At 42.3% G+C, this 288,358-nt stretch overlaps 1 protein-coding gene across 1 annotated transcript; it reads right to left on the bottom strand.

Moving 5' to 3' along the window:
* Positions 1-71,865: 71,865 nt before the first annotated feature.
* tnmd (tenomodulin) lies at positions 71,866-277,692 on the bottom strand. The gene is made up of 7 exons (XM_072594683.1): positions 277,357-277,692; positions 277,041-277,175; positions 154,671-154,811; positions 148,535-148,648; positions 109,152-109,305; positions 107,246-107,373; positions 71,866-75,280 (listed from the first exon to the last, which is right to left on the bottom strand). The coding sequence occupies exons 1-7, from the start codon at positions 277,399-277,401 to the stop codon at positions 75,071-75,073; spliced, it is 927 nt and encodes a 308-aa protein (XP_072450784.1). The 5' UTR covers positions 277,402-277,692; the 3' UTR covers positions 71,866-75,070.
* Between the last annotated feature and the right edge of the window lie 10,666 nt (positions 277,693-288,358).

The following is a 288,358-nucleotide window of genomic DNA, read 5'->3' as shown; positions in this document are numbered from 1 at the left end:
ATTGAGAAGATTCTGCGTATTGTTACTAGGGCAGAACCACCAATGTTTGACCATTAAAGGAAACATGTCTCGAGATTTTTGTACGTTGAAAGCCTTGGTTCAAGATGTAGAAAGAAGGAGATATTTCTTGTATCCACAGGGGTTGGGTTCAAATGCTGTCCAGGTACATGCTCAAGGGGGAGAGGCCGTCCTATGTGTTTTACCTCTGTGAAGGAAGAAGGGTATCCTTTCAACCCTACCTTTGTCTACCCTCTTCTAGCCACTTGCCATGCTTTGCTCACTCTTCTAGTCATGCTCAAGACCTTAAGGAAATCATATCTCGCAGTAATTGCTTTATGTATGTTAGCAAACAAATGTACATCAGCAACAGGCACGCCATTCCTTGTTAAGTATTGAAACTTTGAACAACTGTGTAACAGCACTCAGCATTTTAGAATAGCACAGCTAAAACGAATAATCCACAGAATTATTAGAAAACAGAACGAGGCCATTCAGCCCATCATGTCAATAGTGGTGTTCCGACCAATTTGTTTCTTGCCATTACCCCACCTTCTCTATGTAGCCCTACTATAATGGTCCTAGCTGATGTTATTTCTGGACAAGACTAAAATGTGGCTTCACAGATGATAATTTTCTTCTGTTTTGGTTTCAATGAGGTGGACTTTCACTGAAATGTAAGCATGCAATGTCACATATGTTGTTTCAACAATAAAGAAGTTTATCAACCAAACAAACAAAGATAAAATAGAATAACCTAAACTACTTACTTATTATATAAATTTAAAGAATATTAAACACAATTTCAATACTGAATCAATATCTAAATTAAAAGTATAATCCCATTAACCCCAAAACAGATTCCACAAAAAAAATCCTTTGTACAGTACTCCAAACAACTTCTTGTATGGTTCTCACATCAGAGATATTAAATATTTTTATTACACCTCAATATGCTGGATGTAACTGAGACTTGAACTGCTAGGTTAGAAATGTTGATAGCTTCTTCCTGCGGCCATCAGTCACCTCATCTTAAATGTACTCAGATTCAGGGTTTTATCCCAACATTTCCGGTTACGGACTATCACTAACTCCTTACTTGGAGGTCATCCAGTTTTAATATTCTCCCCTTCTCAGGAGCACTGCTCTTATACAATCATCTTTCTTGAAATACTTCATGCAACTGCCCAAGAGAAAGTAAAACTGGAATTCTCTCTGTCCAAGTTGCGGTGTTTCCCTTAAACTTAAAAAGAAACGCTGTCTAGAAATTTCTAATTCACCTTAAAGCCCAATGGTCTAACTTGCTAAGTCATTAAAAATCCTTCGGTAAATATATTTTCAAAATGTTTAAGGGTGTTCTCATAAACTTGAATCACCATGGTCACTTACAGAATTACTTACAATTTAATTATTAATTTCAAGCACAAGAAAATCCAAACTTAAGAAAAATGATATTAAATATATACAATAAAGTCTCAGTTATCCTGAATGCAACAACCTGGAATTCTCATTCAATCGGCATTTGAAACTCAAAATGTGAATTCTGGATGCTTAGAATCTGGACAATGGGGATCTTCCTGGTATAGGCAATTGGAACGGAATAATGGATCAGATGCTTTATTAAAGTTAGTTCAAGACTTAATGATAAAGACAGAACCACATACAGTGGCCAGGTCTGTTGGTATTTATGAGCGGTCCTGATCAGACATTGGTCTTGTAGCAGCGATGAGTTGCATTCTCCCAGCTGCTATTAATATTTCTCATGCAACTGGCAGATTCAGCAAACTAGCAGCTACCCATTCCTATAAATGTTAGATACTGGGGAAATAACCATATCTAAATCAGACAGTTTATATCACATTGGACATTCTTTCTTTTCGGATAAAAATTTCATTCCCTTTTCGATACCTCAGTTGAACTTGCCTCCACTACCTTTGCAGGCAATACATTTCAGAACCAGTTGCTGCATGACAAAGGTATTTAATCCTTTCAGCATTGCCTCCTTTGTCACTTTTTGTAACTCCTCACCCTTTGACTTTCGATCCGTCTAACAATGAATTTCAGAATTAAAGTGGGAAAGAAATAAAAATCTTCCGGTTACACTTACCTCTGTTTTGAACAAAAGCTTGAGGCTACACGGATCTCCTGGGGGGCCCTATTGCCACCTGAAGGTCACTTGTTAAAGATGTCTGGCACAGAAACTTGACTATACCACAATTGGAGTACCATGAGCAATTCTAACTTGCATGTTATGAAAAGGATACCATGCCATTGGTGAACACGCTAAAAGGATTAACACTGATAATAACAGAAGTGGCAAGTTATATTGATCAGGAATTGTTGAACAAGTTCAATGTTGTTTCTGTAAGAAAGAGAAAGCTGATCAGTTACTTATTGAGGCCTTTAAAACTATGGTACCGGCAAGTTGTTTCCAATCTTGAAAAGACCCAAACTAGGGCTTGAAACTATAAAACAATCACCAATGAACTCAAAAGGAAATACAGGGGCAACTTCTTTGCCAAAAAGAATGCAGATTTAAAATAAAAAATTTGTGGGATGTGGCAGTCACTGGCTGGACCAGCGTTTATTGCCCTTGCCAAGATGGTGGTGAGTTGCCTTCTTAATCACTGCAGTCCACCAGCTGTGGGTTGACCTGTAACACTATTGGATAGGGAATTCCAGGATTTCAATCCAGTGACAGTGAAGGAATGGGCAATACATTTCCAAGTCAGGATGGTGAGCGGCTTGGAGGGGAACTTGAATGTGGTGATGTTCCCATATATCTGCTGGCCTGTTAGTTTAGGTGGAAGTATTCATGAGTTTGGAAGGTGCTGTCTGAGGATCTTTGCTATCACATGAGGTGGTTTTGAAAAGTAATGCAGATTAATTTAATCAGAAGCGAAATATAGTAGAGGAGAGATGACGCACTGAACGTATTGGGAGGATGAGACAACAACATCAAGTGGAAAAGACTACAGTTGGTGCACATACACCAGTTTAGTGCAATTGGACTAAATGTCCTTTTCTGTGCTATGAAACTGTGTGACACACATTCTTATATTTTATTTGAGTGCTCAATTCATTGTCAGTTCTTCAGTCAGTGTCACGCTGCTTTGCTGAGTATGCCAGTTTAATTTCACTGTGGGACTGTTGGTGTACATAGCAAAATAATTCAATTATTTATGGTATTGTATTTCATGGCTTCAAAGTAATCTTTACCTTACAAGCTAATACTTGGACATTGTGGGAGGCTTGTATTGCAATGGATAACTGAATAGTTCAGTCTGTGCTAAGCCACTGTTAAAGCCTCCTATTCTTTCAGTGTTTCTTTTTATTAGTTTTGATATCCTGGAGCAGAACAACAGTGGAAGAAAGAAATGCAGTAATAAAATCCAGATTAAACAATCAAATAAAGCACAGTGAAAGAGTTTCTGTATTAGACATCCAGATAATTGAGGAATAGTCTGATAGAAAGGATAAAGGAACTAACAGGGAAATAAAGACTTAAATAGGAATTGAGCTAAATTGTAAATAATGAGTGAGTAATATTAATCAGTGTAAGGCTGAGCTATCACAAATGTTCTAGTTGCTTTTGCAGATAATTCAGCCAAATTTAACCTAGGATATCAGGAGAAACCTAAAGAAATTTCAGGCAGTTGACTTTATTAACGAGCATTCTCACAATAGCTTATTACCCACTGATATCTCATTGATGTGAAGAGATTTGTTCAAGGGTGAAATATGGGCCAGAGCACGTTAATGAAGCACAGTATGATATAATAGCCCAGATGATATTTCCAGGAGGATCCGAGTCATGCCACCTTGGTACAAACTTAGACCTGCAACCTCAGCAGATTTTTAATCAACATGGCACTGCTTTCCACTTCCGCTGCTCCTTATATTCATAAATGCTCACAGATCATAATTCTCATGTCTGCCTTAATTCTAACATCTGTGCATTTTTTCCTCATAACAAAAATAGAGTTTCTGGGTAAGGATTCCAAAATTAACCTGTTGTGCAATGAAGTCATGGTATAGTCCTCACCACCTAATTCAGACAGGCATCATGTCTATCACCAACTTTTGGGCAGCCTGAAATCAGCTGTTGAGTAGAAACCTACTGAAAGCTTTGTGAGTGTGTGCAAATTGGAGTTCTGTGTCTTTAATAGGACCTGTTGGCCTTTTGAGGTCCAGTGTGTGAAATGCACATTTCCTAATCTCCACTTCATTGGTAGTGGCCTAATCAAGGGTCCATAGCGGTACTGATGCTGGTTGCTGACTGGGTGTATTGAAAAAGCTTTGGGAGTTAGTTTTTGTGGGGTCAGGAGAAGCATTAATGTTGCTTCTGGCCCCACCAGGATTGCACCTATGATGTCTGATACTCATGTAGGTTTGTCTCCTGCCCACCTCTGGGCTGCTTCAATTTACTCAGAGCAGAAGATCTTCATGGAAGAGTTGGTGACGTTTTGGCTGCCTCTGATTGCCAAAGGTGTCCGAACTCGAACAGCTAACGGAACCAAGTCCGACCCTGAGAAGGAGCCTGAGCAGATTGCTCCAGTCTTCTGAAATTAAAACACTGTCAATAAAGCACACCTTTTAGAGATCTGATTTTATATTCCCCAAAGCAAAATATTTCTATGCACAGACTTAGGAATTCCATTTTTCTCTCTGCTTATTTAAACCATTGTCCTTCACATTCTGCCAACTAAACTGAATACCATATTTCTGTTGTTTATCAGTTTTGAATCTTCAGGAGGAAGAGACTGCCTTCGGTCAGCCTGCAATGCCTGCTGTCAGGCACTGTTTTATGGTAATTGATTCTCTTGTACTGTTTCCAACACTTATTTTTCGGAGATTGATGAATAGTATAGTGTTTGGATGTTTTTTAAAGTTTAGGCTTTTCTGACAGTAAATATTTGCAGACACACAGTTTGATAATACATACAACGAAATTCTGAAACTGGACAACTTGTCTGATGTTGTAGAGAGATACTGGAATTGGGTCTTTTGCAGTGGTGCAAATTGAGTGACAGAAGCTCAGCAGCCTATTTTACATCCTGCTGTATGGAACTGCCAGTTTATCTTGTGTCTGAAGATCAGCTTCATTCACCAAAACTTGGGAAAATGTTAACCAAGTTTCTTAAAATGGCCCGAAAGATCTTAGGAAGCAAGTTGCTTTGAAACTGTCAACTGTCTCTTTTTAATAAGCCCTGCTCACTATTAAACTGCTCCTGCTCATCTACCTATTCATTAAGCTGTCTGTAATGGTGTGAAGTACTTTACAAATTGAACAAAGAATTATCTGTATGTTCACCTTGCTGACTTGACTCGTTTCATTCAAAATGCAATACCTGTACTTGTTATGAGCAGTACTCGTGGTTTCTATCCTAATAGCCATATTTTTTTTATTTATCAAGTAACAGGCAATGCAATATTTGTGCCTGAGGATAACATCTGGCGCTGTGCAGTTATAAAAACTCTGTATAATGCTACAGCGTTAAGAGCCCACTCTTCAGAGCACCACCATTTATTTCTGGTGTTTACCCTCTTATATTCTGCCTATGTAAGAATATCAATTTATTTTCATTTAACAACAAATTTTGGATCTTTCTGGTACTGAGGTCTTTGACTCACTTCACAAACTAGTGTGGTTGTCCAAACTTATTTCAAAACTGATTCTTACAGCTGTCAGAAGTAGGATACTTTCATCTCTTCAGTCTGAATTGGATTCAAACTTGAGACACAGAGGTGAAAGAATAATGATGAAACCCACTGTGCGACTTCACCAAGTTTCAATTCCATTTAAAAGGATGCTCTATTGATTACAGTGCTTATTCAGGTACTGTAGTGGCAGTGACAAATAAATTGAGAAATTGGATGTTCTGTCTGTGTAAGACGGATGCTTAATTTTTCAGCTGAGAACATTGGAGGCAGAGACAGGATTAAAGTTGCACGAAGATGGTGGTAAGATTATGGAATTGCATAATTTGCAATTACTGAAAGAAACAAAGACTGATCAGAAGATCTGGGTTCAAGTCCTAACTACCTTGGAACTGTGTCATAACATACCTGAATACGTTTAACATATATACTTTATAAATGGGGTCAGCAGTGGTTGGCCTAAATATTAGTCTGATTTCAACAGATTTGTACTTCCTACAATTGCTTGCCTGTATCAATTCTTTGAGATTTATGTCCAGACTTTGTTGTAATTGTTTCAAACTGTTTTTTTTTGAAACTATTGTACACAGCAGGTACATAATAGGCATATCGGTAGGGGGGGTTGGGGTGGTGTGGTGGGGGTGGGGGGTGGCGGCATGGTGGCTCAGTGCTTAGCACTGCTGCCTCAGAGCACCAGGGACTCAGGTTAGATTCCTGCCTTGGGTGACTATCTGTGTGGCGTTTGCACATTCTCCCCATGTCTGCGTGGGTTTCTTGTGGGTGTTTCGGTTTCCTCCCACAGTCCAAAGATGTGCAGGTCAGGTGAATTGGTCAGGCTAAATTGCCCATAGTGTTAGGTGCATTACTTAGGGGTAGATAATAGGGTAGGGGAATGGTTTGTGGTGGGTTACTCCTAGGAGGGTCGGTGTGGACTTGTTGGGCCGAAGGGCCTGTTTCCATGCTTTAGGGAATCTAATCTAATAATTAAGAAAGACAACAGTCCAAAAATGATAAATACCAGGTGGATGCAACTTAAAATGCATTCAAAATTTATGACTTGCATTGATTACATTATTGTATTCATAGTAGCTGTAGTATATATCAGACAAATGGCCAAGGATAGTAATGAATACCAAGATAAAGTCCAGTGTGACCAAAAATGGACCAACATATCACTTGAAAAAAAAAGTTACATAGAAACATAAAAAGGTAGGATTACGAGTAGGCCATTGCACCTGCTCTGCCATTCAATATGAACATGGCTGATCATCCATCCTTTTCTCACTTTCTCCCCATATGTTATGATTCTGTTAGCCCTAACTCCTATAACTAACCAAATCTAACTCCTTCTTGCAAACATTCAAAGTTTTGTCCTCATCCACTTTCTCCAGCAGAATTCCAAAGTTAGCCACTGTCTGGGTGAAGAAATTTCTCATCTTAATCCTAAATGGCTTCTCTTCAAGTCTAAATGTTGACTTTAGTTGGCAGCAAAGACTGGTTCAATAGAGGAGGAAGTATAGCAAAGGCAGAATAAGTGAAACAAATCTCAGTCTGTAATGTGAGCGATCTTGGAGATTCTGCCTACTCAGGGGTTGAACTTTGCCCTCCCTCTGAGACAGGCTGAGAGGCAGGAGTCCATTGTGGCTGGAGGAAGACATTTTTGCTTTCATGTGATGTTATCAGTGCTGAGAACTAAGGTGACATGACCACCCACAAATTGGAGTTGATTACTAAGCAAACCAATGAATTGGGCCATTTCTCACCCCCACCTATGTCGGGATGGGGGCAGGGGTGGGCTGATGTCATGTGAGGAGACATTTGGGTATATTATTGGGATGGGAAGGGGGTTGTCATTATCATTTCCCCATGCCTGATAGACAGTGACAGTGTCAGTGGTCATCCCTACTGCTTTGGTACTGTGGCAGTGTGCATTCCCTTCAGAAACCTGCCTGTGTTTGCCAAAGGGAAAGCCATGAACTTACCTTGTACTTGCAGATGTCTCCACTATCACCTTCCTTCTGTAGCATCAGTGTTGGCCACTTCTATGGCTGGACATTGCTGGTAAAATGTCAGCACTGTTTTGCTTTCACTCCTGGCAATAGGACCACCCTGAAATGGAGAAAATTCTAGACTATATTTTTCCTCTAAACACTGTTCAGCAAGATTTTTTTTGAACTCATACTCATTTGCTTCAGACCAGCAGTGTTTTCTCCTTAGGGGTTCTGTGTTCAGAGAGATGTTGTTGAATGTAAAACAAAACATGCTTTTGTTCCCTGTCCATTAATCTCTTTCTTATGTTAACATGGGTGATGGTTGCATCCCTCGTGATAGTCTTTAGCTATGCATGAACATAATTCCTTGTTACTTTATTTGTGGACAGGTCCCAATTCTCATTGCTGTCTAGGAGGATGCTGGCAGCCTCGTTGGCAGTTGTGTAGTGTGGGTTCTGGTTTACTGATTGATGCATTGGCTGTCTGTACTCCCTGTTTATTTGTACGTTATTATCTCTTCACATCGACCTCACACGATATCAATTCTTTTTACATGTGACCTAACTTGGGGCTCTTGTGCTTTGGTTCTGTTATACATGAGCAGACTAACCAAAACAACTGCACATACCTTTCACGATCACCACCACTATCGTAAGACTGTCAAGCAGTTCTGTTACTCTCAGCTGTTCTATAATACTGTTTAGAATAGAAATTAAATATCTTTGTTCAACTTGTTTCTACTGGAAAACATTGAGAGCAAAATGGAGTCACTGGAGTTTAGAAGAAGGAGTGGTGGGGGGCACCCCATAGAAACCTGTAGAATTCGGAGAGAATTAGACCGGGTGGATGCAGGACGGATGTTCCTGATGGTGGGGGAGTCGAGAACCAGGAATCATAGTTTAAGCATAAGGGGTAAACCTTTAAGAACTAAGTTGAGAAGAGATTTCTTCATCCAGAGAGCAGTAAACCTGTGGAATTCGCTACCACAGACTGTGGTTAAGACCAAAGCATTGTGTTTTCAAGAAGGAGATAATTTTGGCCTTTATGGCTAAAGGGATCAAGGGATATGGGGGAAGAGTAGGATGAAGGACTTGAGTCCAATGATCAGCCATGATCATGTTGAATGGCAGAGCAGATTTGAGGAGTTGAATGGCCTACTCCTATCTTCTTTGTTTCTATGTTTTAAATAAATAACTGATTATTTTATTATACTAAAAGTAGAGTCTCCGTCAAGTTATTACCTACCATTTAGGCCCTTGGGAGTAATTCTGAAGCATTGCACTGTGACAACAAGTTGCACTTATTTAAGTAGTGACTTTAATGTAGCACTTCACTCTGAGATGTCATGAGGTAAAAATTAGTATTGAGCCAAAAGCAGTTGGTAATGAGGTGGAAATGGCTCAATGCTAGTACAACTACTAATGGTGGGGCAGAGGAAGTGCAGGGTACACAAGAGGCCAGGGTCAAAAGAATGCCTGTGGAGCTGAAGCACATTACCGTTATTAGGGGAGGTGAAGCCATGACAAGATATTAGACACAAAGAGGGAGGAATTTTATGTACAAAAGCAAGTGGACTTGTGTCAGCTGGGGGTGTTAAAGTCCTAAAAGCCTGAATATTAACTCAAACATGTCTACTATTGGTTTCAACTAAAGCTGAAAGCTGTTGGATAACCAAACTTCTTCAAGATGAAGTATTGGGACTTTAAAGATTACAATGAGGCAGCAGGACTGCTGAATCCAGATGAAAGCCTTTATCCCAACTTGCTGAATCCAGGTGAGAGCCTTCATCCCAACCTGCTGAATCCAGGTGAGAGCCATTATCCTAAACTGCTGAATCCAGGTGAGACCCTTTATCCCAACCTGCTGAATTCACCTTACCCAGTTAGAGACAAAAAAAACTGCAGATGCTGGAATCCAAAGTAGACAGGCAGGAAGCTTGAGGGACACAGCAAGCCAGGCAGCTTCAGGAGGTAGAGAAGTCGACATCTCTGGTGGGTTACACTGATGCTGCCTGGCTTGCTGTGTTCTTTCAGCCTCCTGTGAATCCACCTCACCTGTCTGGGAAACTGCTTTGATCGGAAAGATACTTACCTCGCCACCTCCCCAAACCTGTGCTTCAGTCTTCAAACTTCTGACCCCTTTCTCCCAAAGGCGTCTGATCCACCTGCCCCAGCTCCCTGACCACTATGTACCAAGTGCTCCCAAGCCTTTCCCATCAAGGACCACAATCTTCCATACCCTGGTCCTCCAATTCCCTACAAGGTACCAAGTCTCCCCACCAGAAGCCCTGACAGTCACCTCCCCCAGTCAAGACTCTGATCCCACCTGGGCCTCATGGCCTCTCTCAGCAAGGCTTTTAACCTCTTTTGAAGGCCTTCAAAAGCCTTCAGTTTCAGTGGCCCACCGTGGCTCTAGTCTGTCTCCCACAGCTTCAGATCTACCTCCAGACAAAGTCTGCCTCCTCCTTTCCCAGATACCCAGTTTCCCTGAGTCAATATTTCCAGACTAAGGTCTTCCCCACTAACCTTCATCAAAACCTCACTATAACCTTGGTGATGACCATGATATTGATCCAAGGAGTCAAAAAATGTGGTGCTGCAAAAGCACAGCAGGTCAAGCAGCATCCAAGGAGCAGGACAGTAGACATTTCGGGCATAACCCCTTCATCAGCACTATTGATGCAAGGAGCCATTCATGACCAAATAAGATGGCGACATTGTGACTAGTTAGCCCTCCGATTTAGAGTGTCCATTATCACAGTTATGATGTAGAGGACCCAGTGTTGTTCTGGGGTGGATAAAGTTAAAGATCATGCAATACCAGGTTATAGTCCAATAGGTTTATTTGGAAGTACAATTTTGCTATAAATTCTGTGTCTTATGGTTCTGCTGCACAGCTACCTGATGAAGGAGCAGTGCTGCAAAAGCTCGTGCTTCCAAATAAACCTCTTGGACTATAACCTGATATTGTGTGATTTTTAACTTTACCTCAGTTACCTAATATAGACACTCACCTATTGCCAATAAATTTTCAGATCATCTATTGAGTTTGTTACGAAGGAACAGAGTATGTATGATGCAACAGTTATTCAGATGAAGAAAATATGCAACCTGAGACAATTGGGAATGGTTCCTAGTATCAGAGGACAAACTATTGGCATGGAAAGCCTGTGTCTTGTTAAAGTTATGAAGGCAGCATCCTGCTTTATAGGCTGAAGGGTTAGGGAAATCATCCCTGGGTCATGCTCCTCTTCTTCTTGTCCTTCTGGAGAAGACAGCTCTCTGACAAAGTCTGCCTTCTACATGTACTGCCTGGTGATGATTGCCCTGAGCACTTCCTGATAGATGGCCAATTTCTTGGAGCTGGTAAGTTTCACTGTGTCAATTAATAGTCTGAATCTTTTTTTGATCTATGACCATGGGGCAACTTGGATGGTAATTGCTTGCTGACCGCCATTTGAAAGATAGTTTTCATTCCCTTGAAGAACAAGATATTCTATTCTCCCTGTCCACTCTATACAGGACTCTCATTATTCTCTAAGTTTCAAAGAGATTACCCCTCATCCTTCTAAACTCCTCAACCACTCCTGATATGACAAGCCTTTGATTCCTGGGAACATTCTTGTAAACTCCTCTGGAACCCCTTCAACATCAGCACATCCTTCTTTAGATATGGGGCCCAAAACTGCTCTCAATATTCCAAATGCAGTATGGCCAGAGTCTCATACAAACTCAGCAGTACATTCCTGCTCTTTTATTCTAGCCCTCTTGAAATGAATGCCAACATTGCGTTTGTCTTCCTATCTGCCACCTGAAGCTAAATGTTAACTTTAAGAGAATCCTGGACTAGGACTCTGCAGTCCTTTTGTCTTTCAGGTTTCTGAAGCCTTGCCCCATTTAGAAAATAGTCTATGTCTCTACACCTCCTACCAAAGTGCATTACCTCACAAATTGCCATGTTGCATTCCATCTGCCACTTCTCTGCCCACTCTCCTAACCTGTCCAGGTCCATCTGCAGTCTCCCTGCATTGTCAACACTAACTGCCCCTCCACCTATCTTTGTGTCATCGGTCCCCACTCCTTGCCTACTGCTAGTCAATCCATCCTTTATGCAGTACCTTGTCCCAGCACCATGGATTCTTATCTTATTTAGCAGTCACCTTGTCAAAGGCCTTCTGGAAATATATCACATCCACTGGCTGTCCTTTATCAAACTTGCTCATTACCTCCTCAAAGAATATTAACCGATTTGTCAGGCGTGAACTCTCTTTGACAAAGCTGTGCGGACTGAGCCCTAATTTATCATGCATTTGCAAGTACTGTGCAATCTTATCCTTCATAATGGACTCTAAAATCTTACCAATGACTGAAGTCAGGCTAACTGGGCTACAGTCTTCTGTCTTATGTCTCCCTCCCTTCTTAAACAGGATTATGACATTAGCCATTTTCCATTCCTTGGGACCCATATTGACTCCATTGATTCCTGAAAGAGCACTACCTTTACAATGCCTCCATAATCTCCTCAGCCATATCCTCAGAACTCTGGGCTGTAGTTCACCTGGTTCAGTTGATCTATCCGCCTTCAGAACTTACAGCTTTCCCAGCACTTTCTTCTTAGTGATGGGCCCTGCACGCACCTCTGACCCCTGACTTCCTTAAAGTTCTGGTGTGCTGATGATAGCTTCCAATGTAAAGACTGCTCAAAGTGCACATTCAGTTCCTTTGCTGTTTCTTTGTTCCCCATTAGTACTTCTCTAGCCTCATTTTCCAGCAACCCAATATCCACTCTTGCCTCCCTCTTACCTTTTATATGTCTCAAAAAATCTCTTGCAACTTTCTTTAAATTGCTTACCAGTTTACCCTCATATTTCATTTTCACCGCACTTTTTTGTTTAGTTATTCTCTGCAGGTTTTGAAAGATTTCTCAATCCTCTGGCATCCGCATTCTCTGCTTTTTCCTTTGCTTTCAAGTTATCCCTTGTCAGTCGCGGTTGTCTTGTCCTCCCCATAATAAGTTTCTCCTTCCTTGGCATGCATTTCTGCTGTGCCTACTGAAACCCTACCATTGCTGGTCTACAGTCTCTCCTACTAGTTTTCCCTTTCAATCAACTCTGGCCAGCTCCTCTCTCATGTCTGTGTAGTTACTTTTATTCAGTTGTAATGCCGTTACATCTGATTCCAGCTTCTCCCTCTCAGACCACAGGGTGAATACGATCATATTATGGTCACTGCCACCTAGGAGTTCACCTTGAGACCCTAATCACGGTTGCCTCTTTGCACATCACTAAACTCGGAACTGCCTGTTCCCCAGTGGGCTCCAGTACAAGCTGCTCCAAAATAAAATCTTGTAAACATTCTGTGACTTCCTTTTCCTGGGATCTGCTACCAAGTTTCCCAATCTGCCTAATATTGAAGTCCTCCATGATTATTGTAGCAGTGCCTTTCTTACTTGCATTTATTTTCTGTCCCACATCCTGACAACTGTTAGGACGCCTGCATACAACTCCTACCAGAATCGCTTTTCCTTTGCAGTTGCTCAATACTACCCTCACTGATTCTATGCCTTCTATTTCCTCAAGCTACCTTCATAAGTAGAGTAAAATTTGCAGAGAGACAGAGCACCATGAAATGACATAAGGAGAATCGCCCTCATGTGAACTAACTTCATTACAATTTGTAATTCCAAAGCTTTCTTCTAATTTTTCCAAGTATTGATGACTCTTCAATAATTGAAGAGAGTGATGCTGGAAAAGCACAGCCAGCCAGGCAGCATCCGAAGAGCAGGAGAGTCAATGTTTCAGGCATAAGCCCTTCATCAGGAATGAGGTTTGTGGGCCACGGGAGAAGGTAACTGGGAATACGATAGGTAGATAAAGGTGGGGGTAAAAGTGACAGGGAATGTACTGAGGAAGGAAATGTGGCTGTGGTCGTGAGTCTGCTTCAGGATGTGGCTGAAGAGCTTCAGGGCTGAGAAGATGACTTGGAGGTTGCAGTGAGAGAGAGACTCACTGACATCCTCGTAGAGGGAGGAGGACAGCTTTCTCAAGAGAGCATCCATGGAAGAGGCTTTGCAGTAAGGTTATAATCAACTAGGAGAAAGTGGGAACTACAGATACTGGAGATCAGAGTTGAAGAGTGTGGTGCTAGAAAAGCACAGCCAGTCAGGCAGCATCTAAGGAGCAGGAGCGTGAATGTTTCAAGCATAAACTCTTCATCAGGAATGAGAGGGTGATCCAAGGAGGCCGAGAGATAAATGGGAGAGGAGTGGGACTGGAGGGAAGGTAGCTGGAAATGGGATAGGTGACGAAGATGGAGGTCGAATGACTCGTGATTCTTTAATATTCAAATTCCATTTTTTTTAACACATTCTTTGGATCAGAGGATCTGTAAAAAAGACAGCATTTACTACTCATCTTTTCTGACACTTCTCCTCAAAGGTTGGTCAGCATAGACTGGTAGTTTGTGATGTAGTTTAATGTTGATGGCGTGCGTTCAATTCCTGTAACAGCTGAGGTTATCACAGAGGGCTAACCTTTGACATCTCACCCCTCTCCTGACGCATGGGGACCCTTAGAATAAACTGACCACCAGCCATCTCTCTCCAATGACAGAACAGCTGATATTGCCTTGGGGCCATGTGATTTTCACATTCCATCTCTACTGAATCAGTGATGGTGAGCTACCTACAATCAATTAGCTTATTAGACTGTTTGGAAGATTAATTAAGTGTCAGCGGCATTGGAGACCAGGTGAGGATGGCACGGTGTTTGATGTTATCCAGCAGCCTAATCATTACTACCATTATTAACAAGACGAGCATTATGTTATATTATTGTTTAATTGAATTTAAATTTTCACAACTGTTGTAGTGGCTTGAACATTTGTCCAGACATCAGGATCACTGATTAAGTACTGAAAAATGTGTTGCTGGAAAAGCGCAGCAGGTCAGGCAGCATCCAAGGAGCAGGCGAATCGATGTTTTGGGCATAAGCCCTTCTTCAGGAATGAATCTTCTTCAACCAGGACTCCTGCCCACCCTCTGACGACCCCTTCTCCCACCTCCAACACACCCCATCCACCTGGACACCCCGTGCTGGCCTCTTACCCACCCTCGATCTCTTCATAGCCAACTGCTGCCGCAACATTGACCACCTCAACCTGTCCACCCCTCTCACCCGCTCCAACCTCTCACCCTCGCAACGTGCAGCCCTCCACTCCCTCCGTTCCAACCCCAACCTCACTATCAAACTGGCAGACAAGGGAGGTGCGGTGGTAGTTTGGCGCACCGATCTTTACATTGCTGAGGCTAAACGCCAGCTCGCGGACACCTCCTCCTACTGCCCCCTTGACCATGACCCCACCTCCCACCACCAAACCATCATCTCCCAGACCATCCATAACCTCATCACCTCAGGGGATCTCCCATCCACCACCTCCAACGTCATAGTCCCACAACCCCGCACCGCCTGTTTCTACCTCCTGTCCAAAATCCACAAACCTGACTGCCCCGGCTGACCCATTGTCTCAGCCTGCTCCTGCCCCACACAACTCATCTCTGCATACCTCGACACGGTCCTGTCCCCCTTAGTCCAAGAACTCCCCACCTACGTTCAAAAACCACCCACGTCCTCCACCTCCTCCATGATTCTCGCTGCCCCGGCCCCCAACGCCTTATCTTCATCATGGACATCCAGTCCCTGTACACCTCCATCCCCCATCACGAAGGCCTCAAAGCCCTCCGCTTCTTCCTTTCCCGCCGAACCAACCAGTACATTCATTCCTGAAGAAGGGCTTATGCCCGAAATGTCGATTCTCCTGCTCCTTGGATGCTGCCTGACCTGCTGCACTTTTCCAGCAGCACATTTTTCAGCTCTGATCTCCAGCATCTGCAGTCCTCACTTTCTCCTCACTGATTAAGTAGCATTGTCATTATGCTACCATCCTCCTGACCAGCAATAAACAAAGGTAAATATCACACACCAGGTTATAGTCCAACAGATTTATTTGGAAGTGCAAGCTTTTGGAACACTGCTCCTTTGTCAGGTAGCTACCCGATGAATGAGCAGTGCTCCGAAAGCTTGTACTTCCAAATAAACCTGTTGGACTATAACATGGTGTTGTGTGATTTGTAACTTTGTCCACCCTGGTCCAACACCGGCATCTCCACATCACAGCAATGAACAGGCTGATGTAGAGGGAAACCATGACACTGATCCCTTCTAAATATAATCAAAAATTGAAAGCGAGGGATGAGGTATCAAAAAGAATGTAATGCAGTATAGATAAAGGAAATTACAATGTAGTCTACTTTTCTCTTGCAGAGCAATAACTGTATATTGATGCGAGTACTTTTTTTCCATTGAGACGTTACAATTTAGAAAGAGATGAAACAATTGAAAATTGACAAGCAAATTAATATTCAGATATAATGGCAATCAGTAATTCAATGAATATTAATTCAATCCCTTGTGGCTGTTCCTTGTAATTTTGGCACTTACTGTAGGTTCAGAATTTAATGGGATACTGATGTCAATTATAATTTTCAGTCAATGGCTGCTTTGAAAACTGTACCTAAAAGCTTAACTGAAAGCTTAAAGTGAAGAAACTATCAATCTAAAATTCTTGATATTTTTACATCTTGAAATAAAACTAACATTATGTTTATTAAACACTTATACAGTCAATTCATTGCATTTCATAGCTTTGTACCACTTCATGCATTTTGGGCTGATGTATTAAATAATCCAGTTTTGTCCTCATCAATTTTTTAAAACAATGTACTCGTGGGAATGAAGAAAAGGCAAAATAATCCAAATGAACAAGTGTCGAAGCAATGAACACCAATTCATTGGAGTTGCATTATATATTTCTATGTTTCCACACTGCAAGTAATCTAATCTTAGACCATAAGACCATAAGACATAGGAGTGGAAGTAAGGCCATTCGGCCCATCGAGTCCACTCCGCCATTCAATCATGGCTGATGCGCATTTCAGCTCCACTTACCAGCATTCTCCCCGTAGCCCTTAATTCCTCTAGACAACAAGAACCTATCAATCTCGGCCTTGAAGACATTTAGCGTCCCGGCTTCCACTGCACTCCGTGGCAATGAATTCCACAGGCCCACCACTCTCTGGCTGAAGAAATGTCTCCGCATTTCTGTTCTGAAATGACCCCGTCTAATTCTAAGGCTGTGTCCACGGGTCCTAGTCTCCTCGCCTAATGGAAACAATTTCCTAGCATCCACCTCTTCAAAGCCATGTATTATTTTGTACGTCTCTATTAGATCTCCCCTTAATCTTCTAAACTCCAACGAATACAATCCCAGTATCCTCAGCCGTTCCTCATATGCTAGACCTGTCATTCCAGGGATCATCCGTGTGAATCTCCGCTGGACACGTTCCAGTGCCAGTATGTCCTTCCTGAGGTGTGGGGACCAAAACTGGACACAGTACTCCAAATGGGGCCTAACCAGAGCTTTATAAAGTCTTAGTAGTACATCTCTGCTTTTATATTCCAACCCTCTTGAGATAAGAGACAACATTGCATTCGCTTTCTTAATCACAGACTCAACCTGCATGTTTACCTTTAGAGAATCCTCGACTAGCACTCCCAGATCCCTTTGTGCTTTGGCTTTATTAATTTTCTCACCATTTAGAAAGTAGTCCATGCTTTTATTCTTTTTGCCAAAGTGCAAGACCTCGCACTTGCTCACGTTAAATTCCATCAGCCATTTCCTGGACCACTCTCCCAACCTGTCTAGATCCTTCTGTAGCCTCCCCACTTCCTCAGTACTACCTGCCTGTCCACCTAACTTCGTATCATCGGCAAACTTCGCTAGAATGCCCCCGGTTCCCTCATCCAAATCATTAATATATAATGCGAACAGCTGTGGCCCCAGCACCGAAACCTGCGGGACACCGCTCGTCACCGGCTGCCATTCTGAAAAAGAACCTTTTATCCCAACTCTCTGCCTTCTGTTAGATAGCCAATCCTCAATCCATCCCAGCAGCTCACCTCGAACACCATGGGCCCTTACCTTGCTCAGCAGCCTCCCGTGTGGCACCTTATCAAAGGCCTTTTGAAAGTCCAGATAGACCACATCCACTGGGTTTCCCTGGTCTAATCTACTTGTTACCTCTTCAAAAAATTCCAACAGGTTTGTCAGGCATGACCTCCCTTTACTAAATCCATGTTGACTTGTTCTAATCAGACTCTGCTCTTCCAAGAATTTAGAAACCTCATCCTTAATGATGGATTCTAGAATTTTACCAACAACCGAGGTTAAGCTGATTGGCCTATAATTTTCCATCTTTTGCCTTGATCCTTTCTTGAACAAGGGGGTTACTACAGCCATCTTCCAATCATCCGGGACCTTTCCTGACTCCAGTGACTCTTGAAAGATCTCAACTAATGCCTCTGCTATTTCCTCAGCAACCTCTCTCAGAACTCTAGGGTGTATCCCATCGGGGCCAGGAGATTTATCAATTTTAAGACTTTTTAACTTTTCTAGCACTATCTCTTTCGTAATGGCAACCATACTCAACTCAGCCCCGTGACACCCTTTAATTTTTGGGATATTACTCATGTCTTCCACTGTGAAAACTGACGCAAAGTACTTGTTAAGTTCTCCTGCTATTTCCTTATCTCCCATCACTAGGCTCCCTGCATCAGTTTGAAGTGGCCCAATGTCTACTTTTGCCTGTCGTTTGTTTCTTATGTACTGAAAGAAACTTTTACTATTATTTCTAATATTACTGGCTAGCCTACCTTCATATTTGATCCTCTCATTTCTTATTACACTCTTTGTTATCCTCTGTTGGCTTTTGTATCCTTCCCAATCTTCTGATTTCCCACTGTTCTTAGCCACTTTATAGGATCTCTCTTTTTCTTTAATACATTTCCTGACTTCCTTTGTCAGCCAAGGTTGTCTAATCCCTCCCCGGTTAATTTTTCTTTTCTTGGGAATGAACCTCTGTACAGTGTCCTCAATTATACCTCCAAACTCCTGCCATTTTTGCTCTAGTGTCTTCCCGGTTAGCCTCTGCTTCCAGTCTATTTTAGTCAGTTCCTCTCTCATGCCCTCATAATTACCTTTATTCAACTGTAACACCATTACATCAGATTTTGCCTTCTCCCTTTCAAACTCCAGACTGAACTCTACCATATTATGGTCGCTACTTCCTAAGGGTTCCCTTACTTTAAGATCTTTTATAGAGTCTGACTACAGTTGACAGTGTGGTGCTGGAAAAGCACAGCTGGCCAGGCAGCATCCGAGGAGCAGGAGAATCGATGTTTTGGGCATAAGCCCTTCATCAGGAAGGGCTTGACCTGAGTACAGTTTGACACAGTTAACTTTGGATGAGGATGGCAATGTCCCTCCCTTACAGTCCAACAGAATGAGATGTGGAGGTTCTGGTGTTGGACTGGAGTGGACATGGACAAATGTCACATGACACCCGATTATAATCCAACAACTTTATTTAAAATCACAAGCTTTTGGAGTGCTGCCCCTTTGTCAGGCCAATCCATTTCTATTACGATCTTTCTAACAATGGCTAGAGAATCACATACAATGGCTTCCCTTGCCACTTAGATGCCATTATTACTGGCATGCCCCCAAAAGAACTGTTCTTAGTACCTTCTATTTCTGATCTACAAGCTGTCCTTTGGAGATATTCTGTCAATGCAGAATGCAATGCACCTGTCACTCCAAGTATATAGAACAGATTCCTAACTCTCACCATCTTTTCCCTCAACTTCTCTGTTTCAAATCACCAGACTATTTTTTTATGATATCTGGCACTGGCTGAGCATAGCTTTCTTTCCAGTTAATATTGGGAAGATTAAAGCCTTTGGCCCAGACCACCAACTCGGTTCCTCTCCCTATACACTGTCTCAAACTGAGCTATCTGTTCGCAACTTTGCGGTCATAAGACTTAACAGCGTACTTAATTGGATTAGTGGTGCTGGAAGAGCACAGCAGTTCAGGCAGCATCCAACGAGCAGCGAAATCAATGTTTCAGGCAAAAGCCCTTCATCAGGAATGAGCTTTTATTCCTGATGAAGGGCTTTTGCCCGAAATGTTGATTTCGCTGCTCGTCGGATGCTGCCTGAACTGCTGTGCTCTTCCAGCACCACTAAGCCAGTATTTGGTTTTCAGCATCTGCAGTCATTGTTTTTACCTTAACAGCATACTTAGACCATTCATACTCCCCTGAACTTTTTCCACCATTTCATGAGATCATGGCTCATCTGATGTTTCAACTCCACTTTTTTTTGCCTTTCCCCCATGAGTCTTGACTCCTTTACTGATTCAATATTTTCAAGGCTGAGATAGAAAGATTCTTATTGACCCAGCCTCGACAGCCCTCAGTAGTAAAAATTCCACATATTCAATGCCCTCTGAGGGAAACCATTCCTCCTCATCTCCGTCTTTAAAGGGCAACCCCTTATTGTAGGATTATGCATTCTGGTTCTAGACTCTCCTAGCAAACTTTCTGCATCTGTCCTGTCAAGTACTCAAAAAATCTTGTATGTCTCAAAACTTTGCCTCTCAATCTTTTAAATTCCAGTGAGTGCAGACCCACCCTACTCAATCAATTCCTGCTCTCCCACACACCAGACAGAAATTAGATGGCAAGAATTTCCAACTTGAAAATTAGACTCCTCCCATATCCCTAAATGCTGAGAGGTAGGTTCATGTTTGTGCTTTCTAAGTGAGTTAGAGATGTGCCATGATATTATGGTGAAGCTGATATGTGTCCAATACCAGTAGATGAAGATGTTCACCACCAATGGAGTGGGGCCTGAGATGCTGGGGAATGCTCGCAAGATGGAGTCTCGGAGGAGAATGGAAGTAACCTGGAGCTGCCGAGTGCCCACTCAGATTTTCACATGGGGAGTTGTTGCCACCTAATTTCCCCTCCACTGGCAAATAAAATAGCAAACTGCACATAAACGAGGTGAGATTAGATAACAATGAGATGGTAATATGTGTGAACAGACATTTACCATTTTCTAACTAAGTACAGGCCTTGCCACTAAAATGTGGAAAATTGGGCTTTCCTTTTCACAAGTTCAAGAATCTAACTTTTCCAATCTTGCTACATTTTTCCAACTGACTCACCATTGCCCGTGTCATTTCGGGGCTCAGAAAATTCCACTCTTCATATTTACCCAATCAAATTCCTTCATCTAATTTAATGCCACATTTGAATTAGCCTGGAATCTTCATCTCGAAAGTATACTTGTTTTGCTCTGATAAAGCCTGACCTGGAACGACCAAACTATTGGAATTTGGTTCGTTGCACACTGACTGTATTTTGCTCATTTTCAATCCTCAGGAGCAAAATACGTGAATGATAGTGTTTTGTTCACTTAAGCAGATGCCACAGTGTTTAGAATAAAAGGTAATGTTGGAGGATGTGAAGCAATGACTACATGCATCTATCAGTCTTGTCTCCTCGTATTTCTGCTGTTCTTGACAGGTGTTTACCAGTTAGTTTGATTTCTGCTTTTTTTTTTGATTTTCCCTTTAATTTAAACATTGTTTTAGTCACAATATATGTTATAGTCAAGGTAAACATAAGGGACTGTGCAATAACCATCCTTCAAAACCTTATGTTGCCTCATAACAGTTCAATGTGTTCACTCTTTTTTATTGGCAACATCTGGAAGTTTAAAACAAACAGCTAGCTTGAATTGTTGAATGTTTCCATATGTCATAAGAATGGTCTCCCATTATTGGCACCAGCCTTAGACAGTAACGGTTGTAGGCCTATTCATCACTTTATACTTCCTGGCCTGACATGTAATGATGGATTTCGATTTCACCAGAAAGCTCTTTTGTAAATATACTTTAATTTCTGCTGAGCCCTTGGCAAGTAGCTGTGGAGAATATTCAAGTGACAACTCTCTCTTTTTTCCTGATAACTCATCCTTTAGTATATGCTCCAAGACAATCTGTCCCATTAAGTGTAATAGACTTGTTCCACTGGTAATCTTAAATAATGACCATTGATAGCTGAAGTCAACAATTTAATCCTGAAGCATCCCCAAGGAATGAAAATGCTAGTGACCAATGCACTGGCACTTTTTAAATGTAACCTTTTAAGAAACAGATAGAAGCATCAAGCTATATCATTTCTTTGTGTTGAAAAGTATGAGAGAAAACAATTTTTTTTTGTAACTGAATATGTGCTACAAATGTTATATAAAGCAGATACAATGAAATGTGACTGACAGGTTCTTTTTGTTTCACACAGCACCAGAGGTAGTTATGAAACCCTATTGAAGTTCATGAACAAATCACATAGTCATGCTGAAGTGTATAATCAATTCTCTTGTTATTTTCTATGACATCGCCTTGAGGTTAAAGCCTTCATCAGAACAATATTTGCATAATGTTGATTTTGACAACTGTTATATAAAAATAATTGCTGTTTTCCCAGCTGCTAGTATCTTGGCAATTGTGTGACCTTTTATTGAAAGGTGTGTGGTGGGTTTCTGTCCCCCTAACATCCATTCATTAAACTCAATAGGAATGTAATGTTCAATGTCCAAAACATAAATGGCAAAGAGAGAAAATACTGCAGATGCCAAAGTGAAAGGAAAGCTATTTCTGACCCACTGCCACAATGTCATGACTCAATGATAGGTTGTCACTTCACAGTTATTTGCTTAGTCTTCTTTTTTAAGTAGTGTTTTTACAGAGAATCGAATGACCCAAGTAAACTGGGTAGAAAAAGCAGAGGTCACCAATGCATATTGCTGATGTCAGTCTGTAGTGGAAATGTCAAATGACTCAGAAATGGATGAATGGTATCGTGGAATGCACAACGGTGTAGTGTTGGGCATAACGAGCCACACAAGACTTAATTCCAAAGATTTGGGTGAAGTCATCACTCGGGTCGTTGGCTAGCTTAGTAGGCTGGTCCTCAGGCTTGAGATGCAGAGTGATGCCAACAATGTGGGGTCTTGTGGCACAGTGGTAGACTCCCTACTGCCGAGCCAGGAGGCCTGGGTTCAAGTCCTGACTGCTCCAGAGATGCATAATAACAGTTCCGATCAGGTGAATTAGGAAGTATCTGAAGGCATCATTCATTGACTGAAAATTTGTTGGTACTGAAAAGGTAAGCAGCCCCTGTTTACACCAAAATGCAAAAATGGCTTTTTCACTGATCCTTTGATAAAATGCTCTCTGTATGCACGCACAAACAGGCATACAGAGTAGCCCAACAAAACTGCATTGATCTCATTTCATCCCATCCACTCATATTTCCTACATTTATTTGGGCAGAAACTTCTTAATGGCAGAATTTTCTGTATTTGCAAAGTGAACTTTTCTAGGGTGTTGGGAAAGAAAGCTGTGTTCTTTCTTTGTTTTTCATCTTGTGCAATAAAAATTAAACATGATAAACAATTGGAAGGTGTTCCAACAGGTGAAGCTCTTGCAATCAAACTTGACAACATTTATACGATAATGGGCACCACAGAAAGAGTAGTACTCCTTCAGACTGTCTTCTAATGTTGTGTGTTGATAAGGAATGGGAGCCTCTCTAGCTTTATTCTGGTAAAGTGCTGGTCAGTCAGACAGGTGATAATATAAAGTGCCAATAAATTGATGAATTTGAGATTCTATCTATGATGAGATGCCATTTGTGCCACTTCTGTGCTCCTTGAATAGCTTTTTTTTCCTTTCATTCTCACTATGTCCTGAGGGATTGTCCTGAGGCCTGCAGTTGGGTAAGAGGGAGCCCAGCCTCGAGTGGAATGTGTTGGCACTAGCATTTTGGGAGGATGACCCTGGGCATTTGTACCTTTAAAGGATCCAGACTAGATGCAAGTTTCTTGGTTTTAGCTTCCAAGGGGACATAGCTTTAAATTGAAGGGGTGATAGATATAGAGGACAGATGTCAGAGTAGTTTCTTTAATCAGTGAGTGGTAGGGGTGTGGAACGCATTGCCTGCAACAGTAGTAGACTCGCCAGCTTGAAGGGCACTTAAGTGGTCATTGTGATACATATGGATGAAAATGGAATAATGTAGGATAGATAGGCTTCAGGTCAGTTCCACAGCTCAGCGCAACATTGAGAGCTGAAGGGCCTGTACTGCACTGTAATGGTCTGTGTTTTAACTGCTTGGCTGGGCAGGGAATTCCACACATTCATAATCTTCTGGGTGAAGAAGTTCCTCCTCAAATCTATCCTAGATCTTCTCCCATTTATTTTGAAGCATGGCCTCTAATTCTAGTTTCACTTGTTAATGGAAACAACCTCACTGCTTCTATCTTATCTACAGAGGGACCTCGATTATCCAAATACTAGTTATCTGAAAATCGAGTTATCTGAAGGAGATCTTGAGGTCCCGACAGAAGCACTACATCAAAGACGTGTCTCCAACAGTGATCGCATCTTTTGTTTATAGTGATTAAACAGGCCCTGTCTCCAAATGGCTGACATCCCGCCCTCTCTCTCTCCACACTTTCCCTGGAGTTCTACAGAGGGGTGTACCCTAAACCACCCCCCCACCCCTTCTCCAGATAATCTCTCTAACATTGTCCTATACAAGGCAAACATGGAATCTGTCAAAAAGGTGCAGTAAAAAGTTGTGTGTGTGGCTGTCTCACTGTGTGCGTGTGTGCTATTTGGAGACTTACCCCACAAAGGCAGCAGCAGCAGTCTTTTTGTTGGTGTACAGTCCGGATGCCCCAGAAGGGGGGCCAGGGTGGACGGGGGGGGGTGGGAAATGGGGACGGGGGGAGGGTGGGGGTTGCGGGCTTGGGGGCGGTGTTGGGGGGGCGGGTGGAGTGCAGTTTTGGGGGGTGGGTAGAGGACAGCGATGGACGGGGTTGGGGGCCGGGGCTCATGGGCTTTGTGCTGCTGCAGTCTCCTCACAGGGAGCAGACTTTAAAAACTCCAAGCGCCAGAGAAAAGGCATTTAATCGATTAACTGAATAATCGATTATCCGAACAAAATAGTGCCTGCCCATCTCATTCAGATAATCGAGGTTCCCCTGTATTCCCTTCATAATTTAATATGTTTCTATTATCCCATCTCATTATTCTAAATTTCAATGGGTATAATCCCGGTCTACTCAATATCTCTCCATAAACCAATGTGATATTAAAGAGTTAAGTTGCTCTGCTGACCTGCAGGAAATTGGATGTTCCGAGGCGAGGGTGGGATGCTTCTGACTTACCGATAGATTGTAAAAAATTTACATTGTCATCTCCTATTATTCAGAGCCATTTACATGGCCATTTCCTTGCCGTTCAGAGCAATTTACATTGTCATCTCCTACTATTTACATTTTCATCCTCTATTCAGAAATCAATAAGAATATTACCGTTGGAATTTGACTACACCCCTATAGTTACAAACAAAAAAATGATTTGCAATAGATTTGTTCATTAAAGGATGATTTACATTACATTGTTTCTAAGAGTGATGTGGTCACTGCATTGTTTCTTGAGTGGCTTGTGACTGTGAGGGAGTGGCTGGGGTTTGTCTTGTGGGCATTACTGACTGTCAGGTAAAGATCTTGTATAAAGGAAGAACTGTTCCTTTGATCCCTTGACATGGCTTTGCAAGCATTGCAAAGTGTGTTAAAGAATTCCGCCAGAAAGCTTGTACCTATACTGAACTTGTCTAATATAAATTTGGTTGTTATTCACAGAAGTTGGCGTATTGCAGTTGCATCAAGTGTGTAAGAATCTCAGGAAAATGAACCTAACACCAACACTCTCAACTTCAGAATCAACCTATTGACCCCCCTCTGCATCCCTTCCAGTGTCAGTACATCCTTTCTTAGGTAAGGAGACCAAAACTGTACACAATACTCCAGATATGGCCTCACCAGCACCCTATACAGCCTCAACATAACCTCCCTATTTTTAAACTCCATTCCTCTAACAATGAAGGACAATATTCCATATAACTGTGTGAGAAAACCTATTCAAACTTACAGAGAGATATCCCCCATGAAACGTCCTGAAATTGATACAGACAAACTTTGATAAAATTCAGCTCATTTTGATCTGATGCCATTAGTGGCTGTCCAGAATGGAGTTCCAATCCCCTTGCACTAACATCTCAAACCTTGAGTCATGCGTCCCCACACAAGAAGGAAAGGTAAGAGATCCTGGAAATGGTTTCTCACTTCAACATATTCATTTTCGCCTCAAGACCTCAAGAGTGTTGAAGTGCTTTTTAAAAAATTACTTTCTGTCTATCTTTCTCCATTACAAACATTTTAAACTGCAGGGGGCTACCACCAGATCATCACTTTTTCATTAATATTTGTTTTCTGTTCTACTCACCTCCGGTGGGCGGCACGGTGGCACAGTGGTTAGCACTGCTGCCTCACAGCGCCAGAGATCCGGGTTCAATTCCCGCCTCAGGCGACTCTCTGTGTGGAGTTTGCACATTCTCCCCGTGTCTGCGTGGGTTTGCTCCGGGTGCTCCGGTTTCCTCCCACACTCCAAAGATGTGCAGGTCAGGTGAATTGCCATGCTAAATTGCCTGTAGTGTTAGGTAAGGTGTAGATTGGGGGTATGGGTGGGTTGTGCTTCGATGGGTGCGGTGTGGACTTGTTGGGCTGAAGGGCCTGTTTCCACACTGTAAGTAATCTAATCTAATTTCCTCTTTAGATAGATTGGGGTGCTTCACCTATGCTTCTTCATGAAAGTTAAATTCGTGAATCACAGAGATGTGCAGCATGGAAACAACCCTTCGGTCCAACTTGTTCATGCCGAACAGATATCCTAAACTAATCTAGTCCTATTTGCCAGCACCTGGCCCATATCCTTCCAAACCCTTCCTATTCCTGGACCCATCCGGATGCCTTTTAAGTGTTGCAATTGTACCAGCCTCCACTATCTCCTCTGGCAGCTCATTCCATACACGTGCCACCCTCTGTGTGAAAAAGTTGCCCCTTATGTCCCTTTTATATCTTTCCCCTCTCACCCTAAACCTATGCCCTCTAGTTCTGGTTTCCCCCACCCTGGGGAAAAGACCTTGTGTATTTATCCTATCCATGCCCCTCATGATTTTATAAACCTCTATAAGGTCACCCCTCAGCCTCCGACGCTCCAGAGAAAACAGCCCCAGCCTGTTCAGCCTCTCCCTATAGCTCAAATCCTCCAGCCCTGGCAACATCCTTGTAAATCTTTTCTGAACCCTTCCAAGTTTCAAAATATCATCTCAATAGAAAGGAGACCAGAATTGCATGCAATATTCCAAACGTGGCCGAACCAATGTCCTGTACAGCCGCAACATGACCTCCCAACTTCTGTACTCAGTGCTTAGACCAATAATGGAAAGCATACCAAATGCCTTCTTCACTATCCTATCTACCTGCGACTCCACTTTCAAGGAACTATGAACCTGCACTCCCATTTGTCTTTGTTCAGCAACACTCCCCAGGACCTTACCATTAAGTGTATAAGTCCTGCTCTGATTTGCCTTTCCAAAATGCAGCACCTAACATTTATCTAAATTAAACTCCATCTGCCACTCCTCAGCCCACTGGCCCATCTGATCAAGATCCCATTGTACTCTGAGGTAACCTTCTTCACTGTCCACGACACCTCCAATTTTTGTGTCACCTGCAAACTTACTAACTATACCTCTTATATTCACATCAAAATAATTTATATAAATGGTGAAAAACAGTGGACCCAGCACACCACTGGTCACAGGCCTCCGGTCTGAAAAGCAACCCTCCATCACCATCCTCTGTTTTTTCTCTTCAAGCCAGTTCTCTTTCCAAATGGCTCTGTTTCCTTTCTGTATTAACAAAGCTCAACCTGGTATTCAGCGTTAGATTTTTGAGGAAAATATGAAGAGAATATGTTTTTGCATGAATGTGTTATTGAAGTATACAATCATCAGATTTTTATTGAATTTTGTTTTAAATCAATAATGCAATTTTGGCATACGACGACTCTACAAGTATCAGTTTTAAAGAATGTCCTCATGAATCATGTAGAAATGGATCAATTACCAACAGTGAAGGCAGAAAAGACCTGGGAGAAGACCTTGACATCTGTTTGATCAGGGAAAAACATCAGTTTCTAGTTATACCATCTAATGTGGACCTTGTGTTCCCATTCTCATGCTGCGTTGTCAAGCATTCAAGTTCATTTGTAGATTGTACAGTAAAGTTTCCATTTGTGAACCATGTTTTGATTGGTTCATTGCCAAATTCTGTGTTGATTTTCCTCGAGACCCAGTTTTGGAGCAGCCTTCAGGGTATTCTTATGCTGTTAGGAAATTAATTTAATCCCACCCTGCTCTGATGCTGAAGGAGTTAGCATTGGCAACGATTGTCAACCATTTCCCTCACACTATCTGGTTTACTTGGACTCGAACTATTTATCCTGAAGAAATCATAAGTATTCACTATTTTAACAGAAATCTTTTGTGCACCATTTGATGGAAAAAGTTAATTAGAATCCTTTGTAATTTGCTTTATGTTTAATAGTGACACTCGTTCTTTCAGAGAACTGTGTGAAAAGTCACATTTAGAATAGCTTTACTGTATTGTTAATGAACTATGAAATATTAAACTGATGAAATAATGTGTGAGCAGATATTGAAAAGGTAGAAAGAGGGCCGTTAACCTGATGTTGAAGTACATATTTCCCAAATGGTTGATCAAGTGCATTGGATTATAATGGGATTGTGTGTGTGTGTGTGTGAGAGAATGAGAGAGAGAGAGACTCTGGGGGCAAGGGTGGGGGGTGGTGATACAGATTTGTGGTGGTGTTGAAAAAGCACAGCAGGTCGAGAAGCATCAGAAGACCAGGAGAGTCGACATTTTGGGCGGGACCCTTCATCAGAACCCTATAATGACTCGACAACAACTTGCAATATTTGGCCATTCTTTTCATACAACTGATCAGAAGGCAGCAGCTTAATTAATGAATGCTGGTGTTATCCTCAGACAAATTGGTTAAAGTGTCTAAGTAAGCCTGACAGTGTGAAATAACTGGATTAACATAGCCACAGATGCCAAATGGTAAAATTACATAGAGTGCAATGGCTGAACTGGTGGGTGTATTAATAGAGAATAGCCTCAGGTTGAAACCTGAGGATGTGAACCATCTACAGCAATACATTTCAACCGATTTTCCAATGTGACTCCTTTATAACACTTGAAAATTAATGAGTCACCACAGAGGAACAAAAATAAAACGATAGTACAGTGTGAGATTGTGACATAGTGGTAAAATCACAGTACTAGTAAACCAGAGGTGAATGCTAATCCTCTGAATGCATGAGTTCAAATTCCATCATGGCAGCTGATGTAGTTTAAATTCAGTTCATAAAACTGTGTTTGAAATTTTATTGTCATTGGTAGTTTGCCATTAACTTCCAATCTCAGATTCAGGATGAGGAGAAAGACACCCCCACCCTCCTATTTATCTCTCAGCCCCCTCCCCCCCAACTCCACATGCTTGATGTAGGGCTTATGCTGAAAACATCGACTCTCCTGCTCCTCAGATGCTGCCTGACCTGCTGTGCTTTTCCAGCCCCCACACTTTCTGACTCTGATTCTACAGCAACTGCAGTCCTCACTTTCTCCTGTGGAGGAAGACACCAAATCTACCTCAGTTGAAATGGAAATCAAATTCGCGTTGTTGATGACGTGCTCATAATGAATAAAAAAAAGTACCTGGAATCAACAGTTACCTTCAAATGATCAGTAAAAGGTAAAAACAATGACTGCAGATGCTGGAAACCAGATTCTGGATTAGTGGTGCTGGAAGAGCACAGCAGTTCAGGCAGCATCCAAGGAGCTTCAAAATCGACGTTTCGGGCAAAAGCCCTTCATCAGGAATAAAGGCAGAGAGCCTGAAGCATGGAGAGATAAGCTAGAGGAAGGTGGGGTGCCACCCCCATCCTCCTCTAGCTTATATCTCCATGCTTCTGGCTCTCTGCCTTTATTCCTGATGAAGGGCTTTTGCCCGAAACGTCGATTTCACTGCTCCTTGGATGCTGCCTGAACTGCTGTGCTCTTCCAGCACCACTAATCCAAATTCAAATGATCAGTGCCATATATTAATTGCAGAAAACGTGAATAGAGAAAATGCAGTGTTATCAATTCTAGATTGGGTATCAGAGACTTGTATTCTTTAAAATTCTGTAGTACCACAGGAATCAACCTGCTGTTAGCAGACTTTTGAATGAAACTATTTAATGTTAATGTTGATCTCTCTCTGCACCTTCTCAGCAGCTGTAACGTTGTATGCTACACTCTGCTCTGTTACCCTGATACATTTGTTCAGTATGATCTGCCTGTAAAGTACATCAAACAACACTTCTCATTGTATTACGGTACACATGACAGTAACAAATCAAATCATACCAAGTCACTGGTTCAAGTAGATCACTGCTCTCTACATTGTGATTTGTCGTCTCATAAAAGAGCCATTGTTGCAATTGATGTGAAAATCAGGCTTAGGCTCTCTCTTCGCTGACGTGGCTTGTCTGCTGATGTCTTTGAATATGGTCATGACTTGCTTGATGTGAATGATGCCCAGATTGATGTCCTCACCCTCCTAGGTGAGCCTCATTGGTTTCCTACAAGGTCAATTTCTGATGATGACATTAAATGCTGCAAAATATTGATCACTGATCTCTAATTATTCATCAGTTTCGAAAACCCCATCAATTTTGTGGCAGGCGACAAGCCACTCAACAAAATAACATGTGATTTTAGAAGTGATGGTACCCCTTACACTATTTTTAGTCACCGAGTTAGAGCATTACCAGTCATTGAAGCCATCTTTAGACTCACTAAGTCCCAAGCCACCATAATGATTTGATGGGAGTAATTTTGACATTTTAGACTATTTCAACTGATATTGCTCACTTAACACTGTTGGCAAAAATCAAAGTTGCAAGCAAAGCTTTTGAACATCTCATTAGTCTTATCATTCAATGCGATGGTTTTTGAAACAATTATACTTTATAGTTTCACTTAAGTCCTGGACTAATGCGGACAACCATGACTTTTAACCAATGCTGAATGTGTATTGTGGAATTAGGCAACTGAACACAATTGTGTACAACAGATAAATTAGAGTTATCCAGTGGAATTTGTATAAAATGGAAGATGCATTTTTGGCACAAAAATGCCAACTTTAAAGGAATGCTAAAATAATTGGACAGCAAGGCTTCAAAAGTACAATCTGATTTAAACTCTAAAACATATGTATGATTTGAAAAAAATGTGAGTAAAAAGTAGTGTCTCCCTGATATAATCTGATATGATCTAAATAAATGGATTAGAATTTGTTTAAAAAAATACACTAACTGAAAGCCTTAACTTTTAATCTTTATTTGTGATACTGATTTCTTCATTGTATGAACAAAGAAAAGTTAACAGCCATTGGGTAATATAGAATTTGAGTATTGCTGAAACGAGAAAAAACATGTTTCGTTGAGGCTTTTCATCTTGTAATCACAGGGATAATTTACAAGAATTACAAAGGTTAAAAGAAACAACAACAACTTTAAGCAACTGACAATCCCTGTGGTGTGGTGAACTTGCAAATATTGAAAGGCAAATATTCAACAAAATAGTTGACAGCATTGTCTGGTTATTTTTCAGGTAAATGCATTGACCAATCAGAGTCAACTCCCCTGGTTCAGCATTTAAACAAAACTTGGCAGTTAGCTGTGTTGTTCTGGGGAATTCTCCATGACAGTGCTTCTACCAATCAGATTCTATTTTCCAACTCTTGGTCCATTTGGTTCAGTGATTTTCCCATTTCTTTTAGTAATTCTTGCAAATTTTCTTGATGTGTGAAGGACAAAAATCTTTGACAAAAGTGTATCTTTTTACAGTGGTATTTGAAATAAACGTAGTAATTTCGATAACTTCTATAATATGGGTCTGAATGATTTTTGGAAAAAAAAGTGAAGGTCTAACGTGAAATTCTGGGATCATTAGTTATTTCCTGCATTTGAGTCAAATTAATTTTGTTCCACTACATTATGTACAAGTTTTACTGGAAAGCCAGTCCCCAGTTAATGGTTACAAACCCATTGTTTGACTTATTCATGATTTTCGGATTTCATTTCAAGACTTCAGCAACAGTTTTCAAGAGAGTTGAGATTTATGAAAAGGGAAGTACACTACAACTTCTGGAGGTGAGTGATTCAGAGTCCAATTCCTCAAATGGTGATTTAAGCTGAGAGAGGATTTTGCACATTAAGTCAAATCCCACACTGGACAATCTGTGTTTCACAAGCCAGAGACTTGTTAAACAGATTGTGATACATCAACCACCATGAACAGTTGCTGACCCTCCATTACACTTATCGCACACATGAGCACACAGAAGGAAGTTATTGGTCCAGTACAACAGGCTATTTTAAATGCCTTGTGAAACTGTGCTGTCAGGATTCATCTGGACATACATTGACCTGACAGTGTGGCATCATATAATTCAATTTGCCTGGGCACAACTAGTTGAACAGGTGGTTCTGCAGTTAAGCTGCTCATCACAGTTGTTAGATACTGGCAATCCTTCTTTTTGTAGTTCTGAAGCATAGTTATTCAGACTTCCTCATCTCACCATCCCTGAATCCTTTGAAGGTCAGTCTGTGGGAGTTGTTAGCACAGCACCCAGCTGCACTGAGACTGTTGTGACACATCAGTCAAAGCAATTGAATGAATGATCCTTTGAGTAACAAGCCTTTCAAAGCAGACCAGTGATAGCTTTGTGAAATGTATATGTTCATATCAAAACAACAGAAAGTTATACTTAATTTATTAAAAAGTCCTTGTATTATTTAATTTTATTGCATAGTTTTATATCAGTAAACATAATTCTTATTTCAGACTTCAAAGAAATCATTTTATTGTTAATGTTCCATATGTGTATCAAGTTAAAATTAATCAATCAGTAGTGGCAAAATAGAAGAATTGATAATTTAGTTTTGAATATTTATCATTTATGTATATGAGTTTTTGTTCACACTTCATGTACAGATTAAAATAAACATTGAACCTACACCGCTTCAGTTGCTTAAACTCTATCATAACATAACACTTATTAATTCCTCAAGACGTTTTTGTCATTAATATTTTCATGGTACAGAAAGTAGATTTTCCATGTTTGTTGAAATACATATTTCATTTTATTTTCAAAAATCTGTGAACTTTTCCTAACTGGTCATTGAAAGCAATATGATTCTTTAAGACAGTATGAATAGGATATGCATAGTTTCGTGGAATAAGATTGAGAAACACCATTTATTTTGCATTATAGTAAAATGTAACACATCATTAAACTGAGTGCTCATTTTATTTTGCAAATTCTTTCATAAATCACAAGAAAAGAAATAAAGCAGATTAACTTGAGATAAATTCAGTAACAAAACCTGGTTGATTTATAATTTATAACACAGCAATAACAGGTTAGAAAAATTGGAAACTACACTATCAAAATATGATCTGCTCTCAAATAATTAGTTAAATTGGCATTTTAGTTTATTAATGGGAAACATTTATTCTACCACATTATTGCAAAATTATGAATAATGGTAACTCCATAGGATGTTTTTGAAAGCAACATTAAAGGAAAATTACCCAACGTTCTTGGAGGCAGTGACAACTGTTGCCATGATGTTTCGACTCATTTATACCTGCTGCCACTTCTGGTTGGAAGCCAACATAGGTAACAATGATTGTATCACTGACTAGCCACTTTAGGGTTGCCCAACTTGTATATGCTTGTCATTTATTAACTGACTGAAACTTTAGGGAAGTGATATTAATGCAAATTATGTGCACTCTGCACCACTGTCAAATCCATTGCAGTGTTGATGGGCTCAGATGAGCAGAGATGGCAGGGAGATAGTGCAGATCACAACATTGACCTAAACTAAATGCAGAAAATTCTGACAGTACTTAGCAGGTTTGGCAGCAAATAAATAGAGTTAACGTTTCAGGTCTGTGACCTTTCATCAAAACCCGTTCAGTTGACTGCCCTTTGTGTGAAGATATACTGTCTGATTTCACTCCAGAATCTCAACTGAAGTCTACAACACTAATGGGCATTAGAATTTGAATAATACTGTATAACTGCAGCCCGCACACAAGGATTATTTAATATTTCATTAGTAATATCTCATGAGTTTAAAGTTAGAATTGCAGGAAATTAATTTGGGATTTGTGTCTTTCTGTTAATCATTTTATAATGACATTGTAATTCTAGTTCTTCCTTGTCCCAACATTAAAAACAAGTATTCAAACAAGCCACAAGGACACAGCCAACAGTTCTTACAAGTGCATAGTGGCATTGATGAGAAGCATCATTTAATTCTTGTTCTAACTTATTAGCAATGGGTGAAGAAAGGTTAGAAGGCAGAAAATAATTGGACCAATACAATTAAGTTCAAACTTAACATTAAACATTCTGTATGTAGTTTTATGTGATAGTTTTGCAATGTATTTTTTATTAGTAAACATTATGAAAGGTTGGAAAACAGAAGAGCTGATCAAAACAAAGAGGTTTTCTGCCACACAGGCTAAGGTGCAGGTGTCTGCGATCTTGAAATGTTACTGTCCCATTGCTAATGGGTGTAATTACGGTGTGATAGATTTACATGGACATTTTCATAATTGGTAAACATATAGGAAATTAGAATGGGAAAAGATAACACCAAAAATACATGAAAAGGTAAGATTAAAATGTTACTATTTGATTTTTCAGGGACTTTACATCTAATAATGGGGGAATATAATTGCATGCTTATTTGTTGTTCCTGTTTCATCTCTTCTTTCTTTCATCTTTTGCTTCTCTCTGCTTAGCCCAAATTTGAGGGCAAAGCTGACAGCATACTTCCAGACTACATCCAAATCTCAAGTGCAATGCTTGACAGAAATTGGACTTGAAATCCTTCTTCAGGGCAAATTATAGAATTGAACTGCAGCTTTTGGCTCAAAAATGGATCCAGGAGCAAAAAACAATTGCTCTAGTTTTCACATTTTTTTTCTTGCATTTTATATTTCCAAATGTGAAATTTACTGCAAACAGCTTTATTTAAAAAATTGTTTTAAAGAATGTTGTTTTGTAAATTTAGGGCAATATTGCACAGATTAAATAACACAGTTCCAATGAATTTATTACCAAAACAAATAATCAGTGATGAGTCTACCACCTGTGAGATTTTACATCGCTGAAAATGATTTAATAAGACAAATGGAACCATTAACTGTATAGATATATTGGTATTCATGAGTCAGTTCCTGAACATTACCAGAGTTTTTAAAGTGTCCCAATTGGTGTCCTTGCCTCCCAAAGCAGCAGCTCATTCTGAGGGTTCTTCTGTCATGTGATTTTATGCTGACATCTGAAAGTTAGAGTTCAAAGCAAAATGGTCGAGGAGAGGGTGAGGTCAAGAACTATCTTCAGGCTTAGGCTTCTTAAGCATTGTGCTCATTGCATAGTAATACAAACCATAACTACACATGGCATGTGAGATATACTAGTAACAATGATAAGAGACTACTCTGTGCATCTGTCTATCTAATCCAATCTCATCTCATCCATCCACTCATTAATCTAACTAACTCCCTCCACACTCTGTTATTTTTGTCTAGTGAGGAGCAGCTCAGTGAGAACATTGCAAGATTTGTCCATGAACTTAATGTCATGACACAACAATGCTCTTCCCAAACGTATGCACTTTGTAGTGACTGGAAGTTGTGGATATGGCCAGTCTTGTAAATAGGTGTTGCTGCTTACAAATCAATGCTGAAGAATTTCAGAGAAATGGTGACATGAGAAAAAGCTTTCTCACGCACTGAGTAGTCAGGATCTGGAATTCATTGCTTGAGAATAGAACAAAAGCATGATGCTAAGCTCAATTGTGGAATTCAGCAGGGAATAAGCTAGCTATTTGCAAAGGAAAGAAAAATGCTTTAAGGAGAAGAGAGGGCAAATTGACTTGTCTTTGAGAGGGCTGAGTGGCTTCCTTCAGTGCTGCAACCATTCTATGACTCTGACTCAAGTTGTGCTGAATGAAATTTGAGCATAAGATTGTGGAATACTTAGTTTTGGTTTTGTCATCTTCAGGTCAGTCATTCCACATAAACCAACACAACAGATAACAGAAATTCCAGGCCTTTAAGTCCAAGTTCACAGAGGTATATAACATTCAATTCAATAACTATGGTGAAATTCAAAAATATTAATATGAAAATAGGAATAAATTAAGTGTGGCTTTGAGTATAGACTTTTAAATGAAATGTGTTAAACCATTGGTATTCAATCCTTTCATTCTGACTGCAAATTAAATGATATGTATGAAGCTGAAAAGTTTTGAGCTATTTAGATTTTTTCTATACGGACAGCCTGTCTTTGTCATATGGTGTTGCAAGTGTCTTTAATAAATAATTAGATTTCTTGGCTGCTGCAATTCAGTGGAAACTTCAGGCCTGAGAAGAATATAAATCTCTCCATCACTTCTTTTTGAAGAGTCTCTGTTTTCTTTACTGTTCTGAGAAGTTACGTTAAACCTTTTGCTATGAAGTTGAAGTGAAGGGCCAAGAGCCATTATATGGGATGCAATCACAGTTGATAAGAGTAAGACAGATTGCAAATAAATAGAGAAACATAGAAGATTTGGTTTGAAAGCTGGAATATACACAAAGGAAGCAATATCACTCACACATGCGCTCCCTCACAGACTTAAGACACTCTACACTCACATACACACACATATACACTGTTTCTCACAATCATAACTCCCCAACCCAGACAAGCACACTCACATAGATACAAAGACCCACATGCACACATATACATATACGTTTGTGGGGTGAATTTGTACTTGCAGAGTTACATTGTACTTTGCTCAAAAACTGCATGAATTCATGTAAAACTCTGTTATCTCACTTTTTAGATTAGAACAGAGAATATAGGAGGCTAACAACACATTGTCTAGCTAACACCAATTGTTACAGTTAGCCTGAGAATGCAACTTTTAAAAACAAGTTTTGTGATTTACACATGAAAGAAGTGAAACTGTCATGGTATTTGAACATTTCACCCTGCTACCCAGCTTAATATCATCAGCAAATTTGCTAATGTTATTGCTAATATCAGCTTCTATATCATTAACATATATTGTAAAAAGCTGCGGTCCCGGTACTGATCCCTGCAGTACCCCACTGGTCACTGCCTGCCATTCCAAAATGGAGCCGTTTATCACTACTCTTTGTTTCCTGTCAGCCAACCAACCTTCAATCCAAGTTAGTACTTTGCCCCCAATACCATGCGTCCTAATTTTGCTCACTAACCTCCTATGTGGGACTTTATCGAAAGCTTTCTGAAAGTCCAGGTACACTACATCCACTGGATCACCCTCGTCCATCTTCAGGAGTTACATCCTCAAAAAATTCCAGAAGATTAGTCAAGCATGATTTCCCCTTCATAAATCCATGCTGACTCTGACCTATCCTGTTACTACTATCCAGATGTGTCATAATTTCATCCTTTATAATAGACTCCAGCATCTTTCCCACCACTGAGGTCAGACTAACTGGTCTATCATTTCCTGCTTTCTCTCTTCCACTTTGCATCGTTCTGCCTTAAACCTCATCCTCCACATACCTGACTATTCCATCAGCTTGACTATATTCTCTTGAAATCTGTCACTAAACACCATAACATTCAGAATTTTGTGTCATCTGCAAGTTTTAAAATTTAAAGTCTGCTAAAGAACAGTGAGAGTGGTGCTGGCTGTACACAAATAATTAAAATCACTGAAAAGAACACCAGGCTAAATTGCTTCCTGCATTACAAGGAAAGATTCTGTATTTAAGTTGTACAATGATTGACAAAACTAATTTTGAGCTTAGCCAATAACCTCCATAACCTACTACTCTATAATTTACATGCATGAATCAAATTGCCCTTTTTGGTTTTAAATATCTATGTTACATATATGAGAATTCATTCCCAGTTCTACCCTTATCAGAATTTTACATATTAAAGACTACTTTCCTACCTCAGAAATACTGGATGTGGTTTCTGAAGTTTTGGGCTGAAGTATTAGTTGTGTTGCTGACTCAAGCAAGTCCATTTCCATTTGCCTTCAAGCTATGTTCAGACTGAATGTGAAACTGCAATCATCTGCACTTACCTCAAGTAAAATGGATCAAATCCAGACTTTGATAACTTTATCCGAGCATTTTTGCAGCCCATTTTCTCAAATCTATGGAAACCATTTTGCATGAAATGCTGTAGCAACATCCCAATTATTACAGCCAGCTATCAGGCTGGCAATTTGGTTCAATTGATCAGTGTTCAGATTGCTTGGAAATTCAATTAACTTCTCAGCAATTAGTACAAAGAAGCATGCATTTTCGGATCCTCGTGCTAAATGCGAGAGATGATGAAACACACACTTGCCTCTCCTACCACAATCTCTTAATAAACTCTATTGTAGAATCCATGCATCAATTTAATTTTCTCTAGTAATACCTTTGAGAAATGGACCGTGATTGCTAAGGGGAATCAAGAAAATTCCTGGAATGTTTAATTATCGTTACTACTGAGCTTCTGTATTAGACCAACCACATCCAAGCTTGGGTTAATAATTGCCAAACAACATTCACACGCCACAATTGCCTCGCAACAGCAATCTCCAACAAGGAAGAATCTAACCACCACCTGTTGACATTCAATGATATTACCATCATCGAACTTCCCAAAGCAACATCTGATGTCACTGTTGTATGGAAACTGGACCAGCTACATAATATTGTAGCTACAAATTTAGTTGAGAAGCTGGGTACCCTTTAGTGATTGACTGAGCTTTTGACTCATCTCCAGTTATTATAATTGTCTTGTGGAAGTCTGTGCACATACCACCTGTATAATTCTTGAGTCAAAGAGTCAAAGAGAAACAGGTCCTTCGGTCAAACCCGTCCATGCCGACCAGATATCCCAACCCAATCTAGTCCCATCTGCTAGTACCTGGCGCATATCCCTCCAAACACTTCCTATTCATAGACCCATCCAAATGTCTTTCAAATGTGTAATTGTACCAGTCTCCACCACTTCCTCTGGCAGCTCATTCCATACACGTACCACCGTCTGTGTGAAAAGGTTGCCCCTTGGGTCTCTTTTATATCTTTCCCCTCTCACCCTAAACCTATGCGCTCTAGTTCTGGACTCCCCGATCCCAGGGAAAAGACTTTGTCTATTTATCCTATCCATGCCCCTCATAATTTTGTAAACCTCCATAAGGTCACCCCTCAGCCTCTGATGCTCCAGGGAAAACAGTCCCAGCCTGTTCAGCCTCTCCCTATAGTTCACATCTTCCAACCCTGGAACCATGTTTGTAAATCTTTTCTGAACCCTTTCAATCTGGGTAATCCAAGATGGAGGACGGGAAAAATGTTTGGCTGTTACAGCTGCTCCTTTTTTGAGGTATTTTAGGTGTTGGAGGTGATTTCCTCGAATTCCAGGAGCAGCAATTACTGTTTGATATGCTGTTGCATTGTTTTGGAACTTTGAAAAAAAAGTCAAAACAACATCAGTTTTAAAAGGGAGAAGAGCAGACAAAGGAAGCACATGGTGAGGTCAGTGCAAGAGAGAGAGAGAGAGAGAGAGAGAGAAAGAAACTGAAACTTCCTTTGCTGTTTGAATTCATGTATTGCTAGACATCGGAGTGTGCCTGGGAAAATTTGTTGGTTGCGAATCTTATCAGATCGACTGGATCAGTTGGAGAGATAGTTAGAAGCAATAAGGAATTTGCAACAGCAACAGTATGTGATGGATGGCAGTTATAGGAAGGGGGGAAAGTCTCAGATACAGTCACATAGATGGGTTAACTCCAGGAAGGGTAAGAGAGGTAGGCAGCTAGTGTAGGAGCCTTCTGTGCCTATCCCCATTTCAAACAGGTATGCTGTTTTGGAAAATGTAGGGGGTGATGGATTCTCAGGGGAATGTAGCATGAACCGCCAAGTTTCTGGTATTGAGACTGGTTCTCATGCAATGAGGGTTACGTCGGGTTCCAAGAGATCAATTGTGTAAAAGGATTCTCCAGTCAGAGGTACAGACAGACTTTTCTGTGGCCAGCAGCGAAAAATCAGAATGGTGTGTTTCCCTGGTGCCAGGATCAAGGATGTCTCAGAGAGGGTGCAGAATGTTCTCACAGGGGAGAGGGGCTAGCAAGAGGTCAATGTCCACATTAGAATCAACAACATAGGAAGGGAAAAGGTTGAGAGTCTGAAGGGAGATTACAGACAGTTGGCAGGAAGTTAAAAAGGAGGTCCTCGAGAGTAGTAATATCTGGATTACTCCCGGTGCTATGAGCTAGTGAGGGCAGGAAGAGGAGGATAGAGCAGATGAATGCGTGGCTGAGGAGCTGGTGTATGGGAGAAGGAATCACATTTTTGGATCATTGGAATCTCTTTTGGGATAGAAGTGACCTGTACAAGAAGGACGAATTGCACCTAAATTGGAAGGGGATTAATATACTGGCAGGGAACTTTGCTACAGCTGCTCTGGAGAATTTAAACTAGTAAGGTGGGAAGGGCAGTGAGGGGGGGGTAGGTCGTGGTGGAGGGAAGCAGGAAGATAGTGAGGAAAGAGATCAACCTGAGACTGATACAGTTGACAACAGAAGCGACTCAAGCAATCAGGGCGGGCAGGGACAAGTTAGGACTAATAACTTAAACTGCACTTATTTCAATGCAAGGGGCCTAACAGGGAAGGCAGATGAACTCAGGGCATGGTTAGGAACATGGGACTGGGATAACATAGCAATTACAGAAACATTCAAAGTTTGGGAGAAGATTTGTAGCTCGGGTGCTCGTTGTTGTGGTTCTGTTCGCCGAGCTGGGAATTTGTCTTGCAAACGTTTTGTCCCCTGTCTAGGTGACATCCTCGGTGCTTGGGAGCCTCCTGTGAAGCGCTTCTGTGCTGTTTCCTCCGGCATTTATAGTGGCCTGTCTCTGCCGCTTCCGGTTGTCAGTTCGAGCTGTCCGCTGTAGTGGCCGGTATATTGGGTCCAGGTCGATGTGTTTGTTGATAGAGTCTGTGGATGAGTGCCATGCCTCTAGGAATTCCCTGGCTGTTCTCTGTTTGGCTTGCCCTATAATGGTGGTGTTGTCCCAGTCGAATTCATGTTGCTTGTCGTTTGTGTGTGTGGCTACTAAGGATAGCTGGTTGTGTCGTTTCGTGGCTAGTTGGAGTTTGTGTATACGGATCGTTAGCTGTCTTCCTGTTTGTCCGATGTAGTGTTTTGTGCAGTCCTTGCATGGGATTTTGTACACTACATTAGTTTTGCTCATGTTGGGTATCGGGTCCTTTGTTCTGGTGAGTTGTTGTCTGAGCGTGGCTGTTGGTTTGTGTGCTGTTATGAGTCCGAGTGGTCGCAGTAGTCTGGCTGTCAGTTCAGAAATGCTCCTGATGTATGGTAGTGTGGCTAGTCCTTTGGGTTGTGGCATGTCCTCGTTCCGTTGTCTCTCCCTTAGGCATCTGTTGATGAAATTGCGAGGGTATCCGTTTTTGGCGAATACTTTGTATAGGTGTACCTCTTCCTCTTTTTGTAGTTCTGGTGTGCTGCAGTGTGTTGTGGCCCTTTTGAATAGTGTCCTGATGCAACTTCGTTTGTGTGTGATGGGGTGGTTGCCTTCATAGTTTAGGACTTGGTCTGTGTGTGTGGCATTCCAGTAAACCTTTGTGGTGAATTCTCCATTCGGTGTTCCCTGTACCATCACGTCTAGGAATGGGAGTTGGTTATCCTTTTTCTTCCTCTCTAGTGAATCAGATTCTTGTGAGTATGGCGTTGATGATCTGGTGTGTGTTCTCTATTTCTGTGTTTTTAATTATTGCAAAGGTGTCACCCACGTATCTGACCCAGAGTTTGGGTTGAAGTTGTGGTAAGACTGTTTGTTCTAACCTTTGCATTACTGCTTCTGCTATGAGTCCAGAGATCGGTGAGCCCATGGGTGTTCCGTTGATTTGTTCGTATATTTGGTTATTGAATGTGAAGTGTGTTGTGAGGCACAAGTCCAGTAGTTTAAGTATGCCGTCTTTGTTGATAGGTTCAACGTCCTGTTGTCTGTTATGTCTGTCCAGCAGGTTGGCTATTGTTTCTTTGGCTAGTGTTTTGTCGATGGAGGTGAACAGTGCCGTTACATCAAATGAGACCATAGTTTCTTCCTTGTCTATGCGTATATTTCTGATGATGTCCAAGAATTCCTGTGTCGATTGTATAGATTATCTGGATCCGCTGATCAGGTGTTTCAGTTTCTGCTGTAGTTCTTTGGCCAGTTTGTGTGATGGTGTCCCTGGTAGTGATACTATGGGTCTGAGTGGGAGGTCTGGGTTGTGCACTTTGGGTAGTCCATAGAATCTGGGGGTGTTGTTGCTTTCAGGTTTCATTCTTTGTCAGTCAGACCTGGTTATCTGTCCGTTTTTTTGCAGATTCCTCAGTGTGTTGTTTATCCTATTGGTGAGCTGTGGGGTGGGGTCAAACTCCCTCTTTTGGTAGGTGTTGGTATCTGCAAGTAGTTGTTGTGCTTTTTGCATGTACTCTGTTTTGTCCAGGATGACCGTCATTCTGCCTTTGTCTGCTGGTAGTATGATTATGTTCTTATCGTTTCTTAGTGATTTCTGCGCTTCCCTCTCCTTGGTGTTGAGGTTATGTGTTTGTTTTTTTCTTGTTATCAGCGGTACGATACTTTGTCTCACAGTTTGTTGTGTCTCTTCTGTCAGTCCATTGTTCCTGAGTGTGCATTCTAGTGCTGCTAGGAAGTCTGATGTCGTGGCGTCCCTGTGATTGTAGTTGAGTCCCTTGGCCAGTATTGTTCTTTCCGTGTCTGTGAGCTGTCTGTGGGAGAGGTTTCTAACCCAGGTGTGTGTTGTGGTGTCCTCTCTGTTGTGGGTTAGTTTGGTCATTTTTTCTTTTAGTACCGTTTTTTTGCGGTGTGTGGTCCTGTTCTGTCCTATGGTGACGGCCTGTTCTTTGGACCATAGGACAGAACAGGACTACACACCCCAAAAAAACAGCACTAACAGAAAAAACGGCCAAACTAACATACAAAGAAGAGAAGAGACACAACAAACAGTGAGACAAAGTATCGTACCGCTGATAACAAGAAAAAAACAAACACATAACCTCAACACCAAGGAGAGGGAAGCACTAAAATCACTAAGAAACGATAAGAACATAATCATGCTACCAGCAGACAAAGGCAGAATGACGGTCATCCTGGACAAAGCAGAGTATATGCAAAAAGCACAACAACTACTGCAGATACCAACACCTACCAAAAGAGGGAGTTTGACCCCACCCCACAGCTCACCAATAGGATAACCAACACACTGAGGAATCTACAAAAAAAACGGACAGATAACCAGGTCTGACCTACAAAGAATGAAACCTGAAAGCAACAACACCCCCAGATTCTATGGACTACCCAAAGTGCACAAACCAGACATCCCACTCAGACCCATAGTATCACTACCAGGGACACCATCACACAAACTGGCCAAAGAACTACAGCAGAAACTGAAACACCTGATCAGCGGATCCAGACAATCTATACAATCGACACAGGAATTCTTGGACATCATCAGAAATATACACATAGACAAGGAAGAAACTATGGTCTCATTTGATGTAACGGCACTGTTCACCTCCATCGACAAAACACTAGCCAAAGAAACAATAGCCAACCTGCTGGAAAGACATAACAGACAACAGGACGTTGAACCTATCAACAAAGACGGCATACTTAAACTACTGGACTTGTGCCTCACAACACACTTCACATTCAATAACCAAATATACGAACAAATCATGGGCTCACCGATCTCTGGACTCATAGCAGAAGCAGTAATGCAAAGGTTAGAACAAACAGTCTTACCACAACTTCAACCCAAACTCTGGGTCAGATACGTGGGTGACACCTTTGCAATAATTAAAAACACAGAAATAGAGAACACACACCAGATCATCAACGCCACACTCACAGGAATCTGATTCACTAGAGAGGAAGAAAAGGACAACCAACTCCCATTCCTAGACGTGATGGTACAGAGAACACCGAACGGAGAATTCACCACAAAGGTTTACAGGAAAGCCACACATACAGACCAAGTCCTAAACTATGAAGGCAACTACCCCAACACACACAAACGAAGTTGCATCAGGACACTATTCAAAAGGGCCACAACACACTGCAGCACACCAGAACTACAAAAAGAGGAACAGGAACACCTATACAAAGTATTCGCCAAAAACGGATACCCTCGCAATTTCATCAACAGATGCCTAACGGAACGAGGACATGCGGCACCCCAAAGGACTAGCCACACTACCATACATCAGGAGCATTTCTGAACTGACAGCCAGACTACTGCGACCACTAGGACTCATAACAGCACACAAACCAACAGCCACGCTCAGACAACAACTCACCAGGACGAAGGACCCGATACCCAACATGAGCAAAACTAATGTAGTGTACAAAATCCCATGCAAGGACTGCACAAAACACTACATCGGACAAACAGGAAGACAGCTAACGATCCGTATACACGAACACCAACTAGCCACAAAACGACACAACCAGCTATCCTTAGTAGCCACACACACAAACGACAAGCAACATGAATTCGACTGGGACAACACCACCATTATAGGGCAAGCCAAACAGAGAACAGCCAGGGAATTCCTAGAGGCATGGCACTCATCCACAGACTCTATCAACAAACACATCGACCTGGACCCAATATACCGGCCACTACAGCGGACAGCTCGAACTGACAACCGGAAGCGGCAGAGACAGGCCACTATAAATGCCGGAGGAAACAGCACAGAAGCGCTTCACAGGAGGCTCCCAAGCACTGAGGATGTCACCTAGACAGGGGACAAAACGTTTGCAAGACAAATTCCCAGCTCAGCGAACAGAACCACAACAATTACAGAAACATGGCTAAGGGATGGGCAGGACTGGCAGCTTAATGTTCCAGGATACAAATGCTACAGGAAGGATAGAAAGGGAGGCAAGAGAGGAGGGGGAATGGCGTTTTTGATAAGGGACAGCATTACCACTGTGCTGAGGGAGGATATTCCCTGAAATACATCCAGGGAAGTTATTTGGGTGGAAGTGAGAAAAAAGAAAGGGATGATCACCTTATTGGGATTGTATTATAGACCCCCTAATTATCAGAGGGAAATTGAGAAACAAACTTATAAAGGATCTCAGCTATCTGTAAGAATAATAGGGTGGTTATAAGAGAGGATTTTATCTTTCCAAACATAGACTGGGACTGCCACAGTGTTAAGGGTTTAGATGGAGAGGAATTTGTTAAGTTTGTACAAGACAATTTTCTGATTCTGTTTGTGGATGTACCTACTAGAGAAGGTGCAAAACTTGACCTACTCTTGGGAAACAAGGCAGGGCAGGTGACTGAAGTGTTAGTGGGGGAACACTTTGGTGCCAGCGACCATAATTCTATTAGATTTAAAATAGTGATGGAAAAGGATAGACCAGATTTAAAAGTTGAAATTCTAAATTGGAGAAAGGCCAATTTTGATGGTATTAGGCAAGAACTTTCGAAAGCTGATTGGGGTCAGATGTTCCCAGGTAAAAGGATAGCTAGAAAATGGGAAGCCTTCAGAAATGAGAAATCGAGAATCCAGAGAAAATATATTTCTGTTAGTGTGAAAGGAAAGGTTGGTAAGTATAGGGAATGCTGGATGACTAAAGAAATTGAGGGCTTGGTTAAGAAAAAGAAGGAAGCATATGCAAGGTATAGACAGGATAGATTGAGTGAATGCTTAGAAGAGTATAAAGGAAGTAGGAGTATACTTAAGAGGAAAATCAGGAGGGCAAAACGGGGACATGAGATAGCTTTGTCAAATAGAGTTAAGGAGAATCCAAAGGGTTTTCACAAAAACATTAAGGAGAAAAGGGTAACTCGGGAGAGAATAGGGCCCCTCAAAGATCAGCAAGGCGGCCTTTATGTGGAGCCACAGAAAATGGGGGAGATACTAAATGAATATTTTGCATCAGTATTTACTGTGGACAATGATATGGAAGATACAGACTGTAGGGAAATAGTCGGTGACACCTTGCAAAATGTCCAAATTACAGAGGAGGAAGTGCTGGATGTCTTGAAATGCATAAAGGTGGATAAATCCTGATCAGGTGTACCCTAGAACACTGTGGGAAGCTAGAGACGTGATTTCTGGGCCTCTTGCTGAGATATTTGTACCATCGATAGTCACAGGTGAGGTGCCGGAAGACTGGCGGTTGGCAACCGTGGTGCCACTGTTTAAGAAAGGTGGTAAAGACAAGCCAGGGAACTATAGACCAGTGAGCCTGATGTCGGTAGTGGGCAAGTTGTTGGAGGGCATCTTGAGGGACAGGATTTACATGTATTTGGAAGGGCAAGGACTGATTAAGGATAGTCAACATGGCTTTGTGCGTGGGAAATCATGTCTCACAAACTTGATTGGGTTTTTTGAAGAAGTAACAAAGAGGATTGATGAGGGCAGAGTGGTAGATGTAATCTGCATGGACTTCAGTAAGGTGTTCGACAAGGTTCCCCATGAGAGACTGATTAGCAAGGTTAGATCTCATGGAATACAGGGAGAACTAGCCATTTGGATACAGAACTGGCTCAAAGGTAGAAGACAGAGGGTGATAGTGGAGGGTTGTTCTTCAGACTGAAGGTCTGTGATCAGTGGAGTGCCACAAGGATCAGTGCTGGGTCCTCTACTTTTTGTCATTTACATAAATGATTTGGATGTGAACATAAGAGGTACAGTTAGAAAGTTTGCAGATGTCACCAAAATTGGAGGTGTAGTGGACAGTGAAGAGGGTTACCTCAGATTACAACAGGATCTTGATCAGATGGGCCAATGGGCTGAGAAGTGGCAGATGGAGTTTAATTCAGATAAATGCGAGGTGCTGCATTTTGGGAAAGCAAATCTTAGCAGCATGTATACACTCAATGGTAAGGTCCTAAGAAGTGTTGCTAAATAAAGAGACCTTGGAGTGCAGGTTTATAGCTCCTTGAAAGAGGGGCTACAGGTAGATAGGATAGTGAAGAAGGCATTTGGTATGCTTTCCTTTATTGGTCAGAGGATTGAGTACAGGAGTTGGGAAGTTATGTTGTGCCTGTGCAGGACATTGGTTAGGCCACTGTTGGAATATTGCATGTAATTCTGGTCTCCTTCCTATCGGAAAGATGTTGTGAAACTTGAAAGGGTTCAGAAAAGATTTACAAAGATGTTGCCAGGGTTGGAGGATTTGATCTACAGGGAGAGGCTGAACAGGCTAGGGTTGTTTTGCCTGAAGCGTCGGAGGCTGAGGGGTGACCTTATAGAGATTTATAAAATTATGAGGGGCATGGATCAGATAAATAGACAATGTCTTTTCCCTGGGGTCGGGGAGTCCAGAACGAGAGGGCATAAGGTTTAGGGTGAGAGGGGAAAGATATAAAAGAGACTTAAGAGGTAACCTTTTCACATAGACGGTGGTACGTGTATGGAATGAGCTGCCAGAGGAAGTAGTGGAGTCGAGATCAGAGTGGTGCTGGAAAAGCAGAGCGGCTCAGGCAGCATCCGAGGAACAGGAAACTTTTCCTGCTCCTCGGATGCTGCCTGACCTGCTGTGCTTTTCCAGCACAACTCTGATCTAGACTCTAGTTTCCAGCATCTACAGTCCTTATTTTTACCTAGAGGAAGTGGTAGAGGCTGGTACAAATGCAATATTTAAGAGGCATTTGGATGTGTATATGAATAGGAAGGGATTGGAAGGATATGGGCCGGTGGGACTAGGTTGGGTTGGGATATCTGATCGGCATGGATGGGTTGAACCGAAGGGTCTGTTTCCATGCTGTACATCTCCATGACTCTGTGACTGTAAGTTTCAATACATCTTTCCGATAGGAAGGAGACCAGAATTGCACACAATATTCCAACATGGCCTTTCCAATGTCCTCTACAGATGCAACAAACATCACGTAGCACCCAAAAATGTGAATTATAGAACTCAATATTGCACCATTTTCATCTTCAATAAACCTGCTTAAAATGTAACCAATCAATAAATCTCAAGCATTCATTACAAGACGGAGAGGCCTTGAGAGTCCTAAACATTCACATCAGACACCATGAACTCTCATTGCATCAGGTCAAATCTCCTGCTGATTATACACTATATAGCTTCCCCTTAGCTGATGAGCTAGTGCACCTCCATTTTGTACACCAATTAAAAGAAGCACTGAGGGTGAAAGGGCGCAGAATGTGCTCTGATTCAGAAGTTTCAATGACCATCATCAAAAATAACTAGTTTCACTATTAGAGTCTGAACTGATCAAGTGAAAAAACATAGCAGCCAAATGCGTCTTGGTCAGGATGTGAAGGAAAGACAATGTGACATACCTACTTGACTTTGCCCTCTGCAAACTACCTGTTGTTGATGCGTCTGTCCAAGTCAGTGTTGGTAGGAGGAACCACTGCCAAGACCTTGCACAGCTAAAATCACACCTTCATATTGAGGACACCCTCACGTTGTTGTCGGCGCAAACAGATCCAGCAACTCAAAACTGGACAGCCATGTGATACTGTAGGACAATGGCAATTGTACTCAAATGCAATATGCAACCTCATGTTCCTGCATAGTATCCCTTGCCCATTGCCACCAAGCCAGTGGAACAGCCTGGTTTCAAGAAGAAATACCAATAGTTTGCTCAGAGTAGCACCAAAGCATACCTAAAATGAAATAACAACCTAATGAAGCTACAACACAAGAGTACTTCACTGTCAAACAATGCATGTGATAGATAGGCTAAGCGATTCTATAACTCATGGAGCAGAACTCTGTTCTGGAGTTCTGTCACTTCAGCAGTAAATGATTGTAGACAACTAAACAACCAACAGGATGAAGAACCTCCACAAATATTCCTGTCATCAATAATGAGAGAGTTGAACACTTCATATGAATTAAAAGCTAAAGCATCTGCAACTATCTTCAGCCTGAAGTGCTTAGTGGATGAGCCATCGAAGCCTTCTCTGGAGGCCTCCAGCATCACAGATGCCAGTATTCAGCTAATTGGATTCATTCAACATGATCGCAGTGTGGGTGCAGTTGCTGGACACTGGAAAAGCTATGATGCAATATTTCCATAATATCACTGAAGACTTATGCTCCAGAAGTGGCATATCCCTAGCCAAACTGTGCCAGTATAGGTACGATACTGGCGTCTACTCAGCAACAGGCAAAATCCTTCAAGATATGTCCTGATCCACAAGAAGCGGGACAAGCCCAAACCAGCAAGTTACTGCCCCATTGGTCTGCTATCTATCATCAGCCAAGTGGTGGAAGGAGTCATTGATATTACTTTTGAGTAGGATTTATTCAGTATTAACCACTGCCACTCAGTTTGAGTTGTGCCAAGGCTGTTCAGAAAATGACCTGATTACAACCTTGTTCCAAACATGGACAAAAGAATTTAACATGAGCTGAGGTGAGAATGCAGAATTTCACTGAGTAAGGCATCAACAAACCAGAGCAAAACTGGAGTCAATGGGTATCGGGGGGAAGTTTTCACTCATTATAGTCACAGGTGACACCAAGGAAGATGGTTGTTGTTGGAGGTCAATCATCTCAGTTTTGGGATATCACAACTTGAGTCTCTCAAGATCTATGTCCTAGGTCCAATTGTTTTTAGCTGCTTCACCAATGACCTTTCCAACAGAATGTTACAAGTGAGGATGGTTTGCTGCTGATTGCACAATTTTCAACATCATTCATGACCCTTCAGATACTGAAGCAGCCCATGTGCATATACAGCAAAACCTGGACAGCATATAGATTTAACCGACGAGTGTCAAGTACCATTGTGTCACACCACTGTGTCACCATCACACAGAAGTAACAAATATTGACCATCTCCAACAAGAGAGAATCTATCCACTTCTCCTAGTGTTCAATAGTATTACCATCATTGACTCACCCACTATCAACATCCTGGATGTTATCATTGATCAGAAACTGAACTCAACCACCATATAAATACTGTGGCTGCAAGACCAGATCAGAGACAAAGACTCCTGCAGTGACTAACTCACCTCATGACTCCTCAGTGCCTCTCTACCATTCACAAGTCAGCAGGGTCAGCACTCTGCTTGCCTCTCTGAGTACAGCTCCAACAACACTCAAGAAGTTTGACACCATTCAAGTCAAAGCAGCTGCTTTACTGGCACCAATCCATCAGCGTAAACACTCTCTTTCTCCACTACTGATGCACAATGACAGCGATGTATACCATCCACCATATGTACTCTTGCAATGCATCATGGATCATTTGACACTGTCTTTCACACCTTCATCCTCTAGTACGTGGAAGCACAAAAGTTGTATGAAAACACCACCAGCTACAAGTTTCTGTCCAAGCCACACACCATCCTGGCTTGGAACTAAATCTATTCCTTTAATGTTGCTGGATGAGTATCCTGGACCACCTTTCCTAACAGCAATATGGGTGTACTTAACACGTTAAGGACAGGAGTGTTTCAAGGAAACAGTTCGCCATAACCTTCTCCAAGACAATTAATGATGGATAATAAATATCCGTTGATGTCCACATCCCATGAATCAATAAATTAAAAAAAAATTCTTTTGTACTATTCACTTGTTTTATGTGGTGAAAATATTTTGCAATGACTAAGAGTTGGAGGAACAGGACCTTTAGGTTCACCTTGTCCATGCAGACTAGATGTCCTAAACTGATCTTGTCCCATTCACCAGCATTTAGCCCAGATCCCTCTAAATTCTTTCTATTCATGTACTCATCTAGGTACCTTTTAAATGTTGTAATCATATCCACCTCCACTACTTCCTCTGGCAGCTCACTGCATACACGCACCACTCTCTGTGTAAAAAGGTTACCCCTCAGATCCCTTCTAAATCTTTTCCCCTCACCTCAAACCTATACCCTCTAGTTTTGAACTCCCCTACCCTGGGAAAAAGACATTGGCTGTTTACCCTAACCACCTCAATAACATCACCCCTCTACTTTCGACAATCCAGGGGAAAAAGCTCCAGCCTTTTCAGCCTCTCCCGACAGCTTCAATCCTCTAATCCTGGCAACATCCTTATAAATCTTTTCTGATCCCTTTCAAATTTAACAACATCCTTATTATAGCAGGGAGACCAGAACTGAATGCAGTATTCCAATAGTGGCCTCACTAAGATTATCCTTAGTCAACATTCCTGCGATGGCTATACACCTTGATGTTCCATCATCTGTTATCTCATGGAATTCTTGTACTCCAATGTTGTTAGATCATGTGGTCATTTACTAACAGAAATACTGTTCAGCGTTATTGAAAATCTTGACTCACACTTTGTTAGCTCTTAGCAGCTACTTCCCAACTTTCTAAGCACAGTGGCTCAGTGGTTAACAATGCTGCCTCAGTGCCGGGGACCCGGGTTCGATTCAAGCTTTGGGTTACTGTGTCGGTTTCCTCTGGGTGTTCCAGTTTCCTCCCACAGTCCAGAGATGTGCAAATTAGGTGGATTGCTAAATTACTCATAATGTTCAGGGATGTGTAGGTTAGGTGCACGAACCACAGGAAATGCAGGGTTACAAGGATAAAGTAGGGGATGGGTCTGGGTGGGATGCTTTTCAGAAGGTTGGTGTGAACTTGTTGGGTCGAATGGCCAGTTTCCACATTGTGAGGATTCTATAAAGTCTCTCTCCCTGGGTTGCTAAATGTTTGTTCTCTTGGTTTCCTTAAAGCTCCTACCTTTAGGTAATTCAAGTTTCCTCCACTTGATTTCGTGCAAGTACCTCGGCTAGGGTCTCTGGAAAGCCTTTTACCAGAAGCTTTTCAAGGTCTTCTTTCTGAGCCTCTGAAAGTGCCTTTTGCTGGAGCCTTGACAGTCTGTCTCCCTCAGTCCCATACCTGTTTGTTTGCCCATTTGTGGGCAGGACTACAGGAGATTTGCATTACATATGTAAAATCCACTCTGTGGATTATCATGCAGTTCTGATCCAGCATTATTTATTTCTCTACTTTTTCCAATGCAGTGACACTAAAATTGAAACCAGCAATAATTTGAAGCTGAAGTTTGAGACTTTATGTAACCCTATGCGTTATATATTGTTGACAAGGAGAACAGTTCAGATTCTGGACCTGCTATCTTTTGGTTGTCCTTGACAACCGTAGCTAGTGTCGCAGTGGTAGACTCTGTGAAAAGAGTATTAGGTAAACCTGCTGGCATTATTTTTTTTCAATATGATCTAATAGATCGTGCTCCTGATTTTTGCTGTGCAGGAGATTTCTGTGCCTTTTCTTACATGTCTCTCACAAGCATTTGAATGTTGCACTCTTGTGCTACCAAGCCAAGTCATTTCTTGCACCTGGTTTGTTATTCTTGTTGTTGCAATTTTTAAATGTCCTTTTAAATACATATTTCTCAGGGAATTTAGCCTCTGTTTTAAGTGATTTATGAATGTAATTTGTCTGAAAGAGGCTTCATTGATTGACTGTTTAAAATGGTTCAAAAAAGATGTCCAATACCATCTTTTCAGAGCACACTGATGCAAATTGACATTTTAGTTTTTAGTTAATTTTCATTTTGGCTTTGTCTTTTCAATGTGGGAATTCATGCAGCCTGTTGATAGGTGTCTCATGTGTAGGTTTGTTTAGGTTGATATTAAATTATACAAAAGTCTTTTGATGAATATACCTTTTGAGTGGTAGGACTGACTCACAGTTTACACAGATTAAGAATGGTGGAAGCAAATTTTACTGAAATACTCTGGTTGTTATAAATGACAACTGAAGGACTGGAAAAGAGAAGACACATTACCAACAGGTTTTAATTAAAGATAGTTAATTATTTTATATACCTGAACTGAAATACAATATATTGTTTGGAAATATATTGTTTCCATTTCATAATTTTGTTAATTAGTTTCCTTGTGTACATTGGTCCGACGATCCTAGCTGATCCCAGGAAGTGATGGAAATGAGAGTATGGCTTGGAGGGAAACTTACAAACTTATATGGTCTCCATGTATCTGCTACCTTTGTCCTTCTTAGTAGTAGAGGTCATATGTCTGGAAGATATGTTATGGTGAAAAATCCAAATGATGGTATAACATATGTTACTGTAACAAAAACAGAAGAAAGATCAGACCATAAAGAGAGAGAGGTCTTAGACGCTACACTAGAGAACCTGGTTCAGTAACCTGTAATGTATCGTGAAAATAAGGATTATTACAATACTGAAGAGAGTAGAGATCCTTACTTTAAGATAACAAGCCAGCAGCCTATAGGAATGTATGTGTAGACATTCACAGCTCAGAGATGCCAGTTGAATATCTAACTATGCTGATAACAAGGTTAGCATAAAGCATGATTGCAGAAAGGGAAGTCTGCTGAAGTCAGATCACAATCCATGAGGTGCAGGACTGAAATAGAAAAATTCCAAAGACCAGGACAGAACCCTGGAAGAGTTCAACTATGAGGCAGCAGAGTGGAAAGATTCCAAAGAATTGGAAAGAACCTTGGACAACTTTGAAGACTCAGGAACACACATTGGGAAAATACCTAAGAATAATCAAACTTAATTGGAAGACATTCAATAATAGACCTGATAAATTTAAGTAATCACCCAGATCATTGTGGCTGAGGTTGGTAGTTCCAATTGAGGCATTGCAATTGCCACAAAAATGTGAAAATGCTGAGGGTCCAGAACAAGGCCAGAAGTGCTGTAATAATAGCACTTTCAGCACTGCGGAACTATGATGGATTTGCATGCAAAGGCATACAGACACCAAATCAATACAATCTCATATGTTGTAGGTCCTCCAGCAGATGACAATCTAGTAAGAGAACAGTATTAGAAAATAAATACAGATTTTAAAACATTCATTAAGGCAGCAACATGTACTTCAGTCCAAAAAGGAAAACTAGTCACAATTTAAACGTTGATATAGCAATGGGGAAAATTTATTGAATCATATGTAATAAATTTATATTAGTTGGTATGGTAGGAGCCTTAACAGATTGTTTAATTAGAGGTTGCATTGTATTGGTATAAGGAACAAAAGCTTATCAGATTTTCTTCAATCTAAAGAGGACTTAATATTGGAAAAAGCAATTCAGTATGCTAGCCAGTTGGATATTAGGGCCCAAAATCAGTCGACTCTTTGAAGAAGTACCAGGGTATCTTCTCAATAGGTTGGATGTGTAGGGTACAAGATGGCACATCCCCTTCACCAAATCCTACCTCAAAGCCAAAGTCTGAGAGCTCAATAGTCAGTATGGTGGCCAATTATTTGAAAAGAAAAAGAAAATTTTAACCCTGTCATGTCACATTTGTATTCTCCAATAGTCAAGTGCCAACAAAGCTGTTAATTTCTTCGAAATTTCCAGAATGGTCATGGGAGAGGCAAACAATGTCCAACCTCTGCCCGACCCGGAAGAAATTACAGAGAGTTGTGAATGCAGTCGTGTCCATTTCAAAAACCAGTCTTCCTTCCATTGTTCCATCTACACTTCCTGCTGCCTTGGGAAATGCAGCCAACATAATCAAAGACCTCTCTCACCCAGTTATACTCTCTTCTACCCTCTTTCTTTGGGCTTCTTCTATGTTGTATCAGACTTATGAATGGGCCCCTCATAATTGGAGTTAATCTTTCTCTGCACCTGCTCTGCAGCTGTAACACTATACTGTGCATTCTGTTCTATTACCTGTTGCATTTATGTAATGTATTATTTGTGCAGTTAGCGTGCAAAACAATACTTTTCACTGTATTATGGTAGATGTGACAATAATAAATCAAATCAAATCAATATATTTATTTGATTTCAAAGGAAAGATGCTCTTTGTAATGATAGGTGAATATTTAAGATGGTAGAAGGATCAACACTTCATTCAATCACAGTTAAAAATCACACAACGCCAGGTTATAGTCTAACAGATTTTTTTGGATGTACAAGCTTTTGGAGCACTGCTCCTTTGTCAGGTAGCCAGCAGTGCAATATCAAGTCAAAAGGATGGCACAGTGGCTCAGTGGTTAGCACTACTGCCTCACAGGGACTTGGGTTCGATTCCACCCACAGGTGACTGTGCAAACTCCACACAGACATTCTCCCTGTGCCTACATGGGTACTGTGCCCAGGTCCTCAGGTTTCCTTCCACAGTCCAAACGATTTGCAGGTTAGATGGATTGTCCATGCTAAATTGCCCATAATATCCGGGCTGTGTGGATTAGCTATGGGATATACAGGGTAAAAAGAAAAGGTAGGGGGATGGCTTTGCGTGGGATGCTCTTTGGGGGGTTGATGTGGACTCGAATGGCCAAATGGTCTGCTTCCACACAGTAGGGATTCAGTTCAATGATTTAAATGTAACCTCTCACCACCAAGAGAAGGTGAAGAAGGTGTTGAAGTACATTGGCACAGTAAAAGAATTGGCTTGTGGGAAGGTGTTCTTTTTCAGGTTGGAGACTTGTGGGGTTCCACAGGAATCAGTGCTTGGACAGCAACTGTTTACAACATACATTGATGACACGGATGAAGGAAGTGAATGTACTGTAGCCAAATTTGCAGCTGATACAAAAATATGTGAAAAGGCAGGTTGTGAGAGGGCTACAAAGAGTTTACAGAGAGATATTGATTGGTTAAGTAAGTCGGAAAAGGTTGGAAAATGGAGTACAATATGGAAAAATGTGAAGTTAATTTTCTAAGGGAGGACAAGAAGAAGAGAATATTACTTAAATGGAGAAAAACTGCAGGAAGCTACAACTTAAAGGGCCTTAGGGATATTTGTACATGAAACACAGAAAACTGGCATAAAATAAAGAAATTACTGCTGAAGCTCAGCAAGTCTGACAACTTCTGTGAGGAGGACGAGTTAACATTTTGAATCAGGTGACTCTTAATCAGAATTGACTCAAAACATTAACTCTGCCTTCTCCCCATAGATGCTACCAGACCTGTTGAGTTTTGACAGAAAGCTAGCACACGTGTGCAGCAGGTAATCAGGAAGGCTAATGGAATGTTAGTCCTTATTTTAAGGTGAGGGAAGTATAAGAGTAGGGAAGTCTTATTGCATGGATTAGTGGTGCTGGGAAGGGCTTTTGCCCGAAACGTCGATTTCGCTGCTCGTTGGATGCTGCCTGAACTGCTGTGCTCTTCCAGCATCACTAATCCAGTATTTGCTTTCCAGCATCTGCAGTCATTGTTTTTACCTCAAGTCTTATTGCAACTGTACAAGGTGCTGGGGAGATCACATTTGGAATATTGTGACCAGTTTTGGCCCCCTTATTTAAGGGAATATGTCATTTCATTTAAAGTAGTTCATACAAGGTTCACTGAGATGATCCCTGGTATGGAGGGATTGTCTCATGAGCAAAGGCTAAACAGATTGGGACTCTACTCACTGGAGTCTAGAAGAATGAGAGGTGATATTGAAACATGCAGGGTTCTTACGGGGCTTGACAGGGTAAATGCTATGGGAATGTTTCCTCTCATGGTAGAGTCTGGGACAAGAGGACATGGTCTAAGAATAAAGGGGTGCCAATTTAAGACTGAGATGAGGTGAGATTTCTTCTCTAAGGGTTGTGAGTCTTTGGAAGTCCCTGTCACAGAGTTCCTGTGGGGGCAGAGTCCTTGTATTTGTTTAAGGCTGAGATAGATTTGTTATGAGTAGAGAAAGGGGAAAAGGCAGGAAAGTGGATGTGAGGAATATCAGATCAACTATGATACTATTGAATGGCAGAGTAAGCACAATGGCCCAAATGGCCTACTTATTTTCTTATTTCTTATGGTTTTAAATGATAAACACCAGAGAAAAATAAACAGCAGAAGTGATAAAGCTCTTGACACAAAGCAAAAGCATCATCAACTTTAAAACCAGATCATAAAGTCTGATTAAATGACAAAAAATTAAAGGCAACAGTCATTGAGGGAACAATGTAACCAAGCTCTATCGCCTTCCAAGCTACCTTTCCCCCACTCCTACCTCCCAGGCTCTTCCTTTATCTCACAGCCTCCTCCTCCCCCCCAACCCCGCCACATTCCTGCTGAAGGGAATATGTCCAAAATGTTGACTCTCCTGTTGCTCAGATGCTGCCTGATCTGCTGTGCTTTTCTAGTGCCACACCTTTCGACTCATATAATTTTAGACCACTGAAAGAAATATTCAATAAAAAACAAGAAGACATTGGGCTCATCTGAGAGAAGAAGTGAGACCAAGTACAATTATCATAGAATGTGGGACAGATATATTTAAGCTTCATAAATACTGTATAGTTCCAGAGATCGTAGAGAGCCATCGCTGTTGGAAATCAAGCAAAGCAGATTAGGACCTCTGGTCACAGTTCCAACTCAGAGATTCGGACCTAGCTAAGGTGAAGAGGGTAATAATGATTTTAGTGATAATAAGGACAATGTAAAAAATTAAAACTAATTGTTGGCAATTACATAAACCAAAGAATAGAGAAAAGTGGGAGAGGTTGTATGATGGAATACATTGAATGATGGTAATATATTGATGTTGCTCTAACTTCAGAAAAATTACACTGGTAGAAACATATAAAAAAAGTTTCAAACTCTGCATGAATAAACTATAATCAGTACCTTGTAAAATGGTAGATGCAAATAAAAAATGATCTCGTACAGAAGAAGTGAAAACACCTTCCTCTGGGATAAGAAACCAGCAGTGTCTCAGAGCATATCTATAGATACCCACAACCCAGAGTTACAAAGAAAACTATCTATCTATGCTAATATTACAGTTAGCATGAAGCATAGATTAAAACAGAAGGAACTGTTGAAGTAGTCTTGAATCGAAATAGATGATTTTTCAATTGGCTAATTTGTTTTGAATCTTTATACTTCTTTACTGACAGCAAAAATTGTTTTCTTTTAATGCCTTTGTTATTTACAACATCTTTAGCTGAACCTTAATAATTAGTTTCTTGTATAATTTTTATTTGGCAAGGCAATGTCATCCATGACTACCAATGTTAATAAACTCAACATGTCAAATTTCTAGTAAAAGGACAGCCATTACATCTTAATATTAAATACCCAATTATTTATGTTGTTCAGTCAACACTTTCAATTTCAACAGTGACTATTCCAGTTAATTCCAATTATGTTAAGTATCCTTCATAGTGTTTGACCTGGAATCTATTCCAGTCATCTCTTTTCTACAAAATGCCTGTTCCCAGTTCTTCGATCTCCAGTTCCAAGATCAGAAACATATGCTTCTTGAAATGGCCAGAAATTGAATAACTGAGTAATTGAAAAATCTGTGGAAAAGTCAAACTAATTGGCTTTCTCTGCTACATGCATTTAGCTCACATATGTCAAATAGATTTGGAGTGCTAATAAAGATTAACATAGTACTTCCAATTTGTTATGACCCTATACATAATTCTTGCACTAAAGTTTAACTAACCGCTCGTAACACTTTTTGCAATTTGCCTTCAGATGTTTTACTCCATTAAATATACTAAATAACCGTAAGTTGCTGTAACACCCAATACAGGGTCATAATGGTAAATGATTTTTTTTTACTTTTATGATGCAATGAGAATGAGTTTTGGTAAATGGACAAATTTTATTTCTGTTGAAGAAAAGAAGTACTGAAAGTCAGCTGGTGTGTATATCAGACTGTTAACGTGTGTGGTATACTATTTTATTGATGATCTGTATCTACATATGTCCTCCTGCATGCTAAATGTGAGAAAACATTCTGATAATTGGGAATGGTGGCACTCGTAATCTGTGCTGTGGTATATATTGCTAAGTCTGTCCTTCTCTCAGAGTTGTGTTTGTCTTGGTCCTACAGAAATATAAGACATGCTGTGGGTAGATTCACTTCAACTAATCCTTCCAAGTTACTGTCATTATATAGGGAAGATACCCACAGAAATCTTCCGCAGAAGATAACCTCAAATCTTAAGTAATGGTATAATTCTATTACATAGTAATTACGTTATGTTAGAGTTACAGGATAGTCTTTTTTGAAAGGAAATACACATTAATGTTACCTGCATGGACAAAGCACTAGAATAACAATTTAGAAATGTATAGCACTGCTGGAAATCCAAACCAAAAATAGGAAATGCTGGAGAAACTCAGCAGGTGTGGCAGCATCTGTGGAGAGAGAAACAGAGTTAACGTTTCGGGTTGAGTATGATTGAAGAAGAGTTACAGTAGACGCAAAACACTCATTGTTTCTCTCCCTGGAGGTGCTGCCAGACCAGCTGAGTTTCTTCAGTGTTTCCTGTTTCATTGAGAAATACCCAATGGGTACAGGCCGGTAAAGGGTTGGGACTGAGAAAAGGTTGGGGGAGGGGAAATGAGGAAGCTGGAGATATCTGCATTCATCCCTTGTGGTTGGAGGGTTCCGAGGCGGAAGATGAGTCGCTCTTCCTCCAGGCGTCGTGTTGCCATGGTCTGGCGATGGAGGAGGAGAAAGTGAGGACTGCAGATGCTGGGGATCAGAGCTGAAAATGTGTTGCTGGAAAAGCGCAGCAGGTCAGGCAGCATCCAAGGAACAGGAGAATCGACGTTTCGGGCATAAGCCCTTCTTCAGGAATGAGGAAAGTGTGTCCAGCAGGTTAAGATAAAAGTTGGGAGGAGGACTTGGGGGAGGGGCGTTGGAAATGCGATAGGTGGAAGGAGACCAAGGTGAGCGTGATAGGCCAGAGTGGGGTGGGGGCGGAGAGGTCAGGAAGAAGATTGCAGATTAGGAAGGCGGTGCTGAGTTTGAGGTATTTGACTGAGACAAGATGGGGGGAGGGGAAATGAGGAAACTGGAGAAATCTGAGTTCATCCCTTGTGGTTGGAGGGTTCCTAGGCGGAAGATGAGGCGCTCTTCCTCCAGTCGTCGTGTTGCTATGGTCTGGCGATGGAGGAGTCCAAGGACCTGCATGTCCTTGGAGGAGTGGGAGGGGGAGTTGAAGTTTTGAGCCACGGGGTGGTTGGGTTTGTTGGTCTGGGTGTCCCAGAGGTGTCACCCCCCTTCGACTGACTGAACTGGTCCTCGCCCTGACCAACTTCTCTTTCCAATCCTTCCACTTCCTCCAAACCAAAGGAGGAGCCATGGGCACCTGCATGGGCCCCAGCTATGCCTGCCCCTTCGCCGGATATGTGGAACAGTCCATCTTCCGCAGCTACACTGGCACCACCCCCCACCTTTTCCTCCGCTACATCGATGACTGTATTGGCGCTGCCTCGTGCTCCCACGAGGAGGTTGAACAGTTCATCCACTTTACCAACACCTTCCACCCCGACCTCAAATTCACCTGGACCGTCTCAGACTCCTCCCTCCCCTTCCTAGACCTTTCCATTTCTATCTTGGACGACCAAATCAACACGGACATTTACTATAAACCGACCGACTCCCACAGCTACCTAGACTACACCTCCTCCCACCCTGCCCCTTGTAAAAATGCCATCCCATATTCCCAATTCCTTCATCTCTGCCGCATCTGCTCCCAGGAGGACCAGTTCCAATACCGTACAACCCAGATGGCCTCCTTCTTCAAAGACCGCAATTTCCCCCCAGACGTGGTCGACGATGCATTCCACCGCACCTCTTCCACTTCCCGCTCCTCCGCCCTTGAACCCCGCCCCTCCAACCGCCACCAGGACAGAACCCCACTGGTCCTCACCTACCACATCACCAACCTCCATATACAGTGTATCATCCGCCGTCATTTCCGCCACCTCCAAACGGACTCCACCACCAGGGATATATTTCCCTCCCCTCCCCTATCAGCATTCCAAAAAGACCACTCCCTCCGTGACTCCCTTGTCAGGTCCACACCCCCCACCAACCCAACCTCCACTCCTGGCACCTTCCCCTGCAACCGCAAGAAATGCAAAACGTGTGCCCACACCTCCCCCCTTACTTCCCGCCAAGGCCCCAAGGGATCCTTCCATATCCACCACAAATTCACCTGCACCTCCACACACATCATTTATTGCATCCGCTGCACCCGATGTGGCCTCCTCTATATTGGGGAGACAGGCCGCCTACTTGTGGAACGTTTCAGAGAACACCTCTGGGACACCCGGACCAACAAACCCAACCACCCCGTAGCTCAACACTTCAACTCCCCCTCCCACTCCACCAAGGGCATGCAGGTCCTTGGACTCCTCCATCGCCAGACCATAGCAACTCAACGGTTGGAGGAAGAGCGCCTCATCTTCCGCCTAGGAATCCTCCAACCACAAGGGATGAACTCAGATTTCTCCAGTTTCCTCATTTCCCCTCCCCCCACCTTGTCTCAGTCAAATCCCTCGAACTCAGTACCGCCTTCCTAACCTGCAATCTTCTTCCTGACCTCTCCGCCCCCACCCCACTCTGGCCTATCACCCTCACCTTGACCTCCTTCCACCTATCACACTTCCAACGCCCCTCCCCCAAGTCCCTCCTCCCTACCTTTTATCTTAACCTGCTTGGCACACCCTCCTCATTCCTGAAGAAGGGCTCATGCCCGAAACGTCAATTCTCCTTCTCCTTTGATGCTGCCTGATCTGCTGCGCTTTTCCAGCAACACATTTTTAAGCTCTGATCCCCAGCATCTGCAGTCCTCACTTTCTGCTACAGGCCGGTAAAGACTAGTTCGTTCCTTCCAGAAAGAGTCTCTAATTAAACAGCCCCTTCATGTACAAACTGTCTTAACCAAAGTCAACCTTAAAATTAGCATTGAAATGACCCATGAAACAAAAGCAACAATCAGCTGCTGTGCAATAGTTTAACACCTAAAATTTCATCTGTTACAGCAAACCAAGGAAACCACAACTAAGATGAAATTTCTGATGAAGTGCATGATCTTGTAAACTTATGATTTATGATTGAACTATGATTCAAGCAGTGCGTGACAAATGACAGGCAATGGAAAACAGGATCCATACCCGATGTGATGGTGTCATTCCCCACAACACTTTTGTATTTCATGGTGATTAATGGAATGATTATATACAACAAGTGGGACTCTTCAGCGACTGAAAGCCAAAATGGGAAAAACTGTCCACACACAAAATAAAAGACCAATCTTGATTTCGCATTCCACTTTTTATCATGTAGCATAGTTTAGCTCCATCTTAGTCTGCGTGCCCACATTCTCAATGTGGCAAACATACAATCCTGGAAAAACCTGGGAGAATGATGACATTCCTGAAGAAAGCCTGGTCTTAGTTGTCAACCAACTCATCTTCTCTGCACAGCTGGAGTACTGCAGCTCCTGGTTAGCTAATGTCACTGCTGCTGTTTTCCTTATCTTCCCCCATTTGGTGTGAGAGACAGAGTCACAACATCCTAGCTTCTTCATGATGGATAAACAAAATAAAAGATTATAGTCCAACAGGTTCATTTGGAAGTAGAAGCTTTTGGAGCACTGTTTCTTTATTAGGTAGCTAACTTCTACCTCCAATTAAACTTGCTGGGCAGGGTGGCATGGCGGCTCAGTGGTTAGCATTGCTGCCTCACAACACTAGGGACCTGGGTTCAATTCCTGCCTTGGGCAGCTGTCTATGTGGAGTTTGACTATGTTCCCTGTGTCTGTGTGGCCTTGCTGTGGTTTCCTCCCTCAGTCCAAAGATGTGCAGGTCAGGTGAAATGGCCATGCTAAATTACCCATAGTGTCAGGTCCATTAGTCAGGGATAAATATAGGGGAATGGGTCTGGTGGGTTACTCTTCAGAGGATTGATGTGGACTTGTTGGGCTGAAGGGCCTGTTTCCGTACTGTAGGGATTCTAATCTTCTTTAAAAAAACCTGGTGTTGTGTGATATTTAACTTTGTCCACCATAGTCCAACACCGACACCTCCACAACAAAATAAAAGATGGCAAAGGAGAAATATCAAAAGTGGCAAATGGCTTCAGTTTATCTTGAGAAGGATCTGAGTGTTCCATCAATTTGGTTAAATTAAGGGCAAAAGGGTAACTAGGGAGAGAATAGGGCCCCTCAAAGATCAGCAAGGCGACCTTTGTGTGGAGCCACAGAAAATGGGGGAAATACTAAATGAATATTTTGCATCAGTATTTACTGTGGAAAAGGATATGAAAGATATAGACTGTAGGGAAATAGATGGTGACATCTTGCAAAATATCGGTATTACAGAGGAGGAAGTGCTGGATGTCTTGAAACAGTTAAAGGTGGATAAATCCCCAGGACCTGATCAGGTGTACTCGAGAACTCTGTGGGAAGCTAGGGAAGTGATTACTGGGCCTCTTGCTGAGATATTTGTATCATCGATAGTCACAGGTGAGGTGCTGGAAGACTGGAGGTTGGCAAATGTGGTGCCACTGTTTAAGAAGGGCGGTAAAGACAAGCCAGGTAATTATAGACCGGTGAGCCTGACTCGGTGGTGGGCAAGTTGTTGGAGGGAATCCTGAGGGACAGGATGTACATGTATTTGGAAAGGCAAGGACTGATTCGGGATAGTCAACATGGCTTTGTGTGTGGGAAATCATGTCTCACAAACTTGATTGAGTTTTTGGAAGAAGTAACAAAGAAGATTGATGAGAGCAGAGCAGTAGATGTGATCTATATGGACTTCAGTAAGGTGTTCGACAAGGTTCCCCATGGGAGACTGTTTAGCAAGGTTAGATCTCATGGAATACAGGGAGAACTAGCCATTTGGATACAGAACTGGCTCAAAGGTAGAAGATAGCGGGTGGTGGTGGAGGGTTGTTTTTCAGACAGGAGGCCTGTGACCAGTGCAGTGCCATAAGGATCGGTGCTGGGCCCTCTACTTTTTGTCATCTACAAAATGATTTGGATGCGAGCGTAAGAGATACAGTTAGTAAGTTTGCAGATGACACCAAAATTGGAGGTGTAGTGGACAGTGAAGACGGTTACCTCAGATAACAACAGGATCTGGACCAGATGGGCCAATGGGCTGAGAAATGGCAGATGGAGTTTAATTCAGATGAATGCGAGGTGTGGCATTTTGGGAAAGCAAATCTTCGCAGGACTTATACACTGAATGGTAAAGTCCTAGGGAGTGTTGCTGAACAAAGAGACCTTGGAGTGCAGATTCATAGCTCCTTGAAAGTGGAGTCGCAGGTAGATAGGATAGTGAAGGAGATGTTTGGTATGCTTTCCTTTATTGGTCAGAGTATTGAGTACAGGAGTTCGGAGGTCATGTTGCGGCTGTACAGAACATTGATTAGGCCACTCTTGGAATATTGCGTGCAATTCTGGTCTCATTCCTATCAGAAAGATGTTGTGTAACTTGAAAGGGTTCAGAAAAGATTTACAAGGATGTTGCCAGGGTTGGAGGATCTGAGCTACAGGGGGAGACTGAACAGGCTGGGGCTGTTTTCCCTGGAGTGTCGGAGGCGGAGGGGTGACCTTATAGATGTTTACAACATTATGAAGGGCATAGATAGGATAAATAGACAAAGTCTTTTCCCTGGGGTCGGGGAGTCCAGAACTAGAGGGCATAGGCTTAGGGTGAGAGGGGAAAGATATAAAAGAGACCTAAGGGGCAACGTTTTCATGCAGAGGATGATACATGTATGGAATGAGCTGCCAGAGGATGTGATGGAGGCTGGTACACTTGCAACATTTAAGAGGCATTTGGATCGGTATATGAATAGGAAGGGTTTGGAGGGATATGGGCCGGGTGCTGGCAGGTGGGGCTAGATTGAGTTGGGATATCTGCTCGGCATGGACGGGTTGGACAGAAGGGTCTGTTTCCATGCTGTACATCTCTATGACTCTATGACTCTAAATAGTCAGTAGGATGCAGAATATAGGTGCCCATAGTTTTAACTCTTGTATCATTGGATCCCAATTTGCAAACCACTTATGAGTCTTTCTCTTGCCCCACCATGAGGCTTGGCCAGTTTGGAAGTGTAGATTGTTAAGGTGACAGTGGGCAGGTAGAAGCAGCAACAGGCCAGTAATAATGATGCCCTACCCAAATTCTGCCCCCATTTTCTCTTGGCGGGAGTGGGTATTTATGTAACTAGCTCTTTGTTTCCTTGGTGCACTCCTTGTGCAATTGTGAGGCCAGTGAAGAGGAAGTGCGTGCTATTGCAATATTTATGACTCAGTTGCAACCTCATATCAGACACTGCTTGTCAGGAACTCCCTGTCACATTAAGGTGCCTGACTGAGGCCCAGAAAACAAAGCTCCACCCTGATTCATGGTCAGGGAGCTCAGGTGGGCAGGGAGGTGGAGAGCAGGGCAGTCTTTTTCTTCTGCTGACTGCCAAAGGAGGCCATGCCATAAGAATAAACAAACCTGGGCCCAGACAGTGTCCTAGTTTAAAAGGAGTTTCAACAACGCAGGAAGACATTCAGTGACATTGTGTGCTCTGCGCGGGTGAGTGTCACCATCTTCTCTCTGCTACATCACACTCACAGGATCACCACGCACTCTGCCTCAGTCATGGCACACACCTCTCACCAAGGATCATGGGACTCAAAGAGTTTGGTACTGGAAAAGCACAGCCAGTCAGGCAGCATCCAAGGAACAGGAGAGTTGACGTTTCAAACATAAGCTCTTCACCAGGAATGAGGGGGTGCCCCAAGAAGGCTGAGAGATAATTGGGAGGGGGGTGGGGCTGGGGGTAAGGTAGCTGGGAATGCGATAGATAGATGAAGGTGAGGGGTGGAAGTGATAGGTCGGAGAGGAGGGTGGAGTGGATATGTGGGAAGGAAGATAGGCAGGTAGGAGAGTTCAAGAGGGCAGTGCCAAGTTGGAAGGTTGTATCAGGGATAAGATTGGGGGAGGTGTCCAAGATTCGGCTTCAGCGGTGTAGAGGTCGGTACGCCAAACTACCACTGCACCCCCATCAACAACCCCCTCCACCCCATCTGCTGGTTTGTTGGTGAGGTTGGGGTTGGAGCGGAGGGAGTGGAGGGCTGTGCATTGTGAGGGTGAGAGGTTGGAGTGGGTGAGGAGGGTGGGCAGGTTGAGGCAGTCAATGTCACAGCGGCAGTTGAAAATGAAGAGATCGAGGGCAGGTAACAGACCAGCATGGGGTGTCCTGTTACCCGCCCTTGATCTCTTGATTTCCAATTGCCGCCTTGCTTTACCCACTCTCGCGGACCTACATATCCTTCTACTGCCCCCTCAACAATGACCTCACCTCACATCACCAAAACATCATCTCCCAGACTATTCACAACAACATCACCTCAGGGGATCTCACACCCACAGCTTCCAACCTCATAGCACGGGAACCCCGTATTGCATTGTTCTACCTCCTATCCACACTCCACAAACCTGACTGCCCTGGTTGACCCATCATCTCTGCCTGCTCCTGCTCCACCGAATTTACCTCTGCATGTCTTGATACCATCCTGTCTCCTTTCATCCAGGGTCTCTCCACCTACTTTCGGGACACCACCCATGCACTCCATCTCCTCCATAACTTTCATTTCCCAGGCCCCCAATGCCTCTTCTTCACCATGGACATCCAGTCCCTACACACCTCATCTGCCATGACGAAGGCCTCCAAGCCCTCCACTTCCTCCTCTCCACCAACCCAACCAGTATTCTTCCACTGACGCTCTCATTTGTTTGGCTAAACTGGTCCTCACCTTCAACAATTTCTCCTTTGAATCCTTCCACTTCCTCCAGATCAAAAGGGTAGCCATGGGCACCCACATGGGCCCCAGCTATGCCTGCCTCTTCATTGGATATGTGGAACAATCCATCTTCTGCAGTTACACCAGCACTATTCCCCACCTTTTCCTCCGCTACATCGATGACTATGTTGGCACCACCTCTTGCTCCTACAAGGAGGTTGAACAGCTCATCAACTTCATTAACACATTCCATCCTGACCTCAAATTCACCTGGACCATCTCAGTCACCTCCCTTTCCTTCCTGGACCTCTCCATTTCTGGTGACCAACTCAAAACGGAAATTTACTTCAAGCCCACCAACTCTCACAGCTACCTAGACTACAACTCCTCCCACCCCTGCTTCCTGTAAAAACATCATTCCTTATTCCCAATTCTTCCACCTCTGCTGCATCTGCTCTCTGGATGACCAATTCCACCTTAGAACATCACAGGTGGCCTCCTCCTTCAAAGTTCACAGTTTCCCCTCCCATGTGGTCGATTATGCCCTCCAGTGCATCTCCTTCACTTCCTGCATCTCTGCCCTTGAACCCCATTACTCCAATTGCAACAAGGACAGAACCCCCTCACCCCAACCCTGGTCCTCACTTTCCACCAACCTCAGGATACATCGCATCATCCTCTGCCACTTCTGCCACCTACAAACAAACCTCACCACCAGGGATATATTTCCCTCCCCACCTCTATCTGTGATCCATAGAGACCATTCCCTCTGCAACTCCCTTGTTAGGTCCATGCCCCTTACCAACCCACCCTCCACTCCTGGCACGTTTCCCTGCCACCTCAAGAAGTGTTAAACCTGCGCCCACAACTCCCTCCTCACCTTCATCCAAGGCCCTAAAGGATCCTTTCACATCTGACAGAGATTTACCTGTACTTCCACACACGTCATCTATTGAGTTCGTTACTCTTGATGTGGTCTCCTCTGTGATTGAAGAGACAGGATGCCAACTTGTGGCATGTTTCAAAGAACATATCTGGGACACATGCATTAAATAGCTCCATTGCCCTGTTGCTGAACACTTGAACTCCCCTTCCCACTCTGCCAAGGACATGCAAGTCCTGGGCCTCCTCCATCACCAAATTCTAACCACCCGATGCCTGGAGGTAGAACACCTTATCTTCCACCTTAGGACCTTCTAACCACATGGGATCAATGTGGATTTCACCAGTTTCCTTATTTCCTCTTCCCCATCTTATCCCTAACCCAACCTTCCAACTCGGCACAGGCTTCTTGACCCACCCATCTTCTTTCCAATCTACCTGCTCCACCTTCTTCTCCTATCACCTTCACTCCCACCTTCATCTTCCTACCACATTCCCAGTTACCTTGCCTCAGCCCCACCCCTCTTCCATTTATCCCTCAGCCCCCTTGGGCCATTCCCTCATTCATGATGAAGAGCTTTTGCTCAAGACATCGATTCTCCTGCTCCTTGGATGCTGCCTGACCAGCTGTGCTATTCCAGCACCATGCTCATCAACTCAGATCTCCAACATCTACAGTCCACTCTCCTACGGATCATGGACTGCACCTCTTACATTTTCATTCATCTTGACCAACTCAATGGTTCTGACCCACATGATCCTCCCAAACTACTTACCCCTCTTGACCTCTGTGCTTCCTTCTTAGTCTTTGGGACCACCTCACCATCTTCTGAGCTCCTGCATCACGATTAACTGCTCCTCCATCTACTTTCAGCATGCTCAATCCCTCTCTTGGTCTAATTTTTGAAAAAAAATGATTTCTCCACAGCATCAGTCCAACCTACCAAGATTCCCTGGGTTGGATGTTTCTAACTGTATGGGAATGCATCCCTCAGCTATGGTATGAACTAACCCCCTGGACTGGAATTCGACAAGTGCTAGTGATAGCCCTGGCTCACAGTCGTTTCCCCTTCACCCAACAACATATTCCCTTTGACAATTGAAATGGTTATTTGCTTCTCAAAAGATGAGATGGTGGGAAATCTCAGTTGCACTTCATGTCAAAACTGAGGCAGAGAAGAGGAAAATCATGCCTTATCAAGATGTGAGATGGTATCAGTTGATAATGTTTTATTCATTCATGGAGTTCAGTTGGCACTGGCTAGGCCAGCATTTATTCTCTCCAAGTGTCCTTGAGAACACCTTCATCAGCCTGCCTGGCGAAGATATACTCTCAGTTGTGTTTGGGTCCTGATAGGAGGGGTGAGGGAATACTGCAACCAGACAAAGATGACTGGCAGGAGTAGATCAAAGATTAGATTAGATTAGATTACTTACAGTGTGGAAACAGGCCCTTCGGCCCAATAAATCCACACCGCACCCGCCGAAGCGCAACCCACCCATACCCCTACATCTACCTAACTACGGGCAATTTAGCATGGCCAATTCACCTGACCTGCACATCTTTGGAGTGTGGGAGGAAACCGGAGTACCCAGAGGAAACCCACGCAGACACGGGGAGAACGTGCAAACTCCACACAGAGAGTCGCCTGAGGCGGGAATTGAACCCGGATCTCTGGCGCTGTGAGGCAGCAGTGCTAATCACTGTGCCACCGTGCCGCCCACTCCATCCAACCTGCCCATTTGGTTGGGATGCCACTGATGAATTACTTATTGATATTATAATCATACAAACTCTCCTCACCCACCCTGAACCCAGGAATCACTTGAAAACACGTATTAAAAAAAAACAGATTGGACAACTGAGACAATTAGGGAGGAAATATCAGGGAAACCTCCCTCTAAAAGAACTTTGATCATCGAATCCCTACAGTGTGGAAACAGGCCCTTCAGCCCAACAAGCCCTGGCAGGGATAGGCATCAAAATGGGTCCATCGTGTTGAAGAAGTTAAGGAGGGAAATATTGGAAGAGGAGATATTTAGAGAATAAGCATGAAAATATCCGGAGGAGAGGAAGAGACTGGGAAAGGGATCTGCTACAAACAATGCTTCAAGCAATAAGAGCAGGACTGGAAAAAAAAGCAAGGTATTTGAGCAAGGAGGGTGGCAAAGAAAAGGGAGCCAAACTTGTGAGTCCTCCTGAGGGAGGGATGCAGCAGAAAAGACCGGGTTGGAATATAAAAGCAGAGATGTACTACTAAGACTTTATAAAGCTCTGGTTAGGCCCCATTTGGAATACTGTGTCCAGTTTTGGTCCCCACACCTCAGGAAGGACATACTAGCACTGGAACGTGTCCAGCGGAGATTCACACGGATGATCCCTGGAATGATAGGTCTAGCATATGAGGAACGGCTGAGGATACTGGGATTGTATTCATTGGAGTTTAGAAGATTAAGGGGAGATCTAATAGAGACGTACAAAATAATACATGGCTTTGAAAAGGTGGATGCTAGGAAATTGTTTCCATTAGGCGAGGAGACTAGGACCCGTGGACACAGCCTTAGAATTAGAGGGGGTCATTTCAGAACAGAAATGCGGAGACATTTCTTCAGCCAGAGAGTGGTGGGCCTGTGGAATTCATTGCCATGGAGTGCAGTGGAAGCTGGGACGCTAAATGTCTTCAAGGCCGAGATTGATAGGTTCTTGTTGTCTAGAGGAATTAAGGGCTACGGGGAGAACGCTGGTAAGTGGAGCTGAAATGCGCATCAGCCATGATTGAATGGAGGAGTGGACTCGATGGGCCGGATGGCCTTACTTCCACTCCTATGTCTTATGGTCTTATGGGTAAGGGAAAATCTTTATTCAGACAGAACAACAGAAAGGGCCTTTGCGAATTTCAGTGTAACATCGTTGTGCCAGCATATTCTAATTGATGGTCCCAGGTCTGGAGTTTTGCTGGCCACTGAGCAACAGATCCAGGTCTCAATTCAAATTGAAACATTGGAATCCATCTTGGTAATGCCGATCTCTCTCCTGGAGACATTTGTGTGATTATGATAAACACGCTTATTGTTTTCCTCACTTCCTTCTCATCACTCTTGCCATTGAGCCTTTATACTTTCAGATACTTAAGAACCGTTTAGGAAGGCAACAAGATGGAAGGCTGAAAGCTTCAAAACATGCACTGAGGAGGAAGAAAGACTGCCACCCAATCAGTCACTTGCTGCTATCATCTCAGTTTCTGGCACTTACAAACCTTCAAAAGTATTGACATGGTGAATTGGTGGGCCCAAGTGCATGGTGGCCAGGCTGGGGGAAAAGGATTATGTGATTGCTAGTTTTGTGGAGGGTTAGAGTATGTGTGAGGTCTACTGAAAAGGACTTGAGTGAAGGATGTTTAGAACATGGAACTTTTCGTTGCTCATCATCTCCGTTATCATCCCACAGTGTTGGCATCAGTGCGGCCAAGGGCTCTGCCTGCATGATGTGGAAGCAATAGACCACCAAGTATTAGGACACCATTCCAATAAGTTACTGTGACTTCATCATGGTCAGGAAGGGGAACTGTTGATTCAGAAACCCAATCGACTTTGTAATGATGTTTTTCATGGCAGCATATGTTGGGCTTGTGGAGCTGTGTTGTGAAAGAAGATATCAGCCGGCTGTATAACAGAGAGCCTTTTGCATGCAGTGGTCACCATCTGGTTTGTTATGGTGGTTGACAGATTGCTGTTACAGGTGGCTGGGACAGAATGAAAGCATTATAATTGCTGCCAGGATAGTGAGTACTCACCACTTTGAGGTGCTGAGCACACCAATTGCATCAGAGTGAATGTAGAGCCCACAAAGCCACATGGGTAAACTTAATAGCACTCTGCACCATGGGGATGCTAACTATCCTTGCAAAAAACAAGTGGACTCTGCCCACTTCTCTCTGTTCTGAGGTGGCAATTGTTTTGTTGGCTGTTGGGGGTATACCATTGTTTAGTCTCCCAAAGTAATGCTTCTGGAAAACATGGAACTTTCTGCGAGAACTCTATTTACATTATTGACTCATCTATGTACACATTTCCTGAGTGATATGACAGAGTTTCTGATCCTTTCCAGTTTACTTGATTTAATTATGCCACTCCAATATCATACTTCCAATGTTAGTCTTCTTATATATAGCAATGTATGGCAAACTGCCACTGCCAATTCCAGCAAGAGAAATTTCTTCATAGAGTCTCATGTTGAGTCAGCATTTGAAGTGAACTGAAGTCAATCTCCGTACTCTGCACATCTTTGGCACATTCATATAATCAGGCTGCCACTCAGTCCCCATTTGTGTTTTGTAGCCGACTTTTGTAGCCAAGCTAGTATTGCTAATTGCTTGAGCAATGAACAAAGCTGATTATGTTCATAGTTAACTTCACATTTCTTGTAAAGAGATTTATCCAATGAGATTGTAATTAAAATAGTTATTTGGAGTGTAAAGACTTTGAACTGTGAGTGCAAATTTGCCACTTACAAGAAAATAAAAATAGCTTTTTATCTTTCTTTCCCAAACCATTTCTAAGCCCCAAGTTATAAGGTTCAGTCTGAGCATGAACAGAATTTTACCAATAAGACATTAAAGACTCTGTTGAACAAATCCAATCTTTGCTGCCCTTTGTAGATAAGGAGTGTATGGAGACACTGCTGTAATTGTCTTCTGAATTAGTTAATGACGAGGTAGTAGAAAAATAACATAAGACTATTCTTGCACCTTTGTTACAAACTTTATTAATCCATGCAGTCCAACATTATACATTTTTCAGATAACTATAAATTCATGCAGTTAAACTATCCTGATACTATATAGTGCACACAGCTTGGTTCTTTCCAAAGCAATGTGCATGATTTAAATGTACGGATACTATATAGAAGGCTGTGAATTACAACACAGACATATCTGTTATGCCATCTGCACGCCTGCAATTGGATGTGTGCTCAATTAATCTTTTAAAAGTTGAATGAAGCAAGGGGTGCAGTGGTGTATTGCATGAGTACTAGACCTTTACAATATTTGTGAACCACATGGTGTTTCAGAAAGCTACATTAACCTAAGGAGACAATTAGGGGGATGAGCCAATCAAAGCAAACCAAATGTTATATGAACAGATTACCACAGCCTTGTGAACCTGCCTGCCTGCCATGTTTAATTGGATTGCAAGGTTTCTTGCCCACTAAATGGTCTGTTTTGGGAAGATCACTGCAGGGCAACTGTTTCCCACACACTGCTAGATTGTGATCCGCACTTGACCACAATGTCTGAGTCTCAAACTAAAAGTCAGAACCTTGCCCTAAAATGCTATCATTTTGAATTCTTTTGAGTGTTCGATGGATGAGTCTGTTACAGAGCAAAAGACAGAAGTGCACTTTGCAGTTCATGAGGGACATTTATTTCTAGACATTGGAAAAACTGAATATTCATTTGTATTAAAAATCCTTGATTTTACATAGAACGTACTTTATGTCTTAACTTCTCTGGGCTTGGAATTCTGAAGTACTGTCAAAAAATGACTCATCCAGTGGATTTAAGCCTGAGTCACCTTTCCAAGTGTGCTGATTACAAAAATAACTTCAATCATATCTCTTGCTGAAAATCACACAACTCTGACTTACAGTCCAAAAGGTTTATTTGGAAGTACTAGCTTTTGGAATGCTGCTCCTTCATCAGGTGACTATAATCTGGTGTTGTGTGATTTTTAACTATGTCCATGCCAGTCCAACACCAGAATCTCCACATCATTTCTGTTGCTAACAAAGACACCAATCACAGTGGTTTAGAAATCAGGATGGCTTATCCGGTTTTAATACATTTCAAAACACTAGCACATTCTTCAGTAGAAATATAATGGCTCTTAATTCCTCACCAATAAGGAGAGCTGAACTGTTTGCATTTTCAAATGCTTCAATAAGCATTATACAAAAATGCAACACGCTACACTGCCTAAAGGAAAACGTGATGATGGACCTTTGGTAACATAAAGGGATCTTTTTATTTCAGCTCAATCTCTTGACTCTGGCAAATGTTACTGCACTTCTACAGAACGTTACTAATTGCTGAAGGATGCAATTCAAATAGTTCTAATTTTTTAAAAAAAACGTGGGTAGAGCCAATATCTACAAAATGCTCCACTTTAACAGCACTATTATCGCGAAACTAGCCTATTCACTGTGATCCACTTTTTTTTACTATTCCTGACTTGTTTCAACCTATTTTTCAGTAATTCAGTTACTGAGACAGCTTGGTTACCTTCAGTGAACACAGTCTGGTATGTGCACAACGCATATTTTATTAGATTTGAGAATGATCAAGGTGGGTTAAATTTATTGCTGGTCTAATGGCTTCTTGTCTTCACTTACTGGTAATCCTTAATGACAGATGATTTTAAGTGTAATAGCGAGGCTCTAAATCAAAATAATAAGATCAAGTATTATTAAAAACATACCAGTAGTTTTAATAAAACCTGCATTTTCTGGTAATTATAAATGGCTCTGGGCTGCTAACGGAGGATTATTTTCGAGATATTTTTAATCAAACTGTTATGACCCACCTCTGAAGTAGATGGGACTTGAATGTAGGTCTTTTGGCTCAGAGGAAGGGACAGCAGTGCTGCAGCACAAGATCCTCAAAGGATTTACTTCCTACAGAAGGCAAAATCAGATAGGCAGTGAAACAGCAGCCCATCAGATCTTGACAATTTCTCATTAAAATTATCTTACAAATAATCCACAAATTCTGCTGCTAAAACTAGTTATGTATAGCTCAGTCTGCCCCTATTACAGCCATAAAAGTGTAATTGCTTGTTCGCCTAGGCTAATGAGAGACTAACTGCTTTTAGCAGATCATCAAGTCAATTGGAGGTCATAGGAAAGTCATTTCTCTTTGTGTCGGCAATGATTGACTTTACTTCTCTTAAAAGAGCCTTATTTTGTGACATATGAAGTGTGACAGTCATTGAAAAATATGCAAAGTTGAGAGAAGCAAATTTTTATCTTTTTTTATGATGAGATAAATTTATTAATTCTGTGGAATCATAAAGACACTATTCTAAGTATAAAACGTTCTGCAATGATTCACCAATGTGTAATGCATATGGAAAATACTAATAGATTATGATGTTTGTGGTTTGAAATCTCAGATTAGGAATGCAATACATTTACAATGAAGATGATCTTGTTTTCTTAAGCTGTACAGTGAGACACTAAATATAGCACCACAAGTGGTAGAAAAGATGATTTTCCATTAGCAAATTATGATTAAGTACATATATATTTTATAACTTGTGCCCTGCTGCTTAAAGAGAACCTTTATGTGGACAACATGAAAAATTCTATGATTAATGCTTACAGAGTTTAATATTTAAAATAAAAAAAATACATAATGATTTTTGTTGCGTGGGTGTAGTTTGTTCATAGTGACCTATGTTGATATTCTCCACAGGACTAAATTACTTTCAGAGCTTGAGAAATTATCACATAATTTAATGTCTTTTCTTATTAGAAGACTTTGGCAACAGCACAGAAAGTTTATATTGAAAGCAAAAATCTGAAATTGATGATGGCAATTCTTCTTGATCAGAATATTAGATGTTTGATATTTAATTTAATCCACTAACTTGGGGTTCACTAAGGAACAATAGCTCTCAGCCATAAACTAAACGTATTCCCACACAGTTAATCAAATGTTAATTCTTACAGAAACTGAATAAAATGATGTCCAAAAGGTGCAAAGTCTGATCTTGCTTGCAATATTCTAAAAGGAAAGTGGAATGTTGGAATTCCTTGTTTTATTAGAACAGTTAATTGATAGTTTTAACATTGTTGGTGATCAGATTCATTTGGAGGGCAGGGCAGCTAAAGGGGCTGCAATAGACACTGTAGTCTGCTGACACACTTACTGCAGAGAACTGATTTTATACCCTCCCCAGGATGCGTGCAACCCACCAGTTGCATGGCATAATAATCCGGCAGATAACACGACAGCCTCGGTAGTGGTAAGGGTATGGCATATAGCCACCAAGAGGTTCACAGACTCGCTGGCAATATTGATGTCCACGGCGACACATAGCACAACAGAATCCATTCTGGTCATACCAAGGATCAATGTAAAGTCCATGTTCTGTCTGCGAAAATAGAAACATATTAAAACTCTTACAGCTGTTGAGGAAATAAAAGCATCATTTTGCTTTCAGTATTCCATATAGGAAATACCAGTTGAACATATTAAAGATCTTAGAGCTGTGTCACTTGATGTCAACATTTTCTATTATGAATTCTTAATGCCCACATTTACAATGGAAAATGCCTATGTTAACATGTAATTATAGGGAGATCCAAGATGGTGGCAATCCAGTGGGTCTGCCCTGCTGAGCTCTGCACTGGAATCCATACAAAGTGGACACTCACCCTCCTTTTCTCACCCATTGTGGTAAAAATTGTTAGTTTTGGACCTCTAGAATTGCTGTATGTTAAGTTTAATTGATTAAGAAAAATGACTAAAGAAAAAGGACAGTGAAGATTGCAACACGGACATGCCCGTGGCTGCAGCATCGGTCTCCATGATTGCCCCAGGGGACTTCCCTGTGGAGCACAGCCTGATCTCGGAATTCGTGAAACTCCGAGAAAAGATCAACTCAGAAATGGAGGAGATGCGGACCAGGCTGGAACTGATCTTGGCCATGCTGCAGAAGGATGACCAGGATATCCAGCGTCTCGGACAGCATGTCATGGAGGTGGAGCAATGGATCGCGGCTTCCGAAACCATGGCAAAATCCTCGGTGGGTCGGGTCCAGGCCCTGCAACAGCAGGTATAGGCCTTAATAGAGCAGGGGGTCGACAACCTCGAAAACCTAGGCCGTGGAAGAACGTGTGTTTAATTGGGCTGCTGGAATGGGAAGGCGGCCAGCTAATCGGCTTCTTGGAGCAATGGCCTCTGCAGTTTTTGAAGCTGGAAGTCAGAGCGGGCTGGGTGCGGGTCGATTGGGCCCATCAGTTGCAGTGCGCAGGCCCAGGTCGGACCAGTACCCCCGCCCGGCCCAAGTGCAACTCCAGCACTATAGAGACAAGCAAATGGTGCTGGAATCTTCTGGAGCACTCGGGAACGATCCACAGGCTCTGATATACAAAGGATCAAGAATTATGTATTTCCAAGATTTTTCTGCAGCCGTGATCCACAAGAGGTGATGAGGTGAAACAGAAGCTGAGGGACTTGAACATTCAGTACTCTATAAGATATCCAACAATATTATGTTTCAGCCACGGAGGGTCCGTATTTAATTTTGACTCACTGGAAAAGGCAAAGTAATTCGTGGACACATTAAAATAGACTGGCTGGCTTAAATAATATGGACAATGGTGTTTACTTTGTTTTCTCTGTAGTTTGCCTGGATTACCTGGTCTTGTTTTTTTCAATATGTGGGGGTCCATGTTTTTTCTCTTTCTCACTCTTCTCCCTTCTTTCTCCCCTCCCACTGTCCTTTGTCCTTCTATCTAGGATTGACATTTTTTTTTGCCCCATCGACCTTTTTGAATTCAGTGCTGTCTTGCAGAACTGGGAACATAGCCAATTCTGACCATGCAGCAGTATACATGGAGGTTAAGGCCAATGGTGATGGGGCAGGCTTGCAGCATTGGCGCATAGATCCTTTTCTGAAGGATAGGAAGTTTACTGAGTACTTTTTGTGAGAGTTCGGGTATGGCCAGTAACCCATTGGTGCTCTGGGAGACTGCCAAGGGCTATGCAAGGGGTTTGATTATTTCTTACTCGGCGACCCGGAAGTGGTCGAGGGGGCTGCAGCAACATATGCCCAAGACTGGCTGAAGGCTCTTTTGACAATCCAAGAGCTACAGGAAGCAGTGAGGCAGCTCTAGAATGGTAAAGCGCCTGGCCCACATGGATTTCAGAGTGGGTTTTATAAGGAGTTTATAAACATGCTGGCTGAGCCAACGTACAATTATTCGTACATCCTGTCTGAGAGAAGCAACTATTTCTCTTAATCTCAAGAGAGGAAAAGCCCCAGAGGGTTGTACTTCATACAGGCCTATATCGTTACTAAACATGGATTTTAAAATTTTGTCAAAAATGTTGGCGCTGAGGCTGAAGAAAGTCTTGCCCTTCATTGTAAAGGAGGACCAGACAGCCTTTGCTTGGGGGTCGCAGGACCTCTAATAACATTGGAAAAGTATTAAATATGGTTCAGGTATGCCAGCATGGGTCAATTCCAGGCTTGGTAGTCTCTCTGGATGCAGAGAAAGGGTTTGACTGGGTGGAGTGGCCGTAACTCTTGTATGTCCTAGAATGATTTGGTCTTGGAGGGGTCTTTGCCAGGTGTGGGCCGTGTTATATAGTGACCCTAAAGCAGCGGTTCTTGCTAATGGTATAGGGTCTGACAATATTAGTATTGCAGAGGCAGCCCACAACGGTGCCCCCTCTCACTGTTGCTTTTTACATTGGTGATTGAGCCGTTGGCAGGGGCCATCCGGAGGGACCCCAGTATAACAGCCCTGGAGGTAGGTTCAGGAGGGCATAAGATCATCCTTTGTGCAGAGGATGTTCTTATTTTTCTAGCTAACCTGATGATATTTATGCTCCGTGAAATAAAACTGATTAGTCTATTTGGTTCTTTCTCGGGGTATAAAATCAATTTTATGAAATCAGAGGCCATGCCTGTGGGGGATCTTACTAGCATACCTGATCTTAGGGTTGGTATCTGATACTCTTTCCAGTGGTCACAGGGAGGTTTCCTATATTTAGGTATTTTTATCACTCTGGCCTTCGATCATTTATATAAAGCTAACTTTGTGCAGTTGCCAGAGAAGATCAGATAGGACCTTCAGTGCTGGGAGGACCTTCCGATATCCTGATTGGGTAGAATAGGTCTGGTCAAAATGAATGTTCTTCCTCATTTATTATATCCCATGTGCCCCTTTGATGCTGCCCAATACTCCCTTTGAGGCTTAACAGTTGGCTTGGATCTTTTATCTGGTGTCGTAGATGGCCTCATATTAAGCTTGCCAAATTGCAGCCTCCACAGGGGATGGGAGAGGGGGTGGGGGGGGGGGTGGATTTTCCAGATTTTAAGAAATATCAATTGAGTTCCTTATTAGCCTATGTGGCGGATTGGGCTTGCCAGGACCTGTGCTCAATTTGGCTGAACATCGAGGCCTTCCAGATAAAATGTCCTCTCATTAATTTGTTGTTTATAGACAAGATGAGGACTGTTATGGGCCATTGCAGGAATCTGATTGTCCTTAATACAGTTAAAGACTGGAGAATGATGCAACAAAGTGAGGGCAATTTACGAAAAACTTCCCCTTTCACTCCTACAGTAGGAATGTTAGGATTCCGAACAGGATCAATGGATCTCAGCTTTAGGCTCTGGGAGTCGAGAGGAGTCTCCAGATCTATTGGGAGATCTATTTGACAGGGAGGTCATGATGTCTTTCGAGCAGCTGAGCCAGAAACATGAACTATCTAGGAGGGGCTACTTTCGTTATTTTCAGAATACGGACTTTACTCAGAAGAAGACAACATTAATGGTTAATTCCTATATGTCTGAGGTGGAGATGAGAGTACTCTCTTGGTCAGCACCCTCCATCATTTATTAGGAGGTAGTGGTTTGAAGGACATTGAGCGGCTGTGTGGAATCTGGACTCAGGAATTGGGGGTGGAGATCTCATCAGAGGCTTGGGTGGATATTTGGGAGAATGTAAGGAAGATTTCAATTTGCAATAGGACACGTGCTATGCAATTGAAGGTATTCCACAGGGTTCATTTGGCACCGGAGCGGCTTGCGAAATTTAACACAGGAGCACCCCAATGTAGAATAGATATTATACTCTTATTGATCGCTTGTGGTCATGCCACAAACTTCGTAGGCATTGGGGTGCTATAGCGAGTGTTTTGGAAGGTATCTTGGGAACCGAGGTCAAGGTAGATTCAGTGTCCCTCCTCTTGGGTTTGCCGAATCTCCCCTCTTTGAACACGCATGGGAAGAAACTGTTTAATATTCTTTCATTTTGTGTGAGGAAGAACATCCTGATGAGCTGGGTGGCGGAGAATCCCCCAGGACTTTCGGGGTGGCGTAGGTTAGTTATGGAGCACATCCCTGTGGACATACTTAGAAGTATGGTCCATCAGAAAATGGAATTCTTTAATAGGATGTGGTGGCCCTTTTTGAACTATATATCTGCAGGCTTATTGGCTATATTGGTCAGGGCCTTTGTGTAGCCATGAGAGCTGTGCCTGGAGGGCCAGAGGCCCCGAGGTGAAGAACAAATACAGGTATGCCTACTGATGCTCCTGGTGGTGGGGAGCTTTTGTGGGATTGTGCTTAGTGCTGCAACGTACTTGATTTAATTTGCCTTGCTTCAATTTGGTCTACTTTAGGTCTTTGTTTTGATTTAGTTATTTATTGAATTGTAGTTTGCGTCCTTTTTTTCCTCTTTTTTCTTTCTTCGAAATTGTTTGTGGAGTAAAGTAGTAGTTTGTTTATTGTTATTGTTGTTATATTATAAGATTGTTATACTATTTTGTAGTAATTTTCTAATTTTTGTAAAAAATTCAAAATCTTTTTAGACTCATAATTTTAAAATTGAGACTAAATTAAAATGCTATGCACTAGCCCCATTATTCTCTAATTACGTTGAATCTCCATCTACCAATCATTGGTAGTTACCCTAAGAGTTGGTACCCCATGCCCAGAATTGTCATATAAATACTTACCTGGTTTATTTAACCCTACCCTTTTTGCTACTTTAATGAAATTGCTAACACATTGTACTTCACCCACATCCTAATATAATCAAAAGTTTCTCCCAGTCTTAGATAATGTATGACAATCTTTAGGTTTATCTATGTAAGGAATTAGTCATAGTGGAAGTGGGCCAATGTGGTGAGAGGCTTGAGCAAAACAATTTCAAAGGGACAGAGCTTATCTAATCATCATCATTTTTCCTTCAATTTGTCTTGTCTGTGCACACAATAACAGCCCAAGCCAATCTAATTTATATCTAATGAGACAGTCGAGTCTCCCTTTATCTGTTTTGAAAGTGATACAAAATAACATTATCTTCTGCAAGATTTCATCCATTATTTTCTACAGATGATTCTTCTTCTTAAAAATTATCTTGAATTTTACTTCAATGATCCTCGACTGATGCATTACTTAGAAAAAGGCAAGACTGCTGATTGGCTTGACTTTCTCATGACTTGAAAGTAAAAATAAATAAACCTTTGGAAAAAAAAAACAAATATGATTGAATTGAGTTTTGCTCTGACTCAGTGAAATATATCTGTCAAACCACAGTGCTTATCTTGCCCAGCTTATATTGAAATAGCTGTAAATAATGGTTTTATTTAATGCACAGCAATCATGAAAAAAAAGCTTTCGTTCGAGAGAGTGCTTTATCCAGACTACAATCTCTCTGCTATAAGTAATCTTACCTTTATTTCATCAATATTGCTGTGTTCCCCTTCTGAAGGTTCCCCTCTTGTACTGTACTGAGTGACCATCTTTCTCCTCTCTCTAACATCACTGTGTTGAAATTAAGCTCCCATTTGAACATCACAGGAACAGGACTGGAGAATTCATCTCACAAGCCCGTTTATCATTTAATTAGATGGTAGATGATCTAAATCTTAAACTGCACATACTAGGGCTAGTTCCAGATCTGTTAATATCCCCATGGAGCTATCAGTTCAGTTTAGGCATTTGATTGACTTAACTTCAACACCTTAATGGGAGACAGGTCCTGATTTCCTCTACAATTTGCATGTACCTGCTGACTTCACCTTGAACAGTTCTAATTTTAAGCCTTGTGCTCTGTGACCCCACTAGATGTTGTGCACCTTTCCAAAGATCAGAGCACCCCAAGAATGCAGAATCATGTTAATTTTTGTCTGTGGATCTTTATGCTTTAGTTTATGGAACATGTTTTCAATGAAGAGTTTGCTGATTCTGACAGAATGAGGGAACTATAGTTGCATTGTCTGACAACATTATTAATCTGAGTTACAGTTATTCAGACAAATTAAAGTTGAAGATTCTTAATTGCCCTCTGAAGTAACAAAATCAAACTGCTCAGTGGTTCAAGATAAATACTCACCACCACCTTCTATGGGCAATAAATGTTAGCCTTTTCAGCAACACCTGCGTCCCTAAAATGAATTTAAAAATTGCTATGATTGTCCCAGTAACTATGTTGAAGAAATTCTCAAGGTTGGAATGACTCTTTGTCTTCTGCGATAACCACCTTTTGGACCAGGCTTTTGATCATCGTCTCTGAAGAGTTTCTTAAGTAGCTTACTGACAAACTTGTTTAATAACACTTCTCTGAAGCACCTTGGGAAGTTTTACTATGTTAACGGGGCAATTTAAATGCAAGCTGTTGTTTGCACCATATTTCAGCCAGAGAATTTCTGAATACAGTCCCTGAACAAACCCCACAGGACTAAACTTTCAATAGAGTTCTTCATGAAAAAGCATCTTATGCTATATAATTCAAAATGAAGGCAGTCTTCTCTTCCATACCTGTATTGTTGGAGAGCGGTACTCTGAAAAATAGCACTCCTGAAGTCTGGCATAACATATGATACTACGTTTTGTGGCAGGGTAAATAATTTTTACTGAAGTGCGTGTGAGTCTTATTTTTAACAGTTATTGCCAAAAAAAAGGTAATAGGTTTCCCTCTGAGGTAATTTTAAAAGATAGCTGTTCAGAAAAATAATAAAGAACAATAAACAAGAATCAGTTCCTTGGCAGCAAGTTTTAGCAACATTTATCACTCAATGTTTTTGCTTCTCAACCGGTTTTCTTCATCAAGAATGCAAGTAAATCTAATTCTTAAGTCATAACAAGGCTTTTTCAATGTAATTGTAGATTTGTGATATAGAGTGAGACTCTGGTTCAGAATAGATTTTTACAGATTAGATTGTGATGGTATGGAAACAATATTGGTTGGAACAGGTAAATGTAGTCTAAAATCTCACAATGCAATTTACACAGGAAGAGCAAGCTGGTAGAGATTAATCTCAACCTTTGGAAAGCCAGGATGCTCCATTTTCCAGGAAATATATGTATATGTAAAGAAGAAAAATGGAACAATGTGGAAAGTTATCCACTTCAAAAAATATGAAGTGAAATCAGAAATCCCAGAACTAGACGAGCTAATGGATAACTCTAAGGCATTTTTCACTAAGTGGATAATTGGACAAGAACAAAGGAATTAAAAAAAGGAGGAACTCACTTTACACAAAATGATAACCAATAGAGTCTTGAAATAACTATTACAGGAGAACAGAAAGATTTGATTCAACTTGGACTGATTCTGTTCAATTAAAGAAACTGAATTTTCTATGGAGTTTGTGTTGAGAAATGTGGAGAGAAATGTGTTTGTGTAGAGCATCTCCAGGAGTGCCTTGCACTTCGAACTGAACTCGCTGGGGATAGGCAGTGTAACAGGCCACTATCTGTGTGTCTCACGTAACATCTCCAATAGGATCAGGAAAGAGTGCCCCAGAATTAAACTAGAAGTAACACTAGACTAAGACAGTTCTCCATCATTATCTGAAACAACTTGAAAATTCGACTTTTGCTGAGACGTTTTTGACATATTTACAACTTCAATCACAACACTATGCACAATGTACCAAAGACATTAAAATGTCAAGGCACACATGTGAAAATAGATGTCAAGGTCTTCCAATTAAAGACCAAATACCTTTAATATTCAGCCTTGACAGAGGATGAAGCCTGACATGTAGTGGGAGAGTGAATTCAGAATCACAGAATGATTACAATACAAAAGGAGGCCATTTAGCCCATTGTGCTTGCACCAGTTCTATCACCTAGTGCCAAACTCCTGCCCTTTCCCTGCACACCATTACCATCCAGAAAAACATTCAATGCCTTCTCTTGAACATCTCAATTTCACCAGCCATGTTTCCAGGCAATGCATTCCACACTAAGGTGTGGACATTGTTCAAAGAACTGTTGTAGAATGGGACCATACACTGGCCATCTGTTGAGGCAGCATTCTCCTATATTTGCATGCTTGGCATTTGCTTTCTGTGTGGCCTGAATTTCCTTGAGCCTGTGATGTAGCTGGTAGGGATTTGATGTCCTAAAAAAGACAGGATTCCAAGTAAGAATCCTGGTTTTTATTTTCAGAGTTTGTCTGCTTTATGCTCTGCCAGTCTCACTTACCACTGAGGTGTGGCTGCCTCGAGATTTTCCTTCTGTGTTTGACAGTTTTCTCTCTGTAGTTGGTCAGTCCTCATCTGAAAGTGCAGTAGTCTCTTTTATTTACCTTTTTTTAATCACTGCTCTTTTCCTCCCATTTCATTGTACTGCTATTTTGTTCTCTTGCCCTGTTTAATGCGAGAACATGGCTCCCGCTGTCGCTTGCCTTTGTTTTAAATGTTCATGCCAATTCTGGGCCCCACTGAACAGTTCCTGTTGCTCCCAACAATATCTTTTTGTTGGTGTGCTTAAGAGGTGGGTTAACAAGCCCTGTTCCGCATCAATGGTCAGGGAAGAGGGAATATTACCTGGGCCCTTTATTCCAGGAGGTGGCCATACCCCTCAGGATAGAAGCAAATTACTGCGGATGCTGGAATCTGAAACCAAAAGAGAAAATGCTGGAAAATCTCAGCAGGTCTGGCAGCATCTGTAAGGAGAGAAAAGAGCTGACGTTTCGAGTCTAACTGACCCTTTGTCAAACCCCTCAGGATAGGGTCTTCTTACTTGGTCAGTGGTCAGGGAAAGGAAGATGTGAATGCAGTTGAGCCAAGTAAAAGGACCCAGGAGCACAGGAGTGTCAATCTCTACAATTGTCCAACAGATCTGAGGTTTTCTCAGCTTGCTTGGATGAAGGTTATGGCTACAGGGTGGATAAGCTTATTGGCCATGACACTATGGGATAGGAAACCATTCAAGAAAGGCAAGTAAGAAGGAAAGTAGTGGTGGTCGGGGTCTGTATAGTGAGGAGCACTGATTATTGACTTCAGGAAGCAAGGTGGAGGACTCACCCCTCGCCACATCAATGGAGCTGAGGTGGAGATGGTCAAGAGCATCAAGTTCCCAGGAATGATGATCACCAATAATCTGTCCTGGACTACCCATACTGATACGATGGTCAAAAAGGTGCAACAATACGTCTTCTTCCTTAGGAAAGTTGGCGTGTCCCTTGTCAACCTTTACAGATGTACAATAGAAAACATTCTATCGGGATGCATCACAGCTTGGTACGGCAATTGCTCTGGCCATGACTGTAACAAACTATAAAGAGTTGAACACAGCCCTGACCATCATGCAAGCCAATCTTCCATCCACTGACTCCATCTACACGGTTACTGCTGTAATAGGCAGACAACATCATCAAAGAACCCTCCAACTAGGTTATAATCACTTCTAACCTCTTTTATCAGGCAGAGGATACAAAAGCTTAAACACACGCTTGGACACAGGTTCAAGAACAGCTTCTTCCCCACTGCTATTAGACTTCTGAACGGGCCTTACAAATTGCAAGTCTAATGTTGACCTTATTTTTCGTACTCCTTCTTTGCAGCTTTGTATTCCTTGCTCTGTTCAATCACCCTATGATCTTTGTGTCTTTATATGTTATGATCTACGGTACTGTATGCAAAACAAAACATTTCACTGTAATTAGGTCCATGTGACGATAATAAATCAAATTAAATCAAATCAAAAAAACTGTTCTCTGCATCAAAGACTTGTGAATTCAAACAGTTATGCTAACTGCCTGGTGACAGGGTTCTGGGCTGGCAATGAATTTGCAGTGGGGAGGGGGTCCATGTTGGTCCCAGTAACATGTGTAAACCAGAAAGATGTTCTACTGGCAGAGAGTGAGAAGTTTGGTGCAAAGTTACTAAACCCAACCTCATAGATAAAAATGCCTGGATTACTATCTGAGCGATAATTGGTCTAGAATGATTAAAAGAAGTGAGTACATGGGTCAAAGACTGGTTAGGGAAAAGCAGACTGTGGTTTGAAGGGCACTGGTTCTTGTACTGAGGCAAGTCATATCTGCACTGTTGGGGCAGTCTATTCCTGAAATGAACCAGGATTGATGTTCTTTGCAAGTCACATAACAGGATGTGGCGAGGCCTTTAAACTAGGGGTATGAAGGACCAAGTTTGGGTGTTGTAATAAATCAGGGATGGAGAGCAAAATACCAGTGTGAAAAATGAAGTTCCAAGATGGTGTGAAGGGATAGAGAAAAATCCCACGAATGTATCAGTAGTCAAGACTAGCTGTCAGAAAGATATCGAAAAAAAACCTAACTGCCTGTATCAGAATGTGCAAAGCCATTCATAACAAAGTAAATGAACCGATAGTGTACACTGAAATGAACAGATGCGATCTGATGGCCATTATGGAGATATGGCTACAGGAATATCACGTTTTGGAATCTGAATATTGAGGGCTATACAGCATTCATGAAGAATAGGAAGCTGGGTAACCCTTTGAATAAAAGATGATATTGGTGCGATTGTTATAAATGACTTTGATTGAGGAGACCAGCTGTAGCATCTGTTTTGGGACATATATCACTTGTGGGAGTGGTCTATAGGCCCCTGAACAGTCACCACAATGTAGGACAAATCATACAAGAAATAATGGGTGCTTGTGATAAAAGAACTACAATAATTATGAGTGATTATAATCTACATTCAAATTGGAAAAATCAGGTTGGTAATAGGTATCTCTGTGGAGTTTGTAGAATGCTTGCAAAGTAGTCTCTTTTCCTATGGAAGCAGCACATTTTGGAACTGACCAAAGCATATGTTTGGTATTGTGCAATGCGGCAGGAGTAATTAATGACCTCAGAGTAATGACCTCCAGGTAGTGATGATCTTATATTGATTTAGTTTTATGTCTGGTTGAAAGGAGTGGATCTAAGACAAGTACTTTTAACTTGAAAAAAGGGCAACTATGTGGCATGAAAGCTGAACTAGTGAGGGGATAGTAGGCGAGGAGATCTATTAGGGGAGAAGTAGTGGCAGACATTTAAGGAGATATGTCAGAATAGTCAGAATAAGTACATTCCTATTACAAAAATAAATTCCAAGGGAGCAATCACCATCTGTGGTTGACTAAATAAGTTAAAGAGAGCTTCAAACTTAAGGAAAAAGCATATAACTACACAAAACTGAGCGACAGGTCAGATGACTGGTTAGAATTCAAAGCAAGGTTAATCAAATCATAAAAAAATGTATGAAAGCAAACTTGTTAGAAATGTAAAACAGTTTGCAAGAAGTTCTAAAGAAATCTGATAAGGAAAAGGGTAAGTGTTTGTGCTCCAGAGGGCGAGACTGGGGAGTTAACAATAGATAACAGTGGATAATAAAGAAATGACAACTGTAATGAATGAATGTTTTGCTTCTGTCTTAATGTTAGAGGATTCAAAGCTATTGCAGCAATACCTATAAATCTGGAGCCTAATGGAGGAGAAGGTCTTGGTGAAATTATAATCATGAGTGAAGTGCTACTGAGCATTGAGTCTCTGAGCCCATACAGACTTCATCTTAGGGTATTAAAGGAGGTGGCCATTGAAGTAGCAAATGTTTTGGTGTTATTTTCCAAAAATCATTAGAGTCTGGAAAGGTTCCATCAGACTGAAAAATAACAAATATAATCCCTCTAAGAAAGGAGGCAGGCAGAAATCAGGAAATAATAGGCCAGCTAGTTTGACAGCAGCTGGGTGAAAAGCAGTTAGAATTCATCATCAAGCAAGTTATAACGGAGCAATTAGAAAAGACTTACATTAACTGGGAACTGTCAGCGTGTTTCTCTGACAGGGAAATTGTATTTATCCAATATATTAGAATGCTTTGAAGGAATAAGATCTAGAGTGGATGTAGGGGAATCCATTGATGCACTTTGCTTAGATTTGCAGAAGACATTTTGTCAAGATTCAACATAAAAGTTTATTGAGCAAACAATCAGCTAATTGGGAAGGGAGTAATATTCCACCATGAATGAAATATTGACTAGCTGACAAAAACACACCACATGTATAAAAAGGTCTGATTCAAGCTGGTGGTATGCCATGCAGGGGTCTATGCTGCACAGACAATATTTTACCATTGAGGACATAGTTGAGGAGCTTGATGAGCAGAATTCTGGGGTACACAGGGATCTGTGTATTCTAGTGTATGAGTCACAAAAGTTAGAATGCAGGTAGACCACATAGTTAGAAAAACTGGTGGAATGGTAGCCTTTATTGCATATTGGAATTGAATATAAGACTTTAAGCTTCAGTTATAGAGCACTTCTATGATATTACATTTCAAATACTTTGCATAGTTTTGATTTCTTTTTTTGGAGGCCGTTGAAAGGAAGCTAGCCAGATTGATATCTGGAATGAACAGGTTGTATTAAGATAAAGATTGCACAGGCTGGGGCTTGTTTTCACTTGAGTTTAGAAGAATGAGGAGCTATTTAATTGAACTTTAAAAGATTCTGCATGGTCTTAGCAAGATAGACGTAGAAAGAATGGTTATTCTTGTGGGTGAGACAAGGGTGAGGCAACACTGTTTTAAAATTAGATATTGCCTTATTGGGACAGAAGGACTTTTTTGTTTTCTGACAGAGGATTGTGCTATCTTGGAATTCTCTGCCTCAGAAGGTGACAGAAGCAGTATCACTGACTACTTTTAAGGTGGTGTTTGAATGTGGAACATGTAACAAAGCAGCCATGATTTTATTCCATGGCAGATCAGGCCTGAATGGTCTACTTCTGTTCTTAATTTGTAATTCATATAGTTGTACATTAATTTAGCCATGCATTTTACATGCAGAGCAGGGAGAATCCCCACATGATTGTCCTGGCGTAAATCCTTTTACACATGACCTGAAATTACTTCCTCTGATGTCAGCAGCTATCCTATTGATACTGCTCTGTCGTTTTCAGATCCATTCTTCTGTGCAATCCAGATCTCGCCACCCGCTTCCTGCCATCACTGACCTATGGCCTAGGATTTAGGAACAATTCTAGGCCTTAAGTGGCCATGATTCTGGCAGCAGCCACCATCAACCTGTTGGTGCAGCTATTGAACAGCTCTGCTGGCAAATCATTGTCTGGGAGATCTAGGTGGGTAGGATGTCCGTCTCCAGGTTCTCAATCTCAGAGAAGGTCACCTGCTGTCCAGTTATGTGCCTGAGTGGCACTTAATCAAGGGCCTTCCTCCAAGAGACAATAACAAAGAAATCCAAGTTACTTACCCCCCCCCCCCACACACAATACTTTAGCAATGTGAGATGTACTCTTGTGAGTGAACAATAACAGATTTTACTGAACAATCGTACATAAAGAGGATAGTAAGAGACGTCATCTTATTTGGAGCCCTACAAAACTAGGCTCTCAGTCCATGTTATCTGGTATCACTATGATCTAGCATTTTTGAAAATGCTGAGTAGCTATTATAAGACGGATGTGGAAGCTTTGGAAAGGATGCAGAGGAGATTTACTAGGATGTTGCCTGGTATGGAAGGAATGTCTTACAAGAAAAGGCTGACGGCCTTGAGGCTGTTCTCGTTAGAGAGAAGAAGGTTGAGAGGTGACTTAATAGAGACATACAAGATAATCAGAGGTTTGGATAGGGTGGATAGGGAGAGCCTTTTTCCAAGTATGGGGACGGCAAACACGAGGGGACACAACTTTAAAGTGAGGGGAGATAGGTATAAGACAGATGTCAGAGGTAGTTTCTTTACTCAGAGAGTAGTAAGGGTATGGAATGCTTTGCCTGCAATGGTAGTAGATTCGCCAAGTTTAAATGCATTTAAGTTGTCATTGGACAGGCATATGGACATACATGGAATAGTGTAGGTGGGATGGGCTTCAGATTAGTATGACAGGGCGGCGCAACATCGAGGGCCGAAGGGCCTGTACTGCACTGTAATGTTCTATGTTCTATGTTCTATACTTACAGTGGAGGTACAATTTCCTGAAGAGATACCACCCATGGTATAGCTAGACTCTTGAGATGGAATAAAGCAAAACACTCACACAAATCACTTGGGAATCTTTGGGAGCCAAGTCCACCTTCCTGGCTAATGGCTTCAATTTGTTTTGACTGTTTCAGCAAGAACAGCTTGCTCTGCAGTTCTGTGCACAGGCTGAACACCACATTTCTGATAAGTAAGTTCCATTTTTTTGTTCCAGCCACAAAGCTACTTGTAAGAGAGTTGCACTTCACCATAAATTGGGATGCACCTTCTTCTAAATATTTTCTAATCAGCAAAGTCAGCGATGCTATTCCACGCCTCTGGAGGAGGTGGGACTTGAACTCCTGGCTCTAAGACAGGGACACTACACTGTGCCACAAGGCCCTTAAAAACTACACCCTTATTTACACACAACCATTAGCCACTTCCTGTCAGGGAATTGGACATGGGCCTCGCACATGGCAGACAGTGATAAAAATCCCCATCATAATGTACAACTTCCCTGTACATTCTAGATCTTACCTAACAACAGGTACAATGCAATATGACATATCTCTAAAGAAGGTTGGATTGAACCCAGTCTTCAAGAGTCCCACTGATGAGAATGGTACTTGTCTGCCTTTTGCTGGCTCTATTTGTCTCAAATGGGTTGTCTGGTTAGCACTCAGGCACCGCCTCTGGTTGGGTTTCTAAGCTATAATTGGCTGATTATGCACATAACCTGGACATTTTGCATAAAAGGTTGTTGAGCCAGGAAGCCTAGGTTCCATCCCACCTGCTCCAGAGCTGTGTAACAACATCTCTCAACAGGTTGAATAGAAAATGCCAACAAGAGGCTGTACTTCTGGTTAAGGTGTTGGCTGTTTAGTATGGAGGTCTGTTGCATGTAGAACCTGTGTCTGTTGTATAATATTGAGTGAGCTGTTTATTCTGCTGGAGATGGCACTGCTCAGTACTTCCATACTTTCACTTTTCAACCCCCACCCCCCCCCCCCCCCCCCCAGTCATTATTTCAGCAGTAATTATTTGAAACTTGCTTCTGACTTTCTGTCCATTCTTTGGTTGTGGAGTTGGATCAGCGTGGAGATATCAGTGGAGATATTGGGGCACGCAGGAACAATTTCAACACTGAAGTGAATGTGCTTCAGGGTTATAGAGATAGAGCTGAAGGAACTTCTGTTTTAAATGGATGCAGAGCTGATAAATCCACCTCAGCTATGCATATTTGTTTGCAAGCATCAATAGAGCTGGAGGAGAAAAACCCAGTGGAAATGATTTAATCAGTCACCAGTAAATCTCTTAAAGCCTTGTTCATAGTAAGTTCATTTTAAATGATGCATGACTCAAAATGCAATATTTATGTGTCAGGGTGGAATTGTGCCTTTTTAAGGTTCTAAGATCTAAATTTTGTTCATTGAAGTCAATTAAAGGACATACCTAAAGATAAATAGGGGGATAATTGTTTCTATATAGAGCAGTACTGATAAATTGGTTGTAAATTGCAAATTTCAGGTCAGCTCAGAAAACTGACAGAAGTAACTAGTATTTACCTCTCTGTGCTTTTAAAGTTTTTTTTGCTATTGCAACAAAATATGATGGAACTATGAAAAATGCTCAAAATAGAAGCTTATTTAATTTAACTCTATTTAGATGGATCATCAATATATAAATCCAAGTCCATAATTTCTCTTCTTCCTGTCAAGACAGGCATTTATTTTTGCTCACGGTTCCAAAGGCGTCAGTTGTCTTCAGTCAAACTGTGGTTAGTCTCTCATGTAGGGGCCTGGGTAGCAATACAGCAGGATTTAACTGGAGTAGGGATAAAAACCTGAGGCTAAGAATTATTGATTCGTTTTCAGTCCTAGCAGGGTACCGATGTAAAAGATTGAGGAACTGTGAACAAGAATTCCAGCCCAGGCACACTTGGGTCAATTATACAGCCTTAATTAGAGGATCCAAGACTCACCCAATCATAGAATCCCTACAGTGTGGAAACAGGCCATTTGGCTCAACAAGTCCACACCGACCCTCCGAAGAGTAACCCTCCCAAACCCATTCCCCTACCCTATTACTCTACATTTACCCTGACAAATGCACCTACACATCCCTGGATGCTATGGGCAATTTAGTATGGCCATTTCACCTAACCTGCACATCTTTGGATTCTGGGGGGAAACTGGAGCACCTGGAGGAAACCCACATGCGATTGCGGTGGTTCATGGACTCCCAGTCCAACTGCTTGTTCTGTGGCGCTGTGGAGTCCGTGGACCATGTATATATTGGGTGTGGGCGTTTGCACTCCCTTTTTGATTTCCTCAAAAACCTTCTCCTCTGTTTCTGGCTGCACTTCAGTCCCACGCTCCTGATCTTTGGGCACCCGGTACGGAGGAGGGAGGGCAGGTCCGTGGGTCTGCTCCTGGGCCTGGCCAAACTGGCCATCAACAGGTCCAGGCAGTGGGCCGTGGAGGGGGTCGTTAGGGCCGACTGCCTGCCCCTCTTCCGGGGTTACGTTAGAGCCCGGGTGTCCTTGGAGAAGGAGCACGCGATGTCCACCGACACCCTGGAGTCGTTCAGGGAGAGGTGGGCGCCGCAGGGAGTGGAGTGTATTATTTCCCCGTCCAACTCTATTTTGATTTAGTCCCTACCCTCCCCTCCACTGTTTTGCTCACTCAGCATTGCCCTGTGGTTTGAAGGGCAGTGCTTGTCACTGGCCACTTGGGTGTTTTTCCTATCTTCCTGGTGGTGGAAATTGAATAAAGATTCGTACACTTTGTGTCTTTCACTGTGTCTCACACCTGCACACACACACCATGGGTGCTGGGGAAAAAAAAAATAAGCACTACTGCACTTAGGCGGTAGTGTGGGGGTTAAAAGAAAAAAAAATAAAAACAGGAATGGGAGCACGCGGTGTCCACCAACACCCTGGAGTTGTGACTGGCCACAAAAAAAAAGAGAAAAAAAAAAGAAGGAAAAAAAAAAGAAAAAAAAAAACAGGCCATTTGGCTCAACAAGTCCACACCGACCCTCCGAAGAGTAACCCTCCCAAACCCATTCCCCTACCCTATTGCTCTACATTTACCCTGACAAATGCACCTACACGTCCCTGGATGCTATGGGCAATTTAACATGGCCATTTCACCTAACCTGCACATCTTTGGATTCTGGGAGGAAACTGGAGCACCTGGAGGAAACCCACGTGCGATTGCGGTGGTTCACGGACTCCCAGCCCAACTGCTTGTTCTGTGGCACTGTGGAGTCCATGGACCATGTATATATTGGGTGTGGGCGTTTGCACTCCCTTTTTGATTTTCTTAAAAACCTTCTCCTCTGTTTTTGGTTGCACTTCAGCCCCATGCTTTCTGACCTTTGGGCAGCCGATGCGGAGGGGGGAGGGTAGTTTGTACTGCTGCCTCATAGTGGTAGGGACCTGGGTTCAAGTCCACCCTCAGAGATTGTTGGCAAAATGTTAGGGAGCCATTGCTCAGGAATTCGCACTTCCGTACTCGCAGGTTCGGAGAGGAGGGCCATGGTGACTAGGGTTAGGGACGTGTTGAGTAGCAGGGGTCGGGGCTGGACGTTACTGCAGGATATAGCGAGCAGGGCAGTGGTAGATGTCCGGTTCGTGGCCACCGCCATTTGATGCCTTAAAACGGCGGTGCTCGGACCCGACATCGTGCACCAGTTGGAGGATGCTCAGGTGTGCGGTGGAATCCCATCCGCGCTTACCCCTGCCCGGATGGAATTTCACATTGGCCCCAAGGTCCTGTACTTCCTGCAGGAGCCTGTGCTCTGCAACCTGAGTTATCTCGGGAGTTTTAATTTCGCCCCTTTAGGGACGTATCACGGTGGGCCCTGTATAGACTGCTGCTGCACCCCATTCACCTCTTCTCTCTTATCCACCGCCTGGCCATGCCTTGGCATATCCATTTGCCACCAGGTGGTGAGGATCCCAGTGGAGGGCTCTCTGCGTGCGGGGTGGAGGGTGCTGCACGCAGCAGTCCCCTACAACTGCATATTGCAGGTCTGCTCCTGGGCCTGGCCAAACTGGCCATAAATAGGTCCAGGCAGTGGGGTCGTTAGGGCCGACTGCCTGCCCCTCTTCCATGGTTATGTTAGAGCCTGGGTGTCTCTGGAGAAGGAGCACGCGGTGTCCACCAACCTCCTTGTGCTGTTCGGGGAGAATGGGCACTGGAGGAAGTGGAATGTATTATTTCTCCCTCCAACTCCATTTTGATTTAATCCCTGCCCTCCCTTTCACTTTTTTAATCACACAGCATTGCCTTTTGTGAAGGGCACTGCTTGTCACTGGCCACTCGGGTGTTTCTTTTCTTCCTGGTGGTGAAATATAAATAAAGATTTACAGATTTGTTGTTTTCCACTGTGCCCTACACCTGCACACACAACATAGGTGTTGGGGAAAAATAAGCACTACCGCTGTTCGGAGATAGTGTGGGGAAAAAAAAGAGATAAAAAAAAGGTGGGTCAGACAAAAAAAATAAACAGGTGAGTGAGGGGTTCTGTTCACTCTGAGAGCTGCCTCTGAGGGAGCTGGATCAGTGGTGAAGGACTCTCATTTGTTTTAGGGAGAGGACTGACCTCTGTGCTGTCTGGACCACACAGTGAGTAACAGAAAAAGAAAGAAAAAACAGGCCATTTGCCCCAACAAGTCCCCACCAACCCTCCGAAGAGTAACCCTCCCAAACCTATTCTTCTACCCTATTACTTTACATTTACCACTGACTAGTGCACCTAACCTACACATCCATGGACACTATGGGCCATTTAGCATGACCAATTCACCTAACTATGCGCCGCTACCTACACTCCCTGCAGTCAGCCCTGCCCCAACTCAGGACAACACTCTCCCAGACCTACAAAAGATCTTTGCTGTTCTTCATCCTCAGAAGAATTTCATACACTGAACAAATGTTTTTTCCTAGCCATATCGAACATCAAAGAAAGTAAGTACAAAACACTTTTGTGTACTCGCTCTCACACTTCGGATTCCTCGACCATTCCTGAACCTTCTCGCGACCTCTGAAACCACTCGGGCGCCATTGCCCATGCGGCCACTGCAGCCATCACCGCCGCGGCGAACGGTGACGTCACCTCCACCCCCACCGCTGCACAGACAACAGCCACCACCGACCATGCAGTCTCCGCGATCGCCGCCCAGACAACTGCCTCCACGATCGCCAGGAAGACCATTGCCGACAGATAAGCGGCCGCCATGGGATCCACGACTATCGGGATCAGTACTGTTTCTGCCCGGCGCACCACTTCCGCCCCTGGAGCTGCCATCGCCACAGCCACTTCCGCCCTCAGTGACGTCACTCACCTGCTCAAGGAGCACACTGCATGCTACGCCACTCCCACGTTGATCTCTGCCCCCACGACCAACTCCGCCCCCACAACCAACTCTGCCCCCATGACTAACTCCGCCCCATGACTAACTCCGCTCCCACTCCCAGCTCCAGTCCCACACTAGGTCCTAGCTTCCAGCCCTGCCGTATTTTCACCATCCCTCCAGACGTCCGCCTCTCTGAGGGTGAACGATCAGTCCTCAGCAGAGGCCTCACCTTCATCTCCCCACACTCCCGGATCAATGAGTTCGACACGCGGCTAGACATTGAGCATTTCTTCTGCTGCCTTCGCCTCCGCGCCTATGTCTTCAACCAGGACTCTCACCCACCCTCTGATGACCCCTTCTCCTGCTCCAACACACCCTATCCACCTGGACACCCCGTGCTGGTCTCTTACCCACCCTCGAACTCTTCATATCCAACTGCTGCCGTGACATTGACCACCTTAACCTGTCCACCCCTCTCACCCACTCCAACCTCTCACTCTCACAACACGCAGCCCTCCACTCCCTCCGTTCCAACCCCAACCTCACCATCAAACCGGCAGACAAGGGAGGTGCGTTGGTAGTTTGGCGCACCGTTCTTTAAACCACTGAAGCTAGACGCTAGCTCGCAGACACCTCCTCCCACTGCCCCCTTGACCATGACCCCACCTCCCACCACCAAACCATCATCTCCCAGACCATCCATAACCTCATCACCTCAGGGGATCTCCCATCTACCACCTCCAACCTCATAGTCCCTCAACCCTGTACCGCCTGTTTCTACCTCCTGCCCAAAATCCACAAACCCGACTGCCCCAGCCGACCCATTGTCTCAGCCTGCTCCTGCCCCACCGAACTCATCTCTGCATACCTCGACATGGTCCTGTCCCCCTTATTCCAAGAACTCCCCACCTACGTTTGGGACACCACCCACGCCCTCTACCTCCTCCATGATTTTCGCTTCCCCGGCCCCCAATGCCTTATCTTCACGATGGACATCCAGTCCCTATACACCTCCACCCCCATCGCGAAGGACTCAAAGCCCTCCACTTCTTCCTTTCCCGCCAACCCAACCAGTACTCTTCCACTGACGCCCTCCTTCGACTGACTGAACTGGTCCTCACTCTTAACAACTTCTCCTTCCAATCCTCCCACTTCCTCCAAACCAAAGGAGTGGCCATGGGCACCCGCATGGCCTCCAGCTATGCCTGCCCCTTCGCCGGATATGTGGAACAGCCCATCTTCCGCAGCTACACTGGCACCTCCCCCCACCTTTTCCTCCGCTACATCGATGATTGTATTGGCGCTACCTAGTGCTCCCACGAGGAGGTTGAACAGTTCATCCACTTTACTAACATCTTCCACTCCGACCTCAAATTTACCTAGACCGTCTCAGACTCCTCCCTCCCCTTCCTAGACCTCTCCATTTCTATCTCGGGCGACCAACTCAACACAGACATTTACTACAAACCGACCGACTCCCACAGCTATCTAGATTACACCTCCTCCCACCCTGCCCCCTGTAAAAACGCCATCCCATATCCCCAATTCCTTCGCCTCCGCCGCATCTGCTCCCAGGAGGACCAATTCCAATACCAAACAACCCAAATGGCCTCCTTCTTCAAAGACAGCAATTTACCCTCCGACGTGGTCGACGATGCTCTCCACCACATCTCCTCCACTTCCCGCACCTCTGCCATTGAATCCCGCCCCTCCAATCGCCACCAGGACAGAACCCCACTGGTCCTCACCTACCACCCCACCAACCTCCATATACATCATATCATCCGTCGTCATTTCCGCCACCTCCAAACAGACCCCACCACCAGGGATATATTTCCCTCCCCACCCCTATCAGCTTTCCGGAGAGACCACTCCCTCCGCGACTCCCTCATCAGGTCCACACCCCCCACCAACCCAACCTCCACTCCCGGCATCTTCCCCTCCAACCGCAAGGAATGCAAAACTTGCTCCCACACCTCCCCCCTCACCTCCCTCCAAGGCCCCAATGGATCCTTCTATATCTGTCGCGAATTCACCTGCACCTCCACACACATCATCCACTGCACCCGATGTGGTCTCCTCTACATTGGGGAGACAGGCCGCCTACTTGCGGAACGTTTCAGGGAACACCTCTGGGACACCCGCACCAACCAACCCAACCGCCCCGTGGCTGAACACTTTAACTCCCTCTCCCACTCCGCCAAGGACATGCAGGTCCTTGGCCTCCTCCATCGCCAGACCCTGACCACACGACGCCTGGAGGAAGACTGCCTCATCTTCCGCCTAGGAACCCTCCAACCACACGGGCTGACTGTAGATTTCTCCAGCTTCCTCATTTCCCCTCCCCCCACCTTATCTCAGTCCCAACCCCTGGATTCAGCACCGCCCTCTTGACCGCAATCTTCTTCCCGACCTCTCCGCCCCCAGCCCCTATCCGGCCTATCACCCTCACCCTCACCTCCTTCCATCTATCGTATTCCCAGCGCCCCTCCCCCAAATTCCCTCCCCCCTACCTTTTATCTCAGCCCGCCTGGCACACCAGCCTCATTCCTGAAGAAGGGCTTATGCCCGAAACGTCGATTCTCCTGCTCCTCGGACGCTGCCTGGCCTGCTGTGTTTTTCCAGCACTACATTTTTCAATTCACCTAACCTACAACATCTTTGAATTGTGGGAGTAAACCGGAGTGCCTGGAGGAAACCCATGTGGCACAGTTGCTCAGTATTTCACACTGCTGCCTCACTGTGCCAGGGACCTGAGTTCAATTTTAGCCTCGGGCGACAGCTTGTGTGGAGATGGGACATTCTCCCTGTGTCTGCATGGGTTTCCTCTGGGTACTCTGGTTTCTTCCCACAATCCAAAGATGTGCTGGTTAGTTGAATTGGCTATGTTAAGTTGCCCATAGTATTCATGGATGTGTAGGAGTGTGTTAGTGTGTTAGTCAGGAGTAAATGTAGAGTACTAGGGTAGAGGACTTACTGGGCAAATGGCCCGTTTCCACACTGTAGAACTGGTATTTTAGTTGTATCATGTTTGTCATTCACTAGAATCATAAATAGAATGTGAAGCAGATGGAGGGTAAACTAGAATAGGGAATAGTTTATTGTGCATCCTCTCAGCTCCACAGTCAGTATTGGACTGCCTCCCCTAGTTCCTGCGCCAAATCACCTGATCCACTCTCTTAAAGGGGTAACACCACACAACTAATGCAGGGCGTTGGGATAGCATGCCTACATCAATACTTATTTTAAGTGCTGACTCAATGGGCCAAAGGGCATTTGCTGCACTATGTGACTCTGGCTCTACCAACATACATAACAGGTTGAGATTCTCAGAACAAGGTTATAGAGGCACCACAGAGTTATAGAGATGTATAGCATGGAAACAGACCCTTCAGTCCAACTCGTCCATGCCAACCAGCTATCCTAAACTAATCTAGTCCTATTTGCCAATGTCCCTCTAAACCCTTCTTATTTGGATACCTATCCAGATGCCTTTTAAATGTTGTAATAGTACCAGCCTCCATTACTTCCTCTGGCAGTTCATTCCATACATGTGCCACTCTCTGTGTGAAAAAGTTACCCCTTACGTCCTTTTTAAATCTTTCCCCTTTCACCCTCAACCAATGCCCTCTAGTTCTGGACTCCCCCACCCCACGGAAAAGGCTTTGTCTATTTACCCGATCTCTGCCCCTCATGATTTTATAAACCTCTGTAAGGTCACCCCTCAGCCTCTGACGCTCCTGGGAAAACAGCCCCAGTCCATTCAGCCTCTCCCTATAGCTCAAATCCTCCAACCCTGGCAACATCCTTGTAAATCTTTTCTGAACCTTTTCAAGTTTCACAACATCCTTCTGAGAGAAGGGAGACCAGAATTGCTCACAGTATTTCAAAAGTAGTCTAACCGTCAGCCTGGCTTTTATTTCTAATAATATGAAACACTGAGGGATGATCTAAATGAGGTGCTTAAAAATGACTTTAAAATGTTGACCGTGCAGTTAAAGCCAAACTATTGGCAGAATCTCCCTGGCCCTGAATGATGTGGATTATGGCAAGAAGTCCGGGACAAATGGGTGAGACGTTAGCTGAGATCTTTCTCAATGCTAAGAGCATTGTCCAGCAGATTTCCAGATACCATCATGAGATTCTCACCCAGAGAGTGGAGAGAGGCCAATGAACAGTGATTGTTGTTGTTAGAGACATTGTTATCCTTATTACTACCAAATCTCACTTCGTTAAAACCTACTCTCTGATTCTTCCATGTGCCAGACAGAAACTAGGTTCTGAGAATTTCCAAAGTGTAAGTCCGAGCAGGTATCTGGTTACTCCAGCCTGCAAACTGCTCTTCTGGATCCCCAGCTGTGATACCTGGCAACAACATCTCAGTGCAGCAGGTGAACATGCCCCACTTGCCTGGATATTGGCACCTGACCTGTGCCAGCCTCTCTGCACCATTAAGGGAGGGATCGGCTGAGATGGTAGTGGCTGGCACAGGTGCAGGTGGGGAAAAGGTGAGTGATTAGGCAGAGCCAAGGCCATGCAGACTATCCTGGGCTGCTAATCTGGAGACCCGGGTAATTTTCTGGGGACCTGGGTTCGATCCCACCACATAGATGGTGGAATTTGAATTCTGTAAAAATCTGGAATGTAGAGTCTAATGATAAATGTGGATCCATTGTTGATTATCGGGAACAATCCATCTGTTTTACTGATATCCTTTAGGAAAGGAAACTGCCATCCTTACCTGGTCTAGGCTACATGTAACTCCAGACCCAGTGCAATGTGATTGGCCCTCAACTGCCCACTGGGCAATTAGGAATGGGCATAAATGCTAGCCTAGCCAACAATGCCCTCACCTTGTGAATGAATTTTAAAAAACAGCACGATATGTTGTCAAGGTTTCCAGAAATCACTGAAGTGTCGAATTCAGAGAGTTTCATGGAGGTTTCTCTCAGTCAGTTACTTCTTGCAATTCTCCCCTGCTCACATCATGTCCACACCACACCAGTGGTGGAACAGCTCACTGCTGTGCATGTCATATGTAAAGCCCAGCAATGCTGGTCCGGGTGGTGAAGTGGGGATAGGTAAAGACAGATAGAGGGAATGACCTGGTTGGTCAATGGAAGGAATGAATCCAGTTGGTGGCAGGGAGGTGTGGAAGGGAGGGGGAGGGGCTAGAAAGGGACTCAGGGGATGGGGAGGGAGGTTATTTGAAATTGGAGAACTCAGTGTTAAGTCGTCCAGGCTGTAGGCTGCCCAGGCGGAAGATGAGGTGTTGTACCTCCAACAGGAGCTGTGGTGTGAAGCTACAGAGACTACCTACCCTTTGTGCTATATCATGTTTGAACCCTGAGTAAGAGAATTCTATTCTTCCCCGAACATCCAGCTCAGCATAGCATATTGTCCAATGGAGCACTATCATGTGTTAGAAACCCTTTAAATGGCGAGCAATGCTAACTTCTATTGAACAGCAGTAAAAGCGAAGTAAAGACAAACAAAAACAGGAACGTGGGAATAAATAGGACTAATGGTCTTTTGAGCAAAAGCAAATTGAATGATGACCTCATCCAATTCACATCTCCTGGCAGCGGATGGGTCAAATCCTGTCTGCTTTCCCGTTTTTGTTTGTCTTTACTTCGCTTTTACTACTGTTCAATAGAAGTTAAGCTTAAATTTTTGCACCCAACACTGCATCACTTCATCATATTGAAAGTGATGTTCTTCCTTCTCAATGTCCTCAACTTCCTTCCTGGAAGGCTGCTGCTCCTTTCCCAGCTCTCTAGCTCCCACCATCTGCTCTCTCTGCCTTCTTCAGTCATGCACAGCACAGTATGTTAAGATTATGTGGCATATTCTGGCTGGTGCATACTATAAACTTCCCTCAGACTGTTCCGAGCATTGGAACCTCATCTTCAGGAAGCTTATCATCTTGAGATGTGGCCATTCAGTTGAAGCACATTCATTTTGTTTGCTACAAAAATGCCTGGTACATTCGGCAGGCATGACATTGATACAGCAGTGTCATGTGACAGCATGAATGTGATGATAAGGCAAGATGCAGTGAGCATCCAGGTAGGTACAAAGTGAGTGAGCACTCAGAAAACAAGCTAAGAGCCTTGAGTTGCATCCTGTTCTGATGCGAAAAGTGAGTGCCAAATCACTACGCAAAGCTACCTGCTGGCAGCATTACAATGAAAGGAGCCAGTGAGCTCCAAAGTGTAGTACTGAAGTGGTGGACTTTATCTAAGTGAAATGGAGATGTGCCACAATGATTGGTGAGGTTAATGGGTGTCTGATGCCCATGTCTGTGGAGGGGTGTGCAGGCACCTGATGGCTATGGAGGTGCTGAAGAGCACTAGCCAAGATGGAATCCTGGAGAAGCATTTGGCCAGTTGAAGCCAGGTAGCTCCTCAGTCTGTCATGTAGTGAATTGTTGGTTTTTCTCTGTTGCGGGGGAGAATAACAATTGCATATAAATGGGACAAGAATAGGTAATAACGACACATTAATGTACGCAAATGGTCTCCTCGCTGCTTATTCACGAGATTCCCACCTCGCCTTTAAAGTTTTGACTGGAAAATTGGACTTTTTAATATCAAGAACCTCCTTTTTTCAATCTTGCTACGTTTTTCCAACTAAATTGGACTATCCATATCATTCAGAGACTGCGAAAATTCTGCCCTTTAACTCATAAGGGCTGAGGATGATGTGACATTTGAGACTGTCCAGATTAAGATCGATACAATTTTGTTGCATAGTAGTATCAAGGGAAACAAACCAAGGTGTATGTGAAGAACACATCAGCTTGGTCTAATGGAATAGAGCAGGGGCTGAAAGGGATCATTGGTCTCCTCCTGTGGGTGGGATTCAGGACACTCCTTGCATGAATCATTTTGTGCTATCTTTCTCAGTGCACTTAACCAATAGCTACTGTTGAAATCTGAGATTCACAGTTAAATTGGATACCTTCTCCCTGAAAGTCAGAAATGAAGAATCAATTCTCCCTTGAAAACTGAAATCGAAGGAAGCGAAATGTGACCTTGGTATTTTACAGAGACCGAGTCAGAGCAATAATTTATAGAAAATCTTAGCAAAGCTGATTGAAATGTTTAGCAAATTTGAGCTCCTGTTGTGATTCCCTCCAGATACCTCCCTCATCTCCTGCGTTCTGCAGTCGAGCCAAAACCTGCACTTCAATTGAGGCATGATCTAGCCCATGAAATAAGCTGGGATAACCTGCCGTAAGCAAATGCTGAGCCCTTTCATTATAATTGGGTTGAGACCCACTTTGTCTCGCCTCACTTCAGAAGATGCTTCATATCAGTTATAGCAGATACTTCTGTACTAAGCTCAAATCTTCAAATAGGTTTATTTATGGGTTGTTATTTGTAGCAGGAAACAGTAACAGGAGAGAACTAAAAAGTGGCTAAATAAGCAGTAGTGTGCAAGTAGTTCAGAAAGACTTAAATGAACAATCTATGATCCTTTAGAATGCATGGCAGAACTTGGGATATAACTAAGTCTTTGAAGATAGTGGTTTCAGTTACTTGCTGAATAAGTGTGTTTCGTCTGCTTTTTAATTCAATTACATTTATGGCCAGGCTAACGTAACTCAAAGTGGGGGTGATATTGAATCAAGGTGCCTGTGAGACTTACTATCTGCAGTCCTATGAGGTTACAAGAGCAAAACATTTATCACAGACCAGTCAAACGGAATGATCGGATTACACAATGCATTGAGAACTTAAACTGGGAGCCTGTCTGATTTCCTGCCAAAATATTGAATGGCCAACTGGGGAAGTTCCAAATGGGAAAATGGGCTCCCCACTGCCTGATATATAAATATTTCAAGCAACCTGTTCAGATGGGATTTGAATCCAGATCTTCTGCTCCAGAGACAGGGACGTTACCACTATGTCATAAGACTCTATCATTGCATATTTTATATATCTGTGGTACCCTAACAATTTAATGCCTCCAACAGTCAGGCATAGAAAGTCTATTCCCACACCACCTCCTCCACAAACAGTGAACAACGCTCCAGTTGGTCTTTAGCCATAGGAAAGGCCCAGTGGAAGTGAATTCTGACTGCAATGGTAATGCAAAACTGATGATGACATACCTGCCATCTGTAGACTTTTTGTTTTTATTTGAAGTTTTAAAATAGAAGATTAACGAATGATTATCTATTTTGCACAAGAAATTTCAATCTCCTCACCCACTGTTTTATCAGAGTTTTGTAGCAGATTTGATTTTTGAGTTAATAAATTGTCTTATTAATGAAATATATATTTTGAATTCTTCACAATACATTAAAGAGAAGATGATGGGCAAAAGCATCCACGGGACTTGCCATTATATAATTGTGATTTTACTTGCGATAGGTCACACTTTCATTCATTTGCTCCAGGCTATTGTCAACAAAGCCTCTAATTATCAACTGATTAAGAGATCTAATTTTCCTTCAATTCTTCCAGACCAGCACAGTAGTGTGGTATTGAGATATTTCCTTGAGTTGATTAGTGCAGCATGAACTCTGACAAGTCTTAGTTGTGGCTATTTTAAAAGTGCTAGTTGCAAAAATCTGATTTATTTTAAAATTCTGAACCAAATTATAATGTATAACTATGGAAGGCCTGTGCCTTTTTTTTTCAGCTGGGTTTGGTTATGATGCTTTCTCATTCGGAAGATAAACAAAAATATTACGATTCAGAATGTTGTTTGTGCTGCCAACTATACCTTCTACACATATGCATCCTTTTGGGACTTACATGATATAGCATATGTGAGGGTAGGCACCTTTTGGCCTAATGAGTCTTTATAAAATAAACAGAAGTAGTTTACTGCAGGTTGTAAGAACAGGCTACACATTATTGCAAAGATTATTCATGAGGACTGTTGTGACACAGTGATAGTGACTTTATTGGTAAGCCAGGAGGCTCAGGTCCAAGATCTGTAATAACATCCCTGAACAGGTTGATTTGAAAATATCTACAAAGACCATTCAGAGAATCTAGCCTTAGGTCTACCTTTCACAAGATCCTAATCTTCTCTTCAACCAAGTCCTTATGACATCACCGCATTGGGTGGCATTTATTGTAGTCAATGAATTATTTAACATCTCAGACCCATTTACAGCATCTTTCCTAAGGTTTTGTTTGATAACGTTTACTGTTATGCATTTATTTATATCCTTACACTGAGCACTCACTTCCCCATTACTATCCCAAACCCAAGTCTTTGATTGTCCCAGATAACATGGATGAAATAGCTCTTCAGATGCCAGCATCCCACCATCAACCACCTTTTATTTACAAATGCAAAGCCTTTGACAATTGCATTGCCTCTCAGTGAATCAGGCACTCTCCTCAATATCCCTGACATTCAGCCTTTTATGTCAGCCAGAGTTCCCTGTTTGAACCAGATTAACCAGCCCAATCAGAGAACTCATATTCAATGGGATCCAGCTGGATTACAATCACTACAGTGGAGGTTTCACTATCTTCCCTGGACATGTTCTCTTTGAACTTGGAAAAGTGGTCTTTTGTTGGCTAGAAGGCAATTGCCATAGTTGTGAAGAATGCATAGGTTTTCTCGTATCTAGTATTTTGTTGCTGGTTTCTTCCGTTGAATTCTATGCACCACATTTCCAACTTGTGTCAGAGGATTTTTGTTCTCAATATAGCTGTAGCTCTGTCCTTAAATAGTTTTGTTTCAACGTTAATTTTGATGATTGCAATTTGGATTCTGTCATTTGCCCTCAGTGATTGAATGCAATATGGTCCCATAGAAAACATAGGAAATAGGAGCAGGCTATTCAGTCAATCGGGCCTGTTCTGTTATTCAACGTGATAATTGCTGATCCTCCATCTCAATGCCACACTCCCTCTCCGGTCCATACCCTTTAATACCTTTAGTCTGTAGAAATGTGTATACTTCTTTCTTAAATATTTTCAGTGAAAGCTTCCACAGTCTTCTGTGATGGACCATTACACAGATTTACTAACTTCTCAATTAAGACATTTCTCCTCATCTCCTCGTGAAATGGCCTACCACTCATTTTGAGACAGTGATCCCTTGTTCTGGATACACTTACCAGGAGAACCATCCTGACAAGTCCTGCTGGAAAGTTATATGCTCCAATGAGATTCTTGCTCATTTTTTTCAAATACAGTAAATGCTGGTCCAGCTGACCCAATCTCTCCTCATACCACAAACCTGCCATCCCAGGAATCATTCTGGTAAACCTTCGCTGTACTCCTGCAACTGCAAATATATTTTTTTCTTAGATAAGAAGGGCAAGATTGCTCACAATGCCCCAGGTGTGGCCTTAAAAGGCTCTTTACAGCTGCAGTAAGATTTCCTTGCTCCTGTACTCAAAACCTTTTGCAATGAAGGCCGACACACTATTTGCTTTCCTAATTGTATGCTGCACTATGTGGTGTTTGCTTTCAATGATTAGTGTACAAAGACATCCAGGTAGCTTTGCACATCCACATTTCTGAATTCAGCCATTCTGATTTCTACCAAAGCAGACTACTTCACACCTTACCAGGTTATATTGCTGCCACCATGCTTTTCCCACTGAACTCAACTTGACCTGAATCCTCTGTATGACACTTACAATTGCATGTAGTTGCATGTCATTAATTTTAGGTCTGTGTCTCCCAAGTCCTCATAACATCATCAGTGTGGGCTAGAGGAACCACTTATTGAAATCAAACAAGTTTTAACTCTTTGTTAATACTTAATATAGGTGGCACGGTGACTCTGTGGTTAGCACTGCTGCCTCACAGTGCCAGGGACCCAGGTTCAATTCTATACTTGGGTGACTATCTGGGTGGAGTCTGTGTGGGTTTCCTCCCACAGTCAAAGATGTGCAAGATAGTTGGATTGATGATGCTGTCCACGGATGTGCAGGCTCAGTGGGTTAGCCGTGGGAAATGCAGGGTTACAGGGATACGGTTGGGGTTGATTCTCGGTGGGATGCTCTCTGGAGGGTCGAAGTGGAATTGATGGGCCAAATAGCCTGCTTCCACACTGTAGAGATTCTATGATTCTTTCAGGCCCCTCCTGACCCATATGGAACATATCTCTTGAGAAGCTGAAGGGAGCAGATTCAACAGTAATGTTCAAAAGAGAATTTTAGACATGCTGGATTTGAAGAAATTTGCAGCTTGATGTGCGAACATGAGGAGGTCTAATTGGACAGCTTTTCCAAAGACACATGATGAGCCAGATTGCCACCTTCTGTGCTGTAGATACTGTGGTTGGGATTTTCTAATTTTCAGACTAAGGCTGGAAATTGGAGACTTTCCTGGAGAGAATCTGCAGGATTCACAATTAATCAGCCATTTGATTGGTTGGCTTTCTTCCAGAGCAGTAAGTTCTACTACCTGATAGTGCTGGCCAGTTGGAGGTCAACAGACCTCAGCTTCTGGAACACCATCACCTAGACTCCCAAATGGAGGGGGATTGGCGGGGGGGGTGGGGGGGGGGGGGGGGGGGGGGGGGGGGGGGGGGGGGGGGAGGGGGGGGCCAGGCAGCGAGGAGGATCCATCTGCTTGGAAGTGAGGACAAAGGTGCTCTGTCAGAGATTAAACCCCTGTCGATGGTCTAATCTCTCAGCCTTGCAGAAGTTCTAATCTCTCAGCCTTGCAGAAGTTAGTGCAGGTTGAGAGAGTTGCCTCCTCTTCCCAGAACGGACAGCCTTCCCACACTTTTTTCCCAGTCCAATAGGCCAACTACTTTCTCATCCTGCCTGGAGCCGAAATGACTACAGCCCAGATGGGAAAAGGTCCCTTAAAGTCATCATTAATTAACCACTTGAGGACCCCAAATGGTGGCCATGTGGGAAAGCCAATCCTGACCAGAACGGAAATCCTCTGTCATGGAAAGGGGCTGGATATGCACCCACCCATTGACTTTCCTTTCCCAACACCTCCTCTGCCACATTTGAGGAGTGAATGATTGTGGCCAATGATTCTGTGCTGGATATTTTATAACTTGACCAGGCACAATGGAGAGGTAATTTACAATGATTTCAAGTTCACTTGCTTCGTCACAAAAGTGGGGTTGTGGTTGCTTCTCCTGGTAATGCAGATTGATTTTGAACAAAAGCAATCTCAAACATAATTCATCATTATTGCCTTGTGTTTACCAGCTAATTTAGCTGCAGGTGCACAGACAGTAACTGGTCAATTAGCTACATACATTCAGCAAGACATCCCAAGAGAGAAACAGATGTGGAAATGAGCAAATATTTATATTGTAGCTGAATACAACTCATGTAACACATAACAATACTCAATGAATCCTCTGTATTTAGTTGCTGATATTCCAAACCATATGATACAAAGTCATTAAATGCGTGCTCTCAGGTAGATTGAAATGAAATGTTAGCACTGTTCGGTAAAACTATATGTTCTGTGAGTTTGTGCAAAGTAAACAATTTATTATTCATGTATAACGAGTGGATACTAGGTAACAATTACCTTCAATTTGGTTCCAAAATCTAACCTCAAGTTTTAATCAGAAATATTATTCCTGCTCATAGGGATGTGTCATGACAAGGCTGAACAGGTTGATTTTTACAAAAATGAAATAAATCAATTTACAGATGGGATTAATACAATTATATTACATATAGGTCATCTGTGTTATTAAAGGTCTTACACTGTTTGAATCACAGCACAAACGGCAGTTTTCTTTTTACACAGAATGACTGAATATTTGTGAACAGACAAGATTTTGTTTTGCAATGCACTCACATAGTCATTCAGATCATCATCATCCACAGAACGTGATGGACGTTTTCTGCTGGGTTCTGCGTCTGAGTGTGTAGTGAATTCATCTCCTTCGGCTTTCTCTGGTTCTCCAAAATCATAAAATCCTGGGTCTAGAAAGATACAATGCTGAATTAGGGCAAGTGTTCTGCCCATTCGTTGATGTCGATGCAAAATATTCATGAGATCCCCAAAGCTATTTTCTGATAAATACAAGATATATATTCGTGTCCTTCAGGTGTTATACAAGTATTTGAATAGAAATTGACTCTACTGGTACACTGGCATCATTTATATGTGGAAGTTAGAAAGTACTGACTTAAACGTTACTTTGCATCAGTCCCCTGCTGTATAAAGTATATTTGGCATTTGTTTTCAAATATCTATGTTTTACTCAAACACGTTATGATAATTGTCAAAGTAGAACCTAACATGTTTTCATTTCAAAAGATGTTTCTCACTTTTTAAAAAATTATTTTAATCCTGTGGAGAAATGGGTTTTGTTATAGGACACTCAGTTCCAGTCAACAAAAGCGACATTACGACAATAGGGGGATTGAGCATGGTGGAACAGAAGATTGAAACAGCAACATCTTTTGATCCCCAAAAAAAGGCATAACCATAAGTGACTTTTGTCTAGATCAGTAGCAATCTTTGAGCAGATGTCTGTTAATTTGTAATCAATATAGCCTCAAAGCTTGCCTTTGGCACATCCATTATAGATTTATGAAAATAATTAGTGGTTTTCAATATCTTATGCTTTGTGTCAGGTATCAGTAGTTCTTGGGTCAATATTCATTCAGTGATTTGAGAAGAACATTTGTAGAGATACATAGCATCATGGCTTTTTGAAAAGTCTATCCAATTAGGCTCATTTCCCCATCATTTTCCCTGTAGCCCTGCAATTTCAAAGTTATCATTGAATCTTCTCCCATGAGCCTATCAAGAGATACACTTCAGATCTCCAATTGAAAAAACACTCATTACCAAAGCCAGTACCAATCATCAACAAATAGAATACCTTCCGTAAACTAGAATAGCTTGAATACTGTAAAGTATAACCTATTTACGTTCCAAGTTATTCACATTCTTGAATATTTTCCCTACACATTTAACATGCCATAATAATAGTTACTTGCAATGCAGACTCCTTGAAACCCAATTTAAGCCGTTAGAGACAAATGACACATTTTAATTTAGGAATAACAATAGGGGATCATTTGAAGACAAGCATTTAAACTTTGATCCTGTGTTTTAGTGGAAGTGTGACTCATTTAAAAATGCAAGTGTAAAAATGATGGGAAAAGGATTGCTAGATGAACATGTTGAGTGCTTGTGCATTAATATTACCCACCATTTTCTTCATGTTTACCTGCCATAAAAAGGGAGAAGAACGGATTACTGTGAGTGAGCTACAAACCAAAATCTAATTTACGGATTTAATAAGTAGAAATATTTTGACATTTGCTCTTTTAAAGAAATGTTATTTGTCTGACTACCTTGATTATCTTATTTCTTACTGATGGATATTCTGTATTCACTATATAAGATGCAATATAGATGGTAAAATGAAAGTTTTATATCTAGCTCAGGAGTTATTTTTGTCAATAATCTTTACTTTCTCATTATCATGATTACATAACTCATTAGGGAAAGAGGCAGCCATTCAATTTAAGATGTACAAGATATTGAAGCAATGATACAGAAGTAATGATAGGAAATTAATTATTGATGTAATCAGTCTGCAGATGCAGTTTTGTCTCATAAGCATTGTATGGTCGAACAAACTTACTTTAACATATCAATTTATTAATTACAAAATAGGCTCTTTGATGCAAACATAAAACTGCACGCCAAATCTTTGATAGCTTCCCTTCTATTGCTTTTTTACCTTTCAAATATGATGGACGAAGCCAATAAATTGGAAGATTTCCACACACTTCCAGGACTTTTGAATTCAGCAGAAAACGTTGGTCCTTAATTGGTTGTTCAGCTGCCACCCAAACAACAGTTTCGTCAAACTTCACTGGCATAATTTCATCTTGCTGTTAAAATAAATGGCGTATGTTAATCTTTTTTTTTGTTAATAGCAAAACAAAAGCAGGAATTCATTTTTTTTTCATTTGGTGGTTTCATCTAAAGTTGAATTGCAGAAAACCATGAATTTATTAACAGTACAATAAGAGCAAATGACAAGAATAATTAAATTCAACTTCAGTTTGAACATATGGTGTAATATAATTGGTTTTTTCACAAGTACTGATTAGCTGAATTTCATTAGGAAACTTTGTGCACTAACCTATTTTTCATCATTAGGCAATGCAAAAGAGGACATAAAATGGCATATCTATTATGATGTACTTTTCGCAGAGCATACCTTTAGATGCAGTTACAGTACAGGTGCCAATCTGAGAGTTGATAGCAGTGTTTGTGTGGCAGACGTGAGTTATACCTCTGACTGTACTGGCAAGAGAGCTCCATGCAAACTGGGATCATGCAAAACCCTTGGTAACTGACATTGTCTACTCACTGATGTGGAAAAATCACCAAGATATAAAAAAGCAAAAGACTGTTGATCTAGTAGTTACCACCCCAACAGCCTCATCAGCAAAGTTAATGAAGGTGATACTGACAATGCTATTAAACAGCACGTTCTCATAATCAACCTGTTCACTGATGATCAGTTTGAATTCCACCAGGATCAAAGGGGAGGCAATGGCCCAGTGGTGTTGTGGGACTGTTAATCCAGAGACCTAGATAATATTCTGGGGACTCAGGTTCAAATCCTGCCATGGCAGATTGTGGAGTTTGAATTCAATAAAAAAAACCTGGCATTTCAAGTCTAATCCTGCCCATGAGTCCATTGTCGGAAAAACACATCTGGTTCACTAATGCTTTCTGGGCAACTAGAGATGGGGTATAAATGTTGGCCTAGCCAGCAATGCCCTCACCCCATGAATGAATAAAGGGGAAAAAGGATCACTTGGCTCCAAGCCTCCTTACAGCCTTTGTCCATTTAGGGACAAAACAGCTGAATTTCAGAGGTGAAAGTAACTGTCCATGATATGAAATCACCATTTGACTAGTTTTGACAATAAGACCATTTAGGATAAAGATGAGGGGATATTTCTTCATCCAGACAGTGGTGAGCCTGTGAAATTCTGAAAGCAAGTCAGGGCAAATCATTGAATGTTTTCAAGAGGCAGTTATATATAGTTCTTAGTGCTAAATGCATTAAAGTGTATGGGGAGAAAGTAGAAACAGGGTACTGAGTTGGATGACCAGCCAGAATTATACAGAATGGCAGAGTCGGCCTACTCCTTCTCTTATTTTCTTTGTTTTGGCCATTTTATTGCACCTTTCTGAATATCAGCCCACAGTCTCCATGTTACAGCATGTAGCTGTTTCTTAAATGTATTCTGGCCTCAACAGTCCTTTCTGGAGATTTGTTGAGGTAACTAATTATCCTCTAATGAATTACTTCTTGGCATCTGTTTGAAACATTCCTTCCACAATTCTGAACTTGTGTCCTCTTGCCTATCTGCATAAATGTTGTATGCAAGTGTTTTCTCAATTTAATATATTCCTACTTCTGTTCAGTTCCTTTTCAGGCTGATGAGCCTGAATCTCCAGTCCTTGTTCTTAATTCAGTCCTGAGAGACTAAGCATCAGTTTTATTTCTTTATTCAACATCAATTGAATTCTAGGACACAGAGCTCACCACACCCCCCCACACCCCAACCCCACCCCCATCCCCCCCACCCCCCACCCCGCCCACTCCATCCCCGGTTTTTGTTCATTAGGACCGAGAGGGAGATTCATTTATTTGAAGATGACTGTGTTGATTACTGCTCATAAAAAAAAAGAAACCCTAAACATACAAGATTCCGTGAATGCATATTAGATCCAGATTAAATGGCTGGACAAAACTGTTTTCTATTTAGCTTATCAGCTCGAGTTAGTTGTCATGTTGAAAACCGAGCAGTCAGTGAGCACACAGAACGATTTCACAAGGAGTACTGAGGTAAAAACTAGATCATCTTCTTTCAGTTATGGTAACTGAGTCTGAATTTTGACCAGATCACTAGGTTTTAGTCCCTTGCTCTCATTCAAACATAACATTGGGCGATCTTTTACATACATCGGAAAGAACAGAAAGCACCTTGGTTTAATGTTTCATCTGAATGATAGCATGACCACCAGTGCAGTAATCCCTTAGTAACATGTCAATGTTCGATTTTTCTGCTCGAGTCCTAGCATGGAGGTGCAACGTCTAACCCAAATTACCCTGGAAGCAAAGTATCTCAAAACATTGAACAGGAGGTGAAGTTTCTCTCTGCTACTTTGTAAGAAATCCGTGAGTGGTTTTCCCTCCTAACCAAATGCAGTCAGGCCATAAAGATGTTGTGCCTACCACCCAAAAGAGGAAGGTGATATCTGAGTTTTAATGCTGGGCCAGGTAAGTAGGCTGTATATCTCAATGACAGACACGCTGTTTTAAATATTGACCGAACACAGGGGGCTTCTAAGTGATAGTGGCATAGAAAATGGAGGACAATGATAGTTGGAGCATGGTTTTCTATAAGAAGGCAGTAAAGTGGCATCAGAGAGCTTTGATGGGCTGGAATGATGGATATATCCATAGGTTAGAATGGGATCTAGAAGGGCCGTAGGAGTGCTTGAGGGGGACATAGTGCCAGCAAGCTACCACAACCAAAAATTGGACATTATACATTGGCCTACAGCTGGAGAAAGCAGACTTAACAGAAAATTAGCGAAACTAACTTCAACAGTAGCCAGCAGCTTTCAGCTACAGAGAACAGTGGAAACCAAGATCAAAGAGATTTCAGAGGTCCAAGAACAACAGGTTGCAACTAGCCTCAGGGTTGTATGTTGGGGAGGTGTTGAACAGGCTTTCTGGCAATCCACTTGTCTGATCATGTGCACTTTACACTTCCTGGCATGGCAACAGTGAAGGGTGTTGGTGTGGCCCCCATTGGATGATTTGAATCCAGCTCATGACCCCATTGGTCAAAGGCCAAAGAACATTGTGGAAGGTCCAGTGTAATGGGGGATAAGAACAAACTCCTGGAAACTACCCCCTCAGTGAAGACTTCGTAAAGATTCACAGCGAAACTCATAGTAATACTCATGGCAGAAGATTGTGCAACAGCCCAAGAAGACCCAGGGGAAGATCCACCCTGACCTGCAAGACCCAGCTTTGTAGAATTCAGCTAGCACCGGAGAGGAAGGAGATTCCAATGGCTGATCTCAAACACGTGAATCGTTGCAGATAATATTCTTTTTCGGACATCCATCCAGATGGAGAGTAAATATAGTTGGAATTTGGGAAATGCTCATATGGCATTTTTAATGAGGAATATTTTGTTAATTAAATAGAGTTAAATTGCAGACCGAATTCTGTATCCCTTTGTTCCTGACAAGAGAGCTTTGGTCAAGTGTTATTTAAACATAAACTGGGTGAAGTATCCAAAACACAGACAATAGGGTGATAAAGGGCGAGGCCATAGGGGTGGGCAGAGAGACATTAGCTGGCATGGAGCATATGATTTGACATGTGGTTGGCATAGATGTGGCATGGCTAGGATGTGGGAGTGATGATATAGAGTCATAGAGATGTACAGCATGGAAACAGACCCTTCGGTCCAACCCGTCCATGCCGACCAGATATCCCAATCCAATCTAGTCCCACCTGCCAGCACCCGGCCCATATCTCTCCAAATCCTTCCTATTCATATACCCATCCAAATGCCTCTTAAATGTTGCCATTGTACCAGCTTCCACCACTTCCTCTGGCAGCTCATTCCATACACGTACCACCCTCAGTGAAAAGGTTGCCCCTTAGGTCTCTTTTATATCTTTCCCCTCTCACTCTAAACCTATGCCGCCTAGGTCTGGAATTGCCAACACCAGGGAAAAGACTTTGTCTATTTATCCTATCCATGTCCCTCAATTTTGTAAACCTCTATAAGGTCACCTCTCAGCCTCCAACACTTCAGGGAAAACAGCCCCAGCCTGTTCAGCCTCTCCCCATAGCTCAAATCCTCCCACCATGGCAACATCCTTGTAAATCTTTTCTGAACCCTTTCAAGTTTCACAACATTTTTCTGATAGGAAGGAGACCAGAATTGCACGCAATATTCCAATAGTGGGCTAACCAATGTCCTGTATAGCCGCAACATGACCTCCCAACTCCTATACTCAATAGTCTTTACCAATAAAGGAAAGCATACCAAACGCCTTCTTCATTATCCTATCTACCTGCGACTCCACTTTTAAGGAGCTATGAACCTGAACTCCAAGGTCCCTTTATTCAGCAACACTCCCTAGGACCTTACCATTAAGTGTACGAGTCCTGTTAAGATTTGCTTTACCAAAAATGTAGCACCTCACATTTATCTGAATTAAATACCATCTGCCATTTCAGCCCATTGGCCCATCTGGTCAAGATCCTGTTGTAATCTGAGGTAACCCTCTTTGCTGTCCACTACACCTCCAATTTTGGTGTCATCTGCAAACTTACTAACTGTACCTCTTATTCTCGCATCCAAATCATTTATGTAAATGACAAAAAGTAGAGGGCCCAGCTCCGGTCCTTGTGGCACTCCACTAGTCACAGGCCTCCAGTCTGAAAAACAACCCTCCACCACCACCCTCTGTCTTCTACCTTTGAGCCTGTTCTGTATCCAAATGGCTAGTTCTCCCTGTATTCCATGAGATCTAACCTTGCTGATCAGTCTCCCATGGGGAACTAGTCAAATGCCTTACTGAAGTCTATATAGATCACATCTACTGCTCTGCCCTCATCAATCTTCCTTGTTACTTCTTTAAAAAAAACTCAATCAAGTTTGTGAGACATGATTTCCCATGCACAAACTCATGTTGACTATCCCTAATCAGTCCTTGCATTTCCAAATACATGTACATCCTGTCCCTCAGGATTCCCTCCAACAACTTGCCCACCACCGACATCAGGCTCACCAGTCTACAGTTCCCTGGCTTGACTTTAGATTAGATTAGATTACTTACAGTGTGGAAACAGGCTTTTCGGCCCAACAAGTCCACACCACCCCGCCGAAGCGCAACCCACCCAAACCCCTGCATTACCCCTACCTAACACTACAGGCAATTTAGCATGGCCAATTCACCTGACCTGCACATCTTTGGACTGTGGGAGGAAACCGGAGCACCCGGAGGAAACCCACGCAGACACGGGGAGAACGTGCAAACTCCACACAGTCAGTCGCCTGAGGCGGAATTGAACCCGGGTCTCTGGCGCTGTGAGGCAGCAGTGCTAACCACTGCGCCACCGTGCCGCCCACTTTACTGCCCTTCTTAAACAGTGGCACCACATTTGCCAACCTCCAGTCTTCCGGCACCTCACCTGTGACTATTGATGATACAAATATCTCAGCAAGAGACCCAGAAATCACTTCTCTAGCTTCCCACAGAGTTCTCACGTACACCTGATAAGGTCCTGGGGATTTATCCACCTTTATGCATTCCACGACATCCAGCACTTCCTCCTTTGTAAGATGGACATTTTGCAAGGTGTCACCATCTATTTCACTACTTTCTATATCTTCCATATCCTTTTCCACAGTAAATAATGATGCAAATTACTCATTTAGTAACTCCTCATTTTCTGTGGCTCCACACAAAGGCCGCCTTGCTGATCCTTGAGGGGCCCTATTCTCTCCCTAGTTACCCTTTTGTCCTTAATGTATTTGTAAAAATCCTTTGGATTCTCCTTAACTCTATTTGCTAAAGCTGCCTATTATACTCTTCTAAGGATTCACTTGATCTATCCTGTCTATACCTGACATATGCTTCCTTCTTTTTCTTAACCAAAACCTTTAGTCTTTAGTCATCCAGCATTCTCTATACCACCAGCCTTTCCTTTCACCCTGACAGGAATATACTTTCTCTGGATTCTCGTTATCTTATTTCTGAAGGCTTCCCATTTTCCAGCTGTCCCTTTACCTCCAATCTTCCCCCAATCAGCTTTCGAAAGTTCTTGCCTAATACCATCAAAATTGATCTTTCTCCAATTTAGAACTTCAACTTTTAGATTTGGGCTATCCTTTTCCATCACTATTTTAAATCTTATAGATTTATGGTTGCTGGCCCCAAAGTACTCCCCCACTGACACCTCAGTCACCTGCCCATTCTTTTTTCCCAAGAGTAGGTCAAGTTTTGCACCTTCTCTAGTAGGTACATCCACATACTGAATCAGAAAATTGTCTTGTACACACTTAACAAATTCCTCTCCATCTAAACCCTTAACACTATGGCAGTCCCAGTCTATGTTTGGAAAGTCAAAATCCCCTACCATAACTACCCTCTTATTCTTACAGATATCTGAGATCTTCTTACAAGTTTGTTTCTCAATTTCCCTCTGATTATTAGGAGGTCTATAATACAATCCCAATAAGGTGATCATCCCTTTCTTATTTCTCAGTTCCACCCAAATAACTTCCCTGGATGTATTTCCAGGAATATCCTCCCTCAGCACAGCTGTAATGCTATCCCTTATCAAAAATGCCACTCCCCCCTCCTCTCTTCCCTCCCTTTCTATAGCATTTATATCCTGGAACATTAAGCTCCCAGTCCTGCTCATCCTTGAGCCATGATTCTGTAATTGCTATGATATCCCAGTCCCATGTTCCTAACCATGCCCTGAGTTCATCTGCCTTCCCTGTTAGGCCGCTTACATTGAAATAAATGCAGTTTAATTTATTAGTCCTACCTTATCCCTGCCTGCCCTGACTGTTTGACTCACTTCTGTTCTCAACTATACCAGTCTCAGATTGATCTCTTTCCTCACTATCTCCCTGGGTCCCCCCCCCCCCCCCCCCCACCCCACCTTACTAGCTTGAATCCTCCTAAGCAGCTCGAGCAAATCTCCCTGCCAATCTAGTCCCCTTCCAATTTAGGTGCAATCCATCCTTCTTGTACAGGTCACTTCTACCCCAAAAGAAATTCCAATGGTCCAAAAATGTAAATCCTTCTCTCATACACCAGCTCCTCAGCCATGCATTCATCTACTCTATCCTCCTATTCCTGCCCTCTCTATCTCGTAGCACCGGGAGTAATTCAGTTATGACTACTCTCAAGGACCACCTTTTTAAATTCCTGCCTAACTCTCTGTAATCTCCCTTCAAAATCTCAACCTTTTCCCTTCCTATGTCATTGGTTCCAAAGTGGACAATGACCTCTTGCTGGCCCCTCTCCCACCTGAGAATATTCTGCATCCTCTCTGAGACATCCTTGATCCTGGCACCAGGGAAGCAACACAGCATTCTGATTTTTTGCTGCTGGCCACAGAAACATCAGTCTGTACCTCAGATTATAGGGTCCCTAACACAATTGATCTCTTGGAACGCGACGTATCCCTCATTGCATTGGAGCCAGTCTCAATGCTTTCTCATTGCTTCTAACTGTCTCTCCAACCGATCCATTCGATCTGATAAGATTTGCAACCAACAGCATTTATTACAGATATAATCCGCAGTAACCCTTAACTCTCTTTAAACTCCCACATCTGACAAGAAGCGCATATCACTCGCTATTTTTGCTCCTTCACAATCTGCAGACCAGAAAATAACACAGTTATTCCTCTACAAAACACTGCCCCAGGTTAAATTAATAGTTATGGCTTATAAGTTTAATCAAGAGACATATCTCAAAAAACATATAATCAAGAAAAATCCACTCTACTTACTTCTGCAGACTTTCTGTAGGTTCCACTTAAAAACAATACTTATCTGATTCTGTGTTGTGAACTTCGCCCAAACAGTTCCTTCAAGATTAGCTGTGAATTTCACTGTTTATTAATTTTCCCAGACACCCTACGATGTCCAGCGATACATGAATTCAATCAGCAAAGGCAGTAACTGTGCAGGTTCACTGCTGTGTCAGTTTCTCTCTCTCTCTCTCCTGCACTGACCTCACCATGTGCTTCCTTTGTCTGTTCTTCTCCCTTTTAAAACTGCTGTTGTTTTGACTTTTTAGTGTGAGGGATGAGGCTTTTAGATCCATGCTTTTTTCATTAAACCCCAATATAGTGTTCGTGTCCAGACGGAGGTCGTTGTGCTCATCCTGCACCTTAATGATTCCAACACTGATCATCTATGCCCCTTCCATTTGGACAGATCACCAGTGACCAGCATGATCAGCAGCCAGCCAGTATGGCCGTGCGGGAGAGCACCTCAGAATTGCAGTGCTGATAGCATTTGGGTTTTGGCTGAAGCACCAATCTGCTAACAATCATGACACTGCAAGACGTAAAATGGATGCTGTGTGCCAGCACAGAGAGAGAGGAAGTGAGTAGCCCTGAGACACAGCCTGGTCTAACCTGTGAGCTGAGCAGCTGCTCCTGGGTGTGAAGTGTCCTTGCAGCGACCTTTCAATGCCAGTTTATGGTATGCCCTGAGTTGCAAATTTGTGTTTGTTAGGCATCCTGCAAGTGGATCAGACAGGTGCAATGAGGATCCATCCACACAGTTGGCAACCAGCAGATGCCAATCTCTGTGGGTGAGGAGCATGTGCAGCTGGTGCCCTGAGATGCTGTTGCTTGCTGAGCAACCTGGAGGCACATCACAGTCAATAGCGAGCTGAAGATACCAGGCACTTGCTCGGATTTCTGTTGCGAGTCTCATTGATGCCCAGTTTGTTTGGTGCATTTAGTAAGAAAGGAAGCTGCATATTAATGAGGTGAGATGTGCAATTAATAATCCCCTTTGAAAGGCAACTTACCCACTGCCATGGAAGAAATTTGCCTCGACGCCTAGCTAATGCTTAAAAGATACAGCATTCTGATGATGAAATAGGTCTTACCAGATTTTTCATGTGATTCTGCCACAGCTTATAGAGTCATAGAGTCATAAAGATGTACAGCATGGAAACAGACCCTTCAGTCCAACCCGTCCATGCCGACCAGATATCCCAATGGCCATATCCCTCCAAACCCTTCCTATTCATATACCCATCCAAATGCCTCTTAAATGTTGCAATTGTACCAGCCTCCACCACTTCCTCTGGCAGCTCATTCCATACACGTACCACCCTCTGTGAGAAAAAGTTGCCCCTTAGGTCTCTTTTATATCTTTCCCCTCTCACCCTAAACCTATGTCCTCTAGTTCTGGACTCCCCCACCCCAGGGAAAAGACTTTGTCTATTTATCCTATCTATGCCCCTCATAATTTTGTAAACCTCTATAAGGTCACCCCTCAGCCTCCAACGCTCCAGGGAAAACAACCCCAGCCTGTTCATCCTCTCCCTATAGCTCAAATCCTCCAACCCTGGCAGCATCGTTATGTCATTTACATCCTTAAGTGATTCTGCCTGAGAAGTCTACAGTTGTCTTAATAAAGCATTTACATTATTCAAAAGGATCTCAGATCAAAACAGTAAGTGAACAAATTGAGGTCTTAAAGTATACTTATATTTTTCAGATTAAATGACAAGCTTAAAATTTAAAACTAGTTTAAATCTCTACCCAGGTCTGCTATGTTGCCAAGGGATAAATTGCAGGGAGGTATATTTTGATTTTGGGTTTACCTGTATGTTTCCTCATACAAGAAGGCAATATTTTCCAGGAAACAGCCTTTGAGAAGCAGAGAGTTGTTCTTAGAAGCTGCCGAGCAGAAGTAAAGGACAATGAGAGGCTAGGGTATTTCTGCATTAGAGTCTCTAAGCAAAAACCCATGCCTGAGGTCGGGTGCCCACAAAACCTGAGGTGCTTAAGGAGAGCTGGATGGTTGTTGAGATGCAAGCTCATGGGAAAGACCCCAAGCAGGTCTTACACCTTGGAGAATAGGTAGAACATTGAGGAGAATCAAAGCAAATTCCTGAAAGCTGTGATGCAACTTGGTTTGGTCTCAGCAGGGTGAAGGAGCCCTCAAGATCCTATAACTTACAGGGAAGCTCTTCTGTTGAAATAAAAAGAGAACAGGGAATGTCCAGTTGAGATATCAGGAATAAAGAATAGATGTTTCTAAACAATATTGTTAAATTAGCAGCATTTTCTCTGTTTGACTCTTGTAAAGGTTTTTGCTTGAAATGTGAAATCATTGTGATGTACTTCTTTTCAAGTAATAAATGGGAATGGGAGTTCAAACTACATCTTAAAAAGATTTACTAGGTCCTCTCGTGTTCATAACAACATACCACTTCCCTATGAATGTTGAACTTATAATCAACCCAGCATTTTGTTTGTTACAGCACCTCATTTCAAGGACATGGCTGCTGACACCTCAGTCAATATCTGTAACTCTTTTATTTGCTGCTTCTGCAACTTCCACATTGCTATGGTCTGCGCATGCTTCATATATTGACCTCCAAAATGCAGTACATTGCATTAATCGATACTGAAGCTTCTTTTCCAAATGCAGTGCATATTCTCTCAAGCTGTTTTGACTGCCTTAATTCTCTCAGCCAAAGTTGCTTCAAGTTTAGTATCATCTTAAGAGTCAATTACTTATCTCTAAGACTATAAGTCTGGGTCCAACATGAACAGTGAGCTCCATGGATCTTATGGCAACACATTGGTGCTATTTTACTTCTCCCAATCTCTTTTGCTTCTTTTGTAATCTAACTTCTGAGAATTTAGTTTGTAAATGTGTAACAACATTTATGAAATAGGTTTTTTTTGAAATTTTGACTACATTGTATTACATGCTTTGAAAAGTATGGCTATGGATCTGTCCTTTGCTGTGTGGCTTTTTACTCTTCTCGAATAGGAAGTAACATGACTGAGTGGAATACAATTGGTACCTACATGTTTTTGATTTCATAAAAACTTTTTAATGGCCTCAATAATGACTCAAAAATGCATTCTATTTTTATAAAACCAACGGGTACACTTTTATGTTAATGTAAATTCTAGCAGAATTCTTACAGCCTTGCTAGCAGTAAATCAGATCATACATTTGTTAATGGTGTTATACCATGCAATACATAATCTATTATTCCATTTCATTTGGCCAGCTCTGTCTCCTTAACCTTAAAAGTTCAATTGATGTAGAAAGGAGGTGAATTACTTATTAATAGCTGATGGTGATGGGAGTTTCCACATGGATAGAGACTGATCCACAGGCTCCAGCATGAAATTACTGCATTTTCTTCAATAGCTGTAGCACTTGGAAGTATGATATTTAAAATATGATAAACTGGAAATTTATACATAACTGAGTGGAGCACCCACATCATAACTTGGATGAGAACACTGGATTATAACTATTCAAGTATTATATAACATGCAATTTGTATATCCTTTTGTTGAGGTACAGCAATATTTGAGCCTACCTACCATTTTATGCTCAAAAATATACTTTGAGCAAGATGAACTTGAATAACTCTGTCCTTAATTGTTTACTATGGAACCTTTGCAGATTGGAATTTTCCAATGGGATTAAATTGCTAATTGTTGTACAGAGTTTGTGAGAAATGTAACAGGACTTACAAATACAATAGCAAATTTGATTTAAAACAGATTGAAATGTGGTTCTTGCTGCATGTGTCAGGAATATGCAAAAGGATTTATCCATTAGAAATCATCCGGTGGTGATGGGTACAATGAAATATTTTCACCAACACTTTAACTTTGACAAGGTGATGTTGAAGAACACCAGAATGAGAAATTTACAATTCATATCAAGGGCATAACTGAAACAAAGGTAAGGTTAAGCATATTTTCTTAAAGAAAGAGACGAATACAATTAAATGCTAGTCAACCATGGCTTTTCAAAGGTCTATAAACTCTGACAATCTCATGGATAAAATCTAGCAATTCTGTTCAGAAGAGAACTTTGCGATACAAAGTCAAACTTTAAAGCTTTGATCCATCATTCGGAGCATTTCTGTCAGTCGCAAGATTTTTTTTTGTACAGAAAGGATTGATTGAAAGAAGGGTCACTCACAATTTAGCACATCCACACATGAAAAGTGCTTGTTAGAGGAATAAAAGACCTTAGTAGTATCATTGTGCAACAAGAGATGGATAGAGTAAATTAAGTAATTTGTGATACACCTTTGCAACTGAGGTGGAACATTTACTTATAGGCTCTCGGTCAGCAGAATTTAGCCATATTCTGGCTGTCGAAATAAAATGAAGGTACAATCCCCCACTCCAAAAGCCTCCACTCCCCCCCATCTGAAACACATCCATCCCCCAGTCTTCACTTCTGTAAATCACTCCCTTAGAATGGATTTTATCAATGCGAAATTTGAAGCAGGTCATCTCCCATCAGTCAGAATAGAGCAGATTAATTCTTAGCAACCAATCCATCTGGATGTCCCAGTTAGCAGTCCTTATATCAAAATTGGGTTCCTATGTGCAGTGAGGGACAGCATGATGACTGAGGCTTTCCACTGAGGCATGAACCAATGGGAGCAGGTGTCTATTGTCTTATGCACTCTTTCATCAATAGCACCTGTGCTAATGGACATGTTGCTGGAGAGATTTGGTACCCTTTCCCTTCTGATGCAATAAACATGAAAGGGCTGGAGAAAAATGGATGATGCTGACCTCAGAGTTTTATTTGATTATGCTTCAGTGAAGTGTAATAAAAATGTTATAAAACTGTAATCTTCTGTTTATTTCTGCATTTATACTTTATCTGTAAGTTTGATCCAGGAGAGGAGGATATTCAACTTTATAAGCTGCTTGTTCAACTGCATAGAAAATATGTTCTGTAAAGGCTGTAAGGAACAAGACCTACCAAATAACAATCAACTGGCTTTCAAAGGTGTTTCAATTATGTTAAATGAGGCTGACAACATGAAAAATATAGATTTTCTTTGCTGCAGCTCTCTGCTTGTAGGATTTTGTATTCTGATTTCAAATCAGGATGATGGCTACTTTCAGTTTGACACATAATATATCAAGAGCATTGTCACCAGCTAATTATAAATCTGAAAGAGCAGATGCAATTATTATAACCAAAATCATTAGAGAAGTAAAGTAGTTTAAGGCCTTTCTCATGAAAATAGGACAGGCCGGGCAGGGAGGATCTGAAAATCAAGCAAAGTTTGTGAGATTTAGTCACTGGTGACATAAGGACAGATTTGTCTAGATGTGTGTTTGGCTATAAATAACACAGAGCTGTTTATGTTAGAGTGGAAGCTGTCAGTCAGCCAGCAAAGGAACTGAAACTAGTGGTTAAGACTTTTTATTCATTCGTGGGATATGGACTATTATTTATGGTCCATACCTATTCAAGCTCTAGAAGATGCCTTTTTGAATATAGCTGAATGACTTACTAGGCCATCTGAGGGGTCACTTGAGAGTCAACCGTGTGGGGATCCAGAGTGGGATACAGGACAGACTGGATTTGGATGGCAAACATTCTGCCCTAAAGGACATTAGTGAACCAGGTATCAACTTTGCAGCTCTCAGCTCCCTACCCTGAATGAGCAATGTTCTGGAATGGCTGAATGAGCATATTGAAGCTCCTGGACTGATACTGGGGGAGTGCCTTGCCTTACTGCGCAGGAACCCCATAACTGATGACTGTCTCCCTGGACTTCACTGAGGAACACTCCCCTGGACTTTGGGGCAAGGCTGTTTGTTGCTGCACACACAATGTGTTTCCCACACAAGCTGTTGGCACATGATGCACATGTGAAACCGAGGCAGAAATGAGCTATACAGCAAGATGCCCATCCTTTGACTGATGATTGCTGACCACACTGACAAGCTGCCTGCTTTGTGCCTGCCCTTAATAGCAAGGTAATACAACAGTACTGCCAGCCTTGAGGCTGAGGGGACAAATCACATAAAGGCAAAACAAAGCAGGAAAGTTGTGATTATCGAGGAAGAAGTCAGGTCAGTGGATGCTAAAGATAATGAGCAGCCTTGAGATGCAGCCTGGTACAATCTGTGATTTGGGTGCCTGCGCTTGCATGCAAAATGTCCTTGCAGCAGCATTCCAATGCTAATGCCATTCCACCCAGTTGCAGCACAGAAGTGCAGATATGTACTATAAGTGAATCAGAGATGTCCACATTGGCACAGAAATGCTAGCCGGTGTCAGATATCTGTGTCCATGGATGTGTAGCCTGAGACCAGGAGCTTTGCCTGAAACATTGGTGTCCAAGTTGGCAGTCTGGAGGAGCAAGAGTCAGGCAGGAATTGTCAGGGACCTGCTTTGACATTCGTGTGGGGAAATTCTCAGCATCTAGTTTTTCTGTCCTGTGTTTCAATCAGAAGTTGCATATTAATGAGGTGAGATTTGCAGTTATGGGGATGGTAACAAGCAATAGTTTCCGCTCATTGACCTCTTGCCATTCCCTCGCTAGAATCTCATGCCAATGTTCCGAATGTTGCTACCAATGTTAAGATCAAGGCCTAGCTTGATTTCTCATATGATTCTTCCAGATTTCTTGCCCATATCATTTGCCCTGGGTGTTTGAATCTGATGTTGGACAATTCATTGAGTGCTGCTGTAATGTATCTCAGCTGACTGAATCTAGTAGAAACCATAGTAAAAACTACATATGCTTAACATTATTCCAATATTGCAGGCTCAAAGCCTACAACATGCATGAACTGCAATACACTGCAAGGCACAAATGAAACATTTGACACAAACTCACTGCAAATTACGTTAACAAAGGAAACAACTAATTCTGTTCATGGAAAATCATTGTTTACTCTTGAGTGATTTCATTTTTGAATTTAGTAATCTAAAATACTAAATCATTCAGCAGTAAATAAATTTTTTTTTGTATGATCAAATACATATGGATTTTAGCAAGTTGTTTGACAAGATTCCACATGGTGTTACTGTTGTGCCGCCATAGTCTAACCAGATCATAGGGGCTGCTCTCATTTGAGAGAAGCGACTGGTGGTGGTTTAACCAGAGGGCCACCAGTCCTCAAGCGAGGGATGAGATTGAGAAGCAGAATCCTTCATGGTTACTTCAAACCGGTGGTGGGAATTGAACCCATGCTGTTGGCATCACACTGTTCTGTAAACTAACCAGCCCAGCCAACTGAGCTAAGCCAATTTCCTCTGTGGGATAGATTGTTTGGTAAGGTTGGATCACAACGAATCCAGGGGGAGATAGCCGGTTGGATGCAGAATTGGCTTGAGGGTAGGGGGTGGGGTGATGGTAAGGGGTTGTTTTTGGACTGGAGGCCTGTGATCAGTGGTCTACAGCAAGACTTGATGCTGGGTCTACTGCAAAATGATTTGGTTGTGAATATGGGAGGTATGGTTAGTACTTTTGCAGATGACACCAAAATTGGTGGTGTAGTGGACAGTACATATGGTGAAGGTTACCTTACAGTACAATGGGACCTTGACCAGATGGGCCAAATGGGCCAAGGATTGGCAGATGGAGTTTAATTTAAATAAGTGTGTGGTGTTACATTTTGGCAAGGTAAATGAGGGCAGGACTTATGCAAGTTAATTAATAAGGTTCTAGGAAGTATTGCCGTAGGGGTGCAGGTGCACAGTTCCTTGAAAGTGGATTCACAGGTGGACAGGGTGGTGAGAAGGCACTTGGCACGCTCACCTTTATTGCTCATGCATTAGTTTAGGAGTTGGGAAGGCATATTGCAGCTGTACAAGACAGGATTAGGCCATTTTTTAGATTACTGCCTTCAATTCTCGTCTCCCTGCTATAGGAAAGGTATTGTGAAATTCGAAAGGGTTCAGAAAAAATGTACAATGTCTTTATTTCCTATTTTATTACTTATTATAATTTATAGATGTAATGATTGCACATCTAAATATAAAGGACCTATGAAAATTTGGGGAACTTTTGCCTTTGATTGAATTTGAGTGCATGGTTTTAGTTCTTTTTGCCTTTATTTATCTTCTCAACTCCCCCCACCAGCCCCAGACCCTACTCACATTCCTCCTTGGGGTTCAGATTCATGGTTGTAGGTTGGGGTGTGGGTCCTGGAGAGTTACGTTCCCAGTGGCAACATACCAGTCCTAGGGGTGGGGTGATTATGGAATACTAAGATCTAGCAGCTGGGATACTAACCAAGGAGGAGGGAGGTAATCAGAAATAGAACATGTGATGGCTGGCAGCAGCTTGCGGAGTAGGTCTAGCGAAGGCAGGTGACTGCTAAGCGCTTTCTGATCCTGGCCACAATCTGCATGGTGTGGTCACGTGGCTTAGTGGTTAGCACTGCTGCCTCACAATGCCAGGGACCTGAGTTTGATTCTAGCCTCGGGTGACTGTCTATGTGGAATTTGCACATGCAATTCTCCCCGTTTCTGCGTGGGTTTCTTCCCATAGTCCAAAGATGTGCAAATTAGGTGAATTGGCCAAGCCAAATTGTCCGTAGTGTTCAGGGATGTGTAGGTTAGGTGCATTCGGCAGGGGTAAATGTGAAGTAACAGAGTGGGGCAATGGGTCTGGGTGGGTTACTCTTCGAAGGATTGGTGTGGACTTGTTAGGCCAAAGGGCCTGTTTCCATACTGCAGGGATTCTATGAATTTACTTGTATGGTTCCTGATTTATAAATGCACAAGATCCAATGTCTGTTGGAGGCACAGGCCTTGGATAGCTATGGGAAAAGTCTTTACCAATTTGATAAGTGATGCTCATGGAATAAGCATGAGCTGCTTCAAGCACAATCGAATTTCTAGGCCATCATAGCTCAATACTTCTCAAATTCCACATCAAATTGTTTTTCTTGTTGGGCACTTCCAACTTCTTGAATTTAGTGAGATGATCAGCCCCATTTACATCATGTCTTTGAAGCTGGGTGGGCCTATTTTTTGACAAGAATTATTAGCTTGAACAATGAGTTGCTTGAGAGGCACTCACCCAATGTTGTAAGCAGCAGGCTGCATATATGCTCTTTCCTCATTACAAAACAGAGCAGGGACCAAGGATCAACCGCGAGAAATTTCTGGTCATTATTTTGTTCAGCTGCACTCCTGATAAATCCACGGAACACTTTCACACTCTTAAACATCTTCTCCTGTTGGAAGGGCTGTGTCTTTTAAATGCTAATATTGATCTTCTTTCATGGTGCTTCTAAAGGTTTGTTTTTTTGACAAAGTACTTCTGGCTGAAATCTCCTACCTTATTGATAATAGTACACATCCTGAATAGGCCTGAGCAATGAATGGACCATCAACCTGCAATAAGGAGTCCATCCTTCACTGCGCCGTATGACATTCAAACACTATGTTTTGAACCAGAACAGCTGAGATAGCAGAAATACACTCAGTTGTTTGGACTAAGCTGAAATTTGCTGGGGCCTTGACGAAAACTGTCAGACCTATATAATTTATGACCCATAACAGTTTAAGGAGCCATTATCTTTTTTCTCATGCATCCCTGAGCTTCATTTAAGCTTCAGTCTCTAGAGGTTGAGGTACTTAGCCCTCACCAGCATTCTCTGAATTTAAATAGTTCGACTGGGAATGTTGTAATTAGATTTTATGACTGAAAGAGATATGTAAAGATGAAAGTATGCAAGTTGCTGCTTATGACAGCACAAAAGATTTTTAAAAAATGATAAAATTGCTGTTGAAACACTAAAAGTTTCAGAATTTAACGAAATGTTAATACCAGAATTGTCAATGAAGAGTTTTTTTAAAAATTCATTGTGGAATGTGGGCATTGCCGGCTGGCTAGTTAGTAGTTAGTTTATAATAGTTTCCATTCATGTATATAGATTTAGATAGTCAGTAATTAGTTTCTATTCATTTAATTCACTTAAAAATGAAGGGTCACTTGTGTGGGAATTAACAGATTTAAAGGAAAATATTGCAGAGCTAGAGGCTGGGTACAATTACCTGTGTTTTTAAAGGTCTTCCATAACACCAGTCTGATAGACTGAACAACCACCTTTTGTGCTATGTTTTTTGTGATGAGACAACTGCAACAAAATAAGGTGTAGCAGTAAGGAATAGTCATCCATCTGGTTTGTCCTTTTGGTTGTCTGCGCGACACAAAGCTATTACTAGCATCTGAACAATAGAGTACTGTGCATGCTGTTTGACACTCACAAGCCTATTCAGTGCCAGATGTATGATGGGCCAACATTAGAAGTAATACTTAATGGCATGAGGGATGAATTTAAACTAGTGGGGATGAGTGGGTATTTGTGCATGGAGGAGTCTAAAGAAGCAGAAAATGCCAGTGTGTTGGGAAATGAGCAGAACGTGCTGAACTCCTTGTTTCATTCAAGTGTGTTATTAGTGAATGGTAAGATCCACTGGGACAGATGTGCCTACTGTTAACACAATGGCATGCATTTTTAATCCTTGCAGCCAGCACCATTCACCGACTGAAAGGCACCCCTTTCACTTGTATGCAGCAATTAAGATTTTATTATGCACATCAACACAAGATGCCAAGCAAGCTATCATGATGCTTTCATCCTGTTCTCGTCAAATCTTTGAGTAAATTAAACAGTTAGATCCTTGGAGACAAGGGCTGTTTTCTAAGGACATTATTGAGAAACTCCACCATTGACACGCAGGATAGGTGCTACTAAAGCCACAGCCTAGATTGAGCAAGTTATTTGTTGAAGGTGTGCTTTAGATGTCTGTACAGATCTAGGGAGGCCTTTAGTACACATGAGCACGAGTATCCAGAATGGCAGCGTTGTGCTACACCTTGCACAATATTGTGTAGCAAAGTGGACTGGAGCCACAGGAAGAAAAATGGTTGAGAACCTTTCTTTGTTTTAAAGGAGAAACGACAGAAGAAGGAGGCTGATGTGGTCAGGATACTCCATATCTGTTCGGCACACACTTCAGTAAATGTGAGGCAGTGCACCCATTTGGCTAATCAATGCTGCACTCCCCTCCATTATCCCAGCATTCCCACAGTCGACAATCCATTCATCTTACAGGTATGTAATGCTTGCCTTTTACTCTTGTTGTAATGTTCTTTGATGCTGAAGGCTACATGACAAGTGACAAGCAACAATGATGAGGGGTGATCAATGCAGCTTTAAGGTAAAGTTGTTGGTGCATTAAGCATTGAACTTAAAATCATCAATTTAACAATATCAGCAGAGAAATGATGAGAATTCCACAGCAAATTCTTTATTTTCCTTTCCTCTATTACTCCGACATTGTTCTCCTCTTGTGGTGTCAGCAGACTAAGAGATGGGCTGTTCATTGACCCGTACTTACGACCCAGATTGCTCCAGGTTGACCGCCACTGGAGTTTGGAGCCAATGTGGGTCCTAGCAAAGACAACCCCACGAACATCAAGGCTGAAGCCATTGGGCCTGAAGTCAGAATGTGGGCTCTGACTGAGGTGGTGGGCAACCAGGGAAGGGTGGGTGAATGAGAAGAAGAGTTCCCATTATTGTAATCCCTTTCCCCATTTCCCTCTCAAGCCCCAACTGCACTTCCCTCCAGCGGAAAGCTTGGAGAACACTTTCCTGCACTCCAGTGGGACGCAGAATTGCTGAGATGAGGCTTTTCTCAATCCTCCCGAAACTGGCAGAGTGAATGTTCAGGCCATTGATGAAGGCCAATAAGCACTGAGTTCCCTGCTGCATCTGATTTTCATTAAATGTGGTGACTGTTTCCAGGAAATGGATGACAGCTCAAAGGCTTGAGACGTCACGGCACTCTGCATGGAGATAGATTCCTTCAATATCTCTCAATTGTGTACAGTGTGGCTGGAAATTCTAACAAAATCTTAATGGCCATCCCCTTCGATGGTTCAAGATGCTCTGAATCTGAATCGGGTTGTATAGAGTTTGGAGAATCCTGCAGCCTCAGACAGGGATTCTCAATTACTGTCCCTGAGTTCAGTACCTGCTCCTGCTCACATGTGATGAATGTTTCACCATGTGATTACACTGCTACCTATATTCAGGCTCCACCGACATGCATGTACCTGAGTCAGTGGAGGTTCTGCATGAATTGTGCAATGACCCTTTGCCAGATTGTGTGAAGCCCTCTTACAGGGGCTAGATGAGATGAAATCCCTGAAATAGAGCTGATAAGGGGAAATCATTCTAATTGCTCATTGTGCAGGTCATTACGTTTTTTATTGTTATTTTTTAAGGGTGAGTGTCACTGGCTGGGCCAGCATTTATTGCCCATCCAGACACCAGTTAAGAGTCAACCACATTGCTGTGGGTCTGGAGTCACATGTAGACCAGACCAGGTAAGGATGGCAGTTTCCTTTATGGAAAATAAAGAGCATGAAAGCATGGGAAGGGTTAAAGCATGGAGACCACTGCCGGTTTGTTGCAAAGGGTAGTGGAATGCTCTTACACCAATTAACAGAGTAAGGTTGAGGCTGAAAGGTCACTATGGCAAGATGAGATAACACAGTTGGTAAAGTTAGCCTCACCTGCTAATTATCATTATGACAGGGTTGGGACAATAAATATTTGGGACATGACATTAAATATCTAATTAATAGTTAGTAGAGTCAGCCTGCTTGAGACTATTGACAATAAATATCAAATCATGGCATTAGGAAAATATTAACTAGGGTCTGGAATGAAAGACCATTGTTGCAAAAGCTGACACGAAATATCTAACTGTGACATTAGAATAACATTAAGTAGAATGTAGGAAAAACTATAGGGGCACAACTAAAGAGATAATGGGAACTACCATCACTGGTTTATTCTGTAGCTAGTGTGAGTTACTTTTGATTAATATAGTTGAACATGCTGATAAGCTAATGGAATCATGTTAAAAACAAGATATAAAAGACCCCAGACCCTGAGGTTCGTGGACATTCGAGAATCTGCTTTCTGAGTGTCATGGTTTTTTGTTTGCAAATAAAAGACCTACTTCTTGAAGAACTCTGTGTCTCCTGGTGATTCTCTACATTTTCTCCATGACACCTTCCCTAAAGGATATTAGTGAACCAGATGGGTTTACCATCAATCAGCAATGGTTTCATGGTCATTAGTAGGTTCTTAATTCCAGATTTTTAAAATGTGAATTCAAATTCCACCGTCTGCTAAGACAGAATTTGAATGCAATTCTGCAGAATGTTATCTGGGTCTCTAGTCCAGCGATAACAGTACTAGGCCATCACCTCCTCCTATCATCAAGTCCGCTTGGGTGAGTATTTCATTATGTAGTTCCATGAGGCCTACTCCAAGGGAGACCCCCTCATTCCCATCATGCTGTGTGTTGAGACTTCATCTGTTTTCAAAGTTCTATCCTTCACAGTGTTCAGGATTGTATTGACTCGCTCACAGTCTGTCCCTGGAGTTCTGTGAGGAAGTTAAAATGTCACAGAAGGGTCAGTTCCATGCTTTACTTCTCTTCTAGGGCACACTGGAGACTTTAGGGTTAAAAATCCCACTACCAATAAATATCTTACTGCAACAGCAACTGAAAGCCCCTACTCTTTCAATCCACACATGTGGACTCCCCCATTCCACGCAAGTAAGCCTAGACAAGACCTTTGTACTTTCCAGACAGGATTAATAGCCCTGGCCCCAATCCAGCTAGCTGCCTCCCTCTCCCATTGTCACACTTCCTCTCCATATTACCATAGCTATGTGAATCCCCGCCAATTACCTCACCTCCATATTAGCATAGGTATGTGATTTCCCCATTTGAGCAAGCAAAACCTTTCTACTTTAATTCCTTTCCATTAACGCATTATCATGGAAGATACGATAATCAGTTTCTGTAGTCCAGTCACACATTATTTCAGGACATCAACATTCACCAGGCTTTGTATAATCATAATTGCCTACTTTAAGTTATGTGATGTCAATTATTCATGTGACTGATAAGTCTTTGTTCAATTCCTATATAATATACAGTTTGGGGGTGTAAGGCAGAGATTCGGAAAGAAGAGCTGTTACAAGTAGGCACTTGGCTGGTTTCGAGACTCTGAATCTCTCGCTGGCTGTCCGATAATAAAGCTACTGTTATTGAACAAAAAAACCTGTGTCGTTTGGATTTGTGGAAAAAAGCAGACATCAACATCTGCATTCTCCGTTTATGCAAGTAGGGAAAGAGGGTGAGAAATGAAATGTTTCGAAGGAATGACATTGTGTCCAGAATGTCACTGCTGTGAGGGGGCGGATGTGAAATGTCAGTTAAGATGAAGGTGAGTATCAGCAGTGGCTGGTCAGATTGAGAAGATGTTTCAAGAGAGCAGAAGGGTGCAACCCAGGCTGGTCTCTGAATTGCTGTGCAGGAAAAGGCTGGGAACACTGAGTGAGGGAGTTATCGCTTGAATTTTTCTGCCCTGATGAATTAATTGAAGCTCTCACTCAAATCCAGTGGACACCACACTTGTGCTGCTAACCTTCTTGACCACTTCCAGCCCGCTCTGCTCACTCCCTGCAGGAGGATTCTTCTTCCCATTTGCTGTGGACAGACTCTCCCGGATGACTCTTGAAGCTCATTGCATGATGTCCAGGAATGCATTTGAGAACTGTGTTGGAGCCTTGCCTCATTGAGACTCCACCACGCAAACAGATGTCTCTCTCAGTACCTGTAGAATAGTTTCATTTCGATCTCTATAAATCATTCAGCTTCAACAGTCAAGTGCGGGTCATTTTCATAGCTGCCCACACTAACAGGCCAGGAAGCTGGAAGTGAAAAGTTAATGCTGAGGCTAATTTCATAAAATCCCTTTCAAAAAAACAACCCACCAAATATCCAAAGTCACGTTTGCCTCCTTAGGTGAGTGGGTCAGAATATTAAAATTCACCCTGTTGTCCCTGGTTATGAGACTGAGTGAAGATATTAAACATAAAGCTCTTCAATTGCAGGAGACTGAAGGCTCATTTTTAATATAATAAAGGTTGTCTCTTATGCAGGAGGATATTTGCTCATAATAATAAAGAATTTAGCATATTAGGTAATGTAAACCATTCATGCCTGATAAAGTATTGCATGTTAAATGTGAGTAAATAAAAAAATTCTTGTCCTCAGGAAAGTAAAAGCATTCTGTATGAATCTTTTGCCCTCAAAATGTATAAATATTGACCAGTTTTTTTTTGTTTGCTTTGGGAGATTATTATTAACTCAGTATAATAAATCTATTGATATAAATTGAGCTTTTGGACAAAGATGTGAATACTGATGCTTACATGAAGATGTCCAAGCATGTTAAAGAGAGCTGCAGACAAATAGACAGTGGGAAAAACAGGCTCTTTTTTGGTGCAGAATTGAGAAAAAATGTACTAAAGCAGACAGCATTGGATAACAGGAACTTGGGTTGAGAATTGAGAGAGAAAGACAAATGTATTGATTCGTTGGCATCTAAATAGGGTACACTGGAGGACTAGTTATGCATCTGATGGAAAATGAGAATTCTCGGGAAATTGTGACCATGCATGAGGAAAAGAAATAAAGATGTCATGGCAGAATGCTGCAACAAATTATTTAAATAAACAAAACTATCGATTGATTTCTTTGAGTCTTTGGAAATGTGAGCGTGAAGACATAGGTGGCATTTGTAAAGGAGCAATGATTTGTAAGGAGGGCATGACTTTAGAAAGCAGTAACCAGGCTTAAAATAAAAAAAAGGTATTTGTAAGCATGGAGAGAAAGGAGGGTACACTGTGAAGAAGATGGAGGTCGGGTGGGGAGACGTTGCATAGCCAAGGTGTTTCCAATAAACACAAAATGCTAGTTATCAAGAAGCATCCCCATTGAACCTCATTGAAGGGGACTGAGATGAGGGGAAATCTCTTCACCCAGGGAGTGGTGAAGCTGTGGAATCCTCTGCCACAAAGAACAGTTGAGGACAAAACATCAAATGTTTTAAGAGGCATCAGATATATTTCTTAGGAGAGAAACTGGGAATAGGTTATTGAGTTGGATGATCAGCCACGGATCATATTGGATGGGGAGACAGCTCAAAGGGTTGAACAACTCACTCCTGCTCCTGTTTTTTTTCTATGAAAGCAGAAACATGGCATTGAATTAGAGGACTAACCATGAGTACACTGAATGGCAGAGCAGGATCAAGAGGCTAAATGACCTGCTTCTATTCCTAATTTCTATGTTTCACCAGTGAGCAGAGAAGGGCCTGTTTGCATGTATTAACATCTCATTACTTAACCTTGCCTCGTTTATATTCAGGTTGCTTTTTCTTTCCAGGCATTTGAGGGAAAGTAGATAACAATTATTCCCAGCATCAAAGTCTGAGTGGGTACCTGGTGGCTGCCACTTCTCCAGCCTTTCATCTTGGCCAGCAGTCCCCAAAATCTCAGGGCACACGTCATGGACAGAGACCCACTACCAAAAAGAGAGATTGCTGAGAGAACTCAAGAGGTCTGGCAGCATTTGTGGAGAGAAAGCAGAATCAATGTTTTAATTCCAGTGACCTGTCTCAAGAATAGTCTGTAGAAGAGTCATCGGACCCAAAATGCTAACTCTGCTTTCTCTCCACAGATGCTGAGTTTCCCCAGTAACTTTTGTTTTTGTTTCTGAATTCTAGCGTTTTTTTTGTTTAGTGACCAACAAACTCCTATCCATGAAGGTTAGCATTAGACACACACCATAATCACCACATCATCTTTGACTCACTTTTTTAACACAATTGAAAACATCAATTCTACACTTTTAGGAGTTCATCAACATTTTATACTTCGTACTGCTGCCAGGCTGTTTTACACACAAGGGCAAGCACCCACTTTGTGCATCAGGACCGGGTACATTTTGAGGCTCTTTGCTTGCTCTCTTAGTGCGAATTTCCTTGGCGTCTACTTGAGCGCTCACAATATCTCTGCCTTACCTTACTATTTTGAACTTTGCTGCCTCAGTCAGCAATTAAAGGCTCATAATACTTCCACCTTACCTTATGCCACCAGGCAACTTGTGAGGTTTTCCAGCAAGGATAGTCAATGAAAAGTCAAGAGTGGGCATGTTGCTGTACAGCATCCTGATCATCACTGTCAGATCTGTCCCTGTATCAGTAACCTACACGCTGTACCTATTGAACATGCTTCAACCAAATGTCTGTGTCTCAAAGTCTAAGAGGAATATTCCTTGATCATGTCAAGGGGACTATTGTCAATTTGAGGTTTCACTGCAGTCAGTAAAGGCCTTCATCAGATCTCAGTGAAGGGCTTAGACATGGTCAGTCTGCTGCTTGGGCCATTCAGAACAAGGTGTTCTGGAGAAAGGGCCACAGTCAACTCTGCACTTCCAGTCCAGGGATTTAAGGTAATTCAGTTGGAGAGAAGCACAGTGATCAGCCAGGAGTCTGTCACTCATCAGTTGGAGCTATCCTTCCAATTTGGCCAGGGAGGTGGGAAGAGCTACACTCAGTTCTGGGGGTGTGCTTGCAGAAAGTCAAGGTGGGTGAGAGTGGTCCATTTGGCCCCCTGCATTGGTGGGAGGGTTGGTGAAGTCTATTTTGAGGATTGAAGGCAGCTTGCTGAGCTGCAGAAGGGGAAAAACTATGAAGGGGGTAGGGTTGTTCAATGAGGATACATTAAGAGCATTGGTTACTGAGGCAGAAAGATATCAGTGACAGTCCCCATTATCCTGGCTTTGATGGAGAGACAGTGCATCGTGATGGTTGGCATAACTAGGCTGTAGACCTGGGACTCAGGGAGTAAAGTGGAGAGATGAAAATTTAAAGGAATCAACATGTGGAAGCTCAAGCCTGATGGTGTGACAGAGACTGCAAGGAAGAAACAAGCATGATAATTTTGGAGGGTGAGCCTGCAAATTACTCTGAATTTCTGCCAATGTTGTCATGTATCCTAAACCAAATTCAATTCTACAATGGAAAAGAGAATAGCAGCCACCACAACTAGCGTGCATGAAGTATTTTTCTCTATATGGGCACACAGGCTCTACATGTGTGTGACATGAGGCCCTTCAAAAGGCAATTGCATCAATCAGCGACTTACACAGTACACGGTACACTCACACAACAAAGACATCTGGAATTGCAGAATTATGCACATGAACCCCATGCAGTGACCAAGTATGATGAATATAAAGCCTGATCACAAACTGGTCCTCACCTCAGTGAAGCAGAAGTAAATGTTCAATAACTTAAATCCATTCAAAAGAATGTGGATCACTGGATGCGAAATACTGACACAACTGTGCAGGGTCAACATGGATTTATGAAAGGGAAATCATCTTTGACAAAACTTTTGAGAGTTTTTGCTTTGAGGATGTGACTTGGAACATAGATAAAGGAGAGCCAGGAGATGTGGTGTATTTAGTTCTTCAGACGGTGTCCATTAAGATCACACATAGGAGGTTAGAAAACTAATTTAGTGCACATGGGATTGTAGTCAGTACATGACTGTGGATTGAGAATTGGTTTTCAGATCGAAGACAGAGAGTAAGAATAAAAGGGTCATTTCAGGATGGCAGGCTGGTAACAGCAGGTGCTACAAAGGTCAGAGTTTGGCCCCCAGCTGTAAACAATCTATATAAATGATTTGGATTTTCTCAGCAAATATTTCCAAAATTGCCGACATCAAAAGCTAAATGGGAATGAGAGTTGTGAGATGGACTTAATGAGGCTTCAAGGGGATTTGAGGAGAAAGTGAGGACTGCAGATGCTGGAGATCAGAGCTGAAAAATGTGTTGCTGGAAAAGCGCAGCAGGTCAGGCAGCATCCAAGGAACAGGATTTGGACAAGTTGAGTGAATGAGAAAGAACATGAAAGAAGGGATATAATTAACCACTTTGGTAGAAGAAATATAGACAGTGTATTTCTTGAAGAATGAGAGGCTGGTAAGTGCTAATATGCAAAAGGATCTAATTGTCATTGTTCATTTATCACCAAAAGCTAGCAATCAAATACTGCAAGCATTTAGGAAAGCAAGTGGTAGTCATTATTGGAAGAAGATTTGTGTACAGAAGTGAAGATGTCTTGTTGCAATAATACAAGACTCGTAGGAAGACTGCAGCTGGAATTTTATGGTTAGTGTTGGTCTTCTTATCTAGGCAAAGGTGTACTTGCCACATAGGGAGTGCAAACCAGCTTCACAGGCTAATCCCTGGATGGTTGTATGTCTTATGAAGAGAGAATGAGGAAAATGGACCTGTATTTTCAAAGAAAGAGAAGTGATCTTCGTGAAACTGACAAAATTCTTACAAAGCAGATGCAGATAGGATGTTTCACTGGCTGGTGAGCCTATAACCAGGGACACAGTCTCAGTATAAGGAGTAGATCATGTAAGGCTGAGGGTGAGGAGAAATTGCTTCAATCTGAAGGGAGTAGACCTTTGGAATGTTCTATCCCAGAGGACAGTTGAGCATGTCCAAAGCATAAATCCCTAGATTTGACGATAATAACAATGTCAAGGTACATGGGCATAGTTGCAGAAAATTGGTTCAGAGGTTGATGTTTCATCAAGTTCTAATTGAATAGCAGAACAGACTTGATGGGCCAAATGGCCAATGTCTGCTCCTCTTCTGTTCCTATATCGAACCAGTCTGAGAAAAAGGGGCTATTTAGGACTGAACTGATCTGTAACCTCTTCACCCAGAATGTTGTGAATCTTGAATTCCCCATCCCTGTGGCGGCTCAGTATATTCAAGACAGAGATCAATCGGTTTTATATATTAAAGATGAGAAGGGATATGGGGATAGGATGGCTTTGAATGAGAAAATCATAAATGGTCTGGTTTAATAGCTGAGCAGGTTCAACCTGCCAAACAGTAGGCTTCATTTCCTATATTCCTATGAACCTTTTTAACTTGTTCACAATTGCACACCAAATCCTAAAAAAATACATTGGAATATTTATAAAATAGGAATGAAATATAGAGTAGTATAGTCCTGCACCGTGTGGCTGGAAATGAGAGATTAACCCATGGTTTCAGAATTGTTGGAAAATCAGTAGTTTATAATGGAAGCTGGGGGGGTTTTGGAAAAGATATCACTGCTTAACAAAGTAAGGCAAAGCCTGAGCAAATGAGCTGGTTTCGTGGAAACTAAGACAGAAAGGAAAAGAAAATAGAGAGAGTGAAATCGAACATAAATAAATATTTGTGATTTAAAGAGCTTTGGTTTTTACAGGCAATAGAGAGAAAAGAAATAATTAATCTTGATTTATAACAAGACAAATGAAAAGGAGTACTGCAGTGCGGGACTGATAATGAGAGAGATAAAGGGCAGTGTGTAACATGAGCAGTTAGATATAATTAGCCATATAATACTGAAGGACGTAAATTTCAATTAGCCAGTTCAAAATATTTGACATGATGGTAAGAAAGACAGTGGAAGTGTCAATTTAGACTTATTTCTCTGAAAAGTTGTCAAGACTTAGACATGTGGAAAATTAAAAGTTCAGACAGATTTGTGCCGGACAAGCGTACTAGGGTTATGTGACTAAGGTGGGTAGATGGGTCGTGATATACACCTGTAATCATTTCTCAGAATGGTGGAACACGCTTGTCAAACTGGATTGGAAATGGAGGACACCAATTGGTTGCAGTAGTTGGAAAGTGGCAAGTAGCAGAGTGTTACCCAAGGGAATATTTCAATGCTTCATTATTCATGGAGAACTTTAATATCAAAATTACAACATCTACGATTACTGATGAGGCCAACTTGCATTAAATGAAATTTGACTGGACACTATAAAGGATGTGCAATTAGCTCCACCTCATTACTGACTCAGCAGAAGAACAACCTGCGAGTTTGAGCGAAAGAGAAAATTTAAAACAATTTGTTTGAACTTATCTATCAGATCGTGGAATTTGTGTAACGACCACTGAAAATTAAAATCGCAAAGAGCCATGAGGAAATTAAGTGTTTCACATTATTACACTGTGGTTGGTAGCTTGAATTTGAGCAGGAGACTGGGGTGCCAAGAATATGGTCCTTGACAAGGCAAGCAAGAGATGGGTGGAGTTGCCTGGATTAATAACTGCCAGGGAAGGAGGGAAGACAGCAGGCATTCCAGGAGAGAAGGACTGAGTTTTTATGGCTGGCCATGAAAGAGCACTCCTGCTCTTCACAGGCTAAAAATGTCTTGAACAAGATGTTTTGAAAGAAACAAATCTCAAAGCGATCTGACAATCTTGCCAATCAAGCAATATTTTGGCACCAGTGACGCCATCAGGCTGTGATCTTTAGTTTGGCCTGTCTGGGGTGACATCTTACTTCCAGAACCCTGGAGATTGAAGTGTGAGTGGTCAGAACACACTGGGACCAAACGGCAACCCCATGTTTAAAATTACACCGTGTTAAAATAGGAAGAACAGACCGTAGAAAGGATACATTAAAGGGCAACAAAGTTGGTTCTTGTTTTAAGTTCATTAAACTATGAAGATAGGCAAAGGAAACAAAGTATACTCCCAGTGGAAAAAGATTAACAGTCTTTCCTCTGGTGGTGAAGTTGATGTCTAGGGGTCATTAATTTAAAATTGTCAATAGAGAGTGTGGAGACAGGAGCAAATGTTTAATGCAGAGAGTTGTTCAAGCATGGGATGCTTTGCTGTGGGGAATATCTGAGGGAGAGACCATTGCATCTTTTAAGTTAAAAAAAAGTTAAATATTTGAAGTAGAAAATGATGCATGGCTAGTGGGGCAGGACAGGAATATAGGCATTTGGAAAATTCTAACTAATGATTGCAATATCTTCCTCTAATTCTTTTAAGTTGGAATTTCACCCTTACTTTTGGCACTTGGATTATTGATAAAATAGTGTTTGGAAGCAATTACAGTAAATATTTTGAGTTGAGTTTCAGTTGTTCTTAACCTTACTAACTATTTTACTGGCTGTTTGTTGAGTGTTGGTTCTTGATCAATAATTTTCATGCCTTCTTACTACAGTGAAACCTTCCCATCTGTTCAGTTGTGATCTGATGATATTTTAATGAATATATCAGGTGTAAGTGTGATCGTTGCCTGTGTGGTAATTTCCGAAGTAATTCTTTTAAAGCGATACTGCAAAGGGGGTAATTCTCACTTAACATTGGGTGGGAATTCCATGGGATTAGGTGAATGTCAATTTTACACCTAATGCCTGCAATGAAGGCTGAAACTGGCCAGATTAAAACCAGTGTTGCATCCAATTCTGATGGTGCGATTAGCTGAAAATGGCCCTCCCTTTTAACAATAATAATGGGATGCACTAGATGCATTGTATTCAATTATACCAACTGGAACTAATTGCCTTTATAGTTCCTCATAAACATTTGTTACCTGATGTGTTCCAATGCTTAAAAGTAGACCTAATCAGATACCAAAACAAGAACTTGTGTGTGGAGGCAGAAGATAGCGACATGATTCATAATGGATATGTTTTCTCAAAAGAGAGGAGTTATACAGACATTGTAGTGTCGGAGAAGGTGTGCAAAATGTTGAATGATAGACGTAATGAAGGACATAGTCTTTGTTTGTTTAGTATCCTTGAAAATGCGGAGATTACCAGGTTGAATAAAACATGGGCTGAGCTACTAATGGAAGAAAGTAAAGGGTCCATCCGTCATTTTTAATCTGTTATGGCCAATACAGATCACAGTGCTGGAGAACTGGATGACTGCTGTCCTCAAACTGTCATTGAAAAAGGGACGGATAATCTAAGCGATGACAGGCCAGCAACTTAAACCTCAGCAATGGGAATATTTTGAAAAAAAAATCAGAAAAAACATGAATCATTAGTTAGAAAGGCATGAATTGATCAAGGTCAGTCAGCATGGGTTTGTTAAGGGAAGGACTTCTCTGAGTAATTTAATTTTTTGAGGTGGTGATAGGAAGAGCGGATAGGGTAACACATTTGATGCGATGCATATGGATTTCAGCAACGCTACTGACAAGGTCTCATACAACAGGCTGGTCAGAAAAGAGAAGGGTCATGGAAGGAATGGGAAAGTCGTAAGTTTGATCAAAGGTCTCTGCATCAGCAGGCCAAGGGTCTTGGTTGGTGGCTGCTTTTGTAAGTGGAAAGCTGGTTTCAGTACAGTTTCGTTGGACTCAGTGGTAATGTCTCACTGGGGTCAATGGTGAACCCCTTATGTTTCCTCGTATACATAAATGCTTTAGATTTAAGTTGGAGACATGAAGTCTGCATATGATACAAAATTGACCATGTCATTAATGGATTGATTGTTTGGTTTGTCAGAAGAATAGAAAATTAGTGTTCAGTGTGAAGTAATTAATTTGTGGAGGACCAACAGATAAGGAAAGGTACACAAAGCAAAGATATTGGAAGTGTTCTTTCAGTATATTTCCACAGATCTCTGAAGGTAGCAAGCCAGGTATACAAAGTGGTTAGAAAGGAATATAGGATAAAGAGCATCCACATTCAATGCTGTTTCAATGTTATTCAGACTGAAAATATTGGTGAGCAATGTGTGATTTGTTTTAATGTTGGTAACTGTGGTACATTACCTGACCTGACTGACACCATCAGTATGACCTTTCCCTCTCTTAAACTTCAGGTTGTTGCCAGCCTTCTGACTTGCAGCCTTTCCCCAGTGCCACACTGCTGCCTGACATTGAACCAGGGAGCCTCCACCCCTGGAGCCAGAGCTTGCCCTCAGTCAGGCTGCAGTTGCCACCTCAGGGGGCCCCACCATCACTCCCAATCACCCTTCCAGCTGGCAGGATGTTAGCCATGTTCAGGCTGGGCAGTGCCCCACCTCCTCCGTCCTTAGCCACAGAGCACCAGGCATGATTAAATTCAACAGTCCTCCAGCACCCACAAGGTGGCAGCTAGGATCACAGGACCCCATTGAAGACTGTGGGACAAAACCTGGCACCGTTCAATCCATCACCACACCCCGGCAGTGCCCATTGGCTGCGAACTGCCATCGACTGCACAAGCCTGAAGGCCCTGTCCACTATTGGAGGGAGAGGGGAGAGTGAGACAGTGAGCTTGACCACTGCGAGAACTTGGTGCGTGAGCAGCTGGGGCAGGAATGCCAAATCTCCATGACTGGCCAGGAGGAGCACTGCCTTTGAGGAGTGGTCCAAACTGGAGACAATGACCAGGCAGTAGGGGCATGTGACTTTCCAAAATGACAGCATCTGGGAGAGTGGCCACATTGTGGTCAGGGAAAGATGACAAGCTCAACCCAGTGAGCAAAGGTCTGGAGCAGACTCCAACCCCCATTCCCACAACCAAGTTCTACTCCCAGAGGATTCACTTTAACAGACACTGTAGGTAGAATATTTAATTGTTCTTTCATCTTTTAGATTTGTAATAGCTATTTCATTTACCAATGTATCATTTCAAGTTCTGTAGTTCAACTTCAAGGGAACAGGTACAATGTTTTATTTCTTTTTGTGCAAAGGAAGAACTTAACTCTTGTCTCAACAGGAGTTCTTATAGGAATCGATGTTTCAGATAAAACCTTTCCATTTAATGCAGAGATCTTGGCCTTGGTACAGGATCCTGCCCTTAAGTGAGGACATCATGTATTTATCTTTATTAATTAAGTGCAGGGAAATTATTCTGGCACTGTGTAAACCAAGGATTAGATTGCAGTTAGAGTAGTGTGTAGAGTTCCACAGAAAGGATGTGATCACATTAGAGAAGATGCAGAGAAGATTTTCACAAATTTTGGCAGGAATGGAGACTATTGGTTATAAGGATGAGGTGTCATCTTTGGAACAGAGGAGGCTGACGAAGATTTAATTAATGTCAGTAAAATCACGAAGGGCATAGATTGGATAGGAAGGAGTTACTTTTGCTGAAAATCAACAAGGGGTCATGGATTTAAATTAATTTGTAGAAAGATTAGACAGGAGCTGAAGAGTATTTTTTTCAGAAAATATTGGGGGGATCTGGAACTCATTATCAGTTGAGGTTGTGTTTACAGAAATGGTCATTCCATTTAAAGAAAAACTTGGATATGCACCTATGTTGTTGCAACTGCTAATGTTAGTGACTAAGAGCTGGAAGTGAGCTAGTTAGCTCCCTCTCAGCTGGCTTAGATATAAGCTGCTTCTCTGCCATAAATCCTTTTTCTGACATTAGAGAACTTTTCATTTTTACTCAACAACTACACATCTTGTACCACTGAACATATCCATGATCTCTGTTACAAATTTATTGTTCAGTTATGAGGACTTAGCAGATTTCAAGTTGCAGTTTTGGCAATTACACTAAATGGAGTTTTATTTGTGAGTAAACCAAACTTTGGGCTCTTTTATAGCTGAGTCATTTGACTGGTGATATTGATTTAAATTAGATAATTTTAGATGTTTAACATTTTCCCATGTTAAATGCGTTATATCCGTAATGGGTTTGGTATTTATTGTGATGGGATACACTGGATGGACCGATTAGATCTTTCCCTTTCTGCTAATATTACAACTTATGTACAAAGCACAAAAGAAAATCAATATTGAAAATAAAGTACAAGTTTTGGATATTCCATGAGCCACAGCAGTATTATCACACTTGTATGAAAATCAAACAACTTGTGTCTGTGCTGCTTAAGATCAAATGTTGCGAAACCAGAACTCAGATGTGTGATAGTAAGTCTTCCTTGTGATTTACACTGAACTGTATTCTTGTTGAAGGAGGATTAAAACATTGGGTGAGATTTGACTCGACAGAAAGCATTGAATTGCTTTGTTTTGTGTTAATTAATAGTTAAAGCAAGTTCCCTTTGCTTAACAAAATTTTACTTCTCCCTATGAAAATTGTGCAAAACATTTAAAAGATGTAAGTTTCCTCTCTGGTTTTTCTGACATTGGAATTTATCTGGAGCGAAGTACAGCCACAAATACCAACAGTATTCTCCAACATTTTTGTTTCTAGTTTTGGGTTACATATCTACATCTCTCATTCTCTTGTGTAAAACCTGACTGCTCACGAATTACTTTATGCGTTGCCAGCAAGGCGGATGGTTGTGACAATGAATTCCTCTCCATTAATGATCCAGGAGCAGACACATCAATAAAACTGGCTACTTCACCTTCTCCCTTGGGGTATAAGTTTAAGTAAAGCATCTGCTGCTGTTTGCAAAATGAATAGATGCTGCCTTAGCTAATGAACCCGGAATGGGTCAACTACCCACTTTCTAAGTAAGCAACAGACTCCAAGCCACGACCTTTTGCAAACTGACATGTCTGGAAGGTTTCGATGTACATAATCGATGTTCCGTTCATTTTAACCCTCTCTCAACAAATTTTTGGCAAAGGCCACTACCGTTACATATGACTCCGTTTTAAAATCCTTTTTAACGAGGGGAAATATGATTAAAAATCTCAACATGTAACATGTGCTTACCAGAATAATCTGGCACTATTTGCACTTGCTTATACTTATTCTTAATAATTTATCCCCCAGCTTAGATCACATGGCAAGAAGCGAATATTCTCAAGTGGACAAAATCTCAAAAGGTTCCTAATTTCCCCTTTCCAAAATTTTAATGACATAGTCAGAAGTAAAATGTGGTGATTAGCACAAACACTAATGAACTATTCATCACTGCTGAATATTCTCTGAAGATGTATATCCATATAGGGATTAAATAACAGTTGTCAAAATTCCCAAAAAGAACCTTATTTTGTCATTTTAATGACTGCAGGTGGGACATTCCTGACATTCCACAGCTGCATCGAGAAAGTGAAAAACATTTTATTTTTCCCCAGATAAAGGTTGTCATCAGTGAGCATTTTAGAATGGGAAGATTTTGAATAATCATCATTGCAGTTATAGGAATGAATAATGGAATACTGTCAATTGAATGCAAGGTTGGGGTCAAATCAAATGCAATAAGTTCAGGAGGGACAAGGGGAAGAACAGTAGTACCATGACTTTTATTAATTATTACACAGCAGATCCAAGTTGAGCAATGTTAATTTTTTTGCATGTGTGCAGAATTTTGCCAGAGAGTGAGAATCCACAGGAATACTGTGCACGACTACACCTTAGCACTGAGCGATGTGAGTATTCAACGTGTTGTTTGCTGGGAGATAAGTGTTCAAAGGAGCACACAGATGTAAATAAAAATCTTTGGAATTGAAAGAAAGATACAAATATATACTTTGCATTGATATTTGTCAAAGGAGTGAACCTTGCCATTCTGATGATAAATAAGAAAGCTGCAGTTGTACAAAATGAGATAAGAACTATTAATGAGATGAGGTATTAGGAAAACCAGCAATATTTAAAGTAACAAATATGCTTGAACAAATATGGTCGATCTCATATAAAAGTTGAACCCTGATGTATGACAAGAAAAAATTAATTTTCACATTTATTGTGTAAAGATAGATCACATTTAGATTAAAAAAAAGACAAAACTGCAAGGTTTGTGAAGGTTTGTAACTCAGGTTGAGGTTTAGGGTGTGGGTTTGCTTGCTGAGCTGTGGGTTTGATATCCAGATGTTTCATTACCTGGCTAGGTAACATCATCAGTGGCGACCTCCAAGTGAAGCGAAGCTGTTGTCTCCTGCTTTCTATTTATATGTTTGTCCTGGATGGGGTTCCTGGGGTTTGTGGTGATGTCATTTCCTGTTTGTTTTCTGAGTGGTTGATAGATGGTGTCTAGATCTATGTGTTTGTTTATGGCATTGTGGTTGGAGTGCCAGGCCTCTAGGAATTCTCTGGCACGTCTTTGCTTAGCCCCCAGGATAGATGTGTTGTCCCAGTCGAAATGGTGGTTTTTTTTCATCCGTGTGAAGGGCTATGAGGGAGAGAGGGTCGTGTCTTTTTGTGGCTAGCTGGTGTTCATGTATCCTGGTGGCTAACTTTCTTCCTGTTTGTCCAATGTAGTGTTTGTGACAGTCCTTGCATGGAATTTAGTAGATGACTTTGGTTTTGTCCATAGGTTGTACTGGGTCTTTTAAGCTTGTTAGTTTTTGTTTGAGAGTGTTGGTGGGTTTGTGTGCTACTAGGATTCCGAGGGGTCTTAGTAGTCTGGTTGTCATTTCTGAGACTTCTTTAATGTATGGTAAGGTGGTTGGGGTGTCTGGCTGTGTTTGGTCTGCTTGTCATGGTTTGTTCCTGAGGAATCTGTGGACAGTGAGGCCCAGCAAGATTTCTTATCAAACGTACTTCACGAACTATTCAGTTCACCCTTTGCTATCCCTTTTGCCTAATTCTAACCCCACCCTACTTTTTCAGAACAACACACAACTCACTAAGTATCTATTGAAAGAGCAGCATTTCTGGCGATCACGCCATCTTTGTGCCCTTTATGCACACGGACAGTCACTATCGGTCCAGGGCGGCCCTACATAGTTCCTGATTTTTGTCCCTGACATGGTGGATAGGGGTAAATTGGCAGCCTGCAGTGTGACCAGAGATCTGGAGGTGCTGCTGGATGAGCTTGTATTGGCATGAGGTCCTTGTCCTCCAGGACTAACAGTGGAGGCCACAACACTAGAATGTCCCAGTTTGGTGCGAGGTTGCCCCTGGCTCAGTACAAACTCAGCTATTGGTAGAAATGCACAGCAGTGTAGGAAAGAGGTTAGTGAACTTCTCCACTCATCTCGTGTTAGTCTTACCAACTTGTCTCCAATATGGTGTATTCACTCTATTGCTGTTGCTTTACCCTCCTCCTACCAAGGCCCATGCTCCAGCATTCTAACCATTGCCTACAAGTTTCCCTCACCCACTGTCACTCACCGAATCCTGGGCATCACCTATTTTGCCTACTCATAAATTTGACAGCCTCCCCACCTGCACCAACAGTAACAGCTGTGCCATCCACTGTCATCGATCCTAATATTTGCCTCTCTCCTATGCTAAGCAAAAACAGCTCAAGAAAGGGTAGAAAGATGTTCAATTCCTCACTCTTTATGAGGAGAGGATGCTGACTTTGACTGCCCCAAGCAGCTGACTGACTGTGTCCAAGCCCCAAGAAACCTGTAAATAATCTAATCTAATCTAATACCTCTGACTTATTGTGTGGGGATCCCCTGAGTGAAGGCTTGACTGAGGCCTTCTGACAACCATGGCCAAACTCCTGGCTTTTTATCTGTGTTAAACTGCAAGGCAAGACAGACTAATATGAGTTCGCTGTTGTCACCGCCATAGCTGGTCGAATCTGAAATGGCAATGAAACAGACTACAGAGAGGAGGTGGAAGGCCTGGAAAAATGGTGCACAACCTAGTTCTCAATGCCAGCAAAATCAAGGAACTCATTATTGACTTTTGGCAGGATGTTACCCATGCCCCCCTACACATTAACAACACAGAGGTGAAACAAGTGGAGAGTGTAAAGCTCCTGGGAGTGGTCATCCATAACAAGCTTTCTTGGACTCTTCATGTGGACGCACTGGTTGCAAAGGCCCAACTACGTCTCTTCGTCCTCAGGCAGCTGAGGAAATTTGGCATGACAGCGAATACCCTTGTCAACTTTTATAATTGAGCCATCAAGAGCATTCTGTCTGGATGTATCACTATCTGGTATGGCAACTGTACCATTCGAGATTGGAGTTGGTTACAGAGACTGGTGAACTCGGCCCGGACAATCACAAAGGTCAACCTCCCATCTATAGAATCCATCTACCAGGCCCACTGTCAAGGAAAGGCCGCCAGCATTCTCAAAGATCCATCCCACCCTGGCAATGTTTTTCTACAATCTCTACCATCGGGAAGAAGATACAGATCTGATAGTTTTGAAACAGTTTCTACCCTACTGTTGTTAGAATACTGAATGGACTCACAAACTCTTAACATTCGCCTGTACCTGTGTTTTTGTTTTTGCCGCTGTTTACCTATTATTTACTATCTATTCTACTTAACTCTGTGATCTGCCTGTACTGCTCGCAAAACAAAGCTTTTCACTGTGCCTTGGTTCATGTGACAATAAATTCAATTCAGTTCAATTCAATTCAATTCAATTCAGTATCGCTGGCTGAGGGTCCAAAACACAATAAAGGAAGACAAGGTAATGCAAGGCAAGAATGCTATGGACATTCAGATAGGCTCAGAATGAGTGAGCACTATGACAGCCAATGCCCAGACATGCAGCCAGGCTCAGTGCATGAGTTGGGTGAATGTCCCTGGGTGCACAGTGCCCCTGCAGCAGCATTACAATGAGAGTTGCCAATGCAGCCTGAGGTGCAGTATTGAAGTACAGTAGTGTGCTGTAAGTGGATCAGAGATGTACCATGAGGGTTCATCAAAACAGGCCCATGTCAGATGCCAGTGTCCATGAAGGTGAGGTGCATGTAGCCAGTACCCCATGCATTCTATTCCTGCGACCTTGGTGACCAGTGTCCAATATGGAGTTCCTTTAGAAAAAGCACCAAGCAGATTTAGCCTGATAACAAATTCTCTCTCAAACTACAGCTCTCCATGAAAATCAACAGCATTGATATTAAGTATGGGGTTATTATGTAAAACCTCAAAAAAGAGAGACACATAGAGCAAACACAGAGTTAAAGGAAGTAATAATGAACAAACAAACACAAATGAAATATAAAGTACAAAAGTTAATTCAGGTAGAACAATTTTGAGGTGGATTTGTAATTCTAGAAACAGTAATTTGTAAATTTAAACACAAAGCTATATTCTTTTCATTGTCAAAAATGATGTATTTTTCTTCTATCTTATATCAAAGTGGATCACATAGCTGCAGGTTATAAAAATCCATCAATTGTGTATCCAGTGTAGTAATGCATTCTGTCCAACATTTTATTTCTATGTGAAATGTGTGGGACATCAAAATAAACTCACTTATCAAAGCTGTTTCTGTGAAAGGTATGAAAACAATTTGCAACAGACTGGCATCAGGTTAATCATAGGTTAAAGGCTGAGCCAGAATGCAGTAAAACTCACTTGCCCCAACAATGTCACTTCATCTTAGTCTTAAACAAAGCAGCCGTTTTCCATCGGGGCAAATTGTTTCACTTCATGTGTTATTTTCGTCAGTCTCCAGAACAGATAGAAGCAGCAAAGCTTTCCACTTCAAAATCCAATCACTACTAAGAGAGTGTTTACAAGTCCTAAATGGGCAGTGGTGAAAATCATAAAGTGTCAGACTTGCACTCACATGACCACTATTAGCCTGCTAAGAACTGCTGGGAAGGGATTAATGTGGTTGTCTTGGTAACAATTTGTTTTCATTGGACTACATCTGTGTGGGAGTCTGTGATGCTTACATGAAACTGTCTTTGTGCAGAAGCGATGATCAGCTCAGCAGTTTTGAACATCTTTGCCATTAAATCTGCCATAGATTCAGAAGTGCTTCACAACTCCTCCTTTGATTGCTGGAAGAATTTGGCATCTTTCAGTACATTCTGTTGTCAAAATCCACCAACAACAAAAAAAAATCTAGCCAGAGTGAAATGATAGCAAAGTAAATTGAGGGAAATTCTTGATTAAAGGTTTTTTAAAAAAAACCTGGCAACCCTGAAAGAGTTTAATGAACCTCAAAATAAATAGCTTAGAAACTGGAAGGTCTTCATACATACCAGACTAATCAATTCTTCATCATTCTTGATAGGTGCAGTCTTGGGCAGACTCATTTTATTTTGTCTTTTGATGTAGCATTTTTCTCCTCCAGCGAACCATACCCCTGTCAGTCCCTAAAACAAAAAATTTGTTCTTCATACTTTACAGACGTGCTGTGTTTGTAAAACAAAACAAAACATTTTAAACGACCAATGATGGCAATCGGTTTTTTTTAAATTAGCCAACCACAACTGGACCAATGCCTGGAGCTTCCGATGCCACACTGGCCTCCTTATTCTCCAGCCTGTTGTTATGGACAGTGAATCTGAGACAATATTTGGCACAATTATGTGAAATAGAGAAAGAATAGGACAACAGTAACAAAAAAGGGAGCATGTAACACACTCGTTCTGTGCCATTCAAACTAAACGTTACTGCTCCCAGATGACGGATGTTGGCACATCTATCAGTACGTGAACAGGGTAAGGATTGTTTGAGGTAGTTGACTGCCATCAATCTTCCTTTGTCTTAGGCCTATCTGTGATTACTGGTAGACGATATACAACCATAGAGTATGTACGTTATGTAAGGTTTATTACATGACGGTAATAAATACAATTACTTTTGGTCAGACGTAATGATTTGGACCTATGAGAGCTGGTACAGATATATATGCGCCCTCTAAAAGCTAGAATGGAACTCTTGTCTCCCCACCTACAGACAGTGTGTAACATCAGTTGAATGGGTAGAGCCAATGTGAAATGGGCAATAACAGAGTGTTTATTGTTCATTAAAAATGCAACATATCTTAATCTGCGCATTTTAATGTATGAGTTAACAGCCTGTAACTTAACTGGGTTTTAATGGAGAGATCAACGAGGAGAAAGTGACACAAACTCTTAAACTGGTGGAAAGGAAATGAGGTGGCTGTGGTGAGGCTGTTTTTCATGCTTTTGAAGGCAGCTCAGCAGTCTCCCGACCCTGACTGTGAAAAAGTCTATGAATCTAGCGTGATGTGCGGGATGGGAGGTATGGCATGATTGTAGCTGGTTGTAGCTGGCTTCACTGAAGAAGCTCTGCAAGTGCTGCTGAGCACAGTCATACACGTTGCAGCTTATTTTTGCCAGGGAAGGACAGTTACCCGAAGAGAAAAGACGGAAATATCCCTTGCAATTCATAATGATTTCCATGCTGTCACCATCATTTAGAAGACTTGGCAGCAGGTCAGAAGAAAGGTGCATCATTTAAACAGAAGCACAGGGAAAGGCATTTAAAAATGGGAGCATTGGCCATACAGTCATGGGAGAGAAAGCTGTATAAAAACATATACACATTAAAAAAAAGTCCAGTTTATGAAGATAGAGAAACGTTAATGTAATTGTGTCAAAACTTTAGGGATGGAAGTAGCAAAGGTTTGTAAAGTGATATTGTAATTGTCATGATTATTATGGGAAGTAATTTGAATGAATCAAAGGCGGCATGGTCGTGGCTCAGTGGTTAGTACTGCTCTCTTACAGAGCCAGCGACCTGGGTTCAATTCCAGCTTCAGGTGACTGTCTGTGTGAAGTTTGCATGTTTTGCTCCTACTCTTCTTGCTCTGCAAAGCCTGGGGCAGTGAAGTGCATAACTCTAATCATGAGGGCCTGTGCTGTAGGAGGCCCGGGTTGATTAAGAATGTAGCTGAATACATAAAACCTGGGAGCTGACAGGCAAATTTGCCCCCCAGAAATCCCAGGAAAATGCTAACATGCATGCCCAGGAAGTCTGAGGAGCAGCTCATCTAATCACTGGCTGGTTCTCTCTCATGCCTGCTGCGACAGCCTCACTACTGAACCTATCTTCAGCAAATGTGGGACTGAACAAGGATACAATTGCAGAAACAGTCAGTACATGGGAGTCACAGGGCCCAAGCTGTGCAGGTCGGAGGGCTGAGGTAGGGCTTGGGGCTGAGGAAGTGCGGCTGGAGAAGCGGAGCCAGTACTGGGGACCTGAGCTTGGAAATGGGACCTGTCCGAAGACACGCGCTTTGGCTCAGCTGGGGATGTGGGGTGGAGAATAAAAAGATCCAGGGACGACGAACTGCCTGGCAGAATGGGACAAGAAATTGAGGAGGAGGCTATGGCAATCAGAAGGATTGGGAAGATAGACAGCGGGTAGGCCGTGGAGATCAAGAAGAAGAAGAGAGAGAAAGGAAAACGGGGTTGGGGGAAGACAGAGAGCGGGGTAAAGACTGCAGAGAGGTGGGAAGAGTAGTCTGGAGAGCAGAAGAGAGAGAAATAGATACTGTGGGGAAGAAAGAGGGAGGTTGCAACAGTAGGTGATGTGATGGAGGCTGCAAGGGTGAGGAGAAAGATAGACAGAGCCTTCACTAGCAAGTAGGGGCAGAGAGAGAGGTAGCAAAGGTGAGGGTGATAGTGAAATATTAAGGATGGCACTAGGTCAGAGTGAGTAGGAGGCTGAAGTATGGGGAAGAGAGGGTGGGTGTAAGGTAGGAGGGAAAGAAAGAGAAGCTGCAAATGGGGAAAGAGCAAGGCTGCAAGTCAGAAAGACAGAAAGGGAGGCTGTATGAAGAAAAGAAAGTGTACCTGCAAGGGGAATGGAAGATGTAGGCTGCAGGAGGATAGAGAGAGAGAGAGAGAGAGAGAGAGAGAGACAGGCTGCAGATTGAGGGTGTGGGGAGAGGGGGACTGCAAAAGAGAATGAACAATTTAAACCTGTCAACAAACTTTACCATCTAGGAACCAGGAAACTGCAAATTACATAAGGTAATGAATTCCTTGCTAATAAATATGGAATCTCTCACTTTAGGCTGGATATGTTTATGCATATTGGGGTGGGAGGTGATGAAGAGAAATTGTAGTGGATGTTGTTATGATGCACATTGTGCTAATTGCTAAATTAAACTCTGAGATTGAGCTCTGCAGTGTAGTGAACAGAGTAGAAGCTGTCTCGCAAAAATATTTTAGCTTTGTGCATGTACAAGGAAAGGATATTGGCTGTGACCTCACCAGTTCTGTGGAATGCGTGTTGAGGGTAATGGTTTTTTGTCTGTAGAAGTGCACAGTTTTATTTTAAAAATAAAAGTTTGATGCTAACTTATCCCTGTTATCTTGTGTCAATGTAAGTACTGAGGGTTCTAACAAATAAATGACTTTAGTATGTGCTGTGGATTTAAACTGAATGGAGAGTTGATAATTATTGAAGGTACTGTTGTACTACTAAGTCTGTTTCTTGTGAGTCCAAATATCCTATACGTCAACAGAAAGATAAAAGGTGTTATTATTGTGTGCATCACTTGATAAATGAATTCATGAGATTAAAAAAAATGAAGTCCCTGAAAATCAAAAAGTAACCCCATAAAATAAGTCCTTGAGAATATCTTAATGATTGCCATTGGAAACATTAAAGGCCTACGTTCTCTCTTATGAAGGATGAAAGGGGAAGGTTAAAGGAAGGACCAATGTTGGGCCAGCATAAGGGGGCTGAAAGTAGAAGTAGTACTGGTGCCCATGATTTTTCTTCACAGTCCTGACTTCATGGATGCTTTCCACTATGTCCCACTTCAAGATGTAACTAATTGTCATGGTACCAGCAGTCTCCAACATGATTGGCACTTACCTTGGTATCAGACAAGTAGCTCCTTGTTCCTGGAGATGCTCAGTACCTGTCATTGGGTGCTCAGCTCATCTTCTGGTGAATTAGGCCATTTTCATTTTCATTTTCAGATTAATGACCCATTGTCAGACTGGGAGCACAGCAATGGTGCCCAAAATGATCACAACCCCTTACTTCCTGTCCTTTGAAAGCCATTGCCCCACATCCTCTCTCACGTTCCTCCCAGGGTGCTCATGACTTTACTGCCCAACAGCTCTGTGATCTCGTTCAGTCTGGGATATAAAGCTGCTGGGAAAATGAGCAGGATCACAATCTGGCACGATCTCGCCACTCGGATTGGCTCATGGCCCTAGAAGGCAGGTCTTATGCCCAGCCAGTGGCCAAACTCCCACATCCAACTGTACATTCTGTCCACAGCACATTCAATGTAGTGGAAGTGTTTTCTTTTATTGTCGATTGAACTCAGAATGACATTTTAGTCAGCACATGGGAGAGGAGAAGACCAAAACCCTTTGGAATTTTCAGTATTTTCTTTTACTTGTCCCATGACCATCTCAATTTTCCTTATACCATCATCCATTTTATTGTTTAGCCTCCCAACCTTCCATCCTATTACAGGGAAATCCATTTGTTCTTGGCTCCCCATGCCCCTGCCTTGTACAAAAAAAAACTTCTCTAAGCACTTTCAGTTCTAAGAGTCACCAAAGAGACCCATTTCTATTTCCACTGATGATGTCCAACCTGCTGAGCACTCCTAGCATCATTGCTGTCTGACATTGAAGAAGCCATTATTATCTCTACCCCCTACCCCCCCACCCTCCATCAGGGAAGCTGTGCTTGAAGGAAATGTGGAATAGTGATGGAGCAGCAGCATCTCAACCCCAACCATTCAGTTATGATGGGGTGCTGCATAAGATCACAGAATGACATTTGGTATTCTAGTCTGTCATTCTTTTGCTGTTTTGGGATGGAAGTTTTTTGCTGAGCCATTGAGGCCAGTTGAAATCTCAAGGTATAGTGTGACCTTAGTCAGATGGGCTGATGGGCCAAGGAGTGGCAGATATAGTTTAGTTTCGATAAATGTGAGGTATTGCATTTTGATAAGGTAAATCAAAGCAGGACTTATACACTTGGTAGAGTGTTGCTGAACAAAGATAGCGAGGGTTGCATATTTCCTCGGATGGGAGTGAAGCAGATGCTTGTTTCACTTACCTTCATTGGTTAGCCATGATGTGGAGGTACTGGTGTTGGACTGAGATGGGCAAAGTTAAAAATCACACAACTCCAGGTTATAGTCCAACAGGTTTATTTGAAAGTATAAACTTCCGGAGCATGCTCCTTTGTCAGGTAATGAGCCAATGAAGGAGCAGCACTCCAAAAGCTTGTATTTTCAAATAAACCTGTTGGACTATAAACTAGTGTTGCATGATCTTTAACTTAATTGGTCAGTGCATTGAGTTGAGATGTCATCTTGTGGCTGGAAACGATATTGGTGAGGCCACTTTTTGAATACTGTGTTCAATTCTGATATAGGAAAGATGTTGTTTCACTTGAAAGGGTTCAGAAAAAGATCTATAAGGATGTTACTGGTATTGGAGGGTTTCAGCTATAGAGAGAGGTTGAATGGGTTGGAGCTTTCTCCCCCAGAATGTCGGGGACTAAGCAAGGGCCTATAGAGGTTTATAAAATCATGAGGGGCATGAATAGGGTAAATAGTCAAGCTGTTTTATCCAGGGTAGGGTGTCAAAAACTAAGGCCCACCCTTCTCTTTTACTTTTAACTTTCTATGTTTGCAAAACTCTTTAATGCCAGGTAAGAACTGAATGGAAGATGCTTTTAGATGTTATGAACACCTGTTTCAGAGAGACTGAGAGCAGATTCTGAGCATTACTCTATTGTTTAGTACTCTGAGATTTCACCAGTGTTGATGTCTATTTACTTTTTCACAGCTTCATTAATGAAAGAACGAGCCTTTGACTGGCGTATAATTGATGTGCCTAGCCCCAACTTTGCTATTTTTCTCCCTTTTAACCTGGGGTTGAATTAATTCCAAGTGTAATTAATTAGTTTTTGCAGCTGCAATTTTATAGGTCTGTGCCCAAACATTTTATATAATCTATCTGAACTTACTTTATAAAACCCAAAGTAGGTGGATAATAAATTCCGGTGAAGAATTGCTGTTAAGATGAAATGGATCAACTGGAAGCTTACATCACAAACAGTTTGTCAATGTGAGGTTGGGAATATTTGATTGATATTTTGTTTACACGACAATATATATTTAAATATTCTCTAAAATAGCTTAATGCTGTTTGAATTCCACGTGCATGTTATTTGGATTCCAAAAGAAACAAATGACATTTTCCCATGAATAAATGGATTATGATTGCTTACAATAAAGTATTTTTTTTAATTGATATCTACTAATTGACTAAGCTAACTTTGAATTCCCATATTTACGCATCAATTACTTGCTTGTTTTTACGAACGGGCTGAAGACATTTGGAAGGAAAGGGAAATATTGAAAAAAAATTGACTCACACTTTTAAAATCATGTATTTCCACAGATTCTTCGCTACCATTTCCAGTTGTGAAGGTCTCAAAGCTGTTTACCGCATCAACCTTCATTAAACTTGCTTTGACAGTACCATTGATGTTTATTCGATAAAATATGTCATAAACCTGAAAATCAAACATCATTTGTTTTACAATTCTAATACTTCAATACAGCTCTGAATACTTGATTATTTTTAAATACTTAGTTCCAGTGAAAAGTCCAAGGTTTGACCTTGTTTGTCTTGACTGGCCATGTTTGTGACACTAGACAGTGTAAATTGTCTAATGAAATTAGATTAGATTACTTACAGTGTGGAAACAGGCCCTTCGGCCCAACAAGTCCACACCGCCCCGCCGAAGCGTAACCCACCCATACCCCTACATCTACATTTACCCCTTACCTAACACTATGGGCAATTTAGCATGGCCAATTCACCTGGCCTGCACATCTTTGGACTGTGGGAGGAAACCGGAGCACCCGGAGGAAACCCACGCAGACACGGGGAGAACGTGCAAACTCCACACAGTCAGTCGCCTGAGGCGGGAATTGAACCCGGGTCTCAGGCGCTGTGAGGCAGCAGTGCTAACCACTGTGCCACCGTGCCGCCCATGTGTGTAACAGCTTTCAGAAAGGAAATGAAAAGGAAACAGAAAACTATTCTGATATTATTACTTGCCCTTGGCTAATTAGGCAGACACCATGGCTCTATCATTACAACCCTGGCTAACAATGCCACAGAGATATAATAGTCCCAAAGCATTATAATTACGAGGCCTTGGGTGGGGTGTGGGCAATATTCTGACTTGTGCACATGGAAGGCACTGTAAAGAGATTTATTGTTCAACCGGGAATACTGCAAATTCTGCTAGCAATCAGCTAAGCCACCTAAATAGATATTAGTTGAAATGGATTCATTTCTATCTTCTCAATGATGAGAATGACCCATGTCAATGGATGTGACATCAAACTGTGATGGCAAATGCTGAAGTGTAAGGGTGGCCATATTTTGAAGAACCCCATCTGTGTATATTTTCACAGAACTGTCAATCAAGTATCCAGAAAATATTTCATTGCACCTAAACGATCTACCAGTTGCAGAAGGGTGAAATGAAGCATTGATGACAGTTCCTAGGTGTGTTTCAAAGATTATATGACCTTAACTTAAATCATGACATGGATTCACAAAGTACCTTATTACATTGAAATGTTTCTAAACACTTTACATAAAGATGTTCTTTTTTTAACTGATGGCTCTAATTTTGTCATACTAAAAAAATTGCATCAACTTTATTCAGTTTTCTCTGTGAGGATAACAGCTTGGTACAAGTGAAAGTGTTATAAGTTGAAATATATGGTTAATTGGATTTGCCTTGATAACTGCTTCAATTTGGTTTTTTTTTCTCTCACTGACATAAAAGATTTACTGCCACATGAAGCATACACTGGATTAATTTTCATGCGATGGCAAACGACTGCTAAAGGTAACCATTTGAAATATTATCTTTATCATTTTTTTGAAAATCTGTTCAGAGATGATCAAAACACAATTATTCTAAACACACACCCTATGCCAATCAGAAGTAGCACTTTCAATGCCTCATATCTGCAAAATTACAACATTCACCTTTAAATTCATAAAACCATGGAATTTTGGTGTACAGATTGAGACCATTCAGCCCACTGCAGCTGTGCTAGTTCTTTGCAACAGCTAGTCTCCCTTCTCTGCCCAGTTAACCATAGTGCTGCAATTTTTTTCTCTTAGTGTTGTACACTTATCCAGTTTGCTTTGAAAGTTATTATTGAATCTTGTTTCCTTTAAGACAGTGAAATCCAGAACATGATAGTGAGCATTAAAAAGAATTCTCCCATCAGACCATAAGACCATAGCACATAGGAGCAGAAATTAGGCCATTTGGCCCATCACATCTGCTCCACCAATCAGGGCTGATAAGTTTCTCAGCCCCATTCTCCCGCTTTCTCTCTGTAACCCTTGATCCCCTTGATACTCAAGAACCTATCCATCCCAGTCTTAAATATACTCAATGGCCTGGCCTCCATGGCCTTTTCTGAGCAAGGTGAGGGCCCAAGGTGTTTGAGGTGAGCTACTAGCATGGATTGAGGATTGGCTGTCTGACAGAAGGCAGAGAGTTGGGATAAAAAGTTCTTTTTCGGAATGGCAGCTGGTGACAAGTGGTGTCCCGCAGGGTTCAGTGTTGGGGCTGCAGTTGTTCACTTTATACATTAACGATCTGGATGAAGGGACTGGGGGCATTCCGGCGAAGTTTGCTGATGATATAAAGTTAGGTGGACAGGCTGGTTGTACTGAGGAGGAGGGGAGGCTGCAGAAAGAATTAGACAGTTTAGGAGAGTGGTCCAGGAAATGGCTGATGAAATTCAACGTGAGCAAATGCGAGGTCTGCACTTTGGAAAAAAGAATACAGACATGGACTATTTTCTAAACGGTGAGAAAATTCATAAAGCCAAAGTACAAAGGGAACTGGGAGTGCTAGTCCAGGATTCTTTCCAGGTTAACTTGCATGTTGAGTCCATGATTAAGAAAGCAAATATAATGTTGTCATTTATCTCAAGAGGGTTGGAATATAAAAGCAACGATGTACTTCTGCGACTTTATAAAGCTTTAGTTAGGCCCCATTTAGAATACTGTGTCCAATTTTGAGTCCCACACCTCGGGAAGGACATACTGGTACTGGAGAATGTGCCACAGAGATTCATATGGATAATCCCTGGAATGGCAGGCTTAACATATGATGAATGGCTGAGGACCCTAGGATTGTATTCATTAGAGTTTAGAAGGTTGAGGGGAGATCTAAGAAAAACTTACAAGCTAACGCATGGCTTAGAAAGGGTGGACGCTGGGAAGTTGTTTCCATTAGGCAAGGAGACTAGGACCCGTGGGCACAGCCTTAGAATTATAGGGAGTCAATTTAGAATGGAAATGAAGAGACATTTCTTCAGTCAGAGAGTGGTGGGCCTGTGGAATTCATTGCCACAGAGCGCAGTGAAGGCCAGGATGTTAAAAGTCTTCAAGGCAGAGATTGATAAATTCTTGACCTCACAAGGAATTAAGGGCCATGGGGAGAGTGTGGGTAAGTGGAGTTGAAATGCCCATCAGCCATGATTAAATGGCAGAGTGGACTTGATGGGCCAAATGGCCTTGCTTCCACTCCTATGTCTTATGGTGTTATGGTGATGAATTCCATAGATTCACCATTCTCTGGCTGAAGAAATTTCTTCTTATCTCCATTCTAAAAGGTCTTCCCTTTACTCTAACGCTATGCCCTCTGGTCCTAGTCTGTCCTTCCAATGGAAACATCTTCCCAATATCTACTCCATTCAGACTATTCAGTATTCTGTATGTTTCAATTAGATCCCTGCATCCCCCACCACCCCCCCCCACCCCCACCATCCTTCCAAACTCCAACGAGTATAGACCCAGGGTCCTCAAACATTCTTCATATGTTAAGCTTTTCACTCCTAGCACCTTTCTCGTGAACCTCCTCTGAATATGCTTCAGGCCTGTTACATCCTTCCTGAAATATGGGGCCCAAAACTGCACACAGCACTCCAAATGTGGTCTGACCAGACTAATTGAGACTCAGAAGTACATCCCTGCTTTTATATTCAATTCCTCTCAAAATAAATGCCATCATTATATTTGCCTTCCTAACTACCAACTCAACCTGCAAGTTTACCTTGAGAGAATCCTGGACTAGAACTCCCAAGTCTCTTTGCACTTCAGACTTCTGAATTTTCTCCCCATTTAGAAACTAGTCCATGCCTCTATTCTTCCTACCAACGTGCACGGCCTCACACTTTCCCACATTGTATTCCATCTGCCACTTCTTTGCCCACTCTCCTAACCTGTCCAAATCCTTCTGCAGCCTGCCCACCTCCTCAATGCTACTTGTCCCTCTACCTATCTTTGTATTTTCTGTAAACTTAGCCAGATGCCGTCAGTTCCTTCATCTAGATTGTTAATGCATAAAGTCAAATGTTGTGGTCCCAACACTAAGACTTGCGGAACACCACTTGTCATTGGCTGCCATCCTGAGAAGGACTCTTCTATCCCCACTCTCTGCTTTCTGCCAGACAGCCAAGCTTCTATCCATGCTAGTACCTTGCCTCTCACACCATGTGCCTTTATCTTACTCAGTGCACTCCTCTGCGGCACCTTGTTAAAGGCCTTCTTGAAGTCCAGGCAGATAACACATATTGGCTCTCCTTGGTCTAACCTGCTCATTATTTCCTCAAAGAATTCCAACAGATTTGTCAGGCATGACTTCCCTTTGATGAAACCACACTGACTTTGCCCTATTTTACCATATACTTCCAAGTATTCAGAAATCGCATCCTTCACAACGGATTCCAGGATCTTACCCACGACCGAGGTTAAGCTAATTGGTCTGTAATATTCAGTCTATTCCTTACTCCCTTTTTAAACAGGGGTATCATGTTAGTGACTTTCAAGTCCTCTGGGACCCTCGCTGAATCTAGTGACTCCTGAATGATTACCAGTAATACCTCGACTGTCTCCCCATCTCCCCTCTTTTGACAATGACGTTAATTCTGTGTCTTCTGCTTAATGACTTAACCTGCCAATGGAAACAATTTATCCTTATTTATTCTTATCAAAATTCCCCTTCACCTTTTGTGTCCCAAGGAGAACAATTCAGTGCCTTTAGTCTTTCTTTTGATGGAAGTGGTGGAGGTTGGTACCAATACAACATTTAAAAGGCAAGTGGATGGGTATATGGATGGGAATGGTTTAGTGGGAAATGGGCCAAATGCTGGCAAATCAGATTAGATTATTTTAGGATATCTGGTCAGCATGGATGAGTTGGACCAAAGAGTCTGTTTCCGTGCTGTACAACTCTATGACTCTATGATAGGAAACTATACTGTAATGACTGACTTGTGATTTATAAAAGGTTTCACATCACTTCCTTAGTTAGCACATAAGGGACTGAGTTTTAAAATGCCTGGTCTCAGTCTGGGGAAGGATGTCCTGCAGCACTGGGCTGTATGCTGGTCATCTCCCTTGGTCCCACCTCTGGGTCATTTTGGGGCCAGTGACTCTGGAAGCTGGCATGTTTTGCTAAATCAAAGGTTTATTAAAACTATTCAGCAGAAACTGACAGGAATTCTGCAGTGTGTTTACATGTGTCTCCCCTCCACTGAGACTGATTTAGAGTCAAGGCTAACGGCGGTCCACCAGTAGCAGGCTGGAGAAGAGGAAGGGAGAGCTCATGAGGAACTCCCACCCAAACACTTGCTATGGCCTCTCAGTGGAGGGGTTGCTCCTGCTTGAGCATAGCCTAAGACATCTGTCGATGATAAAAAAAACCATTAAAACATTCCTTTGACAAACCGTCTCTCTTATGGCAGATGGAGGGGCAGCCGAAATATCATCGGGGCCTCCTGTTGGTCCTCGAGTGAGCATGATAGCTATCCAGAACTGAATGGTCAGCACACATTCTGACTATTAATTGGCCTCCACTTTAAAGGCACTCAATGCAACACAGGGTGGGAATTCGGCAATTCATCCGATGTCAGGTTCTGATCCCCGAACAAAAATCCAAGACAAGGAAACCAGAGGCCTTCACTTTAAACTCGCTTTCTAAACCTTCAATGATTTCTGTGCTTACGTCTCCAGAGCTCACTACTCCCACATCCCCCACCAGCTTTAAAACTATATAACTTAAAAATTTATTTTCTTCCATATTGTAACACTTCACATTTCTCTGCATGAAATTTCATGTCTGCTCATTTCAACAATTGCTTTATGACCTCCTGAGGTCTGATACTACCTTTCTCGCTCTTAACGACTTGTAGGTTTCAGGTCGACTGCAAACCTGGAAATTGTGCTCTGCTTATCCAGGTCCAGATTATTAATGTGTTCCAAAAGAACCAGCGGTCCTTATTATTACTCATTTGGGGACATCACTGTGTACTTCCATTCTGAAAAGGATTGTTGTATCTCTACACACTACTTTCTGTCCCATAGCCAATTTTGTATCCACCAAGCCTCTGGCCTCCCATGAGCTTTAATTTTGCTAATAAGTCTATAATATAGTACTTCATCAAGTGTTTTTGAAAGTCTGTAAATGCATCAATAGTACTATCTTCATCTACAAGCTCTGTTACTTAATCCTGTTTTCACTCGATCTCATTCTTTCAAAGCCATATTAATAAAGAGATCCCAGTAGTCATCACAAAGGCTGTAAAAATGCAGTCCAGTATCTGTATCATAAGATTCTTCATTTTATTTGAGATACTACCCACTTCAATATTGTAAGTCCCTCACAAAGGAAAGATGATAAGCCACTTAGATCATGCATAATCACTCTTTTATCTTACTTGGTGTGCCTCTGTTAAGACTGCATTTGAACAATTGCCAAGCAAAGTATCACAAAAGCTGAATAATGTAGATGCTGGAAAGCAGAAATTAAAATGGAAAATGCTGGGAAATAATCAGCCAGTCTGGAAGCATATTCGCAGAGAGAAACATGCATTGATGGCCAAGATTTGACCAGCCCTTGGGAAGCAGGGTATGGATGCAGGGGGTGGGAGGGATGGGAGGTGAGGTGGGTGAAAATGGCAAGAAGATGTCTGCATGATCATGAGGAATTGTGGCAGTCAGCTCCCTGAGTTGCTCCTACAACTGAAACATTTTGCAGAGGACTGGACAAGGAAGAGGCAGGCTGCCTACTCCAAGGAAACAGGCAGCACACATTCATAACTGAAGGCCCAATTTAATAGGCATGGCTCTATGGGGGAGGCTGCCAGTTAAATAGAGACAGCCTGCAATGGCAGCCCAACGAAGGCAAAGGCTTATGAGGAGGGGAGCCACAGGCAGGCAAAGCAGCCCTTGTAACCCCAGTGATTTTCCCAGAGGGATGAATCTTCTGACATTGGGTCCCATATTGACTTTAAACCATTATTTTTTTCCTTTCCATCTCACCTGCCAAGGTCTCCTGGACAGCTCAGAAGCAACCAACTCTCTCATTGGTGCAGATGATGTTTCTTTGACTGGGGCGTAAACATCAGAAGCCTACTAGCTGTCTTGAATCAACTCATTCAGACATGTGACGGCATACCCCCTCACAATAGAGACACTACCACCGTGTCAAAAGATCCCTTAATGCCATCACTAGCTTGGTGAAAGTCCACACATAGTCAATTTGAGAGCGGTCTGCTGTAAAATAGCTGAGTTGGTCTCACTGTCACAAATGTAAGCTCAGGACTTGCTTTACATTGAGATCCTGGATCCCTTTATAAATATCAGCTCAAAGTTTCAGGTCAATGGCTTTTCCTAAAATGCTGAATGTTGTTTTAGCGGATAGGTAGACAAGGGAACAAAATGATCATCTCTTACCTTGAAGACATATCTTCAGCTGTGTATTTTGACTCACATAATTTTCTAAAACTATTTCATTGAGCTTTAAAACTGAGAATACGTTATTCCACCCATCCTGAATTCATGTCAATGAATTCTCTGTCAATTCCGAGAAATTAGAGATTCCTTTCCCACAGATTTCCAAGCAACCAATGGTGTTGGACCTTGGGATCTAGTCCAATCAATTCATTCTAGAAGGAAATATAATTTTTCAAAATCACCAGGAAATCACTTTGTTGAACTAAGCACCCATAGTACTCCAGTTTTTGCCGAAAATAAGAAACGGTTGAGATCACAGCAGATCAGACGGCATCCATGAAGAGACAGCAAGCTAATGTTTCAAGTCTAGATGACCACTCATCAGAGTTTCAACTCTGCTTCCTCTCACTCATTTTAATGCATCACCATCAAGCCTCATAATAAAGTATATCCTCACCACATTTGTCTTTATGGAATGGGACTGGGTTCTCCCTCCAGGTGTGCAGCAGCCTGTTTTGGAAACTAAGAAAGAAAGAGATCCTTTCAGTATGGAAAGTTTCTATCTGCAATATTTCTTCTCCAATTCTCCATCCAAAGGCAAGTCTTTGGTGATTATTTGCCAAACCACAGCAGAGTGCTGTGACTCTTTTGTGTAGCATTAGGAAGCAGCCACTTGAGTTTCATGCTTTGTTGACATGATATTCCATTTTTCCACAGTAGAGCTTGTGTTGATAGAGTACAAAATATCTGTTTGTCATCCCTTGATTCTGAACTGGAGCAATCCAATAGCAGTCTGTCATCCTGGATACAGCAGCAACTCCACTTATGTCTGAAACCTGGTGACCTGTTGCCATTAGTCAAAGCCAGAGGCTAACTGTCCAGCCAACATTGTCCACCCTCTCCACCAGTTATAAATATTTCATTAAAACTTATACTCAGCAGCCAGCTCAGTACTGCAAGGCTGTGGGTTTTTTTTTTCTTCATTTGTAGGGTATGGGCAACGCTGGCTGGCCAGAATTTATTGCCAGTCCCTAGCTGCCCTTGAAGGATTGGTACAACTGAATGGCTTGCTAGACCATTTCAGAGGGCAATTGAGAGTCAATCATATTGCTATCGGTTTGGAGTCACATGGAGACCAGGGCAGATGAACATGACAGATTTCCTTACCTGAAGGACATCAGTGAGGTGGTGGAGACTTTTCAATAGGTAGCCTGTTGGTGTTTGTGCTCTCAGACGGGGTGGTGGACAACGCGGCTGCTACTATCGACCTGCCTATAGTCACACAAGTTGGTACCTGCAAGTGCAGGAACCTAGAAGCTGACTGGAATTTCCATAGAAGCCTCCTTCAAGTGACCTCACTGTGGTACTCAGTGAGCCTGATATCATTCCTAAATCTGTCTCTGTAAAAATGGTGTGGGGTCAGGGTGATGTCACACTCGCTGGTAAAAGTTAACTTTCAGCTGCACACACCTCTGAATGTGAGACCAAAATCCATAGGTTTGCCTTCTAATTTCTCATGATATTGCTTTGGAGAAAGTGAGTACTGCAGATGCTGGAGATCAGAGTTGAGAGTGGGGTGCTGGAAAAGCACAGCAGGTCAGGTAGCATTCAAGGAGCAGGAGAATCAACGTTTCGGGCACAAGCCATTAATCAGAAGTCAGGAAAGACACTGCTTTGCCTTGATTATGAAATGAATTTGTTTCGTTGACATGATATACCATTTCTCCAAAATAGAGCTTGTGTTGATAGGGTACAAGATATCTATCATCCCTTGAATCTGAACTAAAGCAATCCAAAAGCAGTCTGCCATCCTGGATACAGCAGCAACTCCAGTCATGTCTGAAACCTGGTAATCATTTGATGGAAAACATTGAAGTAACATACACTCACTGTAAAACCATCTGAGAGCAAATTCATTACAGCTTTATTTTTGACATTACCACAGCCTACACAATATGAATATGTTACCTCCAGTCGATTCTTAATATGCAAAGAGGTCAGAATAAAAGGGGGAGCTTGTATCATGTCTTGATCACTATAGAACTGTTATGTAGAGTCTTCGCTTCTTCTTTTAATATATCTGGAATAGTTTGAAGTCCTGTCACTTAAAATAAATCTTTACGACAGCATTTCAGGCACTGACTCTCTCTGTCTTTACCTCTGTTACTTAGATAATAATAAGGCTTGTTGCAATTTTTCTTCTATCTTTGTGGATACAAGCCGGGCGCTCTAATGACTTGTTAGGTTTAGATTTAGCTGCCAATTGGAAATTTGATTTTCATAGCTTCTGGGTAGATATAGATAGTGCTGGTTTTAAAATGATGGCAATTTGAGCAGCTGTCATTATTAGTTCAATGGTGGGACAGGTTAGATGTGAATCTGTCATCACAGCACTGGTTATTTACCATTATGTCATTGAATGAGAAGCTGAGTTCACAATGAATTTATGTATGAGTTGATGCTTTTACAGTTATTAAAAAGCAAATTTCCAGCCTCTGCACCATTTGCAATATAACGTTTTGCTCTAACATTTGAGTGGAACAAATTCAGTTGTTAGATTGTACGTTTGCTAGTTTTTTTTCCCCTTGTTTCCCATTCCTATTCACAGGAGCTCCTAATTGTATTTCTCTCTCAGAGACTTCAAGTTAAAAATGCTATGCTGATGAACAATATGATTGAGATAGTTTTAGGTTCATCCACCTAGCAGCAAACCTGCCTATTGCATATCAGCCCTCATACAATTTCCATTGAAGTCCATGATTGAAGTGGGGAGTGGTTCATTTACAAATGTGTAACAAGTGGAATAACAATCTTATATAACATTCCTAAGGGGAGAGAAAACGTCGGTAACATATGTCTTAATTATGGAAAAGAAATTCACTGAGAAAATGTTCATTTCATGGAACAGATTTCCTTGGACGATGGTGGAGGCTGCAGGCATTGATTCATTTCTATTCAGAAAGTAATGTGTTGGTGTACAATACAAATAACTCAAGACAAGGTGTTGTAATTGCAACATACTTGGGAGGACTGGATGGTTTCGGACCTATGTTCCGAAGTCACTCCTTAAATGGATTTTCCTTGTGTCCTTTCGAGGTCTAATTGATGGAGACATTATGATAAAGATAATTTAAGCTTCTTAATGCACATGGATAGCAGTGAGTTGAGGGGCGCATAGGTTAAATTATTACATTTTACATTAGGATTAAACCTTGGCACAACATCGTGGGCTGTACTTTTCTATGTTTTATGTTCTTTTACATTGCAAACAAATCTGATACGGTACTATTCATGTTAGTAGTTTAACTACCTGTAATGATATATGATAATTCCCACAGCATTGTTGTGCGTTTTGATAGTGACAATTGATAATAGCTCATTGGCACCTGTGTAAGGCTCTGGCACATTAAATTCAATTGCTCATGTTTTAATGGTGACACTTCCAATGCACAATTCCTCCATAGGTGGTGCTGTGATTCTATTGTCACCTACACAGCCCATTTCAGCCCATCCTTGAGAACATCTATTAGCTTTCTACAAGCTTTCAGATCTGCAGGTGCTTGGCTCGTTGTAGATCATCATATCCAGAGTGGAGAGAATTTTTATTTCTTCTAATTCATTACATTTTTTTCTGAAACAAAATTAAACTTGACAGCCGGCTCCGTTATATGTGGATAAATCATTTGGTTTCTCCTGTTCTGGCACATAAATAAATGCTTGCTTTCATTATTTAGTGTTCTCAACTCTGAATCTGATGATATTTTGGGCCTTAGGATTCATTGCATTAAGATGAGCACATAAATAAACTAACAGATAAATGGTTCTTCTTCACCCTGTAGTAAACAAGAGTATGTTCTTGACTTCAGAATTTCAAAGTTAGAGAGTTCTTTCTCTCCTCTTCGTTAAAGCTTCATGATGTTTTATGCTTGAATCAAAACAAACTAACTGATTTCTTCTGCTACATTCATTCTTCCCCTCTACATACTCCACCCTGCTGCATTCTGCCTACGGTCCATCACAGCTCTACAAGTAAAGATTAGATTCCCTAAAGTATGGAAACAGGCACTTCAACCCAACAAATCCACACCGACCCTCCGAAGAGTAACCCACCCATACCCATTCCCGTATCCTATATGTACCCCTGACTAATGCACTAACACAAGGGGCAATTTAGCATGGCCAATTCCCCGGGCCTGCACATCTTGGGATTGTGGGACGAAACCAGAACACTCAGAGGAAACCCACACAGACACAGGGAGAATGTACAAACTCCACACAGGCAAGGTGGGAATCAAAACAAACCGTGAGGCAGCAGTGTTAACCACTGAGCCACCATGCCACCCTTAATTCTGGATTCATTGACATTATTAGTTTATTTGCAAGTCTATTTCATTTCTACTTGGTGAACTAATTCTCTTCAGGTTATTTTTGAAAAAAATACCGAAAGGTTATTTCTTGTCAACTGAAGTATCACAAAGAGAGGATACTGCACCTACTGTAGGAATGCAATACGAGGATGTCCACACTGGAAAGGGGAAGATTGCAAAAGGGCATTTCTGCTGCTTATAGGTCTCTGATAATGTGGACCAGCGCAAGAGCACACACACAGACATAGACACAGACACAGACACACTACACACACTAGAAATTGCTGGAAAAACTCAGCAGGTTTGGCACCATCTGTGTAAAGAAATCAGAGTTAACCTTTCAGGTCAAGTGAATCTTCCTCAGAACTGTCCTGAGGAACAGTCACTCAACCTGAAACTTTAACTCTCATTTTTCTCCACAGATGTTGCCCGATCTGCTAAGATTTTCCAGCAATATCTGCTTTTGTTTCTGATTTACAGCATCTGCACTTCTTTCCATTTTTCTCGAGCTTTTTCCACCTTCGGTAGAACAGGAGAGTCAGAGGACATTTGAAAATCAGTATACTTAAATCCAATCCATGGAAACAAAATTCACTGGAAAAATATTTGTTTTATCGAACAGGTTTCCTTGGATAATGGTGGGCGTTGATTCATTTCCATTCAGAAAGTAACATTTTGATGTACGATACAAGTAATTTGAGACAAGGTGCTATAATTGCAACATATTTGGGAGGAATGGATGGTTTTCGTCCTACGGTTCCAAAGCCACTCCTTAACTGGATTTTCCTTCTGTCCTTTCGAGGTCTAATTGATGTCCAATTGATGGAGACATTGCTCACAAATCTCATTAGCATTGCATCATGTGGCTCTCTAATAATAGAAGGCAACCATCATTCTGTCCATCACTTCCTCTGTTTGTGAATATAATTGATTTCTTTCAACCTTTTTGTGTGGAGTGGTGTGATCTTCTTGGGAAATATCAGAAGTAATCATTGTTTGAACCTTATGTGCAATGCTACTGCAGATTCCCCAGTAACGTGACAAAAATAAGTGAAAGCTCTTCAAAATTCATGCCAGCCTTTGTTCATTGTAGCACCATTTCTTCTGCATCAGAAGGTTGTATGTTCAAGTTCCACTCGAGACGTGATGAAAAGCAGAATACTGCAAATACTGGAAACTTGAAATCAAACCAGAAAATGCATGGATAAACTCAGCAGTAAGAAATGAATGCTCCTCTTGGAAGGCTGAAATAGAAGGCAAGGAAGGATGTCTTGGTGGGGGCACTATGCTGGAGATGGTAGAAATAATGTAAGATATCTAAAAGTGGGGTGTGGAGGGAAGTGGGTTGGAAGGTGTGGACAAGAATAGGTTTATCATGCTCTAGAAGAAGAGGTGTGAGACCAGAAATGTGGGAAATGTGTCAACTATGGTGGAGGAAGTCATTGCGTTGGAGACATGAAACACTTGTCTAAGATTGCATCATCAAAACAGTGACAGAGAAACAGGAAGTATAGAATGGAAACTTTACAGGGTGTAAGCTGTTAGCAATCTAAGGAGGTTGTGGTGGCAGTGGGAGTTATTACTTGATGGTCTGTTACCAGGGAAAGAGACAGAGGAGTCAAGGAAGGGAAGGGAAGAATCTGAGATGGACATTTAAAACAGAAGGTGAAAACTGAAAGTAAGGTTGAATTATCCAATTCGGGGCGAAATGGACACAGCATCAATACAGTCATCATTGTACAAGAAAAGGATTTGAGGGATTCAGCCAGGGTTGGACTGGAACAAGAAATGTAAGATGTGTCTAACAAATATGGAGGCATAGTGAGGATCCATGTAGATATCATTAGCCTTTATTTGAAGGGAATGCAATGGAAAATGAGAGAAATTCTTCAATAAGGTAACATGTTCAGCTAAGTAGAGCAGGGTGGTGCTGGATAGAGACTGCTTAGGCCTCCATTTCAACAAGGAGCACAGAGCTTTTATAGCACTTTGGTGTGGGATAGAGGTATATAGATCAGATGTCAGTGAAAATAGAGCCAGAGAATTAGAAACTTTTAAAGTGACAGAAGGCATCAGATGAGTCACAGATGCATTTCAAAAGAGGGTGGACAAGGGTGGAGGTGGGGAGAAGTTGAGGGATAAGTGGGGCCAGGCAGTTTGAAACAGTAGGTCCAGTAGGGGGAGTCCTGTGTATGCATCTGCAGAGAATGTAGAAGTGAGCTGAACAGGGTTGAGGAACAGTAATTAGGAAATCATTGATGAAGATCACTGGAGGAGAGGAGGTCAGTGACTGATCTGGAAACAACGGATTGATGTTTGTCAAGTCATGGTCCAATGGGAGATTGGAGGAAATGCTGTGGAGTTGGTGTTCAGTGTCTGCAAAATAAAAGTCAGTTCACCACATGACAACAGCACTGGCCTTGTCAACAGCTTTACTAACAATATCAGTGCTAGATCTGAGAGGATAGAATATGATAAGTTCAGAAGGAGACAGGTTTGAACAAATGAAAAAAGAGAAATTGAGATAACTCTGGTCTCACTGTAGCTTTCAATGAAAATATCAAGAACTGCTAAAAGGACAGGGTTCAGGTAGATGGAGAAAGTTGGAGATTCATGGAAAGGTTGTTTGAGTGGCAGGAGGACTCCTGCTTGAGGAATTAGGTTTAAGCAAAAGTTGGGTGACAATGCAAAAAGAAGGACTTTGAAAGGATGGTCTTTCAGTTTGCAGCACACCTGCTATTGGCACATCTTTTGGTTCTTGTTTCATCTTAATTCTCTGGGCCTTGGAGGACTATGACAGCTGCATTTAATCTACCCTATTGGAGGAGATGATAGCCTGGTGGTATGATCACTGAACAATTACTCAAGAAACTCAGGTAATGTTCCAGGTTGGTGAAATTTAAATTCAATAACTACCCTTTTTAAAATTCTTTTCGGGGAGATGGGTGTCATTGGTTGGCCCAGCATTTTATTGCCTGTCCCTAGTTGCCCTTGAGAAGGCAATGGTGAGCTACTTTTTTGAACCTCTGCAATCCACCTGCTGTGAGTTGATCCACAATGCCATTAGGGAGGGAATTCCAGGATTTTGACTCAGCAACAGTGATGGAACAGTGACATTTTTTCAAGTCGGGATGGTGAGTAGCTTGGAGGGGACCTTGAAGATGGTGGTGTTCACATGTATCTGTTGCCCTTGTTTTTTCTCGATGGAAGTGGTTGTGGGTTTGGAAGGTGCTGTCTGTGGATCTTTGGTGAATTTCTGCAGTGCATCTAACACTAAGTACACACTGTTGCTACTGAGCGTTGGTGGTGGAGGGAGTGGATGTTTGTGGATGTGGTGCCAATCAAGTGGGCTGCTTTGTCCTGGATGGTGTCAAGCTTCCTGAGTGTTGTTGTAGCTGCACCCATCCAGGCAAGTCAGGAGTATTCCATCACACTCCTGACTTGTGCCTTGTAGATTGTGGACAGGCTTTGGGGAGTCAGGGAGTGAGGTATTCACCGCAGTATTCCTCGCCTCTGACTTGCTCTTGTAGTTGTGTTTATACAGTGAGTCCAGTTGAGTTTCTGGTCAATGATAACCCCCAGGATGTTGACATTGGAAATTCAGTGACGATAACACCATTAAATACCAAGGGGTGGTGGTTAGATTGTCTCTTATTGGCGATGGTCATAGCTTGGCATTTGTGTGGTGTGAATATTACTTGCCATTTGTCAGCCCAAGCCTGGATATTGTCCAGATCTTGTTGTATTTGAATATGGATTGCTTCAGTATCTAAGGAGTAGTGAATGGTGCTGAACATTATGCAATCATTGGCAAATATCGTCTTATGTTCTGACCTTATGGTAGGGAGAAGGTCATTGATGAAGCAGCTGAAGATGGGTGGGCTTGGGACACTACCCTGAGGAACTCCTGCAGAGATGCCCTGGAGTGGAGAGGACTGGCCTCCAAAAAAACACGGCCACCTCCCTATGTGTCAGGTATGATTCCAACCACCGGAGAGTTTGCCTCTGATATCCATTAATTCCAGATTTTCCAGGGGTCCTTGATGGCACACTCAGTTGAATGATGTCAATTGTTGTCACTCTCAACTCACCTCTGGAATTCAGCTCTTTTGTCCACGTTTGGACTAAGACTGTAATGAGATCTGGAAGTAAGAGTCCAGTGATGACCATGTAATCACTGTTAATTGTCAGAAAAACCCATCTGGTTTACCTGTTTCCTTTAGGGAAGGAAATCTGCCATCCTTATCTGGTCTGGCTGACATGTGGCTCCAGATCCACAGTAATGTGGCTGACTCTCAACTGCCTTTTGAAATGGCCTAGCAAGCCACTCAATTGTATCAATTGTTATGAAGTCTCAAAAAGAAATGAACTGGATGGATCACTTGGTATCGACCCAGACACTGGAAATGACAAGGGCAAAAACAGCTCCTATGTTCTTGCAAAATCGTCCTGACTAACATATGGGGTGAGTGCCAAAGTTGGGAGAACTGTATCATAGACTAGTCAAGTAACAGCCTGATGTGGTCATGCTCATAGAATCATACCTTATAGAATATGTGCCAGACACCGTACTATACAGACACAGACCCCATGAAGTCTCATGGCATCAGGTCAAACACTGACAAAGGACCCTTCTGCTCATTACCACGTGTACCATCTTCCCTCAGCAGATGACTCACTATTCCTCCATGTTGAACAGCACTTGGAGAAAGTACTGACACTGGCAAGGACATAGAAAGTAATCTTGGAGGATTTCAATGTCCGTTACCAAGAATGACTTGGCAGCAGCACTCCTGATAACGCTTGTTGGATCTTAAAGGACACAACTGCTCGACTGGGTCTACAGTAGGTGGAAGGGAAACACACTTATCTGACCATCATTGTTACCAAGCTGCCAGCTGCAGATGCATCTGACTCTGATAGTATCAGTAAGAGTGAACCACTGCACAGTCCTTGTGGAGACAAAGTTCCACCTTCACATTGAGAATACCCTCCAACATATGTGGCACTATCACTGTGCTAAATCACACAGACTTTGAACAGATGTAGCAACTCAAGACTGGGCATCCATGAGGTGCTGTGGGCTATCAACAGCAGCAGAACTGTACTCCAGCACAATTTGCAACTTGTTGGCTCAGCATAATCCCCGACTCAACCATTGCCATCAGGCTAGGGGATCAACCCTGGCTCAATGAAGAGTGCAGGAGAACATGCCAGGAGCAGCACCAGGCATACCCGAAAATAAGGTGTCAACCTGATGAAGCTGCAAAACAGGACTACTTGTATGCCAAACAGTATAGGTGGCAAGTGATAGACTGAGTTAAGCAACTCCATAATCAATAGATCAGATTTAAGCTTAACAGTGATGTTAGATTCAGTGGTGAATGGTGGTGGACAATCAAACAACTTTCACTGGAGGTGAAGGCACCACAAATATCCCCATCCTCATCGACAGTGAATCCAAACACATCAGTGGAAAAGATAAGGCTGAAACATGTACAATAATTTTCAGTCAACGTGCCCAATAAATAAACTATCTTGCCACCTCCACCAGGAGCCAGCATCACAGATGTCAGTCTTCGGCCAATTCAGTTCAGTTCATGGGATATCAAGAAAGAGTTGGGGGTGCTGGATACTGCAAAGGCTATGGGGTCTGCCAACATTCTGGCAACAGGAATGAAGACTTGTGCTCTCGAACTTGCCACAACTGGCACATAGGAAGATGGTTGTGGCTGTTGGAGGTCAGTCATCCTAGTTCCAGGAGATTGCTGCAGGACTCCTTCAGGATAATGTCCTAGGCCCAACCATCTTCAGCTGTTTCATCATCGACTTGCCCTTCATCATAACTCAAAAGTTTGCCGATGATTGTACAATGTTCAGCATCATTTACAACTCCTCAGATACTGAATCCGTCCATGTTCAAATAGAATAAGACCTGGACAATATCCAGGCTTAGGATGGTAAGTAACATTCACATCACACAAATGCCAGACAATGACCATCTTCAATAAGACACAACCTCACTACTGCCCCTTGCTATTCTATAATGTTACTGTCAGTGAATGCCCTGCTATCAACATCCTGCAGTTTCTATCAACTCGACTATCCCATTGCTACAAGAGGGGGTCAAAGGTTTGGAATACTGCAGTGAATAACTCACCACCTGACTCCCCAAAGTCTGTCCATCATCTACAAGGCAAACTCCCCACTTGTCTGGATTAGCGCAGCCCCAACAACACTCAAGAAGCTTGACAAAATCCAGGACAAAGCAGCCCACTTGACTGGCACCATATTCATGAACAGTCATTCCAACACCAACGCTCAGAAGCAGCAGTATGTACCAGCTACAAGATGCTCTGCAGAAATTCACCAAAGATACTTAGACACCTCCTTCCAAGGACAGTAGATATATGGAGCCACCACCATCTGCAAGTTCCTCTCCAAGCCACTCACCATTTTAACTTGGAAATATATTGCCAACTGTCACTGGATCAAAATCCTGGAATTCCCTCCCTAATAGCATTGTGGGTCAACCTACTGCAGCAGTTCAAGAAGGATGGCAATAAATGCTGGCACATCAGACAATACCCTCAGGCCTTGAGTCAATTAAAAATGCCTTATTACCAACATTCCTTTTGTTCTTGTCCCATTTACTCCATCCTTAAAGCCATCACATCTCTCGCTTTCCTCAGTTCTGAAGAAAGGTTACAGACCTGAAACATTAACTGTTCTTTTCTCTCTACACAACACTACCTAACCTGCAATGTTAGCTGTCAAGGTTTCTGCTTTCAGTTGAGCACTTAATGCAGGTTGACAGTTCAGTCCAAAGCTGAGAATCTGCTTGTTTGTTGAAACTGCCATATTTTAGATGAAACATCAACCCAAGGCCTTCTCTGCCCCGCAGTTGGACATAATGATTGACACTATCCAAAACTGATTGTGTTGACAGATGTCCAGCCAATATTTAACATCATAAAGACAGATTATCTGATTGTAGTGTGTGGAATCTTCCTGTGTACAAATTGGCTGCTGTATTTCTGAAAAAGCAGTTGCAAATACATCTCAAAGACCTTTGTTGCCTCTGAGGTTCTTTGGGATGTCTTGAGGTAATGTAAAGGTGTTATATAATTGCAAACATTTCTTGTGAGCCATAACTTAACAGCCTGTCAGAAATTGCATTGATTTTATTTTCAGTTCCAAATCCAGCCCTCCCATCAGAATCAGTAAGAAAGTAAACTGGTGCTTGAAATTGAGAATTATTTCTATATTTTCATTATGGAGACTAGGTCTCCTGCAATCTTGCTAATTGTCCTTTCTGGCTGGCAAAAAAAGATGATTGCATTTGCCAGCATCTCAAAACATTTTCTTTTCAATTTATAGCAAGTCCTCAATTAACAGTAGCGATCATTTCCAAATTCATTTGCTCCTCTGTTCCCAATGCAAATTGGCTCTATTGTAAATTCATGATTGGTGAACAATTCTCTGTGAGCTGTGTCGCAGTGCATCAGTTACAATGCTAAGTAGGTAAAAGCCAGCCCCACGCTACAATGCTTAAACAGGTGAATCTGGTTGAAATAAAACAGTCCCCTCAGTAAGACTGACACAGCTGAATGATGCTTGATATTTGCTTTGACTCTGCTAAATAATACCTTAGAATTGCTTTGACTGTGCAGAAAAATGCATAAGATTTATTCCCACCTCAAGATGCAAATGTTCACGAACAAATGCTGCTTTTGACAACACAATTGGTGAACCTGACTTCAGGGTCCAACTGAATAACCTATTGGTGCATGTCCAATAAACAAGGTAAATAAAAAAAGATCCCCAAGGCACACATTTGTAAAATCTTTGCGATCAAATAAGATTAATTTGTAATTCTTCATCGTGTTCATGCAACTGAAAGAAAAAGCTGAAATATTGCAAAGAACTAGCATTGAAATTTCAGTTATGGTTAAATAAGCAATACTGCTGGTCTTACGACTGGCAGCCCAGTAATGTTGGAGATTGAGCATTTTATTACAGCAGATTTTCACTTTAATGCAAATATCCTGAACCCGCCCACCGCCAATCATTATACACACTGAGAATTTTGGTTTAAGTTAAACAAGCCGGATGAGCTCTGTTCATTAATAGAGGGAAGAACAATTGAAATCTAGTTCAACTGTGCTGTTGCATGTACCTTAAAGTCGCTGATCTTACTATTTTTGGCTAAGTCAGAGTTGCATTGAGGTTTTTGGAGGGATTTCCACTATGAAGTTGAGGCGATTTTCTCTCCAAATTGCATTAACTACTGACTACCTCCCTATGTCATCTGCCACGTCTGATTCTAGCTCCACCTTACCAAGCACTGTACCCGGAACAACTTGCCACTCAGCAGAAAACTTGGAGTTCATTGGCTTCCCTAGCACTGGCACCATCTTTAAAAGGCTGTTGTGTACCCAGACTGGCGTGGTCAGTCTGGAGCTGCCTTGCATAACTCCTGGATGTGGAAGCTGGGGATATTGGTGCCATGTTGTATGAACATGGACCCGGGGGTCCTGCTGGATGAGGCAGTACAGAAATGAGACTTTCTCTTTCTCCATAGATCAACTGTAGAGGTCACAGCACCAGAACCTGCCCACCTGGTCCTAGGTTGCCACCCAGTTTAAAGCACTCTCAGTGGTCTGGAGGAATATATACAGCAAAGTAAGGAGAAGATCAGTTACTTTGTGCAAGTCACCAGTGTAAGTGCCACTATCTTCCCTCTGAATTCTCACACTCGCTCTATCTCTACTATTGTACCCACCTCCCACTAAGGCTCATGCTTTATCACTGTCACTATTCCCTCACTCGCTGTCATCACCATGACCCCTGACACCATTATCCCTGTATACCTTCTGCTCTGCCAATTCATTCTGAACACCTCCCTACCTGCACTGATAATAACAACTGTACCACTCACTTTCATCTTTTGTGATACCTGTCTCTCTTATTCTGGTAGGAAAGTAGTCCCAAATAGGGTAGAAAGATTCAAGACCGTTGGTGGGTTGCCTGAAATTCAACTCCTGAACCCTTAAATGGAGAACATCCTTAATGTGACCACCCAGAGTGGCTGACTGACTATTTCCAAAATAGTTTGAAACATCAATTCTCCTGCTCCTCGGATACTGCCTGACCTGCTGTGTTTTTCCAGCGCCACACTCTCGATTCTGATCTCCAGCATCTGCAGTCCTCACTTTTTCCTCCTGACTATTACCTTGAACTGGTATCAGAGGCTGCCCTTGACCTTCTGTGCAGGACTCAGAGTGAAGCCCTTGACTTTACTGAGGCCAGCTGATAACCATGGCAAGCAAGGTTTCTTCCTTTATGCCTGTGCAAAATGGAGTGGCGGTTCAAAGTAATATGAAGCTCGTATCTGCAGCTCAGAGGCAAAGTGCAAAGAGGCAATGCAATGCAAGGCAGGAATGTTGTAATGTAGGCCCAGAGTGAGTTAGCAATCTGACAGAGAGCAAACAGCCTGGAAATGCAGCCTGGTCCAGTCCATGAGCTAGGCGTGTGTTCCTGAGTGCTTGCTGCTGCATTACAATAACAGTTACCAATAGAGCTTTAAAATGCAGAAGTGTTTTGCTTGTGGCTCAGGCATGTGTCATGAGGTTGGCACATTAGATGTCAATATCTGTGGACATGGCATGTGTATGGTCAGAGCGCATGGAGATTCACTTCCCCAGGGGACTCACTTCTCCTCTTGCACTTTGTAGGTTTGTCACAATCATTGGCACCTTATAATTCAGTTTATTCCACACTCCGTAATTTGCATTCATAGTAATTTGGGCAAAATCTCTTCCTACATCAATGTCATTTTACTTCTTTTGATTATCCATCCTTCAGCTGCAAGATTGCCTGAACTCAGTGACATGAACTCAGATTAAGTAGCATAAAGATAGGTGTGGAAAAGGGAAGTGTATTCTTTTGAGGCTGTAGTGGAATACTTGTGTTTAAAACTACTTTTCCCACCACAAAAAGAATTCATATGGATCGCAGCAGCAACTAACCATGTATTGAGAAGTGGGTAGCTATTCATTCTAAAGGACAGAATACAATCTGAAATGCCAAATGTGTTATTTAGTTTTGTGAGGGAGCTGTACAGTAATATTCTCAAGAAGAAATGAAGAAAACTCTTGCATGACTTTAATGAAAACTTGAGCAGATTTCTTCAGGATATAATCATTGCACTGTTCAACCAGACCACAGGTTATTTTTAGGCAAAGATATATTTTGAAAATATTTCATGCATTAATCAAACACCAGCAAGTTATTAGTAATGCAGAACTATTAATGAAATGGTCTTTCTAACAGTAATTGGCAGAACCCTTTAGCACAGGTCAGGTACGATAGAACTGCACGATTCATTTTCATTCCTGATTGTTTCCAAATGGTTGCTAATAGGCTGGAACTGGTACTTCCAGTCCTCAGGAACAGGACTTCTTGCTTCAGATAGCTGCTGGCAAATCAGAAGGTGGCAGTTCTCCAGAAGTTCAGGACAGAGGAGTACAACATCAGATCAGGATCAGGAGCACACATTGGAAACCTGGCTGAATGCCAATGGGCAGACCCTGACCAGACTGGGCATGACAGGCCAATGGGATACTGGCTGGCTCTGAGGGTAAAACATTAAGGAAGCCTTTTGTGGGGCTGTTATGGTGGCAATGACCCCATCCCCAACCCCTTCTTCCAACCAACCTCCAAAAGGGGAGCTGAATAGATATCAATCTGTGGTCTACTTGCACATCTGTTCAAGTCAATGAAGGGGATGTGCCATGACTAGCCCTTGGGATCTATTCATTAAAAGTCAGGTGGTGGGGATTTGTCAGAGACCACTGTTGTGGAACAGAAGCTGAGGAACTTAATTGTGTGTACTGGGGGTAACATTCTGGGATACAGAGGTGATTCCAATTGTGAAGGGGGTGGGAAGGAAATACAACATGAAAGGGAAAGGAGTAACATGAGATGAGGGGAGCCATGAACACAGTTGTTTCCATGCTGCGGCAAAGTGCACTACTATATCTCCTATGGCGACCCAAATTGGCTGGGATTGGGTAGGGTGTATAAAATAGGAATTTGAAGATTTAGATGGGTTCGGTGGGAAAGTGGGGAAGTTCAAAACCAATAGGTTAATGGCAGGGGCTACCATGAAGGGAATGTGTACCTTTGGATTTCACCAATAGGAAGAGGATGAGTCAGAGACCCACTGTGTGAAGAGTGACCACTGGTTCTTTCTATTGGGCAGTAAATAACAAATGCAAAATGGAGGGCAAAGTGGCTGTACCACACTTGCAGTCAGCAAGGCAATTTGTGAAACCCATCAGAGGACAACGAACATAACATAGACACCCAGACTCTAAAGATGAAACACACCTGGGAGCTACACATGCTACATAGAGCTGAGCCATTAAACCCCCTGTGTGTAGTCCAACCCCTTACCCCAAGCTCTAATGACCATATTATGCAGCATCAGGAATTAATCCCACTAACGGCTAGGAAGATTCAGCCTAGTTGCCAAAATCTTTCATATTCCCAAAGCGTGCATGTACTGTAGGGGCTTGCTCACATCAAAACCTAGGACCATCAAACATTGTGAAGTGCCAAGGTTGGCTAGACTGGGTACCTTCCATGTTATATCTGTGATGGACAGAACGTTGCTATCACACCTGATGGTGAAAAATGAACACATATCAACAAATGTGTTGTGCTATTTACAAAGTTGGATTACTTGTGCCATCTATAAGCCCTTACAAGAACTTCTTTCTTTCCCTCCTACTATGGGTCAGTGCAGTCCTGGGGTTTGCAGTTGAGGTGGAGGAAGCCTATGCCACACTGGTGCCCATTGGCCTGGGATGTTTTGGTGGGGTGATCAGACAGCACAGACATCCTGACTGTGTCCTGCTTCCTTGTCTTGATTTTGATTTGATTTATTACTTTCACAAGTACTAAGATACAGTGAAAAGTATTACATTGCATGCTGTCAGACAAATCATACCTTATGTAATTACATCAGGGTAACAGAAGAATGCAGAATATAGTGTTACAGCTGCAGAGAAGGTGCAGAGAAAGATCAAGGGAGGGGTCTTTGATTATATTGGATGTCTTCCTGAGACAGCAGGAAGTGCACTTGGATGGCTCATTTTCGTGATGGACTGGGCTGTGTTCACAATTCTGTAATTTCTTGTAGTCTTGAGCATAGCAGTTGCCATATCAAGTTGTGATACATCTGGATAGGATGCTTTGTATGGTGCATCAATAAAAATTCATCGGAGTTATTATGGACGTATTGAATTTTCTTAGTTTTCTGAGCAAGTAGAGGCACTGATGTGCTTTCTTGACTGTAGTGTTGATAAGAATGGAGCAGGATCAATTGTTGGCGATATTTCCTCTGAGGAGCTTAGAGCTCTCGACCATCTCCACCATTGATACAGACAGGGATGTGTCCTCCACTCCACTTCCTGAAGTTGAAGACCAGTTCCTTTATTTTGCTGACATTGAGGGAGAGATTGTTGCCTTTACACCATGCTACTAAGATGTCTGTCTCCCTCCTGCACTGTCTCACCGTTGTTTAAGATCTGACCAACTACGATGGTGTCATCAGCAAACTTATGTATGAGATTAGAGCTGAATTTCACAAAACAGTCAATGAGTGTATAAGCAGTACAGTAATGGGCTGAGTACACTGCCTTGCAGTGAACCAGTGTTGAGGATTGTAGTGGAGGAGGTGTTATTGTCTATCCTTACTGATTACGGTCTGTGGGTCCAGCAGTAAGGATCCAATTGCAGTGGGTGGAGCAGAGTCCTAGGTCTCAGAGCTTGGAGTTGAGTTCAGTTGGAATTATGGTGTTGAGGGCAGAGTTATAGTCAATAAACTGGAGTCTGACATAGGTATCTTTATTATCCAGATGTTCCAGGGATGAGTGTAGGGACAGGGCAACGGTGTCTGCCGTGGATGTATTGTGACAACAGGTGAACTGTAGGGGATCAAGACAATCTGGGAGGCAGAGGTCGATGTGTGCCATTGCTAACCTCTCAAAACTCTTCATAATGGTAGATGTCAGAGCCATTGGCAGTAGTCATTCAGGTACGTTACTTGATTTTTCTTTGGCACTGGGACCCCAGTGGTCTTAGACATAGAACAGTGCAGCACATTATGTTATGCTGAACATGACACCTAAATTAAACTCACCCCTTCTGCCTGCCCTTGGTCCATATCCCTCCATTCCTTGCATATTCATGTGCTTATCAAAAAGTCCCTTAAAAGCCCCTATTACATCTGCCTCCACTACTGCCCCAGTGCATTTCAGCCACCTACTACTCTCTGTGTAAAAAACTTGCCCCTCACATCATCTTTGAGCTTTTCCACCTCACCTTAAATGTATACCCCTTTAGTATTAGAGCACTTCTTGAAGCAAGTGAGAACTACACATTGCTGTAAGGAGTGTTTAAAGATGTCTGCAAGCTGCTTCACACAAAATCTGAGTGCAGGCCAGGGACTCCATCCAGGTCAGTCACTTTCTGAGGGCTCACTCTCAAGAAGGCCAAACCGATGTCTGCAGTGGTGAGTGTGGGTATAGGTGCCATCATTTCACTGACCTTCTGTCCAAAACGGGCTTCGAGTGTACTGAGCTCTTTGGTGAGGGCTGCATATTTATCAATGACTTCACTTCATTGCCTTTAATATCATGTAAGCCTTGCCACAGTTGACATGTGTTCGTGTGGTTACTCTGGGACACTAGTTTAGGCAGAAGTGGGTGCTGCGGATGCTGGAAATTAGAGTCAAGATTACAGTGGTGCTGGAAAAGCACAGCAGGTCAAGCAGCATCTAAGGAGCAGGAAAAATCAATGTTTCGGGCAAAAGCCCTTCATCAGGAAGCCCTGGTTGAATTTTTCTGCTCCTTGGATGCTGCCTGACCTGCTGTGCTTTTCCAGCACCACTCTAATCTGGGAGACCAGTTTAGTCTGGTATTGTCTCTTGGCATCTCTGATGGCTTTGTGAAAATCATCCCTAGATTTCCAGGTGACCCTGACCTAAATGCCTCAGAACTGTACTTCAGTAGGGAGTGGATCTTCTGGTTTCACCTATGGTGTCCTGTTGGAGAACACTCTGATGAACTTCAGCGGAATGCTGTCCTCTACATGCTTACTGATGAAGTGTGTGGTGGTAGTGACATATTCGCTGAGGTTAGTCGCAGAGTTTTTTAATATGGACCAGTCCATTGAGTCCAAACAGTCACATTGGAGGTCATCCATTACCTCAGAGCATTGAACAACTTTCTGTAGCAGATCCTCACTCTTCAGTTTCTACTCGTAAGTCAGGAGAAGGAGCACAGCCTTATGGTCTGATTTTCCAAAATGCGGGCAGAGTGATGGTTGTGTAGCATTGGTCAATGGTGTTCGGGTCTGTGGTGGCAGAGGAGATGCGTTGATAGTATGTTGAAGTTGTCCTAGTTGAAGTCACCAGCTGCAATGAAAAAGGCCTTGGGATATTCTACCTCAAGGTTATTTGTGCAGTGCATATTTCATCAAGTGCACTCTTCACTTCCTCATAGGGTGGAATGTACACTGCTGTCAGGACAGTGGAAGTAAACTCCCATTGAGGGGAACAACACTTCACCATGAGGTGTTCTCAGTCTGGGAGCAGTAACTCACCAGAGTGGTCATGTCCCAGCACCAAGGTGTTGAAAGGACGCAGACCCCCTCTGCCCTTTGCCTTGCCTGAGGATGCCATGCATCAGATGGATTGAGAAGCCCTAAAGTTGTAAATCAACTCCCACACAGCTATGGTTGGTAGGCAGGGGGTAGTTGAAAGGCCGGACCACCTTTTGAGTGCCTTGAGTGGAGATTTCTGTTGTATAAATGTGGTTCTTCCTCTAGCTGAGTGCCTCACTACATAACCAGGCTTACTGTTGGACCTAGGCAAAAGTGAGGACTGCAGATGCTGGAATCCAGAGTTTAGATCAGAGTGGTGCTGGAAAAGCACAGCAGGTCATGCAGCATCGGAGGAGCAGGGAAATTGACGTTTTGGACAAAAGCCCTTCATCAGGAATAGAGCAACTCACTCGACTCCTGACCCCTTCGACAGGTTACTTGGGACCCCTCTGTGACACCAATAACTGGCAAGTTTCTGCCAAGTCACTTTGTACACACGCACCTCCAGAGGACATACCTTATTACGTTTGGCTGACTTTCTTAATGCTCACTGATCTTGCACTTATTTGGAAGTGACCAGCCTCTTTACATTTCACAATGTTTTCTTAGCACCAATCACTAATGTCAGCACATGCTTAAGAGCTGTCAGACTCTGTATTGGTTATGTTGCTTCCTTAGAAGGCACAGGATCTTTATTGCTCTTTACTTGATGAATTGAATTGCTGTTTATAGAATCCTTACAGTGTGGAAACAGTCGCTTCAGCCCAACAAGTCCACATTGACCCTCTGAAGAGTATCCCATCCAAACCCATTTCTCTACATTTACCCCTGACTAATGCACTTAACCTACATATCTCAGATCACTTTGGGCAATTTAGCATGCCTGATTCACCTAACCTGCACATTGTTGGGTTGTGGGAGAATGTGTAAACTCCACACAAACAGTCACCCAAGGCTGGAATTGAACCCAGGGTCTCTGGCACTGTGAGACAGCAGTGCTAACCAGTGTGCCACTGCGTGCCTCTCCCTCTGTCCTAAACTGAGGCACGCAGTGTATCATGTGGCAACAGGTTGATTACAAAAAGTCCACGAATTACAAGTGGTTCCATCATCGCTGTGGAGATATTAGTGCAGAGGAGTGAGCCAATTTATCTTACAATGAGACAAAGGAAAGGGCTGAGTTGAATGGGAGAAGAGGCACTAGTGGTGATGCACAAGCAGGAGAACCTGTAAGGTGTTCCTGATGAGTAAGTAGGAAGTACAGAGAGCAGGAAGGGTGAGCAATTTGGGAAAATGGGGTGGATGATAACCACTGAGTGGACATGAAGCATGCAATAGTGTGAGTTGCAATTCATGAATCTTAGTGAGAAGCATGTGTAATGACAGAGTGAATGTTGGCACTGTGAGTGTGAGATCACAAGAAAATGGTAGCACTTGCATCTGTTGGGTGTCTTGAATCACCTCGGCGATAACACTGACCTAAGCTGCAATTTGGTCCAGGCAATCTTAGCTGGTGGTGTATGCTCCTGTGTCAAAGGGACTGCCCTCCTTTCAATCACTCCATCCACCAAAACCTCCAGCTTCCTCTCTGTGAAGCAGGGAATAGGTTTTTCTTTCCTATGAGATATCTCAATGGTGAAAGCAGTCAAGTTACACAGTGTGAGGTGTAATTCCTGGCTTGCGATCAGGAGGCAGTGTGCAGCTGAGTTTTAAATATGATGCAATGCGTGCACACTGGCAGTAGCAAAACTCTCTATCCATCAGACTGCACAATTCCCAGAGAAAAGCTTGGTTGTATAATCAATGAGATGAGCAGCAGACATTTGCAGGAGGAAAGTAGCTGCAAGGCATGGTGGACCAGGCACCATGAATCTCACTCAATAAAACATTTGAACTATCAGTGCAAAATTACTTCTGTTTGTGTTGGTTCTTTATGCTTGTTGTTAAAATGAAATTAGTGATGGGAAAGTTCAGGGATAGAGTTATTTCCTTGATTATATGCACTGTGGTTCTTTAAACTGCCCTCTGGAAACCGATATTCGACAGTGTATCTGGACAGGACACTAAATCACTAACTTCTCCTGCCCTTGGATCTTGTGATGATGATGATATGGAACAATTGCCTTTTTACAAGTTAATGACCATGCAGCAATGGTTTGGGGGGTTGGGGGAGGTGCGGGGGTGGGGGGGGAGGAGGTGGTGGAATCTGTGAAATTACTGAGATACACACATCAAGTTATGATTGTCCTTTGCACTATTAAAAGATTGCTCCGGGCCAGAATGAAAGTCAGTTTTTATGATGTATACCAATTGAGACACAATCAGAAACAATGCTTTTTAAAAAAAGACCTAATCGCGAACAACTTTCAAAACTTGGCTTTGCCTCCAGATAATTGACATATCAGGTAAATCAGGAGCTGTTGAGGTAGCTTGGGCATTGATAAAGCAAAGGTACCTTACACAAACAGGAGTTACATCTGCCTATAACTGAGATATTAGTAAGGTGAATAAATTTTCTACTTTCCCATGAATGGCCTAAGGATATGTAAATTAACTGCTCTGAGTACCGTCACTAATATGTTGTTTCAAATGACACATGTCAGGACAAGATGTAATGGTAGAAATTTGTCTGGGAAAAAATACACAACTGAGCACATTTTCCTCACCAAATCAATCTTGGTTTTTCTCTTCCCCCATCTATTATCTACCACCAGTAAAAACCACCCATTTTCCAATTACTTCATTTACATGCAAAGCCTTTTAAGGGCAATACAGACTTTCAAAAGGTGATGGAGATAGTAAGGGAGCTAAATCAAAATGGAGTTGGAAGGGGAGATATGCACTCCACCCTCTGTGGTGTCTACATCTCTTGAAACATGGTCCACATCTCTTGAAAGACATTGAGGGTTAACAGTGGGCACAGTGTGTACCCTCTCCAAGAGCACCTAGCTACTTCAAAGAGGGGTTGCCACTTGTTATATACCCTATCTTGATAATTAACTTATCAGGTGAATTACAGCCAATGGAATTGAACATCAACCAGGATGTTTAATGGTTGGCCAATCCGAGAACTGCCCTTTGCAGCACATTTTCCCTTGCAAGGCACTCAGGGTAAATATCCACAATGATTTGAATGAGAACGAACAAGGTATGATTTGTAAATTTGCTGATGACGCTATCATAGGTGGTATTAAGGAGAGTGAGGAAGATTATCAGAGATTGCAGCAGCACCTTGATCAGCTGGGGAAGTGGGCTAAAAAATGGCAATTGGAGTTTAATAAAGATACGTGTGAGGTCTTGAATTTTGGAAACTCAAATCAAGGTAGGAGTTTCATGGTGAATGGGAGGGCCTTAAGGACTGTAGTAGAACAGACGGACCTTGGAGTTCAGGTGCAAGGCTCTCTGGAAGTGGCGTCACAGGTAGACAGGGCAGTGAAGGTGGCTTTAGGCACACTCGCCTTCATCAGTCAGGGCACTGAGTATAGAAATTGAGAAGTTATGTTACAGTTACACAGAATGTTGGTGAGACTGCACTTGAAGTATTGTGTTCAGTTTTGGTCACCTTGTTATAGGAAGAAGTTATTAAACTGGAAAAAGTGCAGAAGAAATTTAAAGTATATTGCCTGGACTCAATGGTCTGTGTCATAGGGACAGGATGGACAAGTTTGGACCTTTTTCTTTAGAGTGTAGGAGACTGAGGGGGGAACTAATAGGGGTGTATAAGATCATGAAAAGAATGGATAGGGTGAATGCATGCAGTCTTTTTCCCAAGGTTGTGGAATCAAGGACTGGAAAGGATCATTTAGAGGGGAAAGAATAAAAGGGAACCTGAGGGGCAGCTTTATTACACAGAGGGTGGTACGCATATGGAATGAACTGCCAGTGGAAGTGGTTGAGGTGGGTACATTAACAACATTTAAAAGACATTTGGACAAATACATGTATAGGAAAGGATTAGAAGGATATGGGTCAAGTGTAAGGAAATGGGGTTAGTGTGGACGGACATTTTAGTCAGCATGGACTAGTTTGGGTGAACGGGTCTGTCTCTGTGCTGTAGGATTCTAGGACTCCACGACTCTATGAACCGGCTTTGTATGCTCTACAATACTTGCTTATGGCCTGTATTTCAAGACAGTATGACCTTCCAATTCCCAATGGTACAGACTGATCTGGCTCATAGTAACCACTTAGAAATGACTGCTTTGGGGCCACTCAATGCATGATTGAAATATTCAGGGAAGAATTCCAAAACAGTAGGGAAAAAGAATATAGGACAAAAGCTTTCAAATCTTTGTTTAGGATTTCCCGTCCCACACAACATCAACGCAAAGCAAGGAAGCTCAACCGGTGCTGAGATCTTACAGTAACTGATGAATTGTTCAAAAAGGTGCAACTTATGAATGGAAAAGTAAAATATAACGGTGCACAAACTAAGGATAAATGAAAACAACTATTAAAACAGATACTCAGCATGTTTAATGCATAGCATAACAGAATGTGCATTGCAGGCTGGATGTTTGTATACTTGTGTGAAAATCCTTGTTGTTTTTCAATTAAAAACAGTTCTCTTGGAAACATTTGTTGGAAAGATGTTCATATTTGCACAAAGAGTCTCGATTCATGATCCTATATTGCTATCACTTACATAGTTAAATCCTCTGGGAAAGTGTTAAAGTCAGTAGTGGTAGTATGTAAATCTCCCATTCCTGAAATTGATTTCCCTTGCAAAAAAGTGTAACCATCTTTGTTACAGTAAGGAAAGAGGAAAAAGATCATTTTATAGGGGAGACATTGTCTGCTGCCCATAACTTACAAGAAGTAGTGACTGTGTCAATTCTTCAAACCTTGCAGTCGTTTAAAAAAAATCATTCTGCCCTTAAAATAAACCATTCTGGACCAGCACATTGGCCGTCAGCCAGTTCCTATTTCTGTCAGTTAATGCTTTCCTTGAACCAGGTCAATAGGAATTGTGCAGAGATCCCACCCTGTTGAATTACCCATCAATTTTCCTTTGTTCACCATGTGGAATGTCTAGTGTATGTTAACTGACTCTCATAAAGTTGCAATGAAGAAACAGATTTGCCTTGTGAGAAATTGTGGGTGAACTGTTGTCTCTTATCACTCCACAATGAAATGCTCCTCTGTGTCATCTAGAAGGGTGATAGACTTCATAAACTGGCGTACTCCCCAGTGCAGCAACCTGCTCATTCCAGCCTCTGCCAGTTCTTGCTACTTGAGTCTCACTTAGTGCATTATTCAACATGAGGAGGCACAGGAGGCAGCTGTTATTGAACTGTTTTTTTTTTGATCTTCTAAAGGAGAGGGAAGCAGTATAGGAAAATGCCCAGACTTTGCAATAAACAACAAACCACGTCTGCTTAGTAGCAAAATAATATTACAATATAAAATATGCATTAGCCCCTCAAACATAACGTGAATAATCAATATTCAAAACACATGGGGAGAATCTGCATATCACTCCAGAAGATTCATTCGTAGGGCAGCCAATCAGAAAAAAAAATCATCCTTGTAATTTGAATGGAAGGGAATGGTGAGGAGTCGTTCCTCCAATCTCAGTTCTTCCACATGCAGCTACGAATCCAGAAGAGAGACAACCTGTGAATGGAGGGGCAATAGACAGGGCAAATAATTGATAACAATGAGGGAGTTGGGCAAACTGTTTGCCAAGGCTGGGGTCAGGCCTATCTTTTGCAAAGGTTGGGATTAAGGGCCACCTTTGCCAAGGATGGGAGTTTTGTCAGCTGGGTCCAGGACATGGTGGGAGTGGGTTGTCTACTCAGGAATGAGCAAAGGTAGAGGGCAGTGTTGATGAGAAGGTCACTGCAAGAGTGTTACAGTGGGGAGAAGAGGATTGAGATTAACAGAGGACATGAAGCCTACAAGAGTGTTATGAGGGAGAGGACAGGGAATTCAAGACAGTTGTGAAGGAAGGGGCAATGCAAAACGGTTGAGGGAGAAAGGTTGCAGGTGGGTCATGGGGAAGAAAGGGACTTCATTTGGGATTGCGCAGAAGAAGAAGCTTGCAAGAAGGGTATGGTGGGAAAAGGCTGCTAGACTGTGGTGGAATAAACAGGTTGCAGGAAGGATGTTTTAGGAGCAGAATGTGCTACTGAATGGTAGATGCCACTGTTGTCTCCTGTGAGCCTTTGGAATTAACCCAAGGAAAAAAAGGGTTATGCTTTTTTGCTACTGGCATCAGGTGACCACCAGTCCTAATAGAGCTTAGTTAATCTGTCAGAACAGCACATAGATTTATGGTGTCCTCTCAGGAGGGCATGATCTTTAGCATTAATACAAATTTGATGTCTAGGCGCAACACCTCCTTTGGATGAGCCAGAGGGTAGAGGGCATCATCTTCTTCACATTGGCACCTACCCATGGTCCCTTCTGCAGCCTTTTGCCACTTACCCATGTGAAGCTGGCCCCGCAGATGCCCATAACGTTACTACTGTCCTGCTCACCAGCAGCTGGAGTTCCCTCAATCTCAGATTCTCACCCTCACATGCACATTCTCCCCTTCACTGGTGAGCTCACCTGCTTCGTGGCCAATGCTTGTGTCTGGCAGGCTTTTCCAGTCTCAAGGGTCACTCTTTCAGATGCATCCTTCAACCCCACACTCCATAGAGTCACAATGAACCTGTGCCAGCAGGCAATGGCACTATAGGGACGGCACCCTTGAATCTGAATCTGCCAACTCACTGTAAAATGCTGAAGCTCTTGTAAGATTACACTCTAACACAATTGTTGCCGAATTCAATCACGGTCTGACCTGCCTCCTGAATACAGCCCTGATATACCTCCTCGGTCTCTGACTTTTTATGGCTCTTGTGCACATTTACGAAAATTGGAACATGCTCATAAGTTCCTGTTAAATTGTCATGTTAGTTGTCTTAAACACTTTGTTTTCAGATCTGATGGCATTCCCACTATATCCTCTTCTAATCCTGTTCTTATAAAATCAGTGGACAGCTTTGTGATGTTGAACCACCCACTCCATCCAATTTCATACTCACACCAGTGTGCTTTCTAATCTTTTTTTCTCCATTTTTCTGTGTAACATATTCCTGAGAAGGTCAGGTACATATTGAGTCAGATATCTTTAAGTTTGTTCAGGATGGTAACTACTTACATAGCTGTGATATCAAACTTATGCCATATGTTCTGGGTTCTCTGCTTATTGCTATTACTGTACATTACACACATATAGTGGACCGACTGAAGTTGACAAGGTTACAGATGAATGACATTACATGGAGAGAGCAACCTGGAGAGATGAGGTGGATACATTTACTGTGGAATGTCATCAGTCATGATGTTATGTAACTATTTTAAATATACAATGCCCATCTGGTCTTGAAATGTGCCATAATACAACATTCCCAAACAAATCATTTGCAGAAGAGCCTGAAAATCCAAGACTGAGAGAGGAAAACAGAAACGGAATGGATATCTTTCTGGAACTTTCCCCCAGTAGCATGACTGGAAATCCACTAATATACGTACATTACACAAGATTTGCATAATTTAGTTTTGAATTGAAATTTCATACAGAGTTAATAGGATCACGTTCCATCATCAAGTACAGTGATGGATGGCGTAATTGACAGTGCTATCAAGCTACACTTGCTTTGCATTAATCTGCTCACTGACACACAGTCTGGGTTCCAGCAGAGCCACCTATCTCATTATAGTCTTAGTTTAAACATGGACAAAACAGCTAATTTCCAGAGTTGAAATTTAAGTGACTGCCTTTGACATCAAGGCTGTATTTCACTTTGATGTCACATGGAGTGTAATATCAGGAAACATAGCAAAGCAAGAAACCACGGACACTGGTTGGGACACCTCTCCACTGGTTGGAACCATATCTGGTAGAAAGGAAGGTTGTTGTGTTTGTTCGAGGTCAGTCATCTCAGCCCTGGGATACTTCTGCATGAGCTCCTTCGGGAAGTGTCCCACTCTCAATATCTTCATCAATTGCCTTCCCTCTATAATATGTCAGACATAGGCATGTTTACTGATGATTGCACAATAGTCAGCACACTTGTAACTCATCAGAATCTGCATCAGTCCATGTTCAAAGGCAGCATGACCTGGATAATATCCAGGCTTGGGCTAACAAATGGCAAGTAACATTCGTGCCACACAAGAACCAGGCAATGACCAGAAAATATAACCATTGACCTTTGCCAATTCCTCTACTTCCAATATCCTGGAAGTTACCATTGACCACAAATTGTACTAGAATAACCATATAAATACTGTGACTACAACAGCAGTTCAGAGACTAGGGCTCCCACAGCAAGTACTCACTTCCTGACTCCTCAAAGCCCATCCACCATCTACAATGCAGAAATCAAGACTGTGATGGAATACTTTCCATTTGCCTGGATGGGTGCTGCTCCAATGATACTCAGGAAGCTTGATACCATCCAGTAACAAGCAGCTCACTTGATTGGCATCACATCTAATCCATAAGCATTCACTCCCTCTCACACTGTCGCTCAGTAGCAGTAGTGAGCCCTATCCACAAAACGCATGACCAGAAATGACCAATTATCTTTAGATAGCACCTTCCAGACCCATGACAACTGCCATTTAGAAGGACAAAAGGAGGCAGACACATGGGAGCACCACGACTTGAAAGTTCCCCTCCGACTTAGAATATATCGCCCTTCCTTCAGTGTCACTGGGTCAAAATCCTCAAAGTCCATCCTGAACAGCCTTATTGGTCTATTGACTAAAAGTGGGCTGTCAGTGGTTCAAGAAGCTAGTTCAACACCACCTTCTGAGTGGATCTCAGAATGGGCGATACATTCTAGCCTCACCAGTGATACCCACAACCTGTGAATGGAGTTATCAAAAAAAAAGTGATGATGGCTACTTTATACCCAGCTATGATTTCACGTTAGTGTAATATTGGACAGGGTCTCAGAGCAGTTTTCCAACCAACCCTGTAAGTTAGGGTAAAGTTGCCCTTATTATATTTATGGTGAGAAACACAGCAGACTTGGGAAAACAATTGTTGTGAGTGTGGCTGCCAATGCTTTGTTTAGTAAAGGTGATTTGAAATATCATCAGTTAAGCTGGAGTGTGCCGAACCATCAATTAAACATCCTTATTGGCGAGAAGTGCACCCAATTTAAATTGAGAACAGTTGTAATTTAATGTTTTAATTATGATCTGACTTTTCACCAAAAAATGGTAATGATCCTAATTGCTTAAAGCATGTGAAATGTCAGCATCTGTGAAATTTGAATAAACACCATGTCATTTGTGAAAAATTCAAAAATTTGTGCCTGCAGGACAACAGTTGAAAAAAAAATGTTAAGAAATCTCAATGTAGAAAATACGGACAAGAGTTAACCATAGATCCTGTTGAGCCTACTCCACCAATCAATTTGTTCGTGACCCCAATATTTTGCCTCAGTCCAATGGAAGCTGTTACACTGGGACTTAGAGTCACAGAGTTGTATAGCACGGAAACAGACCCTTTGGTCCAACTCGTCTGCACCGGCCAGAGACAGATAGTTCTTCTATTATGCAATGGTTGCGTTCTTGTTTCACCCCGCATGATAGAAAAATTGTGCTTTTGAAACAGTGCTTAAAGTGTTGGCAATTGTAGTCGCATTACAGCCAACACACGTTTTAAAAGTTTGCACTTTAGAAACAGTGTCCCCAATTCATCAATCATGTTATAACGAATACGCATTAATGAAATGTGTGTGGGAGCAGAACAACCTGAATCTCAAACTAACCTAGTCCCATTTTCCACATTTAGCCCATACCCCACTAAACCCTTGCTACTCATGTACCCATCCAGATGCCTTTGAAATGTTGTAATTGTACCCACCTCCATTGCTTCCTCTGGCAACTCATTCTAAACATGCATCGCCCTCTGCATGAAAACATTGCCCCTTTTAAATCCTATCCTCCTCACCTTAAACTTCTGCCCTCTAGTTTTGGATTCCCCTACTCTGGGGAAAAAAATGGCTATTTACCTTATCAATGTCTCTCATGAATTATAAACCTCTGTATGGTCACCCCTCAGCCACCAATGTTATGGGGAGAAAAGGTCCCAGTGTACTCAACCTCTCACCAGAGCTCAAACTCTCCAGTCCCAACAACATAGAGTCATAGAGATGTACAGCATGGAAACAGACCCTTCAGTCCAACCCATCCATGCCGACCAGATATCCCAACCCAATCTAGTCCCACCTGCCAGCACCGGGCCCATATCCCTCCAAACCCTTCCTATTCATATACTCATCCAAATGCCTCTTAAATGTTGCAATTGTACCAGCCTCCACCACATCCTCTGGCAGCTCATTCCATACATGTAACACTCTCTTGCATGAAAATGTTGCCCCTTAGGTCTGTTTTATATCTTTCCCCTCTCACCCTATTCCTATGCCCTCTAGTTCTGGACTCCCCAACTCCAGGGAAAAGACTTTGTCTATTTATCCTATCTATGCCGTCATAATTTTGTAAACCTCTATTAGGTCACCCCTCAGCCTCCGACGCTCCAGGGAAAACAACCCCAGCCTGTTTAGCCTCTCCCTGTAGCTCAAATCCTCTAACCCTGGCAACATCCTTGTAAATCTTTTCTGAACTCTTTCAAATTTCACAACATCTTTCCGATAGGAAGGAGACCAGAACTGCACGCAATATTCCAACAGTGGCCTAACCAATGTCCTTTTACAGCCGCAACATGACCTCCCAACTCCTGTGCTCAATACTCTGACCAATAAAGGAAAGCATACCAAATGCCTTCTTCACTATCCTATCTATCTGCGACTCCACTTTCAAGGAGCTATGAACCTGCACTCCAAGGTCTCTTTGTTCAGCAACACTCCCTAGGACCTTACCATTAAGTGTACAAGTCCTGCTAAGATTTGCTTTCCCAAAATGCAGCACCTCGCATTTATCTGAATTAAACTCCATCGGCCACTTCTCAGCCCATTGGCCTATCTAGTCCATATCCTGTTGTAATCTGAGGTAACCCTCTTCGCTGTCCACTATATTTCCAATTTTGGTGTCATCTGCAAACTTACTAACTGTACCTCTTATGCTCGCATCCAAATCATTTATGTAAATGACAAAAAGTAGAGGGCCCAGCACCGATCCTTGTGGTACTCCACTGGTCACAGGCCTCCAGTCTGAAAAACAACCCTCCACCACCACCCTCTGTCTTCTACCTTTGAGCCAGTTCTGTATCCAAATGGTTAGTTCTCCTTGTATTCCATGAGATCTAACCTTGCTAATCAGTCTCCCATGGGGAACCTTGTCGAATGCCTTATTGAAGTCCATATAGATCACATCACCACTCTGCCCTCATCAATCTTCTTTGTTATTTCTTCAAAAAACTCAATCAAGTTTGTGAGACATGATTTCCCACGCACAAAGCCATGTTGACTATCCCGAATCAGTCCTTGCCTTTCTAAATACATGTACATCCTGTCCCTCAGGATTCCCTCCAACAACTTGCCCACAACCGAGGTCAGGCTCACCGGTCTATGGTTCCCTGGCTCGTCTTTACCGCCCTTCTTAAACAGTGGCACCACGTTTGCCAACCTCCAGTCTTCTGGCACCTCACCTGTGACTATCGATGATACAACATACTTGCAAGTATTTTAACAACATTCTTCGAACAACAGGGAGACCAGAATTGAACTCAGTATGTAAGAGTCACATAACCAGTGTCCTGTACACCAAAAAATAGCTGGACACTTGTCTAAATGATGGAGAGTCTAATGATCTGCACTGCAGTAGTTTGCCCTTCTGTATCTGGACTGAATCCAATGAACCAAAAGTCATGGAAAGAAGAACAGATTTAGATAACAACACTTTCTTTCAGTAAGATGTATGTGATTTTCTAACTCAGATTATTAAACAAGAATGATGGGTCATAATTTACTTAGTTATAGCACACTTAAGGAAGCCTCAGAAAGAGTGAACCCGTATTTAATTTAGAACACTGCTAAATACTACTGGGATTTTGTTCTGTTACTTGAAGAAGTAAACTCAGAATTTTTCAAAGGTCTGTTTTATGTAGGAAATTACCACCCAGCTGCAAATTCAACAGGTCATCTGTTACTTTACTGCTGATGAGGAGGTTACTTTAGGAGTAAATACAGGCTCCCAAATTTACATAATAAGATTATTCATTTCCTGCATTTTCATGAACAAGCGATCAATTAATATGTAATTACTGATTGCTTACTTGCTGCTGCCAATGAATACTGATTGACTAAAAACCATCACTGTTCAAATAACTGGCTGACTTGAGTTGGGTCAAATTCATAAGGCTGCCCACATGCAAAACAAATAGGCAGTCACCTTTCCAAATCCTCTTTAGAGATCCAGTGTAGGTGAAGTAGGCTGGAACAGTCTGATGCTTCCAGCTGACGACTGGAATTTGATCTTTGGTAGCTTGTGTTCTGAGGTAAGCAACCACCTGGTAACTTGAACATAATTTTGTTCTCCACACATTAATCATGCTGATAATTTGTTTGAGCCAGAAGTCAACTGGGATTATGAAAATCATCTTTCTTCATCAACAAAAATATTATTTTGCAAATTTGCTTTGATATGTGCTTTTGTTGTCTTAATTAATTCTGAGTTAAACTTCAAGTGCTCCATTATAAGTTATTTCTAAAGATGCTTCCTTGGAAAGTAATTTATTGAATGCAGAACTCTAACCCACTTCTGATTTCACTGAAAACCAGACACTGGTTTTAAAGGGATTTTCTAAACAATATTTCCATTGTCCCAATATTTGAATATCATTCAGATTTGTTGGATATGGTTTTGGTTCCATGGGAACATATGCCCACATTGAATAAATGAATGTAAGAAACAGCTACACTGTGGTTACTCATGTGCACAGCCATGCCATAAACAGACAGATTAGGTTCATGATCATAATTCTTAACAAAAATGGGTTCATTATTAAACATTAAATTACAACAGGTTTCAATTTAAATTGGCTGCACTTCACACTAGCAGTAATTATAAATTGATAATTTGTCACACTCGAGTGTCACAACTAATATTGAAGTTACCTCTACTAAACAAAACATTGTCAGTGATACTCATGACAAATGCATTCCTGAGTCAGCAGCAGTGTCACTGATGTTAGCACACTGTGAACACTGTAAACTTTATTTTAGTAGGCACACAATGGGAGAGAATATGGTGTTGATAAATCAAAAATGACCAAGAATAGTGTCTTTAGATGCACCACCTTCATTTGCTTTAGGTTAGAAACTCAAAACCATCAGAGAATTAAATGTCTGAAGTATTGGTTAGAATCTCAAGTAATTAAAATACATTTATTAACTTAAAGGCAGTTCATGTAAATGTGGGGCTCAGCTGTATTGCCAGTTCACAAAAGGGAACTAGTTTCTTCCCAACACTTCATTCCATGGATACATCTCCACAAGCCAGCTTTGATCTGATATGCTTCCTATCCTCATCAGCTGGACGATCCTGAAACAACAACTGATAATTTCTTGGTTACTGTTATTGAGGAGCTTTCAATAACCTTTTAAGGATCTCATGGCCCGAAACTTACTTTTGGAATAACAATACAATTAGAATATTCTGTACTCCGAGATAAATCACAGTGAGAAGACCACAATCACTGCACAGTCACATTTAGTTTTCCATTTTAAAATTAAATTTAACATCTGTTTTACCATTTCAATAACTTTATAAGTCTGTGGTCTAAACTGAATTCATGTTGAGAAATGGAAGGGTGTGATCCACATCCCTGTGATATTGTTGACCATCAGCACAGTACTCAGTCCTTCTTCCTAGCATTCCCAGCATTCTTTACTCGATGCTTCATTGGCCAAGTCATTGCTGCACAGGGCTTTAACTTTAGTTTCTGGGGAAAAAAAAATCCCCTCTTTGTACCACATGCTACTCCCCAACTGGGAAGACAAGCAGATAATCTGCACTTAAAGCTTCAGTTGTCATATCACTCGTTAAATACGATTTACTAGGTGACCTCCCCTAGTGCTGCTCACTGACTTAGAGGGATTTATCACAGCAGTTGCCAGTGATTCTGCTTGTCTCACGTGCAGCTCCTTTGGAACTAATATTTATGTTATTTCTTGTCTCATAACGCTCCCTGTTACTTTGTATTATGAACCCTTCCTCTCCTGCCTTCTACCCAATCACAAAATAACCCTTTATTCATCATACAAAAGCACACCTTTACTTTTCACATGTACTCAGCTCTACCCCGCTACCACCTTCCTCCTCTCCTTTGCTGTCTCGAAATGATCAAACTGCTTATTTGACAGCTAACACATTGGTGAATGGCAATTTCCTCCAGTTAAATATTGGGAAGTCTCAAGTGATTGTTTTCAGTCCTCATCTAATGACACTCTCCCTTCTCCCAGGCAGCACTCTGAGAATAAGCCAGTCTGTTTGCAATGTTGGTGTCACGTTTGGACTAAGGTGTCAAAGTGACCTACCCTTATCTCATATCAAGAAAACAAAGAACTGCGGATGTTGGAAAGCTGAGTGAAGGCAGAAAGTTCTGCAGAAACCCAGCAGATCTGGCTGCATCTGTGGAGAGAAACACAGAGTTCATGTTTGAATCCAGTGATCCTTCATCAGAAAGGATCCTGCAGACCTGCTGAGCTTCTCCAGCACTTTGGTGTCCTTGTCTACTCTTATTTCAACATTGGAACATAAATCATTTGAGCACAACTAGGCCATTCAGCCTCTCAAGCCTGTTCTACCATTCTAGATCATGGCTCATCATTTACCTTAATTCCATATTCCCGTGTGATCCTCATATCTCTTAAGGTCATTAGTAACTAGAAATCTGCCAGTTTATTTCTCAAATATATTCAATGACTGAGCTTCCACAGTTCTAGGGATAGAGAATCCCAAAGATCTGCGATACTGAGTGAAGAAGTTCGTCCTTATCCCAGACCTAAACGGCCTGTATTCTGAGGCCATGACCTAGCTCCTGCACTTTCCAGGGTGTCCCTCTGTGTATCCCTTTAAGAGTTTGTGAACTTCCTCCCATCCCTATACCCTAGAGAATACAGGTTCAGATTCCTCAAGCTGTCCTCAAAGGTCAATCCCCCAACCCACTGTTGAACCTCCACTGCATTCCTTCTATGGCAAACTGTAAATATTATATCTTCTTTTGCACTTGTGATTGTGGTCTGAAATGGGAAAATGAGTATTTTTGAATACCAAGGATTGTGCAGAAGATTATGACATCTCCTAAAAAGCAAGTCATCCACCAATCATTGTAGGTGCTGTTTACTCTGCTGTCTGTTCAACTCATGGTCAGAGGTCACACGACACCAAGTTATGATGACTTCATCTGATGAAGGAGCAGCGCTCCGAAAGCTTGTGATTTCAAACAAACCTGTTGGGCTATAACCTGGTGTCATGTGACTTCTGACCTTGTCCTCCACTGTCCAACACCAGAACCTCTACATCATGTTCAATCCATGGCAGAGGTCAGTACAGATAAGCCGGAGGATGTTTCGACCAGACCACTGTCAGTGACAAAAGCCTTCTGTTTGCCAACAACTGTAGACAGCTCAACAACCTGTTAGTGTGAACAATTAATCAGAAGCCATCAAACCTCTGGAAAGGAAGAAGCTGTCCCCCACTTTGCAGTTAAAAGGATGAAATTGAAAAACACTGAAGAAAGCCAGTTTAATTCCCTTCCTCAGTGCCTGTGAACTGGGGCTCTCAACCAGTAAAATATAAAGATGTTATAAGAGTGAACCAATTGCAACGGCCTCCTACAGTGAAAGTATCTGCAGAAGGAAGGTCGAGGAGCATCAAATCCTGACAAACCAAAGGGATCACCTTGGTGAGCCCTGTTAATAAGAAAAATCTAGTCTCCTTCCCCACATTTGTCTCCACCCATGACACCCCATTTTACTTCTGTGTTCATCATTATGTCTCTCTGTATGTGAGTACGGAGGAACCTCGATTATCCCGAATACCAATTATCTGAAAATCGGATTATCCAAAGGAGATCTCGAGGTCCAGGTAGAAACATTACATCAAAGATGTGTTTCCAACAGTGATCGTGTCTTTTGTTTACAGTGATTAACAGGCACCATCTCCAAGTGACTGACCTCCTGCCCTCTCTATCCTCACACTTTCTCTGGAGTTCTACAGAGGGGTGTACCCTAACACCCCCCCCACACCCCCATTTCCCCAGATAATCTGGCCAACATTGTCCTGTACAGGGCAGAGATGGAACCTGTCGAAAAGTTGCAGTAAAACGTTGTGTGTGTGTGGCTGTGTGCGTGTGTGCTATTTGGAGACTTACCCCACAAAGGCAGCAGCAGCAGCAGTCTTATTGTTGGTGTCCAGGCCGGCTGCCCCAGAGTGGGGTGGGGGCAATGCTGGATGGAGATGCAGAGCTGGCAGGGGGTGGGGTCATTTCAAGACGGGGATGGGGGTGGGTGATGTTGGGGAGGCAGGAGGGGGCAGGGTTGGCTGGGGTTGGGGGTGGGGCCCTGTGCACTGTGTGCTGCTGCAGTCTTCTGAACGGGGAAGAGACTTTCAAATCTCTGAGCCCCAGAGGAAAAGCACTTAAATCGATTAACCGAATAATCGATTATCCGAATGAAATAGTGCCCGCCCATCTCATTTGGACAATCGAGGTTCCCCTGTATATGCGGAGAGTTTAAGTGGGTTAGAGTTGCAGCATATAGAGCTATATGTTGATTATTGACCTGTAGCTGGAATCTATTTATTTACAATAAATAGTAATTCTGGTTAGGTACAGAAACTTAGTCCACGCTGTCAGCCTGCTATAACGAACGGATAAATCAGAGAATTTTATTTCCTTTCATAAAAGCTTTAACTTTTGCGATGGTTCCAAGAATAGCATAGCTTTATTTCCTACATGCTACCCCAGTGAGTCGTAACAATTATACATATATATATTTCCCTCGGCAAGGACAGCAAAACTGCACATAATACTCCAGGTGCAGTCTTACTGAGCTTCAATGCAATTGAAGCTAAACATTGGCACTCCTGTATTTAAATCCTCTTGTGATAAACACCAACCAACATGCTATTTGCCTTCCTAATTGTTTGCTTCACCTACATGTTAGCTTTCAGTGATTTATCAACAATGTTTCTCCAAGCAAAGTGGATAACCTCACTTATTATATTCAATTTTCCCACTCACCCAGCCTGTACAAATCCTCTTGAAACCTCTTTGAATCGTCCTTGCAAAACACATCCACATCTAGTTTTATTGTCATATACAAAACTTGAAAATATTACTTGTCTGTGCAATCACCCATATTAGACGGGCCAGGTAAGAGGTGCACTGTTTAGGGTAGGACAGATTTTGTGGGAAATTTTGCATCCATTGGAGGGCAGGGAAGGGTGGGTGTATGCCCATGGTAAGGGGTTCTTGAGTGACGGAAGAGGCAGTGATGTATTCTGGAGTGGGAAGGGGCAAATTGGGGTGTAAATCAAGAGCAGGGAAAGGGAGGGTCGGATCCAGAGTTGGGGGGTGATGTCAAGTTCAGAGCAAGGTAATGGTGTTGGGCAGTAGGGAGAGAGAGGAAATTGCCAAGTCAAGTCTGGTATGCATGAGGGAGGTATAGCTAGGAGTGTGTGAATAACTGATGCGATTAGTTGGAAGTTGGAAGAAGGACAGCCAGAGGATATGATTTATTTGGATTTCTTTTGACAAGGTGCCACACAGGGAGGCTGCAAAATAAGATAAGCGCCCAAGCTATTATGGCAAAGTACTGACATGGATAGAGGATTGGCTAACTGGCGGAAGGAGTAAAAAGGTCATTTTCAGGGTGGCAGTTGGTGACTAGTGGAGTTCCGCAGGATTTAGTGTTGGAATCACAATTGTTCATGATGTTATTTCTCTAAATGTAGAATGGCTTCAGAAATTTGAGACTTGGGAGTCCTAGTTTAGAATTCTCTTGAATTTAACATACAGGTTCAGTTAGGAGGGAAATGAAATGTAAGCATCCACTTCAAGAGGGCTAGAATACAAGAGCAGAGATGTAGGGCTAAGGCTGTATATTGCTCTGGTCTGACTGCATTTGAAATATTGTGGGCAGTTTTGGATCCCATATTTAAGGAAGGATGTGCAGGCGTTGGAGGGGGTCAGAGGAGGTTTACACGAATGATCCTGGCAATGAAGGGCCTGCCATAGGAGGAGCAGTTGAGAACTCTGGGTCTGTATTCAATAGAATTCAGAAGAATGAGGGGATATCTCATTGAAACTTACAGAATACGGAGATACCAGGATAAGGAGAAAGTATAGAGAAAATGTTTCTACTAGTAGGAGCGACGAGGACCTGAGGGCAGAGGCTCAGAGTCAAGGGACAACTCTTTAGAACTGAGATGAGGAGGATTTTTTTCCGCCAGAAGGTGGTGAACCTGTGGAACTCACTGCTGTCGAAGATGGTGGAGGCCAAGTCATTGAGTGTACTTAAGACCGAGATAGGTTTTTGATTGGTAAGGGGATCAAGGGTTACAGAGAGAAGGCAGGAGAATCAGGCTGAGAAACCCATCAGCCATGACCTAATGGCAGAGCAGACTTGATGGCCGAATTCTGTTCCTATATCTTACGGTCTTATGGTCATATTGTCTTACTCAGAAGTTCGACCATGTATTTAATAGTTTAGCTTCTCTTGAGCAACTATTTATTTAATTTCCTCAGCACTCTTCAAATTCTCCGTTTTAAAATGGACACCTTCAAGGGTTTCAGGCACAGAGGAATTTCTCAGAGCAATCATTAATTTCTTGAACAATTCTTTCAGAATGTGCTGCAATGGAGATTTCACAGGATCTTCATGCATTACTCCCATCTACTCTGGAATAATGACAGTCTGGCCATCGGAAAATCCAAGCCATTGTGTCACCATTTTAAGTTGAATTTCAGGAAGTTTGAAAATTTTCTTTGTTCTAGAAATTCAATATTTTTTCTGTACAATGCCAATTTAATTGCAATGAGATATGCTATGCTGAACTATATATTTATACATTAAAATGACTGAGCAATCACCATAATCATCAAAACTCATCAATGAACCACATTCATTTTTGTGTTTTGTTGGAAAGACTTTCCTGAAATCATTTGAACAGCTCAATTTCTGACTTCATATCCTCTGACTCAGAGGCCACTGAAAGGGAGTCCATCAAATCTGGACAGGCATTTTCAAAGAGCAAACCACTTAATCTCACTATTAACTCATACCCTTGTAATGTTTTTTTCTGTCTAAGTATTTACAACTCCCTTTTGAAAGCCACAACAGTAACTGATTTAACCTACTGACTTTTGCATTCTATTCCCCATATTCCCAATAAACTCCTTTCCTGGTTTCCACGCTAGCTGGTACAGTTTCAGAAGTTCACAATTTTCAAGATGTTTTATTTTACACATTTGAAACTTCCCCTCAAAAGAAAACAGCTCTCAATCTATCTGGTCTTGCAAATATCACTCTATCATCAATATCCTTTCAATGAACATGTTGCCTCTACTTCTCATTCTATTAGTCCATTTTATAATCTCTCCAATTAGGATTTCTACATTCTAATGACTATGATCGATGTGCATTATCTAGTCATGATTTTGCTTGTAGCTTATCAAGACGTTCATCATTCTATTGTTTCGCTGATTTTCACTGCCATTCAGCTCTGTGAGACTTCCCTCACGAGGTCCCAGTTTTACCGATGTGGTTACAGCTAAAGCTTCTCAAACAATGCCTTCTCTTTCCACCCCCATGTATGTCAGCCTTCACATGTAAGACCTTAAGAATTAGGAACAGGAGAATAGGTCATTCAGCTCCTCAAGTCTGCTCTGCCATTCAATTGAATCATAGCTGATCAGACATTCTGAAAAAGAATTCCAGAATCTGCACAGTGGAATCCTTGGCATACAGAATTCAATTCAATTAAAGTTAAAGGAAATGGCCTGATCTGTTGACTCTCGTTTATATATTGCCTTCCCAATGCCTTGTGTTGAAAAGGAGCTCCGTTTGGAGCTAGACTCAGTAATATCTCAAGAAACTATATTTCAGCTGGTTTGGCAGAGTCGAGAGAGTAGGATATGGATACATAACAACCTTGAAGGATTGCAATCTCTCTCTGCTCTGCTTATCCCGGATTACAAAGTTAATATTCAGTGAGAAAGCAACTTTAAATAAGAATTATTCACCAAGAACTCCAGAATTCTAATAATTTCAATCCTGCTAAGGAAACAAAGCAACATTTAACTAATGATGGACTTAAGTTTCACTCACAAAATTTAAGCACTTTAAGAACAATAAATTGCACTTACTTTTCTCTTCCTGTTTGTACTCAACACTCTACCCCTCTAAAACTATTACCTGTCTTTCTGTGCACATGTTGATGCATTTTGCTACCTTCTCTCAGGGTTAGTAGGTAATAACTTCTTTTTTCGCACTCAGGGAAATCTTGGTAGTTAGCTTCTTTCTTTTCTCTCAAACAGTCTAATTAAGGAATGATCACTGCATGTTAATATTTGGTATGACTCAGCAAGAGCTGTTCCTAGAACCATGACCAATGGAAAGCCATAATCTCATATTTATCAAGTGCAGTTCCCTCTCACTCTTCATCCTCACGCCATCTCTTATGCCTGCTATCACTAGCAGAAGAAGCAGGCAGGTGGTGGTGGAAAACAAGAGTTCACTTTGGAACAAATGACTGATGGAATTTTTTTTAGATACACAAATCGATGGCTGGATCCTGGGCCTCCTGAGCACTTCCCCATCTCAAGCCCTGATGACATCAGGTCCTTGTCAAGCAACATCTTGATGTTAAAATTCTCATTCTTGATTTGTGTTTCTCTGTCTCTCCTCATCTCTATACATTCCTTCAACTTAAGATTCCTTTGAAGTGTGTATGCTCCTTTAAATTCTGCCCTTAGGGGACTTGGGTCCCAAACTCTGAATCACCCTCCCTAAATTCCTCTTCCTCTCTCCCTCAATATCCCCCTTTACAATATACCTTAGTGGCTAAGCATTGTTTGCCTGACCTAATGTCTCCTTTTGTTGTCAGATTTGCTCTCTAATGTTCCTATGAGATCTCTAATGTTTGTTGGAAGATCATAGATTGGAAACTTTCCTGCTCTCTCCTCTGACATTACTGACCTGTTGTGTTTTTCTGCTTTAATTACAGATTGAATTTTTCCGTGGCAGTTAGCGTGCAGTACTCAGAGTGACTCAATTCATAGAGGTTCCTGTACTCGCTCCCAGAGTAGTTCTTGTGTTTCATAATCTGCTGGGAGCTCTGTCCTAATTTCCTCTTTCTGTCTTTGTTTCTTGTATTACCTCCGTTTATCACTCCTCTCCATTTGACAGTTATTTGACAAATTGCACACCTTGTAGCCTGGCTGCTTTTCTTCCTTGCTTTATTTTTGTTTCCATCAACAACACAATACAAGAAGGTGGTGGGATTAGCAATCAGTTCCAATTCTGGAGGATTTATGTTACATTTTAACGTTAGTAGTCACTTTGCATGCTCATCGAAACCTGGTTAAAATAATGACTGGTAGGATTCTAATTAATTGAAGTTGCTGATCTGTGCCCCATGTAGGAGACAAGAGATTGTCTCCATCACAATGAAAGAGCTAGTTTTTGCTTTGGTAGAGCCTAGAAAGTCCAAATTTTCCCCACCCAACATTGATATGCAAGTTTTAGATTGCTTGTGATATTTTTAATATCCATTTAATTAAAAAAAACATAATACAGTGTAACTATTGTACGATTCTGAATGGCAGAATTAGAAATGCAAGTCCGTTTAAGGCTCAAACAGAACAGCTCCCGAGGTGACCGAAGCAGGTAATGATATTGAAGTTTGTATTTCAGAGCTGAATTCTATGGGAGTTTTATGGTACACTGGTTGTACCCGCATCTCTGGGCCAGAATGTCCAAATTTAAGGTTCACCTTGAGGTAGTGGCATACCATAGTTAAACAGGTTGGTTCAAAATTTTAGAACAGCTCAGTTCTTCCCAATCTGGTATTGACTTCTGGAGATGGAAAGTGCTAAGTTATAGATTTAAATTTAAGATTTAGATTGAATAAACATTGGCAAATCTCAAAGTATTTGGCTGACCAAGTCAACATATGGATGCCGCTGTTTAAAACAGTGAGAAGTAGCTAATCTGTTTGTTTTACTTTAGAGAATTCACCCACTGGTTGAGAATTTATAGAATTTCTCAGTGGATTGATGAAGGCGGCAGGGTAGGCTGAGAAATTGAACCAAAAACCTGAGCTTTATGTACAAGATCACAGACTGTAAGAGCAACGAAATGAACCTCTACAAAACACCTTTTCAACCTCAGGAGGATTACTGTGTTCAGTTCTGGGCACTGCATATTAGGAAGGTTGTGAAGGAATTAGTGAGACAAAGGAATGAGAATCATAGAGTCCCCACAGTGTGGAAACAGGCCCTTTGGCCCAACAAGTCCTCACCATCTGTCAGAAGAGTAACCCTCCCACCCAGACCCACTCCACTGCATTTAACCCAGACTAATGCACCTAATCTACACATCCCTGAACACTATGGACTATTTAGCATGGTCACTTCACCTAACCTGCACATCTTTGCACTGTGGAAAGAAATCAGAGCACCTGCAGGAAACCGACACAACCACAGGGGGAATGTGCAAACTCCACACAGACAGTTGCCTGAGGCTGGAATCGAACCCAGGTCCCTGACACTGTGAGGCAACAGCACTAGCCACCGTGCTGCCCTGAAGCGAGGATGCAGCAAAGATTCACATGAATCATTCGGTTGATGAGGGGCTTCAGGTACTGGATAGATTGGAGAAGCCGAGTCTGTTTTGCTTAAAAAAGATAGAGGAGATTTGACAGACATTTGCAACATTACAGGGTAGACGGAAAGAAATTCTTCCTGTGGCAGAAGGGTTAAAAACCAGAGGGACTAATTTAAAATAATTGGCAAAAGAAGCGAGACTGCCACAACAGAAATTTTTCTTCGGACAGTGAATGCTTAGGAAATGGAATGACCGATGTAAGAATCTGGTGGAGGTAGATTCAATTGAATCAACCAAAAGGGAACTGGATAATAAGTGAATAATAATAATGTGATTGGTAAAGACCAAATTGTGAATGGAGAACATCATCGAATAGAACAGAGAAAAACACAGAAGCAACAAGAAAAGAAAATTAATGAATGCATGCCTTAGGTAACAAATCCAAGAGCTTGACAGTCAAAAAAGAGGTGACTGACATGAAAAATATTAAGATTTAATGATCCTGCAAAGCTAGTATTTTCAGCACTATTGATTTATATACAGTGATTGATAAAGACAAGTGTTAGAAATATCACCAGATTCTTGAATCGATCTCACTTTCATTTAATATTTTTGCAAATAAAAAGAGCTTTATACATTATCATACCTTAGCCAGGATGTGAAATGATCATTGGTAAAATGATATGTAGCTTGTTCAATTGTAATTCAATATCTTACTTCTACAGATTGACTGGCATAAAAATTTTAAGTATTGAACTTAATGTATTATTTAAAATCACGGACTTCACAGTTTATTGCAAGATTGAATCATGTGATTTGCTTTTCACAACAAAACAGCATCCATAGGTTATCTATAACTAAGGTAGCAGGGCCTCTTACCTTTCCAAGTTTTTTCCCTCCCCCAGCCCTTCTGGCTGTGTGCATAAGTGACATTTCTTCTTGAGCCAGCCGTGGTAAATGAGTGTTGGTTGATCAATTTTGTCATGAAGGCAGCAATGGTACAGCCTGAGGCTTATTATGTTCTCACCTAAAGTTTACACATATGCACTTTCTGGACAGAATTCAATAGCTACCACTGCTTATCTCCCTCTGACATATGGGTCCAAAGACCGATTGCAAGACAATTTCATCATTGGCCTAACTGCCCTGTTTCCTCAACACAGACAGGATCTCAGATCTGGAACATTCCTGCTGTCAAGTACTCACTGGATAAACACACCGAAGCATTGGGAATGACATACAAACAGTAGTTACTGAAGTGAGGAACGCTGAATCTTTGCATATTAGCATCTTGCAAGGGATCAATTAATTCTGATAATGTGACTTCAGCTGTAATTATTTTGAAACGTATAATTCTGCAAAAGCTACTCAGTAGCCAGCATGCACGGTGTATATTTTGAAAGGGGAAGTGGGCTGAGAAGGTGAACATTTCACTGGCCTCAGCTATCCCTAGGCCCTCTTTTCAGTCAGCTTGACGTTTCTGCTTGCATCTTCCAATCCCCTTGTAGGAATCAGCCTCAAAAGGTCATGGCGATCAGTGTGTCCCAGTTGTCAGTCTTGATGTCCTTGTAGTAAAGATATGAATGTGCAGAAATTCATGATCCTTGTGGCCAGTTCACTGTATAAGTCTTTGGCATATGGCCATCATCTATCTGATGAACTGCTCTTACGACCTTGCAGGCTTAGCAAGGAGTGTATGCTAATGGAATTAGAATGTTCAAGGTTTCAAGTTGATAACCTTGTCCTGTCAAGAAGATGTTGAAAATTTATCTGAGACAGTGAAGATGGAAATGATACAGCTTTTCTCCTGTCCAGTGCATATTGTCCAGGTCCCAATACTACAGAGAACTGTGGTGAGGATGCAGGTTCGGTCAACTCAGTCTGGTGTTCTCAGTTTGGCTGCTGCTGTTTCATCGTCTCTCAATTGCATAGGATAGAATGGCTGTTGATTTCAGCTTCAGGGTTACAGTCTGTTGGTCTCGATATGTGAAGCTATCACTAACCAGCAGTGTCAAATGACCAAAGCTGGTGGATTGGTGTATGATAAAATTCCTGAAATTGCATTTGTCTTCCTGATGCTGACATTCAAACCAAACATTTTACTGGAATGAGAGAGTCAGTCTATTTGCCTGTGTTCCTTGATATGGAAGCACCATCGGTCTAGAGCAACTCTTAGGTGAGGACTTGCTTCACTTTTGTTTTGGATTACAGGCTGAACAGTTTGCTGTCAGTTCTGCAATGTAAGTCATAGAGTCATAGAGATGTACAGCATGGAAACAGACCCTTTGGTCCAACCAGCCCACGCCGACCAGATATCCCAACCCAATCTAGTCCCATCTGCCAACACCAGACCCATATCCCTCCAAACCCTTCCTATTCATATACCCATCCAAATGACTTTTAAATGTTGCAATTGTACCAGCCTCCACCACTTCCTCTGGCAGCTCATTCCATACACGTACCCCCCTTGCTGTGGTTGATATGAAGATGTATGACAACACCATACAGCAGAATGCACCAAAATAGTGTTAATTGTAGAACAACTTAGCCAACCTGCAGATCTCAAAGTTTTCTGATGTTGCCCTGTAGCCGACCTTACTCAATTATGTTGTCTTTGAAATAGGGGATCACATTGTGCAGCTTCAGTGGGCAGTCAATTTTCTCTTGCCGCTTTCCCGACTGCCTTTGCTCACATAGTCAAATATATTAGCACTGGGATTTGGGGTGGATGAGCTCAGATTGAATCAGAAACTTTGAAAGTCTCCTCCATTGCGAGTCCAATATCCAATTCTGCCATGAAATGCAGGCTTTCGAAGGTGCCTCGAACTTCCTTACCAACAGTGTTCTTTCTAGAATGCAAGTGATGTTCCATCCATCCATCCATCCAGCTGTTGACTTCCTCTGCCTTTGTTTTCAAGAGAACTATTTCCTTTACTGATGGGCCAGTTGTTATTTTGATCCCTTAATTCATGCTTCTAGTATTCCAAAGGAAATCAGGATATTGTCACAGTCATCATTTGTGCATCACCTAGCAGTCTGTTAGGCTTTAAGCAGCTCTTAGTGCCATTATGTCTCAAAGTATGTTCCACTCTGCTTCTGCACTCTGTGAGCAAGAAAATACATGCATTTATATCACATTTAGCACAACCATAAGTTATTCCAAAGTGCTGTGCAGGCAGAGTGTAGTTTTGAATGGCAGTCACTGTTGTAGTGTAGGAAACATGGCTGCTAGCTGAGCAGGTTTGCCCATAGTGAATTAGTTGATCGAACGGTGTTGCTGGAGAGCCAGTACAGAGCTCCACTCCTCCTCTTTGTACAGTGTTATTGGATCTGCTGCATCTGTCTCAGAGAGTAGACAGTGGTCTCCTCTGAAAAAATATTGCTTATGAAGCATCCCTTCGGTACTGTATTATGGACACAAGTGAAGGCATCTGGATGCGTACATGTATAGGATGAATTTAAAGGGATATGGAGCAAATGCTGGCATATGGAACTGGATCAGGTTGGGATACGGGGCTGGCCTGGACGTGTTGGACTGAAGGATCTGCTTCTGTGCTGTATAATTCAATGACTCTAAGTCATGGCGTCGAACAATTTGAAACATGAACAGAACCACTGAGCCAAGCCTGACGGCTGGATATGATCATTTGAGATGAGAAATCACAAGAAAATTATGCAAAACTGCAACCTTCCTCAGTTGACCTTTCAATTTATCAATTCCACAATAGAACATTAAATTGAGATTGAGTGAATTCCTATCATTTTAAATTATTTGGTGAACTTCATACTCATTAAATTGAAGGATGGCTGTGTTCAGAATAGAAATAATTTCTGTTTTCTAACATTAGCTGATGTCAGAATCATGTAATCCAAGGTCAGGAACAGAAGGAAGCAGATGAAAAGCTAACATCCCAATGTAAACCTTAATGGCTACGCCTAAAGCCCAATTTATATATATCCTGCCAAAATTTCATGGTTAAATGCACTGCCTGTTGTGCTGAGTTTGTATGGACAAGGATGATTTTTTTGACTTAATTCTCACTCTCTAATTAGTTATGTTATCTCAATTGAGATACCCTGTGGAGCTGTTATAATTGGCCTTGCTGCTCTTGGATCAGGCAGACAAGCTGATATCAGTAAAAAAAAAGTAAATACAAAGCTGTCGTACTCGCATAAAGATCCAACCGGTCTACCAATATCCTACAGGGAAAGAGACCTGCCATCCTTACCCTGTCTGCTCTGTGAGAAACTTCGGTATTACTCATGGCTGACTCTTAACTGCCCTCTGAAGTGACCTAGCAAGCTACTCAATTGTAACAAATCCCTCATGAGCTGATATAGTCATAGTTCTGGGAAGCCTGTTATATGAAGCCAGAGGGTCCTCAGGGAGAATGAAAAAGAATTGTTAGACATTTCAAACAAATGAGCCACTTGCAAGTAATTTTAATGATTTTCTTGTACATATTTTAAAACATCTCGATGGTGTTACAATATTTATTTGCAGAAACTCAGTTTCCGAGCAGAAGGATTTTCAAATAATGTTTACAGTGATAGGGTTTTTAAAAATATAATTACAAGATCATGCTTGACTCAGTGGGTAGAATTTTCCCGGACTGCCTGGAGTTTTATAAGGGCAAATTGGAAACTTAATTGGGTGGCAGGCAAAAGTTCAGTGTCCTAACAGCAGGTTAAAGTTTTGCTGTTAAGCGCATGGAGCATTTCAGATGGGTCAGCTTTCCTGACCAACTGGGGACCTGCTTTGCATTTGCTATCAGATCATAAATGCTCATTAACACCAAGGCCCACTGGAATTACATTGGCCAACAACATTCACAAGTGCAAACATAAGTAACATGTGTGTCTCCAAACCTGACTACGTATCACTGGTAGGAGAAAGTGAGGACTGCAGATGCTGGAGATCAGAGTCAAGAGTGTGGTGCTGGAAAAGCACAACCGGTCAGGCAGCATCCGAGGAGCAAGAAAATCAACGTTTCGGACATCCCTGATGAAGGGCTTATGCCCGAAATGTCAATCCTCCTGCTCCTCGGGATGCTGCCTGACCTGCTGTGCTTTTCCAGCACCACAGTCTTGACTGCGTGTAACTGGTGGGACAGATTACTTCTTCCACGTCGCAGTGAGTACAAACTTTTTCAGTTACTTGGCTCCTTCATAGCCAAGCCATGCCTTCTGCAAGTGCTTACAATGTTAAGGCTAAAGCTTTTCCATGTCGCTCATGAGAATTTCCAGTCATAGGCAGACTGGCTTGTTGCTGGTCAGCTCTGACAGTGTTGGGGATGAAGCCTGCCTAAGCCAACATGACTGACATCAGTGATCCTGACCAGGTCAGGCAAGTGGGGCTAAATTCAAAATAGGGAACAACTCAAAAAGTTATCTTTTGTTGATCAAGGCAGTGTCCTTAACCGAAACAAACCTTTGGGGGAAAGCTATTAGATCTGTCCATTTTTCCAGCTGTGATGAAAGGTCAGTGATGTCATGGTTCATCAGCTGTTGTAGCTCCTATTATGTTTTAACTATGACCACCTGATAGATAGAGGGCGAGAGAGGTAGCACCATCATGGAGCCAATGGTGCTGCTTGGGTAACTGGCACACAAGGCATCTGATGGAGCTAGTGTTCTGTACTAGCAAACTTACCATTCTAAATCCCAGTCATAGGAGAATCGAGCATAGTGTAGTCAGTGGTATATACCCTGACAGAGTACAGCAAATCATGCACCCTATGGAGGCAGGTTCTCTCGAGCTGGATCACTGAGCTCTGCAGTGCTCTCTTTCCAAGCTGCCTTTGTCAATTGGAGTGGACTCTTGTTTCCATCCATAGGGAAAGGGTCTTGTTTTCTCTCCTGGACAGTCTTCAGGAGAAACTTTGGGGGGGGTGGGGGCACGGCTAACACTTGGTGTACCTTTTGCCAGGTTCTGACATTTCCAAGGTTGGGTGGGAGGGGATGATGTGCGGAGGTTGGCTGATGCTCTTGGGTTATGGAATGAAGTGCCTTTTAAAATGTGCTCTCCAGGGGTTTCAGCCTGGAAGGTTTTAATGGGCTTCAAAACCTTGTGTCTGTAAAATCTGAGTTTTTACCCACAATGTATCTGCAACGAGCTGAGAACAAAATAGTTGTGTGGGAAATTCTGACTTGCTCCCAAGTGAATTCCCTCCCGCTTTTACACTTCCTACCACACAAAATTCTACCCAGCTTTTTCTTGTAGAATGCCTTACTAATTCCTTAGTGGTAGTTCTTTTATGTCCTTGATCCACATGTTTCCTGCCTCTTCAACTGTGACTTGACACTGGTTTATAAAGATGGAAACAGAAGATATCAGACTGAAATTGTAATGTAAATGTGCAGATAGAAACCTTTGACAGGCAGACTATACCACCTGAGATTTGGAGGATTTGACATGCATGACATTTGCGAATGGTGTTCTAGCACTGTTGCAGTTAGAAAAGATGATTTGAATTCTTTTTTTCTTCCTCTGTCCATAAGCAGAGGTCTTTGTTTTTTCCAAACCAGGCAGAATTAAAACAGAATTAACAACACCAGGTTTATTTGGAGGAGACATCACAACCAGTATCATTCTGGTCGAAAGGTACTCACCTTGCCTTTAGTCATCCTCCAGTGTAGATAGAGGCTTTAGTCAGTCAGCTATGCAGATGTAAAGTACTGGCAGAGCCGGATGCAGTTCACACAAGCTAAGCTGACTTGCAATGTCTCTGACATCGCATGCGTTGGTAGTATCTCGCTGAAATGTTAGTATGGCTTTTCAGCATGGAAACCTGTTTTTTTTTACATTGTTACATTATTTACACAGACGGACCACATATTAGTCTAAAAGTATACATGGATTGTCAAATGATCATGATTCATGAGGTCACAAGTCAGTATTTGCAACACTAAGATTCCAAACTGCAACATTGAGTTTATCCTTGACATGACTAAATATTACACAGAGAAGTCTGACAGCATTGGCAACTTTAAATGTGTTACCATGTTGCATCTAAGTGATGATGCCCAACCTAGGATTGACACCATCCCCACTCCATTAAGGGCAGTATACACATTCAAGATCACCTCAAACTGGATTTCGATTCCCTGGTATAACTAACATAATCCAAAAGTCAAGCACCATGTCGGTGCAATTCCATTACTTGTGTTTGAATGAAGATGAGCTATACTTGTATGTTTAGATCCAACATGACTGAACTATTCATAAAGACATTTAGACAAGATTCCTACCTGGAAAAGCTTAATCCCAAATTTTCAGATACCAAGCATTTCTTCAAGTTCAAACCCAGGAATGGATATCAATCCATACATTTTCCCTTGAAACATGACTGAAGACTTGTAGAAGATCTTTTGGTAGAAACAGTTTTCCTAAATTGTCAACTGGATTATCAATTAGCCAGGATTTTTTTTTATTTCAAAAATAAACTTTATTCATAAAATTATTTGGGTCTTTTTACAATTGGTCATGCCATTCTTGTGCACACATTACATTGCTTTACATACAGACATCAAAATTTATTTTTCCTATATACAAGTCTCTATGTTTACTATCCAGCTCTTCTGCTGAGGCGTCTGCGGAGCCCAAATGACTGTGTGGGCCCCCTGTTCTTCTTGGGCAGGCAGGTGTTACACCGTGCCTTGTTGACAGCTGCCCCAAGCTTCAGCGCGTCCCTCAACACGTAGTCCTGGACCTTGGAATGTGCCAGTCTGCAACACTCAGTCGGGATCAACTCCTTCAGCTGGAAGATCAACAGGGGTTTCGGACCGCCCAGAGAGCGTTCTTCACCGAGTTGATGATCTTCAGATGCAGTTGACGTTCATCTCAGTGTGTGTTCTGGGGAACAGACCGTAGAGCACGGAGTGTCATGGGACGAACCTCGACAAACACCACTGAATTCATCTCCAGATTTCTTCTGCATAGGCACATTCCAGAAGGAGGTGTGTGACAGTCTCCTCCCCCTGCAGCCGCTTCGAGGGCAGTGTGCGGTGCAGCTGAGAGTCTGGGCGTGCATGAAGGATCTCACAGGCAGAGCCCTTCTCACCACCAGCCAAGCCATGTCTTGGTGCTTGTTGGAAAGTTCTGGCGATGAGGCATTCTGCCAAATGACTTTGATAGTCTGCTCAGGGAACTGCTCGATTGAATCCACCCTCTCCTTTTCCCGAAGGGTCTCAAAGACACCACATGCTGACCACTTCCTGATGGACTTGTGGTCAAAGGTGTTTTTCTTCATAAACATCTCCACGAAGGACAGGTGATACGGAAAGGTCCAATTACTCGGAGCGCTCTGCGGCAGCGAGGCCAGGCCCATCCTTCGCAACACCAGGGTCAGGTAGAACCTCAGTACGTAGTGAAACTTGGTGTTTGCGTACCGGGGATCCACGCACAGCTTGATGCAGCCACACACAAAGGTGGCCAACAGGGTGAGGGTGGCATTGGGTGTGTTTTTTCCCCCGTTGCCCAGATCTTTATACATCGAGTCCCTTCGGACCTGGTCCATCTTTGACCTCCATATAAATTGAAAGATGGCCTGGGTGATTGCAGCGGCACAGGTTCTGGGAATAGGCTAGACCTGTGCCATGTATAATAGCAATGACAGTGCCTCATACCTGATGACCAGGTTTTTTCCCATGATGGAGAGCGACCATAGCTTCCATCTGCCCAGTTTCTGCCTCACTTTGCTGATTCGCTCCTCCCAAGACTTGGCGCACACCCCTGTACCCCCCGAACCCAGCATCTTCAGGTGGTCGGTCCTGATGGTGAAGATGATTGAGGATTGGTCGGCCCAGTTCCCGAAGAAGATGGCCTCGCTCTTGCCTCGGTTTACCTTGGCCCCCAAGGCCCGTTCGAACTGGTCACATATGCACATGAGTCTGCGCACGGAGAGCAGATCCTAGCAGAAAACGGCGATGTCATCCATGTACAGGGAGGCCTTAACCTGCAGGCCCCCGCTGCCAGGAATAGTCACCCCTTTCAGGCTCGCATCCTTCCTGATGGACTCAACAAATGGCTCTATGCAGCACACAAACAAGGCAGGAGAGAGAGGGCAGCACTGCCTGACTCCAGATCTGACAGGGAAGCCTTCTGATTCCCACCCATTGATTGAGACTGCACTGACAATGATGATGTAGAGCAGTCTGATCCAATTGCAGATTCCCTCCCCAAAGCCCATTTTGGAGAGAACATCTCTCATATACCTGTGTGATATCCTGTCAAAAGCTTTCTCCTGGTCCAGGCTGATGAGGCAGTTGTCCAACCCTCTGTCCTGCACGTAGGCGATCGTATCCCTGAGGAGTGCGAGACTCTCAGCAATCTTCCTGCCCGGTACAGCACAGGTTTGGTCAGGGCGAATCACTGACCCCAGAGCAGACCTGACCCGGTTGGCGATAACCTTTAACAAAATTTTGTAATCCGCATTCAATAATGAGATTTGTCTTCAATTTCTGAGTTCCTCCCTCTCTCCCTTCCATTTGTAGATGAGGGTGATGATGCCTTTCCTCATGGATTCATTCATGGTACCTGCCCGAAGCATACTGACATACACCTCCAGCAAGTCCTGGCCAATCAAGTTCCACAGAGCAGAATAGAGCTCGACCGGTAAGCCGTCGCTTCTGGGAGTTTTATTCTTTTCGAAGGACTCGAGGGCCTTGGTCAGCTCGTCCAGAGATAGCAGCTGGTCCAGCCTCTCCCGTGTTCTGTCATCTAAGACCTCCGTGATAGAGGACAGGAACGACTGGGAGGCCGCGCTGTCAGTCAGCTTCGCGTCATACAGACTGGCATAGAAGGATTTGCTGATCCTCATGATGTCAGCCTGAGATGACGTTATCAAGCCATCTTCTTCCTTCAGGCTGCCATACACGGAGCTCTCTTTGTGCACCTTCTGGAAGAAGAAACGTGAGCACATCTCATCCTGCTCCTAACGCCAATTCAGGTACCATCCAACCTCACAGCTATGACCTCAGCAGCCACTCGCAGCCCAGGCCAGGGCATTCGCAACACAGTCAGGGTGACTGTGAAGAAGGTGAAGGAGCACACACCAGTCGATCGGACGGTGTTCATGGAGAAGATTTTGCTGGGGTGCTGTGGGTTTGAAGCAGCGGACGTGTACTGCCTGCAGGATTTCCCTGGGGCAGGCTATTCGAAGTGACCTTCAGGAGCGTGAAGAATTGATAGCAGCTCCTGAAGGTCTTCAAGGAGAAGGAAGGGGAAGCTCTGTTCTCCATCTTGTCGGCGGTCCCGTTGTGTGTACTTCCTGCGCGGAGGAGTCACTTTGTAACAATCCATATGTACAACCCTCACGTCCCAGCAGCGGATGTCCTGACCTTCCTGAGAAGATACGTCCAGGTCGAGGGAGAGAGTCCCGATGTGGTCGATCCTTTCAGGATCTGGACCATCAAAAGACAGGTCAGGGTAACCCTGAGGGTCGATGCCAGTGGGAACATCCTCCACCCACCCGCCAGCTTTGCCATCGGAGGAAGCAGAGGTTACCTGACATACGCAGGGCAGCCGAAAGCGTGCCGAACCTGCAGGAGGTCAGGCCACATGGCGGCGGATTGTAAGGTGACTGTCTGCCGAAACTGCAAGCAGGAAGGCCACCCGACCAAGGAATGTAAAGAGGCCAAGAACTGTAATCTGTGCGGAGAGGCAGGCCACATGTACAAGGCCTGCCCAAGATGAGGGGCTGCCACCTATGCACAGATGGCCGGAGGTGGCAACACGAGCCGTGGACCGCAAGGTACCACAAACCAGCACGGTGTCTAGAGGCACCCAGAAGGAAGGGCAGGCTGTAGCAGAGCAGACAGCAGACAGCGCGGAGGTGCAGCAGCCGATCCAAGCTCCTTCAAGACAGATGGAGGAAATGGAAGAGGAGGGAACAAAGGAGGCAGAGGATTGGATTAATGTCAAAAGCAGGAAGAGGAAACCTCGCCAGGCCCCCAAAGCCACCCAGCGAAGGGGGAAACGACACCTACACAACGAGGATACAGGCAGCTCTTCTGATGGTGAGGACGGGAGCAAGGAGGGTCGTCAGCAGAGGAAGAGACCGAGTGCCGTGGGGGAAAAGGAAGGCAGCACTGCCCAAACAGGAAAAGACGATCTCTCTGAGGGGAAGGTAAAGACCACCCCCCACCCAATGAGAACCACGAGGTACCCACCGCCCCACAGCTCCAGGTAACTGGAAGCAGTAGTCCTGTGACAGCCCCGCTGTCAGATGGAGAACTGAACTGTGCGGAACATGGGCCCGACCCGAAGACACCAGAGCGGGGAAATGGCCCCAGCGTGGAGCCGGACAGCTACCTCAGCCCTGGGAGGGTCCAGCAGTTTGCCGTCACCATGGCTACCCCAGAGAGGCAAGACCAGCAACAAGTGGACACTGGTAACCTCATAAACTGTTAAAATGGGGATAAGAATTGCCAGTATCAATGTGCATAGCATCAAATCTGCTATGCGATGTGTTTCTACAATGGCCTTCCTGGCCAACGTTAAAGCCGACGTCCTGTTTCTGCAGGAGTGTGGGATACTGCACCTCAGCAGCTACAGGAGATGGTCGAACTTGTGACCCATGGGCTATCAGTTTGGTCGGGGGGGCAATGATAGCTACATGTCCGGCCTGGGTATCCTGTTGCGAGGTGGCAACTTCACCATCTCAGAGGTTAAGGAGATAGTGGGCGGGCACCTCCTCGTCACCGACGTCATGTACAGGAATGCTCCCCTGACACTGATTAATGTGTACACCCCAGTGGGTAAGAGGGAACGGTTGGCCGTCCTGCAGCAGCGTCCACTGTTGCTGGCTCCGTCCAGGCCGGTCATTCTGGCTGGAGACTTCAACTGTATCATTGATGCAGATGGACAATCCGGTGGGGGGAGGACAGTAAACTGGACGGCAAGTCAAGAGCCCTGATGGAAACAGTAAAAGATGCCAAGCTGCAAGACATCTTCAGCATCCCTGCAGATGGAGCACAGCGTAGATACACCTGGTCACGGGCAGACAGGTCTATCTGCTCAAGGACAGATTGCCTGTTTGTGTCCCGAACGCTCTTGGTCAGATCCACTGACGTCAAGCCGGTGTTCTTCTCTGATCACTGCCTCCTGCTGGCTGACTGTCACCTACAGAACGAGCAGCGGGCTGGTAAGGGAATGTGGAAGCTGAACACAAAGCTGTTGACCCCGGGAAACATTGAGGAGCTCAAGAGGGACTACGCAGGTTGGAGAACCATGAATCCCTTGTTTGAGTCCCCAGCGAACTGGTGGGAAACAGTAAAAGGGAACATCAAGAGGTTCTTCATCCTCAAAGGTGTTCAGGAGGCAAGAGAGAGATGGGGAAAGCTGTCCCAGCTCCAGGAATGTATGCAGAACCTGCTCCTGCTGCAGACGATGGGGGTCGATGTCACGGAGGACCTCAAGGAGGTGAAGGGCCAGCAAGCCTCGCTCTTTGCCTCAGAGGCCTCCAAGATAATCAATTAGCCAGGATATATTCCAACACTTATGGATTGTAGCATTGAGAATCTACCAGGTTTTTTTCTATCTCAAGTGACATTGTAGTTCTTGGAAGCACTAAACAATGAGCATGACTGCACAGGTCTGTGGAAAGATACCATATTGTTATGTCCAGCCTAGGCCATAGGACGTTGTATTGAGCAGTGGTCCTGTCCTGTGATTTGCTGGAACTGCATGTCATCAACCATCCATCACACAGGATGATGACTTGGTAATGAAGATATCATGGTCAAAAAGAGTGGCACTGGAAAAGCACAACTGGTCAGGCAGCATCCGAGGAGCGGGAGTGTCGACGTTTCAACTTTAAGCTGTGCTGGGTTGGTGGGGTAGGGTTGGGTCCAAGGGGACTGAGAGATAAATGGGAGTGGTATGGGGCTGGTGGAAAGGTAGGTAGGAATGTCATCGATGGATGAAGGTGGGGGGTGCTGGTAATAGGTCAGAGTAGAGGGTGGAGTGGATAGGGACGAAGGAAGATGGACAGGTAGGACAGTTCAAGAGGGCAGTGCCAAATTGGAGGGTTGGATCAGGGAGGAGGATTAGGGTTAGGGTTGGGGTCACCTGTGATAGGGTTTGGGGTTAGGTTTAGGATTGGGGTCATTGACAAGTGATGCACATTCATTCACAAACAATAAGGAGCCCACTGTAGAGTGCAACTACACCAAGTTGTGAAAGTGTATGCAGATAACTGTATAATCTGATGTACAGTGTCCACAGACAGGATATTATAGGAATCTGAATGATGTGGGCCACAGCATGTTTCTTTGCAGAATCGTGAGAGAAATCTGGCAAAGCCTATTAAGACATCAGGAGCAATTTGCTGCACCTTTTCTGAGCAGCAAGGTCTGTTTCTCACTTGGTAGCAGTGAGTTGCATATTAATGGGGTTATGGCTTGTTATGGGTGTGGACGGACATTATGGAACGTAGATTGGTCATAATGTCAGCTTTTAGTTTGAACTGCAGCCTCTATGCATTCCCCTGTATTCAGCTTTTGTTGCTGTAAATGAAAACTCGTATGGAATTGTCGAATGCTTGCCTACGCATGGTGTTCCACTATGTTCCTCTGGGGTTATGCATATGAGGGAGTGTCAGCCATGTCAGCTAATGAGCCCAACAAATAAAGAAATGTAAATGACAGATCCCATGGATTTCTCAGCAACCCACTTCACCTAACGTTACTGACACTGGACACGGGGTAGACCCTCCTGCTTAATTTAAACCAGCAACAGAGAAAAGATTTATCCCATGCAGTAATGTGAAAATTTGAGAGAGCAAGAACCATTTAAAATAAAAATAACAACTGTATTTCTGAAAGTATAGCAGAGAATAATTAGCTAACAACTATTTACAACACCTTCCTCTAACCTATCCTTTACTTTCCCTTCTATAATCCTGGTCCGATAAAACCCCCCAATTAATATTTACTGAAAAAATTCAAATTTCAAAACCAGTCAGATTTTGAATCTTCTTTTCTTCTTCTTGGGGATTTCTGCTTCACAGGTTACTCATCGATAAAGGTACTTTTAAGAGAGCTTTTCTCCAGGCAGACTCTATATGTTGGTGACATGGCAGTTCTCCTCTCAACTGTTCAATTTTCCCTGGTCTCATACCCCCAAGGCATTGGGTGGTGTCATTGGCTTTTAAGATTGCCAATATACTAAATTTAAACTTGATTGGAATTTGGTATTTTTTGGGGTATAATTTAAACTGATAAGCCTAATTCAAATCTGTTTTTGTCTCCAGGCAACCAGTTACCCTAACAGCTGGACCACATGCTACATTGTATATCTTGTCGAGAACACTTGATGCTATTAGATAGTTCTGCTAGCTTTTAACTTTAAAGGTATGGTACCACTCACAGTGGTAAGACTGGAACTTTCCCAGTGCCAGCTTCCATGTACAAATGATGTATGTGTTCGCTGTACTTGGAGTATGCCCTGAGATGTTGGAGAATGATGGTCAGCATGGAGGCCTGGAGAAGATGCTGGCAAGTGAGAGCCACTAGGTATCTGCTCAGACTTTCAAGTTGACAATTGGCATTCTTTGGTATCTTACTATCACCTGGGGGAATAGCAATATGCATATAAAGCGTGGCATGATTAGGTAGTAAGCAGAAGCAAATGGATGGAAATAGGGTTCTCACTACTCATGAGTGAGATTTTCATCTCCCGTTGAGGAGAAAATCAAACACTGTTTTCTTAGCATCAAGAATCTCAATTTTTTTCATACATGATGGCCTCTCCCAAATTTCTCACTATTGTCCGTGTTGTTCAGAGGCTGGGTAAGTGATACCAAATGGTTTTAGATTAAATAGTCTTGACATTTTTCTTCATTCCATGTTTGTTTCCTGAACCTACCTCAATTTATGTTCAAGTGATCACTGCAAGCTGCTTTGGCCCAAATTTCTTCCCTTTTAAAACTAATTCAGTCCATGATGTTCTCCCATAGTAAAATCTGATTTTGGAAGTTGAAGGGGGAGGCAATGGCTTAGTGGTATTATGATGAAGCTATTAATCCAGAAACTCAGCTAATGTTCTGGGAACCTGGGTTCAAATCCCGCAAAGGCAGAGTGTGGAATTTGAATTCAACAAAGAATTTGGAATTAGGTTTCTTGCAATGGCGATGTATCCATTGTTATTTGTCAGACAAACCCATTTGGTTCACTAATGTCCTTCAGGGACGGAAACTTCCTACATGTAACACCAGTCCCACAGTAGTGTGGTTCTCTTAATTGTCATTTGAGCAATATGGCCACGAACAAAGTGTTGGCCCAGTCAGCGACACCCAGGAATGAATAAAGAAAATGGATAGCCTCTACTTTACCACTGTCACGACATAATAAAGGCAGCAATGAAATATTCTTGTGCATTTCAACACAACACTGCATATTAATGAACCAGAATGGCTTGAAGCTCTAGATAACTATTATATCTATTGGAAACAGTATTCTACATAACGAGTAAACTAATTCTTGACAATTATCTAAATATCTTACAACCGCTGATTCTCACTTCTATTTCTCAAGGCAGGAATGCATTCAAAGTTAGATCAAGTATTAATTTAAAAATGTACACCAAGGAGCCAGTTGCTGAGTGGGGTCAGCTATTTCACTGAATAATTTTTACCCTCGTTGAACCATGTGCAATTTATATTGATGCTAATCACTATGAAAGACCAAAAAATGTTAATGATTGTTTATATTTTGTTCACATAGCAAATCTCAGTGCAATGCCGTATGGTTAACTTAGCACAGATCAAGCTATTTTAATGGATTAAAGCAATATTTTTCTACTGATATTTAAATCACACTAGAATGATAACATGCTAACTGCACTCAATTTTATTGAATCAGACTATTTGCATAAATGTTCACAGCTCCATAGTGCAGGTGCCAGGGATTATACTTCTGATGTTACCTGGGTGATATTACAGAAATATGAACAACTAAAGTGATGCAATCAAAATGGATATACAAATATCTTTCTAGCTTCAAGTAGTGCTCAATTATCAGTTCAATTCATTTTATTTCGGCTGAAAAGCGAGATGGCTAACAAATGACAGTGAAAAAGGGAGTACCAAATTGCAAGTACAGGTCTGCAGGCAAGTGAAGGAGCAGCAAACGTCTCTCTTGATGGCGATGTCCAAGGTGCTTGTGAGGTCAATGGGCCAGTTTATCAATCTGCAATCCTAACCCTACAAGTAGGTGTTGGAGTGAGCTGGAGAAAGGGAGCAGTGGCGGCAGAAAGTTATTATTGTCACTGTTTGTACTGCTACTATCCTACACTACGATGAGCTGGTCACGTCATTCACTTGACTGACATGAGACTCCCCAAGTAGGTGCCCTACTCTCAGCTTTGAAACAGCAGGCAAGCCCCAGGTGGGCAGAGGAAGTGCTTTGGTGATACTCTCAAGGTTTCACTGGGGAAGGGTAGCATTCCCACGGACACCTGGGAAGCACTGGCTGAAGACCATCCAAAGTGGAGGAGGATCATCCGGGAAGGTGTCGAGTGCCTCGAGACATGCCATCAGGAAAAGGCGGAAGCAGCACAAGGAGCGTGCTACACCAATGCCCCAACCCCTTCTTCCCACGAAGACCTTCTGCCCCAAGTGTAACAGAGCCTGCAGTAGTAGCCATATCAGTGTGTACAGCCGCCTACAGACTCACCCAGAGAGCAGAAGAAAGTATCCTGCACTCCAGCCATGATCTGGTATGCCTATCATTCTTCAATTTTTCTCCCTCACAGTCCAAAGAAAGATCAGAAAGATATTTCTATAAAACTAAAAGCAATTGGTAGGAAGGTGCACAATCTTTTATCCAAAATGCTCGGGACCAGTGAGAGTGCGAGGAGACTAGAGAGAGAGTAGGTGAACTGCAGAGAGTAGGACCCCCAGGCATGAGGCAGAAGCTGATCACAGGAGTGAGTGTGAGTGTTGAGATAACACTAGGTAGGTAAAGAGACAGATGGTCTAAAAACTAACATGTTCTCACTTCTTTGTTAAAAGATAACTAGCAAGCAAAAACCATACCTAATCATAAAAAGCAAAACCCTCCTTCTATCTCTTAATTAGAATATCATGAGTATAATAATGCAAGCACTTACTACAATATGAAATCCTTTTTTATTCTTTCAATTGCAAGTCAGCAATCTTGAATATTGTAACAGTCAGAGAACTTGATGCTCCAATAATAGCCACTCTTAAGTTCACTGCTGGTTATTCTATTAGGTTCTGCCTAGCAACAGGGATGGATCTGATTACAACAGGTCACTGAAACTGAAGATGGAACTGATTACAACAGGTCACTGTTATGAAGATGTGGGTGTACTGTACCTTTAAGAAAGTTGAAAGCTACCAGAACTACCTGACAGCACCAAAGTGTTCTCAACAAGATATAATGGAGCATGTACTTCAGCTACTGGAGTAGCTGGTTGCCTGGAGATAAAAGCAGATTTAGTTAGATTAATCAGTTTAAATTATACCCTGAAAAATATCAAATTCCAATCAAGTTTAAAGTTAGTACATTGACAATCTTAAAAGCCAAATGACACAATCCGATGCTTTGGGGGTAGAAGACCAGGGAAAATTGAACAGTTCAGAGGAGAAATGACGTGCCCACCAGCATCTGCAGACTGCCTGGAGAACAGCTCTCTTAAAGGTATCTTTATCGATGAGTAACCTGTGAAACAGAAATCCCTAAGAAAGAAAAGAAGGTTTGAAATCTGGCTGGTTTTGAAATTTGATTTTTTTCAGCAAATCTTAATCAGGAGGTTTTATTGGACTAGCATTATAGAGGGGAAAGTAAAAGATAGGTTAGAGGAAGGAGTTGTAAATGGTTGTTATCTTCAATCAGGCTTCAAAACATCGATTCACCTGTTCCTCGGATGCTGCCTGACCAACTGTGCTTTTCTAGCACCACACTCTTTGACTCTGATCTCCAGCATCTGCAGTGCTCACTTTCTCCCAGTTAATAAAGGGAACAATCCCACATGTATTCTTAACCACCTTACCATTTGACCTGTTGCTTGAAGGGTTTGTGGATATGCACAGCAAAGTCCTCCAGATTGTCTGTACTTCCCTGGGTTCCACCATTCATTATATACTCCCTTGCCTTGTTAATGCTCTCAAGCATCAATGCTTTACATTTTCTGGTTTAAATTCAATTTGCCACTGTTCTGTCTCATCCTCTATTTTGTTCTGTAGGTCTTATGCTTTCCTCTTTGCTATTTACTACACCATCAATTTTTCTGTCATCTGCAAAGTTATTGATCAAACCTTCTTCATTCATTTTTATATTATTAATATACCTAAAAGTAAGCTCCCCCCTTCCCACCAACCCCACCCCGCCCCAACCACTCAACCATGCAGTACACTGCTGAACACAAGCTTCCAGCTTCATAAACAAACTTCAACCATCACCCTCAGCTTCCTCCCTATAAGCCAATTATGGATCCAATTTGACAAACTGCCCTCGATCCCATGGGGGTCTTACCTTCTTGACCAGACTGCCATGTGACCCTTTATAAACAATCTTACTGAAGCCCATCTGGACTACATCAACAGCAGTATATTCTTCGACAAACTCAGTCATTTTCTAGGAAAACTCATTCAAACCTTTTAGAAATGCCTTTGCCTTGATAAAGCCATGCTGACTGTTGTTGATTAATCCTTGCCTCTCCAAGTGGAGATTAGTTCTGTATTTCAGAATTCTTTCTGAGTTTTACTACCACTGATGTTAAGTTCACTGGTCTTTAATTGTCTGGTTTATCACCACCTCACTTATTGAATGATTGTACCTGATTAGCTTTCCTCCAGTTGTACTGTGCCCAGAGAAAACCTGAACATTAATTTCAGAACTTCTGCCATCTCCACCCTTGCCTCCCACAGAAGCTTGGTATACCTCTTATCTGGGCTTGGGGAGATATCCATTTTCAAGCCTGTTAAAACTACTAATACCTCCTTCAGCACAGTTATAATTTGTTCAAGCATATTACATTCCTCCTCCCTGAAGTCTAAACCTGCACCACCCTTCTCCATAGTGAATACAATGCGGAGTAGCCAATTAAAGCCTCACCTATATCTTCCAGCTCCACACAGTTTGTCACTTCATTTCCAAGAAGACAAACTTTCCCTGTTTATCATCTCACCCCCAATACTTATAAAATTACTTTGTATTTTCCTTTATTTTATCCAACAGTGTTTCCTCATGCCTCCCTTTGTTTTACTAATTTCCTTTTTTCAGTAACCCCCATCGATGGTGTCACTTATCCTTTCAGCGCACATGAGAGCATTGACCTTTTTACGGCCTTATTCTGACCATAACAGCAGCACTGACTCACATGGCTATTTCCAGTCAGGTTGTCAACACTTGGTGTTGTGGCTTTCCAGAGTGGTCTGAAGGAAAGAGGACAGCCTTCTTCTCCACCATCCTGTCTGCCAGGATCTCCAGGTGTCTGACTGTAAGCTGAGGTGACAAATTCCCCTCTTCTGCCATCTCATTTTGGATGGTAGACAAACAACTCACTTGGAATGGTAGTCCATAGCTTATGCTTTAGAAATGATGTAGAGCTAGGGTCTAAATATGGTGCCTTCGGTCTGAATTCTGGAAGGTTCCTGCACGAGCAAGGACTTCCAGCTCTGCTGACCAATAAGATTGTATGAAAAAGGCACCGAGGACTCAGATAATAAATGAGCTGAAGAGTGAGGAATTGAATGAGGAAAATTGCCAGGGCTCAGAGGAAAATCTTTCATGAAACTTCCTAAAATACTTAGAGTCATAGAGATGTACAGCATGGAAACAGACCCTGTGGTTTAACTCGTCCATGCCGACCAGATATCCTAAATAAATCTAGTCCCATTTGCTAGCACTTGACCCATATCCTTCTAAACAGTTCCTATTCATGTAACCATTCAGATGCCTTTTAAATGTGGTAATTGGACCAGCCTCCACCACTTCCTCTGGCAGCGCATTCCATACACGCACCACCCAATGCGTGAAAAGGTTGCCCCTTAGGTGCCTTTTAAATCTTTCCCCTCTCACCCTAAATAAATATCCTCTAGTTCTAGACTCGCTAAACGCAGGCTAATGACCTTGTCTATTTACCCTACCAATGCCCCTCATGATTTTATACTTAACCAAAATATATAAAGATTTGGCTCAAGAAAGAAATGCACAGAGCCAGGCCTCAGGAAACTTGCATTTCCTGTTTTAATTTATATTTGCTTGAGAGTAAGACGGTGTTATTTTCTGGGTCTGTAGATTGTGAAGGAGGAAAAATGGACTTTATAGTGATATGTACTTCTTGTCAGATGTGGGAGTTTAAAGAGAGTTTAAGGGTTACTGCGGATTATATCAGCCATGAATGCTGTTGGATGCAAATCTTATCAGATCGAGTGGATCGGTTGGAGAGACAAATAGAAGCAATGAGGAATTTGCAACAGCAACAATATGTGATGGATGGCAGTTATAGGAAGGGGGGAAAGTCTCAGATACAGTCACATTGATGGGTTAACTCCAGGAAGGGTAAGAGAGGGAGGCACCTAGGGCAGGAGTCTTTTGTGGATATACCCATTTCAAACAGGTATGCTGCTTTGGGAAATGTAGGGGGTGATGGATTCTCAGGGGAACGTAGCACAAACAGCCAAGTTTCTGGTATTGAGACTGGCAACAAGGGGTACGTCGGCTTCCAAGAGATCAATTGTGTTAGTGGATTCTGTCGTCCGAGGTACAGACAGACATTTCTGTGGCCAGCAGAGAAAAAGCAGAATTGCCTAACAGGGAAGGCAGATGAACTCAGGGCATGGTTAGGAACATGGGACTGGGATATCATAGCAATTACGGAAACATGGCTCAGGGATGGGCAGGACTGGCAGCTGAATGTTCCAGGATACAAATGCTACAGGAAGGATAGAAAGGGAGGCAAAAGAGGAGGGGGAGTGTCATTTTTGATAAGGGATACCATTACAGCTGTGCTAAGGGAGGATATTCCTGGAAATACAACCAGGGAAGTTATTTGGGTGTAACTGAGAAATAAGAAAGGGATGATCACCTTATTGGGATTGTATTATAGACCCCCCCAATAGTTAGAGGGGAATTAAGAAACAAACTTTTAAGGAGAACTCAGCTATCTGTAAGAATAATAGGGTGGTTATGGTAGGGGATTTTAACTTTCCAAACATCGACTGGACTGCCATAGTGTTAAAGGTTTAGATGGAGAGGAATTTGTTAAGTGTGTAGAAGACAATTTTCTGATTCAATATGTGGATGTACCTACGAGAGAAGGTGCAAAACTTGACATACTCTTGGGAAATAAGGCAGGGCAGGTGACTGAGGTGTCAGTGGGGGAGCACTTTGGGGCCAGCGACCATAATTCTATTAGATTTAAAATAGTGATAGAGAAAGATAGACTACATCTAAAAGTTGAAGTTCTAAATTGGAGAAAGGCCAATTTTGACGATATTAGGCAAGAAATTTCGAAAGCTGATTGGAGGCAGATGTTTGCAGGTAAAGGGATGGCTAGAAAATGGGAAAGCTTCATAAATGAGATAACAAGAATCCAGAGAAAGTATATTCCTGTCAGGGTGAAAGGGAAGGCTGGTAGGTATAGGGAATGCTGGATGACAAAAGAAATTGAGGGTTTGATTAAGAAAAAGAAAGAAGCATATGTCAAGTATAGACAGGATAGATCGAGTGAATCCTTAGAAGAGTATAAAGAAAGTAGGAGTATACTTAAGAGGCAAATCAGGAGGGCAAAACGAGGACATGAGATAGCTTTGGCAAACAGAACTAAGGAGAATCCAAAGAGTTTTTACAAATATATTAAAGACAAAAGGGTAACTAGGGAGGGCATAGGGCCCCTCAAAGATCAGCAAGGCGGCCTTTGTGTGGAGCCACAGAAAATGGGGGAGATACTAAATGAATATTTTGCATCAGTATTTACTGTGGAAAAGGATATGGAAGATATAGACTGTAGGGAAATAGATGGTGACATCTTGCAAAATGTCCAGAGGAGGAAGTGCTGGATGTCTGGAAATGGTTAAAGGTGGATAAATCCCCAGGACCTGATCAGGTGTACCTGAGAACTCTGTGGGAAGCTAGAGAAGTGTTTGCTGGGCCTCTTGCTGAGATATTTGTATCATCAATAGCCACAGGTGAAGTGCCAGAAGACTGGAAGTTGGCAAATGTCGTGCCACTGTTTAAGAAGGGTGGTAAGGACAAGCCAGGGAACTATAGACCAGTGAGCCTGACCTCGCTGGTGGGCAAGTTGTTGGAGGGAATCCTGAGGGACAGGATGTACATGTATTTGGAAAGGCAAGGACTGATTCGGGATAGTCAACATGGCTTTGTGCTTGGAAAATCATGTCTCACAAACTTGATTGAGTTTTTTGATGAAGTAACAAAGAAGATTGATGCAGGCAGAGTAGTAGATGTGATCCATATGGACTTTAGTAAGGCATTCAACAAGGTTCCCCATGGGAGACTGATTAGCAAGGTTAGATCTCATGGAATACAGGGAGAACTAGCCATTTGGATTCAGAACTGGCTCAAAGGTAGAAGACAGAGTGTGGTGGTGGAGGGTTGTTTTTCAGACTGGAGGCCTGTGACCAGTGGAGTCACTCAAGGATCGGTGCTGGGTCCTCTACTTTTTGTCATTTACATAAATGATTTGAATGCGAGCATAAGAGGTACAGTTAGTAAGTTTGCAGATGACACCAAAATTGGAAGTGTAGTGGACAGTGAAGAGGGTTACCTCAGATTACAACAGGATCTTGCCCAGATGGGCCAATGGTCTGAGAAGTGGCAGATGGAGTTTAATTCAGATAAATGCGAGGTGCTGCATTTTGGAAAAGCAAATCTTAGCAGGACTTATACACTTAATGGTAAGGTCCTAGGGAGTGTTGCTGAACAAAGAGACCTTGGAGTGCAGGTTCATAGCTCCTTGAAAGTGGAGTTGCAGGTAGATAGGATAGTGAAGAAGGCATTTGTTATGCTTTTCTTTATTGGTCAGAGTATTGAGTACTGGAGTTGGGAGGTCATGTTGCGGCTGTACAGGACATTGGTTAGGCCACTGTTGGAATATTGCATGCAGTTCTGGTCTCCTTAATATCGGAAAGATGTTGTGAAATTTGAAAGAGTTCAGAAAAGATTTACAAGAATGTTGCCAGGGTTGGAGGATCTGAGCTACAGGGAGAGGCTGAACAGGCTGGGGCTGTTTTCCCTGGAGCGTCGGAGGTTGAGGGGTGACCTTATAGAGGTTTACAAAATTATGAGGGGCATGGATAGGATAAATAGGCAAAGTCTTTTCCCTGGGTTTAGGGAGTCCAGAACTGGAGGGCATAGCTTTAGGATGAGAGGGGAAAGATATAAAAGAGACCTAAGGGGCAACTTTTTCACGCAGAGGGTGGTATGTGTATGGAATGAGCTGCCAGAGGATGTGGTGGTGGCTGGTACAATTGCAACATTTAAGAGGCATTTGGATGGGCATATTAATAGGAAGGGTTTGGAGGGATATGGCCCGGGTGCTGACAGGTGGGACTAGATTGGGTTGGGATATCTGGTCGGCATGGACGGGTTGGACCGAAGGGTCTGTTTCCATGCTGTACATCTCTATGACTCTCTGACTCTAAGTTCCACATGTTGGACATGGAAGGATTGCCTGAAACTAACCAGTTTAGAAAGTCAATCAGCCCGACTCAGAAACACACAAATGAACCATATTTCAGTAGCTGCTTGGCAGAGCAAAGTTTGAAAGAAAAAGAAAATGGATTGAAACTGCCAGGGCTAGAGGACTCTTTCTTTCCCTTTTGCTCTCTCTCTGACTCTGTTCCTCAGCCTCTTGGAATTAGCACCAGTGATGAAACAACTTGGAAAAATCATGTATTCACTGAGAATGCAAGTCATTCACAAATTTCCTCACTACTGAGGATGCAAAACATCAATAGCTACAGTGTCAGGTTCAGTTGTAAGGACTCAAGAATCCTAAACATCTTTTAAATTGCATACTCTTTGTCTTCGTTTTTGCACTGGACACTCTCTTTTTTAAACCTTATACCAATATACATTTGTGTGTTGGATGTTGCATTGTATTATTTTTCCTCATGTTGATAGTTAAATACTTGCAACTGGATCCTTAATTGTTTAGTTGAAGTATGTTTAAAGCTGTGTGTTAAAAATAATAAAAAAAAATGCTTTGTTGCAGCCAACTGTAAGGTTGACAAGAGAAGAGTCAATCCATCCTCAACTGGTTGTAACAGTCACAGTTAATCAATTCCGATCATCTTAAAACTATTTGCCATCTACATTTAGGGATATTATTAGGGATAGAAGGAGGTTCAAGTGGTAAATGTGGAAATTGGGTACTATACTTAGATAGGGCAATCAATCATAACAATGAATTATCAAAGCTTGTGTGTTTTTTCCTCTATCTTAAAGTAAAAGCATATCAATTACACATTCTTTGGGGCTCATCTCAAAGTGTGTTATTAGAAGCTGCCAGAATTGGCAAAGTTGGTTACCTTAGTTGGCTGGACAGCTGACAATGCAGAGTGACACCAATGTGGGTTCAATTCCTGTACTGGCGAAGATTACTATGAAGGATTCTCGTTCTTAGTATCTCCTGAAGTGTGGTGGCCCTCATATTTAGCTACTACCAGTTGTCTCTCTCTCTCTCTCTTTCTCTAATGCCTGGTCAGACAATGGCCCCCTCCCATTTATCTCTCCAGCCCGGAGGCTCCCTGCCTCAATCCTGATGAAGGGCTTTTGCCCGAAACGTTGATTATCCTGCCCCTCGGATGCTGCCTGACCTGCTGTGCTTTTCCAGAACCACTCTAATCTAGACTCTCATTTCAGAAGGCAGATCAATGTCAGCCACATTGCTGTGGATCTGGAGTCACATGTATGTTAGACCAGATAAGGATGGCAGATTCACTTCCCTGAAGGATAGTTTTACAACAATTAGCAGTGATTATGCCTTTGCCTTGAGATTAGCTTTTAATGTCTACATTTTGCAAAATTCAAATTTCACTAGCTGCCATGGAAGGTTTGAAGGCTATTTCTGCAGTCTGGACTTCTGGGCTAACATTTGTGCAATGCCACCACTTCCCAAAGATGGAATTTACTGTACTGAAAACACTCTCAGTATTGTTTTTATCTTCTATTCTGGGCCCATACGTTCATCCCATCCTTTCTGAAGCAACTGACTCTTACCAGAGTCTGGGTACCATCCATCTACAGCGTATGGATGTCACTATTTAGGGGTTGGCCTGGACAATTCATTTTGTTAAGCTATATGACTGTGTTGAGTTTACAGCTGTAGCTCACCCACATAAGATGCTAGCACATATGGTTAGCTTGCTCTGAATGCTTGCACTCAACCCAAAGTCACACAAGTTCCTACAACCAGCAACCATCGCATTCTGAAACACCATTGGGTTGATGAAGCTAGTAGCGCTAGTAGTCTCATTGAACTTGTTTGATTCGATAAGATGGAGAGAAATTTTCCAGAGCATTTTCCTGAATTGGCCTACTGTTTTCATTTTTTTTTGTTGGGCTTCCCGTGGCGTGAGGATGGATAATTTCATGTTATCACCAGGTGGGATAAGACAGGTAAAAAAGGAACAGTTAGTCTTTTCCTATCCTTTCTCCTTTGTACACAATGAGACAGAGGAGACAATGTGGCTCAGTGTGCAGTGTTCCCTCTCTCTGCTCCTGAGTCAGAAGCTTTGGTTTAAAGCCCAACTCTAGGACTTGCTGGTCGCTGGAAGAACATTCATGATGTGATTCAAACAACTTGATAATCAGTAAGTCTGCTTACCCTTCCGAAACTTTCCTACTATTCCCCAAATAGGACAACAAAGTGTGTGAGGATATGAAATAAATTGCACTCTCACATACATACACAAGTATGGGGCATTTCCCATTGGGAGTTACCATTGAGATAATTGAGCATGAATCACACCATCAGGTTAGGTACATAAAGAAATCAGCTAACGTACCAGTGGATCACAATTATCCTTTACGATATTAACAAAAGTAGAGAGAACTTGCACATTTGCACCATTTTTGAAAATTTCAGCGCATTCCAAAGGATTTTAAAGTTTACGTTTATAGCATGCTAATGAAAATAGATAAAAGAATTCCATGTAATATATTCACTGCTAATGCTGCAGAGCTTAATTTATACTTATAGACATTGAGTCTGGGATTTCTGACAGTTGGCTGAAGGAATCTCTTTTGCTGTGTTCCACAAATTGCACAAAATAATTTGCAGATCCTTTTTCAAGTCATAGTTATTAAAGTACATTATAACAAGAGGAACAGCTCTCAATATCTTATGGTTTTAAAAGGTAGGAGAGCGGATCATTAAATCAAGTTGAAGAATCATGAATATAAATAACACTGCTTATTATTTCATTATTCTAAATGAAGTGCAAATTACCATAAACATGAAGGTTGCTGAATCTACAACAGAAAAATCAATGTTGCTCCTACACTGGTGAGATGACAAAGTTAAAGGTATACCAAGAATATCTGTTAATTTTATATCAAGTACAACTTTTGGCAGACTGACAGCATTATAATGTGATTAGAGAAATTCTGCAATCATCACTTCAGTGATGGTTTTCAATAAAACTGTTAGTAGTGACGATCGTTACAGGATATATGTTCTCATGCACATAAAAACAGCATTTGATCAATAGAGACTTTCAAAGCCTTATGGCAATGGCTGTAAAACACTAAGGCTCAGAATATGTTATAAGTGGGTGCCTAGGTGTATATTTGAGAATAATTCTGAATTGTAATTTGGATCGTTAAAGCTCATATGGCGTTGTCTTGATTTGATTGATGGTGGCAACTATCACATATAAGGAATGTAGCCATCCACCTGTATCTTATTATATGTTGGCAAATAATGTGGTTCACCATATTTCTGTTGGAGAATCTGAGCAGAGTTATGTGCTCAGTCATTTGATATGAAATAGCTAATTCCCTCACCCCTTACAAGAACTGGGTTTTACAAAGATTTTCCGTAGATTAAAAGAAAACACAGTAGTAGTTAAATTGAATGGAATGTCAGTAACAAAAACATTTGCTAAAGATATTAGGCTACAAATTGCATAAAGCATCAGGCTGGTAGCTTTTGAGTGACAATGCCCAGCAACAGCAAGACAGATTCCGGTGTGAGTGTTAACAGAGCTCTGCACTACTGTGCCTACATTGTGTGCTAGGTTTGTTGAGTTCATTGATTCATGGATAACTGATGTTTAAGGCGCCAACTCATCTAATATCCAGTCTATATATACACATATATATTAGAAAAAGATTTATTGCTTATATGAAACAGATGTTATAGTAAGAAAGGTTTCTGCCTGTGCAGATTCTGAAGTAAGCCAAAAAGGGTGCTGCGAAGTGTCACATTTCCTTTTTGCTATTAATAGCTTAAAGGTGCAAATAGCCTATCAGAGCAGAATGAGTAGCAGCAACAAAGATGATCAGAGGTTTCAGGTTGCATGAAAGGTTTACTGTCTGGATCTGGCAGTGTGCCATTCATCACACAGGCCATGACAAAGATACCTCTTAATAAAAGATGGGCATTGGTCCTGGATGCTGTGATCATCAGGTTGACAGCGCAGGAAATCAGCCTTCTATTTCAGGAGGTCTAACGAACTAGGTTACCAAAGATCTTCATTGTCTGAGGCTCCTCCTAAACTTATGCAGACATATCAGGAGTATCAATTGACCATAGCTGTATCAAACCACTTGTTAACATCTTACTCTGTTTTTCCACTGTTCAGTTAAAGCAGCAAAATAAGGTAAATGAATTCCACTGGACAGTGGTGTTTCCAAAAAGCACAGAAATTTACGTACTTATTGATTGACACCCATGGGACCACTCCGGTTTGTAACCAAGAGGCACTGTCCTACATGACCAGAAAAGGATTTTACTCCATCAATGTCTCGTCAGTTAATCAATGACATTTTAAAACAATGAAATAAACAGATTCAGCCTTGTTGGATGGGCCATTTGAGAACACAAGAAAACACAAGATGACTAGAATCAGAAATAGGAAAAGGTCAGTCTGCCCTCTGCTATTCAGTAAGATCATGCCTGATTTGATTGTGGTCTGAACTCCACTTATCTACCTGCAATCCCAAAGCCAACCCTTGGTTATCTTGACCAGCAGAAATTTAGGGTAAATTGACAAGGTATTTTCCTCGGGGTTAGGGAGTCCAGAACTAGACGGCATAGGATTAGGATGAGGGGGAAAAATTTAAAAGGGACCTTAGGGGCAACATTCTCATGCAGAGGGTGGTGTGTGTATGGAATGAGTTGCCAGAGGAAGTGGTAGAGGCTGGTACAATTACAACATTTTAAAAGGCATCTGGATGAGTATATAAATATGAAGGGTTTAGAGAAATATGGGCCAAGTGCTGGCAAATGGGACTAGATTAGGATAGGATATCTGGTCAGCATGGACGAGTTGCATCGAAGAGTCTGTTTCCGTGCTGTAAATCTCTTTGACTCTATGACTCTAAATATATGACTCAATTATACCAGAGCGGCGAGGAGAGAAGGATTGATGAAGCGAGGGCTGCCGGGAAGGGCGAGTTTTCCCGCATCAAATTGGACTTATCTTGGGAGTCAGGCTTTTCGCAGCAGAGAGCGGCGGGAGCTGGGCGGAAGTTCAGGTGGAGCGCAAAGCCGGCCGGGAAGGTGAGTGATTGCTATTAGAGTGGGTGTGTTCTAAACGCCAGGTCCTACAAAGTAGGGTTTCCCTCCCTCCCTCCTCCTCTAACCTAAATTAAGAGTCCACAGACTTGCCACAAAAAGAGGGTCGAAGGAAGTTTGGATCGAAGAGTGAGGCTTCAGCTCAGGAGTCTTCGACAAGGAGGTTGAGTGAAGTGAATACGCCACAGCTGAAGAGGGTGAAGACATGACTGCCAAGCTGGTTCAGTGCGCTACGTGCTTGATGTGGTAGGTCAACGACTCTGGTGTGTCTGGCTCGTATATGTGCGGCAAGTGTGCGCACATTCAGCTAGTGACCGAGCATATTGCAGCGCTGATGAAAGAACTTGAGGACCTTAGGCTCATCCGAGAGAACGAGATCTTTCTGGACAAGACCTTCAGTGAGGTTATTACACCAATCATGCCAGAAGAGAGCAGACGATGAGGAAAGCAGAGAAGAGAAAGGTGCAAGAGACCCCGGGAGAAGTACCTTTCAGGAACAAGTTGAAGCTTTTGGAAACAGTAGAGACTGATGACACTGCCAGTTCGCAAGGCGGCCAGTTCTGTCAATCAAAAGTTGGCGCAGATGCAGAGCGGAAGAGTCGAACATCGCACAGAGCTGTGGTAATAGGGGACTCCATCGTGAGAGGAACTGACCGGGGTTTTTGTGGCAGCAGGCGGGACTTAAGGATGGTGTGTTGCCTTCCTGGTGCCAGGGTTAAAGACATCACAGACAGAGTGCAGAAAATCCTCAAGGACGAGGGTGAAGAGCCAGAGGTGGTTGTACATGTCGGCACAAATGATGTCAGGAAGAAGAGGAGGAACATACTACAGCGGGACTTTGGAGAACTAGGAAGAAGGCTGAAAAGCAGGACGTCCAAGGTGGTTATCTCCGGTTTGCTTCCAGTTTCTCGGGCTGGTGTGGCCAGAAACAGGGAGATAATGGACTTGAATGTGTGGTTGGGGAACTGGTGCAGGAAGCAAGGATTTAAGTTCTTGGATCACTGGGGTATATTATGTGTAAGCATAAATTCTACAAGAGAGACGGTTTGCACCTTAATAGGTTAGGGACCAGCATTCTGGCAGGCAGGTTTTCTACTGCGACACAGCTACATTTAAACTAAGTAGTGGGGGGGGGAGGGGTCAAACTGGATGTTTAAAAAGGAAATTGAAGGGAAAGTTAGAACAAGAGAAGTCAAGAAAGACAACTGTATCAATGAGGCAGAAAACTCGGAAAGGGATCATGCTGTAAGGTTGAGTGAAATAGGGGTGGATGGGAAGGATGAGAGCAGTAACAAATTAAAAATACTATACATGAACGCACGAAGCATTAGACATAAGATGGATGAGCTTGAGGCTCTTTTGGAAATTGGCAGATACGATATTGTGGGGATAACTGAGATGTGGCTTCAAGTGGACAGGGCCTGGGAAATTAATATTCAAGGCTACACGTGCTATCGTAAGGACAGACTGACGGGCAGAGGGGGTGGGGTGGCCATGTTGGTAAGGGATGGCATTCAGTCCCCTGCGTGGGGGGACCAAGAGTCAGGGGATGTAGAGTCAGTGTGGATAGAGCTGCGAAATACTAAGGATAAAAACACCCTCTTGGGAATCATCGATAGGCCCCCAAACAGTAGTCTGGATGTCTGATGTAGTTGAATCAGGAGCTGAAAGTGGCCTGTCGCAAAGATGTTACTACAGTTTTTACGGGGGATTTTAACATGCAGGTAGACTGGGAGAATCAGGATGGTATTGGACCTCAAGAAAGAAACTTTGTGGAGTGCCTCCGAGATGGATTCTTAGAGTAGCTGGTGCTGGAGCTGACCAGGGAGAAGACAATTCTGGATCTGGTATTGTGTAACAAACCAGAATTGTTCAGAGACCTCGAAGTGAAGGAGCCATTGGGAAGTAGTGACCATAGTACATTAAGTTTCAATCTGCAATTTGAGAGGGAGAGGGTATAGTCAGAAGTGACAGTACTTCTGTTGAATAAAGGGAACTATGGAGCTATGAGGGAGGAGCTGGCCAAAGTTCAATGGTGCAATACCTTAGCAGGGATGACCGTGGAGGAACAATGGCGGATATTTCTGTGCATAATGCAGAAGTTGCAGGATCGGTTCATTCCTAAAAGGATGAAAGATCCCAGGAGGAGGCATGGGCGGCCGTGGCTGACAAGGGAAGTTAAGAAACATATAAAGTTAAAAGAGAAAAAGTATAACATAGCAAAGTGGGAAAACCGAGGACTGGGAAGCTTTTAAAGAGCAACAGAGGATTACTAAGAAGGAAATATGCAGAGGGAAAATGAGGTACGAAGGTAAAATGGCCAATAATATAAAGGAGGATAGTAAAAGCTTTTTTAGGTACATGCAAGGCAAAAAAATGGTTAGGACTAAAATAGGGTCTTCGAAGACAGAAACAGGGGAATATATTACGGGGAACAAAGAAATGGCAGAAGAATTAAATGGGTACTTCAGATCTGTGTTCACTGGGGAAGACACATGCAATCTCCCTGAAGTAACAGTGGCTGAAGGACCTGAACTTAAGGGAATTTATATTTGCCAGGATTTGGTGTTGGAGAGACTGTTAGGTCTGAAGGTTGATAAGTCCCTGGGGCCTGATGGTCTACATCACAGGGTACTGAAGGAGGTGGCTCGAGAAATCGTGGATGCGTTGGTGATTATTTTCCAGAGTTCGATAGATTCTGGGTCGGTTCCTGAGGATTGGAGGGTGGCTAATGTTATACCACTTTTTAAGAAAGGTGGGAGAGAGAAAGCAGGAAATTATAGACCAGTTAGTCTGACCTCAATGGTGGGAAAGATACTGGAGTCTATTATAAAGGATGAAATTACGGCACATCTGGATAGTAGTAACAGGATAGGACAGAGTCAGCATGGATTTATAAAGGGGAAATCATGCTTGACTAATCTTCTTGAATTTTATGAGGATGTAACTCTGAAGATGGATGAGGGATATCCAGTAGATGTAGTGTACCTGGACTTTCAGCAAGCTTTTGATGAAGTCCCACATAGGAGGTTAGTGAGCAAAATTAGGGCGCATGGTATTGGGGGCAAAGTACTAGATTGGATTGAAAATTGGTTGGCTGATAGGAAACAAAGGGTAGTGATAAACGGCTCCATTTCAGAATGGCAGGCAGTGACCAGTGGGGTACCGCAGGGATCCGTGCTGGGACCGCAGCTTTTTACAATATATGTTAATGATATAGAAGATGGTATCAGTAATAACATTAGCAAATTTGCTGATGATACAAAGCTGGGTGGCAGGGTGAAATCTGATGAAGATGTTAGGAGATCACAGGGTGACCTGGACAAGTTAGGTGAGTGGGCAGAGGCATGGCAGATGCAGTTTAATGTGGATAAATGTATGGTTATCCACTTTGGTGGCAAGAACAGGAAGGCAGATTACTACCTCAATGGTATCAAATTAGATAAAGGGGCAGTACAGAGAGATCTGAGTGTTCTTGTACACCAGTCAATAAAGGCAAGCATGCAGGTACAACAGGTATTAACGAAGGCTAATAGCATGCTGGCCTTCATAACAAGAGGAATTGAGTATAGAAGCAAAGAGTTTCTTCTGCAGCTGTACAGGGCCCTGGTGAGACCACACCTGGAGTACTGTGTGCAGTTCTGGTCTCCAAATTTGAGGAAAGACATTCTGGCTATTGAGGGAGTGCAGCGTAGGTTCACGAGGTCAATTCCTGGAATGGCGGGATTACCTTACACTGAAAGACTGAAGCGACTGGGCTTGTGTACCCTTGAGTTTAGAAGACTGAGAAGGGATCTGATTGAGACATATAGGATTATGAAAGGATTGGACACTCTGGCAGCAGGAAACATGTTTCCGCTGATGGGTGAGTGCCGAACCAGAGGACACAGCTTAAAAATACAGGGTAGACCATTTAGGACAAAGATGAGGAGAAACTTCTTCACCCAGAGAGAGTGGTGGCTGTGTGGAATGCTCTGCCCCAGAGGGCAGTGGAGGCCCAGTCTCTGGATTCATTTAAGAAAGATTTGGATAGAGCTCTCAAGGATAGTGGAATCAAGGGTTATGGAGATAAGGCAGGAAGAGGATACTGATTTGGAATGATCAGCCATGATCATATTGAATGGCGGTTCAGGCACGTAGGGCAGAATGGTCTGTTGTCTATTGTCTATTGTCTATTGTCCATTTGCTGAGAGGTGTGAGGGAGGAGCGAAGGACTTCTGGGAAATCCTATATTTGTGTGGTTGTGTTACCCGAAACACTACTCAGGTAGTGTCTCCCACCCATCCTCCTCCTATAACCAAAATAAAAGGCTCTGTGCACCAGATTGGTAAGGTAACAAGTTTATTTTTTATTCCTTATTTTTTCAACAGTCTCTTTGGGAATTTAGAATAGTGGGAATGGAGGTTAGGGCAGTTGAATGTTCTTTCTGCAGAATGTGGGAGATAAGGGTCACCACTAGTGTCCCTGCTGACTGTATCAGTGGGAAGTGTACCTAACTCCAGCTCCTCGAAAACCGCATTAGGGAACTGGAGCTGGAGCTGGATGAACTTCGGATCATTCGGGAGGCAGAGGGAGTTATTGAGAGGAGTTACAAGGAGGTAGTCACTCCTAAGGTACAAGAAAAAGGCAGATTGGTTACAGTCAGAAGACGGAAAGGGAACTGGCTGGCAGTGCAGGAATCCCCTGTGGCCATTCCCCTCAACAATAAGTATACCGTTTTGGATACTGTTGGGGGGGATGACTTACCAGGGGAAAGCAGTGGGGTGCAGGGCTTTGGCACAGAGTCTGCCTCTGCTGCTCAGAAGGGAAGGGGGAAGAGGAGCAGAGGGACTCTATAGTTAGAGGGACAGAAAGGAGGTTGTGTGGGGACGAGAGAGACTCACGCTTGGTGTGTTGCCTCCCAGGTGCTAGGGTTCGTGATATCTGATCGTATTTTTGGGATCCTTAAGGGGAAAGGGGAGCAGCCCCAAGTCATGGTCCACATTGGCACCACTGACATAGGTAGGAAGAGAGATGGGGATTTAAGGCAGAAATTCAGGGAGCTAGGGTGGAAGCTTAGAGCTAGTACGAACAGAGTTGTTGTCTCTGGTTTGTTGCCCGTGCCACGTGCTAATGAGGCAAGGAATAGGGAGAGAGAGGAGTTGAACACGTGGCTACAGGGATTGTGCAGGAGGGACGGTTTTGGATTCTTGGATAAATGGGGCTCTTTCTGGGGTAGGTGGGACCTCTACAAGCAGGATGGTCTTCACCTGAACCAGAGGGGTACCAATATCTTGGGGAGGAAATTCGCTAAGACTACTGGGGTGGGTTTAAACTAATGCAGCAGGGGGATGGGAACCAAAATTGTAGTTAGAGTATAGAAAAGGTTGAGAATAGGGAGGTCCGCAATCAAATTTCAGGGACACAAGATGGCACCAGCAAGCAAGAAGTTGGTTTGAAGTGTGTCTACTTCAATGTCTGGAGCATCCGGAATAAGGTGGGTGAACTTGCAGCATGGGTTGGTACCTGGGACTTCGATGTGGCCATTTCGGAGACATGGATAGAGCTGGGACAGGAATGGTTGTTGCAGGTTCCAGGATTTTGAAGTTTCAGTAAGAACAGAGAAGGTGGTAAAGGGTGTGTGTGTGTGTGTGTGTGTGGGGGGGGGGGGGGGGGGGGGCATTGTTGGAGAAAGTGAGGACTGCAGATGCTGGAGATCAGAGGTGAAAAATGTGTTGCTGGAAAAGCTCAGCAGATCAGGCAGCATCCAAGGAGCAGGAGAATCACCATTTTGGGCATAAGCCCTTCTTCATTGTGGCATTGTTGGTCAAGGACAGTATTACAGTTCCAGAAAGGATGTTTGGGGACTCATCAACTGAGGTAGTATAGGCTGAGGTTAGAAACAGGAAAGGAGAGGTCACCCTGTTGGGAGTTTTCTATAGGCCTCCGAATAGTTCCAGAGATGTAGAGGAAAGTATAGCAAAGATGATTCTCGATAGGAGTGAGAAAGACAGGGTAGTTATCATGGGGGACTTCAACTTTCCAAATATTGACTGGGAACACTATAGTACGAGTACTATAGATGGGTCAGTGTTTGTCCTGTGTGTGCAGGAGGGCTTCCTAACACAGTATGTAGACAGGCCAACAAGGTGTGAAGCCACTTTAGATTTGGTACTGGGTAATGAGACCGGCCAGGTGGTAGACTTGGAAGTAGGTGAGCACTTTGGTAATAGCGATCACAATCCTGTTATGTTTACTTTAGTGATAGAAAGAGATAGGTGTATACCACTGGGCAAGAGTTACAGCTGGGGGAAAGACAATAAGGATGCGATTAGGCAAGATTAGGAAGCATAAGATGGGGAAGGAAACTGCAGGGATGGGCACATTAGAAATGTGGAGCTCATTCAAGGAAAAGCTCCTGTGTGTCCTAAATAAGTATGTACCTGTCAGGCAGGGAGGGAGCTGTAGAGCGCGGAAGCCGTGGTTTACGAAGGAAGTGGAATCTCTGGTCAAGAGGAAGGCGGCGGCTTATGTTAGGATGAGATGTGAAGGCTCAGTTAGGGCACTTGAGGGTTACAAAGGTAGCCAGGAAAGACCTAAAGAGAGAGATCAGAAGAGCAACCAGGATACATGAGAAGTTGTTGGCGGATAGGATCAGGGTAAACCCTAAGGCTTTCTATAGGTATTTAAGGAATAAAAGAATGACGAGAGTAAGATTAGGGCCAATCAAGAATAGTAGTGGAAAGTTGTGTGTGGAGTCAGAGGAGATAGGGGAAGCACTTAATGAATATTTTTTGACAGTATTCACTCTAGAAAACGACAATGTTGTCGTGGAGAATACTGAGATACAGGCTACTAGACTAGGTGTGATTGAGGTTCACAAGGAGGAGGTATTAGAAATCCTGCAGAGTGTGAAAATAGATAAGTCCCCTGGGCTGGATGGGATTTATCCTAGGATCCTCTGGGAAGCCAGGGAGGAGATTGCGGAGCCTTTGCATTGATCTTTAAATCGTCATTGTCTACAGGAATAGTGCCAGAAGACTGGAGGATAGCAAATGTGGTTCCCCTGTTCAAGAAGGGGAGTAGAGACAACCCAGAGACAAGGGGAGTATAGACCAGTGAGCCTTACTTCAGTTGTTGGTAAAGTGTTGGATAAGGTTATAAGAGATAAGATTTATAATCATCTAGAAAAGAATAATTTGATTAAGGATAGTCAGCACAGTTTTGTGAAGGGTAGGTCGTGCCTCACAAACCTTATTGAGTTCTTTGAGAAGGTGACCAAACAGGTAGATGAGAGTAAACCAGCTGATGTGGTGTATATGGATTTCAGCAAGGCGTTCGATAAGGTTCCCCAGTAGGCTATTATACAAAATGTGGAAGAATAGGATTGTGGGAGATATAGCAGTTTGGATCAGTAATTGGCTTGCTGAAAGAAGACAGAGGGTGGTGGTTGATGGGAAATGTTCATCCTGGAGTCCAGTTACCAGTGGTGAACCACAAGGATCGGTGTTGGGTCCACTGCTGTTTGTCATTTTTATAAACGACCTGGATGAGGCCGTAGAAGGGTGGGTTAGTAAATTTGCAGATGACACCAAGGTCGGTGGAGTTGTGGATAGTGACGAAGGATGTTGTAGGTTACAGAGAGACATAGATAAGCTGCAGAACTGGGCTGAGAGTTGGCAAATGGAGTTTAATGTGGACAAGGGTGAGGTGATTCACTTTGGTCAGAGTAACCAGAAGGCAAAATACTGGGCTAATGGTAAGATTCTCGGTAGTGTAGATGAGCAGAGAGATCTCGGTGTCCAGGTACACAGATCCTTGAAAGTTGCTACCCAGGTTGACAGGGTTGTTAAGAAGGCATACAGTGTTTTAGCTTTTATTAATAGAGGGATCGAGTTCCGGAACCAGGAGGTTATGCTATAGCTGTATAGGACAGATGTTAGGGGTAGATTCTTTACTCAGCGGGTTGTGAGTTCATGGAATGCCCTGCCAGTATCAGTGGTGGACTCTCCCTCTTTATGGTCATTCAAGCGGGCATTGGATAAGCATATGGAGGTTATTGGGCTAGTGTAGGTTAGGTAGGCTTCGGTCGGTGCAACATCGAGGGCCGAAGGGCCTGTACTGCGCTGTATTTTTCTATGTTCTATGTTCTAAAACTCTGGTGCGGCCGCACTTGCAGTATTGTGTACAGTTCTGGTCACTGCATTATAAGAAAGATGTGGAAGCTTTGGAAAGGGTGCAGAGGAGATTTACTAGGATGTTGCCTGGTATGGAAGGAATGTCTTACGAGGAAAGGCTGAGGGACTTCAGGCTGTTTTTGTTAGAGAAAAGAAAGTTGAGAGGTGACTTAATAGAGACATATAAGATAATCAGAGGGTTAGATATTGTGGACAGGGAGAGCCTTTGTCTAAGTATGGTGACGGCGAACAAAAGGGGGCACAACTTTAAATCGAGGGGTGATAGATATAGGATAGATGTCAGAGGTAGTTTCTTTACTCAGAATGTAGTAAGAGTATGGCATGCTTTGCCTGCAATGGTAGTAGATTCGCCAACTTTAAGTACATTTAAGTCGTCATTGGACAAGCATGTGGATAGACATGGAATAGTGTAGGTTAGATGGGCTTCAGATTGTTATGACAGGTTGGCGCAACATCGAGGGCCGAAGGGCTTGTACTGCACTGTAATGTTCTATATGCAGAAGAATTCCCACAGTATGGAAACAGGCCACTCAGCCCAACAAGTCCACACCTATCGCCCGAACAGCATCACACCCAGACCCACTCCCCTACCCTATCTTCATTTCCCATGGTTAATGCACCTAACCTACACATCCCTGATCACTATCGGTAATTGAGCATGGTCAATCCACCTAACCTATACATCCCCTGAACACTATGGGTAATTTAACATGACCAATCCACCTAACCTACACATCTTTGGACTCTAAGAGGAAACTGGAGCACCTGGAGGAAACCCACACAGATGCAGGGAGAATGCACAAACTCCACACAGACAGTCACTCGAGGGTGGAATCAAACCTAGGTCCCTGGCACCGTGGGGCAGCAGTGTTAACCATTGAACTTCTAGTGGGCTCTGAAAACATGAATTCCTTGGATTTATGGCTGCCTGAGAGAAAGAAAAGTCCTCCTTATCTCAGTCTGAAATGAGAAACTCAATTTATAAACCATGTCCTACTTCTAGACTCCTTAACAAGAGGAAGCATCCTTTCAGCATCCACCCTATCAAGTATCTTTAGGATCTTATGTATTTCAATTGAATCATTTTGTATTCTAAACTCCATTGTGTATAGGACTAACCTACTCAAACTTTCCCCAGAACTGCCCTCTTCATTCCAGCAATTGGTTGGATGAACGTTCTCTGAACTACCTCTAATGTAATTACATTTGTTTTCAAAAGTAGGAGACCGAACCTACCTGCAATACTTCTGATGTGGGCTCACCGTGGTCTTACTATGTTCCTACTCTTACACTGGATTTCCTTTGCAATAAACACCAACATCCTTTTGCCTTCCCAATCAATTGCAGTACTTCCATGATAGAATTTAGTGATTCATGAATCAAGATGCCCACATCTTCTGTACCTTAGAGTTCTGGAGAATGTTTCCAATAAAATAAAATTCTGCTTTTCGATTCTTCCTGTGCAAGTTCATACTTTCCCACACTATACTTGATCTGCCAAAATGTTGCCAACTCACTTAACTTAGCTGCATTCACTTATCGACTTATTAGGCCTGATTTTTCAAGGAGTGGCAATCATGTGCAGATTGCCCCAACACCAAAACATTGCTGCAAAAAAGCTCCGCTATTCTGACAGGAGGTTCTGATCAGGGCTCTTTGAGAAATGGAAAGGTGTAATTCCATTCTAACAGTTCCATTATGGCACACAACTGTTGGGCTAAGTCAAACCTTGACTGTTTTATCGCGGCACCTTGAAATGTAAAGGTCCAGGCTTGACACTTTGACAGCTACTATCAAAAGGTAGGTACGCAAGGTAAGGTGAGGATTTCAAGAGGGCAAGGGGGCCTGGTGGACATTGGGCCAGGTGGGAAGGGTGCTATAGTCCAAAGTGGCAAAGGAGTCAAAACTGCTGGTGTTTTTAGGGTGTGTGGGTAAGTGGGAGAGATATCAGGTCCAGCAGAAAGGGGGTGTTTCCTAGCTTGGGTCAAGGTTGAGTATGATGGGAACTGGAATGAAGAAAAGGATTGAGGTCAAAAAAGCAGGGGAAGGTGAGATCAGAGTGGGTCTGGGTTTGGGGTAATTGGGTTTGAAGATGTACAGGAGAGACAAAGTGGGGCGAGGTTCTGGACTGGTGAGGGAAGTGGGGATAGGGTTGGAAGTGGCGGGGGATGGTGGGGGGGGGGTTGGTGGTGGTGAAATGGGTTCAGTTGGAAAGTGAGGAAAGGCAATGTCAGGTCTTGAGTGGGAGGAAGGCAGATTGGGTTTGGAATGAGGCAATGGTTTACATGTCCAGTTTAGGTCAAAGGTATTTGGGTTCGGTCTCAGGGAGTATTGGGTTAGGTGTGAGAGGAAATGGTGTGTCAGATCTGGTGAGGGAGATGGCGGGTTGAGTTTGGCAGTGGGGAAGGGTGTCCCAAACATGAAACTGGATTATAGGTCTGGCAGGTGGGAATTGTTGGTTCTTCACAGAGTCTAACATTTTCATGCTGTCAGGTGTTAGTTTGACTGACCAATAGTTCCTGCTTTCTGACTACCTCTTTCTTAAATAGTAGAATTATAGAAACAGACAGGAATGAGAGAACTCTGAAGCATGTGCAAAAACCTGCCTAAGCAAATGTTAGGTTAGATGTTCACAGGCATTTCTCTTTTTTTAAATGTAGAATTATCAAGTTCTGGAAACAAATACTGAAAGGATTTTTTTGCAATCTTTCAAAAGGGACAGGCAATCATTTGCAGGGTAACGGAGAAGAGGAGACACATGTTGAGGCAGTCTCTTAGAGATTACTTGATTGCCTTAGGATATTGGAGATGAATCATTCTGAATTGTAGCTTGTGTTTATTCCAGTGACTCTTAAATGCTCAGTCTACAATCTCTTTTTGTAAGCATTTTCTTTGAGGGCAGACTTCCTAGGTACTGCTGCAGAGTCATTAACTATGTCTTTCTCGAAGCAAAAGCCTGTCTTTCCTCTACACCCTCTCATAACCCCTGCAAAGTTTAGTGAAATTGAACAAAATTCATACGGTCACAGATTAACAAACATTTGAATTCTGTGGCCATTCAGAGACATTCTGCCAATGGTGCAGAATGCTAAAGATTGCTTGAATATTTCTCATGACTTTTCTTGGGGTCATATTTGTAGCAGATGCAGCATGGTTGCTGACTTGCTCAAGAACACATAGCAGTGGGTTCTTGCTCTATGTAGAAGTCCATTCTTTTGTAAACCATCGAATGCAGGGAAAGAAAGCTCAGTAGACAGTAGTGTCACTGGACTGGAATAGGTGCAGTTAAAACTGTGATCATGCTACGCATGGCCAATTCAGAAACACTGGCAGAATGTCTTGTCTTGTCACAAATTCCTGGGCTGTTTTGCACTTTTCTTATGCACTTTATGCTGCCCTTTGTATCACTGTACACTTGTGTATTTTGTGCTGTCCATGTAGCACCTTGGTGCTGGAGGAACACTGTCTCGTTTTTTACTTATCTGTTGTCTATGGTAGAAATGACAAATAAAGCAACTCTAGATTCTTGAATGTGTCAGAAATAGAATTCCTTTTCACTTGAGACACCATTGGTGCTCTCTTCTCCAGCTTAGCGAGTGCATTCTACCAGGTTTAGGGTCAGTCTGCTGGTGCTTAAAGGTAGTGAGTGACACATATTGCTGTGAGGTACTGTTTGCTCAGCTCTATTGGCTGCGAACTTCGAGCATGTACACATAAAGCTGATAATTGTCTCTCATTCAAAGTCCTAGTGGATGGAAATTTAGGTACAGAGAAGCAGATTGTACCATTCACTGCCAACTTCATAAAATACAGCAACTGAAATACTTTTTATATCTTTGAACAGGTGGATTAGAAAAATAGGTTATAAAAAAACAACGGATGCTACTATGGGGTTCTTGTGCTGCAGTGGTAGTGTTCATACATCTCAGCCAAAAGGTCCAAGTTCAATTCCATCATGTGCTACATGTGTGTAAATTACATCTCTGAACAGGTTGATTTAACAATATATATAAAAAACAAGTCCCAAGAAGGGCTATTGTGGTGTAGTGGTAGTGTCTACCTACATATGGAATGACTGGTGTTTAACAATAAATAATGTTCCTTTCAGTCAGACATCCGTAGTTATTACGTAAAGCAATCCTCCCCATTGTCCATCCCTGTACCTTGCCCTTTATCATGTGTGCTGGGCATATGTCCAATATGTACAAATGGCTATCAAGAGATCTTCAATGACTTCCTGAAAATGCAGTCTTAGTATTTATGATATTTCATGGGAGACATGTCCTGGGTGTCAGTGAATTACACAAAGGAGCTGATCTCCTTTTTCTGCTGAGATTAACTTCACCTGTATAGCTGAGGGACACTTTGGCTTCAACCTCAGTCCTAATAAACATGTGATCTGCATGGATACTACATTGATCAATTGCAAAAGTTTTACTTGTCCATCCTGTACACGCATGAAGATCTATCAAAATTGCAGTAGTTTGTAGTGAAGTCAAGGAAGAAATCCTTTGTTCAGTGTATCCATAGGCAGTAAGTCAAAGGCAGCTTTCAATAGCAGTCTAGGGCTTGGACGCAATCAGTCAGCTACGTGGAGTGGGCAAAGTCAGCATGCTCCCCAATTGCTGAAAGCAACAGTGAGATTGATAAAGCTTAAGCCTTGGTGGGAAGTGGAGTTGAGAATGAGGTATTGGAGAGAAGAGGCAACCTCGAGGTACATGCTCTCATATCCATGCACCTATGTTTCCATCTTTCACATGAGACTTGAAGCTCTAGCTGTGGTGGAAAACCGCAAAAAAGGCATGATGGGACAGGGCAATGCAGGAATGCTGTGAGCACTTAAGTAACCACAAAGCCAATGACATAATCCGATGTTTTGGGATATAAGACCAGGAAAAATTGAACAGTTGAGGGAGAACTGCCAAAAGACCAACAGATGTAGGCTGCTAGTCAGAACTCTCTGAGAGGTATCTGTCTAGAGAAGGACTTTGCACAGAGAAAAACATCAACACCAACCTGGAGAACAAATCTACAGAGGAAGATATAAAGAGAAGATTTAACAGTTGGCTGGTTTTGAAATTTGAATTTTACAGTAATTCTTAATTGGAGGTTTTATCAGAATAGTATTATAGAAGGGAAAGTAAAAGATGGGTTAGAGGAAGGAGTTGTAAATAGTTGTTAGTTAATTATTCTCTGTTATACTTCAAGAAACAAAGTTGTTAATTTTTACTTTAAATTATTCTTGGCCTCTCGAATTTTCATAGATAACTGCACAGGATAAATCTTTTTTTGTTGCTGGTTTAAAATTAGGCAAGAGGGTTTACCCCATGATGTAACAGTTTGGGGTATCTCTAATGCTAAGCAATATGAATGGGATACCTTTATCCCAATCATTCATGTAATCCTGACAGTGTGCTCTCAACGTGGTCTTCAAGGTCTGATGCCACCTTTCTAAAGCTCCCTGGGATTCAGGATGAAAAGCAGTGGATTTAAAGTGCTGTATACCCAAGCTATCCATAACTTCCTTAAACAGCGTAACAGTAAAATTTGACCCTTGGTCCAACTGAATCTCTCTGGGTAGCCCATACCGTCTGAAGAAAGCTACTAAATCCTCTACTACCATTTTTGCCTTGATACTCCATAATGGAATAGTTTCCGGAAATCTCGTAGACATATCTGTTATGGTTAACAAGTACTGGTTCCCACTTTTAGTTCTCAGGAAGGCACCTACACAATCAGTTATAACCCAGGTGAAAGGTTTTTCAAATGTGGGAATTGGCAACAAAGGCACTGGTTGTATTAACGCCTGTGGCTTACCTACCAACTGGCATGCATGACATGTTCGGCAAAGATTAACGACATCCTTGTGCATTCCAGGACAATAAAAATGTTTTTGTACCTTTACCTGAGTCTTTTGGAAGAGAGCAGGTCAGGCAGCATTTGCGGAGCAGGAATATCGACGTTTCAGGCAGGAGCCCTTCATCAGGAATCATTCCTGATGAAGGGCTCCTGCCCGAAATGTTGGTTTTCCTGCTTCTTGGATGCTGCCTGACCTGCTGTGTTTTTCCAGCACCACTCTAATCTTGACTCTAATCTCCAGCACCTGCAGTCCTCACTTTTGACTTCTGTAACCCTAGGTGACCTCCTACAGATAGTTCATGTGCTACCCATAACACCTCCTGTCCGAATGCTACCAGCAACATGATCTGGTGTACTTCGGCCCATTCCTCCTTTGCACTAACCTGCTGTGGTCTTCATTTCCATCTGAGGATTCTATCTTGCAGATAATAACCCTCTGGAATATTCTCTCCTTCTTTTTGGAGTACACATTCACATACATGCCTTTTATTGTCTTGTCTTGCTGTTGCAATATCTTAGCCTTTAATGACTAAGCTTTTCTGTCTGACTCTCTGTTCAGGCTTTTCCTGCACCATTACATCAAACAGGGTGTCCGCTAACTAAACCTCAACTTCTTTATCTTTCTCTTTACTTTTCACTTTGTGCTGTGATTTATGATAATGGGCTCTAGTTACTACACAGTCTGGGAAAAATACCAGGATATTTCTGTTTTAACTCCTCAGTTTCTTGGTCTTCCTTGGGCTTCTCCATAACAAGGGGTGACACTCCCACCCTGGATCCTGCCAAATCATTCCCAAGACAAACTGAATTCCTGGATCTGATACTCTGTCAATCATTCCCAATGTAACTTCCCCAGTCTTGAGTTGGCACTCCAACCTGATCTCATATAGGGAATGCTAAATTTTTGTCCATCTATCCCATTAATTAACGTACCCTTGGTTAACAGATCAGAAAGAGTGCATACTCGCTCGTCACTTTCAGTGACTGGTTAGACCCTGTATCTCTCAAAATTATAACTTCTTGTCCTTCTTCCCCTGTCCTTTCTGAGTAAATCTTACCCACAGAGAGAAATTCTTTGTAGAGATCAGGTACTAACTCCATACTCAGCCCCTGCCTAAGCTGTGCACTCTCCTGCAGCTCCTTGGCTCTTCTTAGGGTCTGCTCTACTACCTTCACTAATGCTGCAAGCTTAGCTTCTTTTACCACATCTTTTTCACAGTGCCTTTCTTTAACAGCTAGCACTGTGACTTTACGTTTCTCACTTGCTAGCACTGAAAACACCTTTTCCCAGTGCCCTTCTGAAACCGCTGGCACAGTAAGTTCTGTGCCCCACTGTACCCCACAGTGAAAACACCTGAGGCCTTTCACCTCCATTCCACCCTTTTGGGCTTCTTTAATATGTGATAAATTCTTGCCAATATTCTCTACTTGTTCTTTGATAGTGTAGGATCTTCACTTACCCCAACTTCTATCCCTCACAGAATGAAATTCTGGCCAGAAGCTTGTCTTATGCACCAATATGTATCCATCTGCTAATCTGCTGCCCTTCTCACTTCCTGAACTTTATGTTTCTCCATGTGAATTCATGCCATGTCTGGAAGTGAGTTTTTAAACTCCTCCAGCAGAACAATTTCTCGTAGAGCCACAAAGGTCCTATCTACTTTAAAAGCATGCACTCATATATCAAAATGACTATGTTTAATTCTTTTGAACCCAACAAGTCTGACCGGTTTCCTTCTTTGTGTTTCTGAACCGTTGCCTATATACTTCCGGTACCAATTCATAAGCACTTAAAATAGTCTGTTTATCCTCTTCATAATCTCTTGATCCCTCATCCGACAGCACGGCAAATGCCTCGCTAGCTCTGCCTACCAGTTAAGTCTGAAGTAGCATTATCCATAAATCCTTGGACCACTCCATCTGCCTAGCCAAGTTTTCAAATGAAATAAAGAAGGCTTCAACACCTTTCTCATCAAAATGTGGCAGAGTTTTACACGTTTATATGTATTACTACCTTCTCTTTTAATCTCCATCCTGTTCACTTGACTTTGCTGACTAAGTCGCAACTTCTCAAGTTCAGCTTCTCTCTCTTTTTACCTCTCCCTTTCTTCTCTCTCTCTTTGCTCAGCCAAGAACCTTCTCCCTCTCTCTCTCTCTCTCCCTCTCTATCTTCTAACTCCATTTTCCCCAATTGTAATTTAATTTTTCTATCTCTACTTCACCTATCTATTTTCTGACACACCTAAGTGTTTGAGTAACTCCTTTACAATTTCAGCTTCACTTTTGCCCTTGGTTAAACCCAAATCTAACTTACTTGCTAATTCTAAAAGCGTGGCCTTTTTCTTCCTTCTAAACCTGCTTGGCAAATTTGAGAATCACCTTCAAATCCTAGAACCTCTTCAGCAATTTTAAGAGCCATTTCTCTCACTTTTAATTTAATCAACCACAAGTCACTGAAATTAAACAAATTGTCTCACCTATGTTTTATTTAAAGATCCAAGACACTACCTTGCAAGTATTTAAATCTGCTGGGATTTTTTTGTACCCACAAATCTGTTCAAATCTGTCTGAACTAGTTCAAATCCCAATGACGAGTCCCCAAACTGTTATGTTACGTGGTAACCTCTCCTGCTCAAACTAAACCAGCAACACAGAAAAGATTTATCCCATGCAGTAACCTGTGAAAATTTGAGAGGCCAAGAACTATTTAAAGTAAAAATTAACAACTTTATTTCTTGAAGTTTAGCAGAACGTAATTAACTAACAACAATTTACAACTCATTCCTCTAACCTATCCTTTACTTTTCCTTCTATGATACTCGTCTGATAAAACCCCAATTAAGATTTACTGAAAATTTTAAAACCATGTTTGTTGAATTTTCTCTTATATCTTCTTCTGTAGGTTTGCTCTCCAGGTTGGTACTGATGTTTTACCTTGTGCAATCCTCTTCTCCAGACAGGTACCTCTCAGACAGCAATGACTAGCCATCTACATCTGTTGGCCTTTTGGTAGTTCTCCCTCAACTGTTCAATTTTTCCCAGTTTTATACTCCCAAAGCATTGGATTGTTTCATTGGCTTTTAATATTGCCAATATACACAATTCAAACTTTGAGTTTGGTTGTTTTTTGGGTATAATTTAAACTGATCGGCCTAATTCAAATGTGTTTTTGTCCAGGCAACAAGCTACACTAGCTGCTGGACCAAAAGGTTACATTATATCTTGTTCAGAACACTTGGTGCTGTCAGGTATTTATGCTAGCTTTTAACTTTCTTAAAGATACAGTATACCTATATCTTCATAACAACTATATGGAATTTAACGTGAGCAAGTGCGAGGTCTTGCACTTTGGCAAAAAGAATAAAAGCATGGACTACTTTCTAAATGGTGAGAAAATTAATAAAGCCAAAGCACAAAGGGATCTGGGAGTGCTAGTCGAGGATTCTCTAAAGGTAAACATGCAGGTTGAGTCTGTGATTAAGAAAGCGAATGCAATGTTGTCTCTTATCTCAAGAGGGTTGGAATATAAAAGCAGAGATGTACTACTAAGACTTTATAAAGCTCTGGTTAGGCCCCATTTGGAGTACTGTGTCCAGTTTTGGTCCCCACACCTCAGGAAGGACATACTGGCACTGGAACGTGCCCAGCGGAGATTCACACGGATGATCCCTGGAATGATAGGTCTAGCATATGAGGAACGGCTGAGGATACTAGGATTGTATTCGTTGGAGTTTAGAAGATTAAGGGGAGACTTAATAGAGACGTACAAAATAATACATGGCTTGGAAAAGGTGGATGCTAGGAAATTGTTTCCGTTCGACGAGGAGACTAGGACCCGTGGACACAGCCTTAGAATTAGAGGGGGTCATTTCAGAACGGAAATGCGGAGACATTTCTTCAGCCAGAGAGTGGTGGGCCTGTGGAATTCATTGCCACGGAGTGCAGTGGAAGCCGGGACGCTAAATGTCTTCAAGGCCGAGATTGATAGATTCTTGTTGTCTAGAGGAATTAAGGGCTACGGGGAGAACGCTGGTAAGTGGAGCTGAAATGCGCATCAGCCATGATTGAATGGCGGAGTGGACTCGATGGGCCGAATGGCCTTACTTCCACTCCTATGTCTTATGGTCTTATATAGGTTTTGAATGTCAAGGCCCAAGGGCATGGGCTGTGTATGGCCATTGCGTGTGCCCTGAGGTGTTGGTGTGGGATGTCCAAGATGAAGATCTGTAGGAGCAAGCCGAACTTGCTGGGTACCTGCTCTGCCTTATACATTGGGAATTCTTGGTGTCTAGTTTCTATCTGATGGCTGAGAGAATGGGAAACTGTATATTACAGAGGCTGTACATGAGCAATGATCCATGCTAACTGGCCTCTTTCCATTCCCTGGTAAGAACCTTGCCTTGAGTTCAATAGGGTGGAAGTAGGAAATTTTGATCCAGATGTCGAGCAAGTCCTCACTTGACATCTCACCTGATTTTCCTTTCTTATCATAACCCATGACATTCAGGGGCTGGCAAGATTCTGCTCATCCATGGCATAGACCTCAGGTTAAAACAGGTATTGGGTGTAAGGATCAGGGAAAATCTCTCCACAGCATTGGCTGAAATCCACGTTGAACCTCTGGCTAGCAATTTCAAGATCTTTGTCAGAACGATTTCAATTCTTAGCCTCCGCATTTCTATGGGTATCATCTGGAGCTGGTTTCCAAATAAGTTTCCAACGCATCTTCCAAATCTAATTTTCAGTCTTGTTGCTCAGCTTTGTTGCATCATAGCCATTGTTGGGGTCAACATGCTCTCTCATATTTGGATGAATATCTAACACGTTGTTTATATGAAATCTGCAAATTTATACAAGAAATATATTTTCTGCTGCTATGATTCAATTTTATTTAATGGAAACACTGTTACAGTGAAAAAAACATGCAGCTCAAAAGCAGTGTAAACACTCACCCTCTGATGACACTTAGCTCTCAGGCTGTTGTACACAGATTTGCATAAAGCTGTGAAATTTTACACAGCGCTTGTAGAATTCCAACCATTAATTAAAAATCGTTGTGTGCATCAGACAGGTAATGTAATACATTGCAGCGCACGAAATGACTCAGGGCACTCCTCCAGCTCAAACAGAAGGAAATTCCTTTGAGTTTGAGTGATCGAGACCCAAATTAAATACATTTTCTTTGGAATTGTTAACTGAAAGGCTAAAGACTTCAGAAGATTTCAGCCTCTGGGTGATCATAGCTTTAATCATCTTAAGTCATCCTGTTAGGTTGAGAATAAGCGCTTAGGATCCAATGATTAGCAAAAATTCCAAATACAGATCCAAGTACTTTGTGACTATGATGAGCTGACTGAATATCATCAATAAGTCATCAGATTATTACAGAGTGAGTCCACAAATAAAGCTGTTTCCCTATTCATTCTTTACAATCTGGATTCTTTTCTATAATTCTATACTGGAGGGACTTGGAAAGAAAGACAAGATTATACAATGAAATGGGATCAAAGAAGATAGCGAAGTGTGCAGCTGACACAGGCAGGACAGGCTGAATAGCCTCCTCTTCTGTTGTTATTTCTAATGATCCTACATGGATTATTTGAAGGTCTCTCCTACGTTTAGCAGAACACGGAGTTGGGGGATGGGGTAGTCACAGAGAATACACAGCAAGGAACTGAAATACCCAAGCATCTCAGTGGTTTTATGTAGTGTTTATTCTCAACTCATTTTCATTTAGCTTTAATCATCTTAAGTCATCCTGTTAGGTTGAGAATAAGCACTTAGGATCCAATGATTAGCAAAAATTTCAAATACAGATCCAAGTACTTTGTGAATATGATGAGCCGACTGGATATCATCAATAAATCATCACATTATTGGGTTATACTCCCTTTGCCCTCACACACTTATATAGCTTCCCTTTAAGTGCACCAATGCTACTTGGTTCAATTACTTGTGGTAGTAAGTTGCACATTTTAACCATTCACTGGTTAAAGAGGTTTCCCTGAATTCTTTACTGCACAGATGATCTTAAACACAATTAATGATTCCACACAATTGAAAACATTTGATCAGGTATAGCCTCAAAAACCCATGAACAGCATTGGAAGAAGCCTCCGGCCCCAAATTCAAGCATTAATTTTACATTCAGCACCAAAGTCGGTTTGTGCTGATGACAAGCACAGAACAAAGAACAAAGAAAATTTACAGCCCCGGAACAGACCCTTCGGCCCTGCAAGCCTGAGCCGATCCCAATGTGCTGGCTAAACCTGTCGGTCAATTCCTAAGCATCTGTCTCCCTCTGCTCCCCACCTACTCATGCATCTGTCCAGACGCATCTTAAATGAATCTACCGTGCCTGCCTCTCCCACCTCTGCTGGCAACACGTTCCAAATGCCCACCACCCTCTGTGTGAAGTACTTACCCATGTGTATCCCCTTTAAACTTACCACCTCTCACTTTAAAAGCACGACCTCTCGTTATTGAATCTTTCACCCTGGCAAAAAGCTTGTCTCTATCCACCCTGTCTATACCCTTAATGATTTTGTAAACCTCTATCAGGTCCCCCCTCAATCTCCTTTTTTCTCGTGAAATTAAACCTAACCTACTCAACCTCTCTTCATAGCTAGCACCTTCCATGCCAGGCAACATCTTCGTAAACCTTCTCTGCACCCTCTCCAAAGCGTCTACATCCTTTTTGTAATGTGGCACCCAGAACTGTACACAGTATTCTAAATGCTGCCGAACCAATGTCTTGTACAATTTTAACATGACTTGCCAGCTCTTATACTCTATACCCTGCCCGATGAATGCATGCGTACTATATGCCTTCTTGACCACTCTATCCTCCTGTGTAGCAACCTTCAGGGTACAATGGACCTGTACTCCCAGATCTCTCTGCCAATCAACTTTTCCCACGGCTCTTCCATTTATTCTATAATTCACACTAGAATTCGACTTGCCTAAATGCATCACCTCACATTTGTCTAGATTGAAAGCCATCTGCCACTTTTCCGCCCAACTCTCCAGTCTTTGTATATCCTCCTGTATTCTCTGACAGTCCCTTATGCTTTCTGCCACTCCACCAATCTTTGTATCATCTGCAAACTTGCTGATCATACCAACAGTACCTTCTTCTAGATCATTTATGTATATTACAAAGAACAGTGGCCCCAATACTGACTCCTGTGGAACACCACTGGTCACCTTCCTCCATTTCGAGAAACTCCCTTCAACTACTACTCTGTCTCCTGTTGCTCAACCAATTCTTTATCCACCTAGCTAGAACACCCTCCACACCATGTGACTTCAATTTCTCCATTAGTCTACAATGGGGAACCTTATCAAACGCCTTACTAAGGTCCATGTATATGACATCAACAGCCCTTCCTTCATCTAACAACTTGGTCATTTCCTGGAAGAACTCTATCAAGTTGGTAAGGCACGATCTCCCCCGCACAAAACCATGTTGCCCATCACCGATAAGCTCATTCCTTTCCGAATATAAATAGATCCTATCTCTTAGTACTCTTTCCAGCAACTTCCCAACCACTGACGTCAGGCTCACTGGTCTGTAGTTACCCGGAAAACAGAACTTAAGATCACACTCACGCTTCCATCAGAAGCGACTGAAAATGCTGTGGAGCATCCTGTAAGAAAAGGAAGACCCAGAGGAGGGATTGTCATGCGAAATACGGGTTTAGTGTTGCTTGAAAATGTCTGTCATGAATTGGTACCAGTTAATCTGAATCTCTCAGGTATTAAGGTACCATCATAATGTTCAATACCTTTACCTATCATTAATAAGATATTATTTAGAGTGTTGTTAATCAAAAGGGTTATACAATTGAAGGGCAAAAAACACGAATCGCAGAAATTTGATCGGAGTTGCTGCAGGCATTTATGGTGTTTCAATAGTTAATGGCATAGACGTGAATGCTAAAAGTGGTCAAACCAATTATCTTCTCAAGTTAAAGGTATACTAGGTACAATGATGACTCTAAACTTAGTAATCAGGCAGAGGACACCATGAACAACACTGTATTTCATATTGTTAATATCTCAGAATCACATGCTGGTGTGTTAACAAGTTACATGCTCGCGAGTTAACAAAGCAAGCAGGAAAGAGCAGTCAACATCAAATAAATGTAATTTTGTGTAGTATATATGGCAATTGGATGTTGGATCAAGACAGAGAAATGTAAATCAAGGGAAAAGGGTGGAGTTCCAATATGAGCAAATGACACAAAATGAAGGAAGTTAACTGATGGTGCAGGAACCTTAAGTAAAATCTCTATCTCTGAATTAAGGAGATTAATAAAAGTATGGAGTACTGATTCATGTACGGTAGGGAACAGAATAGTTCTTGTATTAGGGAAACATATTATATCTAAAGATGACAAATCATTAAATGTTACAGCAATACAAAATATTGGAGTGATCCAAAACACCATTTGGATGAGAGGTAAGGAAGTTTTACCTTGTGCAGTAGAATGGGGAGGAGGGGATGGGGTGGAAGATTTGTAGGGTTAGCACTTAAGGAATGCCAACAGACTGATAAAACTATTGTTTGTCCCCATCTGATTTGCACAACTGGACAAGCCACATATGGTTTTGAGTCCAGCAGTAATGAAACAGTTAACTGTACTCTCGAAATTTTGACTTCCACTCGAAACAACATAATCAGAGTTGGATATGCAGGTGAAGGAGAACACTGTCACAATATTTTTAAAAGAATATCATTATCATAACCTATCTTGTTCCATCACTGATTCAACATTTTGCATTAACCCTCAAACGCCCAAGCACATCATAGAAATAATGGAATTGGTTAACATCAGAATGAGAAAATCTGTAACTTTTGATGAGACTGATTCAGCTAGAGAAATGGTCATGTCTTATTGGAAAAGGGATTTTAGGAAAGGCACACAGGTTACATGTTGTACTTTAGCAGAATAGTCAGAGAATCAAGACAGATATTAAAAACATTAAGAAACATTCTTGGGATAACAGTCACGTAATGTACATACAGTTGCATGGGTTCGCATTATTTCACATCTTGTTATTATTTTTTGTACTTGGATTTATCACGTCTCGCTGTTGGCATCAGCAACAGACACAGCAGTTGAAAAAGGAGTTAGTTCTGTTAAGACCTGATAATCTTAAAGCTGCAATATGATGCATAATGCATGTTTATTACTCTTTATTTGCTGTTTATTCTGTACTTCATTTATTGATTATTGATTTGCATGTATCCTGTACCACATAATGAATGGTACATTTTAAAGTGTGACTGGTGTAGCAAATTGGTTATGAACACTAGTGGTGTGAAATCGTCAAATACTAGTCTTTGTTCATCATTTTAAAAATAATGAACAAAGAAGAGGGGCTGTGGTATTATACTCTTCAGAACTTTAACTGTTCATGCACTGAACGAAGTGACAAAAGATTTCCTATTACACACAGCAATAACTCTGCCTGGAATAAACTGATTTGGAGGAACCGGTGTTTGACTGGGGTGGACAAAGTTATAAATCACACAACACTAGGTTATAATCCAAGAGGTTTATTTGGAGGCACTAGATTTCGAAGCACTGCTCCTTCATCAGGTGGTTGTGAAGCAGAAAAAACTGATAAGGAACAAGCTGATACAGAGAGACTCAAGCAATTAACCATGTCTTGGCGAGATTGCATAAACAAATCTACTCTGACACCTGCCTGATAAACTGGATGTTTTATGGCCACAAATAACAAGAATGGCCCTGTAGAAAAAGTTAAGGAGTTAACCACAGGGATATAAGTTAAAAATCACACAACACCAGGTTATAGTCCCAACACGTTTATTTGGAAGCATTAGCATTCAGAGCGCGGCTCCTTCGTCAGGTGATGAATCACCTGATGAAGGGGCAGTGCTCCAAAAGTTCGTGCTTCCAAATCAACCTGTTGGACTATAACCTGGTGTTGTGTGATTTTTAACTTTGTACACCCCAGTCCAACACCGGTGTCTCCAAATCATGACTACTAACCACAGGGAAGCAGTGTCTTCGAGCAGACAGTCAATGCCAAATGTAACAAGAAACAAATTACTTTTGATTAGGAAGCAATAACTTGGATGAAGGACTCAAAAGAAAGTATATCACTTCAGGTATACCTTAAAGATCACGTGAAGGATAGAAATCTGTACAGGAACTGAAAACAGAACAAATCGACAGCTGAAGAAAACACTGCGCAAGGCTCAAACGCTGGAAACTGTCTACTGAATAACAGATCACCATTGGTTGAAGTCTTGGCCAGATTTCACCATTAAATCAGGTAATAGCTAAGTTGGATCACAGTTATATACTTGCTTACTTGATGGATCATATATTTAGTTGCTACATGCAATAAGATTTGAATTATTGATTCAGTAATTGATTGTCTGTGAGATTTCTTAATAAATAGCTGAATTAAATGCAAATTGTGGTGATTTACCCAGGAGAAAGAGAAAAGAATTGAAAATTTATACACCAACAGCCACAGATTCAGGGCTCCACCAAAAAGGCGTTGCCTAGTTTGCAAATCCAAGATTCTGTTCAACAGAGCAGCATCCTGCACGATGGTCATCCATGAGATTAAAGCTCCTCAGATGATGTTAGAAGATTAGGGTTCTTGTGACACAGGGGTAATGTCCTTACCTTTGGACCAGAATGCTTAAATTCAAGTTCCACCTTCCTTGGAGAAGTTCTGTAACATATCTGAATAGGTTGGCTTAAATAATTAGAAAGGCAGATTGGTTGCTTCATTCTATATTAACCACAAGCTGCCAATGGGTTGTTTTACATATTCATCTATAATTTAAAAAACATGCCAATAAGAATTGTGAAAAGAGGCTTTCAAAGTATGTCCCAATGACATCATTGGTGAAGAGAGACCATTTTAGCCACATCACAGCAAGGCTCATTCAGCTTGACCAGAGTTTTACTTCAAAAAGTCTCCTTGTGGACAAGGTACTGAAAAATGCTTTTCCTGGCTTTGCAAGTATACCCTGGGTATCTCCTGTTCCTGGATTTCCAATTCTCTCCCAGTTCATCAGTTATTCCATTTCCTGGCCAACTCATTATGTGACCCGTGATCCTCAGTGGGAGTATGAACTCTCCTTCCCCTAAGTCTTCCCCATAAATTTTGACTCCTGTCTGCCACTGGTAACCTATAATTCCTGCCAAGTTCAGACTGGAATCAACATTAAGAAATAGTGATTAACACCAGGAGCTAAAATCTTGAGGGTTGGCAGGTGCTTGCATTAAATAATTCGCCCTGAAGCCTGTTCTCTGGCTAGCACACAGTCTGCATATTTAAAATGCACTTTTCATGACGAGGTAACTGACGGTGAGTAAATGAGATCCTAGTAACCTGCAGTCTTGCTGACTTTAGCAGAATAAAGACTAGTCAAAAAAATAAAATTTGTTTTATGAAGTTTTTGATGTGATGAAAGACTGACACTTCAGAGTATCTTTAATGACCATTGATATTATCTAGGATCACATAACAGATACAAAATAGAAACAGGTCTTTTGGTCCAAACAGTCAACATATTTAGACTCCAGTTGAGTCTCCTTCTTACATTTACTTAAATCTGACAGTGCAAGCCATTATTCTATGCTCCCTCAATTGTTTGTCTTGCTTCCGCTGAAATGCATTCAAGCACATTAGTGTCAATAAAATAGTTTTGAAGTCCAGCCACTATTGAAATGTGGAAAAGGCAGCAGACAATTTGGATGCTTGAGCAAGCTTCCAAAAGTACACTGAGATCATGTCTCGACAATCTGTTTTAAGTGATGTTGACTGAGGGATAAACATTGTCTGAGACAAATGAAGTTTTCAAAATGTTAAACCAGAAACTGAATAGCAAATACATTTTGTTTAATAGTGAAGTAGTAACCTGTAATTTCTGACCTTTTCTTATCTCCTTGCCAATTTATATTTGAACAATTCTGATTTGAGTTTATCTCCAACAGAGTATTTTACCCAACGGTGCAATGTTTATGTCATGTCCCACGCCATCAGAAACTGGGTGTGGACCTCATGGGCTTTCTATGCAGGTAGAAATACAAATTGGTGATTGTCCAGACAGCCAACTTCATTCTATCTCATAAATCATAGAATCCCTACAGAGTGGAAGCAGACCATTCGACTTATTGAGTCTACAGTGACTGTCCAAAACGAATCCCATCCAGACCCACACCCCCTCTCCTATTCCTGTAGCCCTGCATTTCCCATGGTTAACCCACCTAGCCTGCACATTCCTGAACTGTGGAAGGAAACTGGAGCACCCAGAGGAAAACCACACAGACACAGGGGAGAGTATTCAAAACTCCATGCAGTTGCCAGAGGGTGGTATCAAATCCAGGTCCCTGGCACTGCCAGTCAGCAGTGCTAACCACTGAGCCACTGCACCGGCCAAGTAAATGGGTGGTTTAATCACTAACATTCCCAACACCTTGAGCAAATTGTTCTGAAGAAAGGTCTCTGGAGGACGAAGGACACTTGACAGTCGTCATTTTAAATCAAAGAGACGACATTGAGAAAGCAAACTCACCACTTGCAGATACCAACACTTATCAACAAGTGGTGATAGACCTGACTCCACAACTAGAGAACTGAATCACAGCCCTACTCAGAAAACTTCAGAAATTTGGAGAAGTTAATAAGACCGACTTCCAAAAAAGCAGATGGATCCAGCACACCACGCTTCTTCCCAAAATTCACAAACCTGGAGCCCCCCTCAGACCCATGGTCTTGCTGCCTGGAACAGCAACTTACAGATTGGCCAAGGAGCGACACCAAAGACTAATACACTGAGTAGAAGACTCATTCCACTCCACTCAAGAATTCCTGAAGACCAAAGATACCAAGTTAGAAGTGGATGAAATAATGGTCTCCTTTGACATAACAGCCCTGTTCGCATCCATCAACATCAACCTGGCCAAGGAAACACTGACTACATTATTAGAAGAACTAAAGACATATACACCAAACACCACCAACTTCATCAACAAGGACAATGCCATCATGCTAGTGGACCTCGGCCTTATCACCCACTTCACCAACAACAAAATCTACAGACAAACCAAAGGAAACACTCATGCGATCTCTGATATCAGGGTTCTTAGCAGAGGCAGTAATGTAGGGACTCGAACAAATAGCTCTGCCAACCATCCAACCCAAACTTTGGGTTCACTATGTGGATGACACCTTTGTCATCACTAAATAAAACAAAATTATAGGAAATCTTCAAGACCATCAGTAACACCCTTGTTGGCATAAAATTCACTAAAAAGGAAAAAAACAACAACAAACTGCCATTCCTAGATGTCACAATAGCGCGAACAGCCAAAGGGGAACTTCAAACCAGCATCTACAGGGAATCAACACATACGGACCAAATACTGAACTACAGAATCATCACTCCAACACCCTCAAATGAAGCTGCATTAGAACATTATTTCAATGAGCCACCACACACAGCAGCACAGAGGAACTTTACAGAACAGAGGAAAATCACCTGTACAATATATTCAAAAAGAACGGGCACCCAATGAAAACAGTCCGCTGATTTCTCAGCAACAAATCCCAACAAGCAGACAAAATGCATCCAGAAACCCTAGCCACTCTCCCCTACGTCAAAGATATTGTGGAAATGACTGCAAGTCCACAACCTCCATTTTACCCAAATTAAAGCACAGATCCAAAACTTTGATATTTTCTAACAGTCTATGGATGCGAAAGATATCTGTGGTGACCCACCATATTTCATTGTTTACTCCCCCAAACATAAGATAGTACACTTCATTTCCCAGGTACAGTCGGTTCTGCCAAAACGTGATAGTTCTGTTCTCGTGAGATCTCGGTTTATAAGAAAATCATGCAATAGCCACACCATATAAAATAATGGGGCGAGAATCGCATTAAAGCCAATACAAGTCAGGAAAGTTCGCATTCTACAAACAACCGTCTAAATTCTTCAATCGCATTAAAGCCAATTTACATTGAAGAAACACATATTATAGGAGAACCAATTGTATACCTTTCTTGCACCTCTGAAATTCACAGCAGCAGGGAAGCATTTTTCCTTCTGTGGGACTAAATTGTTTTGTCTGGCTTGCTTTCCATAAAGCATACCTTAAGCCACATGATATGAAATTCTTTGCTGGCGTTTGACAGCAAAGACATTTAGGTCCAAGGTAATTCTACCCTCTCTACTTACAGTTTTATCTAGTGTGTAAACTATCTGCCAAAAATGATTAGACTCAAATAGCTTTCTAGTGGCTTTACAATAGAATTCAGCTCTCATTGATTAAACAATACTTGAAAATTAAGTATTTAACAAAATGCACCTTCTCACATTAAAAATAGATCAATAATTATGCCGACTTGGGGATGTTGCACAATTGACTATGCTCTAAAAGATTTGTATAGTTCACCAAAATACAGAAGAAGCTAGTGATTCCTGGCTCTGGTTCAGCATTATGATCACTTAATCTTTGAAAACCCAAATTCAATCTGCAAAAGGGAAGTGTGACACCTGATTGATTACCTAAAAATTGGAGATTAGTGTTAGAATCACTTGAAGGTCTCAGTATTGCTGAGAGTCATTAATAAGCTTTTTGACTCATGCTCAGGAATGCAATTGTGCTTCAAGATTTTTTTTAAAAATGTGATTCATTACACAGGCATGGAGCAGAGTATCTCATATTATGGCTTGTCACAAAACCTGCACATCTGCAGAAAAAATCTGGCCCTTTGCTTTAGACTGCTCCATTTGATCTCAGTTCTTTCCATTTTCTTGGCTTGATGATTCTCACACATTTTCCCTGAATGGTTTTACTTTCCTTCTGCCTTCCTATGCTTTTTGATATTCACCTGCATTCTTTACATCAGAATCATGGTTTTGAGATCACACAGCAGGGGTTTATACTTCCCTCCTGGTTGGGTTGAAGATGAAGGAGGCAGGAAACAGGAAATGTCGAGTGGGTGGACTTCCTGCATACTACCTGCCTGCCTGCCTCTTAACGGTCTCAACTTTTATGAGGGGATGGGGAGACATGGATAGAACTGTCTATTCCAGCCTGCTCCCTCCTTCTCTTAATCTTGGTCTACTAGAACCTTCAATTTACCATCTATTAAGGGAAACGTACTGTTATCAGGCAAGGGGTCCCTTTGCAGGTCCCCTGGATCAACTGGACACCTTTCCCCATCTGCATTAAGGGCATTAACCTTTCTTCCAGTCATTCGAACTCAACATCTTCCTCACACCTCTTGCCAAGACTCTCCAAACCCAAAGCTGACAGGACTCTTTGGCAACATCACAGAGCCTACAGTCCCAGCAGTGGCCATCACCTCCAGCTGGTGCTGTTGGGACAGTAGAGTTGCCGACCTTTTGATTTTCTGGTAGGTCTTTGAGGTGGAAGTGCCTCCTGAGAAATGGGCAAATGCCGGGCTTTAAAGCCAATACTGCTGCTTCCGGTGTTACGTTGATGCAGGGCGGTCATCAGGATTGCGGGCTGGCATCCTCAAGCAAATTGTTTTCGCTGAGGGAATGGACAGTGCAACACCTATAAAATCCAGTCCCAGGCTTTGGCCTACACTGGGGATAATTTTCTGACCACTTTAATGGTCATGCTGGCAGGACTAAGGCCTTGATTTTGTTCCCAGGATGGAGTGTGCAGTGGCAGAGGGACTCTCATCTATGCACACTTGATCAGTAAACATAGTTGCCTGTACTCCCCATGTTCAGTCCAGAGGAATGGGTTAAAATGGAAACTAGGCCAGTAAACCTGGAATGAGTCAAGACCACCTGCCAAAGCATGCTCTGCAGAAAGCCTATCTGAGGGCTCCAAAACTGCATCCAATAATTATACTAAGATACTAATGTATAAACCCTATCACCTGCCTTTACTCTCATATCCCTCTTACTCAACCTCACATTGTGTGCTAATCCATGTTTTGTCATCCCTTCTCCCCATCTCCCATGGCTCCTTATAACACCAAACACCACCCTGTGATTCTCTACCCATAACCCCTTACATTATATATGTTAATCATAGATAATAGAATTCTTACAGTGTGGAAACAGGCCATTTGACCCAACAAGTCCACACTGACCCTCCAAAGAGTAACCCACTGAGACAAACTCCCCTACTCTATATTATCCTTGACTAATGCACCTAACCTAAACATCCCTGAACACTTTAGGGCAATTTAGCATGGCCAATTCACCTAGACTGTGGGAAGAAACTGGAGCACCTGGAGAAAACCCAGGCAGACACTGGGAGAATGTGCAAACTCCACACAGACAGTCGCCTGAGGCTAGAATTGAACCTGGGTCCCTGGTGCTGTGTGGCAACAGTGTTAACTACTGAGCTACCGTGCTGCCCTCACACGATTAAATATGGTTCCTACTTCTCTGCACATCTTCTCCCTTCGCCTACCCTATCAAATCACCTAGAAACTACAACTATCTATGGACACAGGAGAAAAAGTAATTCATTATTCTTCGTTAAAGTCTTACATTACAGATAACAGTCCTAAGAAAAAGAAAGATATTCATTAAAAATTTTGAAAGGTGTTGATAGTTTTGACATTTCGGCACACTTCATGATAGCATTGACACATCTTTACAGGTGTGGAACCTCCTGACAAATTTGATCATCCCAAGGTTTTTATGCAGCCTTTACACATTGTTCTCCAAGAGAAGATAATCCTAAAGGTGACCTGACTGCCTCCCCTAAGAGCACACCACATTTTCCCTCCCAGATGTGCTTCAGCCCATCTCCCAGATGTATCCAGCCTTGCCCTGCTCCTCCACTCAAAGGGCACCAAAGCCCCATCTTAAAGGTGTTCTGAAGCCATGTCCATTGGGCTACCACAACTCACTAAAGGGGTACCCTGGGTAACCCAAATGAATGCACCAATGACCGACTCTGAACTAGTCAATCCTGTCTACTCCAGGTTCCACTCAGTGGGGTTACCAACGTGAGTTTTAAATGGCAGAAAGGGACTGGTTGTCTCTGGCAACTGCACAGGCATGAGGTCCAAGCTAATTCCACTCCTGTCCCCTTGGAAATGGTAAGTACTGTCTTCAGGAAAAGGATTTGCTATTTTGAGTCACTTTTGCCATTTCTATCCCCATTGAAAAGGCTGTCTGGTGTGATGAAAATCTGGGCCTGAATTTAAAAAAGGTCACTCCTGCCAGGAAAGACTCCTTCCCAACAGCAAAAGGAAACTACAACTGGCCTTCTGGATTCCTGTTAGCATTTATATTTTAACTGTGGTCAGACTAAGACCAAGGATCCTGCTTCTGACTAGATTTGTACCCTCCTCATAAATCATACAATACAGGAGGCCCTTTGGCCCATCAAGTCTGTACCTCCAAAGCTATACTTAATCTACACTAGTGCCACTTTTCAGCATGAGGCCCATAGCCATGAATCTTAGGTTATAGATCATGACTTGCCTGTAGGTTTTGCTTTTTTAACAACATAAACTGTTTTGAATCATCTATATGAAAACACAACTCATTCTCAATAATTGCTGTAAAAAGGTTAAAAAAACACAATTTTATAAACCTAGTGTTCAGACACTTTTGTCACTAAGCCTACCATCAACTGTGCAGTTTCAGGGAGATCACCATTTTAAACCACCCACTAGGGGTTTCTGTGCCACTAAGTACACACTTCAGGTGTGCATTCCTATTATTACAACACGGAGATAGACAGCCAAACCAAAACAGCTTTTCTACTTCTGCATTTGCTACATAGTAAATCTGAATAAAAACTGCAAGAACTGCAGATGCTGTAAACCCTGAATAACGTTTTTTTAAAAAACTTCTCATTTTCTTCAGATCAGAGAGGTGGCCATAGTACCAGCCAGGGCCCCAGTGATGCCTGTCCCTTTGTGGGGTATGTAGAACATTCCTTGTTCCAGTCCCATCCTATCCCACACACAATTCTTTCTCCAGTACACTGACGATATCACTGGCGCTGCTTGCCTGTCATCGGAATTGGAAACATTAGCGGTTTTGCTTTGATTTTCCACCTACACTCACTTTCACCTGGTCCATCTGACACCTCCCTTCCTCGACATCTCAATTTCCATTTTTGGTGAGAGGCTGGCCACCAGTATCCACTATAAACACACCGAGATTCCCACAGTTACCCTGCTTCCTGTGAAAAGTGTATTCAATTCTGCCAGCTTCTCCTCGTCTGTTCTGATGATGCCAACTTCAAAAAGCAAGCCTCCAAAATGTCCATCTTCTTCCTCGACCGAGGATTTCTCAACACTCTAGTTTACAGGGCCCTCAATCAGATCCAAACCCTCTCCTGCACCTCATCCCTCAGTTTCCTCCGACTACAGCGATTGGGACCCCATTGTCTTCACCTACCATCCCACCAGCATCCCCATCCACAGGATCGTTAGCCACCATTGCCACCACCGCCAGTGAGATGCTACTACCAGACACATATTCCACCTCTCCCCCCAACCTTATCAGCCTTCCGCAGGGATAATTCTCTATGGGACATCCTGGTCTATTCTTCCTTCACTCCCAGCAATCCCAACCACTTCATTGTATCTTCCCCTGCAACCACAGGAGGTGAAAGACCTGCCCATTTACCTCCTCCCTCCTCAGTATCCAAGGGCCCACATTTGCTACTCTCAGTGTGGTCTCCTCCACATTGGGGAAACAAAGCATAGACTGGGTGACTGCTCACAGAACACCTATGAGAAAGATAGATATTCCAGTTGCTTTCCACTTTTAATACACCACCCTGTTCCCTGGCCAACATCTCTGTCTCAGGCTTGCTGCAGTGCTCCAGTGAAGCTCAATGCAAACTTGAAGAATAGCAACTACTGGATTAGTGGTGCTTGAAAAGCACAGCAGTTCAGGCAGCATCCAACGAGCAGCGAAATCGACGTTTCGGGCAAAAGCCCTTCATCAGGAATAAAGCATCTTGAAGAATAGCATCTCATTTTCTGCTTGGGAACCCGGCAGCCTTTTAGATTCAATATAGAGTTCAATAACTTTAGGGCTTGAGCCATCCCATGTCCTTATCCCTACCCTCACACATCAGGCCTTGTTATTTCATAGCCTTCTATTATACACAGCCCATTGTTAGCCACTAACAGTCCCTATTAACAGCTATTCATCCTCCAAGGCAAAAGTGAGGACTACAGATGCTAGAAATCAGAGTTTAAATCAGAGTGGTGCTGAAAAAGCACAGCAGGTCAGGCAGCATCTGAGGAGCAGGAAAATCGCCTTGATGAAGGGCTTTTGCCCGAAACGTCAATTTTCCTGCTCCTCGGATGCTGCCTGACCTGCTGTGCTTTTCCAGCACCACTCTAATCATCCGCCCAGTCAGGCAGTTATCCAGTCCTTTGTCTGTCCAACTGCTCTTCTCTCTCTTTGGGCTCTCTCCCCACCTATTGTTTACTCTTTACCATCTCCCCCCACCCTATCTTCTTCATATAAACCAACATTTTCCTAACTGCTATCAGTTCTGAGGAAGGATCACTTGACCCGGAATGTTAATTCTGATTTCACTCCATAGATGCTACCAGACCTGTTAAGCTCTTCTGGCAATTTCTGTTTTTGTTACAGTAAAATTAAAAAACTTTCAAAACCCCACAAAATTGACCTCAATGGTTCCTAACCAGACTCTTGAAAAACCAATCCCAGACTTTGCAAACAATCAAGTCTGGACATTGGGTCTGTAGCTTTCCAGGAGGTCCCTGTTCCCATTCAACATCTGCCATCTGCTGGAGCATAAAGTCTGTCCCAGACTTGCTGGAATTAATTCCCACGTACTGACCTTGGAAATGGCTGACATGCTATCTGTTTGAACATTCTGCTCTTCTACAACATAAAAAGTCTGTCAAACATTTTGATCAAGAACCAAACTACAATTTATTTAACAATTTATGGGGCAAACAGGGACTTATCTCAGGAAATGGGGGCACTGGCTAATATTTAGACATTGAGAATGAGCCTTGACACGGACACTGTTTGGTCTCATTGGTTGATTTTTCTCATTACAAGACTGTTGGGGGAATTTTAGAGTCATACAGGTCTGGAGGAGGTATGATGTTTTTTTTCAAGGTAATTCTAGATTAATGGAAAGAGCCCTAGCTCTCTTTCCAGCCCCTTCCCCAACCAAGAACACTTCAAGAATAAAATGCACAACACAAAATGATAATTGATGCCAAATGTCCATGCTAGAATGCATGTTCCACACGTGCCTTTCCTGTTCTGATCTCATCACACTTATCAGAACTTATCCTTCTTATTCTTTGTCGCTTGATCATGCATTTAACTTGCTTCTTCTTCAAGAAAAAACATTTTTCTCATTAAAATGTGCAAATAACAATGATTTCATAGTCAAAGGCACAGCAAAGAAGGAGATTTCAGCAAAATACTTTGAGCTCAAGCAAAGAGAGTGTGCACTGAGTAAAGATACATATCCACAAAATACTAGGATGCCAATTCTATAAAATTGTGTATGTGTCATTGCTGCTCCTTGAACTAACTTCAAAAATATTCTTCACAGCTGTTCTATACACTCTTACATTATGGATGAGACCAAATCCCCTCAAAAATATATCAAGAAGGTAGTCTAGACCCTCACATTTTCTTGTTGTAAAGGCATTACACTCCAGATGCAATTTGATTGGTCAAACTATTTGACATTAAGCAAAATGTACTATTTTTACACTATTGTAAAATACAGACAAAAAAATTGACTTAACTGTAACTATTGAAATGCTTAATAAATTAATAAACATAATTACTACTAATTAACTATTCCAATGTGTAACATCCCATAAATACTCTTGGCAAAGGCAAATCCATTAAAACAGATTGTCTCACATTCAATTTCTAGCAGCAGGAAGAGAACCTCAGCTGTTAGCTGTAACTGAGGGAGGAATAAGAGGGTTCCACATCCAGCTTCAAGCCCCCAGCAAGTGCAGAAAGCTAAGACTAAAATTTCTGGTTCTGTGTGAGCTTGACCCCACCCATTCAGGCTGCATCTATTGTTTCAACTTTAAACTAAAAAGGCCTCACAAGCTGTTTACTTTATTGGCTTTGAGCAGATTGCTTTGAATCTCTGTCTCAAGCTTTCTTCAGATAAAAAGGACAAAATATACCTCCGAGCTATAATACCATCACATTTGCTTTTTGGATTATTTTAAAATCCAAATCTCAATTGACTTTACAGCTCAAATGAAAATTAGAACCAGCATGCATTAACATTATGATTTTTTTTAAACAAAAAATTGAATCAACATTTTGAAAATGACAATGAAATGTAACTTTTATGATATAAACTGTTCCTGCAAGCATAATTTTTTAAAAAATCACATAAAATTAAATAAGGAAGATAGTTTTAGCATTCTGCAACTAAACAAAATGCAATTATTGACTGCACCACATCTGATTTGCCACCAGCTTCATTCTGGCACATTCATAATTAGTTTTCTAGTAAATTAATCAGTAAACAGTCATATCATTCAATATATTTGAAGGGCTGAATAGTGTACTCATGTTCCTACCTTCCTGCCATTTGGGGCTTGTTCACTGTAACATAAAGCATTCAGCATTATTGACAGAGCTAACAGGAAATCAGATAACTTCGAGGTGATTCCAGACTTAAGGCTGTTTGAACTTGGTTGATCTTTTGTTTCTACTTTACCTGCGTGCCTGGCTAAAAATGCAATTTCTAGAATGAAGCAAAGCCCATCTTTTCTTTCTTCCCTTTCAGCTTATTTACCTGTCATTCACCAAGTCACAGCGCCCACAGCCATTCATCACATAGCACCCATAATTCAAGAGAATTGAGAATTATTAAGGAGCTGAGTGCCTCTAATTGAAAGCTATTGCTCCTCTGTGCTGTGTACGCTGGCATTTGGCGAAGCAAAATATGTTGCTTGGAAAATTTAAATCATTATTGAACAGCTGCCTCACATGACAGGGACATTAGACTGATTCACATTGTCATTTCTATTTTGCCCTTTGATAAGCTTATTTATGATAGACAAGATCAGCGCTGGAAGTAATCAGTGCACAGAAATAATTACTTACATGTAATAATGACAGTAGATAGGGGTTCTCAAGACATTTTTTTCTTATCTTTTAATTCCTAAGCTTTCTGCATTGCTATACTAACAGCAATTGATTTTTGAACAGTTGGAAAGCTTCATAATAGTTAAACTGCCCCATGGGTGGTATTAAGCTCACATAAGTCATGTAGACAAATCAAATATGTCAGAACAAAATGGCACATTAATTGTCCCACATTCTGTTTTACGTTGCATTGCCCAAATAAGCTAAGATTTCTAATGCATGTTATTATTTTGCATTTTATTACAATACTGAGCTTTGCAATATCAAGTCAAACCTAAAACTTTATAACATGAGAAGGAAATGAGTTGCTAGGTGTTTGCCTTTTGCAACATTGTCATCATTTTATTGAACGGTAATTTCATGCCACTGAAGATTGAAGAAGTGATTTATATTTTATGAGAGCGGTGTATCTTGATCTTGGTTGTGAATTAGCTGCATTAAAAAATATTTACTTTACATGCTGTTCTGCAAGGTTTGAATAGGATTGATTTTTCATCCAGTAAAAGTAATGGGTCTGGAAGCGGGTGTGCTGTCTAATTTGTAGGAGCAGCTAGGATGCCAGGCTGTTGGCATGTGCCCACCTCCAACTTATTTTGAAGTAAGTTGTCTCTGTGAGGGGTGTTGTGGTTATTTGCCCATTAAAGGTAGGCAACCAATTGGTAATGCTTAAAAAAGGCAAACTTCACAGGGTCTGGAATTTTCCAGTTGGCATGTGGTCCTCTGCAGAGGCTGGACCCTGTAACATGAAGGAAAATGGCCTCTTGGCAGTGGTACATGCGTTCAGTGATGCTTATGCCCTCCCCCACCCAATCACAAACAGCCACAGCTGGGGTTGCAGCTTTCCAGTGGAGATACTTTCTCTCCACATTGCCCCCAACAGCTGTGTTAGAGAAGGTGGGTGCAGTGGCAGGGTGAGTGTGTGGGAGCAGAGAAAAGATGGCAGCACCTTTAGCTGTGTAGCAGAGAAGGTCTTTTATCTTCTTGTGACATTGCTGTGTGTTTCGGCAGAACTTGGAAACAGCATTGACCAAGGTGGTAAACTCAGACCAAGCTGGCAAGGTCTGATGGTGTAAGTCTCCTCTGCCAGTCCTGAGGGAAGACAAGAGCTATTCTCTGTACTAATGCATCCACCAGAACCTCCAGGTCCCTGTCGGCAAAGTTAGATGGCAATAATCCTCTGTCTGCCATGTCTAGGGCAATTCGTGAAAACGGAGGAACCATGCAGGACAGCTCCAGAATGACAGACCTTGAGCTGGTTAAAAAAAGCTGTGTTTTAAATATTGCACCAGGAATCCTGGGCAGTCTCAGCTTGTACCAAGATGGAAGATACAGTGAGTGGGGTGCCTTGGAGCATGGTGCATGGGTAATGAGGTAAGTTTCAGAAAAGTGTACGTCACATCATGCTTTGGCTCATGGCTTGAACCCCTCTATGATTCTTGTCGAAATTGACACTTAGCTCATTTCTGGTAAAGTTCAACCCAATGCATCTTTTTAAAGGGTTAACGGGTCTGAGGGTTAAATATTGGCCAGGGTGTGAAGCTAAATTCTGGCGCCAAGGGAAAACATAATATTTTGCTCCGGTTGACAGCATCCATCATTTCTCAACCGAATTATAAAACATGGTATCCCAAAACAGGAGCAGCAATAAACTTCAATCCCAGCACTATAAGACTTCAGATGACAAGCCTATTAACATGAGTAATCCATTTCTTATCACCACATTATGTCACAGCAGCACAGTGTCACTCTTACACTGAGCTCTGATTGACCATGCATAATTTATGGTTCCCTCATTAGTAGAAATAATATATCAAACACTCTGCAACAGACCCATAATAAAACCCTGTTTTCTTACATGATATCCAGGCATAACATTATGAAGATGTTAGATGGCCTTTTGTATGGTAACTGGATGAATTTTGCACAGCTCCTATACAACAGGAGCAGCTGCATATCTTCTGCTTTGACAGTATCTTCAAATCCTGTAACTGCTGCTAACTTGACCTACAAGGGCAGCAGATGTACCACCACCATTATGGTCTCCTCCAAGCCATGCACTATCTGGAGTTGGAACTACATTGTCATTCATAGAATCTCTAGAGTGTGGAACCAGGCACTTCAGCCCAACAAGCCCACAACGACCCTCCAAAGAGTAACCCACCCAGACCATTCCCCTACCAAATGATCTTATATTTACCCCGGACTAATGCACCTAACCTACACATTCCTAACACTATGGGCAATTTAGCATGGCCAATTCACCTAACCTGCACATCTTTGGATTGTGGGAGGAAGCCGGAGCACCCGGAGGAAACCCATGCAGACATGGGGAGAACGTGCAAATTCCACACAAACAGTCACCCGAGGCTGGAATCGAACCTGGATCCCTGGTGCTGTGAGGCAGCAGCGCTAACCACTGAGCCACTGTGCCACCCTTGGCATTCCTTCATGGTTGCTGGACTTCCCTTTCCAAGTGTGGACGTACCTACACACCAAGGACTGCAGTCCCAAAGGTGGCTTACCACCATCTTCTCAAGGATGGTTCGGCATTTGTAATAAATGTTGGCCCAGCCAATGACACCCAGATGTCCAAGAAAGAATAAACTAAATTGGAGATGATAGGAACTGCAGATGCTCAAAGTCAATGGATGTGAAGCTGGACAAGCACAGCAAGTGAAACAGTATTTGAGGAGCAGGAAAGTCAATGTTTCAGACCAAAACCCTTCATCAGGACCAAAAGGTTTGGTCAAAAAAGTGGTTTAAAAGGGCATGCTTCAAGTACCGAGGTGGTCCATAGCCAATGGCTTGCTGAAGACCAGTGTAGAATGGTGAACACTGGACGGCTCAAGAGGCCAGAATTCTAAGAGTATAAAAATCTTGGAGGGTTCCATGGTAAATGATGGTTACAGAGGTAGGCAGAAACAAGGTCTTGGACAGAATTTGAAAATCCCGTTTTAGCTCTTCGGGGGTGTAAGCTCTTCGGCAATGACCTCATTGAGCGGCAAAGCAGACTTGGTGGCCAAATGGCTACTTTTGCTCCTACATCTCATTGTGTAGGACATCTCAAACTGCTCACCAAATGCTCAAGATTTAGTTTTAAAAATGTTTGTGAAAATGAAATGTGGAAGTTTAAGTATATATTTAGCTTGGGGATGTGAGTTGTGACCTGTATCTCATCAATTAATACAGTCTTATCCTTTCAGAAGATGACTGAATTTTGGTCACAAAGCGTATGGTCAGTTTTCTCCCTGTACCTCCTGAAATCTAGATTATTGAGTCCAATTGTAATGATCCACTTTTGCTCTTGCTGAGATCAGCTAAGCACAGGTGAAGAATGAGGCTTCCTGGTCAGCGTAATGCAGTAGAGCACTGAGTGCACGTTTGCTCACTGACCTGTCGCTTTACTTTTTTAATACTTTTCTCCAAATGGATTTCTTTCCCCCCAAAGATGGACTCATGAGTAAGGTCACTGTCAGACACAGAACCAGAAGGCTTTTATCACTCAGTCAGATGTTGGCCATTTCTTTTGGCAACAAACATGTACTGTGTAAGCACTTCAATAATAGCAGAAAAGGCCATGCTTAAAGCCATAAACCAAAATTATTGTGGAGTTCCCAAAGAAAACCCGATTTGTTGAGTAGTTCTACCAAGTAAAGGGGAGCATTGTTGTGTAGACAGCAGCCATATTAGTACTGCGGTGGCTGCAGATTAGCATCCACAATGCAACTTTTTCCATGCGTGAGGCGGATTAAATGGAGTAATGTTAAAAACACCCTAACAAAACACAACAGCTTTTCACGCAGATGGAAATGCTGCAAAATTAGATCATTGTGGTGCTTACAGCTCAACAATAGTGATCACACTCACTTTATCCAACTTCCTAACTCTTATGGTACATGATTTATCCAGGGAATGAATCTCCGGGGCCAATGAGGTCAGTCACAGTTTGGGAGGAGGTAACTGTGGAACTTTGCCGGCACAAACAATTCCCTGTCTCTATCCTAGCCTGGACTATTCTCTCAAAGCTGGGGCAACTGTCAGTCTGCAAATGGTGGGTATCCAGTTGAGTTCCTTAATGGCCACTTAGTGCCAATTGTCAGAGGCATGACTGGGGTTTTCCAGATGTCTTCCACCTTCCCAGGAGCAGTAGGGAACAAGGTAACTACCTGCAGGTGGTCTCCAGTGGAAGAAAAGGATTGTGCGTTCCACTCAGACCATCCACTGGAGGGGATTTTCTCCCCTGAATAATAATGTTCTGGCTGTGTTTTGGATGGGCCGAAGGGCTAAACGTTAATGATGATATTCAACACCTTGAACGAGTCCTGTGAACATTCCTTTTACGGGCCAAAGATTGTGCCAGCAGCTTGTTGTTGTTCTGTGGCTGTTTCTGTACTGTCTGTTTTGAAACTGTATAACAGAGAGAGAGAGCGCTTTGTTCTGAGAATGGGACTTCACCTTGAATCAGGATGGTGAACAGTGCCAGGAGTGAATTGTTGTCTCCAGAACAGCCATTGATCGAGGGGTCCCCGATGGGCAGAAAGGTGTGAAGTTTGTTGCTTTTTTCCTTTCTTTTCCATTTGTTACTCATAATATCATCTGCACTGATAAGGTTCCCCATAGTAGGCTATTGCAGAAAATACAGAGGCATGGGATTGGGGGTGATGTACCATTTTGGATCAGTAATTGGCTAGCTATAAGAAGACAGAGGTGGTGGTTGATGGGAAATATTCATCATGGAGTTCAGTTACCAGTGGTGAACCGCAAGGATCGGATTTGGGGCCACTGCTGTTTGTCATTTTTAATAATGACCTGGATGAGGGCATGGAAGAATGGATTAGTAAATTTGTGGATGACACTAAGGTCAGTAGAGTTGTGGATAGTGCGGAAGGATGTCGCAGGCTACAGAGGGACACAGATAAGCTGAAGCGCTGCGCTGAGAGGTGGCAAATGGAGTTTAATGTGGAAAAGTATGAGGTGATTTAGTTTGGAAGGAGTAACAGGAATACAGAGTACTGGGTTAATGGAAAGACTCTTGGTAGCATAGATGAGCAGAGATATCTTGGTATCCATGTACATAGATCCCTGAAAGTTGCTTTTCGGGTTGATAGGGTTATTAAGAGAGCATTTAGTGTGTTAGGTTTTATTGGTAGAGGCATTGAGTTTCTGAGCTATGCGATCATGTTGCAGCTGTATAAAACTCTGGTGTGGCCACACATGGAGTATTGCATACAGCTCTGGTTGCCATGTTATAGGAAAGATGTGGAAGCATTAGAAAGCATGCAGAAGAGATTTACCAGGATGTTTCTTGGTATGGAGGGAAGGTCTTTTGAGGAAAGGCTGAGGGATTTGAGGATGTTTCCATTAATGAGAAGTAGGTTAATAGGTGACTTAATAGAGACATACAAGAAGATTAGAAGATAAGATACTGTGGACAGTGAGAAACTTTTTCCTTGGATGCTGATGGCTAGTACGAGGGAACATCGCTTTACATTGAGGAGTGATAGATATAGGACACATGTCAGAGGTAGGTTCTTTACTCAGAGAGTAGTAGGGGCATGGAATACCTTGTCTGTAACAGTAATAGACTTGCCAACGTTAAGGGCATTTAAATGGTAGATTAGATGGGCTTCAGATTGGTTTTACAGTTCGATACAACATTGAGGACTAAAGGGCCTATACTAGCTGTAATGTTCCATGTTCTATCGTTATTATTATTACTCAGTAAACACCCACATTTGAACAAATTGCCATTTGTCGAGTCTTCTCTTAATTATATTTAACAGAATCCAAAAAGAACCACTTGGATACACCCTGTGATCCAAAGCATGCTATTAAGGCCAATATTTAAAGTTAGGAAAAGCACCTTTATTTTAGGATGCCCTCTCTCATTTGCTCACCTACTGCAGTATCTGTCCTGCAGAATCTTCTGTTGACTCTCCACCTTTGCGAGCATTCAAACACTATTCTGAAGTGGGCAGTGAGTTCCTAGTCTGGCCACCAATTGACCAGGAAAGTCTCAGGGGAGGGATCATTCCCCATAGATATCTCACACCCATTTGATCTCGGTGGTGTTGGCCTGAAGCCTACTGGCAAAATTGTGCCCAGATGTGTTGATAAGTAATAAAAACACAATACTGGAAAGACTCAGCAGGTCAGGTATCATCTGTGGAGGGTAAACCGCAGTTAATGTTTCAGATTTGTGACCTTTCATTACCTTTCAAGGTCATGGAGCTGAAAGTTTAACTGTTTATTTCTCTGCCTGCCCTGCTGTGTACCAACAACCTTTTCGATTTGGGTTGCATTAGGTAGGCACTGCCTGAAAGTGTAGATTTCAGCTTAGATTGCTTACAGTGTGGAAACAGGCCCTTCGGCCCAACAAGTCTACACCGCCCCACCGAAGTGCAACCCACCCATACCCCTAACCTAACACTATGTGCAATTTAACATAGCCAATTCACCTGACCTGCACATCTTTGTGACTGTGGGAGGAAACCGGAGCACCCGGAGGAAACCCACGCAGACACGGGGAGAACGTGCAAACTCCACACAGTCAGTCACCTGAGGTGGGAATTGAACCCGGGTCTCTGGAGCTGTGAGGCAGCAGTGCTAACCCACTGTGCCACCGTGTGTAGTGGAAGTAGATTCAACTGAAGCATTCAAAAGGTGATTACTTCAGTAGAAACAATGTGTAAGGGCGTTGGGAAAATGGTACTAAGTGATGATGGCCAAAGAGCTGGTGCAGACATGATGAGCCACATTCAGTCCTTGCAGCAACATAATACTTTCTCTCCCTGTTTCATGGCTCCTGGCATGTAAGCAGTGTGGAGGCACCCAGCCCTATCAGTTTCTCCAGGGCACATCCTTACCTCCTAATTGCCCTCTTCCCCAAATCGAGCAGCTCCCCCAGTAAGAGGCAAAGGGAGAAGATCTGACTATTCCAGTCACTGATAAGTATGAGTCAAATGGTGCAGGTAACCTGTGGGTATCTTCTCAGCACGTGACACAGCTCTGTGTCTGGCTGCTTATTAATCTGGTTCAATTGGCACCAATTCCATAAAGTTCCTCTTTCCATTCTGCTGGGAGTTCACTAAACTGCCAGTCTGCAGCTTATTATTAATAAATAAATTCGGGTACGGATGCCAGTACAGCACTGAAATCATGATGTAGTTTGAGCACTAACGATTAGAGAGTTCTGTCGGTGACATTAGCAGACGGATGTTGAAAGGTACGGCCTAATATTCATTCGCCTGTTATTTTTTGATGGTTCAAGGTTACTGGTCTCACCTCTGAGACATAAGGCCATGGGTTTAAGTTCCATTTCAGAGACTGCAGACAAAATCTAACTGAGAGTGTTGACGTGTCTTTCTGTTCAGTTGTTAAATCAAAGCCTTGTCTGCTCTCCCAGGTGGACGTCACGGATTGCACAGCATTTTTTGAAAGAAGTCTAGGAGAGATCTCACCAGCATTCGGCCCACTAATTGTCTCTCAGTCAACACCAATTAAAAACAAGCTGTTTGTCCAATATCGTGTATATGTGTGAACTTACTAAGCACAGGGGCAAGTGCACTTCAGAACGACATAACTTGGTTGTAAACTGATTTGGGGAATCCCGAGTTTATGGGAAATACCTTAAAACATCTGGGTTTATTAAAATAATCGTTCCTGAACTCGACACACACCAGCAGTCATTCCCAGACAGTACACCTGCCTGAACCTTTCAATCCCAAGGAGAATTATATATTCCCGAAAGTACTTTGAAGACGTGACGATTAAAACATTTAACCACTTTTTTTTTGCCCCGAATTTGGATCAAGACACCAGTAATCCAGCACATTTTAGGATTTGATATACGAGGGCGTAGGGGTGGGTGGGGGTCATCAGGACTACCGTGTGGGGAAAGACTGACACTTTTTAGAGTGTACCCTCAAATTCTCGCAGAAGTTTCAAAACAAGGTCGAAAAGAAAGATTTCGAGGCATTGTGCTCGAGTTGCAAAGACATCATTAATACCGTGTGCATGACTATTGAATCTTGAAATCTCGAACTTTTTAAATTTGTTTGCAGCTTTGACTTTTGCTGTTCATTTTTTTTTGTTTTCTTTTTACATAGTAAGACCCCCACTGGAGTCGATCTGAGTGCAGCAACCAAACACTGATCGAGGCTTAGTTGTTAACCAGAGTAGTTTCTCACCTTGCTCTCCCTCTGCTCCCAGTAATAGTGAGCACCAAAGGAACCCAGTAGAAGCAAAATCACCAGCAGAGCCAGCAGCGTCCCAAACTTCACACAGCTCGAGCGGTGAACGCGTTTCTCTTTCATGACAAAAACCTACAAAGGTACAATAAACCAAATTCGTTGTTCTCCTCGGCACTACTGACACTCAAACAAAGTTAAGCAAAACAAATCCAACTTTTGCCACGTGCAAATAAACATCTCTTAAAACCCATGTGTTCAACAACATGAAAAGAAGAAATATTTTTTCAAATATTATAAGTATATAAAGACTTACATCTGCAGCTAAGTACTGTCCCCCTAGATTTGGTTTTTCTGCCATTACTTCAAAACCCTGGTCCGAGAGCCTGAATCACAAATTATTCACCAGCACCGAGCAAACGAGACTTTTATTCCCCAAATCCAGACACTTGCAATTCCACTTTGAGTGAAATTTCAGCTGTTTGTCTTAAAGGCGCCGCTCGCTGCTCCTGAAATTCCGTCCCCACAAAATGTTAAGTCATAACTCACTTCACTGCCAAAATCCAGTTAATTGAGTTCACTGAAAAAAAAAGACTTTTGACTTGAACAGGTTGCGACATGTCAAAGTTTAATTGTGAAAGTATCTACTAGCTCTGCGTCCAGCAAATAAATATATTCCCTTAGCCCCACGATCAAGTCACTTCATGTCCATTTGTCCATCGGGAAGGGCGGGCTGACTTGTTCATAGTATAACACTGAGGATTGGAATCATGCAGATCCTCTACAGTCCTGGAGATCGAAATCGTTTTCGACAGTTGATAGTAACTGCCTAACCAGACTGCCTTAATTTTGGGGTCAAGATTAGAGTGTTGCTGGAAAAGCACAACAGGTCAGGCAGCATTTGAGGAGCAGAAAAATTGATGTTTCGGGCATTCCTGATGAAGGGCTTTTGCACGAAACGTCGATTTCCCGGTTTTCGGATGCTGCCTGACCTGCTGTGTTTTTCCAGCATCAGTCTAGACTCTGATGTTAAGCATCTTCAGTCCTCACTTTCACCTGCCTTATGTTTTGGGACCTTATGGTATGGGATGCCATTGGTCGGAGAGGAAGGAGATCCAGTCCTGGAGGGTCTTGCTAGTAATAGAAGTATATTCATAATGAGTGGTGACCTCAGCTGCTCTGCACAAGGTCACTGGTATTGGGGAGGAAATGGAGAGGTGTCTAGTCCCTAGCTTGTCAGCACACTGGAATTTCACCACATGCAATCTCTCTAAAGAGTCACATCCTCTGACCATTAGTGGAAACTGGAATGGCTCAATGACCCAACCATTCATGACAGTGGTGACCTGCGCCTCTAGCAGTGTGGTGCCAGTCATTGTCTGCCTCTTTCTACTGTGTGTGAACATTCATTGATGAGTTCACTTATGAAATACAGTCCCTGCAATCATTGCCCCTGGGTGAGCTGGAGGTGGTGTGGGCATTTGTCTGTATGTTTGGTAAAGGAGGGATAGTAGGAAATGGGTTTAATGCACCACTTATACTGCTGAGCAAATCTGTCCTCCTGTTCTTACTGCTCCACTTACTCTGAAAAGGTAAAGGGCCATTCCTCATAGAAAACATAAGTAATTAACAAATGGGAAATAAAGTGTTTTGGAGGAGAAGACACATAAGTAACTGACTGAGCTGGTTGAATCCTAAGAACATAATTGCTTGATTACATCTGTGTCAAGTAGGGGAGGTGATGCCCCAGTGGTATTATGACTGGACTGTTAATCCAGTGACCCAGATAACATTCTGGGGACCTGGGTTCAAATCCTGCCATGGTAGATGGCAAAATTTGAATTCAATACATATCTGCAATTATGAATCTAATGATGACCATGAATCCATTGTTGGAAAAAACCCATCTGGTTCACTAAGATCCTTTAGGGAAGGAATGTGCCATTCTTACCTGGTCTGGCCTACAAATGACTTTGGATCCACAGCAATGTGGTTGACTATTAACTGCCCTTTGGGCAATTAGGAATGGGCAATAATTGCTGGCCCAGCCAGTGACACTCTCATCCTGTGAACAAACAAAGGCTGGTAAGGGAACCAATGCATGGAAATGTTTGGTCTTGTTCTCACCAATCTATCCATTGAAGACACCTCTATGCGTAGAGTGAATGGCCTAGTGGTATTATCACTGGATTATTAATCCAGAAATCCTGGTAATGTTCTTGGGACCTGGTTTAAATCCTACCATGACAAATGGTGGAATTTGATTTTTTTAAAAATTGAATTAAGAATCTAATAGTGACCATAAATCCCTGATTGTTGGAAAAACCTATCTTGTTCACTAATTCCCTTTAGGGAAGCGAACAGTTATCCTTACCTTGTCTGGTCTACATGTGAGTCCAGACCCACAGCAAGGTTGACTCTTCATTTGCCTTTTGGACAGTTAGAAATGGGCAATAAATGCTGTTCGAGCCAGTGATTCCCTTAGTCCATGAATAAGTATTCAGGAAAGTATCACTGTGGCCACCATGCAGTCCTATGGAGACAGGTTCCACTTTCATATTGACAATGCTCTCCACTCTGTTATATGGCACTGTCACCAAGCCGAACGGGATGGATTTTGAACAGATACAGCAACTCAAAACTGGGCATCCATGAGGCCTTGTGGTTCAGTAGCAACAGAATTGTATTCAGACACAGTCTGCAACATATTCATGGCCTGGTACATCCCTCACTAAACCATTATCAAAAAGCTAGAGGACAACTGTGGCTAATGAAGAGTGTAGAAATAAATGTCTGGAGCATCACCAGGTATACCCAAAAATAAGGTGTTAGTTTAGTGAAGCTACAAAGCGTGACTACTAGAATGCCAAACAGTGTATGTATAATGGGAAAGATAGCTGAACAATCCCAAAGATTGACCTAAGGTTTGCAATGACACAATGGAACTTCTGAAGAAAGGTCAGCAGATTTGAAACAATAACTCTGATTTCTCTCCAGAGATGCTGCCAGACCTGCTGAGATTTTGCAGCAATTTCTGATTTCCAGTATTTGCACTTTTTTTCCAGTCTTTTTTGTATTATCTACAAGATATATTACAGAAATTCGTAAGGCTCCTCAGACAGCGCCTTCCAAACTCTCAAAACTGCCATCTAGAAAGCCAAGTGTAGTGAATGCATGGGGGTTCCCCTGCAAGCCACTCACCATCCTCACTTGGAAATATATCACCATTTCTTCAGAGTTGCTGTTTCTTAATTCTGGAACTCCTCTTTAATGGCATTGTAGGTGTACCTACACAAAGGGACTGCAGAGGTTCAAGGAGGCAGATCGCCATCTTCTTCTGAAGAGCAACTAGTTGTGAGCAACAAGTGGTGACCCAGCCAGCAATGCCCACATCCCATGAGTGAAGAAGAAAAAGTTGCTGTACCAGGCTGTCTCCTGTTGCCTATAGGTTAAAGTCTCAAACGAACAAGCTACTATTGAGATTTGAGTTTACGCTGTGGTCCATAGGGTTTATCTTAAATGGTGGTGGGTATATATCCCATTTTCTTTAAGAAAATAGGAAATAAGAGTAGCAGTAGGTAATATGATCCTTCAAGGTAAAAACAATGACTGCAGATGCTGAAAACCAAATACTGGATTAGTGGTGCTGGAAGAGCACAGCAGTTCACGCAGCATCCAAGGAGCAGCGAAATCGACGTTTCGGGCAAAAGCCCTTCATCAGGAATGCCCGAAACGTCGATTTCGCTGCTCCTTGGATGCTGCCTGAACTGCTGTGCTCTTCCAGCACCACTAATCCAGAATATGATCCTTCAAGTCTGCTCCACTTTTCTTTCGGATCCATTTTCCTGCTCTATCCTTTGGATTGTCTAAGTGCCCAAACATCTGTCAGTCTCAGTCTTAAATATACTCCATGAATGTGCACCCATCACCCATTGCAGAATTCTTAAAGTTTACAAGCCTCCGAGTGAAGACTTTCTCCTCATCTCAGTCCCCAGTGGCTGACCTCTTAACCTTAGAGGATAGCTCACAGTTCAAGATGCTGCAGACAAGGGAAACCACCTCTAAGCATTTTACCCTATTTAAGTATCTTATCCATCTCAATGAAATCATCTTTCAATCTTTTAAACTGCAGAGATCAATCAAAAATAAAATTGAACATGATTCGCCACCAGCATATTTCAAGCTACAGGCATAGACCAATTTTACTTTTAATATGTTCACCTGCCAACAAACAGGAAAGTCTGGAATTTTCAATAAAAATGAGTTAACCCACAGCCCTTTTAAGACTTAATCTTGAATCCAGTTCAGACTTCTGCATTAAAATGTCCTCTTTTCCTTTCTGCTGGTTGGAAGTGTATTATGTCAATGAGTTTGGATAGTTTTCTCACGTTTCCTCATAGGCACAGCCCACAGTGTAATACTGCTTCAAATTCAGCATAAATTGGTACTGACTAACCCGTTTCCAAACAGCCAGAATAATGACTGGTGGAGGAAGTTTTGCAATTTGCATTAATGCAGCCAAAATAAAACAATCTTTTTGGGGCCCTGATATTCGCACATTAATAAGAAGGGATGCAGTTTTGTTTGCTGAGCTATATTGGATGTGGGAGAGACTGATGCTGAATTCATCAGTTCAACCCTGCTGAGCACAAAGCTTACTCTAATTCTAAGTTTATATATAAGTGAGAGTTACTGTTAGCTTTGAAGTGCTTGTTCTCATTTGATAGCTACTTGTACTGCCCACAAATTACTTTGTTTGGAACGTGGCCACTTTAGACTTGTTCTGTTCAGCCAATAATTGAATTATACATTGAGCTGGTTGCTCCAATCAATTTCTTTGCTTTACAAAATCTGTCCACATAGATAGTTCTGGCACCTATCAATCTGAGACTGCTTTAATGTTTCATTGCAAAGCCACATTTTATATGAAAACTAACAATTCTTAAATTTATTTGTGTGATACATGTTTCACTGGCTGGGCCAGCAACTATTGCACATCCCTAAGTACTCTGGAAAAGGTGGTAGTCAGTTGTCTTCTTGAACCATTGCAGTTCTTGCAGTGTCAGGCCCTCCTCAGTGCTGTTAGGACAGGAATTTGAAAATTTTAATCCGGTGACTTTGAAGGAAGGGTAATGTAGCTCTAAGTCAGGTTGGTGCATGATTTGGGAGGCAACTTGCAGGACGTTACATTCCTATACATCTGCAGTCCTTCTCCTTCTAGGTGGTAGATGTCATGAGTTATAAAGCTACTGTTTAAAGGGTATTTGGTGAGTTGCCAAAGCATATCCTATAGATGGTACACACTGCTGCGACTATGTGTCAGTGTTGAAGGGAGTGAATGTTGAAGGCAGTAGATGAGGTTCCAATCAAATGGGTGGCTTCATTCTGGAGGGGATGGGCTTCTTGAAAGTTGTTGATGTTACACTCAGTCATGTGAATGGATAGTATTCTATCCTGATGGAATGCCTCACAAGTTAGTTGGGTTGGAACCATTGGTTGAATCTTCAAAGAGTGAAATTACATTCCAGTGAACTAAAGCAACAGCTACTAAGTTAGTTAAACATTTGCATCACTGGATCTTGCACACTACTAAGCCATTAAAATGGAGTCAGCCCATCTAGAAAACCACATCAAAAATCCATATCGATTACACTGGATGATTGTGAATGGACCATCTTTTAATCCATTCAAGAAGAACCCAGACATTCAGCTACATGCCCAACGAGGTGTGGGACAACCAATTAAGCAATCACTTTGAACAATGAGCTTTGGCTAAGAAGTAATGTTTTTCCACTTATAATCTGTTCACATTGAAACCATGCACCTAGAATGAACTTGCTATGACCATATGTGGGTAACCGGTCAGTTAGTGATAGAAATTGATGTGGTGCATCCACTACATCACCTCTACTATTTTAGAAACTGTTTATCTTCAGACACCAACACAGAAACAGAAAAGCTGCTGAAGAAATGGGATGCTTGATTGGGGCAAAATCCCAAAACTCTTGCATGTAGCTAGCAGATTTGCTGCCTATTGGTTTGATCATCCACTTGCTGTGGGCAGTGATTTCAGAGAATTCCAAAGTATCACCAGAGAACCAATTAGATTCCCCTACAGTGTGGAAACAAGTCCTTTGGCCTAACAAGTCCACATCGACCCTCTGAAGAGTAACCCACCCAGACCTATTTCCCTCTGACCAATGCATGTAATACTATGGGCAATTTAACATGGCCAACTCACCTGACCTGAAGGAGGAAACCCACGCAGACATGGGGAGAATGTGCAAACTCCACACAGTCACCCGAAGCTGGGATCAAACCTGGGTCCCTGGTGCTGTGAGGCAGCAGTGCTAACCATTGAGCCACCGCGGCACCCCTGAACCACCATGCTGCCATTATCCATTCACATCAGTAAACTGTCTCATCACTGAATACTGTAACAGGGCAATGGACCCAGCCTGATAACGGCCAAGTGAATAACTTATAAGGTACACCCTTAAATGCACCCTTAAAGTTACTTAATCTATGTTCCTATGGAGTTAGCATGTGCACAAAAGTAAGCATGTTTTTGTTTTTGTATTTAAAATATTTTTTTTAAATACAATAAATGCTGTTCTCTTTTTGTAAAACCTTAAAGGGAAACATCACAGTGTATAAGCAATTAAACACTCACTGAATTGGCGGGCATATCTATTTAAAATAAAATTCATATGAGGAGCATTTTACCCCTCCCCACCAGGTCATCATAAGTTTATGGGTTCTATCAGTTCAGAAGAAAGAGGATCAAGGGAGTTAGAAGGTAGAAACACTGGGAATAACTTTGTACTCTCTACTCCATGCAATGTGTAGCACTGACAGGGAAATGACTGGTACACTGCAAATGGATTTTCACCTATTCAGTTAGGTAAAGTTATTGAACTTTACAACAAAAAAGAAAGCCATTCCATGAACCATGCCTAAAGAATCCATTCATTTACTCCCTTTACTTTAAACTTATAATTCCTTTGAAATATTATTTTTCAAATGGTTCCCCATTTGTCTCTGAAGTTATTTTAGATACTGCTTTCTCCACCTTTTCTGATCGGGCACTCCATGTCATAGCTCCCCCACAAATTATGAAGAAATTCTCCTGGAAATCTCTTTTGCTGCTGATCTTAAACTTGTAACCAATAGCTACTAATTCACAACTCAGTGAAAATGACTTTTACCGATTATATGCCAATGAACCAACTCTACAGCTTTTGCTCTTCCCTTCTTGATAGGTTCTTTCATCTGTCTTCATTGTTTATTCATGTTGGTGTATCCTTGTCTTTCCTACCTGGTGCTTCATTAAGTTAATTTGTAGCTTATTTATTTCATTTATCCTTTCAAGGTTCCCCTTTTGCTGTGTGTTCCATTTTGGATATTCGGTAGCTCAAGTATTGTTTCACAAGGTTATTATCAGAGTCTTTTGGCTGACCTTCAGGTTGTTAACACTGTTCTGCATCTTTGTCACATCATTACACAAACAATACATGGAATTTCAAGAGGACATTTGAAGTGCATTGTGGTAATGTCTTTATCTCTGAGCCAGTAAGTTTGGAGTCCCAGTCCCATCTGTTCTAAAGGTGTGCAATAACATGTCTGAACAGGTTGATGAACTTTATTTTGTATATAACTCAGTCACAACCTGCTTGTATCACCAAATGTTTTCCACACATATCATTTCTTTTATGATGCCTGAGTGAGTCCTGTTCTTTTGTAAAAAAATGCCATTTGTTGGCCTCAGTGATTTCTTTTCCCAAACCTAACATCTTTGTCATTTCCATCCTCTCCAATAATGTCGTTCCCATCTCCAATCACAATCTAACTCTCATATTTGGTTGATTTTTTAATCCTGTCATATACTTGGTCAACCACCTCATCTAGATATTTGCTTCTGTGTATTCATACTTGAATGAGAGTGATGTCTGCTGGTTTCCCTTTTAATTTTACCTGTATCAGTCTACTTGACTCACGTTTTACCTCACGTACAGTTTCTTTGTCTACTAAGCCTATTGCTGCTCTCATTTCTGTCCTTCTCCAACTGAGTTTATCATTCTCACTTAATCACTCATAAAATCACCTTCTCCTACCCATCATATTTCACATCATCTCACAATGATTAATTTTTCTTTTCCTGTTTTTGCTTAAAGTCCTCTCGATTTTCTCTTCTGTTCATTGTTCATGTGTTCCATGTTCCAAATCGTCTTATATCACCATGCTTGCTGGATGGCTTCACATCCATCCTTGCTATGTGTGACCTCACCTATCCTTTGATAGAGGGTCCCTTCTATCCTATTGGTGTTTACTTGTGCTGATGCTTGGTCATTTTCAGTGGCCATTCACCATTTCCTTCCAGTTGATTTAGTCACCCAAAATTTGACCGTTGTGAGAGGTGTTCAGTGATGCCGGCCAGGGGCCTCAAGTGTTTTTTCAATAGAATCCCTACAGCATGAAAGCAGGCCATTTAACCCATTGAGTCCACACTGTCCCTCTCAAGAGCACACTGTCCTACTCTATACCTGTAAACCTGCGTTTACCATGGCTAATCCACCTAGCCTATACATCCCTGAACATAATGGGCAATTTAATATGGCAAGGTCAGGAAAAGGAACAAATAATATAGTGCTGTGTAAAATGAATGAACAAAGACATTTTTGGAACATAATGAGGAAAAGGCAGAGAAACCCGGTAGGATACATTTTAGAGGGAGCAGACTTATGGGGGAAGATTACAAGGAAATATCGGAAAAGGAAAACAGAGAACATCAATGCTGGGATGGCTTAAAAATTGTAGCAAGTACTTGACAAATGTAGAGAAGGCCACAGGATGGAAAGACATGAAAATACTACAATAAATCTTCCTTTGGGTAGAAAACACAATGATGATGATGCTAATGAAATTCCTTCATTTGGAATATTTCTTTTAGATCTTTCTCTTTTAGGCAGAAGAGATTCCTTGTAACTAAAACCTTCCCAACATGATTGTAGTCAATCTTTTCTGCATGCTCTCCATGACCTTGGCAGCCTTCCCAAAGGAAGGCACTCAAAGTTGGATTCGGAATTCTAATTGTGCCCTAATGAGTGATGTTTATAGATTTAGTGTCCCTCTCCAGACTAAATGGTGGACTAATCACCTTAAATTCAGCAAATGAGGAGGCTATCAATTGACTCCAGGGATTTGCATCTGCTAAATAAATAAAATAGATTATGCATTATCTCTTTGCTTCTGAATGCAATACCCCTACATACAAAATTTCAGATCTTATAATTTGTTTAATGCTTCATCACATTGTCCTCAACTTTTCAAGACTTGTGCAACTGTTTAAACCTGCCATTCCTGAAATATATTCGGCTGAAATTTACCAGAAAAATAATGGTTTATTTTTAGCCATAAAAATAATGGTTAAACTGTTGATACACACCGTTATTTAGGCATAAAGTGGAGCAAGGTCAGTTGAGTGCAAATGCACTGTTAAATACAGAAACCCAGAAGTTGACATGGGCACGTCTTTCATAAGTCACATGAAAACAATATCCCACTGCTCAGTTCCCAGTTCAATATATCTAAAGCCATGAAGTTTCATCACTAATGTCATAGACATGGACTAAATATATAAGAAAATGGTACATCTTATCCATTTTGGTCTAAGGGCATTTCATAATACCATAGTAAGCCTTAATTAAGCTGAATAATCCTCGAACATTGAAAGTTAACTCTGACAAATGAAGAGAGACATTTCTTTTATATGTCATTTGATGAGTAAAATGTTCAAAAAAACAAACTGCTTTCTGTCTGGCTTGCCACTTAATCCATTTTATTGTCTCTTTGTTTTTTTTTGTTTTGCTCTTGATTTCCCATTGAACTTATTATTTTGAAATACATTTTCTATCTTGGCTTCATTCAAATCATTAAGAATTTGCTTCAACTCTAGTGAAAATAGACTGGAAATGGCCAACTTCCATCATTTGATTTTAATACCTGAGATTTTTGAGAGCTAAAGCTGGTTTTGACAACAGGCCTTAAGTTTGTGTAAGACCTCAGCTAGACTGAGAACCTATAGCAGGGAATCTTTACAGACTAAGGGTACAGCTTCAGTTCTGGTCTCTTATGAGAAGCAGTGGTCTAGTGACCATAGTAAAAGGCTCAGGCCCAAGGGGTGAAATTGGTCGAGGAAGATTCTCCGTGATTGGATGAACACTTTTTGATTAGAAAATGGGTGCCTGAGTAAAGTCGTAATTTAAAAAACTCGGAGGTTTTTCAGGAAGCTCTTAATGAATAGAATGAAGCATGAACTAGAAAATGTAAATCAAAATAATAAATTCAATGGGGAATCATCATCAAAACAAACAAAAAATACAGGGAGAGAACAAAATGGATTGAGTTGGCAAACCCAGGTCGAAAACTATTTGCTTTTTCAGTGACTATCAAAGGAACCGAAGCCACCTTGCATGTTGACCAGGAAGCAATTAGACAAATCTGCTAGGTGCTCCCAGTGCCTTTTGCCTCAAGGGCAAAAATAGAGGCAGAAATCAGGGGGCTGGAATGTGAAGGAATCATCCAACCAGTGCAGTTTGCAGAATGAGCAGCACTGGTCGTATTGATTGCGAAGCCCGATGTGTCTGTCCGCCTTTGTGGGATCTTAAATAAATGATAAACTGCTTTTTGCATCTGGATAAATACCCACCTCACAAAGAGGATTTCTACACAGAGTTGGTGGGGGGTGTGGGGGTGAGGGGGATGCTGTCCTTCACAAAGCTGGACATGAACCATGTGTACTTGCAGTTACAATTAGATGAGATTCCCAGATGTATGCTACAATTGATACCCATAAGAGTTTGTACCAATGCATGAGACTGCCATTTGAAGTATCGTCAGCCTGTGTAATGTTTCAATGGATGTTGGAGAATATTTTACAAGGTCTACTCCAGTTTGTCATTTACCTAGATGATGTGCTAATAACAGCAAAGACAAATAAAGATCACTTAGAGAACGTGGGCATAGTCATCTGATGTTCCTCCCAGTTGGATGTACACCTTAGAAGGGCAAAATGTATGTTCCAAGCACCTAAGTGACCTACTTGGAATACAAAATCAGCAAGAGCAGGTTACACCCATTGGAAGATAAAGTGAGAGCAATCGAAGGTGCCCTGGCTCCCATGTCCATATCAGAGCTTAGGTCTTCCCTTGGATTGGTGAATTATTATGGAAAGTTCATACATAACCTGACAATTTTGCATGAACTCCTATAAAAAGATCAGCCTTGGAAATGGTCGCATAGCCAAGCCATAGCTTTCA

Source organism: Chiloscyllium punctatum, chromosome 25 (assembly GCF_047496795.1).
Source record: "Chiloscyllium punctatum isolate Juve2018m chromosome 25, sChiPun1.3, whole genome shotgun sequence".
Lineage (NCBI taxonomy): Eukaryota > Metazoa > Chordata > Chondrichthyes > Orectolobiformes > Hemiscylliidae > Chiloscyllium > Chiloscyllium punctatum.
The sequence above is the reverse complement of the archived record's forward strand: the minus strand, read 5'-3'. Positions and strand labels throughout refer to the sequence as shown.

Excerpts from the sequence above, each read along its gene's own strand:
- tnmd (XM_072594683.1), bottom strand. The coding sequence starts at position 277,401 with ATGGCAGAAAAACCAAATCTAGGGGGACAGTACTTAGCTGCAGAT. Across the intron at positions 154,812-277,040 it reads GGGAGCAGAGGGAGAGCAAG|GTTTATGACATATTTTATCG; the intron begins GTGAGAAACTAC and ends TTTGATTTTCAG. Across the intron at positions 75,281-107,245 it reads ATGATGATCTGAATGACTAT|ACAGAACATGGACTTTACAT; the intron begins GTGAGTGCATTG and ends CTATTTTCGCAG.